This window comes from Lycorma delicatula, chromosome 1 (genome assembly GCF_047948215.1).
Source record: "Lycorma delicatula isolate Av1 chromosome 1, ASM4794821v1, whole genome shotgun sequence".
NCBI lineage: Eukaryota > Metazoa > Arthropoda > Insecta > Hemiptera > Fulgoridae > Lycorma > Lycorma delicatula.
The window spans coordinates 401,480,036-401,731,597 of record NC_134455.1 but is presented as its reverse complement, the minus strand read 5'-3'; the positions used below and the strand labels follow the sequence as shown (position 1 = coordinate 401,731,597).

The window sequence follows — 251,562 nt, the reverse complement described above, 5'->3', positions numbered from 1 at the left end:
ACCTCACCAAATACCCATTATCCTTTCCAAAACTTACATCATCATCATAAGACTCCCTCAGGAGAGGGGAGTGCATTGCTTCCTCCAAACACTAGAACTCATGGAAGGTATATTCCTTTTAGGCCAAAAAGACTTCAGGGACAGGCTTAAGGGGAATCACACTGAGAGAACGAAGCTTTTATGTGCCTTGTCTTCCATGATCAGCCCCAGTCAATTATTTCTCACTGGTCTAAAAGACTGGAACACAAATAACAATTCCGTCCATAAATAAAACACAAAATCTGTAACTGCAACTAAATAAATAATGATCTGCTCGATAAACAAAAGACACAGCAGCAAGGAACATTCGTCCAGGTTCTTCGATTAATAAGGAGATAATAAACTCTCCCGCTATCCTTGCATTCTGTTCCAATCTAAATTTTCAAATGTCCCAGCCAGGACACATGATTCCCTCCTGAAAGCAGAATGCATTGCATCCTCGAAACACTAGGGTTCCCAAAAGGTGTATTCCTGCTAAGGAATACACATTAGCACTGCTAAGGTCGGAAGGCATTAGCACCAAAGGACTTCAGGGTTACAGACTGAAGAGGTATTATGCCAGAAGAACGAAGTTGATACACGCCTATGATCATCACGACCCCAGAGGGAAGACAACCACCATGTAACAGATCTGGCCGTCATGCCACCCCCTCCGTACCTAGCCCTTAGGGGCTTTACTGGAGGTCATCTTCAAAAGCCTCAAGACATATTCCAGTCTGGCCACTGTCAAGATGCCACCGATGTGAATGCCAAAAGCAACATCACACCTAATGTGGATCCAAGCAACAATGGTCTTAAATAGGTCCTAAACAGGATCATCCAACTGAGCTGACCTACAATCCTAACCAAGCGAGGGTGAGCCCAACATGCAAAACAGAGTCTAAATATTTCAAAAACTGAAATCATAAAACAAATAATGAACAACAAATATAAAATTGTAAACTAAACAAAACACAGAAAAACCAGGCCAAAGGTAATCAATAAAATAAACAAACTTACAATAAACCTAAACTAATAAAAATAAAACAGACCTAACAAGACTCTAAAGAAAATACAAACTAAATGCTAATCCGAGAACAAAACCTGTTTAATACAAAACAAGCAAACAATAAATATAATCTAAGCAAAAATCGTCAGATACTAATACAAACCAAAACACAAAACACAGAAATAAAAACTAAGCCAGTAATAACACAATAAAACAAATCTAAACCAACCTAAAATAAACCTGAAACTAACCAGAATAAAACTAACTTATCAAAATTGCATAAGAAAATCTACTCTTACTTCTCTGATCTGTTTAAACTCTAACAAAATAAAGCACTAAATAAAAACACATAATATTGTACCAAACTAAACATAATGTTAAACCATAACAATCAAGAGAATATATAACTAAAAACAAAACCAAGCAAACCCAACAAAAACAAAAGCAACTGCACTGAAAAGCACTGATAACAAGAGCATTTCATACATTATTACAATTTTCAACATCCTACCTTTGCGAAACCAAATTTTGAGTGTCTATTTCTAAGATTAAACCTTCCTTCAAAAAACTTTGATCTGCAAGACAGGCCCAATGGGGGAGTCACTAATAATTATTAAACTTGTTTTTAATTTAGTATTGATAAGTTAATTATTAATACATTGTGCTATACTGATACAATACTATAAGTGTATTATTTTAGTGTAAATATATATTTTATTATTTATTATGTCAGAATGTATTTTGCTTTGCTTTCCTTACAATAAATTAATATTTTTTTTTAATAATATCTTCTTTTCGATATGCTCATGTCTCCCATTTATTGTTATCACACCCCCTTAGGGAGGCACCTCCCCCCCCCCCCGGGTTGAGAAACACTGCTTTATTAATAAATTAATAAAGTTACTTATTCCAAACCTAAACAAATTATATTTTCTGACAAAACTTTTTCGTGTTTTTAGATTGAGTGATCTGATATGGAATGACTCAAAAAAATGCTGAAAAAGACGTATTTGATTACTGTTATAATTTATCTATTTATGAAAAAGTAATATTCCAAGTAATTAGTATTTTTACAAATAAAAAAATACTGATCAGATGATTATTTTACAAATAATCTGATAGCTGCTGACTGAGAAATTTCCTCTATAATATTGTTGGGTAGGTATATGAGTATGTTAATGTAACCTTTTATTGTTTTTAATTTAAAAGTATATAATAAAAAATGTCAAAAACTAAATCAGAAAATATACCACTATAACATAGATAAAATTAATAAACTTAATAAAATGTAACCTATCAACTTATTTTTACAAAATAACAAACTATGTAGATCGCTTATGTAATACATTACAGTACATGACATAAATGTTCTAATATCCTATAAAATATGCTTTACCTGTTTCCATTAATAAAATAAAAAGATTATAAGTAATTAACACAATACATCATAACAAAAGTCTAATAATATATTGCTTTGGCCTCTGACAACACTATGGTTTATTTAATAGAATTTAAATATAATATGAGTAGAACTTAAATAAATATACTTGTGGGTGTAATATATATATAATATATAACGTACTCTTATATATATTTACACATATTTATTTAGTTCTCTGTAAGTTGTAAGTAATAATGCTATAGAACTGATTTTCATTGTTTATTTTTTCACTATGTTCAGTTACTTACTTTTTTAAGGATATCTAGAAGTTTTTGATATACGGTCACACTTACATAACAGAATAATAAGCTACAGAAATGTTTTCATATTAAACTTAATATGATGTTAAACATAGTTACATATTGTACTTTCAGACTTACATCAATGCATTGAACCAAGTCTCTCTCTCTTTTTCTCCTGTTTAGCCTCCGGTAACTACCATTTAGATAATACTTCAGAGGATGAATGAGGATGATATGTATGAGTGTAAATGAAGTGTAGTCTTGTACATTCTCAGTTCGACTATTCCTGAGATGTGTGGTTAATTGAAACCCAACCACCAAAGAAAACCGGTATCCATGATCTAGTATTCAACTCTGTGTAAAAATAACAGGCTTTACTAGGACTTGAACGCTGGAACTCTCGGCTTCCAAATCAGCTGATTTGGAAGACGCATTCACCACTAGACCAACCTGGTGAGTTCATTGAACCAAGTCTACCCATAGCCAACTAAACACTTTTAAAATATAAAATAAAATAAACACTTTTAATGTAATTCTGTGAACGTCTACAAATGTTTTTTTTTAAGTTTCAGGCATTAAATCAATATAGGATTTTTTATTTTAAATCAGTTTTTGGCAAATTAATTGACCTATCTAAAAAAAAATTTGCAGAATAACACAAATTTTATTGATATTTCAGAACAACAATTAACCATTACTATGAACAAAAGCCCTTATAACAGTTAATAAGAAATATAAAACAAGAAAGATTCAAAGCCATACATATTAAATAAAACAATTCCCACTAAGCAGTAAATAACAAAAGTATTTGATACCACAAAAACGATAATCACCCACTGGAATTACTAATAACCACTTGTATTAGTTACTAATTTTAACATAGGACTGTTGAAAAAGATACAGCAGTTGGTAAGTGCATTAAACAGTAACAATTTTCAAACTACATCTGTGCAAGATGTCTGTTCACAAACATAATTTATTTTTTTTAATAATAAGGCCCTGACTCCAGAGGCCATCACCAAAAAAAATTCCAGTAAAATATTTATGATTTTTTTTCTATATCAAACTGGTGGGAAGGCTGCCCATGGACCAGTTGAGAAACTCCGACATGTCTAGGGCTACACAATACACTATTATTGGTATGAATATTAAATAATGTACTGTGTACTTTGTATCAATAAACTAAGCAAATACATATTTGATTTTCAGAGACTTATTTAAAAAATCATAACAGCAGCTTTGATACACAGTACCTTCCCATTCTGTATTCTATTTGTAACACCTGAGGAAGGTACTGTGTACTGAAACAGCTGTTGTGTTTTTTTTACATAATTTTGTAAAACTCAAATACATGTTTATTTCCTTTCATTATGGCTTTTCATCATGTAAAGGCTTCATCCATCGATTAATAAACTAAGCAATTTGCACTAAGTTTCTCTAAGATAGAACCAAGGACAAAAAATGTCAACTACAGGTTATAATTATCTCGCTTCATAAATTATCTTCCAACTGTATACAAATAATATTTAAGTAAGGTATGGTGTAAATCACTTCAGAAAATCAGATATAAAAGTATATCTTTTAATAAGTTCCTTTTTTAAAAAAAAAAAAAAAACTTAAGCAAATTAAAAGGCCCCTCACATAATAAAAGAAAATATTATATTATTACTTAATATGAATTCAGATAATAAAACGTTTTCAGATAATTTTAACAAATACAAATTAAATATTGGTCCCTTACTGATATTTTCAAATCGATAGCAGAAGCACAAAGATCAGTGACATGAGCCTGAGGTGTAATAGGTTCAGTAGGAGTAGATCCAGCACTTCGAGCTTCTCCTTTCTCTTCAAATGGACTGGGAGGTGTTGTTATATGGAGACCACCTTGGAGAAATTCTGCTTTTAACCAATGTGGTGCTTCTTCTTCAGAAAACTATAAAACAATTTTAAAAGCATGCATTACCAATTGGTTTCGTAATTTGCATTATTACACTGATCCATGATTTTTATACAATCATATAACAAACTGTCAAACACAATGATTCAGAGATTTATCTGCGAGTACATATTTCCTTACTTGCACTCATAATTTCTGAATTTTTATACATTACACTTAATAAACAGTTTTTGGCAAATAAAAGTTTTATTGTATTCCTGATTAACTTTTAAAATACAAAAATACAATCAGAATTTTTCCGTCATCCGTAGTTTTTATGTAACATTATTGAAGTATTGCTTTTATAAAATTTTAAATATTTTTATTAGCAATAATTTAAGTACATAAAAGAATATTTAAATGATTTCAAACAATAATAGAGTACAAACATTATGTGGCAGTAATTGTATATGCTTGACAATTTATTTACTATAGGTTCTGACTTGCCAGCATACAGCGGTCTTTGGAATCATACAATTAACACACCAGTATTGTTTAAATGTTCATTGTGCATGCATGTACTGTGGTTTCATTCCGTTTTGTGATTTACAGTTTGTGTCATGTGTGAAGCGTTAGTGAATATATATGCCAAGAAAGTATGACCTGGACAAATGTTATGTGTGGGGGGGATTTGATGTTTAAAAAACAATAACAAAGTTTGACAACACTAGTTAAAAAAATGTTATGAACTATAATTTGGCTGTAAAGTTGGTAATCAAGATAAGAACTGGAACCCTTACATCTGCTGTTTAATGTGAACAAATTTAATATGTGTAATTTGAAACCTATTTAAATATATATTTTCTTGATAAACCCATCATATTTGAATCCCAGGTAATGGAAGAAAAATAATTTCAAATGAAATTACATCAACCATAATAATAACTAAAAGTAAATAAAAATATAAAAAAAAGTACGATATATATTAGCATTTATTCAGTGTGCAGAGCTGCTGCTATTATGTATAAATTTATAAAACTTTTATCTGCAGATCAATTCCTGCATATAATTTAGTAGAAACATGGTTTGAGACTTAAAAAATGTATTTATTCTACAAATCAGAAAAATGATTAGGAAACACCAGAACAAAGAAATTCAGAAGAAAATATTTTTTTCTTCTATCTGTATAACATTTTAAAGAATAACATAATTAAAATCAGATCTCTTCTCTACTTCTACTTCAATAATGAATTTTATCATTATACAATTTTCCTTTTTTATAAACTCTAATATTTAATTTATAATATAATTTTTTTATTATAAATAAAATAATAACTATAAAAAAACTGAATACTGTACCATATTTACAAATAAATAAATCAAAGAGAAGAAAATATCTTTATCAAATTTAATTAGACAAGAAGGAAGATTTAATTTTTTTCTAACTACTTAAATCAACATCAACTGAAAACAATTACCTGAGTAGGAGTACTAACAGCTAGCCAATGAGCATGTAATCCAAGAAGATACCCAAGGGTTCTTTCACAATCTAAAAGAGGTAATGAAGCAGTAACACTCGTATCAACAATCTGCAATTATTAACAAATTTTATTAACACAACCTATATATTTGCACAACGTAATCATATATACATATTTCAAGTAAAAATAAAACTTATCTAAAACAAATCAAACATCACTTGTTTTACATCATTATTTAATATAATTGTATTCCCAAAATAAGTATTAATACGTACAAATAAGACTTATAAAAAGTACTGTTAAATATATTATTTCTTACTTTTTTGCTTTGTATAAGAACATCCTCAGTTAGGCTATATTTTGACGTGAAATGACTAAAATCACACCGAAATATACAGGTACCAGAACAGACATTTATAGCATTAACAAAAAGGTCTATATCGTCCTGCCTTAATAACTCCCTAATTATTAGTCTCAGAAATGTAAATGTGGTGTCATTTAATAACTTACATGGTCAGCTCGCCGATATGACTTTGAGTTTGCACCACTGGCTAGTGGGTTGGCAGGAAGGGAGCACAGCACAAATCGGCCAAAACTGGCGCTCTCACTCATCTCCATTCAGTGTAGCTCACGACTTAAGACGTGATAGTGTGGTGATTCGTGTAGTGTTTAAAGTTTGTCGAGACAGATCAATTTAAGTAATAATAGTGTATTTTGGACAATATTTATGTATAAAAAAATTAAAGTAAACATGTAAACACTATAAAGATTCAATATGTCAGCCTCAGCCTGCACAAAAGCCAGCCAGAAATATAAATTATGCATATCGTTGGAAAGGAGAGATTATGGGCCATGTATAAGTATTCCAATGTCTGGTGCCAAGCGAGCAAGACTGTTTCAGGAGCGTTGCAAAGCTGGCACAGCGAGCTCAGTGAACAATCCTGATGGCGTGAGCACCTCTTCCACTGCTTATTATGCCTTATGTCTTACTTCACATATCACAGACCAATGTTGAACAAAACTGTCATTGAGATAAATATCATGTACCATCATTTAGTGTCTGTTTTATGTTAAGATTAAATTTAATATGCACTGACTGTTTCGTTTTTATTTCAATCCAATACATTAAAAGTGATTAGCTGACATACAGCGATTTAGCGAAACTAAACAACTGATTAAAAAACTCATCTATTGATTAAATTTAATACAAAGTAAACAAAATCTATTTTTATAACTCAATGAATCTACAGCTACCTGGAGATGTTGACAGATTTGTAGACAGTTTATTATCAAAAACTAGAGAAATGAAGTTATACGAGAACAAATTATAAGATCAAAATATAACTATAAAACAAACAATAATATTATAACTATATGAGATTAAACTATATAAGAGGATTGAAATTATTAAATACAGAAATTTAGCTATTAGTTGCAGCCAAGCCTAATAGAATGGTTAAACAATTACAAGAGTCGGGAATCCTGAAATAAGGAAATCATACTAAATAATGGCATCTGTTTAGTGGAAGAACTGATAGACACTGATACATATTCTACCGGAGCGAAAATGTAATCTTCTCGAAGTAACAGGCAAAATTAAAAAGAATAAGGTAATAAATGGCATTGTATAATAAAGAAAGGAGAGGGAACATTTCCATGAATTTAGAGGAGTTGGAGTGAAGTTTCAAATAATATAGGTGAATGTAAAATCATCCATGAAATGTTTCATAGAATAAAAACGATTTGACAAAGGTTAATAGACAAGATCAAATGTTAGCTTATTACTCCTCTTCTCATATACCTTAAATGGTATAAAAAATGGCTGTTCATGTATTTTATATAACAAATTCAGTGGCAACAAAACAGACTTATATGATTTCTGAATATTAATCTAAGTCCTTATTATCAGATCCAAACATGCTGCTAATAAAGCAGCCAAAGAATCACAAAGTAATTCATTTGCCCATTTTTATTCATAAAGATGCAAATGAAAAAATCTGATGTGGACACCACATGACTTCCTTGTACGCCTGTTAAATTATATTTACACATTTTTTTAAATGAAAAATATAAAAAATTTTATTCCACTAATAACTTCTGATTTTTTTTCATATTTTTTTTAATGTTATTATTGAATTATTATTTATTGCAAAAACTTTTTTTACAATCAGAGGTTAATAATTATTAATAAATAAATATATTTAAATTAAAAAAAGAAAGAAAATTAAAAAGAAAAAGAAAATTAAGTCGGATTCAAACCAATGTGCCTTCTCCTTGTAAGAACAAATATTTCATTACCTTAAAATTGTATTTGGCTATAACTCTGGAACCAATTAAGTACCGCTTATATCGTTGAAAAGCCTTCAATAAGGACTTATTACTGCAGTTAAGAAAAAGTCTATATTCCAAATTTTTGGATTTTGGGCTTTTTTGGAAACTTTTGGTGCGGTCAATTACAATCAAAAGGTGAGGTGCATGCACAATTGATGTTACAACAGTTCTAAATCCAAAATTTCAACATCCTACAGCAAATCGTTTTTGAGTTCTGTGAGATATATATGTATGTGCATACAGACATCACACCAAAACTAGTCAAACTGGATTCAGGGATGATCAAAATTGATATTACTGAGATAACTGCTGATATAGGAAATCTCATATATGTTATATTATATATATATAATTATTTTTATTAAATTAAAATTTTATAAAAGATTAACAATTTGTCAAATTCTAAAATTATAAAAATAATTTATTTTTATGTAATTATAGAATTAAATACCAACTGAAAACGCAGGATTCTGCAAAAATTGATTCTCAGAAATATCAATTAATTTTTCTAATTAATATAAACTTTAATTTTTCTATTTAGTGTGTTTTAGTGGTTTAAATTTCATTTAATATTACTACAGTGGTTAATATTTTAATGAATTTGAATTTTCAAAAAAAAAAAAAAAATATATATATATATATACATTTACATTTATTTTATTTGTATGAGTAACATTATAAATGTTACATTATGTATCAATATTAAATATTTTATTTAAATTATTGATTTACTAATAACTAGATGTTTATTTAAATTTATACTTTTATAATCATTTTTAAAACCTGAAATAAAGTACCAATTGCAAATTTTTGAAACTTATACAAAGAAATGTGAAAGCTAATTGATAAAAATATAATTAAAAAACAATTATTTATATATGTTTGGAGAGTAATATAATTAATTATATTAAAAAAGTTTATATACATATAACTTAAAAACCTTTTAAATATACACAAATATAAAAAAAATAACAATTCTTTATTTTACAAATAATATATATATATATTCGAATGAACTTACAAACATCACAATTTTTACAATAATTTAACAGTATTATATCTATTGCATATCTTTATTACAAACACAGGTCACAGTGGGTCAGCCATTTGCAATGCTTTGGGGGTAAGATCATGGATGTTTTGTAGCAAACCTCTAAAAGATGAAAGGACAAACCAGGGCCATGTGAGCGATCGTTTACTCTTCAGCTCCACATCAGTTGCATCGTGGGTTTTCCACAGCTCCCCATCGGGTCAGGCTCTTATTGCAGATACCATGATTTGTGCAAATCCTGTTGATGTTCATGTGGAACCCATTTTCTCATCTTCTGGATTTTCTCATCTTCTGGATTTTCTCATGGCTTTCAAACGTATGGAAATGGCTTCTCATCTTACATTTAATTGATCCGCGAATTGTTGCATTTGAGCATCATCCTCATCCAACAATGCTTGCAGTTCGCTGTCTTCAAACTTTTTTAGTGGTCTTCCACACTCTTCATTTCTCACATCAGAATTGCCACTTTTGAATTTTCTAAACCAACACTCAAAGCACTGTGATTTACGAAGAGCATGCTCACTGTAAGCTTTGACAAGCATTCGATGCAATTCTGGGGCAGTTTTCTTTAAAAGGTAACGTAAAATCAATGCTGTCCTCAAATTGTACTTTTTAGGTACAAAACTCGACATGTCAGCTATCAAAGAAAGAAAATGGTGCCAATGATGCGGTTCCATGGTAACTACATTAACATCTAGGGCCATCTACGGGCAAATTCTGGTTTTATATTCACACAATTCTGGTAAATATTAAACAATAGAGGTGCCAGTACAGATCCTTGTGGTAGGCCATTTTCTAGGCTGTAGAAAATACTTGGCTTTCCTTTGAGCTGTACTTGGCAAAGTCTATCACTCAGCATTTCAATCAGTAAGTTAAGGATCAATTTGCAGGGAACAATCTGATACACCTTAAGTAGTAGTCCTTCTTTCCAGACTGTGTTATACGCTGAACTTAAATCAATAAACGCAGCAGATGTTTTAAGCCTTTGTTGAAATCCTTTCTCTATACAGATTTAAGCGAAAGGACCTGATCGGAGCAACTTCTTCCTAGAATAAAGCCAACCTGCTCCATTGGTATGGGTGTTAGACGCACAAGTAGTATTCTTTCTAAGATCTTGACATATACACTTAAAAGTGTTATTGGTCTGTAGCTTTCGGGTTGAGTGATGTCTTTCCCAGGCTTAGAAATGGCAATTACTTTTTTTTCTTGAAAAGTTTTGGTAACTCATCCCTTCGCAGGATATCATTATAAAGATTTAAAACCCATCATTGTGTGTTTGGACTGATGTGTTTAATAAACTCAGGATATATGTTGTCTAATCCAGCTGTTTTTCTTTTTTTGTTTAACTGATTTCAGCACTGAATTCTTCCAATGTGATATGGTCCATCATATTGCGGAGGAGCTGTTTATGAATTTTACGAATTTCACCAATTGCATACCTCACTTCTATCCCCCCTTCAAGCAATAACAAGTACCTTTACCTAACTACAGTTACTGATGGCTAGATTAAATGTCTGTACTACATAAAATGATGTCAAATCTGACAAGGATTTGAGCCCAGAACCTTCTGGATAAAAACCAGAGGCACTGCCACTCCACCACCAGAGGTTGTTGGAGTAATAACAATGGTTTCAAAACTAGAGGTATGAATGAAGCACTACTACAAATAACTCTGTAGTCAACATGGATGTGGATCTATGATGCTTCAATCATCATTGTACACCACGCTTAACTGTTTGGTTCAGTTTTTTAGCTCTGAGCATTTTCCCCCTCCATATTCATTTATTACATTTTAATTCCAAATATATTAACTAAAATAATTATTTTTTAATGTTTAGCACATTAATAACAGTGTAATTAAGCCAGTAGTGAATGTGTAAAGAAAAAGGTCTGTCAATAAAGGAAGCATTAGTGATTACTTTTAGAACATAAATGCGTAGAGTCTAGCCAAAGTAAGAGAATGGATGCAAGATCGTATGAGACTAAGAGAATATTTGCAGATGATTTTGGGATTAATAAACAGAAAATTCATCAATTTTTAATGAAGATTTGATCAAGATGGTTGCTTTCTAATCTGTCACAAACTCAATAATAAGACAACCGTGAACAGTAAACAAGAAACACCCAACCGGTAAAAAAAATTTTATTTTGTGGTAGAGAATGAAAATTCATATTTTCATTATGATCCTGGAAAATAAAAATCCTGAATGAAAATCAATAATCACTGAAAGGCAAGAATATATAGTTATCAATTCCACCGAAGGAGAATTGTGACTTTAACAAAATATTATTAAATAATTTTAATAAAAAAAAAAATTTACAGAATTGCTCCTTTGAAGTGAATTTCAGTAATTGATACATTTCCTTTACTTTTAATTCAGTTATTTCGACTTCTCATTGTGTAAATAATAATTATTTCCTACTCATTTTATTTTCAGTAGTCATTGTAAAATGCAAAGAGAAATAAAAAAACACTTTAGTGAAAAAAAAATCCTATAAAATCTACATTCCGAAAACAAAAACAAGTTGCTTTTTTATATTATATAAAATAAAGTAATATATTACGCATTATTATAGATTGGTTCAAGTTTTTATTCTCATTCACCGTTTAAAAAACTAACCAATTGTTGTTTTTGAGAATCATACAAACTAAAATTTCATTTTCACTAAAAAAAAAAAAAAATAAACAGAATTAACAGAAAAATATAATGTGATATATCCAATGAATGCTGAAAAGCAAACTGTGACAATTATCACTCAAATGTTGTCAACCAGAGCAGCAAAAAAAGCCTTTCTGCTGTCATGTCACTTATTGCTTGAACTTAAATTATAACTTGACCTGACAGTCATATAGCAAATTGTATCGAGTGTATGGAAGGCCTAAGGAAGAACAAAAAATCTCTGGAAATTCAATTATTCACTGGGACCATAGTTAGTTATTGCTTCAGAGGATGAAATGGCAATTTTGTAGCATGTGAAAATGCCATGCATGACCGGGATTCAAACCTGGGACCTCCGGATGAAAGGCAGGCCAAGACGCTACTACTTGCACCATGGAGGCTGGCAAAAAAATGCTGATACTAGTAATAAAAGAAAACAGTGAAATGTAATTAGTAAATGAGGAAAATGTACAGACATTTAATTTGACAAAAGATGCAATTAGTACCCTCAGAACTCGCATAACTTATGCAGGATTAAGAATTCGATCAGAGGTTATGCTCAAATATAAAACTATGTGAACACAAATTTATAATATCTAAAAACTATATCCATATACTATTATTAAAAAAAATTATATAGATATTTCAGCTAGAAATACATATATTATTTTATATGTTTGAATACAAATGGATAATCTGTAGGTACAAATTTAGGTGAGAAAATAGTTCACACTAAAGCTGAAAATAATTCACTGTCAAACTATAATTCACTAATCACACTATATCAGTAAAATTTAAATATTACAAGTTAATTTTTTTATTAAAAAAAAAATATATATACATATATAATAAAAGCTTAATCGTTTATTATTACTTAAACAGCAAAAAAGTCTCTTATTGGAGAGCATGATGAAACATGAAAACACTTTAAAATTAAACGACTTTCAAATTATTATTTTTCCAAAGACTCTACAGAGTTAATTTATTGACTTCATCTGTGGAATACCTGGTAACAATGTTGTCAATAATGAGTCACTTTAGCAAGGATAACAAACCCCACTAAGTATTTGATTGAATTATCCATTCAGTCTATCTTGAATTTTGTTATTTTATCTTGTTTTTATGTTTATAAATTTAATACTGTTTAAACATGATGTAAATTTCTTTCTTGAATACTTTCTATGTTGGTTGATATATGTTAAGACTATGTATTTTCTGTCAGTAGATGCATTATAGATTTTATTATATAAATGTGTAACCATTAAATTTGTGATACTGTAAAAGAATAGCTGTTTTTACTTAACTTTTTCTAATAATTTCTGAGAATTATCTTGGATATTTAATATAATAACAAACAGTTATTCCCACAGATTCATATAAAGAGGCTTTGTTTTAGTTTTAACTATTTTTCAATTCCAACAAAATAATTAAAAACAAAATGATTTTTAACCGAAAAATCTTAAATTTTTAGATTAAAATATATTTAAAATATAAATTGTTTAAAACAAAAAAGTTAGGTAATAAAAAAAAATTTTGGCCTAAGTGAAGTTATGCAAAAATCATGATTGCATTGGCAGTGTTAAATACAAAATTTTTGAATTAAAAAAAAAAAAAGGTTAAAAAATTAATAAATTACAATTTAATTAAATTACTAAAGTCTAATTCCATACTGATGTTAGATTACCGTACAATAATTATATTAGTATAACAATTTCTTTTTAATTCAAGTACTGTCTATCAATTCACTTAATTCGTTGATAAAATCTATAAGAAAAATACAATACATATATTCAAAGAGTGAGAAAAGTCTTTTTTCAACTATTTTACATATTTAACGGTTATTTTTTTATAATCAAGATAAAATAAAAAAAATATTTAATTTACCATCACGGTTTTTAATAAACAATAATTTTATTGATGGCAACATCAATATAATAAATAATCAAACAGTAAAATCCATGTCAAAACTAGAAATGCAATATATGCAGTAACACTGCATGAGCAATTTGAAAAAAGAAAACTGTAGAGAATTACAAGAGAAATAGTAGCAATAGTAAATAATTTGACAAATTCCATTTAAAGGCACTCACTCACATACTTACATCTTTTCAATGTATTCAAAATATGTCACATACATTCATTAATTTGATATGATTGGTGTATTAAATATTTATTCTTCTTTATAATATAAATATAACAAGTTTCTATACAATATAAAAGATTCAAGAATTATGCAACTTTCATAAAATCATAAAGATTACTTTATTTAATAAAAAAATAAATAAAACTTTATCAAAATTAAATATGTAATATATAAAAATATATATTTAGGTAGTAACAAAAATAGAAAAGGTTAAGTTAAAAACCTTTAATAGGCAAGAAAAGACAAATATTTTAACAAAAAATATACTACCGATTTAGGAACTTTAAAACAGCAATAAAAAAAAAGAAAACATGCACACGTAAATTTTCGAAACGGCTTAACAGTGCTGTAAAGGGCAAACTTTTTTTCACTGTAACTTTTAATTTCGTGATAGGTTGATTTTTTTTTTTAATTTTTCTATGAAAACATAGTAAATCGTGGTACTGTTGTGCTAACGGGGAAGAGACTTTTTAGTACCGTTAATTATTGTGTTTAGTTTACTGATGTTAAGAAGCTGTATGCAATTTATAAATTAAACAAGTTCAGCGAGCGTAGGTTATGTTTGGTTAGAAAGTCGACTCTGTGTACTGACGAATCCTATGTACAATATAAATAAATCCTTTTCCATATTAGCTATTAATTATTTCTCATTAAGGTTTAATAAATTAATTATTATTAATATTATTGTCTTTAGTTTTTATATCTTTTTCTACAGTATCTGATAAAAATAAATTTGTAACTTAACTTTTTTTAATAAATTCAGTAACAATTATCTCTCTAAATTCGTCCACGATTGCGCAGGACAATAAAACGAACTAACGCGGGGACGTTTTTATTTTTTACACTGATCTCTATATAACTAGAGAAGGGACATATATTAGAATTGGTAGTTTGATGCATAAACTAGCGCCACTAAATGAGTGGTAGAACTAAGTAAAATGAAACAGTGCATGCGCAGAGGTAAGCGCAAGCGTACAATAGTTTTATTTAGTTCCCAGCATCTCATTCTGTGGCGCTGAAGAATGCTTCAATTAGAACACTTATTGTATTTTACACCAAAAGTTCCTAAGTTCCTCTATCCAGTTATATATATATATAAAACTATATAACACTATATATATAGTGTTTTTTATCACTTCTTTATTAATATTAAGACTTGTAAATTCTAATTTGCTTTTAAATGAACAATTAAGACTAAAACAATTAACCCTTATTAAACTTATAAATGTGAGATGTGCTTCATATCTTAAGTACTGCCCGTACTTACTGTTAAATTTATTATTATTTTTTTTTTAACCTCCGGGTCCAAAGTTAGGTATTGCTTTAGAGGATGAGATGAATGACAATTTTTTGTAGCGTGTGAAAATGTTATGCCTGACCGGAATTTAAACCCGGGACCTTTGGATGAAAGGCCAAGATGCTACCAACTGCGCCATGGAAGCATCAAATTTATTATATTACTGATACATATGTATACTCAGACGGTTGATTCTATGCAAATATCTTAAGACTCTGACAAAAATCGGGGTGATATGTGATTATAAGTACTTAACAAAGGAGTCCTTTTTAGCCTCTGTTATCTCAATTCTTCAACTTCCAACATACTGGAGGTGTCTCTGTTAAGCCGAGCATCTCAGTAAAAGGTGTGGTACCCAATTCCGGCAGAAAACTGAGTCGGTGAGGAGATAGGATCTGGAGGTCAGTGAAAGGCAACAACAAAAAACTACTAGTAATTTTCCCTTGGCAACCTTATAGCTTTGCTCAGTTCCAGTTGTACAGAGCTTCAAGTTCCCCATTTGAATCTCATAGGGGGAGGGAGAGAGGAAGACAGGATTGAGACAAGCCAATATATCATCACAGTTAAAAACATTCTTATGCAGAATAAGAAAAATTGAAATATGGAACCTTCGCAGTCTCCTGCAGTTCAGTAAACTGGCAATCATGGAGAGGGAGATTCGTTAAATTGCCTTGGATTTTTTTTGGAATGAGCAAGGTTCATTGGAAAGGATGTATGATCCATAATATAAACACAATGTATTTTTCAGGAAGTGTTAATAAGAGTCAGAATGGCATTGAAGCAGTTGACCTACTGAAACATGTATATGAAAGGATATCACAGTTGTAAAGACATATCCAACTTTTTCAAAATTTCTAAAGGCGTTGTATTCTCTCCCCACAACTGTACAACATATATGTGGAACATGTCATTAGAAAAACCCTTGATGGGGCTGGACTGAAGACATATCAGTTGATGGAAAGACCATTAATAATTTGCAGTTTGCTGACAATACCACTCTTCTTGCCAAAACTGAAGATGAACTTGCTCCCTTACTAGTAAAAATCAAGTACACAAGTCTTAAGATATGGAGTAGTTATCAATATCAACAAATTTAATTGATGATGATGATGATGACAGAGGTGAATAAGTCTAACCCAGGGTTCAATTAAAGGAACTGGAGGTGATGCACAATTTTATTTACCTGGGGTCAACCATCTGTGACAAGAGAAGTTTGGAAAAAGAAATATGAAGGTGAATAAATTTAGGATAAATTGCCATGAAGATCATGAGTATCTGGCAGAATAGAGCAATAAATTAGAATACAAAGGTCCATCTTATTGAAACGCTTGTATTTTCTGTATTCTTGTATGAGTGTGAAACTTGGACCCTCAAGGGCAAAGATAAACAACGTACCAACTCTTTTGAAATGTGGTGTTTGCGTAGGATGCTACAGATACTATTAATTGTAAAAAAAATCAATGTTTCAGTTGTTGAAGAATTGAACATCTCAAAATAACTTTCTTCCTGTGTCAATCAGAAAATCCTTCAGTTTTTTGAATATTGTGACAAGAAACAGAGAGAACCTCGAAAAAGCCAATGTAGAAGGAAATATTGAAGGGCAACAGACCACGGGAAGGATAGCAAGCAGATGGATAAATCAAGACAAAAAAGTCACTTATTTATCAATACAACAGGCCTTAAGGGGAGCTGAAAATTGTGTCACAACACTCTGCAATGAGTAAAAATAGACTGATGATGATGATGATGTGTACACTCCCTATTGTTGTTCTTTATCTTTATGTATTTTATCTCTTTTGGTTTTATGTATTTACCTTTTTCTTTGTAACATAGTTTTTAGTTTTTGTATTCTGCACGTAACATCTGAGGAAGGTACTGTGTACGAAACAGCTGTCACTTTTTAAATAAATTTTGTGAAAATCAAAAAACATTCTGTTTTCATTTCCTTTTTGAAAGTAAAGTAGGTTCACAGCAACATCAAATCAATGTTAATTCGTTTTTTTATTTTGATGCTATTATGAATAGCATTTCTTCTGTTAGGTCAAATTGTGAATAGAAAGTCCTATTGTGATATTCTGAGGCAGCTCGAAGAAAATATCCAACAAAAACAGCCTAAAAAAAAGTCTTTATTCATCCACCATGTTAATGCATCAACCCACATGTCACTTTTGCATAAATTTGTGGCATTTACTAACATGACATATTATTCCACAACTTCCTTACTTACAAGACCTCATTCCATGTAACTTCTGCCTGTTTCTGAAGATGAAACTGCAACTTAAGAGGCAATGTTTTGAGCCCATTTAAGAGCCACAGACCTATTTGCATGAGGTAATGAATGATTTCATTGTTATGAGAAAATTCGCAGAGTGTTTCCAATCACAGGAAAGATAGTGTGATTGAGTTATACATGTAGAAGGAGACTACTTTAAAGATGGTGCTCAATAATTTTTATAAGTTGCTTGGGAACTTCTGGGTCCCACCTGTGATAAACTTAATAACTTTTCTATACAATGAAAAGTTTGCTACATTTAAAAAAATAGTTTAAAATTTATATAATCAATTCCCTTACTATTAAACCATTTTATGCTTTTCATATTATTAAACCTCAATGATATACTTTTCCTTAATCTGAACTGATTTGTTTTTAGACTGAATTACTAGTACTCAGCTGATAACTATCTAAATAATAAAGGAACTAATCATTAATTCTAGGCCTAATACACCACTTCAATGTTATCTACGATTTATGTAACAGCAAACAAAAGCATAACTTTTGCCTGTACAGTTTACAAAACTAATTTTAATTATTATATCTCATATATACAACTGATGGAAGAAAAAATTGAGTTTTATAAATATTAAAACCATTTTCTACTTTATGTTTTAATTTGGAATTTATGAGGTGTGACTGGTAAGTTTTAAGACAGGTGCGGCCACTACTCAATAGGAGGAGGTAGGTTTGCCCACGAGTATAGAAGGGAAGCTTGTTTTGTCCTTGAAATGTCTTGAAAAGATCAACATGATAACTTTGCTCAGTATAGAATGCATCCTAGTAAATTCTTGTCTTCAGTTCTTAGATGATTGATTTCACAAAATGGATGAAAAACAGAACAAGTTTATGTAAAATTTTGTTTAAAAACTGGAAAAAAGCTTCAGAGATTGATGAACTCTTAAAAACAGTTTTCTAGAATAAATGTTTGAGCTGGTCAAGTGTTTTTATCTGGTTCAACAGATTCAAAGATGTCCTTGATACAGTAAAAAATGACCCACAGGACTGGCCGTTCACTTAAACCACTAAAACATTCAGAAAGTTTGCAATTCAGTGCGCTCTGACCATAGACTTAGGGAGATAGCTGGATGAATTGACTCTAAGTTTCCACGTACTTTTTCAATTTTAACAGAAGATTTAAAGGTGGGTCAAGTGTCTGAAATTTATTCCGAAATTGTTGTCAGACCAGCAGAAACAACACTGACTTGATGTGTCTCAAGAACCGATTAATAGAACTGAAAATCACCCAAATTTGCTGAATAGGGTAATTACAGGCAAACATGGGTTTATGGGTATGACCCAGAAACAAAGACAAAACCATCATAGTGAAAGAGTCAAACTTCACCACAACCAAAAAACATGACAAAGTTAGTTGAATATTAAGACAATGTTAGTGGTTTTCTTTAATTCTACAAGTATCATGTAACATGAATTTGCACCTAGGGGGCAGACAGTCAACCAGGAATACTATGAAAGTATCCTTCAGTGTTTGCGTAAAAATTTGCAGAAGAAAAGGCCTGTACTCTGGCGAGACAAGTACTGGGTCCTCCACCACAACAATGCACTGGCTCATCATGTATTCTCAATTGCGGAATTTTTTGTCAAATTCCAGTACTTCTGCAACCCACCTATTCCCCTGATTTAGCCCCTGCTAATTTCTGCCTGTTTCCAAAATTGAAATTTTTGAAAGGGTAATTGTATGACTCGATTGAAAACATCTGACCAAATATGGAGAGGGTTCTTAACAACCTTAAGAAAGAACATTTCCAGGAATGCTTTTCAAAAGTGGAAACAAGTTGGAGTCAATGTGTTCAGTCAGAAAGGGACTATTTTGAAGAAGATTCATCACAATAGCCTATATCTACTGCCATTTTGAAATTACAAGGCCGGTCTTAAAACTTTCCAATCACACCTGATATTTAAAGGAAACTTACACAAATTCTGTAAAATCATTTATAAAATGTACCCGACTTTTTATATTGTTTCCAGTGGTCAATGTTTTATTGAAAAACTATTGCAATATGATCTCATTTAGATATATAACAGGGGTGGAATCAGCTGCCTCCCCTGGATAACATTAAACTGATCGTGGTCACCTTACTAGCCCAGAAACAAACTCAATAGCGACTGAGCCACTGAAAGTGTTCTAACTCAAGCCTACACAACTTAAGTGAGACCCATTACGGAGTATGGAAGTGAACTTATCTCAACATCGTCTAGTACAAACTTGGAAAAATTAAATAGGATCCAGAATCAAGTTCTGCAACTCGACTCGGTCCTCTCTGTTGCCAGTCCTCTCCAATAGGTACAATGGAACTCCAAACCCAGTGGACACCCAGTAGTACCCACTGGAAATTAAAAGAAACATTGAAGCCATAAAGTTCAGTGAACAAATAAGGTGCCTCGGCATAGACTATTGGGAAAATTATAAGCCATCTCACCAAAAACTGAAGACCCAAATGTCCCTGTTGGTAAAGATAAAAGAGTTAACCAGGACATATGAATTGGATATAGAAGACAGGAAAGTTTTTCCAGCATGGCTATTAGAAAATATTACCTTACCTAGAGCTGCAGGGAGGTTGTACCAGGTCCAATCTGTGGGCAAGAGTAAGATGCTGCCAACAAAATTAAAAGCTATTGTCCTGGAAACGATTAATAAGTGGCACCCTGCTGTAGACTGGTTCTAAATTTACACTGATGGATCTGCTAGTGGCACATGTGATAATGGTGACGCCGAAGTTTTCTCTCAAAAATTTTAGATATCGGAACCGGTGGGAATGATTGCATCATAATTTGATGGTGAATTTCGCGCTATCATGCTGGTCTTAAAACAGCTAAGGTTTGCCTCTGGAAATAGAACAGTTATTTTTGTTGATTCGCAAGCGGCGGTGTGGGCATTTACTTCTTTAGAGGTAAGTATATCTGTCGACGTCTGGCAAGGAAGAGAAATGATGGCAGAGCTGCTACACACCGGTTGGACCATGATGCTGCAATGGAATCCCAGTCACAGTGGTGTCTGGAGTAATGAGAGGGCGGATAGATTGGCAAAAGAAGGTTCCAAGAAACTGCAACCACAGGCCCCTCTTGAATTCAGTACGGTAAAAAAGATTATTACAGAACAAGGTGAAGGTAAAGGCAAACAAAAAACGTGCGACCAGTGCTAATGCCAAGCAATGGTCTTCATTATTGCTGCCTAATGCGAGAATTCCCCACAACCTTCTGCGAAGTGTCACTGTAGCCTGTTTCAGGATCATTTCTGGACATGACTGCTAGAGTACTCCCCTATATAGAATTGGATAAACCTATATAGAAGTGGCAGACATCCCTGCGTGTGGGTTATGCAGCTCAGGAGATCTTATGAATGGTGTCCATCTCAATACATGTGAAGCACTGACTGAAGTTTGACGATTGCCTTCGTCAAACTTCTAAATTAACAGGTGAGTAACAAATATATATTAATTTAACTGTCAACACATAATATTTTTATAAAACTGAGAATTTGTTATACAGATGTACAGTTTTATTTAAATCATTCACCTGCATTTAGAATATTTATGAAATACAAACATACCTCAGACAGTACAGGTATGCAACTCGTAAAGTGAAATTATGTATAGTGATCTTACGGTGGCAGAGCATGTTGAAAGGCAGTTTTTTAAATAAGCTACTAAGCATATTTGCTCAACAGTATTGGTGTCTTTAAAAACATATGGAGAAGGAGGCGACTATGAGTGGTAGAGAGATACCCTACCACAGCATGGTGGAGTAGCGCCAAATAAGTTAGGTGTGGATTGAAACTGAAAGAAATGTTTCCACTTCCTATAGTGGTTAATGTGTTCAATTAACAATTAATTCTTAATTCAATGCAAAAGCAGTTCAATAAAATATTTTTGTGGAATTTTAACTAACATTGTCAGTGTGTTAATCGCGGGCAGCGACTAACTTTAGTCGTACTACTTCCATTACTCATGAGAGTATCCAGTAAAAAACGAATGACTCTTCTCACACACATATAAATTACAAAAATAACAAATTAAGGTAGTTCGTAACTACTCATTAAATCATATTATATTACCTATTCTATATTTTCTAACAAATCTGTTAAGAAAACGCATTTCTTATAACAAAAGTATTAATTTCGTTCCACTTATTATTTAATGAATGTTACAACATATTTAGAGTAAAAAGGTCATCTGAGCAAACGTAAAAAATATTATAAAAATCATTACCTAATTCAAAAGCTATCAAACTGAAAAAAAAAACAAATTAAGTTTACAAAACCATACCTTTCCGGCCGCGATGTTTTCCATCTGAACTTTCTTTCCAGCATCTCGTTTTGTATTTTGACCTGCAACGCATAAAATACAATTATTAAAATATATTACTTGATAAATAATAAGTATTATTAAAGTTTATGATCAGATATTACGTACTGAGAACTAAAATAGGTGTTGAACCTGGACCGAACATTGTCACAAAAGCAAACACGAGGCTATATTGCTGAAGAGTTCTTAACCTATAAATCTAATAATACTGAATAATTTCAACCGATTGAAAAAGTAATCATAGTAATCAGATAAAATAATAGTAATTTTAAAGAAAAATTATTACATATATTTCATTAAATAATTATATATCACGAAAATATTCCGACAAGTATTATACAGACTTTTTAAACATAATTATATACATAGTTGGATGTTGCAAAAACTATTTGTTAATAAAAGTGATGTTGTCGTATACAAAGTTTTCACTGTATATTAAACTTTCCCAGAATACATAATAACCAGAACAATTTTTTAAATATAAGTATATTTGGTTGACTAGAAGGCCGTGGTTTTATGATGGAAGGCAATGCTCTGCGAACAACGTCGTTTAGCGGAGGTTATGATTGTTCGATAATAGTACATTATTCAACGAGACTATGATGACAGCCATTAATGCGCGACTGTGAAGTTAGTAATTTAACTTCGCGAGAGTGCATTAATGACTATTATAGAAATTTGCGTACCATATTTTTTTCTATGGTTGAAAAAATGTAGGGATTATTGATTTAAATCACTGATAGAATACATTGTTTACGGAATATTATTTAAAAAAGATTTTATAAAATACATTAAACTATACATTTCTGTGTAAATGGGTTATTCAGGCAGAAAGAAGTGACTTTTCTTAACTATTGATAGGTATTAACGACATTTTTCTCTCAGTTCCGAATCCGGTTCCAGCCGCGTGTCAAATTTTTAATACAGCCGTAGAAAAATATAATTTTCTTGAGTTAATTCCCAGTTATGAAAATTATGTCTTACTTTTTTCTTAAATTTTACAAAAGCTTATGTTTTAACTATTACTTATAAAGCAATACATGTATACTGTTAAATACATATTTACTAACAGTATTAGAATTGAATCTATAAATTAGGAAGTACAATGCACCAATTATATCATCATATCTGCCTTATAAAACTCTTCAAATACATTTTATACATTGCAGACACTTAAAATATTTTATGTATTGAAGTAAATAAAATAGTTTAATACATGAAATAAGTATAATGTATTCCAGAAAGGATTATTCTACTATGAGAAAGACATGCTTGATTCAATGAAAATCATATTTTTAAAACATTACAGAAAGACATCTGTATTTGTTGGTCAATGATTTCTATTTTTATTAATTTAACTGACTACTGTTTATAATTTTTTTACATAGTGTTCTTAAAAATACGTTGAAGAAAATCAATGGAAAATGTTAAATGTATAGGAAAATTTACCAATATAGCCCTGAGGTAGGTAATCCCCACGTCCGGAACACAATATCTACGTTCCACGTCCAGGGCGCTAACAGCCGTACTTATGTACAATACATATAGCTGGCTAACGGGGCTCCGAGTAAATTCCTCGGATATGCTTTTCTTTTGACCTGTTTCCACCTTCAGGTCCCCTCATGGATTGATTTTTTTTTTTTGGCCACCTGCAGGATATGAACAATTTATGGATTAGGAAGTGGACATATACCAAACTTAGAGCTGGCGATGTGGCGGCTACGGTCGAAGTTATTTGCAGGTGTAACGGAGACCTTTTGTTGTCCACATGCCCCCCGCGATGGCAAGCATGTAGTTAAGGTGCCCATGTTGTTCGGAGCATGGGAGCCCTGAAAGCCTCGGTGTGTAAGGGCCTGGAGTCAGTGCAGAGACTGCGCATCCGCTCTCTGCCAGGACATATGCCGGTTCCACCGGAGTACCGGAACGGACCTCCAGGGTTGGTAGCCCTGGAGTGGGGGTGTACCCCGGCGGCTAGCCTTACTACAGAAGGGATTTATTGTTCATGCAAGTTGAACAATTAAACGTGGCAGAGGGTGCACGTAAACACCCTCATTTAGAACCAGCCGTTTCGCCTGAGGCAAAACGGAGGAAAAGTACGGAAAATAAAAAGATAGAGATTGAGGCTAGAAAAAGCTTACAAAAAGCTTTTTTTAAAAGTAGTAATGTACCGAAACCCAAATATTTGGTCATTACAAAGGAGGATGGAAATTTCTCGAGGGTGAGTTCTTTTCTCATCGCTCGAGAAATAAACAAATGTGCTGGAGGCCCTGTTAAAGAAATAAGGAAAACTTTTACGGGACTTCATGTAGAGACTGTTAATGATATACAGTCTCAGAAGATTCTAGGGCTGAAGAAAATTGGAGAGCTAGCGGTACGTGTTGATCCCCACGGCACGCTCAACACCTCAAGGGGTGTTGTGGTCTGTCGGGATCTTTTAAATTGTTCGGAGCAAGAGATTGTAGAGGAACTGGCAGCACAAGGAGTAATAGAGTGCCGTCGATTGAACATGAGAAGGAACGGTGAGGTGTTACCCTCAGCTTCTCATGTCCTCACTTTCAACCGGCCTACTTTGCCAGAAAAGATAAGAGCGGGGATTCACCGTTTGGATGTGCGGGCATTTGTCCCACAGCCAATGAGGTGCTTCAAGTGCCAACGCTTTGGCCACACCGCTCTTAGATGCGAAAGACCGCAAATATGCGTGTGCGGTGAAGAGGTGCATGAGGGAGAGCCGTGTAAAGAGCCTCCTACATGTATTAATTGCAAAGGAGCGCATTCTTGTAGATCAAGGAATTGTCCTGTCTACAAAGATGAAGTAGCTGTGCAGGAAGTAAAAACCCTGCAAAAAGTCAGCTACTTCGATGCAAAGAAGATAGTTAACGCCCGTAAGCCTAGAGCAACAACATCTTATGCTCAGGCTCCGGCTACTGTTCCTGCTCATGCTCCGATTGCTGTAGATGAGGCTCAAATTATAAATAAACTTGCGCCTACTTTGGCTAACATGATTGAGAGGATCATCGAAAAGAAGATGAAACCTTTTGGCAATAAAGAATTTGTTAAGCCAAAGATAGTGGTACAGCCTGCTGAAGATAAGTCGATAAAAGTGAAAGTTGCTCCTCCAGAAAAGAAAACGGACACCAAACCAGAATGTCAAGTCCGTCTCAGCGAGATTCTTGATGAAAAGAAAAAGGTGATACCTACAGAGTCTGTTATGGAGGCTCCCAAGCCTCCTGTAACTGAAGTGGCCTCTAAGCCTCAGAGGCCACAAAAAATCACACAGGGGGGGCGAGTGTCCCCCCTCCCACAGGCGGTGACCGGTGCGACCCCCGTGTTGGGGAGCGGCCAGGTTGCCGCCTCTCAATCGGCGCCTGAAACCGGCGCTGATCCATGCCCGTCGTCGTCGGCGGCTTCGGTGGTCTCCGATACGGAGACCGGAAGCCTTACAGGCGACGACCTTCTCCGCGAACACGATGCTGTTCGTAGGATGGAGAAGAAAAGGAAAAAGGGATGGCCGAAAGGAAAACCCAGACAATAATTTAATTAAAAATTAGCGAGTCGATTGTACAATGGAACATCAATGGATGTTTTTCAAACATCCATGAGCTCCAACGCTTGGTACATGACGTAGACCCGATTTGTATATGTCTGGAAGAAACGCATTTCCGCCGAAATGAAAATTTTAAATTAAAAGGATTCGATATATTTCGGCGAGATCAACCGCAAATGTAAGAGTTAGAGGTGGAGTAGCTATATTAACATCGACTAGAGCTACCACCGAAGCGGTTGTTCTAAACACAAACCTACAAGCGGTCGCCGTTAGAATGAAGCGACCGCTTAAGATCACTGTGTGCAGCATATACTTACCGAATTACGATTGGAATAAGGATGACATAGAAAGACTAATTTACGAGCTTCCCCCACCTGTTTTACTGGTGGGTGACTTTAACGCTCATAATTCTCTCTGGGGATCGGATCGAGTAGATCCCCGTGGAAGAGAACTGGAAGGGTTCCTGATGAATTCAGAACTTATTATTTTAAACGACGGATCAGGAACCTTTTTCAATGCCAGAGATGGATCGACGTCCTGTATAGATCTTGCACTTATAAGCGGATCGATAGCACCGAGGTACAGCTTCCATGTTATAGACGATCTGCATGGAAGCGATCATTTCCCGGTGCAAATTGTAACTGATGTTACAAGAAAAACATACCCCATCTCTAAAAGATGGTTATTTGATAAGGCAGACTGGACGAGCTTCACAGCTAGAAAGATACTCCCAGAAACAACTGGAGTTATCGGAGACGATGTCGACGCCATAACAAATGCAATAATTGAGTCGGCATCGAGATATATTCCCAAAACATCTGGGAAACTTACAAAGAAACCCGTTCCATGGTGGAACGATGAAATAAGTGAAGCTATAAAAAGAAAGAAAAGGGCGTATAACGCCTTTAAGAAGCGTCCTAGTATAGAAAATCCTGTTGCCTTTAAGAAATACAGGGCGTATGCAAAACGTCTTCGAAAAAACGATCCTGGCAGCAATACGTGTCATCCATCAACCAAACTACTACTGCATCAGATGTTTGGAGGAAAGTGGAATGGAATGCAAAGTTGGCAGGAGTCTATTACTCCCTATTTTATCGCAGAACCTGGACAGAGTCCCTTGCTGCTGGATCATTCTAATCGGGCTTGTTTTTTTAAAAGGTTATTTTTAATCTCGGATCTAATTTTTCAATTTTTGTCTATTATTATTTTAGTGAATTTAAGACGGATTTAATTGCATTCCAATCCGTTGTTAAACCAGCGTTATCGAACCCATTTCATGGGCCGACCGCGGAAGGCTAGGCTTATAAAGCCTGTCCTCCCGACGTAATTCCCCTTCAGACCGTCCACTGAAGTCCTTTCGGTGCTAACTTTTTAATAGGCTAGCAGGAATACGCCACAACGGGGCACTACCTGTAAGGAGGGAGCAATGCGTCCCCTTTTCCGAAGGAGTCGCAATTGCTGGGTTATTTTATCTTATTGTAAGTTTTGAAAAGGAGAGGATGTTTAGAAGCTCTTCATCCGCTTCTGGTATGGCTGCCCTTCAGGACGCATCTCTGCTGGGCTCTGTTCCGGACTCCAGTCCGTGATGTTGAGACGAGTGGCTGGTCTTCCTTCTTCTTCATCTTCATCTTCTCCCTCTTCTTCTCCCGAAGACCTCTTCATTCTTCTTTGGCCTGCACTTTCCTAGAATTGATAGTAACCGAAGTTACATACCATTAACTTGGAGGAAAGTGAAGGCGATTTGTGGGCGTAATGATTTTGCTCCCATAACTAGCCTTCAAGATGAAGATGAAATAAAAGATACTCCATATGAAATTGCAGAGCTGTTGTCCAATCATTTCGAAAAGGCCAGCAAAACGGCCAACTACGAGGAAGGTTTTCGAACCAAAAAAGAAGAGCTCGAAGGTCTACTAAATTTTAGAACTGAGTATAATTACTCATATAATGTACCATTCAAAATGGAAGAATTCGCGAAAGCGTTGGAAAAATCAGGTAACACAGCTGCTGGTCCGGATGAAATCCACTATAATATGATCAGGCAGCTGAATACCACTGCAAAGTGTAGATTATTAGAACTTTATAATAAAATATGGCGGGATGGAACGTACCCGCAGCAGTGGAAAAAAGCTCATGTTGTTCCAGTACCAAAGAAAAATAAAAATTTAACAGACCCCAATAGCTACCGTCCTATTTCTTTGACGTGTGCTATGGGGAAAATATTGGAAAAAATGATTAATAATCGACTCGTCTGGGTTTTGGAAAAAGAAAACCTGATATCACCGTATCAAGCAGGTTTTTGACAATACCATTCTACCACTGATCAAATGATCAGCTTAGAGGACATTATATATAACAGCTTTATTACAAGGAAACATTGTGTCGGAGTCTTCTTTGATCTTCAGAAGGCTTTCGATATGACCTGGCGTCATGGTATAATGCTCCAGTTACATGAATGGGGCATTCGTGGCAATCTGCCTATACTGCTCAGCAACTACATGAATGACTGCACCTTCCAAGTACGCGTCAAAAATGAATATTCATGTGAAAGAATATTGGAAAATGGCATACCGCAAGGTTTGCCGTTGAGCGGTACCTTGTTTACCATTGCCATTAATAAATTGATATTAGCCATTCCAGTAGAAATCAGCAAAAGCGTCTATGTTGATGATCTGGCAATCGTATATGCCAGCAACAAGACTGCTATGGTGAGGTACAAACTGCAACGAGCGATCAATGCTCTAAATGAAGTTGCAAGGAATACAGGATTCCAATTCTCACCAGAAAAAACATGCTGTGTACACTTTTGTAGGACGAGAATTCCTCATCAAAGTCCTGCTCTGACAATTGATGATAATCCAATACAATATAAAGACAGCGTAAGGTATTTAGGACTAGTATTGGATAAATCCCTTACATGGGGATTACATATACAGGACTTGAGTGATAGATGCAAAAGAGCCCTAAACATTATAAAATGTTTATCGAACTTAAATTGGGGCTCAGAAAAAGAGACATTATTGAGACTGTATAAAGCATTGGTTCAATCTAAACTAGACTACGGATGTATCGTATATTCATCCGCTAGAAAGTCGCACTTAAGAAAGTTAGACGTAGTTCATAATAGCGGAATAAGATACGCAACAGGTGCTTTCCGCACAAGTCCGGCGGCTAGTCTGATGTCTGAAGCCGGAATAATGCCACTACATTATAGAAGAGAGATCCTCTTGTTAAAATATGCAGCAAATATATGGGCATTCCCTGCTCATATAAATAATAAATTGTTTATGAATCATCCCATGGCTGCATTATACGAACGTCGTGCTACCTATTCCAGACCAGCCGGAATTAGGTATCACGAATTAAGAAGAAAATATGAAATTGCTATACCAGAGACACTAGCAATTTCTACTAGAGAAATACCACCATGGCTCTTGCCAGCGGTAAATACAAGTTTGGATCTCTCTCAAGGAGAAATAAAAAAGAAACCAGCAGTGATCATCCAGCAGGAATTTTTAGCAACCATCAGTAGTTACGAAGAACATATTAGAATTTATACTGACGGTTCTAAAACCGAACATGGTGTTGGATGCTCGATATATGTAAATGAAGAAGCCCACTCTTGGAGACTGCCAGATGTGGCCAGTGTCTACACGGCAGAACTCACTGCAATTCAGCAAGCTCTTCGCTACACTGAACACTATTGCGAAGAGAGAGTGCTAATATGTTCCGATTCATTAAGTGCACTCGTCGCAATTCGGAACAAGAACATTAAGGATGTCCTAATTGCAAACATCCTGTCCATTTTATACGTACTAAAACAACGAGGACAGCGATGCGTATTTGTATGGACTCCGGGGCATGCTGGTATTACAGGTAATGAAATCGCAGACGAAGCTGCCAGAAAGGCAACAGTCTGCGATGATTTAGATGCATTTCCTGTAAGAGTGGCAGATGTTAAAAACCGTCTAACAAACATTGTAAGAAACAAGTGGAACGCTGAATGGAGGAGTTTAAATACAAAATTAAACTCAGTTAAAACTTCTCCTTATAAATGGAAAAGCGACTTTAAGTTGACTCGCCGTGAACAAGTAGCGGTGACCAGACTTAGAATCGGTCACACGCGATTAACAAATTTATATTTGTTAACCGGCGAAGTGAGACCAATGTGCGGTGTTTGTAATAAAACACTGACAATCAAGCATCTAATAGAAGAGTTTACCATATATGAGGACCTCAGAAAGAGGTTCCGTCTTACAAATAATATTAGTGCTGATCTGGATAATGGAAATGAAGAAAATATAGTTGCATTTTTACACGCCAGTGGACTTCTTAAAAGTCTATAAAATGGAAGTTTAAAGCTGTGGTAAAAGATACTCTAAGCGGTAGTTTTATATATACATATAAGGGAGTCTCGAAGCGTGGCACGTATAGTGACGGGAGGTAGCCCTCTTGCCTAGGCCATTTTGGCTCACCTGCATTCAAGAGCAGTGAGTCGGGGTGTGTCCGATGATGGCATGGGGGACCCTCAAGGGTGGATTGAGGGCGCGAGGCTATGGGTGTACGCCGTGCATGCCTATGGCCTGATATAAGAAGGATTCAACTGCCACGACACCCTGGCACGACTGATATACTGCTCAACGACGGTTCTGGTCGCCCCGAGAGTGCTTAAGCAAACTATAAATGAGACTTCGTAGAAGAAAGAAAGATATGGTATTGATTACTTTAATTTTAATTTTAAGTTCATGGTCTTTTGAGAACCTATCTCAAATTTTAATATTGAGGCCCTTTACAACCCATAAGTGTTTGTGATTGTCCTTGTCTTTCATGTTTTAATGTTTATTGTGAAGTTTGTGTTTTTAAATAAAATGTAAGGGCCCTTTACACCCTTACATATGACGATCCTGATGGAGATAATAATTTCTTTTAAAGAATGTGACGAGGGCTAATGACCTTAGCAGTCGATGCCCGTAAAAATTCAGTTAAAAAAAAAAAAGTTTACCAATATATTTATTTTTTTTTTAATAAAAATTGTTAAAAGTATATAAATTTTTTTACCTTAGATTTTTTAATAAAATAAAAACAGTATATTGCATTAAAACATGTACTTTTCATACATATATTGGTCAAGAATATAGAACAGATTTCACATAAATTTTTCTATAAGCTATCAGGTTTTTATCATCCAAAGAAGAATGAACTTAATACTAAAATATTAGTTTACATTCCCAATTCATTTTTTCCTAAACAAAAAAACTGATGTGAGCACCACATAACTTCCTTGTACGTCTGCTAAATTGCATATACACATTTTTACTGCACTTTAAACTTATTTCATTTGAAAGTGAGATATGGTCCTCCAATTCTTTGATAAAAGTGGACAGTTACACAATTGCTAAAATATTAGTTTTTGACATCAAATATTTATACAATTATTAATTCAAAAATCTAACCTGAAATATTAGATCAGAGTAAAAGTCCCTTGATTACTCTTTATATAAATTGTTTACGAAATAATCCAATAATAAAAACTGATTATTCTACACTATAAGGTCAAAATTAATATTTGTAACCAGTAAATGTCCACAGTAAAAATTACTAAAGTGAATATGGCCAGTAGGTAGAGAACAATGATAGAAAATATGCTTGGCTCAAACTTCAGGTATCAGCCATTGTCAGATGGTTGGTGAAATGGTGAAGCTATGGTAATTAGAACTGATTGCTGGCATGCTTAAAAAAAAATACAAATAATATGTAGGGGGTGCTGGGGGTTGAGTCTTTATATGCATATGTATGTCATTATTAGCTGATCCCATTGCTGCCAGAAAGCTATATAAAAAGTGGTGTTCTACTATCTGCTAAAATGATTACTAGTGAGATAATCTGGATTGGACCAGTGGCAAATTAAAGGAGGTAATAGATTTTAAAGTCTCAGAGAAAGTGTTAGAGAAATTAGTAAGTGTAATGTAATCCAATTTAATTTTCACTAAGCTTCTGTAAAATTTAAGCATATGTGGTCAATCTGCACTCCACATATTACCATTGATTTTTTTAACACTTCTCATATTTTTAAATATAAATTTTGAGTTCTCAAATTGAAATACCCAAAAATTATATTTAATGAATAGTGAAATTTAATATAGATTAAAAAATAATTTTAGTGTATAATTGGTTTGCAAATTACAAGCATATGTATGTATGTTGTTTTATAAACTGAACATTTAAACCCAATATTTTTCACTCAGTTTTTTAATGAAGAAATTGAATTATGCAGCAATGCTCTACAATTACTTTTGACTATGAAGATACATAAACAGCAAAATCACTGACATAAACACATGACAAGTATTTCAGTGTATTTTATGTATATGTATACAATTAGTCATATTAAGAAATTTATGTCTTTGACTGCCCATAAATACTTTATCTAAGGCTGTTTGGCAAAATTTTTGCTTGGACATCAAAACAAGTTCAAAAAAATTTACCTTAAAATCAGCATCTTTTTGTTGAATATAACAACAAAATAGCAAATTTTCAAAAAAGTTCAAGGTTTTCGTGCTGTCATCCTTCTATTTTTTCCTTTCCTACACTACTGAAAAAAGGTTACCTTAGTAATTTCAGGATATTGCTTTGGCACTGTAAGTTATTACAATGTTATTCGATTATTTAACAATTGGATACAGTAGTACTGTTTTAAAAGGTTATCAGTCTGTTTATATACAACATAAAAGGTAGATAGATTATATTGTATTCTTTTTTTTAACAGTTTTGGCTTCCATACAAAATTTCAGCTAATCTGGTTGGTAAATAAGATACCTACACCTAATCAAATATTAATATCTTGCTAAGGTACAACTGTTTTAAAAAAGGTAGAGTATTTTATAAGCTACATTTTTTGTCTGCTATACTTACTAAGTATAAAACCATGAATCTTATCATCTGCTATTTTAATATGGTTTTTTGGAGAGAGTGATGATAAAGATATTGTTAATCATATCTAAATTGAATCACAAAAGTCAATCACTGACAAGATAAAATTCTCTTGACATATTACAATAGATTAGTTCAAGAGATGAAAATATAAAGCGACAAGTAAAGGTGAAATAAAAATATGATACATCAACAACAGAAGTTTCATTTGAGATTTTTTCCCTCCATAAAATCCATATGCAAACAATTTCCAATCACATCAATTTAACATTAAATATTAATATGTAGGAGTGAATACATTTTGCTTTAAATGTTAAGTGTAAACTTAAAAAATATAGATGATGAAATATAATTGATTATTTATAAAAAATCACAATATGTCTATAACTCACTCTTTAAATACCTTTCTAGATATTTGATAAGCGAGTTGTAACTACTTTAATATTTCACAAAAGTATAGACTCTTTATTTCATCATGCTGCATGCTGACCTAAAAATTAATTATGTTTTCATAACAAAATTTTATAATTAAATACTTAAAATGACACTATTAACCACATTTAATAACATTTTAATTTTAAAAAAATTATTTTAATTTTATAAAATTGATATAATTTAAATTTATTATGTCCTTTTACAACATTATTAGAGCTAAAAAATTTGTAACACTATAATGTTATAGGAATTATGAATAAACAGTTTCATTATTATTTAAAAGAAACACACATATAAGAAAATAAAAAAGCATTTCTTTCTTTCATTTTCAAATGTTGCAATCTTGAATATTAATTTAATGGTAATAATAATAATGATTATAAAAATTCAGTCCACTGCTTTAAGTGTGTGTCTATATAACCGAGTTTTTAGGAAATGTCACCCAGCAGTCTCCTTTTAAAAATACTTATAATATCACTATAAAAAATATTTCTACTTCTATTAATGTAGCTCTTCATAGAAATTCTTATATTACTGGTTCGCACCTGTGCAAAAATATACAGTCTCAAAGTACAGTAAATCCTACTGCATATGATTTTTATTATATCATAAAGTAGGGTTAAATTTGGTTTTACATGCTCTAATTATCATGAAGAATCTATTTCACATTATATCTGAAAGTAGGAATTCATGAGGCTGATTACTGAAGAACCTTTAAAATAAATTTACTCCACCCCAAAAAATTCAAATGGAACCTACGATAATTATGATGTTCACTTATGATATTTGCAATTAATCACAAAGCATTTAACAAAGTCATTTGAATCTGTAAAAAAAAAATTGAAGATGACCTTTGTATTAAATTACTCTGTGATGTATCAATCTCTTTTTGTTATGTAATTAGATTCGCACATCAATATATGTGTGCGCCTACGTGCATAAACACACTTCTTCAACCTATGCTGTAATAAATTATACTTTACGTAGCAAATCCAGTAAAATTAATTGATCAGTTAAAAAAGGAATTTAAAAATGCATCAATCCACAAAATGACTGAATTAAGTAAACAATTAACTGATTATTATTATCATCTCCGAAAAAATGTATATTAAAAATATGGTAATCAGTATTGCTGATATTATGTATGCTTCTATGATGAAAATGATATTAAAATGGGCTTTTATGATGATACAGAAATTCATATGAAACTCACCAGTCAGTCTTTTAATAGCAGATATTTTCACTACAGTACTCAGTGCATACTTGAGAAATTTAATTAAGCAAAAAATTTCTAACTGCAACAGAATATGAACATAAGGGGAATATGAAGAAATTAATATAAGGGGAAAAACAAAAATACAAAAATTTAGCAGTAAATTTGCTGGATTTTTAATGATCTAAGGAAGAAAATATCTGTTACAATAACTAATACAGATATTTTATTAACTCATGAATTAATAATACTCTCCTGTACACAACAAAAACAATTTATACATACGATTTTAATAGAGAACAATATATTAAGAGAACAATTATATATAATTTTAAACAATAAAGAACAATTTTAACAATAAAGAACAATATATCAAGAGAATAATTTTGCAGTCTTTGAATATGAAATATTTATATAATTTCAGTTTATGAATAATAATTATAAGAAGTGAGATAATTGTTAGAAAAATTAATAATTAGAGGAAGTCAAATAAACATTTTGAAATGTATAAAAATTTATGTATAAAATCAACTAAGTAACTATTAAAATACAAAGAAGCAGTTTTTAACATACATAAATTAAAAAATAACTTCCTTGCTGTAGGTTATGAAAATGTAAAACTCATGTATATTGATTAATATACTATTTTCAGCTTTTACTCTACCCCTTGTGAAAATTAACTATAAAATAAATTATTACCATTATAATAGAAAATATATGGGTGTTTCATGAATATTATTATAGTATTGTTATATACACTTTACAAATGGACCAAACATCACATGACAATATTAATGTTGCAGTTAGGTAGTTACAAGGGAAAAACAATGTAAAACTTCAGAACAGTTTAAATGCTTTAGGGTTTGTTTTTGAACTAGCCAATTTGCCTTAATATTTACTTTTTTTTATGTATACAGGTTATAGTACAATAAATATGACTTAACTTTGACACACCTGGAAAATTTCTTTTAAACAGAGAAATAAAAAGGTCTAAACAGATAAATTTTATAAAAAGAATGAATTTGAGAGGTCACAGAGAGATATTTTTTACTTTCATTGAAGTTGTATGACTAAATGATAAAATAATACAATTTTTGTCGTTCCAAATAGAAGAGCAACAAAATTATCAAGTTATTTATTATCATAAATAATATAAGAATAAGAAAAATTACCCCATAATTTTTTCTTCCAATGTAGCTCAAGTTATCAACCTGTAAACATTAACAACTTTCTTCTGTCCAATTCTGTGAGCACGATCCATAGCTTGTAAATCTTTCATTGGACTCCAGTCATGCTCAACAAATATTACCTGAATAAAAAATAAATAATTTATTAAAATATAATAAAGACAAATTTACAGAAACAATGAACAAGAAAAAACAAATTAAGCAACAGGCATTACACTTTAATCTCAAATTAGAAAACATAAAAATGAAAGATACAAATAAGGGTATTGGATTAAAATTCATATGTTACAAGTAAAACAAAAATTATTATCAGTCAATGCCACTTAAAAAATAAACAACTTTTTTCACTATGTTATATAAATATTAGTATTAAAAGAAAAAAAAAAGATTGCCTCTCATAAGAGCTATTTGGACCAATTTCTTTCAATATCTCATCAATTGCTTACAGTAATTTGAAAATTCTCAAAATGCTGCCTTCCCTGACAGTTATCAAACATATTTAAATAACCCCCCTTTACTGTTAAGGTTTATTAATTCCTAATGATTTGATGTAGAATTTATTTTCTTGAAATCTGTACTGTTTAATTATACTACTTTCAATTTCCTATCCTACATTTCCACCTATTTGAGGAGATAGGTAGAAATGACCTTTACATTTCTCAAATTACATCCGGGGGTTTCATAAAATTTATTGTCCATATTTTGTTCATATTTAAGATGATAGACTTAATTTAAAACCATAAAATTTAAATTAAAATTTGAAAATGAAATTAAAATTTCATTTTAAAGCCATAGAATAAAGCTAAATTATAATTATTAGAAAACAATTAATATATGCCCACAAAATAGCTTAGTTTTATATTATGTTCACCTGCTGTGAGTATAATGCTCCCTCGATCTCCTATCAGTTGATAAAGAAAACAGTATCTAATATTGTTTTCAAACGATAAGTGACATATATTTAATACTGAGGAAGTGGTTATGCCAGATATTTGAAGATAAAAACGTACATTAAGATAAAATAGTACATTTTTTCATTAGTAATTCATAATCACTGACTACAGTGATTGCAATGAGGTAACTATGACTCTCTGTAACATCTACTTCTTTCAGCTTACTTGTTTAGATACACGATTCAATATTGTTGCATAACAAAATTTCATTGGATAATGTTTTTTATTGCTTGTGTATGAACTGTGTTTAAACTATATCTAGTAGACTGTAATAAAAATAAGGGCTGGTTCAGACAAGCTCTATAGGAGGAGTATACAGAATCACTATTATTGCCTGCCTTTTAGTTTTAGTGGCACCTCTTACAACCTCATAATGAAGCCAAAACGATATTACTTAAATTCTTCTGCCAAAAATTAATAATTAAAATGTACTGGAAGGAGCTGGAAGCACTAAAGCAATACTTACATTCATAAATAACTGCATATGATAAGACTCTCACTTAACATGTATAATCTTTGAATTTTACTTCACTTATATTTTAATTAAGAAGATGAATTTATGATTCTGAACAAAATAAAATAGAATATAATTACTTTGTAATAAATAATAATTTTCCAACCAGTTTTCTAGCTATTGCCAGGTCTGGGTGTGTATGAATAGGCAAATGCAATTACCACTACCGGCTTACCAGGCCTGAGTAGCTGCAATGTAAGTGTAAATGTACTGGTAAACATGTAGTCTGGAATAATCTCAGGTTGACCACTCTTGAGACGTGTGGTTAATTGAAACCCATCCATCAAAGAACACTGGTATCCACAGTTTAACATTCAAATCCATATAAAAGTAACTGCCTTTATAATGACTCTAACCTTGATAAACAAACATTTCAAAAAGTAGAAATAGACTTATAACATTTTTCAAATTTTTTACCTTTTTATAATGATATATAATATACATTTATATTTTACAATAGATCATTGTCCACTTTGTCATCTATCTAATATTATGCTTTTTATTCAGAAAAAATAATTTAAATTTTAGTGATTTAAACTTCTCTCAGACCTTATGAAATCAAATTACTGTAATTATACAACACAATAATCAGAAAAAAATTTAAATAAAAATTTCTTCCATTACCACTAAATTATGATATAATAACACTAAATAGATATATATTATACATATAATTAAACATACCGTATCAGCTCCAGTTAAATTGAGGCCAAGCCCTCCAACATGTGCGGTTAATAAAAGAACATCAATTGTGGGGTCGTTATTAAACTGTGTTACAACAGAATGTCTTAAACCAGGTGGTATTGAACCATCAAGCCGAAGGTAAGTGACACTAGGCATGTTCTTCCTAAAGAATAGAAAAAAATTTTACTAAACAAAAATATTATCAATAATGTACATCATATATACTATGACTATTTTTAATAACTGTTTGCAATTTTTCACCACAAATCAAAACTGTTTTATTCAGAGATAATAATAAGTTCTGGCAAATGCTCTTAAAAGTCTTCCATGCAGCTTTCGCTTCCTCATTTAATGTACTATTGAAGTTGTCATCTATAAATAAATCTGTAATCTGAAGTCCTACAAAGATTCCTTCTTTGAGTTTTGCTTCACTGATCTTTGAAAACTTATATTTTATGTCAGAAAATTCAAGCCCACTTTGATTCATTGCTTTCACAAAGTTTTTCATAAGCCCCAGCTTTATTGGAGTAGAGGTAAGTAAACTTTTTTGAATCAACAAGTAGTGCATTAACAACATTATTCTTTCCTAGAGTTAATGCTGTTAAGTTTGGAGGAAAACTAAGTTCTGAGCCACTCAGACTTGCAGGATATTTCAGCTATGGGGTTATCAACATAAGATGACTTTCAGTCTGGAGAAGACCACTATGATGCTCCTCAAAGGATGTTTGGCAGGTTCATGTTTCGATGGCTGGCCAGCTCATAAAATACGTTCAGGCTCAAAAGTACTTTGGGGTGTTTCTTGATGAGAAAATGCAATTCAAGAAGCACCTTGAATTGCACTATGTTATGGAGAAGGCCTGTAGTACATTCTTCAGTATTTGGTATGTGATCAATCCTGATTGGGGGTCTTAATTTTAAGACCATGAATATCCTGTATAAGGGCATCTGCGAGGCAATTATGCTATATGTGGTGCTTGTTTGGTTGCGCAGTTTAAGTTTAAAAGCTAACGGGACATATTATTGAGGGCTCAACGCCTTATACTTTTAACGTTAGTCGGTGGCTACCGTATGATTTCATGGGAGGTGATTTTGATGATGGTGGGCGTGAAACTGATAGACTTGCTTGTGTAAGAGCGTGTTATGTTGCAAGAACTTAGGTGAGTTAACTTCTGACAAAGTCTGGGAAATTGAATAACATGGTAATGCTTTGTGGCAGGCCAGATGGGATGGGATGGATATCTGTTTCCTGATATTAGTTTACAGGGCACCTCTTGGGTACAACTGAATAAGTACATGACAAAATATCTTTCTGGGACAGGCTGCAGATATTCAGCCTGGTGGACTCAGGAATGTGTCTGTAATGTAGACAATTGGACGACGTACATCATGTTTGTTCAAAGTATGAGTTGATACTCATGGAAATCTGTCAGGTTGATATTACTGGGTCGGCGCTGGATCTACATGACAATTGGAGAAACCAGTCCAAATGGTTAATAGCTGAGAATTTTATACACTATTTGGCAAAAGAAAGGATTGCCTAGGAAATTTAGGGTGCTGCCTGGGCCTTCCCGTGTTCTTCTTTTACTTGTTTTGTAATTTGTTCATTTTTGTTGTTGGTTTGTTTTGTTGTAATTGTGTGTTGAACTCAGTCTTTTACCTTCAGGTAGGTAAAGGATTTCAGTTCCTTTCCATATTTTGTTTACTCAGTCCTGTTTGAGACTAATGTAACATGTGTTTTGTTTTTAGTTTGCTGTTTTTTTTTTTTTAGGGGTAGTAGTATCTGATGGAAATGTCACATGTGGCATTCGCATCAGTGGCATCCTGACTCGGCAAAAGGCGCCTTTTGCCGAGGTTTTTGAAGATGACCTCTGGTAAAGCCCCTTATGGGCTCTGGAGGGTATGGTGGGGGGGGGGGGTGGCAACCGCAATTGTCACATGGTGGGTGTCTTCCCCTATGGGGGTCAGGATGTCTCACTCGCAAAGAAAACAACAATATCTGGTGAAACCAAGTTGAAGACCTAGCAACAGAGCAATTTCTTTCAAGTCACCAGAGATATTCCACTAAAATTCTTCACACTTTATTTTATCTAGTGGTAATGTAACTTTCATGTTACATGTTTGTAAGTTAATGTAAGTTAATGTAATGTAAGTTCATGTTAATGTAAGTTTCATGTTAATGTAAGTTTGTTTCAGACCCATGGTGTAAGCTAGTGGCACTGATGGAAACTCATTTCCAATGTGCAAAAGTATGGCTTTCAGACTAGCTTTAGATGAATCAATAAACGAATGCCACCCCTCTGTTTTGTATTTGACCAAATGATTCATTACGGACAAAACTTTATTACAGAAAACGTGTCCATCTTCAAATACAAAAAAATTCTTGAAGTCATTATGCCTATTTATAAAAATATGTACTTTTATTTCATACTGGAGGAGTTTCCAACCATTCAATTGTGAGTCTAAAAGTTCTGCCTTCATTTTTGATAAATTCAGATCTTGTACAATGTCAATGAGGTCCCCTTGTGTTAGAAAATGTGGTTTACTCATATGAACATGATGGTTCATAGTTTGGATCAGCCTTACATCATCATTATACTTGGCCAAATCTTCGTGCTGTTGATCATTGCTAAGTATGATATTTTCTGGTGGTTTAGACACAGGCAGTTCTTCACTATGAGCCACAGGCCTTATGGCAGATGGTAAAATGGGTATGAAATAGTGTACTTTGATTTTGAACTAATGCCCACAACATTAGTCAGACAAAAATAGTTTATGTGCCGAGAACCCTATAACCAGCTTGTAAGGTATCTGACACAGGTAGCACAACAAATGTGAGGGGTCAACGTTTGTCTATTACACAGTATACAAACACTACAAAATATATGCACTACATGTCTTGAATTTAAAAGATGAAATGTAAATTTAGAAAACATCATAACTGAGAAACGTTTACAGTCAACTATATTGTATCAGCACATATGCATGAAATATCTACAGGTATCACAGAACACTGAACACAGACTGGCTACGACTTGAACGAGTAACTCAGATAATTAAAAGAGATGTTGCTTGTAACATCACTTAGACAAACAACGATGACAGTCTATAAGAAAGCCATTTTCTGACTCATCTTAGAATTGCATCATCCAGCAGTTATGACTAATTATATTGTTCTATGCCATTGCAGACTTTCTTTCATAACAAACTATACTCATTACCATTTATAACGGTGGATTTACTGACTACTTGTCGGTAGCATCTACTTGCCTTATCACCCCCACTATGTTCCAACTTTCCCATACCATATGACCATGTACAAGTTACCACAAAAACATGGCAGTGTAAGTGTTTCTGTGACTGTGATTGTAGGAGTGCTTTCTTGTGTGTGCAGTCTATTGTTAAAAATTTCTGTACTTTCATCAGATTTACGAAGTCAGAGTAAGAACTTTGTGTATAATGTTTGTTTTACTTTTAACATTTAAAAACTCCCAGTAATGTTTTTTGTGAGCATTTTTCCAAAGCTCAACAAGCCACAGCAGATGGTTGTTGTGTTTCTCTCAGAACTGTTGAGCAAATTACTGCTGAGGGTAATAAGACCACTACCAAAAGGAAAGCTGATAACAAAACAAATGTGAATTCTTTTTCTTCTCCAAAGAAAAAACAACCACATAGTGATAGATCTGAATGATTTTGATAAGGATGTAATCCATAATACCATCCTTAAGTTCTATGACTGTGGGGAGTATCCTACCATTCACAAAGCAAAACATACGTTACAAGAGAAAATTTATCACTGTGGTAGCATGATGTCTTTACGGATAATTTTTAAGGAACTTGGATTTTCATTCAAAAATGTATGATGATAGAAAGTTTTTAATGGAAAGGCAAGATGTTATTTTATTATGGAAGGCATTCCTTAAAAAATGCATAAAATTTGAAATGAAAAAATCCATACCCTATTATTTATTTAGATGAATCTTGGGTAAATCAAAACCACTCAAAAAATATAATTGGCAAAATTTGTCAAGTGCAGGTGGCTTGAAGGTAAAGATTCCCATTTAATTTTATGTGATGCTGGATCAGCCAGGTATGGTTTTACTAATAATACAAAATTAATATTTCAATCGAAGAAATCTGGTGATTTCCATGACAAAATGAATGCAGAGGTTTTTACAACCTGGTTCATGGATTTGCTTTTTGGATTAGAAGAAGGATACGCCATTGTCATGGATAACCAAGTTACCATTCCAGATACAAGGAAAAGGTGTCGACTAGCAACATAAAGAAATCGAACATAAGGGAATGGTTAAAAGAGAAAATCATTGATCCTGGTTCTGTAGTCACTAAAGTTGTAGTAGAAAATACAAAATTTATAAGGTTGATGAGTTGGCAGCAAGTATGATTTATGACGTGGTACGCCTTCCATCATACCACTATCAATTTAACCCAATTGAATTTCTGTGGGCCCAGATTAAAAGAGATGATGATGACAACAGTACTTTTAAAGTAAAAGATGTTAAAGTGTTGCTGAATGATGTCATTGAACGTGTGTAACCACTGATGACTGGGTTAGGTGCATTAGTTGTGCTGAAAAACACAATATTGTCAAAGAAGGGCTATGAGAAGAAACAATGAATCATTTTGTTATAAATCTTCATGATGACAAAGACAGTGAACCTGATGATTTGTCAAAGTAATTTACTTTTTATATTTTAAGATTGTAAAATAAATTAAATTTGTATATTTTATAAAAATTTTGTAGTCAAGTTAAAAGTATATTTACTTTTTTTTTAATATACAGTGCTGTTTTATCAGTAACGTTCATATTATTCAAGTGATATAAATTTAAGTGATCATCTATTTAATCACCTTTCAGTGAATAAGTATGAGTGATTAACATTGCAGTTCTGAAGATTTACCCCAAAATTTACTGAAATAAAAAAAAACTGTTTTGACAAGGTCAGTAATTTACTAAATTTATAAAAGTTATTTTAGACTTTTCATTTTATTTTAATTATTTTAGAATAGGCCTATAATAAATAAAGGCCAATAATAAATAAATTAATCTTCTCTTATCGTAACTGCTTTCCGGGATGATGATTTATCGTTTACGCTATTAAAATTATTACCATTATGATTATGCCTACAGCAGTATTTATTTATAACTTACACGGGATAATATTACAGTATAACCAAAACTATTAAAAAAAAGTTCTTAATTTGACAATTATTTTAGGTCAGTAGAAAAATAAACAATGAAGATTATTACTACTGCAAAGATGATGATTATGTTATTTAAATCAGATTATTTTCTCTAAGATATGTATTCAATTATTACAATATGAATTGTACACAAATTACACAGTGAGCAAAACATTGCTCATCGCAAACAGCCTGTTTGTGAAAGAGCATATATGTGTATAAACTGAGATCCTATAGCGGGGACTGTATGCTGCGCGTGCAACCCGCCTATATTAATGGTAAAGTTTATAATCATTTTTAAATGCTTAATCAATACAATTTTTATATTCATTTATGTATTATAAATACATAATACCATAACATAATTGCATAATTTCCATAACATACATATAGCACTGAACAGGGTGTAACTTGAAAACTAAGGAGATTAATGAAAAATTCTGTTAACACTTTTAAGTTCAAGGGGAAAAATAGATATAGACATCACTTCTATTTGCTCTAAGAGAAAATTGTGTACACTAGTGTTATTATAAATGTTTTACGTTTAATAAAAAGTACTATATACTAATTAATTAAAAATAATTAATCAAATTATATAACTGATTACTTACTTAAAAAGATAATTTTCAACGATATCTAACATAGCCTTCAATTTACAAAATACAAGGGCTCTATGCTGATTGACGACAGGTTCCGTGTTACATCCGACAGTATCACAACCTATGCCACAATCTAACAACAATTGTCTAGAAAAAAAATTCAAATTAAATATAGACAAATCAAAAAGTAATTTTTCAAAATTACAATCTAGTTGTAGATAATGCATAAATTCTATTTACTTACGAGAAGGTGTACTGTAAATAATTATTTTTATAACAAAAAATATAAAGCAATTTATAAGCATTCTATAATTTATTGGGGAACAGTTGACCTTAAAATGTTTTAAGGTTTTTGTAGTTTTGACTCAATGTTTTTATGAGAGTGTGCTAATGTCCTTTTTCTCTAAAAAAAAATACTTTTTCTCTTTTTAAAATCATTAAGTGAATGTAATAAAAAAAAAAAAAAATGGTAGAAATAGTTATTAAAAACTAAAAAAGAAAAAAATTACAAATAAAATTAAATAAATACAATTAACATTTTATATATACTGAAATTTTAAAATTGAATTCTTAGTTTTTATGAAGCAAATCTTGTATAAAAGATTCTAACTTCTTTTATCAAAAGTTGTGCAGGTAAATTTGATATAATTTAATTTAAGATTCTGTTACATTATACAAGATCTGCTTAACAAAGAAAACAAATTCAAATTAAAACAAAAAAAAATGGGATGGCACAGTGCTGTTAGCTACATGGTGATGCAGTAGTTTATTAGTAGTTCTCAAACTACACCAGTTCGTTGCCGTTTTAGATTTTCATTTTTATTTTATAGTAGCTTGAATAACATAATTTTAAATACACTTACTTCCAGACTGAAATTCAAACTTGAATCTTTTGGACGAAAGGCAGGCAATGGAAGACATATTTGGTGTCTATGACAATTTTGCAGGTGAAAAAGATGAAGCAAGAATGAAGAACAAGCTGTACATTTGTTAAATTTTGTATGAATGGGGAAAACCTTTAGTAGAGATTTATGATGCTACAATATGACTATGGGGAAATTGTATACAGTTTTATGAATACATTTCAAATTAGGCACTATGAAAACGGAAAACAATGCAAATCTGAATGCCCATCAACATCAACTTACTGAAAATAAGCATAATATAATTGAAAATAAGAATGCTATTATCAAAGAGAATTTTTAATAGCCAAATGAAATAGAAATCTGTTTGATTTGATCAAACTAAATTTTTCAACTGATTTGGCAAAGAAACTAAGCATGCATTTTGCATAAAATTCAAATTAAGCATAATTGCATCACAATCTTTGACCAACAGTTGAATCGTGTTGTCAGTCATGAGGTTTTTTTTTATTGGTAAAATGATAATTAAAACATTTTGTAAGATACCATAATAGGTGATTAGATAAGCATGTAGTTATGATGTGGAAAGCAAAGCAAAGTCTCTGCTACTAGCAGAGAAAATTACAACAGCCCCCAAAAATGCATGCCTAAATATTTCAAACATTAAGGACATGTTGATTTTCTTACTACATTAAAAGGGTATTGCTTATGACTTTAAGTCAGCAATTTATTGCTGTTGCATTATAAAAATACTCATGAATTATTCCTCTCAATATGTTCCTAGTGAATTGTGTGATGACTGCCATTTCTCAAAGCCCCAATCAACTTGGCTACTGTGGACTTTTTCTTAATTAAAGACTAAAAAAATCAACCTTAAAAAGTTTCATTCTCAAATAACCCGACTCCAGGAAGTGTAGCAATTAAAAAAAAAAAAAAATGTTTAGAGCAACAATAAATCATGCAGGGAAGTATTTTGAAGAAGCTAAATTAGATCAAACAAATATATTTAAATAAAGTTTGGTTTTTATATGGGTAGCTATTATGAGAAACTTCAAAACACAGTGAAAATAAGAATACACAAAAGAGTAAGAAAAAATCAATGTCTTACTTAAGTGCTAGCAATTTAGCAGCATGCTGTATATCGTTTAGACTAGAGTTCTGACTTGCTAACTGTTTATAAATCTTTTCATATTCTGGATGCTGACGTGATAGTACTAATTTTGGATGATTGCAAACATTCTGAAGATACCTTAATGCCTATTAAAAAATAAAAATAAAATATATTAATTTTTTTTAAAAATAAAACAATTATTCAAATTTTTTTTTTTAAATATACTCTGAATTTAAAACAATAACATTTTTTTACACACACCTGGAATATATGAGTGTTACTCTGGATATTGCTAGTGTTTTGTTGCTTTCCTAATGATTCAGTTAAGGACTGATGTGCTTGTGTATGCGTGAAATCTTCATATAGTTGTTCTTGTAATGGACTAAGATCACAGTAGTAATCCTGCAAACAATAAAAAATAATGAATTTTAAATCAATAATTATTCAATAATCAAATTTTTTAAGATTATGCTGTTCTATCTCTTTGTAATTTTTTAGTTTAAAACAAAATATTATTAATTGTAAGATATATGTAATTTCATAAAACATCCTCCTGTATTGATATATTCAATACTTAGAATGACAGAACCAGAACCCAATTTTTTGTTGTTGAGTAATTTCTGTCTTGGTAGTTTCACTATTTTAAATATTTTATACAAAAAGAGTTCATAAAGAATGGAAATGGTTTAATAACTTTTCAACAGTTAAATTATAAAAAATGAAAATTCCACAAATTCTCCTATCTTGAAACATCTTATTACTTACTTCCTTGTAAGAAGTAAAGGAATATTGAGATTGTGAAAAATTTCAGTTTCAGATTTCAACAGAAATATCCATTTCTGGACTACTTTTGGTGTGACGTTTATATGTACGTATGTATCTCGCATAACTCAAAAATGATTAGCCGTAGGATGATGAAGTTTTGGATTTAGGACTGTTCTACTTGTGCACCTCGCTTTTGATTGCAATCGACTGGACCAAAAGTGTAAAAAAAACCCAAAATCCAAAAAAAAAAATGGATTTTGGACTTCTTCTTAACTGCAGTAATAAGTCCTCATTGAGTGCTTTTCAACGTTATATCATAAGCAGTATTTATTTTCACTAGTTCCAGAGTTATAGCCAAATCAAATTTTAATTAATGAATTATTTGGATCTTACAACTTCATCAATTCGAATCAGACTTCATTTCATTTTTCTTTTTAATTTAAATATATTGATTTTATTAATAACTAATTATTAACCTTCGATAGTAAATTTTTTTTAACAATAAACAATAATTCAATAAAGAAAAAAAGAATATGAAAAAATATCAGAAGTTAGTTATTAATGAAATAAAATTTTATGTAATTTTTATTTTAAAAAATGTGAATATGTAATTTAATATGTGTACAAGGAAGTCACGTGGTGTCCACATCAGATTTTTTTTTTGTATGAGAACAGGAGGGCTAACTCAAAAATTTTAAATGTTTAAGGGTGGTATTGTGACACTTCGTTTTTAAGAACATTGAAAAAAAAATTATATAAAAAAACTTCAAGCTATAACAACCCTAACTAAAATGATGACCCTTTAAAATCTTTCATAGTTTAACATCAAAACTGATCAACAGTACCTCTTAAATAACTACTCAACAATGAAACACTAACAAATTTAATTTAGCAAATGTTACGTTACCTCAAAATGATTTATTTTCTGATCTGACATCATCAGGTCCAATTTAATACCCTAACCAAAATGGGAATAGGACAACAGGATACTTTTTACAATCAATGGGGGTGTGGTATTAGCAATATTTTTTCAGGTAGGAACATCTGGTAAATTTCATTTTTACATGTTTAATTATTAAAAAGTTATTTAAGGGATCCTTAAATTATATAAGTATTTTTTTTAAATTCCACTAGTATAAACCACCTCAAAAACTCAAAACCTGGAAACAACCTGTTTACACTAAAGAATAATAGCAACTTGATCATGTCTTCATAGAAAAAAAACCACAGCAAATAATTCTACACTGTAGAAGTCCTCTGAGGAGTAGATACAACCTCAGATTACTACATAGTCAAAATTAAAATTAAATTCACTCCCCAAAGGAAGCAACAAAACCAAGCCCCTAAATTAAAAGAAAAATAGACCCTACCTAATTAATCAAGAATGAAAATTATCAAAAAGCTATAAAAAAAAACAAACTTTAAGGTCTACTCAACAACCTTAGACATATCGCCCCTATAAAACCCCCAAAAAAGCATCAATGGTGGAACAGCAAATGTGACAAAACAGAAGAGACTAGAGATCAAGCATGGATATTATGCATTGAACCCAAAAATGAGAAATATCCTTCCAAAATCTAGTAAAACAAAAAAGAAACCACCTGAACTCTAAGGAAAATAAAAAGGCAACACCATGCAGAAATATTTAAATCAATAGAAGAATTCAACAAAATGCAGTCAAGAAACTACCAAAAAACCTTCAAAAACCAATTCCAAAAATACAAACCCTCAACCATACTAATGAAGGTTGAAAACCATAATACGGTCCATAACAATAAAGACAAAGTGGAAATCCTAGCTAAATATTTCAACAAACTTCGAAATTGCAAAGAACCGACAGAACTTCTAAACTTCAACATCTACACCCCAATAACAACACCACTGGAAAACATCTACCCTCCCACAATAAAAGAAGTCTACCAAGCACTGGGTGAGATGAAGAATTATGAAGCAGCAGGAGAAGAACAGATCTTTGTAGAGATCTGGAAACATGCAAGAAGACCAGCAAAATCACCATTGATCAATAGCTTGTAAACATCTGGATTAAAGAATAACTATCAGAACACTGGATGGCAGACCTCATCTAACTGCTACACAAAAAAGAGGACAAAACAGATCCTAACAATTACAGGGGGAATCTTACTCCCAGACACAACATACAAAATTCTTTCAAGAATCATTCTCAACAGGATGTGTTTACAACTCAAGAAAGAACTAGGAGAATACTCAGGGAGGTTTCAGACCCTGGAGTAGCTGTCCAGATCAGATCATGAGTTTCAAGCTAATAATAGATTACAACAGGAACAGGAACAGAAACATGGTGATAACATTTGTAGATCTCAAGAAAGTTTAAGACTGCATCCACAGAGAATCCCTACTAAAAATTCCAAGACATCTCAGACTACATCACAAATTAATAAACAATATAAAACTGACTGTCACAAACACTAAGTCAAAAGTGAAATTAAGAGGCGAACTGTCAGAACCATTTGAGATCAAAACAGGACTGTGCTCTGGAGATGGTAATGAGGGAATGGCTCAAAAAATTCACCCCCAAAAATAAAAATAAGCCGAAAAATCAAAACAAACTGCTTTGTTTTCAATGATGACTTGGCCATGCTAGCAAACAACATTGACAAAGCTAAAACACAAGTACATCTACACTAAAAAATGTATATCCATAAATGTAAAAATAAGACACTACAACATAGTTATAAAACCAGAAACCACATATGCAGCACTCTTCCAGTTGAACGAACAATCAAAGACTGACAGACTTCAGGAAATCAAAATAAGGATTGGAAGAATCTGGATTAACAAAAAGTACCAGAAAAATGGGCAGCGGTGGATCGTGTCCAACAAAGTCGTGTAGAATCCATCACTGATACTATGTGTAAGAGGAGACTAGGATTCTTTAGACACATCATGAGGATGCAAGATTCAAGACTTCTGAAACAGTTGATACAATACAATTTTGACAAGAAAAACACCAAGACAGGATGCAAATAGGTCAGAGAAATAAGAGAGGATCTGAAGGAAATTCGCCTTATACCAGAAGACACAACCAACAAAATAAAATTAAACAAAAAAAATCAAGGACAAAAACACTCGTATAAGAAAGAAACTCACAACACTAACATTTTCATTACCAAAAAGGACATGGAGATCGAAATGTATGAAAAAGTACTGGGAGGATTGCAAGGCTTTACAGTCCATTCGAACAGACTTTAATAATGGGCTGACTAAAGTGATTCTTTGCGATCACAAAAGATGAAAAAAAAAACCACCTAGAATAGAACATTGAGATAAGACATATCTTATCTTAATTTTACCAGGAAAGTTCTTTTGCTGGAACCCACATCCTCAGTCATGATTGAAATATTTAATTAAACAACGTATTAAAAATATTAAAATAATGAAAATTGTCTATTAATTTATTATATGAGTGTTGTCATTTGTTGCAGTTTTTATAAGAATATCTCCCTCACACCAAAAATAAATAAAAGAATAAGATAAACAATCTTGTGGAATTTATAAAATTAAATGTGATGATTATGATTGTATTTACATAGCACCAAAAAAAATTCTTTAAAACTAGATTTCTTGAATATTATAGAAAATAAAAAAATTATAAATTAGGGTTATCTAATATGGCAGACCATCTGAAAAATAAAAAAATTCTATTTCTGATATTAACACAAATTTAGAAATTAATAAAGATGACATAAAATTAAAAGTATATTCTATATTTAAATACAAACAAAATTTCAATATGATAAACCATCAGTTGTTTGAGGGAGGTGGCTTTATAAAAACTGCAACAGATAGCAACACTCGTTTAAATTAATACGCAATAACGGAATTATTTCTATCATGACTGAGGATACGGGATCCTGTGAAAGTACTTTCATGAAAAATTAAGGTAAGATATGTCTTATCTCAATATTCTGTACTAGGTGGTTTATTTAATAGAATTTAAATATATACATACATACATATTTTGCATGTCCATTTCAAAAGAATATAAAAGAATGATTAATAATTCATGGCTATTATAAAAATCAGTTAAAATAAAAATGTAATAAAAGCTAAAAATAAATGGCAATCAAAAAGACATTAGTAATAATTTTCATATTTTTAATAAATTTTATTTTTATAATCTCTGAATAAAAAGTTTTGATACATGGTGAAAAATTGTAAAGAGTTATTATTAAAGATAGTCACGGTATATATGTTTTATCTAAAAGTTGGTAGTAGTATGCAGAATTCACTGTACAATGTTCATGGATAAAATCAACATGCAAAAGTCCTTTGAAATAAAAAAATACTGTGGCCAGAACCTTTCCAGCTGACAGTCAAGTTTTGGATTTAATAGGTGAAGTTTCTTCTGTTTTTCGCCATTCCATATTTGCCTGTTTTGATTCTGGGGTGTAATGATGCACCCAAGTTTTATCACAGATCATGGTTTGATGCAAAAAAATTCTCCTTCAACTTGGTAACAACCGCTCGCACACCTCTAGCTGATAGAGCTTCTGACCTTTGGTGAGAATATGAATGACCCATCGTCTTGCCACTTTTTTAAATCTATGGTCACCAGTAATGATTGCCTGAGCATTGCTATAGCTTATTCCGATCTCAGAAGCAATTTCTGCAATTGTTAATCGACGGTCATCCTTGATAAGGCGATGAACCATGAGAACATTTTCAGGAGTAGCACTTGTCCTTGGGTGATGATAGTGACCTTCATTTTCAACTAGTTCTCGTCCTTCTGAAAACTTTTGGCTCAAGTGTATGATTGGCCAATCATACACTTGAGTCTTTTTAAATGTGTTTACCCTGACTGTGCCTGAAGTCTTCTCACAATTTTGGATGGTTTTAAACCCTTTGCTGTGAGAAATTTAATAATACGTAGTAGCATAACACACGATGACACCTCCTGATCTGATATTATGATTCTGAATAGGAAAAAGTAGTGAGTTGGCTTTTTTAAGTGGGATCCCCACCACACATCCCTACATACAACACTGAGAAGCCATGCCCCTCTCCATTAGACATGCGTCAATGACAACAAAAATTTCAGTTTATATTTTATTCACCCTCGTATATGTGTAATTATGCATACTATAAGTCAAAAATAGAATTTTATTATTAATATTGAGATTTTTTCAGAATTTTAAATCTCAAGGGGATGGTGCTGTATCATTAAGTAACAGAAATTTACTGTATATAGTACTATACAGGAATCATTGACAGCTAGATATAAATGATGATGGAGATCTTATTCCTAATTTAGGTATAATAAACTTTATTAATATGTTATTACGTTTGCAAAAAAATATAATAATTAAATACATTAAAAAAAAGAATATATGTACAGTATAAACCAATTAATTCAGATTAATCCAAGCCAACAGCAATAATTTCTAATAATAATTTTAATGAAAAAAAAAAAGAACTGAAATATAAAATCATTCTAGTGAGTGTTAAATACAAAGTTTAATTATTAAAAGCCAGTATTTTGGCTAAATATGTAAAGTTTTATCAAAGAGTAGATTATCTGAGAATGGTTGTTACTTCTCTGTAACTGTTAAAATGTTGTACTTGTATCAAAATTGGATACATACAAAATATTGCAATGTGATTTCTAATACAGTATCACTATCATTTTATATTTTTACTACTGAGTACCTTTGTTTTGTTGTATTGTTATGTTTTAATATCACCCTTCATATTTGTTGGCCTTATTTGAGCATGAATACATATCTATTTATTAATTTTCATAGTCAGTATTTATAAACATAAATTCTTAAAAGTAAAATTTTTATACCTGAGTAATTTTTGGTGGAAGATCATTTAGTACATCCTCTTTCATTCGTCTTAAAACAAATGGAAGAACTTGTCTATGAAGAGCTTCCATTGCCAACACACCTTTACAACAAATATAACAAAAATAATAAATCTAAGTTATTTATTTTTTTTACATTTTGAACATATTATGAACACATATTTTAATGAAAAATAAGATAAAAAACCTAAACCAATGCAGGAATCCATGACCAACAAATTTGTAAGCCAGCATGCTAAAGTAATATATATTTATTTATATCTGGGTAATTTGGAAAATTCTTGGTCTGATGCAGAGATGGGGTAAGTATGATTGATCAAATGACTATGAAATTTGTCAGATATGATCCTTTAGATGGCATATTGTGAAATTTCAGATGTGTGCATTTAATTGCTTGCTTGTGGCAATCGAATAAAACAAACAAGTTTTGACATTTTTTGAAAAATGAATAAAATTGAAGTTCAAGCTGTTATGCATTACTTTGTTTTATAAGGTTTAACCCTGATGGACATAAAAAAAGGGTCAGATTACACTTTAAAGGATTCTACTCTTTTGTTTTCAATGGTGCAAAAGTGTACAGCTGAATTTAAATGTGGTCATACATCCACGTAAGATGGCGATTGCTTGGGATGACCAAAATTCGCTGACTGATGAAATTTCACAAAAATTCACAATTCCATATTAGATTGCTGACTTAACATATGTGAGCTTGTTAACATTGGAAAAATTTCAATAGATCGTGTCCACTATAATTACACGATGTTTTGGGTATGAAAAGGCTTTCCACTTGACTGGTGCCCATTTGTTAACATGTTTCAAGGGTGTTTAGGCTTATTTAAACGTGATTCAGCTGAATTTTTTGACATTTTATAACAGTAGATAAAACATGAATTTACCATTGCATGTCAGAGACTAGATAGAGTAGATAAGTAAAAGTGTGCCAAAGAAAGTAAAAGTGGTTCAATCTCCAGAAAAAATCATGATTACGTTTTTCATGGTGTGGTGCTTATAATCTAGTTGGAAGAAGGTAAGTGTACAAACATTACAATTCACTACTGAACCAACTGAAGGATTCAGCTCAGATGTGGCTTTTTCACGCTCAGATGTGGCTTTTTGGACACATTTGGCCAAAAAGAAAGTGCTCTTTCACAAGATAATGTGCCTAAACATAAGTCCTGGTTGTTGCTGCAAATCTGCATCACCTATGCTTTGACATCTGCTGTATTTAGCTTCCGGCAATTAATTCCTCTTTCCAAATCTGATGAAATGGGTTGCTGGACAAAGATTTACTTCAAATGACAAGGTTAAAGCTAAAACAACCACTTATTTTACAGAGTAGACAAATTAGATTATACCAAATGCATTAAAAAGCTAGAAATTTGTTGGTCTAACATGTATTTAATTGCAAAGTAAGAATGTTGAGAAATAAAATAAAAATTTTTTAAAATCTTAAATTTTAAACTTAACAAATGGCCACTTGTGCAATATAAAACCATTGTGCTGGAATAATCAAATCAACCTAGCATAACTTACATATTAATAAAAATATTTTCAATATTTTGTTAAAACCTAACTGCATTTAATACAATAATGGGCTGCAAAAGCATTAAAGTTAAATCTTTTAACAGGAGAATTGTTACACTGCAAAAAGGAAATTGATAGTAACAGACCAAATTGTCACATTTGCACTTTGTCTATGTGCCAGCTACAATGAATACATATATTATTGATAACAACATTAAAATATTTGGGGAACATAGATATCATCATGTTAGCAACTACCATACAGTCCAAACTATTCTGGTCAAAACAGCAAATGAAATGCAAATTTTGCTCCACCAACCAAATTTTTGCTCATTGAAACTCATTTAATTTGTTTTTACCTTAAATTTTAAAAATTCAGTTATATCTCTTTTACTAGTATTTGCTAAAGTCAGTGTATTTACAGATAAAGTTTACACTCAAAGTAATAAAATTGCTTTCTTTTTCAATACAACTGAATTTTTTCGTATATAGTAACTTTCAAGCATAAAATGCAACAGAATTTGGATATTTATCTAGATAATAAGAGATGTTTTACAACTAACATGATTTTCAATTTACAAAAATATTTTATATCAAATACAAAAAATTAAATTTTTATATTTTCATTTCCTACAAAACTGAGGTTGGATAAGAACTTTTTCACCAGTGTATAAGTATCAAATGCCTCTATATAAGTTTCTGTCCCAATTCCCAAAAAAGCTTTGATCATTTCTTTCACTTCTACAACATTGGAAAAATAAATTTTCCCATGATATCCCACTAACTTTTCAAACAGGTGAAAGTCAGCATTGGTGAGGTTAGGGTTGTACAGTGGATAGTGGTGGTTTTTAATCAATAAGAATTCATAAGAGAAGTAATGATTTCTGTGATATGCACCCACAGGGTAAGATATTAAAAAATGATTCTATATGAAAGTCTAGCTTAGCTGCTTAGTTCTTAATTATTTCTAAGAATTTCTTTATAATGATCTATTTATAACAATTATAGCACTGATAGCTGTTTCTCACTCTAAAATGTCAACAAGGATAATGCCTACACAAATTTTTTTATTCACTTACGAGACTGGTCTTTTGATATGTAGGTACAGAATGTCAGCTATTACTGAACATGTCACACTAAAGAAATACATTTTTTATTTTAATAACATCTGGTTTAAATGTTTACAAAATTTTTTTCACAATTTTGCATTTTGTTTCTTGCCCATTACAAATAGATTATTGAACACACATCTTGGATGTAAACTAACAAGGCTGAATTCGTTTTAGCACATTCAAAATTAGACTGATTGAAAACTTGGACTGGGATCAGCTTGGAGTTACTTGATGCAAAATAAATCATTTTTTTGTTCTAAACTCAGCTGAGAAGGCTAGAGTAATATTTGTAGCAACAGATTTATAACGGATTTTACTATTTGAACACTTAGTATTTTCTTACATAAGGTCCATTACTTGAATTGCAGTCAGTAAATAAACTGATTTTATATTGTTTAAGTCTTTTTAGTTCCAAAAGTGTATTTTAATACTGTATAATACTGTACTAAAGATCAAATTTTATTTGTCTTCAGTCATTTGACTGATTTGATGCAGCTTTTCAAGATTCCTTATCTAGTGCCAGTCGTTTCCTTTCGGTATACCCCCTACATCCTACACCCTTAACAGTTGTTTTACATATTCCAAACATTGCCTGCCTACACAATTTTTCCCATCCAATATTAAAGTGACTATTCCAGGATGCCTTAAGATGTGGCCTATAAGTCTGTCTCTTCTTTTAGCTATATATTTTCAATGCTTCTTCCTTCATCAATTTGCCGCAATACCTCTTCGATTGTCACTTTATTCACCCACCTGATTTTTAACATTCTCCTATAGCATCACAATTCAAAAGCTTCTAATCTTTTCTTCTCAGGTACTCTGATCATACAAGTTTCACTCCTATATAAAGTATATATAGTATATCTATATACTATGCTCCAAACATATACTTTCAAAAATGCTTTCCTCATGTTTAAATTAATTTTTGATATAAGCAAATTATATTTCTGACTGAAAGTTCGTTTTGCCTGTGCGGCATTTTATATCACTCCTGCTTTGTCCATCTTTAGTAATTCTATTTACCCAACAACAAAATTCTTCTACCTCCACAGTCTTTTCTCAACCTATATTTATATTCAGTGATACATCTATTTACTTTATTTCTATTACATTTCATTACTTATGTTTTGTTAAAAATCAACATTAAAATAATAAGCAAACTAACGTTAAAAGCTATAACAGTTTCATTGAATTTAAGCCTGTTACAGAATAGTAAAACAGTATTTATAACAGCTTGTAAGTTTTGGTTAAGTTAAATTTAATCTAGTAATTTTAGAAATGATATATTACTAGTAATAGTAAACATTTTTACTATTACTAGTAAAAATATTTATATATTCATTTTCCACTGTTTATGAGATAACTGCAAAGTGTAGTGCAATTACATAAAAACAAAAAAATCTCCAACTTGCAAAATTTACGTGTTGCTAAACACGATTGGTAGTTTCTGAAATTTTTTTATAGGCCTGATTGATATGGGTAATTTAAATGTTAGTAAATAATAAACAAAATATATTTTTAATTCTCACCTTCGTTTTTCCATTCTTAATAACATGTCCTTCATCTAAAATACAATAATTCCATTTTATAGCTGAGAAAAAATCAATATCTTTTCTGACAATATCATAAGAAGCAATGATAAGGTTATGCTTTTTTACTTTTGATCGTAATCTGTAAAATGAATAAATCATATTAAAAAGAATGCATTGATTACTAATCTAAGTACAATACAGTAATCCAGTAAACAATGAATCCTTCAATAATGATACAGCAACTGATACAGTGGTTAAAATGGCTGTTACATAAAATTTTTGGGTGGAGGCTTTCAGTGCTACTAATATAATATACTAGGTAATAAAATATATCATATTCCTTACTTATCAACAATGACCACAGATTTACACAATGCAATTATGTTTTTTTTTCTTATAGGAAAATAATTTCATTTTTAAATAAAAATAAATACTGTTTATTGTGTAATTCATTTGAAGAGCTTATTTTTTTTTTAAACTTTAGAATTTGAAAAAAAAACAAATATGATTAGTACATAGATTACTCAAGTTATCATCCTTATCTATTCAAGAAATATTTTTAAATATTCAATAGTTAGTTTAATTTATAGGAGGTTTTTTTACCAAAAATCTATTTGCAGGAATGGATTATTTGTAGCAAAATATAACAAGTAATTAAATAATAAATCCATATATAAAAAAATTGTCAATTACCTTTCTCGTTCAAGTGGTGGACCAGCATACTGAAGTGGATTCAGATATTCTTGTGATATAAACTTATCAACTTCATAAACCCAGTGACCAGTTAATGTAGGTGGACATATTACCAATGATGGCAGTGGTGCACAGTCTGGACTTTTGTTAATCTATTGAAAATATATATATGTATGCATAAAAATATACTCTACAAATTAGTTGCTCTAGTAGCATCTAATACTAATAAAATAAGATGAACACAAAAACACAGAGTGAACAGAAAGTTGTTTTATTGTTTTTTTGTCAAGTAAAGTATAAATTGGGAAAAAAATTAATTTATTAAGATAAACAAAATTTTTCTAATGGAAAGAAAAACTGATCCATTAGAAAATCAATAATATATTATCAGCAAACATAAAATAAAATTCTTCATTTCATTGTTACTGATACATATCTGCTGACCTAACTTTAATAATTATAGACATTGATTGCTTATATAATTGTTTTACCTTTTCTGCAACTGCTAAAAAGATTTTTTTTATGAATTTTAATTTATATATTTATGAATTCATTATATTTTAATTAGCCAGTAATGGAAACTAATTGGCTAGCTAGGTATGATATTGTGAATAAGAATTGTATGGAAAGGAAAGAGGGGAAAAGAATAGCCCTTAAGTAATTACAAGACCCTAAGTCCTTGAATACTTAGATAGCATTGGAGGTTAAAAGAAGATGCAATCAAATGAAGCTGAAAGGACATATTGATGAACATAATACAGTAAATAGGCAGAAATCCAAGTGACATTTAAACAAACTCTGGAATAAGGAAAAGGATTATAGCCAGGGATGTGGAGAGGATGCTTGGAAAGATACATGTTATGGATAGAAGGAGGAGAGACAACTGTTATGTTACTGACTTTCCAAATAAAGGAAAAGCAAATAAGTTTATGTAACCGTTTACATATATAAAGTCCCAGATCTAGTTGCAAGGTAAAACACTTCTCAACCCCAAGCTCAGCTATTTTTCTAAAATATGCTACAACAGGTACTGATTTTTGTGAGTGGAAGAAGAAAAGGCGTGGACAATTGTTTTCATGGTTGACAAGAACCCAGCACAGATATAAGTGGACTTACATTTTTTTTAAACCAAAAATGATAAATTTGATCATGAAAATGACAGTGTAAGCTTAATGAAAGTTAAATTAAAGTAATGGTTACAAAAAAGAGCACACATCCCATTAGACCAGTAGAATCTTGTCTTGCAAGTTAAGAAAGATTTCTAAGCTAATTAAAACAATTTACTTAACCCTGCCACATTAGATATAGTCATAACTCTGTCTTTCCTTACTACAGGAATGAGTTATTTAGAATACAGTGTAAAGTAACATATATACACTTTTTTTACGAACCTTTTATTTACATATTTAAGAAGTCAAGAATTAATGTGTTTTATTTTAAAACTGATTTTTAGAAATGTTGCAAGGTTTTGGAACTGTTAAAACTGGAATAATAAAACATAAAAAAAACTAGCTTAGAAAAATATCAACCATTTCAAATTCACTGATTTTTCTAAAGAAAACATGAATTAAAAATGTCCTGAGAAAGCTGTTACATTTTTTCAGATATTTATTTATACAATAAATATAAGTGAATAATAATAAAATTTATAATATTTATCAGCAGACATTTAAGGAAAATAATGGGGAAATAATAGACAAATAATATTTTAACAAAGTTAAATATATATAATTATTAGATACAAACCTTATATTGATGTTGTCTATTATAATGGTCCCCAGCTAAGATGCATATTGACTGTAAAGTCTTACCTAATCCCATATCATCACATAATATGCCGTGCAATTTATATTTATTCAAGAATGCTAACCAATTTACACCAGCCTGAAACGAAACACCACATGTAAGTTAAAAATGTACTAAGAAGACCTACTAAGGATATTTGGCAGAAAAAAAATCATTTATAAAATTTACTTTACTCAAGACTCATTTTTTTAATATTTATATAATCAAAATGAAATTTTATATTCTCATAAGCAAGAAAAACCAAAATATTCTTTAAGTATGCATTTAATGTGACAAATTATTAATAAATTTTTATAGTATTAGCATATTTTATATAATGGCTGGATATGAGTGTATGCTTAAATTTATATTGGGCAACTAAATAGGGGACCCCACAATATAAATATCTGCAATCAAGAGATACAGTAGAAATCTTTGTCAATATCAAGGCTATAAATTACATACTACATAACCTGATGATTTAACAACAATGAAAATGTCTCAGGGAGTAAAATCCTGATTATAAAAGGACATGAAATAAGGATTAGGTGTCAAAAGACTATCTTAATAAATCACTAATCCACATCATCAGTTAAACAATGCTGTTTGTAGTTACCCTATGAACTGGAAACTCTATTGTAAATCATACGCATGTATAGATCATGATAATAACTAAGTTCTACTTAAATCTACATAATCTTGTCAAATCATTTTTCTGAAATTCAACTATCTTTTAAATTCAATTATCTTTGCTTATTGTCAAAATACTTACCATAATTGCCTCTTGACTTTCCAATAAGATCCAATAAATCTATTAAGTTTGCAGTTTAATTGAATACTTCCACAAACCACATAATTTTAGGGATATGGGAGGGTTTCCCTTAGGGAAGTCACATCTGTTTATTAAGTCACATCTGAAGATTTATTATCTGAAGGAAAACAATTTGCTAATAGTAAACATAAAATCTTTGACTGGTAGCATACTGCTCTCATCCTAGTTTAAGATACCTTGACTTCTAAAGATTAGTCACATACTGAATAGATCTAGAATAAGATCCTATTGAGTGCGGTTTATTTCACTACATTGTTCCTCTTTAGTATATAATCTCTTTCTAATTAGTATTGTTTTCTTCTACTATACAATTATCATTCTCTGATACTTATTAGGTGGGTCATGTGATTTGTCAAGAATTATGTTTTATGACGTCTGCAAATAAAGTAATGTGACTAGTTTTTTTGGCAGCCAAAGTGGCAACACTGTAAAGTTACTAGTAAACATATGGTTATATGAACAGCTGATTTATATTAGGTATTAATATTTTTAGTTTATTGTTGCCATGTGAAACATAAACAAGATTTCTTGAAACAAGTTTTTTTGTGCGTTACAAAAATGAGTGATACTAATTTTAAGCAATGTTGTGCAATCAAGTTTTGTGTTAAATTCAGTGAGAATGCTATTAAAACTTATTTAAAATTGAAAGGGCATATAGAGATGATGCTGTCATGGGCCCAAGTTTTTAGGTGGTTTAAAAGATTTTCAGATGGTTGGGAATCAGCTGTGGACGATCCATGCTCTGGAAGACAGTTAACATCAAAAACTGACAACAATGTTGAGCGAATCAGAGACTTGACAAACTGGCAATTAACTGTCAGAATGATTGCAGAAAAATTGAATTTGAATCACACCACAGTCCATCAAATTTTGACAAATGAATTGGACATGAAAAAAGTTTGTGCAAAATTGGAACCAAAAAACCTCACTGCTGAACAGAAAAACAAGGTGGAAGTGTGCTGCTCTCTTCTAGGACAAATTGAAAATGATCTTGATTTTCTAAAAAAATGATATTACTAGTGATGAATCTTGGATATTTGAGTACAACGCAGAAACAAAATGCCAGAGCAAGGAATGGCACACTTCAAACTCACCAGATCCCAGAAAAACAAAAATGAGCAAATCAAAACTATGCTAATTTGTTTCTTTGATAGTAATGACATTGTCTATAAGGAGTTTTTGCCTACAAGACAGACTGTAAATCAATATGTTTATCGAGAAATTCTTGAAAGACTGCGGAAAAGAGTTGGGCACGTGAGACCAGCCATCAAAGACAACTGGATGCTGCATCATGACAATGCAACTTGTCACACTGCACTCTCAGTTAATGTGTTTTTGTCAAAGAAAAACATTCCTGTAGTTACTCAACCAGCTTATTCACCTGACTTAAGTCCCTGTGTCTTTTTCCTGTTCCCAACCTTAAAAAAATACCTCAAAGAATACCATTTTGGAACAGTAGAAAACAAAAATAAATGTAACCAACAATCTGAAGGATATTGCGGTTTCTGAGTTCCAACACTGTTATGGAGCGTTGGAAAACCATTTGAAGCATTGTGTGTCTTGCCAAGGGAACTATTTTGAAGGTGGTAGAGTACATGCATAATTGGATTGCAAATAAAAGGTTTTTCTGAACCAGTCTCATTACTTTATTTACAGAACCCGTATATCTGGTGGCTACAAAAAGCACAACTTGGGCTGGGGTGCAAAGTTTAGTCCTAATATAAATAGCTGTTTCTTAACATAGGCTACTAGTTATAATATGCTGTGTGCATGCTCATTTCAAGATTATGCTCATTATAATAGGCAGTCGATTGTACGGCAATAGAAATAAGATCCTATACCTGTTCTGTTAAATCAGCTTATTTTCTTTATATTGTTTTTTGGAAAATTTAACACTGAATTTTTTGATTAATAAATACAGAATTCTCTTCTGCACTTAGAAATAAAATCAACAATAACAACTATACCATGAATACTTTATTAGTTACTTAATATATGCATGTTAGGCGTCACATCCAAAAATATTTATACGATCTAAAATAAGATACAACCCTTCTGAAACAGGTATACTCATTCTCATATTAACAAGTTCTCATGTCAGGCTTACCACGAAGATTGAGGAATGAATGGTTTTCTGTTGACTTTTTCAGTGAGCTAAGCTATTGCACATTAGCATACCAACCTATCAAAATGAAGATTTTATACTGTGTTCACCACAGGCATTGGCTACATAATGATTATCATTACTCTCACAAATGCGGTTCTGATTGGTATTTCTTGTATTTTCAGGTGCTCTAGATGAATCAGTTATAAGAATAGTCAAATACAATAAATTAAATTTTTATACCCCTCTTCTAGAAACACTTGTATACAGGGTCTTTACTTAGTAGGAGACTGTTGTCTTAGTTGGGGGTTATTGTCTCTATCTATATTAATCTAGTCATCAAAACAAACTATGCATGGTAAAATAACATAATATATTTCAAATAAAGAACTTAAAGGGAACATCATATAATTGTTTAGTCTAAAATGTAACTTTCAAATATTTAATCGAATAATGAAACACCCAACTGATAAAAGATTAATAGGTATTATAAACCTTACAAAACTATTCTCATGCTTACAAAATACTACTTCTATGTGATATTTACTCTAAAGAAACAAATAAGAAAATTAAGTTGACAAGCATGCAAAAAAAAGAGACCTGCTGATATGATCTGAGTTCTGCATATATTTTAACAGGTACAACAAAATCTGGTATTGTTTTTGGATTAAATAATTGTTCTAAAAATGCTTTATCTTTATCCTTTTGTTGCACTAGTGTTGTTGTCATCATTGGAGGATTTGGCACAGCTCCGTCTAAAGGCATTAACTGTATAAGAGTTGCAAAACAATGTGTAGATATTTGCCTTACAGATGATTCATGATCACTCATACGTCCTAGGGGAAAAAAGAAGCTTTTATTATACAAAACATTAAAAAATACCATTTTAGTAAATGATTAATAAATGGGCTAATAATACAATATTCTCTACAAATAGAACTTATTTTTGTGGAGGTTCCAGGAAAAAGTTCATTCGGTAACAGGGTTTTAAAATGTGGTATAATGAATTACCTTATCAAATATTAATAAATCTATAAAATAACAGGATGTCCAAATACAAGGTAGAAAATATGTTTTAGTCTTATTATCAGTAAATAAATAAAAATTTTGTACACAAAGTTGTAGGTCGATTAAAAAAAATTAAAATATTTTTTTGTATCTTTAGATTTCTTTAATAAAACATATTTATTTTCCTAATACGCAAAACAAGTAATGGATAATACAGTAGAAAAATTATAATACATATTTACACAATAATTAATACATAATTACATAATATGTAATTAATACATATTATTATAATACAGTAGAAAAATTATAATACATATTAACACATTAATTAATACATATTATTATAATACAGTAGAAAAATTTATTACTTTCTAAATAAAATAATAAATATGAATTAGAAAGCAAGAATCCAAAGAATTATGATGAAGAAAGGCTTCATTGTAGTCATGAAAAAGCCCAGATAAATAAGATTTTTCTAAAAGACAATAAAATGTTTTTAATAATTGCTAATAATAATTTAAAATTTTGTAACATTAGTGCCATTTTTAAAAAATTCTTCATCTAAAATAACACTAAACGCACCAACAAATCACAGATTAGCAGCAGGACCAATCTATCACAACAAAAGATTCTGCATTACCAAAATTTATCTTCAATTAAATACATGTTATTAGAATAAATTTTATTTCTGATAGCTACAGTACAATTAATAACACTGAATCATACATGAAGACAAGACAAAGGCAAGTTAAAAATTATCTACACTTTTCATTCTACAATTTATTTACACAAAGGCAGGAATTCGATATGTACATCATTTTTCTGCATAGCCACCTCCCTTGTAAATGCACTTGGTCCAGTGGTCCACAAACTTGCATATTCCTTCCAAGAAGAAGGTTTTTGGTTGGTTGTGAAGCCTCTTTTTCACTGCTCTTTTTATGTTTTGTGGTAAAGTAACGACCTTGCTAAACGTCCTTGAGTGGCAAAAACAGATAAAAAAGAAGCAAGCCCAACCAGCCAGTTTATAATAAATATAAAGAGATAAATTTCATCATTCAGGATTATGTCTACACTTACTTTAAGTAAATTAAATTTTTATTTTACATTAACTTAAGTTATCCATTTCTAAATCAAAAAATAAAGTTAGAGTAAATTTATTCAACTCATAAGTCAACAAACAAAAGAGTATAAAATTTGTTTCATACTCTTGCTCATAACTATCTTCCTTCTCTTTCTTGAGTAATACAAAATAAAAGAATAATAACTGACATTTAATTTAACTAATATTCAATAAGCACATAATTTTAATCTGAAAAACTTACCTAGAAGTGGAATCACAAGTAACACAATATAAGGTACAATATCAAACTGTAATTTTTCAATGATCCAAGCAATTGCTTCAGCAGCACCTTGTCTACAAGTATCATCATCTGTAGTATTTAACATTGGTAATATATAATCAACAACTGCTTGCATAATTTTTACAGAATCTAATGTTGATAACACGGCTAAACAACGTGATGATAAGTGTCTAATTGCTCTGTATGGATTTCTTAAACATTTTAACAATTCGGGGACAATAGCCATTAACTGAAACAAAAAAAAAATTAAAACTAAGACTTACAGAAACATAAAGATATGGATTAATAAAAGAATAATAAGTAACTTGATATCTACCATCAGTAACCACGGAATATGATGATTGGTATGAAATAATTAACGATAATGATAACTAACAATAGACAGGTAAAGAATATAATGCAGTATTCTAACATAATATACATGGTCAGGAAAAATTAAATTTAATTAGAAAGTGTTTTAAAATTGATTAGATTTAATATTTGAGGACTGTAACATATTAAAATGAATTGATATGAATTTTGAATTTCATTCAACTTCTAACCCAAAACTTAAAGAAAACATAATATAAGTGTACTTTCTATTTTCACATGTAAGCAAAATCTCACACAATTGAGTTACTTGTTTTCCAGAAAAATATAAATTAATTTTCTGAAAACCTAACAGCAACAGAATATAAACAGCATTGGCTCAAGATTTATAAAATAAAAGAAAACATATAATATCTTTTATGTGATCAGACAGTTTGCTTTATTTAGAATAGAAATCTTTTTCTAAAGTGAAATTAATTAAAAACATATATGTAACCTTTACAAAAGGCTCAAACTACTTTGAAATATTATTAATAAAAACATGTAAACTTGTGATCTTGACTGAGATTGAATTACACTATCCCAATCATATGTAACTGTATATAGTGGAATGAAAAACCTACCTTGGAAAAATTTAACAAACAGAAATTTAACAAATTTAACAAACTCAATTGAGATGCATAAAAAAAATGTCTGCCTTAACTATATTGCAAACACCTTGTTCTAATGGTTACTATCATTATGGTTTCACCACAATAAGCATTTACTCAATGAAAAAGCACTTATAAGTGCTAAATTTTATAATTCCTTCAGATTAACAAAATGTGAATAACTGGCAACATCTTATGCTTAACATGGCTGATGATTAAACTGTTACCATTTATTATATCTGATACATTATCATGAATCAGTTCCATATTCATATGAAGAACCACAAAGGAATAGGTAACAGCTAAGTTTTTTAATTAAACATTTTTGTTTTTGTTTTTTCTGGATGAAAAATGCTTTGGCATTATCACTGGATATGACACATTTGTTGCAATAAACAAACAGATATCACATTTGAATTCTTAATCAGAAGAATAAAAGTTCCAACTACTTGGCAACTAGCATGAAGAGCTGATACACACACACCACAGTAAATCAAATCAGAGTGTAAACAGATGGCCTTAAGAAAAAACAACACATGATCTAAAATTTCCTTATCATTGCCAAGGAATTGTAAAATTTTTCTGGGCAATTTGTATTTAAGACACAAAGCTGCATTAACTTATGTAATCCACAAGAATGTGGCGCACAGTCAAGCGGCTGTCAATTGTAATTTGTAAAACTTGGACACATGAAATACAGCTAAATTTCAATCATACTACAGGATAAGTTTACGGAATTGTATCATCCACAAAAAAGATTTAAAAGCATAATATAAAATTTGACCTGAGGTAAAAGAGATTTATGAATGGCTGGTGATGTAATTTCTAAAACTTGTAATGTACCAACTAAATCTTCAGCAACTGTATCACTATCAAAAGTTGAAAGATTATCTGCAAAAAAATAAAAATACATTAATAAAAAAGATTAAACTAAAAAAGCTGAAAATTTTATTATGATACCAAAATTAAAAATATTACTGGATTATAGTGCGCTTCTTCTGCACAGGACATTAATTTTATGCAAAAAGAAATAAATGTGTGATTATTTTATATTGTCTAGTCTAAGTTTTTAAAATATCAAATAAAAATGTTTGGCAATGCTTTTAATTTTTTTATAAACAGTAGATGACTGAGTGACAGAAGTCTTTGAAGAGCTCATAATATATATTTTTTAAATGTATTACATCCTCACAACCTAATCTAACTCTAATGTGTTATTCTTTGTCTTGTTTTTTCTCATTCACATTGAATTCTTAAAAAGCTTCATGACTACTTTTTTGCAATCTTTACAGAATGGCTGTAAACATTTTTTTGTATTATTCTCATTTCTTCCAAGTTTTATTTATATCAGTAATCTTGAGATCTTCTTTATATATACAATATTTTTTTAATATATATTATATTCAATATTATTTTCTAGTTTACCAATGACTGATTTAACTTTATACATTGTTTTGAATGGCAAAATATCTTTTTTATTACAATAAAAAGCACGGTTAAAACACAACAATGTTGAATTCATAGTACTGTAAGGAATAATAAATTAAAAGACACAGAAAACTATACATTGCTTTTAGTATCACAGTTTTCAACAGAATAATTACTAATTTTCAACTGTAACAATCATCTTCAACTTTTTTTAACCACATTAACTGTACAACACTTTTTAGTCAAGAGTTTTATGGCGCATAGCTGTAAATTGAAAAAATTATAAACATGTATATAAATATAGAGCAAGAGTGCATTAATAAAAGTGAAGTGTATTTTCTAAGTAGTATTATAAATTATAATTGTAGTGTAGATGGTTGTATTATAAATTTAAAACCAGAGGCATGTTTTTTAAAACATGCCTCTGGTTTAATGAATTTTTTTAAAATTCATTAAATTTAATATTATGAAACAACACTAATCAATATTTTATGCTTCTAGGCATACTATTCATGATTTTTTATTCTTTTATGGTACATAAGCATGTGACAAAAAAGGAAATTTTTTAATTCTGTATGTTATGTCTTTATGAATGAATTCATGTTTTTCCCACACGATGGCAGCATTGTCTATAATGTATATCAATATTTTCAACCATTGTAGTTGCATAGTTCAAATTTATGAATGGTACAAACGATTTCAAGAAGACTGAAAACAAGAGTTAATGTCCTAATAAACTGACAACTGATGAAAATATTGACAAAATAAAGTACAATCAATAATAATCGAATCACCATTAGAAAAGAGAATCTTTTACAGTTTGTGTGGGAGAATTTTCAACAAAAGTAACACTGCAGCATATTTATTAGCTAATATTGCTGATAACTCAAAATTATTTAAACACGTCAAATAGGTGATGAGATGGGGGTACAGAGCTATGATTTGACACAAAGACCAATCATCCTGATGGAAGCTTCTTGAAGAACCAAGACAGAGACAAGATTGTACAATCAAACAGTATTACTAAGTAGTTTTATGCTATTTATAAGAGGCAATCTGAAGAATACAATCACAGATATGGGTGAAACATTCTTGACTTTTGCACCATGATAACAGTCCAGCTCACACTTTACTATTAATTTATGATTACTTAGTTAAAATAACACCATACTGAAGCTGTAGACTTCATATCTCCAGAGATGGCACTCTTCAATGTTTTCCTGTTCTTATTAAAAGGATGATTTATGATGATAGATGATATGAACAATAATTAATATTGTCTTAAGTAAACTTAAGACAATACCAAAAAAATGCTTTCTACAGATATTGAGGTTTGGAATAAACATTTGAGTATGTCACATCTCTTGGGGACTACTCTGAAGGGAATAATTTGTACCACTAGTAACAAATGAGAATGTCATTGTTCTTCAAATAATGTAATCAGGAATATCCTTAATTTGTCTAATAAATCTTATTCCTGTAGCTTCCTACATTTCTTTCTTCCTACACTTTATTTATTATTTTATAGGTGATATAATTAAATACTGATAAACTTAATTCATCATTGTGGGGGGAACATAACAAGAATATATATAACTCAAGTATAAATAATAAGAAAATATATATTGCAATTAACTATATTCCAAACACATTTAGAAATCAGTTTAACAGTTATTGGTGTAAAAGAAACTATTTTAATAATCTGATGATACATAATACATGAACTATTTCTTTGATCACAACTATAATCTGCTACAGCATAAATCATGTTGCAGATGCAAATTCGGATACAAAATTCTTACTTTGTAAGTTTTTCTGTGGACAGAACTGATGAGAACTTTTAAACCAAAAAAAACTCAATATGGAATTAGATTAATGAATTGACATGTTTAGGCAATTAAACTGAATGCTTTTTTATAAAATATTTTTTAAATCTATTGGTTGAATAAAATGTGGAAAAGATAGGCAATGATACCAAAATTAGCTAATAACAAAATATCTAATTTAATGACAGGTCACAAAGACGTTCTTATTATAAAGATAGCATGGTGAGTACAACATACACATACAACAGCCATCAGTGAGAAACAATAGTGTTTTGATTCTTTAAAAATCTATCAAAACATTTTAAGATGTTAAGCCTTAAACTTGAGTTTAAAATTAATCTAAATTAAAATTTTCCAATTCTCAAAACTAAAAAATAAATAATTTAGAAATCAGAAAGTCTAATATTACACCAACAGCTGTTCCATTAACTTAACTTACAAATTATGAAAACATTATTTAAAAAAAAAAATAAATAAAAAATAAATCAAACAAATGTAAACTAACTGTAAAGATTAACAGTCAACTGCTTTCAACCTTATAACAACTACAATAATCAGCTTAAAAATAATAAAAGTAAATAACTGGCACTATAAGAAAAGGAATCTTAAAAAATACTGTTTGCTCAGGTAGTATTTTTTTGTTAATTGAATACTTAGCCAGAAAAATGCAAAAACTAACAAAATTGATTTTTATTAAAGCTAATTATTTTTTAAAAACAATTTTTACTCTATATCATTATAAAAAGACTAAAATCATTCTTTGGATCATGAATTAATAAAAGTTCATGCTGAATGATTAGTTTTTTATTTCATTTATATTTTTTCAAACTACAACAGATTAAGACACATTTAAAAAGTTATTAATTACAGTATAAACAAACGACTAAGGTTAATAAAGTAAAAAAAAAAAATTACCAAAATTATTATTTTTGACCACTTCTTGTAGATGTTCAATAATTATTTCCCATAACTTAGGCAGCTTAGTTGGTAAATTTGCACCAAAATGAGATGCAATAGTTGTAAAAGCATATGTTGCACCAGTTCTTTGGGTTTTATTCAATTTTTGTGTATCATCTTCTGGTCCAAATAATTCTTCGATTGGAATATCAGTAATTGGTGGTCTACCAGGACCTCTTCCCCCAGTTGAATTAGCTCTTCGAAAAGCTGCTTTCTCTGCTGATTTTTGTTGATTAAGAAGCGTTAATATACCGTTATAATTATCTGTATTATTGAAAAAACTTAATGAATTACTATGACTATTAACACTACTGGTATTAGCAGAATTATTAGTAGGTTTTGAGGAATCGTTACTACTTGAACATTCACCATCCACTTTTTTAAATATTTTTGGTGTAAATTCTGGATCGGAACGTAGGAATGTACATAGATTAGCAATAATTTTATTATTCGGACACGGATTTCTTTCGACACATAGTAACATTAATTCAGCTAAATTTTTAGCAGCAAATAATTGTAATTCTTGATTTTCTTCACGTTTAATTGATTCCATAAGTGGTTTAATAACTGGATTTAATTTTTCAGGTAAACATCTTAACATTAATGTAGCACCAGCTAATGCTGCTTGTGTAGATACTGTTAATAGCTGTTGATCAGAACTTGTCTGTGATACAGATCCTTGTATCGATTTTCTTCTACTTTCTAAACTTTCAGCTACTTTAGGTTTTAATTTACAACTTGAAAGTAATTTTTGTGAAGCTGGTCCACTCAATTGTTGAATTTGTTCTAATGTTAGAACCTGAAACAAAAAATTATAAAATGAGAAATACTTATTTAAATGCAACATTAACTTTACCAACTGAATCTTAACATTTACAATTTTCTCTCTAGAAGTATGACAGAATTCCTGATTTTTTATTTTTATTTTATGAAAGATGTTTTTTGATAAGTGTAATTTTAAACATATAACAACAATTTTTAGATAAAAAAATATATGAAATAATCAAATTTATATTTCAAGAATTTCAGTTTGGCTTCATTTAACTGTTCATCAGAAATCAGAGCTGAATCCGGAAATACAATGTTTTCATTCCCATGTTCATATGATATTTTTTCCTTTTTTCACATTTGTAAAATAGGTTCTGAAATTCTTCCAATTTCTTCATGAGACTATTTGAATATTAATTAACATATTCAATTGTTTTTAAACTTTTATAAATATAGGTCATATGAATACTTTTATATGAATATAGGTCTAATTCCTATAGATGTTAACTGTAAATTTAATCCACACCTCAGCTTTTACCATAATTATATTTAATAAATAATTTACTATCTTAACTCATGATTATTTGGTGAACAGTAATCTCCTGTGCAACATGTGACTGGTATCCATGGTTTGCCATATATTACAGCTTTTGTTTTGAGATTAGGGTTCCTTCTTTTTCTTTCATTACTTACCTTGAGATTGAGTACACTTAATCATTATAATATATTTCTTCTGAAAATCTACACAAGTTTATTTTTAATTACTAATTTCAACTTAAATGAAGTTTATACATTTTCCCCATGCAAATTACTGAAACTTGTACCATATCCAAAGATGAATTTACTAAAGAACAAATTACACTTTTTTGAAGGATTTGCTAAAGTAAATACTTAATATTACCAGGACAATTAGACAATTTGTTTCATTTTTCTTGTAGATGAATAGTTTCTTGTATACAAGAGTTATGTTTTTTTTTTAAACAGTTCTGTACGAAAACGTTTTACAACTCTGAACTAGTTTTAATGGTATATTTCCTTAGATCTAACAACATCTCCATTTAAATAACAATTCATTAAAAACTTCTTTTATAAAATTTAATATGGCCTAACAAAAACTAAAATGAAGAAAGAAAATGGAAACAAAGTATTCATAGGCATGGCTAAAACTAATTCAGACTGGGGTTTTCAAATCTTATCAGTAAAGCAATTTTATGATTACTAAATAATTATAGGTTGATGAGAGAACCGGTTTAATATTACAATCTTAAAAACAGTCATAATTAATTTGTTCTTAAACAAAGTTAATCATGTTTGTTGTTAGACTTGAACTGCAGGTAAGATAGTTTCTTCCTGCATGTTGAATCCACAATACTGTTGTACTCATTATTTTTTGTACCAACAACTGTGAAGAGGTAGAGCAGTAAATCATGAATACTTTATTTATTAAAGCATGCAATTTAAAAAAGTCAAATTTTTATTACTATTAATTTTAATATAGTTAATTTTTAATATATTAGAAATATTTCTAACACTTCTTGGTAATAAAACATTGATAACTGGGAAATTATCAGAAAAGAAAATAATATGCTTGTGATGTTAATGTTACAGAAGAATGTTGAAAATCAGAAGTTAAAAAGTTATGAAATGAACTGGATTTAAGATGTAACAGATAGAGCTATTTATTAAAATCTACAGTTTTAGTTTATTTATAATATATATTTATATTTGAATAAAGGGTAAAAAAATATAGTAAAAAAAGGTAAAAAAGCAAATGTATGAATAAATGTAACGGATGGTTCATGATGAGAACGTAGTAATTACATTGAAATTAAAATATTAACACAAAACAACAAATAAGAATAAAATAGCATCAAAACACTCAAATAATTAATAATAAAAAAAACTTAGATTTACCTTTTCAAATAAATCCTTATCAAATGGAATCTTATAATGTTTAAGCATAGCTACAAAATCTTTAGCCTCTTGGAGTAAACGTATAAATGAAACTGATATCTCATCAAAGTAAACATTTTCATTTAATGTGCAATGTAAACGAGATGTAAGAGAATCAGGACACGGTACAGGACGTTCAAGACGACCCCATTCTGTGATAACTAAACCGGTTACCATTCTTTGCAAAGCTGATTTTGAATTAAGATGTGCTAGAAGTACTTTTACATAACAATCTATTGGTGCATCCATATTAGGAGTATATATAACACCAGGAGCTGGGTTAACAATATAACATGAAAGAAGACCTGCAACACAATAAATATTTAGATAAAAAAAATGTAACAAAATAAATATATATAATTTAATCAAATGCAAGTAAATGTTTAATTTCAACTTTAGTTTTAATCTGATCTTGGCTGAGAAAATTGTTAATACAAAATAAATCAGAAACTACTAAAAAATCTGGCTTTATAGTTGCCCCAGTGAATCTACGAGCTTGTGATTTCATGTACTGACATCTGATTATACTATTGTTTTCCAAAACTTTATTTTGACACGCAATTAATTTTATTTCATTTTGTGATTTGCAAACAATACAGGGGCTCAAGCAATACATTTTTGTTGCGTGTTCAATTCTTTCCACTTGAGTTGATTACATGTATAAAAATGCTTAATGACTCAATCCTGTAAACAATAACAATTCCTTAACGAATGACTAATGCTCTGATTGATATTATGTACAGGCCTACAAAAATTTTAACATGCAGTTAGAAATGATGTCTTTCATCACGATTACACTTAGATCCACCATTCATAGTACACAATGTTTGTATAAAGAAACACACTTCAGTCCAGTTTATATTGTGTTCAGTGAAGGTATTCAGATAGTGTTTTTGTGGAGTCATAATATTTTATAATTATTCATTTTTTTCGAATTTTTTTGTAATATATTATTTTTTGTTTTATTTTTGTACATGAGTTAGTGCAGTTTGTTATGGCAGAATTTAAATCTGCGGTTAAGAAAAAAAAACTTTGTAGTCAAATACATGAAATTATCAATAACATTTATGATTTTATGAAAACAGAAGCTCTAAAAGTAGGTAAATTAATTGATGACAAACATATAATTGGCATTCAAAAATGCAAAGAAAGAACTGCTGCTGCTTGTGGGATATCAAGAACACAGGTTCAAAAACTCTGAAGAGAAAAAAAAGACATGATTCTTCAGTCAACATCTCAATCATGTTCTTTTAGCAAGCCAAAAAAATATAAACGACATTTGAAACCTGTCAGTGGACTGGACAGTTTTGATTTAGGTGTAGTTAAAAAAACAGTTAATGGATTTCATTCAAAGAAGAATGAATTACGTACTTTAAAAAAAAATAAAGCAAGAACTTCAGTCATCTATTGATTTTAAAGGCAACTTTAGCTGTTATTTTGAAAGAGTTAGTTTCAAATGGTGTAAAACTGAAACTATCTATCTGATAGTTATTAAGAGTACGTATGATAATAAGTAATACTTCAATTTCATATGAGGGAGTTGATGTTTTCAGGCCGAGTAGTAATACACATGCTGCTTGTGACATCACAAGCTCATACATTGGCTGGGCCAAGTATACACTAAATTTTTAATTCAGGCAGTAACAAATCTTTTTTTTTTAAACTATAACTTTCATATGTTGATTTTTTTTGGGGTGCAATTCTTTGTAAAGCATACCTTTAGCCACATATTTCATATACTGTCTATTTTCATAATTTTTTATGTAAGTAATTTTATATAATTCACATACTACCATAAGGCAGTGATTTCTATAGAAGTGACCAATGATCAAATTTTGTTAAACAGATTCTACACAGAATCAGTTTTTTACCTGCAGAAGAAAAAAACAAACCGTAAAATATGTCCTCAATAAAAACAAATTAAAATTTGAAGAAAATTATTTAAAAGGAAAAATAAATTCTTAAAGAAGGAATCTAACAGTCATTTTATACTTCTTACAAGTTGCATGGCTGAAGTTTCTGTTTGTTATTTACTTAAAAACAAAAATGAAAGAAAAAGGAAAAACTAGGAAGCATTAAAAAAAATTTCTATCTATATTTAAACAACAGAAACTCAAAAATAAAACAGTGTAATACGTCTACTTTAACAATTCAATGCTATTTTACAATGCAGATTTTTAAATTTGACACTCATAGCAAGATTGTATAATTTTATAGTTTTTAACCATTTGTTTTATTTCATAAATGCAGGTAGAAAATTTCTTTTGCAGTGTAGCTTAAGTGTGGCTTTCATTATCATAATAATCTCCTTGAGGCAGGTTCCTTCTACCATAACAGTTACAATTTCCTTTTAGATAAAATTTTTACTATTTGTTGGCCTTTCTTTTTTATACCTTCTACCCTGATGATCCTTTTAGTGACTGTTTTAATCAATTCTTCTTCTCTAAACATATGTCTCAGCCAGTTAAGCATTCATATTCTGTAGTTTTTTCTACCCATTATTTCTTAATTTTTCATTTTGCTTGTATTATTAATCTTCTCCAGGCCCACATTTCAAATACCATGCAACCTTTCCTTTTCTTAAGTGCCCATATTTCACATCAATAAATGACATTTTTGTCAAAAATGTTACTGTTTTATAAAATTTGAAATTATTATGGATAAATATGCAAAGTCTGCTTCTCATAAATTCAAAATTTACAACAATTTATTTTTAATGTAATTATAGAATTAAATACCAGCTGAAGATGTGGGATTCTGCGAAGATCAATTGTTGGATTAATGTGGTAAGTTTAACTTATCTATTTACTGTGTTTTGGTGGTTTAAATTTCATATAATATTAAACATATAATCTTAATTTTGTATTAAAACTATTTTAATTTCTTTAAGGCATGATTTTTCTGCATTTCCCTTTTCATTATTCTAAGAATTAAGCCATCTAATATTTTTTGCAGTACCTATGAAAGTGATTGTCATTCATACAATCATTTTATCATGACACAGCAAAATGGAAAAAACTAGTCTTAATAATAATAGTAATAATAATAACAACAACAATCGTATTTAAGAATAAGCTTATATTTATGAATAGTTCTATTTAAGAATTACTGGTCATGCTTATAACCAATAGAAAACAAATAATTATTTAAGTGAACTAACCATGCATTCTTGAAGCCATACATCTAGCTAAAACAGCATTTTTTTCTCGTATTGCAATTGGAGTTGTTTCAGAACCACCAATGAAATGTTTAATCTCACAGTTTGGTGTGAGACCAACTGTTTCTAAAGTATGAAATGTTCTATTACGATTTCTAACTTTTTGATCCTGAAAAATAAATTAAAATTTGTAATTTGTCATAAACATAACCTTTTATTAAGAAATTTAAGAATGATATTTTAACATTTTTTCAAGGTATAGCTAAAATGATTACACTTACCCTGGCAGTGGTTTTTGCATGAATAAGTAAAGATGGATCATATGGTATTTTAAATGGCTGCATGGCTAGACATAACCATGTACTAACAAATGGACAAGATGCCATTAATAAATTATCCAGTTTACTATTAACAACCAGATTATTCCATACCTGAAAAAAACAAAATAAATAAACAGACTGAGAATAATTAATATAAAAATAAATTAGTAATTTTAATAAAGCTTTATTTTTTAGTAGCTAAATCTTTCATAATAAAACTACGGAAAAACCTAAGAACTTAGCAGTAACCCACTTCAAATAAAACCATAAAATAAATAACCTAGCAAATTACATCCTAGTAGTAGAATATAATTATCTGCAGAACTAATTTTAAGGTGGTAAAATTAGTTCTGTAGATAATACTTTAATGGTTAAGTAAGTTTAGTACTTTACTGGTTAATATTATTATTATTACTTTCTCTTTTTTCATATTGTGCTTCAGCTTCATTAAAATGTATGATTAAAATATATTTAAAAAGAAATAAAATACAGAAAGGTTTGCTTACCACTGATATAAGAAACTGATATGCGAGGGCTATTTTTTAAGTAAGGTCTGTGTTTTTAATAAAACAAAACTACTAAAGATTGTCAAAAAACGTTTTTTATTTCACTCAATCTTTACACTTTACATTACCTTTCTACATAGTTACCTCGTTTGTTTAAACATTTATCATAGCGTTTTACTAAATTGTTTATGCCCATGTCATCGCAACCTGTGAAGACAACCATTTTTCAACGGTTGTTTTCACTTCTTCACCGGTGTCACCTCTGACTGCCGAGAAACTCCTTCAGGTAGCAGAAAAGGTAATAACTCTTTAACACAAGATCCGGGCAGTTCGGTGGGTAATCTATTTGATCCCATCCAAAAGATCTGATTAACTCTAGAGTTTGTGCAGTAGAATGTGACATGCATTATCAGGCAACAACAAAACTCCAGATGACAGTAGGCCACTTTGCTTTTTATGTATGGCATGCCAAAGCTTCGTCAATGTCTCACAATACACAGCTAAGTTTATTGTTGTCCTTTGGGCGTAAAATCAAATAACAGGGCATCTAGTCTATCCCAAAACACTGTTGCCATAATCTTGCGTGTTGACATTGTCTGTTTAGCTTTCACTTTGACTGGAGATGTTGTGTTGCCATTCCACTGACTGCCACTTTGATGCTGGAGTGATGTGAGAAACCCATGGCGCGTCTCCTATGACAATGTGGTTCAAAAGTTCAACTCTTTCCTCACTGTACTGGATCAAAAGTGTTAAAGCACTATCTATTCACCTTTTTTTGGTGTTCTTCAGAGAGCAGCCTGGGAACCAATCATGAGCACAGTTTTTTGAACTGCAAGATTTCAATAATAATATAGCACTGACATTGAAACTTTTGAGAATGTCAGCGACAAAGACGAAATTGTGAATCGCTTCATGAATTTTTGTGTCAACTTCATGCACCAAATTGGGCTGATCGCAGTTCATCATGGACATTATTCCACCCATCCTTGAACAGTTTTACCCATTTATGCACTTTGATGTAGCTCATGTATAGATATGTGAGGCCCATAAGCCTCACATATTTGGTGATGCATGTCTGCTACTGAAAGGGGCTGCAGGCCACTTAATTATTTGAAATATTTTAACTTTACAACACAACCATACACAGTGATGCTATAACTGCAAATGGCATCTGCATTTCCACAAGGTATGCTGAGAGCCTGGTGCATGTGCTTTTCAACAGTCATGCAAAATTTACATAGCTACAGCTGATCAGACTTTACTTAAAAAATAGCCCTCGTACATCTTAATTTCTAAAAAATATGTTTTTAATAAAACACATACAAGGTGAGCAACTTAAAACGAAATGGCTACAGATTAAAAGAGTTGCAACATATAATATTTTATAAATGAAATAACAAAAATAAAATTGTAAAATCAATTAAATTCTGTATTTACATTAACAAAAGTTAGATATACATCTTATTTTTACAAAGGATATTTGAAGCGAGTGCCCTAAACAGTAATGTACTTTTGTGAAAAAATGATCATATTGAGAATCATCAGACACAAAACTTTGTCAATGGCATCGACTTCTTGCTGAATGTTCCATCTTCAGTTCATTGACAGTACGAGGATCTTTCATAAACTCAATACTTCAAATAGCCCCGAAGGAAAAAAATCGCAACTACATATATATGAGGAACAAAGATGCCATGCTTATGACAGTTTGTTCTTTTGTAAAAACTGTAGAAATGCATGCTAGTGAATTAAAATGCCCAGGTAAATGAAATCATGCTTTGTCTGATGTGAAATATAGCATCAGGTTTATCTGTTTATCAATAATGTTTTTGAGAAGCTAGTTCCATTAATTAAGACATTTTGGTTTGTATGTTTTCTTTAGTGTTGACAGTTGATACAAGATAAGTCCACCGGGCTGATCTAGTGGTTAACTCATCATCACAAATCAGCTGATTTCGAAGTCGAGGGTTCTAAGATTCAAATTCTAGTAAAGGCAGTTAATTTAATACGGATTTGAACACTAGATCGAGGATACTGGTGTTCTTTGGTGGTTGGGTTTCAATTAACCACACATCTCAGGAATGGTTGACCTGAGACTATACAAGACTTCACTTCATTTACATTCATACATATCATCCTCTATAGTAATACCTTATGGTGGTTCTGGAGGCTAAATAGAAAGAGTTGATAAAAGATGTATTTTCAAATTTAAATCATGAATAATTACAGCAAGATGTGTATTTTACACCAGTCTGTTGTGAAAAGTTGTATACAGATTTTTTCATACAGGCAAAAACTCTTCTTTGAATTCATCCGTAGTCCTAACGGAAGGAAGCACATTTTATTTGAAACCAAACATCTTGTATGCTTAAGTGCTTAATATAAAAAAAGAGAAAGTAATAAGTATAGCTTTAAAGAGAATAGCTCTCAGAATAATTAGAAGCTCTAATCTTTTGTGTTGATCTGAGGTAAAGATGAGGTTAACAAAATATTCATCAAAACTGTTACAGAAGTATATGATAAAATCTAACTCTTCAATAACTACAACTAATTAATTCAATAAAATCTCAAAACTGTTTCTCTAAGTTGTTTGTACTTACTAAAATACCTGCACTACAATTTTGCAAATTAGTAAAATGTTTCCATCCATGGTTAGCAATAGTTCTATTAAATACACAGTTAATTAATAAGATCCAGTTCTTAAAAAGTTTTACATATTCGTACACCCATTAAACTAAATTATGTACTTTTAGCATAATAAATATACAGGCAAGCATAAAAGAAAGTGATTTTTACAAATTAACCAAATTTTAATGAAAGTACTGCAATGAATGTGAACAGAGAACAGTTATGAAATTTCATCACTTTTTATAGCTAACATCTGTAATGCTGGCTACAGGAAAAATATAATTTATGAAATTAAAGGGGAGTTTTTACTGTAAATTTATAATTGTTCAGGCTACATTATAAACACACTGCGCCATTGATGGTAACATTACAAATAACTCTTTTATAATTTCACTATTGTATAACTTAAACCACTAAAAAAGTAAATAAATTTATTGATAAATTAGATTACTAACTTTTTCCACGAGATCCAAATTTGGTTCTATAAGTGCTCTTTGATAAATATAACGTAAAGCTTCTTGTAAAATATTATAATCCCATAACAATGCAGTACCTTTAGATGACGTTAATGTTAATAATGTTTGAAGTGTTGCACGACGGACAGATGAAGCATTATGCATTAGAAATGGCCACAGTCTTGATACGACTAGTTGATCTGGACTAAAATAAAATTCAAAAAAAAAAACATTATTTATAAAAAAAAATCAATCAAAATAATAAAAAATTACAGAGTGTGTGAAATCAATCAATGCAAAGAGGTCTAAGACGATACAGAATAACAAAAAATATTAGTTAAATTATAAAGAAGTGGTTCAGGATAGTGATAAATAAACAAATAAGTATAAAATCAATAAAAATTGAAAGATAATTTTAATTACTAATTCACAATTACCATAAAAAAGAAGTCCCTCAAAAACATATACAATTTATATTATTAAAAAACAGAAATATACTGCCTGCAAATGAAATATTTTTATTTATTTTCTTAAGAAAATGTCAAGAACATTATATCGTATTTGTAAGTTACACAATTTTTAACTTAAAATATCTAACTTCATAAAATTTATATCTTCTGATTTTATTTTTGTTTTTTAGCAATATCATCCTTATACAAACTATTCAGTCTCTAAAACTTCAGTCTGGTAAAACTATCTAAATCTTCAAAGGTGTTTAAAGTCCTTGGTTGGTAGATCTATTCTTTCATCCAAGTTCTCTCATCGATTGATTATCTAGATAGGTATCATGGGAATTTGGTATTTTTCCAAATTTAATAGTTTTCAGCAGTATCCATGTGCAATAATGACATAATCAATTTTGTCCCTGTTATCCCAATGCCATTTTATTGTCAATTCATATTATTTGTGTCTAAATTGTTAATAATATAAGGAAGAACATTTCCTTAAACCACAAGGCTGTGCCACACCTGGAATGCTCAGGATCTAGCAACTTAGAAATTGAAGGGTGTAAAGTACAGTAAAATTCCAGATTAATAAAAAAATTCCTATTTATCTTTAAAATTAAAAACATTGGATACAGTTACACTGATGTATGTGTGCTGCTGAATTTATTAGTGGCTTTATTAATGAGCATGCAGTTGATTCTCTCAATAATTTACTAAAATAACCAAAAAATAGTTTAGCAAAGTATCTTTTTATGAGAAATACACACTCTTACAATTTATTGTTACTTACAATAATATCAAATGAAATAGAATGTTGTTACACTACTATGTACTGAATAATTGATTTTATACAATTTTATGTATAAAATCTTTTAATTCCTAAGAGTGCTGTGTAAATTAAAATGAAAAAATAAATATATATTATCAGAATCAAAATATAATTATGAAATTACCTGATCATATCTTTAGTTGCAGGTATATTGAGTAATGCAGCTAGTAAACCCATAAAACTATTGCAAGCAGCAGCTAATTCATCCTGGTCAGCTAAAAGATCCCATAAACATTTAACAATAACTGGTATTTCATGAGGTAATTTAGAGACTAGCGTTGACGCCGCTGGAATTAAAGAAGATGCAGCAACTGCACCCACATCATCTACTTCATCACTCAAACCAGTTAGAGCCGATGGAAATGCTATCGGCAACAGTGTTTCCATGAGATCCTAAAAAAATAAATACTTAAACATTTTTCTCTAAGTACAACAAAGTATGAATTATGCATGAATAGTATTATAACTTTTTAGTTTTTTAATTATACATTAAGTTTTTCAAATTTTATCTACTCTTTTATGGAACATACAAAACTAGGATTATGCTTTGTAGATAATACTATTCATAAGTATTTTAAGAAAAAAATAACAATAGCAATGTTCTGGCACTCTGTAACATCTTGTTATAGAATGTATGTTATATTTTCTGAAAACAACTAATCTATTTCTCTATAAATAAATGTTCCACTGTTACAGTATGAGAAATGGAGCCGTTACAGAAAATTACAGAAAAAATATTCTGTACAAGTATCAAGCCTCTACTGTATGTTTTATGAGTATACGATGGAATGATTATAATTATTTTAAATTACTTTACGTACTTAAAAATAGCACAATTCCCTGAAACATAAGTAAATGGTAAAAAAAGGCCAGCAATTTTAGCTTCCAAGCATTTCATCTTTGGCAAACTATTACTTTGGATGAATTTTATTAATAAATCCCCTTAGTTTAAATAACTTATGGATTAGCTTCGGCATGCTTTCAATTAATTTTATTATGTATGCTTATGTATGCTCCTATCGCCCACTGATTTTCTTATAAAGAATGTTAACTGATGATGACTTTACATAATCAGAAGCTTGTTTTTTAATGAGACCACAAATTTTGATGGTTTAAGATCGTCAGATCACAGGCAACAAATGATATCAACAAAATGAAGGTAAAAAAAAATTAACTTCAAACAAAAATATAATTTTTTTTTAATAATTCTTAACATTGTAATTCGATAACGAAGCAAAAGCAGTGATAATTTAAAATTACCTCTACTAAAATTTTCGATATAAGTATATCTTTTAATTTCTACTTCAGAGCACAAAGCTTACAGAAAGAAGTTAATCTAATAAAGCAAAACTTTATTAAAAAATAAAGTTAAAAAAAGTGTTGAAGAGATCTTAATAGAAAACAGCAAAACATTACATTTTAAGTGTTAAAAACATACAACCAATGAAATATACTAAAAAACAATTTTTTACTGAATAAAATTAAGGGAAAACAACTCTATAACTTTTATAGAACAAAAAGATATAATGTAAAAAAAAGGTATTTATAGTTAAGCACAAGCTTAAGTAAAATAAAAGAGAAACGGAAATGGTAGATCGTAACATTACAGGTGGGGAGGATCTAAGTGGGGTGGAATGAAGGGTCCCGTCTTGAAAATCATGATTTATTTACGGATATTCATTATTTAAATATTTAAAAATTTACATGAAAAGTAAAATGAGACTGAATATGCATCTTTAATCGTTAATATAAAATGAGTTTTACTAAAACGTTTTTAATAAAATGTTTAAAAAAAAAGTTTATTTTATTTATATTATAAATAATAAACATCTTTAAATCATAATAATTTATACTATAACAGACCTGCAAAAAATAAATTTTATCGGTCACTTAATTACTTAGTGAAGATGATGTAATGCATTGTTTCCCACAGGTAGGATGTGTTTCACACATCTACTTGTTGCTTTACAATGTCACATTCTTTCAATAAATATGATAAAAAGCTTCTAAGGTATAACTACTTAGTTCCTTTCTCTTTCTGAGTAATGATGATTATGGCTAGACTGTGATGATGGAAAAATGGTGATGACTGTAGGGCTGAACATCATTTAGATTTCAGTGACTTGATGTACTGATATGCAACAGTGTGTTCAGCTGTGAAAAGCCATCAGGCTTCATTCTGTACTATCCTTAGCAAGCCTAGAGTAGGTGTTCATTATTCTTGATAATTTCTGTAAAGTTTTTGGGAGTAACTTTGGTCTGGAAAGATCTACAACCATTATGGTTATGGCATCTAACATATTATTATATAATACACAGTAAATTTTTTCATTTATTTAATTTTTAAAATATGAACAAATTTTATATTTAAAAGCACTTAAATTACAGTGGCAATAATTTTTTTTTAATATTAACATCCTGCAACTATTGCATTAAGAAAAATATTAAAATCAAATTGTTTTTAAATGCAAAATGCAGTTTAGCAATGTAATGGAAATATGAGTCATGAATACTAACAGATTAATAAATCTGTTGAATTATTAATCTGTTTGTACAAACAATTGTATGACAGTTTGTATAAACAATTCTCTTTCAAAGAACAGTTTGTTTTTGTTTGGCAGAAACAGAAACGCCCACCTTCGTTGGAAATATAAATTAGGGTCTAACATCGAAGTATTATATGGAACAATATGACAATGTTATCCAATGTCTTGTTGTTTCTTAAGACTGTGCTCTGCATTCAAATATTTAATGTTTTAATGTGTTTAAGATTTTTACTATTTTGCTTGTAATATTGTGCTTTTTGATTTTATTTTTTATATTTCTGTTATTTATTTAATATATCTGTGATATTTACTGTTTGTTATTACATAACTAGTTTGTATATTATAGAAATGTAGCTTCTAGGTGCTAATAATGAATCTTTGTTGTGTGCCCCAAAAAAAAATCTATAGATGGCCTTGACTTTAACGTAATTTAAGTAAGTCTGTTGAGACTCGCCTGTCGCTCTTTACAGAATTTCCATAGGAATTCATTTCCAACAGGACTCAATGATTTAGCACCTGAATTGTAGAGCACCTGATTTAGAGAATTGCATTAATGTTCCCATACTGAGAACACAAAGACTAAATTTTATAAATCCAAATTCTATAAATCTACTTTGGAACTTGTGTGATGCAGTTCATAGTTCTATCTCATAAAAAAAAAACAAAAAACAATGATTCCTTATTTACCAAATGATGAGTTCAGGAACTAAATTGGTATCTAATATAAGAATTTCTCTATTGTATAAGTTCAATAATAGCTAATGCCAAGATTGTGCATAACTTCATACATCTTCAGAACTGTTAAGTCGTTTCATATGAAGTATTGTGGCTTTTGTGGGAGACCATTAACAGAAGTTTTGGTTATTAAGTGTTGATAAATGAAAATGTGCTTCTCACTTGTCAAGGTGTTAGGTGTCAGTTTTTGGTTTTCACTAATCAACTGTAAAAAAATTCCACGGAAATTTGCAGTTTTTGTAGTTTTGTTCCCAAAATGTATTAATATCTTGAATTTTATAGGGACAGAATAAGTCCTTATGTAAAATATGCCAAATTTTATTAACCAGCTCAGCTAGAGTACAGCATAGGCATAAAAACTACAGGTTTCTGACTAGCACTGCATACATTTTATGGAAACATTACATGACTCCATACATTTTATTAAAAATGTTATAAAATTTTCACTTAAATACCAGAGTGATTCATGATCAACGCCCAGAAAAAATTACTGAAGATTAATTAATGAAAATTTGGATATATGTTCTTCTTATGGTGTAAGTGCAAACTAAGAAGGGATTTTTTGAAATTTAGAGTTTAAAGGGTTAGAATGGAGTAATAATGAAATTTACTCTTTTTTTGGTAACAAATGAAGTTATCAACCTGATTCTTGGAGTAAGAGAAATTTCTTAGTTTGGCTGAAGAAAGGTAAAACAAATGTTGAATAATGTTTGCAAATTTTCCCCATTTCCAAGTATTATATTTACTTGATTTGAGCTTGCAAATACTCTTCAGATAAATATCTAAAAAACCATTTTTGGGTATTGAATTTTAATTTTTTATGAATTAAAAAATAAATTGTTTTTTTTTTTTTAGATTTTTGTCATTTTATGCTACCACCATTAATCAATCATGAGATTTGGTAACATTGTGATGGTACTTTATGTTTGCAATTCTGATTATGTATTTCATGAGCAAAGCTGCAATGGGAAATCTAAAAACCAATTAGTGGTTCTTGTACAGATCAAACTGTAGCTCTGAAGAAATTACAATACAGTTGATATTTTTTTATAAACTGAAGAGGCTTTAATTTTTATTTATCATTAACATTCTCACAAGCATGAGTTTAATGAACACTGGGGGTGTTCCATTCCAGATGGGAAGGGTGTTTGGACTTGGCTGGCTAAACACCCCTGAGCGTCACGGGAAATGCCAACAACCATATAGTACAGGTGAAGCCGCAACTGGGTTGCTAGTTATAAACATAAAATTATTTTACATCAAACTGAAAAAAAAAATTGTAACTGCAAACATATTTTAATACACTTCCATACCTGTCGTACAGCAAGTAGATATTTAAGTCCAAGAAGTCCACCATGTCTTGCTTCCCATTCTGTATGTTTTAGTAATTGCATTAATACATTTAGCGCTTTTTCTACACCATCTCTACTCATCAGATGTACAACTGAACCTGTTAAGTGCACACATACATGAAAGTAAAAAAACTGGATTTTTAAATTAGATATCTAGGAGATGTAATTTAATTCATAAATTGGTGGAAAATCTTTTTTTATTGCATCATCTGATCTTTTGGAATTTATTCTATTCAGTTTTCTCTTTACAACTTCACACACTTACACAATCATCTGTTTGATTTAAATTTTACTAGAAAGCAGTTTTTCAAAAGCCTCAAATGTTTATTATTAGTATGAAATTTTAGTAATTGAGCAAAAATCACCTCCTTTTCAAAGCTTTCTTTAGCTGTAGAAAAAGGAGAAATTTCATGACATTAAGGCCAACTTTAAAGGAGGAATTGGCAAATTTTTTGAGGAATTTTTGAGAAGGTTTTGTATCTTCATATTATTAATAGACTGAATTTTAGAAAGTTGTTGAAGGATAAACAATGTGGTTTTCGCCCAGGCAGGGGCATGAAAGATACTATTATCAACATTGTTTCTTCCAGTGACTATGTCTCAGGTATCTTTTTGAACATATCAGGGGCTTTTAATAATTAGCGGTGACCCTCTTTCCTATTTCAGCTGCAGAAACATGATTGTATGCAGAATAAGCTGAATGTGTTATATAGTTATTTTAGCAATCAGGACGTTATCTCATAAGTAGGAAAAACACTATCTAAAGGTTGTCTGCAGGGTGGTGTTTTAGGACCTCTGCTCTGGGTTGTTGAATTCAATTCTTTGATGCGGTTGAGCCTACCAAGTGGATGCAATATCATTGCATATGTGGATGATGGGCTTTCGCTGGTTAAAGGAGATTTGAGGTACGAGATTGAATTTAGGGAAGCCCAGGCTTGCAAGATACTCCTGTTATGGAGTTTGCAACATAAGATGCAGTTTAGTCCAGAGAAAATAACGATGATGTTGCTGAAGGGCAGGCTAACTGTTATACAACGATCTCTTGTATCAGTTGCATGAGATCGAATTAGGTATGTCCTGCTGCTGAAGTATTTAGATGTTATCCTTGATGAGAATTTTCTATTCAAGGAGCACTTTCAATGCGCTGCCAAAAAAGTTTGTTCTGCTTTCTTCAGTGTTCGGAGAGCATTCATCCCGATCGGGAGCTTATTTTAGAACCATTCGTGTTCTATATAAGAGTGTATGCAAAGCTATAATGCTGTATGCACTTGTTTGGGATCATTGAATGAGCTACAAATGTTATAGGAATATTTCGTTGACAGCCCAGTGTTCTCTTATTGCTATCTGTGATTGGTACCTACAAGACTGTTTCTCGAGAGACAGTCCTTGTTATTTCTATTGATATCGTTGCAACTGAGCACCAATTATGTTATGATGGCAAGAAGGTAGGACAACTTACCCTGGGCGCATAAAAGAAATAGACGACCAAGGTTTCCATTTATGGTAGGTCAGGTGGACTGAATTGTCCAATGACCATTACATGTATGGTATTTTTCCTGACGTGAAAAGTATGCAGATAGTTAGGTGAATTTCCTCCAATCAGCATTTTACAGTTTCTTTCTAAACATGGTGCTTTTCGAGATAGGTAGGCCAGATCTGGTTTGATTGATTCAGGCTTATGATGTGCACCATGACTTATACATCTGCCCCACCAAAGGAGCTAGAGAGCTTGCGAGGATCAATTCTGGTTTTGATCTGCAAGAACACTGGAAAACCAAAATTGATGGAATATAATTGCTGGCTTCCTTAGATTCTTAGCCCTGAGGAGGATGGCTAAGAAGGTATGATGCTATTATAAATGAATAGATAGAATAGCAACCTGGGAGGCTGGCTGCCTGAGAACTTACTTTGTCAATGCAGGTGTTTTGGCATCAAGCCCCAGTTAGCTGAGATATTCACTGTTAGGATGAGAATAGATTTGCAGAGTACTCTGTGATGGAGCTGCGATATGGGAGGGTGTAGGCATTAATCTCGCTCCCAAAAGTGTACCAGAGCAGAGATAGGCTATGTTTTATTAGATCATTAAATTTGTGAATCTGTTTCTTGATTTTTAAGTAAATCAAGAGGACTTAAGAGTAATTGTAGGACAAAATTATTGTTGTTTCCATCAATACTTGTTTTGTTGATATGGGGATAATATTTTTGGCGTTAGACTCAATCAAGTCTCAAGAGTGCACTCTAATTGAAGTTAGATATAGGAAACATTATAGTGTGAAACATTTGGTGTTAGAGGAAAGTGCAGGGATCAGACTTCTGTGAATCGGTTAATTTGATAGTTGAGGGTTATAAGTTATGGTAGCTGGTTGAGGTTGCAAGAGGCTATATGAAGGCAGTAGTAAGTTGTGTAAAAACAACGATTGAAATGTTTGCCAAGACATTTGCATCAGTGGTATCATGACAGAGGCCAAAATGATGACTGTGTTATCAGGTTTAGGTCTAAAAGATGACCTCCAGAAAATCCCATCAGGGCTAGGAATGGAGAGGGTGATGTGGAGACTGGGATCAACACAAGTCTTCCCCTTTGGGGGTCGATTGCTAAAAATCTATTTAGGAAGAAAAAAGAGAAGACAAATAATATTATAAATATTATACAAGAATTGTTCCTCAATTAAAAATTTCCTTTAAGTAAATTAAATAAGAAGTCAGTGCCTCGGATTTTGGATTCCCTGAAATAAGCCAAAGTTTGGTTTTTTATTCTATAATATGACAAACAAAATTTTTATTACCACAAGTTTAGTAATAAAATACAGTATGTAGAAAGTGGCATCTGATCATCTGAAGCAAGAGACTATTGCATGCATGATTTTAATTACAAAAAAAAAATGCAAGAAGAAAAACCATACGACTAACAGCACAATTCTTTAGCCAGCAAATGAGTATAAGTTGGCTTCACAAATATTAAATCTATTTAATTCTGTTTCATTATTTAATTTTTAAATGGCTTGTAACCAGTGTAACTTATAGGCCATTGCATATGAGTTTCATCAAAATGAAAATAAATAAATTTTAAAAAAAGTTAGTGAAATCGATAATCAAATTTATTAATTTAATATAAAATATGCGTATCATTTCTTTTGATTTTTTCAGTGCTTTTGAACAATATCGCTAAATAATTATCAGAAACTAAATTTATATTTGCTTACAACATTTACATTACCTATTAATGGTTATTGATTATTACACTTATCTTCAAATGTATTTTAATTATAAAATATTTTTATGACAATTTTTAATAATTTTATTCAATCTTTCATAAAAATAATTTTTTATGCATGTTTTCTATTTTAATCACAGCTTTCAATATTTCACTTTGTGGGTTTGAAACAATTTTGCTTTTTGGGCAGAAAATGGCATCAACTGTCTGCCATTATGTATCAATATCATGTATTGATATATGTATTATGTATCATGTATCAATTGTTATATACTAAGAGTTTTAATGTAATTAAAACAAATTGTTTGATAACTATTTCATGCAAATTGTGATGCTGATTGGTACCAATTAACAACTGTAGTATAGATTATTTTCCTTTTAACACATTTGGTTACAGATAATAGATAGATAAAGATTTATTAAAGCTTATTTTAAACTTCCCAACTGAGTTTTATTTACTGACCTAAAACTTGAGAGCACGTTTCTCTGACTGGAGCAACAACTTGGTCAGAAACAAAATCACCAAATCTATCCAATGCAAGAACACAAACTAATCTTAGAGATACATCTTCTAACCATAGCTGATGCAACTCCTCCATCTAAAAAATTAGTGATGCATTAATAAACTGACAATATTTTTAACCAGAACTAAAATCATAAAAAAAATTATTTGATAAATAACTGATGATAATGATATCAAATTTTTAAAGATGTGAACAGTGTTTGGCATAATTCTTACATTTATTTCAAGAAAGATTATCAAAAAAGACTAATTCCAAGAAAGAAGGGCTATGCTTAAAGGTAGTAAAATAAATGTATAAATATAAGATGTCAAAAAATGGCACACAAATTAAAATTTAAAACTAAATCTGCATTTTTATTGATAAAACAGTTATCATCAATCAGGTATTTTACCTCTTACCAGTTTTTAATGAGATAACTCATCATTAACTACCCTGATAAAAATTGTCCTTGACAAAATAATTCATCATCCACTTTTTTGCTGAAAAGTGTCTCTGAAGAAATATTTTATCATTATGAATTGAGCCATTTTATTCTGTTTTTTGACGAGTTACTGCAATGTGTGTGGGTCTAGTTCCATTTTTACGCTAATTTAACAGTGACGTGCTAGTAGCATATTGGCTCTCTATTCTATATGTCTTGTTTCATAACAAGCTGTTATTGAACAGTTGTCATCATGCATTTGTTTTCGTTGTTTTGATCATTCCTTAAGTTACATATGTGTTAGTTTTATTATTTCTTTGTGTAATTTATTGTTTCTATAATTTTATTATTATTTTTGTGTAATTTTCAGTCATATTTTTAACTCTAACCGTTTGTGTCTGTGGATGTGACATATGTAAATATGAAATAACAGAGTTACTGACTGTGTGAGTAAACAATCTTGAATTTTTTATATGATTAAATGATCTTTGTGTTACTACTTGAATTAATTACTAATGTTTTACAATGCTATTGAAATGACAATAAGGTATTGTTAAGTGATGTTTATTAGTAAAAAATGGCCTATTCATCACATGTAAATGATAATGATATAAATGAACTTTTAAATATTATTTTTTACATTGCATGAGTAAAAGTAAATAAATAGGTCCTTAAATTAGTTTTTTTTTGTCATATTTCATTGCATAAATAAAAAATGTGTAAAAAACATGGGCAAAATAACAAAGATTTAGTGAAAACAAAAGGGTATAATAATATGATTTTCTGTTAAAATAAAGAACCATTAAGGGGTTAATGGATAACTGTGAAATTGAAACAAAAATTAGTCAGTAGACATAAGCAGTATTATTTAGATAAAATAGTAGAGATGTCCAATATTTCCAATAAAGCTTCAGAATATTCAGGTACACCTTACAAAATTACTTTATCTTTAATTATAAAAATCAAATCTCATTAATAAAAAAAAATATTGTTCTGTTTCTGTAATTTATTAAAGAAAACAAATGATGGAGTTTTACCTGTATTCTGGAGGTATGTAGAACTAAAATCCATTAACTTACTACAAGTGGTAAAATAAAACTTAAGCATTATCCTTGTTTACTATTACTATTGTTTATTTTGTTTATTGTTTTGTTGGCTATCTGTCAAATATTTTTAATTTTTTTTTTTAATATTTAGTATTTTTGTGAATCAAACTTAATTTACAAAGTGATATTTCTGACAATGAAAGTAATATTTTTACTGAAGAAATAAAATATAGTGTAATAATTTATGCATTTACAAAAACATCCAAGAACATAAAAATTGGACATTCAATATGGTAAATAATTTTTTATATAAAATTAATAATAATTTTATGAAAATAAGTAAAAATAAGTAATATTTGTTTGAGCTTTCTAACAATATCAAAAATCAAGCAAATGATTAAGTAATCATTTGTTTGATATTAGCCCCCCAATACATTTGAATGAATACATACTTCACACTTATGGACATACTTACTACATTTATTAATTATAAATGTTTATTTATCTCCTTAACTTATCATTTGAAAATATTTCATTATTTATAATTTTTGTCTCATTTTTCTACAATAATTTTACTTGTAACTTGCTTGTATTTATTTTAATAAAAAAATAATTTAAATTCTTATTATCTCCAGTCAGAAAGGTTTAGGTGACAATCTAAATGACACAAAAATCCTAAATAATAAAAAAAATTACATAGATATAAAATTCAACCTGCTGGGCTGGTCTAGTGGTTAGCTTGTTTCTAATCTAGATGAGGTGTTGTCTTATACAGATTCAAGCCGAGGATTCCTGAGACATGTGGTTGATTGAACCCCAACCACTACACCAGTATACATTGTCTAGTATTCAAATCCATATAAAAGCAACTAACTTTTACTAGGATTTGAACCTTGGAACCTCCAACTTGGAAAATAAGCTGTTAAACAATTGATTTGCGATGACAAGTTAACCACTAGATCAGCTCGATGGGCTTGAAATCTTATTAAAGCCTGAATCAGTTGATATATGCATATATGATAATTTTTCATCAGGTGAAGGAACAGAAATAGTAAGGTATTCACATTTTGTGAAGAGTAAACTCTTCTATTCAGAGTTTTAAAACTTGTATGCATTTTAAATTTATAAAACAAGGTACTGGAAAAGATATTGACAACCACTAAATTGAAAAATATAACTTATGTAACTATAATTTAGAATGTGTACTAAATTAAACTTTGTATTAACAATACTAGAAAGATTAACATAAGTATATAAAAACTTCTCATATAACTTATAAGATATATTATTAATTATGAATAAATTCTTAAAAGGCAAAGTTATAACATAAGTCAGGTGTAATTTTTATAGATTCACGAAGTTAATAAATTGGTTATTCACATATTTTAGATATTCAAAAGTTCTTGTAAATAATTTTTTTTTTAAAGGGGTCAGGAAACATTTTTATCTTGCATAATAAAATGTTCACAGAAATTTCATCCTCATTTCCTTTTAATTAGCCTTTTTCATTTTAAAGGTTTTTTTTGAAAGTAATTTGTGTGCCAGATGTGTAAATATGAAACTGGAATTTACCCATAGATGGCCCTAGCTGTCAATGTAGTTACCGTCAAACCGCATCATTGGCGCTATTTTCTTTCTTTGACACCTGACAAAGATTTTCAACTCACAACAATACTAGTTTCATACAACAGCATAGTTTTAATTAGTGTTGAACATGTCGAGTTTTGTACCTACAGCATTGATTTTCTGTTATCATTTAAAGAAAACTGCTGCAGAATTGCATCGAATGCTTGTTGAAGCTTACAGTGAGCAGGTTCTTAGTAAATCACAATGCTGTGAGTAGTTTAAAAAAAAAATTAAAAAGTGGCGATTTTGACGTAAGAAATAAAGAAAGTGAAAGACCACCAAAAAGGTTTGAAAACAGCGAATTGCAAGCATTGTTGGATGAGGATGACACTCAAACATAACAACTCACGGATCAATTAAATGTAACACGAGAAGCCATCTCCATATGTTTAAAAGCCATGGGAAAGATTCAGAAAATGGGATAATGGGTTCCACATGAACTGAATGAAATACAGCCAAAAAAATGAAAAACCACTTGCAAAATGCTGCTTGTCAGGTACAAAAGAAACTCATTTCTCCATCGATTTGTGACCGGTAATGAAAAGTGGATATATTTTGATAATCGTAAGTGTAAAAGATCATGGATAACTCCAGGCAAACCATCAACATTGATTTCAAGGCCAAATTGCTCTATGTTTGGTGGTACAATGCTCTGTGTTTGGTAGTATCAAAAGGGTGTGATCTATTATGAACTACTAAAACCTGGTGAAACTGTTAATACTGAACAATACTGACAACAAATGATCGATTTGAATCAAGCATTGCATGAATAACGACCAGAATATCAAAAAAGGCAACATGAAGTGATTTTGTTTCATGATAATGCACCATCACTCACAGCAAAACTGATCAAGGAAATGATTGAAGGATTCAGTTGGGAAATATTTTTGCATGCAGCTTACTCAACAGACTTGGCTCTGTCTGACTAATATTTATTTGCATCGATGGGACATGCACTTGTTGAGCAGTGCTTAACTTCTTATGAAAATGGCTCGATGACTGGTTTGCCTCAAAAGAGCAACAATTATTTTAGCGTAGCATTCATAAACTGTCAAGAGAAATGGACAAAATGTATAGCTAGTGATGGACAATATTTCAAATAAAATATTTTTATCATTTTCATACAATAAACGTGTATTTTCTATACAAAAATTCCGGTATCATATTTACACATCTAGTACAAGAGTCTATTCTTCATTCTGAATTTATAGATTTTAGTTAAAAGAATAAAAATGCACAGTTGCATATAATTTTCCGAGCCATGTCACTTTGCTAATAGTTTTGTTTAATCTGAGATTCTTATGCAATATAATAAAATAAAAAATACTCGACCTGCAGAATCAATATCAAAATCGTATTCTTTGCCTTCTGATCCCATAAGGTATGCACTATTTGATATTACATTCATTATATTAAATGTAGAAAACCGCAGTCGACCAGCATGCCACAATCCTTCTTTTTCTGAAAAGAAGAAACAAAACAATCTTTAATTAAACAAGCTGTATTTTTCCATTTTAATTGTTCTTAACAAAATAAGTTTCATATTACAAGGTTTATTCATGGACATCTGAAACAACAATAGACAACTCTTTACACAATCTAAGATGATAAAAAACAGCTGCACATTACGAATCTAAGTAAATATGATAGAGTGTGTTCAGCTGAAAGTAATTAATAATTACTTTTCCCTAGTTAGGCATGGAATTTGTCACACACTATAAATTTCTTAAATTCAAACTTATGTGATAAATTAATCATCTATAAGAAGAGAAAAATGCTTTAATCTTTAGCCTAAATCTTATAATAAATGTCAGAATGATTCCATAAATTCTACAGTTCACTAGAACAACCTAAAATATAAAATGGATTAGTTAATAAAAAAATTCAATTTTAGTATTTTCTTTTAATTCTCTATTATTCCTAAACTGAAGTGCACCTTTCTTGGGCAAGTGCCTTAGAAGTTGGGTTTGATGCCCTGGTTCCATTTATGGTATCATGCTGGTATGTTCTGGTAACTGGTATGACAACCAAATCGTTATTCAAGTTAGTAGAGTATTGAATGTATTTACAAACATGATCATTGGTATATTTCCTAACTGGAGATTGCATGAAAACTCAAACTAATAACTGAGTTATCTAATTCTTTAAGCCTGAGCTTCTATTCCTAATTTGTATATATGCATTAACTGAAAAAATTTGATTACAAAAAATTGATTCTTCAGAATTTAAATAATAAAAATAAATAAATAAATATATATATATATATATATATATATATATATATATATATATATATATATATATATATATTACACACTGGCTGTATGGATAAAACACAAAATAAAAATTTTGTGTTTTATCCATACATTAAATCCAGAAACATGCACTGTATCTGAGGAGAATGGGATTCCAACTCACAATTCAATATCATATGTCTACTATACATGTAAGAAGAACTGTAAGGAATAATTAAAAATTTTGTTGGACTTCATTTCATTCATTATTTTTTTTATAACTATAATTTCAGTCCCACTCCTGTCTTTCCACTTTATTAGCAGAGGATGTTGTGGGATAAAAGTATACCTCTAGTAATAAAAATAAACAACTGAGGAAATAAATTGAGCAGAAATAAAAAAAAAAGTAGCTCTACTCTGAATTAAATTTTTTTTACACTTCTCAACAATCGCATCATCAGTTGCTCTATATAATTTTTCAAATCGTTGATTCCAAATTACACATTAAAATTAAAAACCCTACACTATATATGAGATCTAAAATTGTTAAAAGATCCCTTTCAATTAAATCAAAACAGAAAAAACTAAAATTTTTTAAATTAAAAAATTTTAAATTGTAAATTAAAATTGAAACTGCATATATATATATATAAAATATGAAGTTATTAATAAAATTAAATTAAAAGTTAAAATTAAAATCAATAAAAAAAAACAAAATAGAAATCCATGTAGACATTTACATGGATTTCTATTTTGCTTTTATTAATTTCAGAAAAAAAAAGTTATTCATGAAAAAAAACAAAATTGCTGAATTCATGATAAACGTTCAAAAGTAAAGATGCATAAGCATGTTTCTTGAGCTATAAGAAATGCCAATGTTAGAATCATAACAGGGGATGAAATTTGAATTTCATCACCGGTTTAATCTTTAAACAGAATAATCATTGCATTAGAAACTCCTACATTCATCAAGATGAAAGAAGCTGTAGAAGGTCTGAAATTCAAACTTTCTATCTCAAAAATAGTGTGAATTTGTTCCTTTCAACATTAATAAAATCTTGATTTTTGTTCTGATGTTTGGAGATTTATTACAAAATGTGTAAAAAAAAACTTTGCTGCAACTGCAGTTTACTACTAATTTACAACATCCTATCCATTGGTTGTTCACACCATTAAGTTTCCTGATGGTGAATAATTTTATTCTTGCTTGTCATGCTCTTTTTTTACCAGACCTACTTACTGTGACTTTTACCTTTTTCACCAAAATGAAATTGAAACTGAGTGGCCGTCATTTTGAAGCAGTTCCTATAATCCAAAACAAGTACTCAACGGCATTTCTACAGTACTTTTAAAATCTAGAAAAAAAGTTGGGATTACTGAATATATGTATATTTTTTATTAGAATATATTGAAATTATAAGTACAGAATGGTACTTGCAAAAGAGCTACTTTGAATTGTTCATTTGATAGTTTTAGTTGGTAAGATTGAGATCATTTTCTTCCCTAATTAGTACTGTTTAGTTACAGGGGTCTTGGTTAAGAGTGGATTAAAGTAAAAGTATTATATAAAAACAATAACCATTATTAAGTTGTGCAAGACCAAAATTTCATTGTCACTTCTAACTTTGGTATCATTCATATATTGAGCGATGAGGTATCACTTATTATAGCGTGAGTAAGTGGTACACTTCCATGCTATAAAGCACGAGTTGAAATTTGTAGTCTGTAGTATCAGTGTTGGATTAGAAGCATCCCAGGCATAATAAAAAATATCTGAAAACCAAAATCGTCAAGTGTTTTATTCCTGAAGAGTTCTAAGCATTCTGCATGGTAATATACTGTTATTAGGCTTCCTCATCACACAGTACAGAGTATGCAGATTCTCATTTTAGTTTTCATCTATTGTAAGATTTAGGTAGTCTGAAAATTTGTTATATAAAAGGTTTCTTCTGAAAAGTTTTAGCCAAAATATGACAAAACCAAAATTTTGTGAAATATATTTAGATTTTTGATGGAGCTGACTTTGATCTAAATTGTTATATTTCAAAAAGGAACTTTTTCTATTGGGCTGTAGTGGATCTTCCTCTTTTAAACCACCAATCATTACATAGTGAAAACTTCAGTGTGAAATGTCTTCATATGGATTATAGGACTTTTTTATTTTTTGGAAATGATTGCTTACATGATACTGTGACATTCAAATATTTCTCCATGCTGAGTTGAACAATTACATTTCAGAATGCTGAATTCCAGAATGTATTCTTTGGCCAATGAGTTCACCAGATCTTTCAATTGTATTTTTTTAGGAAATTTTTAAAAAGCGCCAGTGCTCCCACATCATCCTCATTGTCAGCATTAATGAACTAAAAACTAGGATTTAAGAAGAGATTGAAGCAATCTTTGCTGAGATGTCCCAGAAAATTTGCATTAACAAATGCATAAATCTTTACTCACCAAAGGTCTCGCATCTGTAGTGTCTTATCTCTAGGAAATTAAATTTTGTAAATTGAATGATGGATTGCTATTTTTAATTCTCAAATAGTCATGTAAATATGAAAACAAAAATAGGTACTTTTCCGTGCTTATTTAAATCATCCATTCTCATGAAGCAACCAGAATTGATTATCGCACAGCTTTTATCAATACATTCTTGAATTAATGTACTTAATACATAATTTAAAAAAAAAATAATTATGCTTTCATTAATTTTTTTTTATATTATCAAATAAACATTGTACTCCTTAAAATCTGTATTATAGATTTTTGTTTTCACTGAAACATAATTATAGCCAAGTTTTTTTTTAATATTGTATAGTTTATTAAACAAAAGTCTCTTGTTGTATAATAATGCCAAGGTGTATGGTTTTTTTATTGTTATTCTTGAATACTTGTTTGCTTGATTCTTTGTTTGCTTATAAAGAATTAACAAACTTTTATTTAAATAAGCTGCTTTTGTATGTTCTACATCAAGCATTTAGGTCAATTATCTGCATTTATTAATTTTTTTATGCTCAATAAAAGGTGTATTGACGTAATAATTGAAATAATTCATTACATTTCTTTTGTATGAAACATCTTCAATTAGTACTGGCTTTCTACTGTCAAATTACATAAACAGTCATTATTCAATTAAATTAAAAAACACAGATATTATTTTTAGAAAACAAAGCCATCATATTAAATCTATCATCATGCTTCATTCATCTGTAATAAAAAATTCTAATTGTTAATGTGTTACCACTAAGTTTAAAATTGTAATAATTTTAATAATTAATGATGCAACAGTAATGATATCATGTAGGTTTCTTCTGCCTCTTAAATATCCTTGAAAATATTCTTTTTCTTACTGCATCATACTTAGCAATCAATAAATACACGATCCATAATTTCCAGAAAAATATATTACAAACTGCAAATAACGTTGTGTGATACGTAAACAACTGCTTAATACCAAAACTCTATCTATGATTTATCAATAGACTTCTCCAGAGTAAGTCAACTACTATTTGTCTTAAACATCCCTCCAATAATCTTGTAAAGTATACTGTGAAGCAGCAAAACAAATAAAATCCCCAATCTCTGGAAAATTTCTATACTAATCATATACAACTTGTACATCCTTTAAATTGAAAAATATGTAACCTTAGGGAATTTATTATTTGGCAACGTAAGTACTTACTTATTCCAAATATGGATGTCTTTATACAAAGTTCAACTCTAATAAAATAAACAGGAATTACTTTTGAAATAAAGAAATTTTTAATAAAACTGAACTTGAATAATTTCAGTGTTGTCTTAATAATGAAGAATCTAAATCTTAACAGCATATAGAAAAATAGTTAATACCATTTCTCTGAACAGTGTAACGATAGCAAGCTAAGATTACATTTTGATTTAATAATTATAGTTTTTTGTACTCCAGTGTTTGATGGTTTTTCGGTCAGAATTCTTTCGGACAAAACTGACTGACATGAATTTTAGACAGTAATTAGGGAATAGCTCAAGGAACAAAAGTTATATAGTGCCGAAGTGTGCTTTAACCCTGGGGGTGGATGCCACCCCTTCTTGGGAATGGAAATGATTAATTATTTAAATTAATTAAATTCAAAATAACCGCAGAAATTGATGGAGGAATAGATTCTAAGTAAAATATGTTCTATAAAAATTTTTTGTAGTCAATACTTTCTGAGTTATTTGTGATTGAAAATATTGATTTTTCATCCAACATTGAAGGATTTTCACAAATAACTCAAAAACCTTACGTTTTATCAAAAAAATTATTATTAGCAAAAATGAACCTTATAAAATAATGAAGAGACTGGTTTTTTTCTTCTGTTGATACAATATGAACTGAGTTATGTCTCACTGAACGTAAGTTTTTGTTCACCGAAAACTGAAATCAAACCTTCCAACGTTAAATAACAGAAAATTTTTTTGAGGAAAATTGATAGGATACTTTTTCAAAGCACTCTTGAAAAGACTTTTAAAATTAGCTTTGGTGAAAGTCATTAGCATGAAAACTAACGGAGTTACGATGAAAATAAAATAGTTGTTTTGTTTTTTCGAGAAAAAAAATCAGCAATGAAACAAATGAATTTTCTACAATTGGAATTGAACATAATCCTTTTACAATTTACTTTATTTAAGTACTAGCAGTATGTTCTAGAAGTTTGACTGGTTTGGAATTATCAGATTTGAAAAAAAAGGTTGATTCATATTTGATAAATGTTTTGAAATTTCTTAAAATTTTTCTTTTTTTCACAATAATTCAAAAACTAAAGAAAATACGAAAAAATACTACAGTACAAAAATATAGTCTATTTTTACTGAAATATTTTTTTTTATTTCTATAGAATAAAAATTAGGATGGTTAGAAGTTTGCATTTCAGTGCAAGGACCACCTTCCTCAAGCCTTTAAGCTCAAAAACTTCTAAAACAAAGGACTCAAGGAATCTGAACTTTACCTTGCCTTGCCTTGCCTTGTCGCCCTTGAAATTCCCTGCAAAATGGTTTTTTGGGCAATTGGATAGCTCAAAAATTAAGGAAGTTATTGTTGAAAAACCAATTGTATTTTTTCAGTGAAATTTTTGGAGCATGTAAATTTTTATATTCTCAACAGTTTCAGAGCATTTATGAATATATGTGAACACATTAAACTGTACATATTTATGTATAAGTATATCCTCATACATGTAATGTGTGTGTATACAAACACTCGCATGCACGTGCGTGCACACATACATATTTATATACAGATGAAAGTATAGGTAGGAGAAGAAAAGTAATGGAGCACACAATAGGTGAACACCTGCTGGTGGATGAGAACTTTGTGTGCTTAGATGTACGAGTATAGGTATATTGCACATATATATATATGTGAATGTACATTTCTTATATGATGTAGTCAGTCTATTTCCAAACCCAGGTGTGGTTCGGGAACAAATATATTCGTCCAACTGACTGGGGATGAATAATGAAGGCTCTTTACTTCCAATTAAAATGCAAAAAATGCCTGCATCAGAAGAATTGCTTCAAATGATAATTTGCAATTGCAAAAAAGGATGCGGCGTTACTTGTGGCTGCAGAAAAGTTGGACTTTTTTGTAAACCTACCTATGGTACATGCTCTGATGACATTTCTCAAAATTGTCCTTCAATTACTGACCAAGAGGATGAGGTCGGCAGTGATGACAGTTCTAGTGATGATCTATAGTTACAATAATAAAACGTGCTATTATAATGTACATAAAATTTTTATTTCTCTCCTTTAGTCATTTTATAACTTTAGTTTTTAATTTTAAGTAAACATGAATGTTAATTTTAATCACGAGGCTGGTTTGTAAGGTTTGGGATGTTGCAATAAATTATAAATTAGATTAACTGTAAAACATTTATAATTCATTATAAATGCACCATTAAAATATTTTAAGCTGTTGAAAACTAAGTCTTTTTTCACCATTAGGGTGGATTCTAAGGGTTACAACGTTGTAATACATCATAAATTATGGTTTCAGAATAAGGAACAATGTTTATTCTTCACATTTAAATGATTTTGAGCTGCAAAACACTTCTATATTTTTAACAATTTTTTTCATAAGGGGTGGTTTCTAAGGGTTGAAAAATAGTAAAACATCATAAATTATATTCCAGAACATAAAAGAATGTAAAAAATAAATATGTATTCATAAATAAATATGAATGTAAATATGTATTCTTCATATTTAAAAATGGTTTTGATCTATGAAACATTTAAAGCTATGATTTTTGAATTTTTTTTAACAAGATAGTTTTCATCCCCAAAAAACAAAAAGCACACATCAGGAATATATAACTTTTAAAGCAGAGGTTAGAAAGGCTTAATTATAAATTTTCATAAAAATCTATGTTGTCCGAAAGAATTCTGAGGTAACAATCGATTTTTATTGTCAAACACTGGACTATTAATTACTGGGAGCGAAGATTAAATTTTGATTTAGTTATTATCAAGTTTCTTTAACTACTGGGAACAAGTTGGGCTATACTTATACATTTTTTTGTTACTTCTACATTTACATGAAAATGAAAATAACGCTTCCAAAAACAATATTCATTGCAGTACTCTAATGGTGACTCACTCCATTTCATACACCTGAATTTTTTCTTCCTAGAGATTTATTAAAGACAACTTTAATGTTCAAAGTAAAAAATTTAGATTTCATATTCCTTAAAAAATTTCTAGCTAGCTATAAAAATTGCAAACAGAATCCGCCAAAACAAAGGTATCATCTGCAAATATCATTAAAATAACAAAATATCCTCTATCAACTGTGCCAATTTCCAACCTCTTCCACCTTAAAACAATTTGTTAAATCTTTTATAGATTGTACAAAGAGCTAGCGACAGTTTACATCAGTTTATCTCAGTTTACATTTGTTTGTATAGTCTGTTTTAATAAAAAAAACTTACAAACAATCATAATTTCCCTGCTAGACCCGTTTAAAATAATTCATACCAGAGCTTAACCTAATTAATTGAATTAAAAAATACCCTTTAAATCTACAAAGATTCTGGAAAAACTTTTTTACCTTTGCCATATTTGAAGAAATAACAGAATTTAACGTGAATATCCTTTACAGTTATTAAACCCAGCTCGCTTATTGGGAAACAAACTTGCTTCCTCAACTTATGTCATTAATCTGTTGCTGATCAATACGTTTGTTATACCATCTTATTTGCAGTCAGCCTATAATAGTTGATGTATACTGTTGTAAATTATTTTGTAAATGTTGCATTTAGTAATTTCTACAAGCTTTTTGTACAAGTTTTTTATTCCTCTACATTCCTTTGCTGTTGTTTTATCTTTTGTACCAATGGACCAATCAGTTAATTATTATCAACAGACTACACTTATTTGAATTATACTTTTATTCTTTAATAAATCAATATTTTCTGCACCCTCCATCAAAATCTTTGAAATTATTGTGTAAAGTATTAGTATCGGGATTTTAAATATACATTTTATTTGACTGATCTTAACATAAATCTAAAGGGTTCTTTATCACTATCATTCCAACAAAAATATTTTTTATTGTTGGGAGAATGCTTATTAATTATATCACTTTTATGAAACTAAAACTTTTTCATGACTTTCAGCAACACATGTTTTCAGTCAGGATCTCCTGGTAATTTTGATAACTGATCCCGATGAATAGTTAGGGAACTCATGGGTTTTAAGACAATGATTTAATGATTGAGTCCATCATCCTTGCAAAACCTCTACTACTTTTATATTAAATTAAATCTTAGGTCACATGATCAAAACATAAATACTTTTCAAGAATTTGTAAACAAACATGTGATATTCATTTCTCTTTTTTATTTAAATGAATGATCTGCAGAAAAAGTTCGTCAAAACAAAAAAAAATACCAGTGTTTAAAAATAATAAAAAAATATAATTTTAAAAAACACTGGCAAACTGATAAACATTAATTCTCTTTTATATGCAAGCATAGATCTAAGAAATCAGAAGGTAAATTTGTTTCTTTTTGTTTTTAATTTAGCTTAATGACATAAAATTTACAAATTTCAGTTCTTGTTAACAGTAGGGTAAATTCCTAATTTGATAAGTAGACCATTCTTTCTCACCACTCACTTTCTTCCTTATTTCTGAACTCTTCTTTACCATTATCAGTTCTGCGACTGCAGGTTTGACCTTGCTAGATTCTCCATGCTGAGTATGTTGGGATCTAACAGTCAATGCTATCTTGATATCCGGTAAAGAGGCATTTTCAGTGAACAGATTTGAGGGGGGCAATATTTCCTACCCATGATAATATACCATAAGCACCAATCAAGCAAAGCCAAATCTCCTAATACCCGAAAAACTTTACAATAAATAATTTTTTAATCCAGATTATGTTTTTAATCATTTTTTTCCTTATTACTTAAAAATCACTAATAAAATTTGATATTTGAATGCAAACCAACTTGATGCTATCAATAATTACATAAAATTGTAGTCTACGAAGCGGTTATCATTTGTATATGAATAAGTTACTAATGATTTACAATTTATTCAATTTAACAACAGCTAAAATAAAAATTTGATACTTAAAAGCTGATAAGCATGGAATCTTATATTTCAAAATTATATTAACCTTATATTTTAAACTCTTTATGTGTCTCTACTCATTAGAGTAAGATTTTCAACTGCAGGGCATTAGTCAATGAAAAATAATCAAATTAAGTCTGTAGAAATTATTTTACCATCATTTCCAGGAACACCGGGTGGATCCCACTGGGGTACATTTTTCAGTATTGCTTCAACAGCTTGTCCAGCTGCGATACGAGTCTCCCATGTTGGACTACGTAAATATGTTGTTAAACGAGATAAAAGGTTATGTAACTCGTGAGGATGTAAACGCTGTACCTCTCCAAGTTGTGTTGCAGCAGCACGACGTGTGACTGGAGATGAGCCTGTCTCAAGCAGTACAAACAGTCGATCCAATCTACAATAATAGACAATTATAGAATAATTAATAGTAAAACACATAAAAAAATTTTACAATATTCTATAGTAGGTGTGGACAATGAAAATTGGCTGACTGATAATGTTTGAAATAAGAGGTCCTCAAATATACCGAAGAAAAAAACAATTTATGGTAACAAAATGAGAACAGTGGAAAAAAATTAAAAATTTACTACAGGTTTGAAATACTTATTTACTTAATTTTTCTACATAATTACCATTTTGTTCCAAACTCTTTTGATATTGTGAAACAAGCTTTTGCAAACCCATCGCACAAAATTCTGCCCCCTGGGATTATAGCCTCTATTGCACCAAGATTTTCAACTCTTCACTTTCCTTGAATCATTGAGATGCAAGCCAGTTCTTGAGGTGTTCGAAGAGATGATAGTCACTGGGTAGGACTTTTTTTATCAAACTCCTACTCAAACTTTTGGACTGATTCTGTTGTGCATGCTGCTGTGTATGGAAGTGTTTTATTGTGAAGAAGAATTCCTGATCTCAACATTTCCTGTCATTGGTTTAAATGGTACGATGCAGTTTAGAAAGTGTTTCACACAGACTTCTGATGTGATGGACGTTCCAAATTCCATGAAATCAATCAAAAGCACATTCTTAATATAATTGCCATGATTTCCTTTGACAATGGGTTTGTTTGAATTTTTTTGGTTTAGGTGAACTGGATTGATGCAACTGCATGAGTTATTGTTTTGTTTCAGCATTAACATATGAAATCTATATTTTGTCACCAGTGATAATATGGAAAAAATTTGTCTCCCTTGTAATTAAAGTGTTCGAGAAAAGCACAAGCAGATGTCATTCTATAATCTGTAAGCACCTGTCAACATTTTCAGCCCTTGTCAACATGCACACAATTTATGATAGAGGTCAGTCACAATTCTCAACAATGTTGGCTTTTTAACTTCAGGGAATTCTAGACAAAAACTGCTAATTGTAAAGTGACAATTTTCTCTCACTTTTGCATTCACATGTTCAATGAGATCGTCAGTCCAGTCACTAGGCCTGCTACTTCTCTGTTTTTCATGAACATTTAAAAGGCTTGCCTTAAACTCATGATAAAATTGCCCCACTTTTCCTTCACTCATTGCAGTAGTCCCATATGTTTCACACAACTGACAGTGAATTTCAGCAGCATTATGTCCTCTTGCATATAGAAATCTAATCACTGAATGAACTTCACAATTGGCAGGAATTGTTATTACTGCACTCATTTTAACACACTGTCTCACAAAGGCAAACAACAATGAACTGACAGCAATGTGGCAGTTACATGCTCAACAGACCACTTAAACCTACTGTGCATGCCCGAACCAATCAGTGTGGCAAGTTGCTATTTATAACTCATCGTCCCTTAGTTTACAACAGTGTCTAGTATTTAGCTAACAAAGACTGGTGAACTTGGTTGTACATTAAGATTAGAATGTATAATGCAATTAATTAAGAATAAAATCTATTTGCAAAGAACAGAGAGAAACTGGATATTTTATACAAAGTTAAATGAAAGTGTATTGCTAAAAATTAAAATGGTGTTGACACTTGTTATGAAAAAGAAACCATGTTACATGCAGCAATCTATTACTACACACTTAAAAATATATCAGTTTAATTTCAGAAGCAAATAATTTTGGTAATATATTAATTAATACAATAATTCCAACTTAATAGAAATTGGGTATGTTTTAAGCAATTAACTAATTTTGTGATGAGATACCCTGCATTTTTCAGTATTTTCTAATAACAATATTTTTTCGCACCGATTTAAAATCTGTAATTGGTTTTCAGCAAGGCACAGTAGTTACACTGTTATGTCTTCATCTTGAACAGTTAGATTCACCAACTGACTGTCACTATCATTTGAATTTTAGTACTACTCTAGTACCATAGATTTTATTGTGTTGAAGCACCTCTTTTTTTATAAAAATAAAATTAGCAATAAGAGAAATTATATTTTGAAATCAGATATTTATTAAAATTACTAATATCATAAATATTATCCAGATGAAGCATCAGAGTTTAAAAGGGTCCTGAAAGATTGAAATATACTAGTTGTCCTTAATAATCCCATTTCTTTTTCCTTATCTGTGATTTCTTCTTCTCTTCCTCTACTATCAGTTCTGAGGTGCAAGTACAATTCTACTATGAGTAGATTCTTCAAACTTAGGACGGAGGGCTAGCTGACTGATGGCCTGAGAAGCCACTTTAGGGATGAGGTGGATATTCCCGGCAGACTGACTGGAGACTCTTGTTTGGTGGCTGTAAAATTCTAATGACTAAAGTGCCATTTGTCAGGTCTCCAGTTTACATATCTGGGGTCTAAAGATGAAAGTCTGAAGAACACGACAAACTAAAGAACTAAACATATTCACTGTTAATGGTTACTTCATCTTAACCCTTTTTGTACTTATTTTCCAATTTGAAACTCATTCTGAATAGATCTGTGTAAATAAAAGCAGTAAAGAATTATTTGCAAACTTAGTCATGCATGATCCTGAAAAAAATAATATATGCCATTGCAAGACTTGTGAATAAAGCAGTAAGGAACATAAAAGGAGAAAGAGTCGATAAGTCATAGTTAAGAAATTTACAGCTTGGGGAAAATATAAATGAGAGCACAGATTTTCTCACAATTAAGTAATTAAATTCTTAGTTTTAGCTGTGTGACTGACAATGGGTAGATATTGCCATGGTAAAAAAAAGGTAAGCGTTGTATACCATTTTGAAAAATCAAATCATCTAAAATAAAAATAACCTTTCCCAAGAACTATTATTTCATTCTTCCTCTTATAATAGATATTTTACTTACTTAAAAAAGAGCATGCACATATGATTTAAAATAGATTACATTTTTAAAACTAAGCATCTTATTTGTTAATTGTAATATTTAAGAATTTCCTTTTTTTATGCACTGTATTATTTATTTATCAGACTTTGTTTATTTATTACATAGTAAATTTGTATTTTTATCTTTCTATTTAATAAAAAAAAAAATAATGATAATGATAATTAAATACTTAAGCATGCATGCTTATTACAACAACAAGGAAACAGGAAAATGAAACAAATAAATAAAATAAACTATATAAAATCTAAAAAGAAAAAAATTGTAAGTAAAAAAAGAAATACCATGACTAATTTTGACTAAAGAATTACTACTTAAACACAAACATATAGTCTATAAAGATATGATGTTAAGATAAAAAATATTGTGTGATAAATATTTATGAAGTTTAAATAATTCTACAGTTCAAATATAATGTAACAGCAATTTATAAATATTGTTTTAATTACCTTATTAAAACAAAATTTTTTTGTAGAACATTCAGTATACAATCAAAGAATATATATACAATAAAAGCACTACTTTTTGATTCATTAAACACTGCATAATAAAATGTTGAAGTATGGTTCAACACTTAAAAAGACAATTAAATTAAATAAACAAATTATTTAAAACATTAACTGTATAGAGTACACTCACACATTCATTCATGGATGTTTAATACAATGAAAAAAAATTTGTTTGAATAAGATTTTAATTTTCTTTTTTTGTCAAAGATGAATAATTTAAAATTTAACAACTCCTTAAACAGTACCACCAAAACAGCAAACTAATATAATTTCATTAAAAAAAATAAAAAAGTAATTACATTCTTTATTAAAGAATAATAAAGTAAAATAATTACTTTATTATAATTTAAATTTTCGAAGGTGTTTTTTTTATCAATACTGGACCCCACAAAAAAAAAACCAATTCAATAAAATAATTATCTTTCAATTATATTTCAGAAGCTAGCCGCCTATAAAAGCAGAATATTTACAGTAAAAAAAAAATACTTGATTATTGGAAAATTCCATATTTTTGTTAAATTATGCTTCATATCATCAAAAAGAGTAAAAAAAATATGCTGCAATTTATGGATTGATCTACCCATCAGTGCTCAACTTCCACATTAGTAACCATGTGGATTGATTACAAGGGGAGAATTACTTCTGGTACGCACCTAAACCAATCAAAAACTTTGTGCAATCCTTGAACAGAAATGGTGTCTCCAGTCAAGCCTAGCAGGCCAAAAAGTGGCTGTTCCTCCTTTAACTTGAATAAGGAGAGATTAACTTGGTAACTATGATCCTGCATAATTTATTCTGGAAGGACAAACTAGCTTACAGGAATACTGACTCATGCATATACATTAGCATTTAAAATTTTATTGTCTTATTTTAACAATTTAAAGTCAGTAAGTAGTTAAACAAAAGACTTAGAATTTTATTTATACATATAGTAATTCTACTAAATCAAAGAACAATATACTATAATACACTTTTAAAAAGACAATATAAATATCTGTTATTTCTTTTGCAAGCACAAGCATATCTGTTGAATTCAGAGTAGACTGATTTGTTTGGGAGAGTGTTTGCTGAAATCGAAATCTACCTTTGTCATGCCTCCCTAAACTATAAAAAATTTTTAAAATAATAAGGAAATCAGTGCCAACATAGATTGTCAAACATTACATTACTTGGCATTTCTTAAATATTTTTTTGTGATGCTGGCTGAAATTCAGAGGCAAATGATTGTTCAAATTTAGTATTAATGTGATGGACAAAAAAAAATTATAAAGATGATGTAGCATTCAAAGTAAATCTCAATCAATACCAATTTAAGGAAGCTCACTGACAATGAAATTAAAAAAAAATGACTTATTTACAATCTTAAATTTGAAACTATTTTTCTTTTACCATTTCTTGTGAAACTCATGATAAAATTGTCCACCAATATTAAGGTTACAAGACTAGTCTGAGTACTATGCACGTTAACACAAGACAATCATAAAAAAATGCCAATGGATATGCATTGGAAATTTTGATTTGCTATATATAATGATTTGCTATATGGGCTTTCCAATATGACTGTTATCAGAGATTAAACTTGTATGATCTATTAATCCTTTACAACAAAATTCCATTATTTGAATGGCATCATCCTCTGACACCAAGGTAACCATGAAGTTTAAACAAAATCCATCCACATGTAGGTCGATAATCACAATCGTTTAAGATTTAGTGAACCGATAAACTTTTCATACCACAAGGAAAAATGAATACTGTACAAGCCAACAATGAATCGTTTCAGACACTGTACTGAACTATATAAAACTGATGGTTGACAAACAAGCACTGGGCTGTGTGTTAACATGCATCCAAAATTTGCAACTGTAATGTTTTAAGGGAAAATTCAGATGATTTTTGAAAGAACCACAATACAGAATGAACTTAGCTCTGAGCAATTTTCTCAAAAAAAAAATTAAAAGGAATCTTTGGGTGGTAAATGATCTAAAAGTGATAATGAATTGAAATAACTTATCAAGCATTATTTAAACAGATGGAGGCTGCCAACAGAGGGTTCTGTTGTTTTAACAAAAAATAAAAAAATAACTAATTATAATATTCTTAGATTAAACATTTCTATAATCTATTGTAAAATATAAGATTCTGGGTTAAAATCCCAGTCATGCTCGGAATTTTCATATGCTACCAAATTCATCTAACATCAAGAAACTGTATGGCATTAACCTGTTATTTCTGTAATAAAAAAGTGCTATATGAGGGGGCACAAAAAAGGGAATTATTTAAGGTAACACCTTGAAAACATCAATCCCCCTGCAAAATTCTGCCCATTAGATGATATTCACAGGAAGCTATAAGTCGAGCAAGTAAAGGTGGGGAGTAACCGCTATTGTTTTTTGTCAAAAAATGTTGATTTTCGATGTTGTGTGGGGAGGCGCATTGTCATGATGAAGCAGCCAGTCCCCCGATTGCTAAAATTAAGGTCATTTTTTCTTACTGCCTCATGCAATTACTTAAGCACTTGCAGATAGTAATGTTCATTCACTGTGGTGTGTGGTGCCCTGAGGAACAGATTCTAGGTGAATAACTCTCAAGGACTTCACATTTGATTTCATTTGCTGTGCTTTTGATCTGGGAAATGAAGCTTTCTTTCACTGGCTGGACTGTTGTTTTGTTTTATGGTCATACCGTAACACCAAGATTCATCCCCTGTTATGACTTTTGACAAAAAATCTGAATCAGTTTGTGCTTACTTTTTCAATTCCTGGCATACTATCAGACGGTTCTCCCTCTGGTCATCAGAAAGCAGTTGTGGAACAAACTTTGCTATTACACGTCTCTGGTTTAAATCTTCACTTAAGATTCTTTGGCATAAATTCCAGTTATTTCCTCCAATTTGTTCTGCGATAATCAAACATGATAGCACCATTCACTCTTTGAACATTTTTGTCTGTTCTGGATGTTGAACAGCAACCTGAACAGGGTTCATCTTCAAGTGACATTTGGCCACTTCTGTACTGATCAAATCACTTGTAAATTCTTGCCTGGCCTAGAGCTTCCTTTCCATAAGCTTCCTGAAGCATTGAAACTGTTTCTACTGCTGTTTTCTTTAACAGGAAATAAGATCTGATGGTGTGTTGCTCTTTAAAGTTTACATCACTGAGAACATTGAGAGTGGCTTAAGAAAACAATCATCACTCTCTCTCTCTATGGTTTCTCATCTCATAAATGCTACCTGGCTAACTAAATCTAGTCTAGTAAATGTACCTAGCACAAGAGGGCATCCCAACCCTATGGGGAAGACACCTGCCTATTGACGTTCTGGTCAAACACCCCCCCCCCCGTCCACAGCACTGTTAGGTTTTAACAGGAGTTGTCTATCGCCCTCTGACTTTTTACATCTTATAGTAATAAGCCTAGCCTTGTTGGGATGCCACCAATGTAAATGCCTTGATAGACATTTGCATCGGTGATTTATTAACTCAGCTTTTGCCTTCGCTGTAGGCCTCGTCCGGACATCTTGAAGCAGGAGAGGGATTCCCAACACTGTAGAGGAAGACACCCGCCTAGTGACGTTCCAGTCACCACATAACCCCCCCTCCATTCCTAGCCATATTGGGCTTTAATGGGAGCAGGAGAGGGCAACACTGCCAACCCACTTGCCTACAAAAAAATAATTTTTATTTTTTCTGGTTATTCCCCTACATAATAAAAATAGATTTATAATCGGCCATTTTTATTTAATACAGTACCAATAGTATAAAATGTAAAATGTTATATACATAAGGAATTCATATAATTATACATTACAAAAATATAAATAATAAAAGAAAGTTTAACTTCTAGTTAGATGATGATTAATTATCTGTAAATTAGTACAGTATTAATTAATAATAATTATTTTCAAGTATTTTATTGATATAATTAATGTAATAAGGATTATATAAAATCATATAATTGATATTGGCAATAAAATTCAATCATTAATAATTCAGTAAAGACAGATAAATATAAATGCAAGAGTTTATTTGGTTGTTCATTTTATATAAATATATTGTACTTTTTTATAATAAAAAACCAACTTGAACAGCCCAAGTACAGAATTATAAAGTAAATGAAATGACACTTGTTATAGTAATTGTTATAGTAATGATACCAAAGAAATCAGGGGCAGATAAGTGTGAAGAATACAGAACAATTAGTTTAACTAGTCATGCATCAAAAATCTTAACTAGAATTCTATACAGAAGAATTGAGAGGAGAGTGGAGGAAGTGTTAGGAGAAGACCAATTTGGTTTCAGGAAAAGTATAGGGACAAGGGAAGCAATTTTAGGCCTCAGATTAATAGTAGAAGGAAGATTAAAGAAAAACAAACCAACATACTTGGCGTTTATAGACCTAGAAAAGGCATTCGATAACGTAGACTGGAATAAAATGTTCAGCATTTTAAAAAAATTAGGGTTCAAATACAGAGATAGAAGAACAATTGCTAACATGTACAGGAACCAAACAGCAACAGTAGCAATTGAAGAACATAAGAAAGAAGCCATAATAAGAAAGGGAGTCCGACAAGGATGTTCTCTATCTCCGTTACTTTTTAATCTTTACATGGAACTAGCAGTTAATGATGTTAAAGAACAATTTAGATTCGGAGTAACAGTACAAGGTGAAAAGATAAAGATGCTACGATTTGCTGATGATATAGTAATTCTAGCCGAGAATAAAAAGGATTTAGAAGAAACAATGAACGGCATAGATGAAGTCCTACGCAAGAACTATCGCATGAAAATAAACAAGAACAAAACAAAAGTAATGAAATGTAGTAGAAATAACAAAGATGGACCACTGAATGTGAAAATAGGAGGAGAAAAGATTATGGAGGTAGAAGAATTTTGTTATTTGGGAAGTAGAATTACTAAAGATGGACGAAGCAGGAGCGATATAAAATGCCGAATAGCACAAGCTAAACGAGCCTTCAGTAAGAAATATAAGTTGTTTACATCAAAAATTAATTTAAATATCAGGAAAAGATTTTTGAAAGTGTATGTTTGGAGTGTCGCTTTATATGGAAGTGAAACTTGGACAATCGGAGTATCTGAGAAGAAAAGGTTAGAAGCTTTTGAAATGTGGTGCTATAGGAGAATGTTAAAAATCAGATGGGTGGATAAAGTGACAAATGAGGAGGTATTGCGGCAAATAGATGAAGAAAGAAGCATTTGGAAAAATATAGTTAAAAGAAGAGACAGACTTATAGGCCACATACTAAGGCATCCTGGAATAGTCGCTTTAATTTTGGAAGGACAGGTAGAAGGGAAAAATAGTGTAGGCAGGCCACGTTTGGAATATGTAAAACAAATTGTTAGGGATGTAGGATGTAGAGGGTATACTGAAATGAAACGACTAGCACTAGATAGGGAATCTTGGAGAGCTGCATCAAACCAGTCAAATGACTGAAGACAAAAAAAAAAAAAAAGAAATGACACTTACCTTTTTTCTTTTTCTTTTTTTTATGCGAATAGCACTTTCGTAGGATCCCACATCATCAGTTGTATATAAATTATATAAAATTACATATCAAATATAACAATTTTTTTTTTTATAATAAAAATTAAAATTACTATCATATATACAAAACATAAAGTCAATTAAATAAAATAATTACATATATTTAAATATGATGTTAATTAAGAATTAAAACTAAATTTAAAAATAAAATAGAAAATTTATACCATGCAACCTGGTCAGCCACTGTTACATTACTGAGTGGATTTGAGATTATTTATAAACACTCTGATTATATCTATTTTTATCTAAAAGTGTGCTGCCATCTGTTGCTGCTTTTATAAGAGTGTCATCTTCATATTCTGTCTGAAAGTTGATCAAGTTGGAAATTCTTTTGTACTTATATATATAAAATCTCTCCAAAATGTCCAAACTTTTACTATTATTATTTAAATTAATTTCTTGATTTCCACTATTTCCAAATTTGTCCGAATATCATATACAGAATGTTTGTTATTAATAAGGTGGTCAGCAACATTAGATAAACCCAATTTACCATTTTTATAATTTCTAATGTGTTCTAAAAATCTATTTCTAAAATACTTATTAGTTTTACCAATGTATATATATGGTCACAATCATTGCATTTTATTTTATGAATTCCCATGATTTATATAAGTCAGTATGATAGTTATTTTTTAAATATTTTATTATATGATTGTTTGTTTTGTATGCCAGTTTAAATTTACTTTTATCATAAATATTAGTTATATTTTCAACTACATTATCAGTGTATAAATATTTTAAATATATGTTTTCAATTTTTTGTGTATCATTTACAGGTATAAAAGTTGTGGTATTAATTTTTGAAATTTGTTTTTTGTATGTATTATCAATTACAGAAACATTATAACATTTATAAATATTATAAAATAAAATACAATGACTGTGACCATATATATATATGTGTGTGTGTGTGTGTGTATGGTACACATACAAAAACTAATAGTAAAATGATGTAAAACTAATAATCTTTTAAAACTAGATTTTTAGAACACATAAGAAATTTAAAAAATGGTAAATTGGGTTTATTTAATGTTGCTGACCACCTTATTAATAACAAACATTCTGTATCTGATATTTGGACAAATCTGGAAATAGTTGAAATCAAGAAATTAATTTAAATAATAATAGTAAAAGAATTAATAGTATAATAATTATAGTAAGGTACAAAAGAATTTCCAACTTGATCAACTTTCAAGCAGAATATGAAGATGACACTTATAAAAGCAGCAACAAATGGCAGCACACTTTTAGATAAAAATAGATATAATCAGAGTGTTTATAAATACTCTCAAATCCACTCAGTAATGTAACATTGGCTGCCCAGGTTGCATGGTATAAATTTTCTAACTATTTTAATTTTTAATTCTTAATTAACGTCATATTTAAATACATGTAATTATTTTATTTAATTGACTTTATGTTTTGTATATATGATAGTAATTTTAATTTTTATTCTAAAATAAAAATTGTTATGTTTGATATGAAATTTTATATAATTTAAAAACAACTGATGATGTGGGATCCAGCGAAAGTGCTATTGGAATAAAAAAAAAGAAAAAGAAAAAAGGTAAGTGTCATTTCATTTACTTAATAATTCTGAACTTGGATTGTTCAAGTTGGTTTTTGTTTATAAAAAATACAATATACTGGTACAGAGGAATATGGATCTTATAAGTATTGAATTTAAAAAAAATATATATATATATATATGTGTTATATTATATATATATATATATATATATATGTATAAATGTGTGCTATGTATACAACTGTTAATTGGTTTAGTCATTGTTTTTTAAACTACTTAAAAGGAAATATATTCAATGCGATAACTGGTTATAATCCATTCCATTATCCTAAGTGGAAAAAACAGCAAAATTAAGTTGCTGCAGAATGCTGTCAAATCAGATCTATTTAAAATTTCAATTTAACTATTTTATCATTATAAAAATACACAAAGATCTTCAGTTGCACAAACTCAGTTTACATCAATTCAAACCAGCACTATTTTTATTAGACAGTAAAATACAGAAAAAGCTCATGATTGTCTTTACATGGAATATACAAAAAAAATCCTTCATGACCCCTTTTGTTTTTCAAAATTTTATTTTTTCCATAAAAAAATCAATATTCTATGAAATTATAAGTATTCAGGCAAGTCAATATTTAAGAATATAACATTACATAAAAGTCCTCCTTTTAATAAATACTGTTAGTAATATTTACAGAAAGAGGTTGAAAATCTGCTGCTTAATATTTACAACCTGATGAATTTAAATTGAATTCTTGCAAGTATAGGAAATATAACACAGTCTAACTTTATTTTAATGTAAAAAGAGAAATAAATATTACATTAAAATAAGAATACACAATGCTGCAAGATTCTATTATTTAGGTAGTAAAATGACAAAGGATGGATAATGTAAGTAAAATGCTTAAAAGCAGATCATTAACACAAGAACAGGCTACGTGCAGAAAACAAATTTATCAAATATTTATACAGACTGAATGTTTATAACAGTAAAACATAGAAAATAATAAATTCAGAAAGTTAACAAAATAAAGTTTAGAAATGTGATTTTATAATGGCTGTTCAAACACATTTTTGCACTGTTGAATAGTACATGAAGGTCACAGTTGTTATCACATTTAATTATAAAGTTCCCCACAGAACAACATTTTCAGAGTAAAAAAGATTTCTAATACAGATGGCTAATCTTCTTCAAAATGAATAAAAGGATTTAGCAATCACAAGTGTTTGAGAATGAAAGTAGTGTAAAAACAAATCTTCATCTTCTTTACAGTAATCTCAAACATTTATTCAAGATTATATATTTCTCATATACATATATACATTAATTAAAAACTAAATTAAAAAAAAAATAGGAATTTTTTTTTTTGTTCTTTTTATCTATCGATATTTCTTTAAGAATCCACCTTTTTATCACAAAAGTTATAAAACTGTACAGAAGGAAAAGGTAAATCTACATGGCAAAACTATGTTTAAAGAGTACTGAAAATTAAATTAAATTTGAAATGACTGCTCTTATTAAAAAATAAAGGAAAAAAAGGGCTTATAGTAAATTCTAAAATGATTAGATTGTTAAGTATTAAAACACTCTGAGTTAGTTAATTTAGCTGTGGCAGAAGTTTAGACAGCAAAAACTATATGGGGAGATGATATATATTTTTTTTTTTTTTTTGTCTTCAGTCATTTGACTGGTTTGATGCAGCTCTCCAAGATTCCCTATCTAGTGCTAGTCGTTTCATTTCAGTATACCCTCTACATCCTACATCCCCAACAATACTCCAAACGTGGCCTGCCTACACAATTTTTCCCTTCTACCTGTCCTTCCAATATTAAAGCGACTATTCCAGGATGCCTTAGTATGTGGCCTATAAGTCTGTCTCTTCTTTTAACTATATTTTTCCAAATGCTTCTTTCTTCATCTATTTGCCGCAATACCTCTTCATTTCACTTTATCCACCCATCTGATTTTTAACATTCTCCTATAGCACCACATTTCAAAAGCTTCTAATCTTTTCTTCTCAGATACTCCGATTGTCCAAGTTTCACTTCCATATAAAGCGACACTCCACACATACACTTTCAAAAATCTTTTCCTGACATTTAAATTCATTTTTGATGTAAACAAATTATATTTCTTACTGAAGGCTCGTTTAGCTTGTGCTATTCGGCATTTTATATCGCTCCTGCTTCGTCCATCTTTAGTAATTTTACTTCCCAAATAACAAAATTCTTCTACCTCCATAATCTTTTCTCCTCTTATTTTCACATTCAGTGGTCCATCTTTGTTATTTCTACTACATTTCATTACTTTTGTTTTGTTCTTGTTTATTTTCATGCGATAGTTTTTACGTAGGACTTCATCTATGCCGTTCATTGTTTCTTCTAAATCCTTTTTACTCTCGGCTAGAATTACTATATCATCAGCAAATCGTAGCATCTTTATCTTTTCACCTTGTACTGTTACTCCGAATCTAAATTGTTCTTTAACATCATTAACTGCTAGTTCCATGTAAAGATTAAAAAGTAACGGAGATAGGGAACATCCTTGTCGGACTCCCTTTCTTATTAGGGCTTCTTTCTTATGTTCTTCAATTGTTATTGTTGCTGTTTGGTTCCTGTACATGTTAGCAATTGTTCTTCTATCTCCGTATTTGAACCCTAATTTTTTTAAAATGCTGAACATTTTATTCCAGTCTACGTTATCGAAAGCCTTTTCTAGGTCTATAAACGCCAAGTATGTTGGTTTGTTTTTCTTTAATCTTCCTTCTACTATTAATCTGAGGCCTAAAATTGCTTCCCTTGTCCCTATACTTTTCCTGAAACCAAATTGGTCTTCTCCTAACACTTCTTCCACTCTCCTCTCAATTCTTCTGTATAAAATTCTAGTTAAGATTTTTGATGCATGACTAGTTAAACTAATTGTTCTGTATTCTTCACATTTATCTGCCCCTGCTTTCTTTGGTATCATAACTATAACACTTTTTTTGAAGTCTGACGGAAATTCCCCATTTTCATAAATATTACACACCAGTTTGTATAATCTATCAATCGCTTCCTCACCTGCACTGCGCAGTAATTCTACAGGTATACTGTCTATTCCAAGAGCCTTTCTGCCATTTAAATCTTTTAATGCTCTCTTAAATTCAGATCTCAGTATTGTTTCTCCCATTTCATCCTCCTCAACTTCCTCTTCTTCCTCTATAACACCATTTTCTAATTCATTTCCTCCGTATAACTCTTCAATATATTCCACCCATCTATCGACTTTACCTTTCGTATTATATATTGGTGTACCATCTTTAATTAACACATTATTACATTTTAATTTATGTACCCCAAAATTTTCCTTAACTTTCCTGTATGCTCCGTCTATTTTACCAATGTTCATTTCTCTTTCCACTTCTGAACACTTTTCTTTAATCCACTCTTCTTTCACCAGTTTGCACTTCCTGTTTATAGCATTTCTTAATTGCCGATAGTTCCTTTTACTTTCTTCATCACTAGCATTCTTATATTTTCTACGTTCATCCATCAGCTGCAATATATCGTCTGAAACCCAAGGTTTTCTACCAGTTCTCTTTATTCCGCCTAAGTTTGCTTCTGCTGATTTAAGAATTTCCTTTTTAACATTCTCCCATTCTTCTTCTACATTTTCTACCTTATCTTTTTTACTCAGACCTCTTGCGATGTCCTCCTCAAAAATCTTCTTTACCTCCTCTTCCTCAAGCTTCTCTAAATTCCACCGATTCATCTGACACCTTTTCTTCAGGTTTTTAAACCCCAATCTACATTTCATTATCACCAAATTATGGTCGCTATCAATGTCTGCTCCAGGGTAAGTTTTGCAGTCAACGAGTTGATTTCTAAATCTTTGCTTAACCATGATATAATCTATCTGATACCTTGCAGTATCGCCTGGCTTTTTCCAAGTGTATATTCTTCTATTATGATTTTTAAATTGGGTGTTGGCAATTACTAAATTATACTTCGTGCAAAACTCTATAAGTCGGTCCCCTCTTTCATTCCTTTTGCCCAGCCCGTATTCACCCACTATATTTCCTTCCTTGCCTTCTCCAATGCTTGCATTCCAATCTCAAACTATTATTAAATTTTCATTTCCTTTTACGTGTTTAATTGCTTCATCAATCTCTTCGTATACACACTCTACCTCATCATCATCATGGGCGCTTGTAGGCATATAGACGTTAACAATCGTTGTCGGTTTAGGTTTTATCCTTATTACAATGATTCTATCGCTATGCGTTTTGAAATACTCCACTCTCCTCCCTATCTTCTTGTTCATCACGAAACCTACTCCTGCCGGCTCATTATTTGACGCTGAGTTAATTACTCTAAAATCACCTGACCAAAAGTCGCCTTCCTCTTCCCACCGAACCTCACTAATTCCTACTATATCCACATTTGTCCTACCCATTTCCCTTTTTAAATTTTCTAGCCTACCAACCTTTTTTAAGCTTCTAACATTCCACTCTCCGACTCGTAGAATGTTATTTTTTAATTTTCTGGTGACCCCTTCCTTAGTAGTCCCCACCCGGAGATCCGAACGGGGGACTATTTTACCTCCGGAATATTTTACCAAGGAAGGCGCCTCCATTATTGCTATGTGAAAATGCAGAGAGCCACATCTTCTTGGAAAAAAGCAGCTGTAGTTTTCCATTGCTTTCAGCTGCGCAGTACTCAGAGGACTGAGTGATGTTGATACGGCCGTTTAAGTCGTCCTGACTCACGCCCCTAACAACTACTGAAAGAGCTGCTGCCCTCTTTCAGGAATCATTCCTTAGTCTGGCTCTCAACAGATACCTCTCCGATATGGTTGCACCTTCGGTCCAGCTACTCTGTATCCCTGAGCACTCAAGCCCCCTCACCAACGGCAAGGTCTCATGATTCATAGAGGAGGATGATATATATATATATATATATATATATATATATATATATATATATAGCCCCTGTTTCCCATGATATATGCTTGTAAAACTTAAAAAACTGGAAATAGTTTTTTAGTAATTATATGTGGGCTCTTGCTCTGAGTTGTAGCTATCCACAACTTATAACATATTTTTCAAATGCTTAACATGTTTAGAATCGAGTGAATGCTCGAATGGTGTGGTGCTCTTCAAGAGTTTTTACATTCTGGTCTATAGTCACGGCTATCATCATAAATTCTAATAGCTCTAGAAGTACTCCTATCTGTAATTTTGGTGAACCCTAGTTCACCAAATTGAACTACATTACAAGAATATTAATACCAAATTGAAAGTCAAATCTACATCAATTAAGTGTATGGCTTACGCTGATCGAACTTCATAGTTCCAGATATAAAAATCTATGGGGTACTACTTTACTTGCGTGAGAGGATAAGTTTTTGTAGATCCTGCCAGATTAGACAATGACATTAAATTTAGTAAAACACATAATAACTGTCTGAAGAAGTCAATATTGACAGAGACAATAACAATTGATGTAGAAAATGACATTAAATTTAGTAAAAGAACTTCTAGGTTAATTATTTATTTATTTGTATATTTATATACAAATAAATATCAGTGTTTCTCAACCTTTCAGTATTTGCAACCCAATTTTCAATCATAATTTTCATCACTCCCTTCTCTTATACAATAACAATATATACAACAATAATATATTTTGAGTATCTTGACGTTTAAACTGCACTACGATCTTAATTATAAACCTTACAAATTACCAAGAGTAAGTAAATTTATTGATAGCTGGCAACACTGATTCGCTGTATTGACAAAACCAGAATCGATGCCTCTCTACTGCTCTCTGTCTTACATCTGCCACATCAGACATTCTCACGACTTCACAAGAAACTCCGATTTGTCTTGAACATTCTGGAATGTCTGTGCGATGGTCTGCACAAACGTGTATAAGTGCTGCGCCTCGTTCAATTCCAGCCAGTCTCAGTCGAGTTGATCCTTCTATCGCTACTGAATTTATCATGAATGTGTATATTGTAATTTGCATATTAATTACAATTTACAGTATTATATATTCAGGGCAGTAGAGTTATACAGAATCGTGAATAAATTTTAAGTGAGCATACGACAATAGTGAAGCATCAACAGGTGCACAGATGAGCATGGTTCAAAAAATAAAATCAAGAAAATATTCTCAAGAATACTTAAATTTTGTATTTACCAGTACTAAAGTAAATGAAGAAGAAAGGCCCCTGTGTGTCATTTGCTTAAAAATTCGGGCAGCAGACAGCATGAAACCTAATAAACATTTGGACAATTGGAAACGCTTCATAGTGAGTATGTTAACAAACCCTGAGAATTCTTCAAATTAAAATTAAAATCACATGAAAAGCAAGCATAATTTAAAAAAACACTTTGTGAATGAAAAAGCTTTACTAGCCTCTTACAAAATTTCATATAAAATAGCCAGATGTAAAAAGGACTCACACCATTGGTGAAGAGCTTATTTTGTTAGCTGCAACTGAGATTGTAAAAACTATGTATGGAGATAATTTTGCCAAACAATTACAGTCCATACCTCTATCGAATAATATTGTTGCCTATCAAATTGGTGATGTAGCTGAAGATGTACAGAGCATCAGCTTTATGGGAAGTTGCATGACAAATTTTTTCAATTCAGTCTGTTGAGGCAACAGATAGCAATAAAAATGCTCGTTTCATTGCCTTTGTTCGATTTTGTGATGTATGTCAGCAATAGAAGAACTACTTTTCTGTAAACCAATAGATCTCAAAGCAACAGCACTCGCATTATTTGCTATCTTAAATGATTTTACAAACAAGGCTAACATAGAGTGGAAAAATTGCATCAGAATATGCACTGAAGGTGCTCGTTCAATGTCTGGAAGATTCCAAAGTATACAAGCACTCGTGAAACAAAATTCTCCACAGTGTGTCTGGACACACTGCATGATCCACAGAGAACCTCTGGCTTCCAGAGAAATGAGTTCTGGTCTGAATATTGTGGTAATGCCAATTGTAACCAAAGTAAATTAAATAAAAATGAGTCCCCTAAAATAAAAAAAATCTTTTTTTTTACTTTATAAAGACATGGGTGCAGTACATTCAGCGTTACTATTTTATTACAAGGCAAGATAGTTATCATGAGGAAAATTTTTGCAATGTATTTATGAATTAAGAGATGAAATCACCATTTTTCTAGAAGAGGAAAACTGACAAGCCTAAAAGTTTCGAGATTGTTTATTTATGATGGAATGAAGTTACTTGGTTGACATATTCGAGAAATTAAATACCTTGAACCTTCAACTCCAAGGAGAAAATACACACATATGTTGGATACAAGTGATAAAGTTAATGTTTTTGTAGAAGATTGGAATTGTGAAGCAGAAATTTAAAGCAAAAAATCTATAAATGTTTGCAAATGTGGATGAATATATCATAATTTACAAGGCTGAAGAACAGCATGTGAAAGTTGTTTTGTAACCATTGAAAATCATTTATCCATGATGGCAAAGAATTTCAACTACTATTTTCTTGCTGACAACTTGGTAGTAAGTTACGAGTGGATTATGGATCCATTTCAAAATATTAGATATGGTAGTTGTATGTGCTATACATACCACATATATCTGTACCACTGCAGATAAGTGGGGTAAGGTGGTAATCGATTGCAAATTTATTAATTTTCTTTAATATCATTTAACAGATTTTTATATTAATGGGCAGACTTAATTAAAATGTTTCCTTAAAGGAAATAAAGAATAGGTTATTCATTTTTACATGAGATAATACTGCTACATTCAATTTCAGCTAGGGAAACAACACCAGAACCTCCAGGAACACTATGTACAAACAATCACTAAAATTGTTTACTAAATTTTTAATCTAGAAATGATTTCTAAAATCATTCCTTTCTTGTGTTTCATAATTTATTTGATCATCCCAACTCCGTAGGGGAAAGACCTTGTGATGTTACCAGTTGCCACACCACCCCCTCTGTTCCAAGCCCTGAGGGGCTTTACCAAAGGTCGTCTTTAGACCATCTAACTGATTACATCTCACAGTCATCAGCCAGGCCTCGGTCAGGATGCCACTGATGTAAATGCCTCGGCAGACATTTGCATTAGTATAATACAAATCAAATTTTGCCTTCATGTAGGCCTCAAACGGACATCTTCACATCCAACTTAACATGATTCCCTTAAACTAACTGATCAAAACCGTGGAAGTGCAAGCCCCGAGCCTAGTCCAGATTTGACAGCACCATTTGTGACTGTGAATGCCTCAGAAAATGAACGAGTTTAAAGTTAAATCAGCGCTACACTCATACCAATAAAAATGATGCCTTATGCAACATACAAATTGAGACCAAAAACACAGAAACAGAAAAATCTAAAAAAGTTCCAGAAATGGCAGTGGAATTGTGTTATTATAAATTTTGAGGTTATTAATGAGTTTATGTTTTCTAAATTTTAGGTTTGTTATTTGTTTGATGTAATTACAGAATTGTGTATCAACCAATGATGCAGGATCCCACCAAAGTCCCAAAATCAACCATTGGTATTAGGTTTTTCTGTGTTTTGGTAGTTAAATTGTTATTATATATATAAATATACAAAAGAATTTTTAAATTCTACTTCTGTAAAATTATCAAACTTAAACTTAATCATACATTCCTGATAAAATTTATATAAAATTAATCTTCACAATTAGTTTGTTTTTTTATTGAATTCATTTATTTATAAATTTTATTAATTGAATGGCTTATGATAATAAAATAAACAATCTAAAACAAAAATTAAATTTTTAAATAATAGTACAAGATCCGACAGCTGATTTCTCCAGGTATCTGTTTTTTTTTAATGAATCAGATTTAAATGAATTATTAATGATAATTTAATACATTACTGCCGGGTTGCCTAGCAAAAATTAGCCGCAATTACCTTTAATTAAATATATTGTAATTAATTTATTTTAACGAATAGCAACTATACTTTTTTTAAGTAACTTAAACGTCACTTGCAAGAAAATGATGTGAAGAATGTAAAAAAATATGGTTGCCAGTTCTCAGTCAGCCGCAACCTACAAGTTGCCAGGTGTAAACAGATATGTTATTGTTAATTATTTACGCTCATTATGTTTTTCAAGAAAATTATATAATAAATTGAAGTTTAATTTTTTCTGTAAACGATAACATATGGTTGCCTGTAAAAAAATGGCCGCAAAAAGAAGGAATGTGCATGCTGCTTCATGTTGTAAACAAGAACACAGCGTGACTATCATGTAGAGAAGAAATTAAACTTTTTTACATTCTTTTTTCCATTTTTTTTTTACATTCTTCACATCATTTTCTTTCAAATGATGTTTAATTCACTTAAAAAAAATATAGTTGCAATTCATTAAAACAAATTAATTACAGTATATTTATTAAAGGTAATTGCGCCTAATTTTTGCGGTACTAATGTATTAAATTATCATTAATCATTCACTTAAATAGAGTTTCATTAAAATAACAGATACCTGCAGAAATCAGCTGCTGAATCTTAGACTATAAGCGTAAAACAACCTTGTAATTAAAATAACTAAAAGGTGAAAATTCCACCTTACCATCAAATGAAATATATGCTCTCTAAATCTTTCAGTTTTTCAAACCATCAAGAGATTAAATATTATATTAAGTCAAAAATTAAAATGAGTAAATTAAAATCAGTTTTTTGAGTATACTGCTGACAAGCAAACAGTCATGGCTGTAATTCATTTTAATTTTTGACTTTATTTTAATCTCCTGATGATGGTTTGAAAAACCAAAAGATCTAGAGAACTTATATTTCATTTGCTGGTAAGGTGGATTTTTCAATTTTTAATTATTTTATTAAAGTATATCAACGGAAACCATGTTTATGAAATTTAATCTTGTAATTGTAAAACAATAGAAGTAATAAGCAAAATTTAAAACTGATTTTAAAAGATAATTACAGAATAAAAACGATACACAATAACAATTTATTTTGGGTTAGTACATTGAACAAATATAGTGAGAAAAGACAGCTTTCCTGAAAAACTGAGATTAATCAATCAAGGATGTTAAATTATAAAAACTAACAAGTGAAAAATTTTACAATTTCAATCAAGCAAAATTAATTTAACACAATAAAAAAGAAATTTATAATGGAGATATAAAATTAATATAAAATATACAATTCTGTTCATTTACATCATAATCAGAGAGATAGGGTCAGACATGGTCCAGATATACAGGTTGCACACAAAATGATCCAACATTTGGTTTTGTTAAAAAATATTTATTTCAATTACAATACAGAAAAGCAGAATAAAACGTGTTTACTATATATCTGGAGATCATGTTCTGCTTTTTTTTGTGTTGAAGAAGTTGCTAGATAAGATGGTGGTCATATTGTACATGCAATAAGCAGAACATAATCTCAACATATATAGTAAACATGTTGTATTTTATTTTCCTGTATTGTGATTCAAATAAATATTTTTTAACAAAAACAAATATTGGATCATTTCGTGCACCACCCTGTAAATGAAAATCTGGATAATCCAGAAATGTCATATATTATTGAAATTACAAAAAGTGTGATAAGTAAAATGGGAAAACTTATTTGAAACCATTTCTACTCTACGTATTAATAATACAATCACATTTCACTTTTAAGAACAACTTTGAAGAAAAACAACCAAACAAAATAGGAAATCGGCCAACTATTTTCTTTATGAAATATAGTAAAAGAAGTGAATCAAGATCTTAACTGTTTAAAAATTAAACTTACAAAAAAAAAATTATCAGAGGAAACAAAAATCCCCATCAAACTTGAGATGTAGGTGATAAGGAAGACACAAAAGAATAGTTATAAAATAATACTGACTTGTGAAATTTATTAAGAAACTATTGATATTGAGAATGATTCCAATAATAGTGACAAAGAATAATAACACTAGGCCCATGTGTGCTTTACTTTTCCCTTATTACATAACTTCACTAACTTTATGTGAGCATTACGCAAGTATAAAAAAGTGAGAAATCTTGCAGCAGTAAAAGTTATTAAAAAGCAGTGCAGAAAAAAATAGAAATTATTGCTTCAAATTAACTTTTCATATGTTAAAAAATAATTTTTAATAGAAAATTTAATAACGAGTTTTCATGCTTTAAAACATTTTGGGAAGTCATCTACTGTACAGAATACTAAGTTACAGTGCTTAATCTTTTATAACGAAAAATAAAAATATTCAAATACAAATCATGTACTTTGTAATCATTACAACCAATTTCAATGTTCTATTAGTTATTATTAATATAAATAACATGTTTGAATTATTGATATTCTATTGAATAATTACTTTTAATTTTTTATAAAAATCTTAGTTTTCATACCTTGAAGTCATTTTGTTATTATTATATCGATTACTTTCTAATGAACTACTTAATTATCACAGCCAAAATTTCTTAATCGTTTCAATTTCTTTCTTAACACGAACATGTCAGCAACAATTCTCTCCTAGAACAAAACAAAATCAACAAAAAATTATTATATTAAGGTAAGAAAATAACATTTTGATATTCCCACAAACAACATATGTGTTGTATATTGCATTAATATTAGTATATTGCATTCAATATAACTCATTAATTTTAATAAACAAGTAATCATAATTTTTATCACTGTCAGATTTCCTCTTTCAAGTTTAATAGGCTTGGGCCTTTAGTCAATGGTACTACCCTCTATCTCATTGTGCAATTAACAACAACTATCCCCATTATATTAATCACAATACATCTCTTCTCTAAACTCTCCTGTCAATATGCTAATCCAATTTACCTCCAATCTTTGTTATTCGTTATTTAAAAACCTGCTCAACATAACAAAAATCAAAGCAATTCATTTTCGTCAGTTAAAAAATAAAATCCAGAGCTTTTACTTGTATTTAAACATGTGTAAACAATACATATATAAACATTTGTATACAGTGTTAAGCTGTAGTATTTATTCTTTGAATAATAAATATTCATAAAATGAGATTTCCATAAAGAACACGTTTTTCTCATAAATATTTAAAGTAATTAACAATAATCTATTTCTAAAAAAAAAAGAAAAAAACAATTACTAAATGGATGGCATTTACCATACAGATAACATCAGTAATTGAATTTCATTTGAGATCTGAATAAATGAGTTAATTATCTACATTTATAAGGAAGCCTATTAAATAATTGTAATTATCAGTTAAATAGCTACATTTTTTATAAATAACACAAATTTTTTTTTTTGTCTTCAGTCATTTGACTGGTTTGATGCAGCTCTCCAAGATTCCCTATCTAGTGCTAGTCGTTTCATTTCAGTATACCCTCTACATCCTACATCCCTAACAAAAAATTGTTATATATTATAAAAAAAATTAAATATTATTTAAAATTTCTAAGTTTTTAATAAACTCTCATGATTAAATAAGAAAAAAAACAACAAAACATTTAGTAAAACTTATGATTTTTTAAGACTGGAGTCAATAAATAAGAATTAAAAATATTATTTATGATTAGGGAAAAATAGAAAGGTGTAATTTTTTTTAAATTAAAAGTTGGAAAATAGGTCGGTACACTCAAGTATAAATAAATACTTTATTCAAACCAACTAAACTAATTACAACTTACAACTAAACTAATTCACATCAAGAACCGTAGATATGCTACTCCACAGTAAACAAAAAGGAACTGTTCTAGAATTTGCCTGCAAGAATTAAGGGGAACCATAAGAAAACCTTGGTCAGAGTGCCACTACCAAATAAACAGAATATTGAATAGAAAAGTCATAATAAATCATATAAATACATAAAAATAATAATTTTATTTAAACAACAGAAATGAAATTACAAAATAATAAATAAAATAGCAATTTTAAAGTCATTAATTGATAAATATCTGAGTATGTATTTAAGTATAGATTAAATGAGTGCATAAAATTGAGATTTATTTCATTAATATTAATACTATCAACTGAGTAAAACTAAGCAGAAGTAAATTATTATATTTATGTTTAAATTAATTGATCAAAAGATCTTTCAGATATACAGGCAGTTCATTAAAAACAGGACCTGAAGTAGAAATATTTCTACTTTGTTATAAAATGAAGTATTGTACTGAACATTTATACAATTATCAATGGATTTTGAATTTTGTTTATATATGTCATATGCCACTATAGTTCCAGAATTACACTTGAAATAAATCTGTTAAAGCAGAAAAATAATACTATACTTTAGCCAGAGCTAACTTCAGAGCTTTGTGATGACCAAGTTGCCATTTTTGAGAAACACAAAATTTTAACTTTATATTCTTTACAAATTTAAAAAGCTTTAATTTATATCTACAAAGAGCAATAATAATTAATTGATTCCATAGCAGTATGTTTAAATACATATTTTAGCAGTTACAGGCTAACACCACTTTAGAGTGTAACAAAGAATTCCGTAGTGCGAGAAAAACACCAAGCAAAACTTTGATTTGAACCCAAGACCTACTTGATGAAAGGCAAAGTTACTACCATTCCGTAGTAAAAGAATTAAAATACTATGGTAAAAGAAGACAGGAAAATTAAAGTTGAAGTCTGTCTAAATGGCTTTCAACTTAAAAAAATATTTCACAGTTTAATATCATAAAGTTGTATAACACTATTATTCAATATCCGTTTAATTAAAATTTTACAGCAGATACATCTAAAATATATTAAAAGAGATATACAATAATGTTAATTAATTTCTTTAATTATCTGTAAAACTATTTTTACAGCTTTTAGCTATAATTAAATATTGCATTATATTTTATCATACACTCATATTACTGTAAATAATTACTCATTAGTGAAACTGCTTTCATTTTACCATAATATTTTGCATTTTAATTGATTTCTATACAAGAAAAAGTCTATTTATAAATAATAGTAAATTGATTATACATCATTTATATTAGATAATAAAAATGTGAAACATATCTGTTTAAATCAATAAATATTTTATTTTGGTATATGTATCTATATTGTTTGACTTTTATATGTAGACTGACTTGGTGATGCAACTGGAAGAGTTAGGGGTAACCCAACATACCTTTGATAAGTATTTCTTGAAAAATGATTCCTGAATAAATACCATGCTTACTTAGGATAATATATTGCATTGAATATACTGGTGTGTATCACAATTCTGAATTCTCCAATACTTATAACTAAAAATGATACCATTACTCTGTTCACTAAAGACTGTTAATGTCATTACCAAGAAAAATAACTTAACTCTTACTTAATGCTAAGTTCCTAGTCCTGTTTCAAGTTTAACTGATAGATATAAAAAAATTAAGAAAAAATTGAGTTGCTGATAAACCAGTGACTCCAAAGTGATGATTTGTTAAGATATAAAACAGTGGAATAACAGATATAAAACAATGGAATAACATGTGACAATCAGAAGAAAGTACTTACTATATACTACATTGCAATGAAAAATATTTTTAGAAGAAAATGTTTTTTGGTAAAATATGGATAAGTGAATAAAAATCAAATGCAACACTCGAACCACTTTCCAGTGATGAAGTAATTTATTATGCAGAAATATAACAGAAAAAGAAAATTAATTAACATCTATTGATTAATAAGGAAATAACAGTGACATTTTGTATATTCCACAATGAAATTGTGGCACATATAGTGGATAACAGCTTTATAAGAAAATGGGGACTATTAAGAAAAGATGATGATACGCTTTATTAAACCATTTAGTCCAAAACAAATAAGCAATATAGGACAACAATACTTATCTAAGTATTGTCCTTCTTAGAACAGACGTGTTTACTCGTTTCATTGTCATAATTATCAAACAGAGCTGGTGTGATTGTAGTGCACCTGATCTTCAATCAGAGTTGTCACAAAAAACAAATAAATAGTAAAATTTTATGACAAATATTATAAACATTTTAAAATATATGCTGTGGTTTTTGGAAAATGTCATATCAAGCAACAGTATTTTTTTTATATATTTCATAATGCTGTCATATTTTATGAAAATTTTCACAAAAATTTAACCAAATAATTAACAAGTTATATAATTGAAACTTGTATTATATAATATTTAAATATGTTTTTTTATTAAAAGTACACTAAAATTAGCAAAATAGCTTGCTCTTACCAATTAGTTTATATATATTTTAAAGATTTTCTCAAATTTGAGATAGGAGAAATGGTCTAAGAGGAAAAAATAAAATAACTAGAGTAATTATGTTTTACCGATGTTTTTTTGGTACAAACCAAAAGTAAGTTAGGAGTTCTGAATGAATGTACTTACTGCTAGGAGAGACATTCTGCTTGAAAATAAGTAAGAGTAAACAAAAGTAATAAGTTATGATAGAAACAGTAATTAATTAAATTTTGTGAATATAATATAACAATAGTTACAGAATTTTGATACTTAAGAGAGTAAAATTACAAAGGACTAACAAAGTAATACCAACGATTACGAATTAAAGATCTAAGAATTAGAAAAAAAATTCTTGAAAATATTTCTACAGAATGTGGGCCCTTTATTGTAATGAAAAGAAAAAACAGAAAGAAAAAGAGTAAAGTTAGAATGAAAGAATAATATAACAGCTTTCAAATGAGTTATTACTGGAGAATGTTGAAAATTATACAGTTGAAAAAATTCACAATGAAGAAGTTTGTAGAAGATGAGAAAAAATTGTAGCAGAAAGAGGTTGGTGAGCTATGCATTAAGATGAATGTCTTAATAATATCTTAAACCTGGATAGGTTTGGTTAATTTGATTAGAGGGATCATACATACAAGGAAAAAACTATAGAGGAAACAAATATTAAAATATATAAAACAGATAAATGAGGATGTAGGATGTAGTAAGTATAGTGAGTTTAAAAGATTGGCACAGAACTGAAGGGAATGGAAAGTAGCATCGAACCACTCAACTGATAACATGAGACTATTGTGGTACAAAGAAAATATCTCTTATTATCTATAGTTTCTACTATTTCAACCAACTAACACATTGAAAAAACAACAATTATCAATAGGTTAGGTTTTCCAAATATACAACTGCTGGTTGGTCAGCTTGGTTAGGAGAGTTTCTTTTGCATATATATCTCTGCGTGTATGCGCGCGCACACATGTGTGTAAAAACCAGCAGAGAAAATCTTTAGTTCTTAATATAAAACTACTCTATTAATATAACAATAATTACTCTTTAAATGTTTATTGTTTTGTTTTACATAAAATGTGAATTAATTGTTCAACTTTAATAAAAATTAACTAGCCTACCTGTTTTAGTGTTTCAGTTTAGCTTGACTGTGAGAATACTTCCAATTAAAAAAAAGTAGCAGTTTAGTTTTTATAAAAATAAAAAATATATTTTTTTATAATGTAAACATTTTTTTTATTAAACAATTTAAGTTTTTATTTATCAGTAATTATACTGTTTACAAGTATAAAAATTTCAATGTAATTATACTTCATTAAATTAAAAATATATAATTGATAATAACCCTTGACATTTATTTTTAGAAAAATATTCTATTAAACAAAAGAATTCATACTATTCCATTAATACATAATTAATTGTCAACTGATGCAAATATGTGATTTTGGGCCCATACACAACATATATTATTACAAAAACATCTCTGTTATTTTTTTACAGATATCTTTCTTCATGTAAATAATCAATTCATTAACTTTGTTAATTTGGCATATTCTATTTTTAAGTTAACAATTTTATACACTTTCTGTAGCTAATAATAAAAAAATAAAATAAAAAATATTACTCTTAACATTTATAGTGGTTTTTAAGTTATTGCAAACAACAAATATTTTCATTAGTGAAAGCATCTATTAATCAGTCAAATGTATATTAAATCATGCACACATATGTGTGTGTATGCTATTTTTAAATGTACTAATAGTATTTATCTTCAACTGATATCATATTTCCTGTTCGTATACGGATTAATTTATTAAAATTTGATTTTCTGATTCATTTAATAATTAGACATTCATACTACAGAGTATAAGATTTACACAAACACACACACACATATATACAGTAAATAAAAACAAGGATATGCAGCAGGGTAATAAAACAAGAAATATATTTAAAGCTAACTTTTTAAGAAAACATGTTTAAAGTTCACAATTTTATCACTGGATAAATAGATATTCACTCATTCACACATTAAACCCAAGATATTAGGGTCTTTATCTACAATCTCCCACACACAAGTATTGACTGGCTTGCATTTATTTTTCCTCAACTGTGGTCTTATATCTAACCATAATTATGTTTATGTAGGTCTGAGTCATTATTATTTAATTTTTGAAAATTTTAGAGTGATATACTTTTCCTTTTTCTTTTTGCTGTTTAACCTCTGGGAATTACCATTCAGGTATTACTTCAGAGTATGAAATGTATGAGTGTAAATGAAGTGTAGTCTTGTCAGTCTCAGTTCGACCATTCCTGAGATGTGTGGTTAACTGAAACCCAACCACCAAAGAAAACCGGTATCCATGATCTGGTATCCATATAAAAGGACCTTTATTAGGACTTGAACGCTGGAACTCTTGACTTCCAAATCAGCTGATTTGGGAAGACGCGTTCCACTAGACCAACTTGCTGGGTTTAGAGTAATATACTGGAACGGTTATTAATACCACCTAAATACTAAAAAAAAAACACCTAAGTTTATGAAAACATAAATCTAATTTTTCTTGGAAAACTATGACCTAATTAATGAACAAAAACCATAAAATTTTCATATGTACTTAAAAAAAAAACTATATGATAAAATATCACAAATGGATTGTAAAAAACCATGGGCGATTTTATTTTCACGAGTTATGAATCAAAGAATCTATCTCAATTGTATGAACTGTAATGTTATGATAGGCCTCTGTAATGAGTTGTTATAACATTGAAATGTAATATAGGGTTACAGATCAAATGTTTTGAAAAAAAGCAACTCATTTCTCAGCAGATTCTTATTTGATAAACTTCTATATTTTTTCTGTTCTCTTGAATCTACATAAAAAATATTGTTTTTAAATCTGTCACTAATACACAATATCATTGTCATCTGTCATAACAATATCATTACTTCTGTTTGAAAAGAATTCAACTTGTCTTCATTATTCTATTAGAACTGCAAATAAAATTAATCTTAATTTATAGAGAACAAATAAATATTTAAATGGTTTAGAACATATAGGAGTAATCCTTTATGATGAAATTCCAAACAAAGAAAAAACTATTAAAAAGTTAAGAATGTTTATCTCTGTTTTATAAATGAAACATGAAGTTCATTCTGTTGTTATCATCATTAATTGTAATGACAAATTTATTAATTCAACAATTAAAGATGAAGTTAATGAAATAAGCTTCCTATTTTTATTTAATGTTACATCGTTATTAATGTATATAAACATAGTGTACGTATTTTATATACATTTTAAAAACTTTTGGACCAAATCAAAAAAAAAAAAAAAAAAATGGTTAATGGTACAAATATTTTTCCAAACTGAAAAGTTAAAAGATTAAAATAACTTTGAAGATTAATATAAATTAATTTTTAAAACAGATTTAATTATATTACGATTATTTTTGAAAATAATATGAAATAGGAACAAAAAAAGAGTGTGGTACATCTAGATTTCCTAATTTTTATAAAACTTACTTTTTCTGTCATATTATCACCATTACTGGCCTAGAGAATCATACAATCAGAAATCTTATGGTTTTCCACTTTGTAAACAAAATACTTTTTTTCTTTAACAGTTAAAATTATTAAAACAAAGATAAACATATTGATACCTTTGATAAAGTTGCAGGCCTTTGTATATCTTCTATCAAAAGTATTATACCCGATCAGAAAAATACTGGGCGACTCAAAAGGACTTTAAAAGCATATAAAAATTTATTTAGATAACTTACAAATTCAGTTGAGGTCTCATTTCATATTTCATAGCAAAACATCAAGTTTTGACTTGCGTAGTTCATTAGTACTGAATTTGTCCACCAGTATTGTTAAAAATGGATACATTTACTGGTGTGGAATGTACTTGTGCTGTGTGTTTTGGTTCAATGCAATTTTCGTAGAGTACAGTAGGGAGCCTCCTAGTAGGCATACAATTTACTCTTGGCATCAAACCTTCGTTGAGACAAGTTTTTCTGTTAAAACAAAAAATCACCAGGATGCCCAGACTTCTCTGAAGCTGCTATGGTACAACTTAGAGAAAGCTTTCCATGTAGTTGAAAGAAATCAACTCGGTATGAATCACATGAGATTGGCTTTTCACAAATGACTGTTTGGTGCATACTATGTAAAAAATGCACTTGAAGCCATACAAACTAACCACGATTTAACAGATTACAGATGATGACAAAGTTGCTCGGCTACAGTTTTGTGATGGATAGAATTGCAGACAATGATACATTTTAAGACAATGTAATTTTTAGTGATGAGTCAACGTTTCACATCAGTGGCAAGGTGAACAACCATAATGGCCTGTTCTTGTACCAAGAGGTAATGGTACTGTTTATCTCATCATGCTTCAAAATTTTCTAATTCCTCAGTTAAACAATGATGACCAAGATGGATGCCACTACTATCACCACCTCACTACCACTTATAAGTCTGAGATTTTCTTGCTACTTAATTGCCAGGTCGGTGGATTGGGCGTGAAAGTCCAATTGCATAGCCACCTTGCTCCTCACATTTGATCCTGCTAAATTCTTTATTGCAGGGTTTCATTGAAGATCGGGTTTATGAACCACCTTTGTCTGGTGATCTTGTTGAGAAAAGTCTTCGAATTAACACCATAGCTGCAAAGATAACACCCAACTTGCTGGCTACAGTCTGGAATGAGATCGACTTCAGGTAGGTAGGTAGGTAGGTATGTTGCATTACAAATGGAAGCCAGATTGAACCAAAGTAAATGTTGGAGGACAAACCTGATGTGTTATTCTATGAAATGAGACCACAACCAAATCTGTAGGTCATCTCAATACATTTTTATATGGTTCTGAAGTTGTGAAATACTTTTGGAATCACCTGGTATTAAATCTATGGAAAAATAATCCAGAGAGAATGGTTTTAATAATTCAATGAATATTAAACTGTGATATTAATTTTTTACTAAAATGACAAAATTGTAACAAACTATTTCTGACAAACAATGGATTAACTGTAGGCAAATTCTTGAAATGCTATGTTGTCTAAGTTTGAATCAATCAAAACAAAATTTCAATGAATTTTACTAAAAAGAGATAAGATGATTCTGTCTGCAAGATAGAAAATACATAGACAGAATTTCATTTACATACAATAATTCAGTTTCAGGTTCGTTGACCAAGCAAAGCAATCCTCTTTTAATTTGACTTTTGGGTATTTCATCTGTTCATATGTTTGTAAAAGTATGTCATAATTATCTTAATTTTATTGTAGTGATAAAATTAAGCATTCCATTTAAATAACACTTTTAATTTTTATTAAAATTTATTAAGAAAAGGAAACAATTTACTCTTAAAATTCAGTTGAAAATATAATGTATTTTGTTGGGTAAACCTTCAGCAATTGACAATTCCAGTTGTTAAATTTGGTATAAATTGAGCAAGTTCACAGAACTAAAATATATGTAATTTTTTTTCTCGTCACCAGACACTCAATTTTTTTGACATATTCTTCATTCCTTAATATTCTTAGGAAATATTTCAATCTGAAAGCATTTTCTACATCCTATACTGTCAATTATTTGCTTTATGAATTCTAATTCCTTCCTCCCTAAAGTTCTATAATTATCTATTACTAAATTAAGTAATCCTGGGTGCTTTACTATATGACAATCCACTAACCTAGTTCTTGAGATAATCTGTAACAAGTGTCTCTTCTTTTTATATATATCTTAATATTTTAACTTCTTTTAAATACTAAAGTGATAAATGCTTTTAATGTTCATGCTCAACAAAAATATCTTTTATTAAATTAATTTTTTTTCTATTTTTAAACAATAAATACTGATGATTTCAATGAAAAAATTGAATGATCTCTTTTACACATTTTCGGTTGTTTTCATTGGGACCTCTTCAGAGCCACTGTTGTTTTTATTTAATTGTATAAAGAGAAGGGTAATGTATTTGGATATTATGTTAGTATGTGCTCCTGTAGTACCAGAACTCTAGAAAGTTCCACAAAACAACTGCTGTCAAATAATTTATTTCAATCATGTGAGTGATAACAATAATATGTTTATTTAAAGAAAATATAACAACAGATTACAGATGCAGCCTTTTTCAATGTGAAAAACTAAAATAATTTAGCATTTATCAACTGACAATAAGTGCAATCTGAAATGAACGTGAAAAACTAAACAGTTTTTTGTTGCATCTAACAATTAAACAACATAACACTAATTAAAAATAATCACAAAAACAATAAAAAAAATAATCAAAACATATTTGAAGCTCACTTAATATACCAATAAATGTAAAAATGAATATCAATATGTATTTAAATTTAAATTGAATCAAAGAAATTTTTTAAATTAACTGTTTGAAAGTGTTGCTGAAAAAAAAAAAATACTATATGTTACAAATTAGTTAATAAATATGGTTTGAATACCAATTTCTAAACAAAACATGTCTTATGATTAAATAATCAAATGCTTTGTCTTTTTACTATAATAAGTGAAACTGACTCCAAGGCAGCTAAGAAAAATAAAAGTAAACAAATTGGGCTAGCAAGATCCACTATCATGTAAACTCTTACCCTAGCAAAAAGGGAATTAAAAAAATATCAATCTTCCTTATGGTTGACTCCTATCTATGGTAAATTAATTGATTTGATTTCTATTAAATAACAAAGGAATTAAACAATAATAAATCTTTTTAATAGGTTGATAAATGTATATTATATAAATAAAAATTTGAATCTTTCAGCATATGAAAAAAAAATTTTATGCTGCTAAACGACACAATTTATTTGAAACTGACAAAATAAGTTAAAAATATCAGAATTGATATACAAAGCACAAAAGATACTTCTAACTTTTAAATATTAAAAATCAAGAAAAATAATGGGTTAGCCTATTTTAAAAAATGATCAAAAACTATTAACCCACTTCTTCAATTGTTTTATCCACCAATGTAAAGCTGAAGTTCCTGGAATTTTGTATGTATATTTGTGCCATAATTGTAATGGCTGTAAGTAAACAGAAACAAGATGCATAACACTCCTGAAGTTACCATAACAATTCTCAATTACACTAGGCTTATCAAGGAAGATAGCCAAAAAGATACGCTCTATGTAACACCTAGTGGAAGCTGTTGTAAATCCGACACGGTTGTTACAAGTGTCCGTCACAGTGGATTTCTCCACCACAATTAAAAAAAAAGCTTATTAAGGAAAGGCAAAGAAAGCTTACTAAGGAAAGCACTAAACAGTGCCTTCTTCAGTTAAGCCAAACATACCACTGCTTGTCAACCTGCCAAGCTCACCAAACTGCAGATGATGTTCAGCTCAATAAGTGACATCTTCAATCGGTTCAATCATGAGATTGGTTATATAATGAACATTATTACTCTCATAGAAAGCAACTGACATCAGACTGGTATAAATAATGTAATTAAGCAAATTACTGTATTCTTTCAATCCAGTAACAATAAATTAAACACATATGTATATTATCTCTACTAAGTAGGGAACTTGGAATTTTAACAACAGTAAAAAAAAAAATACCTTTTTTAAATTAATTATAAAAAATAAGTCATATATATAAATATATTTTCAAAATTAAATTGAAAAAAGCGGAATATCAATTTTTTATACAATAGAAAATTCCCAACAGATTTAAATATGTTTAAAAATATTAAATAGCAATTTACCTGAATAATGATTTTTGATGAAACTTAGAAAAAAACAAATCAACACATTAAATTAAAATTATCTGAAATTTCATTTACAGCCTTTCTATTATTACGTTCTGTATAACTTTAAATAGCAGGAGGAAAAAATGTAACTTTTCTTTTTTAATTATACCTAACAGCTTAGATTCTTTAATTAGAATGACACTAATGAAAAAAATAATTATACAACACATCATGAATAATGAGACAGCGTATAAATATATGTGCATACTAACATATGTATGCACTTGTGGGAGGAGAATGCAAAAATATAGAAAGATATCAATAATAAATGAAAATGATACAAGCTATCATTCCTTCATTATATAGTAAAATAATTCTGTAAATAAAATAAATACTTAATTCAAATAGAGTTCATATAACCAATTAAAATGTAAAATAGGCCCAAATACTTATACTCAAAAACAAGTAATATAAAATATTACAAAAAAAAATTCCTTTTACGTAATAAATAGGTATCATGACTACAAGGTATTATAAAATAAAACCACTTTTTTTAGTTTTAAAATTATGTAGGTATTTTACAAAACCCCAATTTCAGGCTTTTACATATGTTTTGTAATCAAGTTTATTTCTAACACAAAAAACCCTGATGAACTGAAATTACATAAATTAACTTTACAAAGATATAGAACAGGAAAAAGTATTAAAAATAAAAACATTACATCATTTTAATTTATTTTCACTTAAAATACTGGTACACCTACAAAAAAAACTGCCTGAAAGAAAAAAAAGATTGCAGTTAAAAATCTACCTTCTGTTAAAAATAAGGAAAAGAATACACTGAAATGACAAAAAGTGACTGCTAATGAACATTATCTAAAAATGTATGAAATATATAAACTTTCTATTTTGAGTTTCGGAACTATTTTTTTTTTTTATTTCTGTATCAAAATACTTGGAATTTTAGGACGACACTTCTGAAATAAAAAATTCCTACTGCTTGTATAAAAATTTATTTTTGGTTTTGAAAAGTTTCTATATGATGGAGAAAAGAACAATGAGATTACCAAAGTTACTTGAATATATGTGAACAAAAAACTAAGTACAGATAGAATTGAGAACCTTGATTTTTAAAGATTAACTGTCAAGTTAAACTAGAGAAAACAAGAAAAATGACAATAAAAAATTAAAATAATATTATATTTTCCATCATGTCCATAAAATTAATCAAAGGTTGGCAGATATCAATCCAAGCATGATTTAATAATTAAACATGAAATAATAATCTGAGTGAAATCACCTTAAGAGGAGAAACTTTACTAGTTGACAGCATTGTTATAACTATTAAAAAACAGTATACTTTGTGGAAAATCCTTGAGCCTGCTAGTGTTGATCATATGGTACATCATTTTCTAACTATTATTCCTGCAGCTGAACAAAATTGTTGGTAACTTTTATGCTCATTTACCCTAACAGATATACATGTATAAACATTTACACAATTGTTCCACTTTTAAATTCAGAATACTATTATCAATCAATTTAAGGAAATCAACATCAATATTGGGTAGTATAAAAGTGAATCTATACTCGTATTTATATGAAAACTTGCAACAGAGAGATTATAAGACATAATCTGATACAGTAAAAATATAAACGTAGATACATGGCAGAATATAATTAATATCATAAGTGGTCACTTATTTTCTCATACAGTTGAACAATACAATTTAAAAATAATAAAACTTAAAAATTGTTAAATAATCTGTTATTAAAAAATTATTATTAAACAATAGGATTTTTGAAATCTGCACACTCATTTTATAAGAGAGGACTTCTTCAAATCATTATAAATTACACATAGCAACACATTCTATTTTACAAACACTACTAATACTACAACACAAGAGCAGTAATATACGTATAGCGGCTAGTATTATGCAAAACAAAATAATACACAAAAAGAAGAAATATTCAACTGATATAAGTTATTTATTTTTAAAGAGAAATAAATACCAGTTAAAATAGTTTTCGTTTTTTTTTTACGTGATTACTCCTTTTTTAATTAGACAGAAAAAACACTATGCTGGTTACTGACCCAGAACTGTTAAATTATATAACACACAATAAGTTACATCCCCAATAATTAAACAGTTCTAAAATCATGTATGAAGACATACACATACAAAATTCAATAGGAAAAAAATGTTCATATTGAAAATAAAACTTCTGAAGTTTGTTATAAATATTAACAGGAAAATCCAAAGTTAGAATTGCATATCCATCATAGATTGTTTTCTGTTTTAAATCTTTAGTATCTCTTATAAATTAAATCATAAAAGAATTTATGGGTAATGTTGAGATGCATTATTATTTCTTAAATTAAACTTTTTAAGCTAATCTAAATTCAATACTTTTGGCAATGTAAATTCTACACATATGTTATAGAGTAAATCACATACACAACATCTAAGAGAATTAAATTATAATGTACTATATTAATTAAGAAAACCAAATAATACCAGAAAAAAATAAAACAACCCACTGTATTTATAAAGGAAAAATTAATATAAGAAAAGAGATTAAGTAGAAATTTCTAGGAAAAACGAGATATGATAAAAGTTCAAAAACAGATGAACTCTGGACTTATCTGTCATGAACACTTCATTTCCTTAATTATTTTTTTGTCAAAACAACTCCATAAATTTTATATAAAAATAAAATATAACAAATCACAATATTTTACACAGTATCAAAACCACCCAACCTAATATAAATTCTCTACTTTAAGAACAATGATTAGCAGACTACACACAACACACATGCACGCACGCAGAGAGAGAGAAAAACATTTGAAACTGGATTAGATAAAACAAGAAAATAATTTACATTCATCTAATATTATATTACACTAACTAGTCAGGGCTCACTCTTCCTGTCTGGCAGGAAACTATGCTCTCTGGATCTCCAAGTGTTCACTGTTCTCAAACTCGTAAAAATAATACTGATAAATAATAATTAATCTGTTCAATTTATAAAAGCTATTATATACTGTAATTTCTTCAGAGCAAGTTTAATTAGCATAGGACTTGAAAGTTTGAGTGATCTGAAGTATGCGGTTTCAGGATGTTGTTGACCCTCAATCTTAAAAGTAGTAGTACCTGGATATCTGTTCACAGACACACACAATAACAATGGCAATGGCTGTGTTGGTCGAGCTGTCGCGCTGTGTACTGTTATGTCTGTTCAATTAGAAGTGTGCTTTATTAGATGATATAAACGGAGTAGAGAAATAAGGATTTGCTTCACAAAAAATAATAAATTAGTCACAAAATTCTACCCTTCTATCAAAATCATCTCCACAAAATACATGAAGTTGTTTTATCATCTTGGCCGATAAATCTTAAATTTCAATTTCTCTAGTAAACTTACTCTGGATATTTTCAGACAGACATTTTTCTGGTTAATGTTTGTGACTTCCTTACTAATTCATCTGTGACAAGTTTGTTGTTTTCTAAAATATAACTAGTTCAGCTTACAAAAGTTATGATAAGTCAGTAGTGGAGAATTGTAAAATTATACAAAGGAAATGCTCAAAAATTGTTTTAATATAATAATAAAAATCTAAAACTAAATACGCATTCCGATTGTTAAAAAAAATCACCATAAATACAAGGGGAATCACTATAGGATAATGAAAATATAAAATCTCAAAATAAATGAAGAAAATATAACAGAAATATTAGTAAGGAAAATAAATTTTAATGCCATAAATTTATGAAAAAAACTTTTCATATTTAAAAAAAAATAATAAAGCAAGCATTCACTAATCTTATCAACTGACATAATGAATATAAATAGCGTTATGCTAACATACAGCTAAATGATTACTGAACTTTATTTTCTTTGCACTTAATATCTTGAAAATTAAACATTTGAGTAAGTTCCATTAATCTATCGAATAAGCTAATTTTCATTTTGATTATTATTTATTTATTTATTTATTTGTTTTAATAGATGGTAGGGGGGAAAGCTTTCCCTCTCTTTTTCAGTTTAGCTTCTGGAACCAACATATGATAATTTCTTCAGAGGATGATATGTATGAATTTAAATTAAATGTAGTCTTGTACCCTCTCAGGCCGATCATCCTGAGATGTGCGATTAATTGATTAATTCAAAGTGATTCAGAAGGAAAGGGAAGTAATCTGAGGATTTATTTCAGTGCTTGAAATAAGGAAAAAATTAAATTATGCCTAGTGAAAGATTTCACCTGGATTTCAGATCCCCCCCCCTGGTGAAATAAGTCATAATGAAATTTTTAATGCATTATATAAGGGTACACTTGATAGTTTTTTTTACCTGAAAGAACTATATCTCGTGTAGTTTTCATGTTCCCAAGGGAACTATTTCGAAAGTGATAAGAGTCCATGTTTAATTGGATTGTAAATAAAAAGTTTTTCTGAACCAGTCTCATTACTTTATTTACAGACCTTGTATGTCAAATTCATTTACCAGTACATCTTCCATCTAAGAATTGTCTTACTTCATTTGTAAAATTTGTTGGTCAAGTTGATAGTACATTCAATTTGTTTTGCCAATGAGAAATTTCCAAGCACTAAAGGAAATCCATTGTTTAAAAATTCCAGATAATTTCTCTCTGTGACATGTAGTACTAGTATGAAAGGGTATGTCAGGAGGAGACCCACCCCTGTGCACACGATGCAACTGCCGCATGACTGTGCACCACATTCTCGTGGACTGTGTATGTTATGCGGCATTGCGTCGTCAGTTTAATATACTCAGCAGCATTCGTGATGTCTTGGGCAATGATGGCAGGGTTTTAGAGCAAATGTTTCTCTTTTTGCATAGTACTGGGTTACTGCAAAGGATTTAATATACTTATATATGTTTTTCTGTAAGGAGAGTTTTTTAATAATTTTAACCTTTATTTTCGATTTGATTTTTTAGTTTAATTTTACTATCCAGGTTGGGGAGTTTTGCACAACCCATCAGGGTTAGGTAAGTTTTTATACTTTCTTTATTCTATTATTTTATCTTTAATGTTTTATCAACTTTGTCTGTGATATTAGTTTTGGGTTTTACTTTGCCTTCTTGGCTTGTTTTAGTAAATTTGTATTATATGATTAATATTACATTTACACCAAAAAATGAAACGGCCTATTAATTGGTTGTCAATCATGCTACACCATTCAACGTTACTGAAATTTGATTCAGCTGCAGCATATGGGGTTTCTTCAGACTATCAATGTGAATTCCCTGAGTTGTTTATTCCATTATGGGTACAAATAGCTTCATCCAAAAATAGCATAAACAGAATTAAATTTAATATCCTTCATACTATACTTAGTGGACTTTTGAATCATGTAGAAATTCTTTGCATTTGTAGGACTAAGCTGTACCACCTGAAGAATATTTTCCCTTTTATCACCACATACCGGCTGACGTTCAGACGAAACATGAGTGCTGGAAGTGTATAATTCTAATGAAATTATTAAAAATTCTACAAAATACTTTACTGTTTGGAACTACTCGTCCAGGATACATACGTTGGTATTCTTCCACTGCAGCTGATGCTCTTCAATTGTGAAAATTGTACAAAAATATCATATCAGCATATTCTGACATGAGTGGAGATGCAGCATTTTTCAAAATGTAATTTTACGTTTTTAACTTTAGATTCCATTGTAAATACTTTAAAATAATGTAGGTAAAGTCTAGAGTATAACAAACACTTCATAACTTAATTCTCAAAAATAATTTAAAACACAATCAGAATTATGCCAAAAACAACTAAACCACTTAACACATTAACACCTAACAACAATTTTATGATAACAATTAATAGAAGTCAAATTAATTTCAAAGCATTAGTTAATGTTGACAAACTAATTTTTCAAAAGTCTACTAAAAACAGCGGTTTTTAAGTTTTTCAGATTCGTAACATTTTTCTGTTAAGTATTGTTTTTTAATAACAAAAGTTGATTTTTTTGTTGTTTTTCATTCATAGACTTTACTACATTAATTTTCTCAGAATTAAATTCTCTTAAGTTTTAATAATAAAATATACAATTTATTAGTCACTTAACAGAGTTATTGTTCTCAAACCTTAAAAAACGTGTTTTTTTATCACAGAATTTTTCTATTTAATTTGGATATTATGAAAACTACAGGAAATAAAATTCTGGGACCTATTTTATTAGATTTTTCAGTTCAAAATGCATAAGAAACCATCAAGTTTATCCCTTACATAACACTAAAAATTTCACTATGACCTCATTTCACTGGGGGAACTGAAATCCAGGTAAAATTTTTCAATAATCATAATTCTGTAACAAAGCGTTTTTGGGCATATATTTTGTATGAACTTTTTATCGTATTTCAAGCTCTAGAATCAGTTCCCTAATTATTTCCCTTTCCTCCTGAATCGCCAAGTATAAAGGAAAACATGGTGATAATCAAAATATTCATGTAGAGTTTTTGCAAATCTTGACATTTCATGACCCCCTCTAATACAGAGAACAAAAAACACAATTTTAGGTCTGAAAAATTTCAAATGGATATATATATGTTGATCTATTTTTTGCTTAACACTAAATTGGATGTAGAGCAATTTGCCACAATGATTTCTATATAATGATGTCATTAAATTTTTGTTTCAATTGGTTAAAGGAGCAGAAAGATATAGATCTCATGAGTCCTATGTATCTTAAAATTTTACTCAAATGATTAATGAATTTTTTCACATAATTTAAAGTGCGTTACATAACTAAGATACATTCTGATTATGTTTGGGCTTATTCAAACACGCCATAAAGAGATGGAACAAAAATAACTTCTTTCTTCTTTTGTTGTTTCTGGATTCAGGCATATTCCAGTAAATTAAAAAAAAACAACTACTGCTTATATGGTGCTACCGACATAGAATAACTTTCTTTGTAAAATCCTGTGAGATTTCATAACAAGATTATATAATAAAACTAGTCAAGAGTATGCCAAAGCAAATCTATGGAGTACTATTGTATAGAGGAATTTTACGTTATATAACTCTGCAAGCATTTTAATTTTTTGAAAACGATTTTCCACCACTTACTACTTATGATTTTACTTCATTAATCATGTAGCAAAGCTCTTTTATTTTAAGTGTATGAATGAATAAATTTTCCTTCTATGTTAAAAAAAAAATTTCAGTTAATTATTTAAGATACAGTATTGCAAAAACAGAATTTTGTAAATGTATCAACTGCATTAAAGTCTAAATAAAAATAGAAAGAAATTATTGGTGATGTTGCAATAATATGTATATTTTTTTCACCAGTCAGGTCAATTGACTGTTTTCAGAGATTTCTTTTTGTTGTAAGTAGTTTTGCACATTAATCACATAAGTGCAATTTCAATCAACATATAACAGTTATAAGTGCAGTTGCATTTGGTTAATTTAGATAGGAAATAAAGTAATTGGTAGAATTATATCTCATTTGTTTACAGATAGATAATCTTCTGTTACTGTTATTAAATGGGACAAAATCTTATAATATTTAAACAAGATAATGCTGCATAGTTTTTTAATGAGTATAAGCAAATGCTTATAAAAAATTCATTAACTTAAAAAAAAAGAATGATTAACAATATCTACATTAAAGACCATATGTCATTTTCAATTGTGCATTAACATATATGAAAAAATACATTCTTACCTTTTGTCTCATATAGTACAAAATAATCTTAAAAAAATATCCTTGAAAAGATTTGTTATCTAAAAATAAAACCACGTGAACTGCATGTAATTAATATAAAGTATATATATATATATATATATATATATATAAGATTTTTAATATAAAAAAAGAACTTTTACCCTCATCAGCTAAAAAAGACATGTACAAAGTGAGCTATTGCTTTAAAAAGAATTTTAGGGAACAAATAGTGAAATAAAGCAACGAGCATCACTCTGCAACTGAATAAATCTGTAATCCCCTAATAATATAAAATAATAACCACAATGAGAGAAAATCACACCGCAATATAAGTATAAGTAGTTTAGATTATTTCAACAGAAAAATAAAAACAAGCATTACATAAATCTCTTCTTATAAAGTGTAGTTGCAACTAGTAAAGTTGCCAAATTTAATATATATGCCTTTTTTTTTTTGGTAAAAATTTGAGTAATAACAAAATACTTTACTACAGGAACTTTGAAATACACTTATTTACTTCTTTAAAAGCTGTAAAAGTAACAGATATAAAGGAATGCAAAACAGAGTGATAAATTATGGCATACAGCAAAAAAAAAAAAAAAACTATAGGAGCTTGGGTTAAAAAGGTATTCCACAAATTAAAAAAAAGTTATGTTTATGTGTGTTGTTACATGTAAAAAATCATCATTCAGAAATATTAACTAACAAAAAACAAGTCACAAACATAATACATTAAAATAGAAACTGCTTTAGTTAATGAATAAAATAAATGAGAATGAGTATGCATGCACACACCCATACACATGCATGTGCATTTGTATACTGCAGATAAGTGGGAGGCAAAAGTGAACAGCAACTACAAAAACTTTTTAAAATTCTAACAAATGTAAAAGTTAAGAAATTTAAATAAATTTTCAATTTTTAGCCACATCCCCAAAATACTGCCAAACTGGATCCACCATCGTTAAATAACAATCTACAGAAACAATTTAGCTCCAAATGAATTTGGTCATATTTCTCTATATTTTTTAATTCTTTTCAAGACTTTCTATGTAGGGCAATTTCAGGCACTTTCTTGGACATTCTAGATGTACGGAACCACCAGGTTATTTGTTAGTTTTTTATTTCAAGACCCAACTAAGGTCTTAACTGAACCTAGTAGTATTTAATTAATAAGCATTTCCTTTGTTAGTTTTTGAAGATAATTTATTACTAAATTATAAATTCCAAACTTAATACAAAAAAAGTAAAAAAAGCAAAATTTGATTTATTATTTAATACTTGAATGAAAGATTTATTGCAATTGTCTTCTACATTCAAAACCATGCTGTGAAAATTTCAACTAATTAAGCATTTTTAACAACTAGAACTAATATGTAATGAATATTAATTTAAAAGTAAATAATTAAACTTGGAAGATAATACGCTAAGAATATGTATTGCTTAATTAAATAACTTTTTAAAAAACAAACATATTTTTCTTGAACATAGTAATATTTCAAATAGTTAAACATATTCTGCCTCATAAATTAAAAATCATATTAGTCAAGACTGCCTTCAATAGTACATATAATCAATCAGAATTTTTATAATATTAAGAGATTGTATTTCTTGATAAACAATTTACAAATTAACATATTTATTTTCTGTAAATTGATGCAATCATCACATGAAAGTATATTATTACAACCATAAATTAATGGTTTTAAGTATTATTACAACCATTCATCCCAAATTCATACTTAGAATGTTTAACAAAGAACTTAATGCAATCATTTTCTCACAATGTGTCCTAGATGTAAACTAACGTATGTTAGATTGAGTATGTAATAATTAAAAATCAATTTAAAAAAAAAAATTGAATTTATAGCAATATATTGAATAGCATATATGGAATCTATATGAATTTACCAACCAGGCTCTGGCCTGTGGACACCCACTGTGGTCATCATCCTCATGCTTGTGAGAAAACTGATAAATAACAATTAAAGCCTATTCAATTTATAATAATTATCAGTGTACTGCAATTTCTTCAAAACAGTAAACTCCTGCCTTAAAAATAGTAGTTATATCTGGTTATTCATCTTTCATGCAGCTAAAAAACTGCTTTGCACAGTTCTTAATGTTTACCCAACAAGTACCACACGATGGTGACTATACTTCATTTGTCTTTTTATTTTATTTTATGTTTTTAGTCAAGTAACCGGGAGGCAAATGTAGTAGGTCATGTTGCACCCTTAGGTAAACGTGGCTGTGTTGGTTCAGCCTCTGCACTGTACAATATTGCACGTTTAAAGTTACTTTTTTTGACAACCAAAATAGGCATAAAAAAAGACAATCACATTTTTATAGAAAGTTTAATTTCAAACACTGCAAGAAGTATTCATATTCAAATGGACTAACAGTCTGGCCATAATAAATTTGAATAATGGCAACTCAAGCCATTAAAACACCCAGTATCTTAAAACCGTGAAAAATTTCATAACAGCAATAGTCCTACGTTCTTTCCAGGTATAAAAACTATATACAAAATTTCACCTTAATCTGGAGTAGTTTTTGCGTATTAACAGACTAGATTTTTTATATACATATATATTTTTTTTCCAGCCTCTGCAAAGTACAGAATTAAATAACACTCTTTCTTACCTTTACTTTTTTATGTTTATCAAAACATGTTCGGGCCTAAGCCCATCTTCAATGATATTTTTTATTTTGTAAAAATTGTTTGTTAATAAAATTTAAAAACATTTAAAAAATTCATAACAAATATTTGTTCAAGAGAATGAAGAAGTATTGCAATAACTTAATAAAAAAAAAATATATATATATATATATAATATATATATATATAAAGATGAGAGAATTATAAAATTTTCATGCCATAAAAATTAAGATGACTGAAAGCTAACTTCCATTTTATAAATACCTGCTCACTTGTAAATCCATAAAACAATCTAAAAATTTACTGTTATACAATTATGAGGCAGATTGTAAATTTGTACAATGTATAACAATAAAATGGAGGTATAAATTCATATTTTTTAAATACTTCACACATGTTCAATATAACTATCTTTATTGATATCCAGACATTCTCCATTATATCCTATATGCTTTTAATCATACAAAAAATTTTAAGTTCTAACAGATCAACAGGGAGAAGAACACAAAAACTTTACCCTTCAGAAACCTCCAAAGAAAAAATTGCATGATATTAACTTCAAACTTTTCCAGCATTTTGATGTAAAAAGACACACTTCCTTATACCAATAGTGAGAATTTCCACCAGTAGAACATGTAGGATTTAACTTTCAATCTCTTATGAACTCGGCAAACTATTTTTAAGGAGCGAATAGTGAATTTGCAGTGGCTATGCACATAGGCTTGTTTAATGTGACCTATAGTCTCAACACTTTGATCTGAACAACCCTATTAAGGAGCGGTTCACAACTAACCTTCATCCAGAAATTTTTCATATTATTTTAGATTAATCCTTCTGGAATTTGGCATGAAGTTATCAGTGCACTGTTCAGAATGTATGTAGAGTTTATACAACATTCTATCACACTGAAATCTCTCTCATGTTGATTTAGCATAACTTTTCAAACTCCCACTTAGCAAGAAACCATAGCTACAATTTCTTAACAGCATTTTAAAATTTTCTAACATTTTAATGTGATAAAATTTATATTAGTTTCATCATTTTTTAAATTATTTAAAATGATTCATTCTTTAGTAAATAAACCCAGTATGAATAAATTAAACAGAATAATATGAAATGAGTAAATAAGTCACTGAAAATAAAATAGTAAATATGATCCTGGGTAAGACTGTAAACTACATATCTTAAAATCTGATGGTTCAGGAACATCTTAGAGGTAAAATCTACAAAAAACAGTGTGAAATCTCAAAATTTAATAAACTTGTTCTAGTCATTAAAATGAAACAACATTGAATTCAATTTTGCTGCAGGATGTTTGTGTTCATTAATAAGCAATAAATTCATAAAAATAGTATATGAGAATAAACAAACACTAAAAAAAAAATACAGTAATTTATTTGGTCATATTATGACTATCCATAAATTGGAATAATACATGAATTATAACAAGTTTCTAGAGATAAAAGCAATCATCAGTTGTAATGTGGAGATATGAGGCGTTATTTAACAAATATGTCATACTTTTTGTTATAAAGTAAAAAGATATGTATATATATTTTTTTTCTTAAAAAGCTTTTTCAGGTAATTTTTTAAGATGAAACAAATTTTCCTTCAATAAAAAAATGTACAAAACAAACTAAATTTAAAATTGAATAGCTGGTAATGCAAATATATACTTTTTAAACAAAAAAAAAAAACAAAAATATATATATATATATATATTTATATATACACTCATTAATGATGGAGTAATGTTGAGAAAGGGAGTATAAAGATATAATAAAAACCAAAAAGACAAGAGGTAATGTAAATAAATGTAAAAAAAAATCCAAGGAAAATAATAGCTTTTTCAGTTCTTTAAATGTTGATCTTTTGAAGTTAACTCAAATTAACAACTTGCTAAACATTAATTTGAAGCCAAATTCAAGCAGAATTAAAAAGTATTTCTTTTTATTTCAAATTTTAAAAACTTATTTTATTTTACGATTTTTAGTATTTTTTAATGAGTATGTAAAAAAAAAAAAAATACTGTTTATAAGAAAACAACCAGTTCACATCGAACATAAAGGCAGAAAACCTGCAGCTACTTACACAAAAGCAAGAAAAATTCAGAGAAATGATGCTAAATAACTGGTACAAAGTATTTGTTAAGGTAATCAGAAATGAAGGAATATATATGTATTATGTGTTTAAGTTTTCTAATCAATACTCTTTCATTTTCATGTAAAAATACTTTGAACAGATTTTAACAATATGCCTTTACAATTACAATTACTAAATTAAAATAGTAAATCATGATTACGACAAAACAAAATAATCTCAATCTTTGTAAAATATATCATTTTATATACAATTGTTTTATATTTTTCAATTTTCAAGACTTTCAGTAGGGAAATTTCCAGCACTCTCTTGTACATTTTAGGTGTGTGAAACCACCAGCTATTATTTATAACCTAATTTCAAGAACCAAAAATCAAGTAAAATTCAGTTATATGCCTGCAAATTTTTTAGCATTTTCTATACACCTATACTGATGTAAATATTATTATATTTAGCATTTTGTTTAGTAAATTCTATATACAATATTTACATTCTATTTATACAGTAATTTTATATTTTAGTATAAAAATCCTAAATATAAGGTATTTCACTTTATTATAATTAGTTTTAATGAAATTGAACATTTTATACTGTTATTAAACCACAATCTTATATACACATTATTGTTGCAGCCATTTAACACTTGCCTTCCAGTACATGTTTAATCGATTGGCATCTGGAAATAGGCTTTTCTTCCACATAAATCATTTGTGAGCAATTCCCATAATGTTGCCTAAAAGATTTTGCAACTTCCCACATTCTTTCAAAAGTATTAGCGTGTGCACCTGATATGAAGTCTATGAACTGTTTGGTGTGGTTGACAGTACTATGTTTGTAATGTTAATTCCTGTTCTAAATTATATGAGCTGTGGGTGCAATGCGATTAACAGTAATAGGGAGCAAACTATCTACTTTTCTATTTTCTACAGCAAACAAAAAATACTCACCTGTTTCACTGCAAATGTCTCCAAAAAACCTATTGCTGTTTGTGAACCTGGCCAACATTATATTTGTGTTTTGTAAATAGTCATTCACCAATTACCACAATCAACCCTGGTCCTCCTATTAGTTTGGATCTTTTTAAAAGTTTAGCAGCACACACTTCTCACAAGTAGTAATACCAATCCACATGTTGTGGTTCATTTGCAATTAACACTTGCAGATCTTAAAATTCACTATTTTGTACCTCAAGCTGTAAATGTTTATTGAAAGTATTGTTGTTGTAAATTGTACAGTTTTCTTGTTTAACGATACTCTCCCACAAAGTACTCTTGAGTGATTTAACAAGGGATTAGACTGTAATTGAACATCTTCTCCACAATCAGTTTTATGGCAACCTTTAACAAAATACTACACACTTGAAAGAAAGAAATACATCACTCTTTAGATTTACAATTAAAAATATTAATTAAACTGAAAATATTACCAGGAACCTGCATAACTTTTCACAAAATCACAAACTGAATGCAATAACTCAATATAGGTAATGAACTGACCTAACATTAGATTGCATATGAACTGACCAGCATGCTTATTTCAATAATGTGATTACATAATGTCGATTCACTCCCAGAATACCAGGAAACACTTATTATTAATGACTACTAAGTTTCTTTATTACTATAAAACACATTTATATCAACATAAATATACAGAAGTTAAAGATCTGTACGCATATAATGGAATTAGACCAAATCTTCCACAGTCGTGGAAGACTGTGGAAGGACTACAAAAGGCCATTATATGCCTATATAATTCTATTGGTCTATTAATTATAGACAATGTTTTTATTTCTCTAGTGTCTTAAGAAGGTATCTACCCTTTAGTCTTAAGCCACTTTCATATCGATACACATTGCTTCTCTGTCACATATGTAATTAAGATATCAAAACTCCTAGGCTACCTACACGATAACATTGTGAGAACAATTGAAATAAATGAAAGAAAAGCCTGAATATAGTTATCCTAAGAAGAAATGCTTAAACTAGTGAAACTGATTAAAGGTATCAAATTACACACAAAGTACATATGAACAAATTACTTATCTAATTCATTTCATCCATTTTTTTGTTTTCCAGTGTTTTAAAACAAATATTTACACCATCATTCTCTAATAAATAGCAATCTATGATCACAACTTTAATTTTTAAATCATTAATTCCCAAAATTAAATCTGTAATTTCCCACAAAAATATCAATTTTAAGTATTTTATTAATAGAATTATGCTGTTCTTTTCATTTTTAAAATACAAAGAAAATGGAAATTACACATAATTGTGGAAGAAAAAATGAATTGAAAATAATGAAATATTTTTTTACTAAATAGCTTTTTTGAATTTTCAACAACTTAGGATTCAACTAAGAAGAATGTTAAAGAATTTGTTACTTTGTTAATTTTTTTCAACTGTACTTCAAATCAAGCTAAGGATATCAAACTACTGATTCTACACACTACCTAAACCAACTATAATCTACATAATAATTAAAATTATAAAAATTTACATGATGAATTGCAAAATAAATAAAATAATTGAGTATTACATTATGTAAAAAAAAAAAAAAATGTTTAACATTCAAGACATAAAGAGGGAATGATAGTGAAGAGTAACAATAAATGAATTTCATCTAAGCCCAATATGTGACCACTAGGTTTAAAACAGATGTTATAACTATACAACATGTCAATGCACTTGATATGTAATTAGCTGTACAATGGAACACCATCTCTACACATATAACTGCACTCAACATTAACATTTTAATATGCTCTTTTTTTATAATATTACAACTCTTCATATATTGAAAAGTACCATAAGCCAGGGTTACATTTTGGTAGTGCTTTCGCTTGGTTAGGTCAATAAACTATAGTGCTATATATTTTTTTTTAACGCATATATAACAGATTGCAATATTTTTTTATTTTAGGAGGGAACCAACTTTATTTGATAATCCATTAGATCTTCCATCTGATTTCAGCCATTAGGCTAATTGTGTATTCACTAGGCTGATCTATACATAGGCAGCCACCCCCACTCCACATCAGCAGTAATATAGTAAAGATAAACTGGCTCTAAAAGTCTGAATATCTTCAATAAGCAACTAACTGGGATAGACTTAAAGCCACAGAAAAAAGTATGATGAAGAAAGAATCAAGGTATGGAAAATAGTGAGTAGTAATAAGGAATGGTTGAGTACCTCTAGGGCAGCAGATGCCCATTTTGGTCCCAATCCCTTAAACGACTTACGACATTTTTACCCATTTTAAGCAACAGATTATCAATCAATGATTCTGCACTGACCAGCTTAAATATATATCGCTACAAAATCAAACATAATATTGAATCTAAAAATATTTTATCTTTAAACAGTAATACATATTTACAGATAGCCAGAGGAGTAACTCTGTAAGGATAACAATTGAAGTAGCAAAAAACTCCTAAACTTTTAACATTGAAAGTCTGGGAGTTGTGTAAATTAAAATTCCTGTAACCAAAATTTCCAAGTAATGAAAACAATTTTTTTTAAGAAAAGTAGAACTGGTAACAAAAAATGAATGAACTCAGATATTTTAAAAAGATAATTCATTAGTATTTATTAAAAAAATCATGGCCAAATTTATTAACAAGGAATTATCTCTTAAACAATGAGTTATATATTAAATGAAATTTGAGCAAACATATATAAAAAAATCAATTCATTGTTAAAAAAAGTAAAGAATTAATTTCTTAAGAAATGTGAGACTGGCTAAATACAAAATGATAAAAAGCTGGCAAAAATTTGGATTCTTACCAGACTTTTTAAAGTTATTAACTCTTTTCTCTGAGAACTTTGGCCTTGACAAACTATTACTAAAAATAAAAATAAGTGAAACATTAAAATACATAAGTATGCAAGTAAATAATTATGCAAGAAAATAATTTTATCTAAATAAAAATCTGAGGAATGGGACTCATATTGGCCACATCTCCCCAACTTCAAGAAAAACTGTAACCAAAATTAAATAGTACTGATGACCCAAATTTAGAAATCATCGTACAGAATCTCACAAAAACTATTAATCTTGAGTGAAAATATCAAGAAAACTATGACTGATAAAAATGCTTATAACCCCTCATCCCTGAATAAAATTGCCCAAATACCCGAAAAGAAATACTTATGTAATGGAATTATCTAATTAACATAAGAATGTGACTTTTGAGTAGAGAAATGACAAAAAGAGATTTTTGCCCCATTTCTTTTTTATGGTAGTTAGAATAAGACCCCAAACATCATTGGAAAGTATGTTAGTTACCTAGGGACAATAAATTAAGTAAAAAAAATTACTTACTCTTAAAATAAAAGTAAAATTTAAAAATATAGACCCATAAAAATAACAAGTAATGAGTAAAATTTGTAAGGGAAAGCAAAAATAATATTAAAATACAGAAAGTGACAAAGATTATGTCAATGTGATAAAAGTAATGACATTTGGTTGATTTTCATGAAGTAAAAAAGCAGTTGTAATCTTGGTAAAGCAAAAAACAAAGTGTTTTTGAAAGATGTCTGTACGCAGAAGGTTTTTAATAGAGTAGACATAGGTTAATATCATGAATAGACATTAACTGTGCCTTATTAAATAGGCATCCTAAGTCGTAGGTTAATAAGTACAAAAAAGAATGTAATTTTTTTTAACTGAATGGTATCACATTACAAAGGATCAACGGTGGTATATGTACCTTGGTAAACTGAAAAACTTACTAATTCAAATGCAGTTATAACATGTTATATCTTTTTGAATAACCCTTAAACATTACTCCATATGATATGTTATTAGTGAACAGTTTGAATTTCACACATTTCCTGAATACTTAGAGCAAATTTAAGGCATTAAAAAAATGTTTGGAATTGCTATGGCTGGACAATTGATGAATGATCTAGTATAAACGCATAACATTACCTTAAACTTTTGAAATGGCACTATGTATTCATATGGCTAATAAGATAAATGGAAAAATTAAATGCAATATTTCATAGGTGGAATTTTTTCCTAAGTTACGCAAATTAAGTGAAATTACTAATTGAAGTACTGTACTAAATGCAAATAATATTTTTCAAATGTACTTGTCCAATATTTTTGTGTGTTTTCAACAGCAATGCATTTGATCCTTTGATAATAACATGATAATACTATTGAAAACATTAAAGAAAAGGTAGAAATTTTTGCATAGATTTTAGTATAGTTATTCTTGTTTAAGTAGTTTTATTAACTTAAACAAGAATATAACAATTAATAATACAATAACTGAATTTACTTTCACTTATATTAAATATTACAATTATTCAATAATTATAGGCTTAATTGAAACTTTCAAATAAACGTGAGTACACTGAGGGGGTGGGGTAGTAGGGAGAGTGGTAAGAAGACGAATATGATTCTTAGTTACAGCAACTTGTTTTTTAATGATTCTGGTTACAGTTTATCAAGGGGTGGGGGAGGTATGGTCAACGTAAGTCCATTCCTTAAACTTTTAAGAAAAAATTAATTTCTTAGATAATTATTTACTTGCATTCTTAAATATTTCACTTAATTTTCTTGTTGCGCAAGAAAATGTTGACGATGAAGTCTTTGGTAGAGAAGAGTCCCATAACTTTCTAAATTTAGCCAGGAAAGTTATTCAACCCTTTGCTGGTTTTTTATCTTTTTTATTTAGTCTCTCATTTTTTTTGAGAAATTAATTCGTCTTCTTCAATAATTTCTTTTAACAACCTATTGCTTTTATATTTTTGCTTTCACTTTCACTTTATATATTACTTGTTATATATAATTGTTCTTTAATTGTTTAGGAGATCATTTCATTTTAAAAAATTTTGCCACCATTTTTTAACAAGTCCTCATAAATTTTATTTTCTTTCTAAAAAATCTGTACATATTAACCAATGAATTGTTTGAAATTTAAAATGTTTCATGCTTACATTAAAGTTGAAAATTGTTATTAATTATCTGCAAATATATTAATAAGAACTATGATCAAGCATGTTTTGGTTTTGGATAAAAATTATTAAATTTTTACTGTCAAATGGTAAGGTATTAACCACAGCAGAAGCTGTCATGGAATACTTTCTTTTGACATATAAGAAAGTATCTGTCATCTTGAAGATAAGAAAGTTTTTTAATTCAGAGAATGTATTCCAAATAGTTCTAAAACATCCGAAACTGATATGACTCTTATAGGATTTTTTAATTTGTTTAATGAAGATACCTTTTTTGAAATGACTATTATTTTTAATTCCTGAAATACACGAAATGACAAATAATATCCTAGAAGGAAAAATAGAGATCCTCAGGATGTGAACATAAAAAGAATGCTACTGCAGGGTGAGTTTTACAGTTTCATCCTAACAAAAGACCAGCATCTTTTAGCCAGAAACAGTTACTGGTGTTACAAATAAACATTTAAAGCAGCTTGTGATCCTCTACAAAATGATCAACACTGGAATGACTACCTCAGAGTTCGGCACAGTTTATGGATCCCTAACCCTATTAAGAGATGTTTTTGTCATATTGATATTTTAACTGTGAAACTTTCAACCCAAAAAATGTTTGGAACAAATATAAACATGAACCACCTGACCATTCATGCCAGGAAGTATCAATTTCTAAAATATCTTTAATTAACCTACTTCTCGCAAAAATTGTGGTTTGAAAAAAATCGCTTTAGCAATGGCATCATCTGGAATATTGACTACCTCATTCCAAGAAAGAAGGACAGTCCATTCAATGTTTAAATTGTATTACAACCCTCAAACTCTATAGCACATTGCGTAACATAAAAAAATTCTATGGTGGGAAATGTAATTCAAAATATTCACTAATAGTGTGTTTGTCTTTATTTTTGGTGTTACCACACAGCTAAAAAATTTCATGAGAGGTTTCTAACTCTAGTGTAATACGTGCAACCTTAATGGTAATGGGAGGAATAAATACATTATGTGGAGATTTTTGTCAAACCTTACCAATGGCGATAAGATTGAAAGCATGCCTAAAATCTTCATACCTCTGGCCAATTATTTTCCTTTAAAATAAGTATCAGGATAATAAAATCTAATTTTATTTATTTATTTACAGGGCAAAAAGGCAAAAGGCCAAGGCAATGGCAATGAAAAAAAAAACTATTACAAGGATTTATTATAGTTATATTCTTTATTAAAGTTCTGTGCAACTTTCCCCACAGCCAGCACCATCCAGTTATTATAAGGCAGGTAGCCAAATTTCTCTCATGACCTCTGTACCCCGCCCTAGATGGAACTTCAAAAAGGCTAATTGGGAAAATTTTTCTAGGGATCTGGATAAATGCCTAGGCTGGATACTATCAATCAGCAAAAACTATAGCAGATTTATTGGAGTAGTAACAAGTACTGCTAAGAAGTGCATCCCTAGAAGGTTTTACAGAGAATATATCCCAGGGTATATGGTCCCAAGATAGCGAAGTTCTCTACCGAAGCTTCCTTGAAATGGGGGATCAAGAGGTAACAGATGAGCTTCTCCATAGCCTCGATGCTGCAAGACAACAGAAATGGTGGGAAGCCCGAACTTTCAGACTTCTGAGTCATCATGCATGGACTCTGCTAAGAAAATTAGGAAGCGGATCTCCTATTCAGAGACCAAAAGCAAGTGTCTTCCCAAACACCGTAGCATCCCACATAGTGGCAACATCCAGAGCACCAAGAGAAAGGGCACACACAATTGAGATAAAATGCGAACTAAGAAACTTGAGGAGGAAGGCAAGAGAAACTGCGGAAAATACGCAAAACTTTGGCTGGCCAGATTCTTCACTGACATAATGCAGACTGGTAGTGTGCCTAGAGAGTTCAAGCAATCGAAGGTAGTAGCCATTTTAAAACCAGGGAAACCAGCAAACTTACCTAAGAGCTACTGGCCTATAGCATTGCTATCAGTGACATACAAATTACTAGAAAGGCTTATCTACAACAGAATCTGTCAGAGGATATATGTTATCCCAATTGAACAAGCATGCTTTAGGCCAAAACAAAGTTGCACCGACCAAATTCTCTCGCTCACATATATTGAAGTGGGGTTCCAAAGAAATCTTAAAACCTCTGCTGCATTCGTTGATTTATCGGCCACTTACGACACTGTCTGGAGAGAAGGTATGATTTGTAAGGTCTTCCATGTAATCCCATGCAAACAAACAGCTCGCCTCCTTAATAACATGTTGAACGACAGAATGTTCCAAGTTATCATGGGATCCGATATAAGCTCACTGAGGAAACTCAAGAACGGCCTGCCACAAGGGTCGGTACTTGCGCCTTTCCTTTTCAGCCTCTATGTTGCAGACACGCCAGAGACAAGATCTAAAAAGCATGGCTACGCCAAAGACTGGGTGCTAACAATAAAATGTAAATCATTTGAAGAGTCGGAGGAGGTCCTGATGGCTGACCTGGAGAAACTGGGAAGGTTCTTCCGGAGATGGTGCCTCCAACCAAATGCTAGTAAAAAACATGCTAGTAGACACTTGATAGAATGCTTTCATTTAAGAAGCACCTAATGAAAACTGCAGAGAAATTGAAAGCGAGAAACAATATTATGCATAAACTCTGTGGAACAACATGGGAGCATCGGCTTCCACTTTGCGCACATCGGCTCTGAACCCCGGTCTTCTTGGCTGCTGAATATTGTGCGCCAGTGTGGCTTAACAGCCCTTATGTTCATTGAATTGATGCTCAACTTAATAATACTATGAGAATGATTGCTGGGGTTATCAGGTCTACTCCTGTGGAATGGCTCCCGGTATTGAACCACATACTACCCCCAAACCTGCGCCATATGAATGCTCTTGTAAGAGAGTACAAGAAGATTACAGACAATCAAAACCTACCAATACATGAGGACAATTGAGGATGCCAATCGTGGTTGCCTTTGATTCAGAAAGCCACCTATCAAAACAGCAACTGCTGCCACAAAGGATGGATTTAACCTGACGCCTGGCGTCAAGAATGAACCACAAAGCAGAATAACCAAATCCCATGTATTACTCAAAGGCCGCCGGGTTTTGACTTGCTACGTAAGACATGGTCAACGCTAAACAGAATACAAACTCAGCATGGTAGGTGCGCCTATTTCCTGTATAAATGGGGTAAAACACCAACGCCTCTTTGTGAGTGCGGTGAAAATCAAACTGTTAGAAACATCACAGAAGTTTGCCCTAGGATAGCTTATGAAGGGAATCCTGAAGATTTCCTGATGGCAACTCCAAAATCAGTAGCATATATTAATTTGATGAATCTTTGTTTGTAATTTTGATTGTAATTGGTGTTGTGTTTTGGTGCCATGCTAAATAAATAAATAGTTATGTTTTACAATTTTTTAATGTTCATTTAAAATATATACGTATAATATAATATATAATATAATAAATAATATATATATATAATAATAATATATATTAATATATAATCATTAATAAAATTCTTACTTGGTTGAAAAAAAACTTATTCTATTAAAATTGTCTACCACAATAATCAGAATTTTCTTTGTCAGTGAAATGGATCGCATATTGTAAATAAAACTGCAAAAATTTCTAATATTGCATAAGGGAATACATGACTGTACTTCATTTAGTACAGGATTGTATCTATGTAATACTTTATGAAAAAATTGTACATCAATGTATTTTCTGTAGCATGCAAGAGATAGTAAATTATAAATTAACTTCAGCTGTTGTTTGTCAAGATGTTGAAGATGAAATTTGTGGGAAAGCAAAGAAAAATGTTTTTCTGGATATATTCAATGTTTTACAAAGTATAATCTGATAATTCCAGGTGGAGATGCAATATTCGAGTATACTTAAAGAGCAGGATGCTAGTGTGTGGATCAATAAAAAGTCTCGCAAGCCATTTCAACAACCAAGATTTCACTTCACCCTGCTCACAATCCTCTCCCAGGAAAAGTATAGCTTAAGAGAAAAATACAGCCTCAAATAACAAAAGATGCCTACACTGGCGACGGAATCTACAATAGTACTTTTGTTAACATCATTAACAAAAACTAAAAACAGCAAAAGGCCAAGATTGGAACCCTATGTAACTCCAGATGTTGCATAGAATTCATGATGGGAAATATATCCAGCGTATTTAGCAGCAAAAGTTCTACCACTCAGGCATGAAGAATTCCACTAATGAGATGCTCACCAAATCCAAATCTGGCCAACTTCTTCAAGAATAGGTAGTGTGATATTTTATCAAATGCCACACTACCTATTCTTACTCAATGCTGTTTGAAAGTCAAAATAGATGGTGTTCACCTGGTCTATGGAACAGTTCTGCATGAAAACATGTTGAGAACATGTTAAGATGTTAAAACATATTAAGAGAACAATATATCTGAGTGAATCAAAATTTAAAACTATGAGCACAGCATGGAGGATTCAACAATTAAATGTTTGCATGCTTAATGATTATAATGTTAAAATAAATAATTTAGAACACTCACTACTTTATTCATAATCATGCAAATTAATTTTCAAAATATAAAAAAAAATTAAAAAGTAAATTAGATTTTGCAATTATGTACTAACCCTATAATGTGTTTATTACTACACAAGAGCCTATTTCCAAATCTTATTAATTAATAATAATTATTATAATCTTAATTCACATTTTAATTTTGACCATAAAAAGGACTGTAATAATGAACAAACGTATCTTAAGTATTAATATTATAATTGGTACTTTGACATACTATAAATTTTCATAGAGGAATAAACTTTAATAATTGATAACTTTAGGAGGGAATTTTGCAGTCTTTGAATATGAAATATTTATATAATTTCAGTTTATGAATAATAATTATAAGAAGTGAGATAATTGTTAGAAAAATTAATAATTAGAGGAAGTCAAATAAACATTTTGAAATGTATAAAAATTTATGTATAAAATCAACTAAGTAACTATTAAAATACAAAGAAGCAGTTTTTAATAACGATATGAATTTAATTTTTTATTTCCCTTAACACAAATAACTGACAATAAATGAATATGAATGGATACTGAATTACAAAACAATTAAGCATAAATTTTATCATTATTAGTATTTATAATCAACTTTCTTACATAATCAATATTTGTGAATTTAACATAATGGACCATGAACAAACTAATATTTAAGATATTTTAAAACAAATCAACAAAGAATAAATATATTTAAAATTAAGAAAAAGAAAAAACTATAATCTATATTAAAAATAATCATCTAATAGGTTTTATTTTAGATAATTACTAATGCTACCAACTAGAATAACCATCTGCACAATCAATTTCTAAATAAACATGAATGAATTTTTATTCTAGGAATCAGAAATAAACAAAAGTAGCCTGTGGATATTATGACTACAAGTATATTATCTGCACTGCAACGTATATATGTAATGTGTGGAATTGCACATATTCTATATAGAATAAATTTTAATGAGAAAGATGAAATTTTATTTTATCAATATAGGATAAAATGATAAAATGCTACTCCTCTGCTGGAATTGAACCTGAGATAGCTGATTTAGAAGCAGTCATGTTGACTTCTACAAAATTAACATTTCAATAGGTCTTATTGTAACACTTTAGTAAAATCAATACAATACATTAACACTGACAATAAATATGTGTTGTGTCTAAGCTACACATAAAACAAAAATTTCTACTGTTTGTAAATCATGAAATGAATTGTTGGGTGCATTTTAAGGAGATAACTACTGATCTGCAATGGGATTTACAGTCCATTGTGAGGTAATAATATAAACTGAAAATTCACATTTTTTTCAGTAGGTAATATAGTTTTCTGAAAGAGCTTAAAAAATTAGTTTCTTGATGCAGTATGAAAAAGCAATGTTATAAATCATAATTAATGCTACAAAAGCATCAGAAATTGTTCAAATTTTGTTTAAACTGGTGTCAGAATATCTCTGCTACATGAGTGGAATATGATAAAAAAATTTGACAAATCCCCAGTACATGTAGACAAATGATAACATTTCAAAGATACACACATAAAACAAATGCTATCTTAAGACACACAACATCAGAAATAATTAAAATTCAGTCATTTTTAAAATTAAAAGTCCTCAATTATACCTTAAAACAATAGAAATTGCAGTTATATTTGAAAGACTCCACATTCTAGTGGTGAACGCGTCTTCCCAAATCAGCTGATTTGGAAGTCGACAGTTCCAGCGTTCAAGTCCCAGTAAAGCCAGATATTTTTACACGGATTTGAATACTAGATCGTGGATACCGGTGTTCTTTGGTGGTTGGGTTTAACCACACATCTCAGGAATGGTCGAACTGAGAATGTACAAGACTACACTTCATTTACACTCATTACATATCATCCTCTGAAGAATTATCTTAACGGTAGTTACCGGAGGCTAAACAGGAAAAGAGAGAGAGTAAATTTAGTTAAAAAGTGGATGTGGGCAGACCAAAAGAATCCAGTGCACATTTTCTGGACTTAAAAAAAAAAGAAAAAATAAGCTATTTTTTTAGGTATGATGTGTGGAATCTCTGAAAGGAATTACGAACTACATGCTAATGTGTCCTACTTGCAGAATATGATTAAAAAATGAATTTTATTCAAAACAAATGTGAATGTTCATTGCTTATAAATATGGACGTACTGGGAACATTGATCTATTACACGCAGAATTCTCCAAAAACTAAAATTTCTGCTCTATTAAATAATTTAGAATAAATATGCTATTCTTAAAGAAAAAATATCTGACAGAAACATTTCACAAAAAAACCATTCTTTTTTTCTCCAAAAAGATATAAGTGTACGCAGAAGTACATTATAACTTACAATATTAAATTACAAACGTTACATATCTTAATTTTAGATGATAAGATTATTTAAGTACATATAGCTTCATTAAAAAGACACAAGACACAATAATATTTTTATTTACATTTAAAAAGTACTTTAAATAAAATACCATAAATTAATATTTACCTATATATTTAAATGAATAAACAGATCACAGACAGAACATATCTGTTCTTAAAAAAATCTACTGTGAAAATTTGGCAGTCATTTGATTACATTTGCTCCATAGAATGTTGTGCTACAAGATAAATTTCGTTATTATCCTAATTTTAATATTAGATACAAAAACACTGTTCTATCTAATAATAATTGTTATAATTACTTATGTAGTGTTTAAAACAGAAGAAATATTTACAATACATAATATTTTGTTAAAAAATAAATAAAAGATGTTCCTCATTGTAATAATTACTTTATCAGAAAAAAAACTTTTTTTATTAATTTTAATTGGTCGTGATTACTATCATCATTAACCTCTAAATTCCAAAAGTATGCATATACCATCACAGGAATTTCTGTTTATGTAATATATTGTTTTAAACACAATATCATATGATGGATGCTTGATTACAAGGTATTTGGTTTGTTTAAATAACCTTTTACAAGAGACAGTGGTTCTCTGGTTTGTATTCAATGTGTAAGTTTTATGATGCAATAATGACATGTTAAAACTTCAGGATTGTTAAACTTTACTATTAATTCATTTAATAAAGTAAAAAAAAATGCAGCTAGGCTGAAGCCCAATTTGATGAAGCCCAATTTGATGATTATGAGAGATGAATGTTTTATATTTTATAATTAGCGCACAATAAAATAGTTGCATACATATAACAACATTACACAAAATTAAATTTATACAATCTGAATCTTTACTATCAGTAAACAGCATTTTTATTATTGGAAGTTTAAGAAAATCATAGAAATTTCAACAGTGAAATTGTCAGCTTGAGATACTCAAATACTTTTTTTTTTAATTATACTTATTTCTTTTATTATGTTATGACATATATAATACTAGCATCCCCGTCGCAGCTTCGCCTGTGCTATATGGTTATTTTGTTCTCCATCAAGGCCAGGTGATAATTAGACGGCTTGGCTCACCTATCTCGTCCTTCCTGTCTAGTCAGAGGACTCTGTCCCTTGGATGCTGCTGTGTTCATTGAGTCACACTTGTGAGAATAAAACGGTAAATAAAAATTAAAGCCTGTTCAATTTATAAAAAATATCAGTGTATTGTAATTTCTTCAGAACAACAGCTTAGTAAGTACAGGACCTGAAACTTTGAGTGAGCTAAGAATGTGGGTTTGAAAACCAACAGCCTCCATCTTAAAAATATTAGTTATAACTGGCTACCTGTGCTTTGTATAGGTAAAAATATATTTTGTCTGTTGTTAGCATTACCTGACAAACACCACTTAGTGATCGTACTTCATTATTCACTTTAAAGTTTTTTATTTTATGTTTTTTAGTTGAGTAATCGGAAATAGGTACAGCCAATAATATGACAGTGGCAGTCATATTTATTTATGTGAGATATATATTTATTAACACATATTAACAGATACAGTGGCTATGTTGGTTGAGCCGCCACACTGTACGCTATCACACCGCTTAAAAAATTAAAATTAAAAAACCTGAAAATGGTTTTTAGATATTTTCTGAAGAATATTTGCAAACACCAAACTAGTAAATATCTTGTTTAATATAGTCAGAAATGGAGAAAATTTGCAATCATTGTTGAAATATTTTTATTTAGAAAAATCCAAAAATTGGTTTTTAGATATTTACATGAAAATTACACACACCAAAAATCAAGTTGATGTTTTCATCTGTTATGGAGAAATTTAAAAATAAAAAAACAGTTAATTTTATTATTATTCAATTTTAACCCTTTAAACTCAGAATTTCAAAAAATTCTTTCTTGGGGTGTACTTGCAGAATAAGAACATGTATACAAATTTTCATCAATTTATCTTCAGTAGTTTTTGCTGGATGTTGATAAAACAGTCAGTCAGGACAAGTTGCTTTATAGGTACAGATATATGTTAGTAGTACATTCTATCTTATTTCAGTTTAATTTCTTTATTCTTATTTAACTAAGATCCATTTTTTAGATTAATTTTAACTAGCTTCCATTTCCTATTTTAACATTTAGTTACAATTTAGAATGGTTTTCATTTAATTATAATTTACATGATTAATTTACTAAGGTAGAGTTACATTTATATTAATACTATATAATATTATACTCTAACATTTATATTAAAATTAACTTTAAAATTCACTTTAAAATTTTTTTAAAGTGAGTTTGATGTTAACCATTATACTTATGTCAGCTAGTAAAATTACTCGTACATAAAATCTGTGAATATAATCTGTTAATTAAGCTGCCAATGATCAGTGAGCTAAATGCCTGTATTGAAATAGACAAGATGTAGTTTATGAAAAGAAAATACAACTGAGGAAGAATATTAACTATATGATGAGTGTATGAATTAGCTTCAAAACATAGGATTGTTTCATTGTAATTCTGCCAAACATTGCTGCAACTTTAGTGACATTAATAAATATATATGTCACTTCAGCTACTACCCAGATGTTTTTGGGTGAATAAGGGACTTACTGCAGCCTATTCCAACTGTATGAACTCTCACTGTAAACCACAGATGACAATTTGTTGATCCTGTGATGTAAGCTGTCATGAGAGCTAAGTACAAAGATGGTACTGATTTTTTGATAAAATAATTGAAAATATTGTTAAATTCATCCTTTTCAAATAAATTTTTATGTATCAGAATTTATAGTATTTTCATCAGCTGCCAGGCAGAACCGAAACAAATATTGGTTTAAATTTACATGGTTGGAGAGCACTCAGGCTCCCATTGCCCTTTAAAATGAAGGAGAGGCATACCATCCCCCCAAATCCTGTATAAACTTATACAAAGATCTTCCTTTAGTCGTGGCATGCCATTCTTGCTGCCATGCTTCTATCACAAGGCTGTAAAGCCTCCTCCGCAGGTGGGAGATGGGCAACTGTTTCAAATTTAGAACCATTGAGATCACCATTCTGCTCCAGTACAGGCCCAGCTCGAAACCACATCCCAAATACCTTGGCCTACCTGCCTCTTCACAATTTCCATATGGCCACCCGAATTTTTACCACTAAATTGATTGGAAGAACCTTTCCCAATACAATGGTAACCTTGTAGAAGGTTTTTTAAAAATAACAGTGCATACAATTAAGGCTCAGCGCTGAGGACTCCTTAAATTTTGAACAAATGCTTGGTTTCTTTCCAACCTTTGCGCCCAAACGGACGCCACATAAGACGCCCTTCTCTTGAACAACTTTATCAAGGATGTAGCGGCAAAATCTAGGTTTGTGCAATTTTACCAATTTGTACAGCTCAGACACATACATACATCGGCACATACATACATCGGCACATACATTTCACAAACCAATCTTTCATATCTTGTTTTCTGCTCTTTGAGTTAGGGATTTTATTGATTTAAATATTATGATAAGGAGCATTGTCTATTACTAAAATACTCCTCGACTCAAAATTTTGCAGCAATTTTTTTCTTTCATCCATTTCATAAACATATCACTGTTAACATTATCATGATAGGCCCCAGTCTGATTTGTCATGTTTTTTCCATGTTTTCAAGACATTTGGGATGAAACGTTTTCTCTGCTAGCATAAATAATTATTAATCTGAACCCTTTAGATTGGACATCAGACACTATTGTTGGAATTGTCTGACCACGATTGACTTTTAAGGTGACTACTAAATATGTATGGTTCACTGAGATAAATTATGGGCCGTTCTTGATTTCTGAAATACTTTATTGCCCTCAGAAAAGAAATTTTTTGTTCAAGAGTAACTGGTATTTCAATTAATAGTTTTCTGTTATTCTGGGTCCTTCTCCATTTGAAACCAAGATTCTTCAGAATATATTTCAAACTGCCTTTTTGCCCTTCAAAGTTAATACTCTCTCGTAGCTCTTGTAATAAAATTTTCACTGTAGGAAGGCAATGTTTTTGCAGGTGAAAATTATAAACTATTTGTCTTACCAAACATTTATCAAAATTATCCAGTCCTGTGATACACCTTTTAAAAGTCAGTCGTTTGAAAAATGTTTTATTTCGTTGTCATCACTATCTTTTTTTTTCAGTTTGGTAATAATTGTTGTCACACATGCTCAGACACACCACATACTGCAGCAGTTCTAACTTGAGCCTTTGATAAAGGAATTGTCACAGCCTTGTTATCTGCTTCTTCCTTCATAAACTTGTAAATGTTAGAAATAATTTCTCTGCCTTGACTATGAATGATGTGTCCTTTCAATTTCCATTGAATACCGCATATAAAAACTATTATCCATTCAGAAATATAAGGTAACTTAAAATGATTTACCTAATTCCAAATATCTATATATTAGAAGTCCTAAAAACAGTAACATTTAATAAAATATTGACTATTAACTTTTGTATTTAACTTGTAAGTGATCTATTTGATTTCTTTAGTTAAATGAATATCAAAATGAAAGTCAAATTCCTGTCATATTTGTTCTAACAAGTCTACTGAAACTAACAATATAGCAATAACCATTCAGACTGTAACCAATGGTAGCACAATCACAGCTTAATGTCCAAAAAGAAGAAAAACGCATGGCATAATACGTAAAGGCCTAAGAGGCCAAGTCATGATATCTGCTGTGACTAACTCCAATAAAAGGATGCATTTTACTGAAGTAAGAATAAACATACACATGCCAATGAGGGGGTACCCATCTAGTAGCAAGATTTTTGTTTAATTCTGATAATACAAATCATATATCTATCCAAATACAAATGATTGGTTGCTGTCTTTTCATGAAAAAGGAAGTCATTATACAAGTTTGGTGCATGTAGATTTTCCCATACAAAATCACTGTGACACCTTCACCTTATCACTTAAATGAAACTTGTTTCATCACTAAATACAGTATAAAGAGTAAATCATTTCTTCTACAGTTTCATGAATTATAAAATAAAATACCAGTTTTAGTAACTTCTCCATTGGTCTTGTAGCTTGAAACTTATATGGTTTCATTACCTAATAATGCCTCAAACAACAAACACATAATCTACGGATTCTCAATACTGACTAGCTCAGCAAGCTGACTTATAGAGCTACACTGAAAACTGTTTTAGATTTCTCTTATCTTATGAAGCTGCTTGCAGCAATGATGCATGCCCTCTGAATACCCCAATGAATTAACTCCGTATAAAATTCACCATTAATCACAATTAAAAAAAACCTGCTACACACAAAGAGCTTGGACTGCTTCCAGACATCACTTTCTCAGAAAAATTGTGAATATCAGAATTATCGGAAACATCAAATGGTAACCCAGCAAAACTCAATAACCTCTTTCATTTGATGTATATGTGGTTGATAAGTACAGAAGAGATTTATTAAAATCAGGTGAATCACTAAAATTTCCTTGTTGAATAATTTGTGATTTTATATCTGACTACTTTTAATTTTTTTAACTGAGGACCATTATTACTAGTGTTGTAAAATTTAAATATAATTAAATAGAAGTTAAAATAAGATTAAAAAATACCTTATGCCATCCTTTTAATGGCCATTTTCTTTTTTTATGTAAGTACCCAGTCAGAACCTCTGGTTTCTTTTCAAACCTTTGACCATCTCTAAGGCCTTCCAGGATTTCCCACTCAGATCCACGTCTGTTTACCCGTTTATTAACTGGAAAAAACAGCAGATAAACTAGGTCATAAAAAAAAAATTAAGACATATTTTTTTTAACATTTTTAAAATAACAATGAAACAACAGTTCTTGGATATCAACAACCTACGATTTTAGTAGTATTATTTATCATACACGACATTAGTCGTCCTAAACAAAGTTCTGAGCTTTTTGTTTCTTAAATTAATAACTTCACCATCTATCTCATCAGAACTTTTATTTCACTCCCTCTTTCTAAATAATCAGTCTCATGCTCTTTAAGATACATAAAATAAGATAGTAAGGAAAGTAAAAAAAAGGTAAAGAGTAAAATATAAAAAAAGATAGAGTAAAAAGTAAAAAAAGATAAGCTAAATACATTTTTAAGCTACTAATTGGAACCCTTCTGACACTTTCACCTAGGAAATCAAAACCTGAATCACTGAACAGCCCAAAAGTAGTCACTATCCTACACCGTAAGAAAAACAAATATAATAGCTGACTCAATTATCAACTACCTATCCAAGAATTCTGGATAAGAAGAAAGATAAAGAAAGATGAAAATAATCAACAAAGAAAGGGAGTGGCAGTCTTCTAGAAATTGAAGTACTTCACAATCTGCCTAAAATCTAAGCATGTTAACATTGCATGTGATATAGATAGATATAGCACTTGCAATTTTCAATATAGAAGTAGAATTGATGGCTAGTCAATAATATGTAAATACAAACAGTATGACTGGAAAAGGCTCTCCACATTGTTTAACTATGGCGATAGACAAGTTGATTTATAAAACTTGGATTCAATATTTGCAATTTTTCCTGACTTCACAATCTTCAAATTCCGGGTTCTTGTTTTGAGACATTGCAGATGTAATGAAAACATCAGTGTCAGCAGATCTTAACTTTGGTAATCTACAAGAATTAATTTACTAAGCACAGCTTCAGGAATTTGAAATGTTTTATTATTTATTTAAGTTACTACAAATACAGTATCAGAGTTTAAACTAAATTCAAATTCTAAACCTTCCAAATGAAAAACTGAAACTCCTATCCTGCCAAGAAAGTTATTCTAGACCTTATACCCTTTAAATTCAGGATGCTACTCCACTGAATGTGGCAAATTATCAAGTTGTTAAACTATGCTAATCTGCTATATTAGGGTGTAAGTATTTGCAGCTTCCCAACACCCAATATAAATGCAGACATTAAATAATCTATAAGTGTAATTTAAAGCACTTGGTAATTGTGTCTTTCTCAACTGTTAGCTTGGTTGTTTAACTTATAAAAATATATCTAAACTAATTAAACAAAACTTGCAAGATTGTTTTACTTTTCCTGAGATTAAACACTGCACTATATCTTATTTCAAATTTTCTTGAACATCTCAATCTCTTTGTTGTTAAAATATTTTTTTTCCATTTACTCTTAGGATGCATTTAAAGAATAAATTTCTAAAGGTAAATAAATAAGGTCTATATCTATAACAATTTTTAAATAAATAGTTTTTTTTAAATGTTTAGTTTTTAAACAATTATAAAAAAATAAAATATAAAATTAAGAGAGTACATCACGTAATATTATGTTGATCAGCTGATCATTCAGTTTAGCAAGTTTAAAAGAAAACACACTGAAAAAAACAATAATTTTTTTTGTTTTTATTTCACAGTTTATTTTCTTAGAATGTTTACTTTTGATGTAACTAACAAATAGCACTAATATTTTAATGAACCTACCACTACAGTAAAGACTTTTTCTAATATATTTTAAATAAACAAGTTTGGCAATTTATAAAACTCTGCATAATATTTCTAAGGGAAAATTGCACATACTCCTACATAATGCTTTACAATCATTCAGTGAAATGTCACTGCCAAGAATACTGAGGAAATGGAAACTTTATGACCAAGTGAGTGTGTGTCATTTGTTAATTTGTGTGCTTATTTCTTTCTCCTATTAAATAAAGTTTAATGTGTTTTGGAATCGATAATCAATGCGTAATAAGGTTTGACGTTCTCAGAACAATTGTTACCATTAATTTATTCTGTTATGTGTAAATTTCTTTCTTTTAAATTCAGTTGTAGGTTAAGGAGATTAAAAATTTGTGTTACATTATTGCATGCATTTTTCCAAGCATTTAATATAGAATGAAAAGCAAAAAAAAAATTATTTTATGATAATTAACATATAAGAAGATATAGAAAATGAGAGATCGCATTACTACCAACTTATTAATATTTTCACTAGATAACAAAAAAACTATTATGAATTACATATGTGTTTTTCCTAATCCACAGTAAAATCATTATATAGAAAAAAATATTAAACAAAAATAGAATCAGACACAATCTGATTTTTACATTTTGTTTTTTAGGTGAAGATTATTTTCTTGAAAAATGGAACAGGGTTTATGAAAAATCATAAAAGTTAATCCTTAATCTAATCTTCAGAATACACAACTTCAACAAGTACAATTAGATAATAACACACCAAATATTTTTTTTTTCATATGTAAACAATAAAAAATACAATTAATCAACTGAAAAAAAAATTTTCTTTTAACTAATCATCATAAACAGTAATAAGTAGGACAGATTAAAATGTTTAAATGACGTAAAAAATATGATTAAAACGAAAAATACCTATTTATCTTTTATACATTATAATATCAATAATAATAAAACAAATAAAAAAATATGAACAAGCTAAATTAAAAATGCTGCTAATATTATAAATCATTATTAAACAAAATAAAAAACAAATAGCAACAGCAGAATATTACAAAAAAGTATTTTATAGCCTAAAATTATTTCAACCATTATTCATTTAACTAAATCTATATTACAGTACTTAAACAGCAGCAAAAATGTTATACAACTAATGGAATTAAAAATAGTTTCTTTTTAGATATTATTTATTTTATTACAACAGCAATATATTATGTTTAGATTGCATAAGATATAAAATATAAATGCAGATTTCTCACACAAGGACATAAGCAATAAACAAATTCTATTCACAAAACTTAATTTTTAGTATTAAGAAAGAATACACTAATCTCGAAACAGCATTTCTTTAATTAAAATAAACAAACACTTCTTCATTAAACAAAAAAAATATATATCCTTTTTACCATAGTTCTACAAATGAAAAAAAAAAATTTACACAATTTCTGCTAAACTAATAACAAGGCAAAATAAATATATGTTCAAGATGAAAATTTAATAAAAACTAACTAGCTGAATTACCCGAAGTTCCTTCTGGAATTCGTTTCTCTCTGTAACCAGTATGGAATTTTATGGTAAAAATTATGATAAAAACAGATTTTCTTCAAAATATTATTTTTTTTTCTTTTCTTTTTATACTCTGCTTGTTAAGTCACATCATTTATGAAATTTACATTTTATACTGCTAAATTTGCTGAAAATTTGATGAGGCTTTAATTTTTCTGTAGATATTTTTTACTGTGATAAGAATCATTAAATGATAAAAACACTTTTTCATCAAGAACGAAGCAGGATCCCCAAGAATATTTCAATTTGTGAAAGTTCCATTAAAATCTTTTTCATGATAATCTTGAATGTAAACAGACTGGTAACTATTTAAAACTGAATAATTTTAATTTCAAATAAAGGTAAAAACAGTACACATACAAAAAAAAAATTGGTTGTAGCAGACAGTCATGTTTACAATATGAATACGTACAGACTAAAATCAGCATTGAAGAGTCTGACTTTTAGTGTACGTGTACTCTTTCTTAAATCAGCAGCTCAAAACAAAGTTAATTAAGATAGATGCTAACTAAACATTTTGATTAATATTTATAAACTGCATAAAATAATATAAATAATATTTTTCCCATTTAAATTTAAATAATATTAAAAATATGGCAAAAACTTAATAAACAAAAAAGTACCAATCAAATTCGATAAAACACAATAAAACAAATATAGTAAGCATGAATTGCATTTTTAAACATGAAGTTAAATATTAGTTACTAAAGAAAACTATTAGCATTATACATCAAAGGAAAGCAAATACTGATAATAGAAATAGTGGAAGAAAAAATTATTCTTTAAGGCATGAAAACAAGTGAAGAATTGTAAAAAAAAATATATCAAATTATTGAATGTAACAGCAAGCCACAGATTTTTCTTACTTAACTTTACTTTTTCAAATTGTAATATCAAAGGTATTTTGTATGATCTTAAAATTGATCCTTAGATTTGTTTCCACTGCAAGGCTTAATACATTAATGGATAATGTAATCTCATAAATAATGAGATTATTTTAAATATAATAATTGGTTATACTAAAGATGTATTTTCTAATGGTGGTATAGATATATTCTCTCTTATAATGGCTTTTCAGTTCAGGCAGACTTGTTCTAGATTCCTTAGCCGAGTTTCCACTTTTTGAATGCTACGTAAAGTTCAGCATTCAAAAGATCTATAATAAATAACCAGTTATTGTTGTACATATTTACAGACACCCTAACAAACTAGGAGCCGTTTCATATGTTTAATGCTTTCCTTACTAGCTTTTTAATTTTGATAAACGGAACTGTGATTACTAGTGACTTCAATGTAGACCTGCCGACAACTATTAGATATGACAAGATACTACTGATTTCATTGTAACATCAATGTACCAATGCAAATTACAAATAACAATTTTTGAATGGATTTAATGATGAAAAGTTTTTAAACTCTTACCAAATTAATCCTTTTGTTTTAGAAACAAACCTCTCAAACCAAACTGGTGAATTGATTTGTCATAATGCTACAATTTTGTCATAATGGGAATAACTTTCTGTAGAAACAAAAAATGAAGCAAATATTAAAAAGGGGTATAACAGGGCTGTATATTGTCATCTATATTTGATCTACTTATATACTCTAATAGAATTAGAGAAGTGAGTGTAGGTGTAAATATTCATGGAGGAAGAATTGACATGTTAATATTTTCAGATGATGTAGCTGTAATTGCAGAAAGCAAAGAGGACTTGCAATGAATTTTAACTGTTACGGATAGGGTACTGAAAGAAAAATTTCACATGTGTATGGCCATAAAACCAAAATACTGGTATGCACTAAAAAAAGGATGACTAGAACAACAATAAAACTCAGAGATGAGACTATTCAGGAAGTGGAAGAGTTTACATATTTGGTAAGTAAAATAACAGGTGATAGAAGAAGCAACAAAGAAATAGTGAATAGAATACACCAGGAAAATAATGCCTATAACAAAATCAAAAATCTTTTTACAGCAAATAATATAAGCCTTGATTTGAGAAAACAACTGAGAACATCTATGTGGTGTATTGCATTGTATGGTAATGAGTCATGGAGAATTGGGGAAGAGGAAAAGAGGAGACTTTTGCCTTTTGAAGTATGGTGTTGCAGAAGGATGATGAAGATAAGTTGGATGGAAAAAGCATCAACCGAGGAGATTTAAGAGAGAGAGTTAATGAAGAGAAAAGCTTTTTGAAAAAAATTAATATTACACATTCCTGTTAATAGGAAATAGCTAATAGGAAAACTTGTTAGGCATTAGGGTCTAGTTAAGAGGATGATAGGACAAGTGGAAGGGAGAAATTGTAGGGGAAGGACTCTGTTGTAGTTCCTAAAACAGATAATGTACAATGTACAATATACAATAGCTAAAGAGAAAGGCTGATAAGCAAGAAGAGTAGAGAGATAATGACAACCAGCCTATGGGCTGTTAATCAAAATTAGAAGAATGGTAAAAAATATAATCAAGCTGAAAGACTCAAAATTTCTGAGAAAGAAATACCAAACAGCTTCAGACTCTTTTAATCAAGAGTTCTAGAATCTTATTCTTCTAAACAAGAGCTGATATTAAAAACAGGATTACATATTTTTTGAAATTTAAAAAAAAATTACTGTTTAGATATCTGTTTCAATGGCATTTAAGTCGCACTATAAAAATAAGAAAAAGGGCTGTTATAATAATAGCTTAAAGATATTTTATAGATAGAAGCAGTTGTTACATAGATTTACATTCTATAGATATTAATTTTTACCAGGTACATTAGTAACTTTAACTTTTTTTAAAAATGTCCATGAAGCAAAGATTTTATTGAGTAATAAAATCATAAAAAATATAAAATATAAAAGAATTTACTGCAATTAAAGATGTTTTACAATAACCAGATTTACAGGGATATTTCTGATACTTAATATCATTGAATTTTCTTTGGTAATATTTGCAATAATTTAAATTTAAATATAAATGTAGACTGCTAAAATTAATTATCTAAAAACAACTACAGTCTACCTATATCAGTGATTATTTCTTTGCAGGATTTTAAATATATTTTTATAAGTTTAAAGCTTTCCAAAATTTAATCAAATATTTTAAAATATGAATCTGATTATATTACTGACCAATCAACACAATTAATTAATATGTCTTTTGCTGATTGTGAATTTCCACATAGAATTGTAGTGTTGTCACTCCTATTTATAAGATTGGAGGTAAGCAAGATAGGCAAATTTTTGTTTTGCTTACCTTTTCAAAGAAATCTGAAATTCAAAATTTAGCTCAATGGTTTTAGAGATATCTATCAAGAAGTATTTCAGAGTTCTACATCCTATTAAGTTCTTTTGGGACATTACCTAATGCTTGGCTGTAAATGATGATGATGTAAATGTTTGCTGATGACACTAGGATAACTCTACCTCATAAGGACAAATTAAATAAAAACTAGAAATGCAGATTGACCCCAATTAAACATAAGAATAATGATTGCCTTCTGCAAAATGATTGATCAGAGAAGTATAATTTTAATAAATTAGAACAGTTTTAACATTTTTCATACATAGCCCTCAAATTTTCATAATTTTTAATATAAACAAAGAAATGGAGAAAATTATTTGTATACATTTTCAAGTACATTTTTTTAGTACATTCATTTCCACTCACAATGAATTTTTGTGTTTATAATTAATGTTTCCAATAGTACACATTCAGATAAAAGAGCAAACTCCTTTGTAAAGTATTCTCTGAATTGTCTGCTAAGTTCATCACACAGAATCATTAAAATTTGGCAATATTTCACTGCATGCAAAAAATCATTGTTTATAGTGAACTTTTCAAGCATTAGGAAAATGTTCACATTTTATGTTACTGTTATTCAACATCAGATTTCATGAAATTAGGTTGTTACTAATAACATAACCTTCTCATTATCAGTGACATAACCACAAAAAAATTACTGAAAGCTGCTGAATAAACTTAATATTTCTTATCTTATTATTAACTTTTCATTCGTATTTTGAAAGCACTGTTGATGTAGAAATGAAGAAGTAATAATAAGATAAGAAACATTATTAGATTCTGTACTGTGGTGGATTGCTGAGTTTTACTTTTAGTCTTTAATATAATTAGTACAGAGGAAGATATGGATAACAATAAAGTAAGAATTGATTTTATTAAATTAATATTAAATATATATATACATATTTTCTTTACATCATTTATGTAAATTCTGTAATTTCTTGTTTGAAAAATCTTTAACCTAAGTTAAAGATACAAACTCATGAAGCTTAAGTTAAAGCTCTTAACATGAAATTCTTCAAAAATCAATTTTGGTTTTTTGATGTTTTTTAATACTTTGAACTCCCTCTATGAATAATGAGACCTTGCCGATGGTGAGGGGGCTTGAGTGCTCAATGATACACAGTAGCTGGGCCAAAGGTGCAACCATATCAAGAGTGGTATCTGTTGAGAGCCAGACTAGGAATGATTTCTGAAAGAAGGCAGACAGCCTTAACAACGCCTTGTTATAAGGCCTTAACAACTCTTTCAGTAGTTGTTAAATGACCTTATCAACATCCCTCAATCTTCTGAGTACTGTGCAGCTGAAAGCAATGGAAAACTACAGCTGTTTTTTTCCCCAAGAAAATATAGTTCTCTGTAGTTTCATTTAACAAAAATGAAGGCACCTTCCTTGGTAAAATATTTTGGAGGTAAACTAATCCCTCGTTCAGATCTCTGGGTGGAGACTTCCAAGGAAGGGGTCACCAGAAAATTACAAAATAACATTCTACGAGCCGGATCGCGGAATGTTAGAAGTATAAAAATGTTCGGAAGTTAGAAAAATTTGGAGGGAAATGGATAGGTTAAATGTGTAGATGTAGTAGCAATTACCAAGGTTCGGTCAGTTGATTCAACTTTTGGTCAGCTAATTTTATAATAATTAATTCAGCATCAAATAAAGGGCAGGCAGGAGTAGGTTTCATAATGAACAAGAAGATAGGGAAGAGAGTAAAGTACTTCAAAAAGTTTGGTGATAGAATCATTATAGAAAGGATAAAATCAAAACCTAAACCAATGATTGTTAACATCTGTATGCCTACACAAGTGCCCATGATGATGATATGATGCAGTAGAATGTGTATACAAAGAAATTAATAAAGCAATTAAAACACATAAGAGGATGAAAATTTAATAATCATTGGAGATTGGAATGCAAGAATCAGAAAAGGCAAGGAAGTAAATATTGTGGGTGAATACAGGGTGGGCAAAAGAAATGAAATAAGGGACCAACTTTTACACAAAGTATAATTTTAGTAATTGCCAACACCCAGTTATATCAGGTAGATATCATGGTTAAACAAAGATTAAGAAATCAACTTGTCGACTACAAAGTATATCCAGGGGCAAATATTGATAGCGACCATAATTTAGTGATAACGAAATGTAGTTAGGGTTTAAAAACTTGAATAAAAGATGTCAGATGAATTGGTGGAATTTAGAGAAGCTTGAGGAAAAGGAGGTAAAGAAGATTTTTGAGAAGGACATCAAAAGAGGTCTGAGAAAAACCAATAAGGTAGAAAATATAGAAGAATGGGAGAATGTTAAAAAGGAAATTTTTAAATCAGCAGAAGCAAACTTGGGCGAAACAAAGAGAAATGGTAGAAAACTTTGGATATCAGTGGATGTATTGCACCTGATGGATGAACGTAGAAAGTATAAGAATGCCAGTGTTGAAGGTAAAAGGAACTATCCAAAATTAAGAAATACTATAAACAAGAAGTGCAAATTAGCAAACAAAAAAAAAATGGATTAAAGAAAAGTGTTCAGAAGTGGAAAGAGAAATGATCATTGGTAAAACAAACAGAGCATACAGGAAAGTTATAGAGTATTTAGTGGCACAGAAATTAAAATCTAATGTGTTAAATAAAGATAGTACACCGATTTATATACAAAAGAAATGTTCTAATATCCATTCATTATAAAAAGTGGATGGCTTGTAGCTGGCATGAAAATATAAACTTACAACCATAAAAAATTGTATACATTACTTTCACACATGTGTGAAAGTAACAACTGCACTGACTCTAACCAAAAACGCATATGCTCTTATATACTTGGTAAATAGCTTCTGGAATATTCCCGTCATGTCGTGAAATGAGACTATTCTAGAAAACTCTTGTTACCACAAGTACAAGTAAGATGGCACCAGGGTATAAAAGTATTCTTAAACCTTCTCATAGATGGTCCGAGTGTCTTTATTTTGTAATTAGTCTTTTTCAAACTGCTGTTTAATTTTAAATTTTTCAAAAATTTGTTATTTATAAATTTTCTTGTTTTATTTTTTTTTCCATCTTGGAAGGGGCAGCTGCCCCCTTCTCCCCCTCTGGATATGCTCATGCATGAAAATATTGGTAAATTGGAGCATTTTATTGAAAATATTCTTCATAAATTATTTTCAAGAAAAATTATATAACTTTTCAAGAAAAAATGGAAAGAGTGAATAATTAGTTTACACATTTATAAGCACCTTGGCACTGTTTCTCTAAAAAAAACCTTACAAAATAATTCTAAATTCTTTTACTTATAGATTCATTTTAAAGTAAAATCTAAATAATAAAAGAATTATAAACCAAATTCCTATAATTTCATGTAAAGTTGTATGGTTTATGTACAAAATCCTTTATTATATATTTTATGTAATCTAAATTTTCAATTCCCACAATGAACACTTAGTATTATGCTCAACACTTCATTAGTGTTAAGTTAATTACTCCTGGATGACTTTATGATAACTAATTCTGTCACAAAATTCTAACCTCTATAATCCTCTTAAATTCTATTTGATATTCTTATTCTCACAAGCCACCAAATTTTTTAATGCTTTCAAAATCCTATAAACTGCATTCGATGAGCCTCAATTCTTTTTCTTTTAGTTTCTCTATTATCTATTTTTTTCAGCCATAGAGTGATCCAACCAATATTCACAAATAATTTTAAGAATTTCTTTTTAACTTCTGAACTTATATATGAAAGTTTTTTTTTTTGCAAGAAAGGTTTTTCATGGTTGAACCAGCCTACTATTGGTATCTTCATTTCAGCACTTAATCTGTGGCCTAACTAAACATCTTAACATGCAGAGTTCATGTCATAATTTTCATTTCTCTTTCTGTCATATATCATAACTTTGTTTCATTTTTTTTAGTTATTTTACAAATTGAATTTCTAACCTAATATTGAGTTTATGCCCCAATATTATCTTAACTCACTTTTGTTCTGTTAAAATAAAAAATGTTACACTCAGTACATTTTAATTCTCTCTCTTTAGATTCTCTACTTTCCAGTCACTCATTCACTTCATTTAAAAAATCTTCTATAATTCTGAAAAAAATTGTGATAAATGGCATTTCTGTCTCGCTTCCTTTTTTATTATTCATTTATGAATCAGATATGTATTGTATTAATGTGTATCACTTTAAACCAATTATCAAATTGGATATTATATCATCAATACATAATTTTTTTAAATAATGAAGTACATTGAAAATATAAAATTAATAATGTTAAAATGGTTACATTGTATAAAATGAAAATATATATATATCTACAGTTGTTTACAAATTAAATTGAACACAAGAAATTTTTGTTTATTTCTATATGTTGTGGCCACACTGCTCAACCACATCCATTCTTTAAGTTGTCTGTATAATGTTAGGTTATTGTTCTTTGATTTTCATGTTATAAATTGTGTTTTATGAAAGTTTATTTTATTTTCTACTTCAAAAATCATATTTTCGTATTTTGTGTTCTGTGTCTTGACTATATAATAACAGACATAATTTCAAGAAAGCATTCAAAAATTGTTTCTCTTTCTGAGATTACCAGTATAACACAACCATTATAATAGCTTCTGAATGTGGTGTTGGACTAGGGACAGTGAATGTTATTTTAAAACAATTTAAAGAAACTGGTTCCTTTTCACTTCAAAGTTAAGGCAAACATGTCTATAAAATAAAAACTATCTAACACAGGATTGATTATTAGTGAAAAAAAGTAAACTTGATTCAGAATTATCAGTGAACTTAAATTGAGATATAGCAGCCACTGGATTACACGTGAAAAATGTTATTAGATACCAACTTCTTGCATCTGGACAGAAAGCTCATAGACCAACTAAAAATCAGCTTTTAACACCAGAAATGGCAAAAAAGGCTGTTGTGGGCCAAAGCACATCCTAACTGAACCAAAGAAGGCTGGAAAAATGTTATATTTTCTGATGAGTCACATTCTTATGTTCAGAAGCAATTGCTTCCATATGTTAAAAAAGTATCAGATGAAAATATATCACCAGCTCATATCCAACAATCAGTTAAACATCTCCCAGAAAAAAAAAAATTTGGGACTGTTTCACATTTGAAGCCCTTGTTCATTACTTAGAGTAGATGGTACATTGAAAAGTGATGGGTATATAAAAATTCTGAAGGAAAAGGTCGTAACACAACTTCAAAACAAATTCGCATAAGGTAATGAAGTGTTTCAACAAGATTTGGCATAGTGCCAAAAAAGTAGAAAAGTTTTTCTACTATAAACTTTTTTTTTAACCTCCAGGACCACCATTAAGTATCACTTCAAAGGATGAGAAGAATGATTTGCAGCATGTGTGAAAATGTCATGCCTGACCAGGTTTCAAACCCAGGACCTCCGGATGAAAGGCCGAGACACTACCACTCACATAATATAGTTTACTAGGAGAAATAAAGGCAAAAGATTAGTTTTCAGGTTTATTTGAGCCTGTAAACAAGTTATCAGAAAGAAACCACTTTGCAAAATTGTTGTAGAAAAAGCTTTATCTTTCAAAGCTATACATGTGATAGGAACAATATAAATAATTAAATTCAAATTAATCTTACCTACTGGTTTTGTTATCAACAAAAAATAGACTGCGATAAAAAAGTAGAATAATGGTACACCAAAATAAGATTGTAAACATAATTCTTATATCATTTGTATGAGTGATTAAAGGTACACAACCCATAGACCAATCAAAGCACAGCCATACAGGGCATAGTAATAGCCAACTATTCAACGCATATATGTAATTATAATTTATTACCTAAAACAAAAACAAAAAATATGCAAACTATTATAATCCATATACAAGCTTAACAAATTTCATTTTAAAAATATTATCTACAGTAGGTCATTTACTTGAATGTTTCAACTGCATTTGAATATAAAATTATGTGAATATTCCAATGACAAAATTTTGTTAATGTTTAAAAAGGGCACTTACAGTCTACATTAACACATACTGGACCCTTAATAAACTTTGATTAGAAAAAAAATGTATCTGTGAAAAAGTAAATGCAACATTAAATGCCTGAATGGGGATCCCTTTATCCTCTGATAAGACCATGGGTACTGTCAGTTGAGCCTCTGATTCTGCCTCTGACACAATTCTGGTACTTTTTTGTACATGATGGATCAGCCACTTCTCTATTGTACTCAGTAGAGTAATGGCATTTTGTGTAACTGTCCTGGGATTGCACATAATTTTACTGTCCAAGAGTTGTACAAAATAATAAACAATAACAAACAAATGGCTGAGGTAATGACTGGGTAAAGCCAAGTGTCTTTTGCCTCTAAAATTTACCAGTAATACAATTTGATAATTTCTAACTTAAAATTTGTATCTTCGCTTCAACAAATTTCAACATTGCAAGAAATTTAATTTCTGCATAGTTGTTTATAATTATAAATAAACATTATGGAAATATATATATACAGTAATAATCTACCTTCTAATATACAGTATATCTTAACTGACTTCTCTAATTAATTTTTAAAGAAGTTTAGGACACTGTAAAGTAAAATAATGGTTCTGATTATAGCAGATTTTGAGTAGTATATTTGGTAAATTGTGTTATATGTGTACCAATATATTTTGGCACCTGAAAGCATAAGATCATAGACAAGATTATAGTCGATCACACACATTTAATAATAAAGCACAGTAGGGTATATTCAACAGAAACATGAACTGCTGGAAAAAAAAACAGAGAATGATAGAACATACTGTTTGAAGTTCCTGGTGTATTATAAGTATTATCATCTACAAGGGCGGTTCGGAAAGTTCATGGCCTAAGAAAGAAAAGACAAAATTTCTTACCTTTTTTTTTTTATTTTTCAACATAGTCATAGTCTTTTACAGTATTATACTTAGTCCATCGCTTTTCCAGCTTATTTATTTCTTCAGTAAAGTACAATTTCTCAAGCTCTGCAAAATAGGCGTCAGTCTCAGTTATGACTTCCGTCATTTGAGGTAAATCTTTGCCCATAAAGTCATTTATTCAAATTTGGGAACAGGAAATAATCACTCTGAGCTAAATCTGGTGAATGTGGAAGCAACTCAAAACACAGTTGTGAATTTTAGCAGCAACAACAGAAGATGAGTGTGCGGGTGCAATGTCTTGGTGAAAAAGCAATTTTTCTTGCCCGAATGTGGACATGTGGTCTTAATAGCTTATTTCAATTGCTCCAAAAATGCTGTGTAATATTTTCGGGTAATTTTTTTTCCTTTTTCCAAATAGTCTATGAGCACCACACTACCAACATCCCATAAAACAGTGGCCATGACTTTTCCAGCTGATTGAACACTTTTTGCCTTCTTTGGAGCACTTCCAATGGTTTCGACCCACTGTTTGGACTGCTGCTTCATCTCAGGGCTATAATAATGAATCCAGGTTCCATCAGCAGTAACGAAACGTCGCAAAAGTTCAGTTGAATAGTTGAACATGCCCAAACAGTGCTGAGAAATGTTCATTTGAGTGCGTTTCTGGTCAACCATTAACAAACACAACACCCATTGTGCTGATAGCTTTCTCATATCCAAATGCTTGTGTAATATATTGTGAGTATGATCTACTGATATGTTGTTGTCTACTGATATGGTATTATGTTTGAAAGTTCACTTCAGGGCAAAAAGTGCACTTTATATAAAAACTATTATGGTACAATATAAGAAGAATCAATTCTGCTTTTAATTGATGAATTCTGTCTTATTTCTCCAATTGGTGGTTTATTTAGAAACATTTATATTTTTATTAAACATTCTGACAGTTGCCAACTTTGTTTTGTTGTATTACAAATTTTATGTGAAGCAGCAAACTGGAAGACCTGATAATCTGACCAATACAGTTTGTTAACTCAGCCAATTAGATATTCCATCATTGTAGTTTGACAGCTATACGAGTGTGCTTATATGGCCAGACAGATAGAGGGGAGTCCCTGAAGAGACGCAGATAACATCCCTGGAAGAAGCTCAAAATACAGAGAAATTCAAGTAATAAACTGCAGCTAATCATCCTGATCAGACTTCCAATTCTGGTCATACTGTGGTGAACCATGATCACTCTACTACAGTGTTTCTCAATCTGTGGGGCCCGCTCCCCCTAGGGAGGTATGATAACACTAGATGGGGGGTGTGAGCACATCAAAAAGAAAATATTACTAAAAAGATTTATTAATTTACTGAAAGGAAAGCAAAACAAAATACATTTACATGAAAAAAATACAACTTTCACGTTTTTCTTCAACCTTGTAAGTTGTAACACTTTCATCCATATTTGCAAACATTTCTAGGTTTTTTGCTTTAAATTTCTGCTCCAAAATTCCAGTTTTATACAAAAACCATTAACTTTATCACTCATATCCAACATATGTGTATTTGCTCCTTGGAGTTAAAGATTCAAGGTATTTAATTTTTCAAATATGTTGACCAAGTAGCTCAATTTCATTAAAAATAAACAATCTCAAAATTTATCAGCTTCCAGTCGATTTTCCTCCTCTAGAAAAATTGTGATTTCATCTCTTAATTCATAAACACGTAAAAATTTCCCAGGTGATAACCATCTTGCCTCGCAATAAAATAGTAACACTGAATATACTGCACACATCTCTTTAAAAAGTGGAGAAAAAATTCTTGATTTTACGGGTCTCATTTTTATATAATTTATTAAGTTACAACGATTGTTAGCACAATATTCAGACCAGGACTCATTTCTTTGGAAGCCAGAGCTTCTCTCTGGATCATGAAATGTGTCCAGACACACTGTGGAGCTTTTTGTTTCACAATTGCTTGTAATTTTTTGTGCGATTGCACAATTGCTTGGAATCTATCAGATATTGAACAAGCACCATTGGTACATATTCCGACGCAATTTTTTCAATCTATGTTTGGCTTGTTTATAAGGTCATTTAAGATAGCTAATAATGCGAGTGTTGTTGCTTTGAGTTATATTGGTTTGCAGAAATTTACTTCGTCTACTGCTGACATACCATCACAAAATCAAACATAGGCAATGAAATGAGCATCTTTATTGCTATCTGTTGCCTCATCAAACTGAATTGAAAACAATTTGTCATGCAACTTCCCAAAAAGCTAATGCTGTACATCTTCAGCTATATCACTAATTTGACGGGCAACAGTATCATTTGATAGAGGTATGGGTTGCAATTGTTTGGCTAAATTATCTTCAAACATAGTTTCTACAACCTCAATTGCAGCTGGCAAAATAAGCTCTTCATCAATAGTGCGAGGCTTTTTACATCTGGCTATTTTATAAGAATGTAAGAGACAAGTAAAAGTTTTCATTCACAGGCTTTATCATTTTTTTTTTAAATTATGTTTGCTTTTCATATGATTTTAATTTTAGTTCAAAGAATTCTCGACGTTTGTTAACATACACACTATGAAGCATTTTCAAATATTGTTTAAGTTTATTAGGTTTATTAAGTTGCTACCAAAATTTTTGAGCAAATGACACAGGGACCTTTCTTCTTCATTTACTTCAATACTGGTAAATCGAAAATTTAAGTATTCTTGAGACTAGTTTCTTGATTTTATTTTTGGAAACACGCTTGTCTGTGCACTTCTTAATGCTTCACTATCATCTACTGCTCGCTTACACCCACTCAAAAATTTATCCATGATTCTGTATAAATCCACTGCTGTGAATATTTAATACTGTGAATTGCAATTAACACACAAATTACAATATGCACATTCATGATAGATTTGATAGCACTAGAAGGATTGAGTTGGCTGAGACTGGCTGGAATTGAACGAGGTGCAGCAGCATTTATACACATTTGCGCAGAATGTCACGTAGATGTTCCCGAATGTTTGAGACAAATTGGAACTTCTCGCAAATCTGTGAAAATGTTTGATATGGTGGATGTAAGACAGAGAGCAATAGAGAGGCATCGAGTCTGATTTTGTCAATGCAGCAGATTGGTGTTGCAAAATATCAATACATTTATTTTTTCTAACTAATTTGTAAGGTTTGTAATTAAGATTGTAGTGTAGCTTTAACATCAAAATATTATTATTGTATACATTGTTATTATATGAGAGGGGGGAACACAATGAAAATTATGATTGAAAATTGGGTCGCAAATACTGAAAGGTTGAGAAACACTGTTCTACTACATTAACAAATTAACTTTTGAGAACTACTTTGGAGTTTAGATTCCTGAGTTGGCCCAGCCATCACTGTTATCAACTCCAGGAGCTCTCAAATCAAACACCTGTTTTCAGAGCCAATCTATTAAGATGAATGACAACCACAATGAAGACCATCCTAGCTGCTGAGCTACTAAATGGTCCTTTTTAGGACCATCAAGCACCTCTTGTCAGTTTCTGGTAAAAACACGATATTGCTTAAGCCTCATATAAATTAATAATCAATTTTCAAAATTCACATATTTAAAAAATAAAGAGTGGGAAATTTAAAAAAATAAATTAAATTACTAACCCTAATGATAAAACTATCAGCAAAAGCTGCAAGATTATCAAATTTCTGAAATGTTGGTGGTGAACCGGCCATTATTTTCCATCTTACATAAAAAAGTAATAGACCAGTAGTCAATATTATAATGAAACGTAAAATTAACATATAAATAATAAATAAATTGTTCTTATTTAATCTGTAGTCATTATTTGCATTTTTAACACCACTGCATTCATTTTTGGGATTATTTCTACTGCATAAAAATCTGTTTATTGTCACTCTTTTATGATCAACACTTAATCTTTCATTACGTAATGTAAAATTATTTTTACTAAAAAATGATAATATATATTAACTACGTTTAATTTGTTAACAATCCACACATCATAGATGAAACAAATACCCTGAAACATACAAGAAATAATATTAAATAAAATTAATTAGGATATAATAGTACACTTTACTATTTCAAAAAAGTGACAATTATCACAATTTATTATATTTAAACTGAACCTTGAATACATCAAAGTTAATCCTGAAGAAATAACTGTTCACAATTTTTATTTTTATATGTTCTGTTGTTACGTTCACATTCCAATAAAAATTATAATTCCATTAAAATTCATAAAAAACATTTTTGAGAAATTCAACAATGAAATTTAACAAAATACTTGTAAGCAAATCTAATAACTTTTTATTCAGCTTAGGCTGGTAATACTTTTATTTTTATAGTGTTTACTGTACATAGTAATCATAATCCTCAATAATGATAAAAGTTTCCATCCCCTTCACCTGCTAATATATCACAAACTTTTCTATAAAAGCTAGTGTAAGTAGATTAAAGTCCAATCCTAGGAATCTAATACAAGAAAAACATTAAACTATTCAACATTAATTTAGTTTGGTTACTAAATCGGCATATATAAATAGAGTACTTTAAAAATGCATTACATGAAGTTAACGTGCTGTGATATTAAATAATTAAACATTCCTAAAAAGAATAAAATTAAGCTTCAATGGTTAGTTGAAAATTGATAAGTAGTTGTTGGTCATAAAATAACAGATTACTTTTATATGATGTTTTAGTCTAAAATAATGAAATGAATTTCATACAGTTATTGTGTAATAAATACACATATTAGTCGGTGTTAGAATACAAGTTAGTATATACTACAACCATTTCCAAAGAACATATTTTTATTTGAGAAACTTTTATAATGTATCACCATTATAACAAACCATAAAATAATTACTAAAATTGAACTTTAATTATAAAATATATTGCAAAACTTAAGTCACAGAGAATTTCATACTTACATAACTTTAGAAATGCTCTCTGTATAGATTTATCTACTCAAACTTTAAAGATTTGGAATTTGTATTGTAATAAGAATCACAGTGATGCTTTCACCACAATAGGAAGAAGGCAATTCCATTCAATATTATCCACGATTCAAAAAAAGGATCATTCACAAAAGTGTCAGACTATTGGCAGAAATCAAACATGAAACCAACTGGTCTAGAAACCACTACGTTAGCTGACCTCTACCCCGAATGACCTATCAAAAGTTTAACTCATCTACTACCTAATCGAGTAATCAACTATTATATTTTTAATACAAGAGAACAATGAATAACAACCTAGAGGATTTATACTGTAATATAGCAAACAGAATAATTTTAAATGGCTAACAGCAAGAAATAGAACAAGAAAAGACAAATTTAATGATTAAATAGTTAATTGATGGTAAAATGTTTTCAACATGTTCATATGTTTTTAAAACTCTTTATTAATTAATAAGCCAAACAATATTGTTTATCATACTGTATTAACATAGTATTTTTAAAACCTTAACTCTAACCCCATCTGGTTGTGAACCTAAGAAAATATATTACATATATATAGAGTAGTGTGTGTGTAATTTTAGTAATTGTCTGTATATAAAGTAAAATTAAAAAGTTACTCCACATTAAATGTTTGTTAAATACATTCTTTTAGTTAAGGAATATATTTTTACTTTAAACCTATATATAAATCAGTGTTACAAATCCACTGGCTTATTAACAGAAGTGCAGATTTAAGAGGAAATATATCCTATAAGAGGAGACTATCCTCCAAAATTTAAGCATCTGACTTTTACTTCTTATGTAACATCAAAAACAGTTGTGCATTCAGATCAATCAACAATTTGAGGTTTGACAGCAGTATCCAGCTACAAGATATAATGTTTTCAAGCATTACTAAAAGAATAGAGCTGTTTTGAAAACAAAGGCCAAAAATTTCACCACTTATGGAAAGGTAAATGTTTTATAAAAATAATAAAAACTAACTGACCATTGGAAGTCCTTGTTTCTACAATATCTTATATAATTATCTAATGCAAAGAAATGTTGTTGGTAATATATAAAAGCAAAGAAAGAAGATAGAGAGCATCAATACTGGTAATCAATAAAAATTATTAAAGAAGGGAGATATTTAATTAATAAATAAATTACTTACTGCTTCGGTGTGTATAGGATGAATGCTAAATATTATATCACATAAATTTGCTGCTTTGCAACAATTACCACCCATTAATAATTCAAAAACGTTTTTTGACAATAAACAAACAATACAATGTAATAAAATATTAAGTAATCTAAATTGATAGGGGGACAATATTCCATTGTTTAACCACGTGTTGAACCTGAAATAAATATAGAAAATACAATCAGATAAAAATACAGCTTCTGATTAAAAATACAAGATACATTAATTTCATATTTCAAAATGGTGAAAGAACAAGCAAAAAATTCAGTGATCATTTTTTCAAGAGTAACAGAGGAATAAAGGAAATTAAAAAGGATTATATTAGAATATGAGTTATTTAAGTAAATTTTTTAAATAATTGATATATTTTCTAAAAAAATTCAAACAGCATTAAATAAATTATTTATAGATTCAGCACAAGGGTTTAGTCAACCCAATATTTTGTTATATACTAATATACCTTCATACATTTTTAACCATTTACTTGACAATGCAACAAATGAAATTTAAAAAAATGGTTGCCTGATGTGTTCATGAAGAGGATTGAATATTATTGTGCATAAAAAATTAAGATTTTATTTATTTATTTATTTTTCTTTTTAATTTATCTATAAATATATTAATTATTTACTAATATGATTCCTTAAAACTAAATCCTATATAAGTTACGAATTTAAAATAATAAAATAAAATACCATTCATTAGTACAAAAAAACTGTGGGTAAAGAAGCTAGCTTACACTATCAAAAACTCATATTAAAACATTCACTGGTGCATTTAACTACATCCAAATAGCATACAATTAATTTGTCTTGCCAGACTAAGGAAACTAATTGTAACTAAGTTTGTTATGATAATAGAACATTTCCATAATTTTAGGAAATGCATAAATGTTTATTCAATCAGTTCAATGTTCTGCTTGAAAACACTGAAACTGCATTAACCAGACACTGTTAATATGTAGTTAGAAGTTACACAAATACCCGCAATTATTTATTTCTAAGATTATAATCAATAACAGTAATTGAAATTTTAGTCTACTGATGTACAATGTTCATTTTTTATTCAGTTTGAATGAAATCACACTTCTTTGTCCAGTTTTCTCACCTCGTTAATACCTCGTTAATGTACACATGTACACTTTTCCTTTACTATAGCCATGAATTTCAATTTTGTATAGCCTTAATTGTAACAGAATAATTGCTGAATCTGAACTCAAGATTAAAAAAAAGCATTTTAAAAAAATTATCAACTTAATTTTTACTTCCTTGTACGATGTAAAGAAAGTATTGTGATTGTGAAACATTTCGATTCTCATATTTCAATCGAAATACTCGTTTTGACCATCCATGAATCCATTTTGACTAGTTTCAGCATGACGTCTGTACGTACATATGTAAGCGTGTGCGTTTGTATCTCGCATAACTCAAAAATAACTATCCGAAGGATGTTGAAATTTTGGATTTAGCACTGTTATAACATCTAGTTGTTCATCTCCCTTTCTGATTGCAATCAAAATTAAAATTTTAATTAATGAAATATTTGGATCTTAAAGGGAAGGCACATTGGTTCAAATCAGACTTCATCTTTTGTTTTTTAAACTTTTTTTTTTTTTTTTTTTTTTTTTTTTTAAGGCACATTGGTTCAAATCAGACTTCATCTTTTGTTTTTTAAACTTTTTTTATATTAATTTTTTTAAATTCTTTTTTTTAATTTAAATAAATTGATTTAATAATTAATTATTAACCTGCGATTGTAAAAAAAATTTACAATAAATAATAATTCAATAATAAAAAAAAATTGAAAAAGTCAGAAGTAGTTAGTGAAATAAAATTTTATGTGCTTTTAAAAATGTGTAATGTAATTTAATAGGGATTACAAGTAATACAAGTAATAAAGTGATTTTTACTATATCCTAATATTTCATTTAACATTGTTGAATTAATAACTGTATAAATATTTTATGTAAATAAAAACTAATATTTCAGCAATTGTGTAACTGTCCACTTAATTAGAAAATTAAGGAGATCGTATCTCCTTAATTGGAGGATCGTATCTCACTTTCAAATGAAGTGCAGCAAAAAATGTATATATGTAATTTAATAGGCATACAAGGAAGTCATGTAGTGTCCACATTAGATTTTTTTTGACAAGTTACAGTAAAACCAATTTGGCAATCGCAAACAAAAATTTAAAAAGGGAAAAAAATATCCTAACATAAATGTTTAGGTTATATCTAAAGAAAATGATTTTAAAAATTGTAATATTATTGTGTTTATACAAAATATAATTTCATATAAATGTTTTATAACAAAGGAAATGTACAAAATTTCTAACGCAAACATATGAAAGCCTCAGAAGTTTTATTATTTTTATTTTTCCTAACGTGTACATTGCAATATGTTCAACTAGTGAACAATAAGCAACCCCCCAAACAGCCCAATGAGATGAGGATATGTATGTCACGGTTAATAAAATTCCAACCATCAAAGTACACCGGTATCCACTGTCTAGTATTCAAATCAGTATAAAAGCAACTAACTTTTACTAGGATTTGAATCTCAGAACCTTCAACTTCAAAAATCAGCTGATAAACAAACTGATTTGTGACAAGTTAACCACTACACCAACCCAGTGGGCAAGCTACAAATTAATTCCCTTTTTTTTTTACTTACTTGGTTAGATGATGACGATTCAGCATCTGATTATATATAATCAACATCTGCATCAATATCACCTACTAAATAATCTGAAATTTCATTATCACTGACAAAATATGGTAATACTGAAACAAATTCTTCCTCAGAAATAATCCAACTTGCACCTATTAATCATCTTTTCTTAGGCTTGTCAAGAGAGCAGAAAAATCAATGGGGGAATTAGATGACTTTGGGAGTACAAATGCTCTTAGTTGGAAAATCTAAACCAATTTTCTGAGCGACAAAAAAGTAGAAACAGATTAATTAAAGTATTTCAGTACAAGTGTGTCTTGTCACTTCCAAGGCAGTAAAAATTGATGATGTCAACAGATTTATTCAACAAGTTTTTCACTGATAATGATAAACAAAATATTAATATTTTTAGTAGTAAAACAGGCCAGTAAAATAATTTAGTGATGTTACTAATTTTTTTTTAATGGTAAAATGCACAAGGCAGAAAGGTTATTATTACTGTTTCTGCTCCTACTACTACTACTACTTATTTTTTGTAGAAACCCATCCTCATTAAAGATATGTAAAATACTGTTAATACAATTTCTAATTTAAGAGTTGTAACATGTATTTTATCCCCAATTATTACATTAAAAATATGCAACCAGTAACTGTTGAATCTCTAAGCATATTAATCAATAAAATTTTCAATAGTGCTATATTTTCTGAAATTCTAAGGATTTAGAAATTAATACCAATTCTTAAATGGGGAAACACAGTTGACTGGGAGTTCATAGGTTAATAAATTTGATGTCCATATTTTCCAAGGTAATAGATAGTACCATGTACGATCAAGTTTTCAGTTTCCTAAATGATTGGAAATTTCTTCACTTAACCGGCTTGGTAATATTCCCAGTAAATCTACTGATATGGGTTTATTACATGTAATTAAATCTACTTTAGATGCAACTGAAGATAAGAGTTATACTTTTTGGACATTATATGATTTGACAAAACATTTGACAGATATTTATTGACTAAATTATTAGAATATTGGTAAATACTTTTGTATATCTACTCAAAGCGACAGAAAACAAGACAGTATTCTTTATTGACACCCACTTTGCTCTCTCTGCTGGTTATAAAATGTGGAGTAGCACATAGATTCCTTTCTTTTTATTATCCTATTAAATGATTCTCCGTCATTTATTCTATGTGATTTTGCACTGTATGTGGTGATATAAGTTTTATTACATGCGATTGTGTATCACACAAATTTGTTGAATTAGCACAAACATCATTTCATTTCACAAGGTCAGACAGTGATTATGAGTTATTTTCTATTAAATGAGAAAAAGACTCAAGATTTTATTTTTAACTTAAAGAGAAATGAGAGCAATGGATGGAAACAGGTTAAGTTGCTGACTTTCATTTGGGCTCTGATTTGAGTAGGAAATCCCATGTACAAATGTTATAAGGAAAATTATCTTTTACTATTCTTTTTGTCACTCATAAACTAAGATACCTATTCCCAATGAAAACACTCTTTTTTGTCTACTTCCTCCTTTGTCATATTACCTACACACTGTATGAACACATGTGGAAATGATCCTGCCTCTGTAAAAGAAATATAGGAATGACATCAAATGTCATTCCATCAAATCTTTTAAGCCAAGAAAACACACTCTTCAGTATGCTATAATTTTTGTTACTATCATTTTGTCCATTTTTAAGATAGAACCGACTGACCTACAGATCCTCCTCTTTTTCATTTATACTTTTATAAATATATACTGAAGCTTTAAAATAACAACTGTAACTTCTGAAATAAAAAAACACATACACATATAAACACAAATACAGAAAAAAAAATTACCAACCTGAATGATAATATTGTAATAGGCCTATATGATTTATGACTCTGACTATGATTCATACGTGTACCCCAAAAATCATTATAAAACAACTCTCCAATGGGTGTTGTTAATTTAACATCTTTGTTATTAACGATAGCTTCTGAATCATCAAATACAAACTGACCATCAATTGAAATTATAAAACAACCTACTGACAAAAGTACTATTAATAAAATATATTTGGTTCTTGATAAACCTAAAACAAACAAAAAATAAATAATTTACAAAACAACTACTTCACTGCTCATTCATGTAAAAAGAGAGTAGATTATAACCATAGTTTGCTAATAAAAATTACAAATATTATTAATAATTTCCCTTTAATATGTTCTCCCCAAATTTCTTGTGGTTATTGCAATTGATAACCTACTCTATTAGTTATGTACTTATACCACTAGTAGTAAATTGGTACATTAGGTTATATGAATGCCTCTTAATATTCACAAATAATGTCAGACTAATTCATGTATTAAAATACACTCACACCAACATGCTTACCTCTCAACATAGCCGAGAGAAATATTGTCACATGAGCTCAAGCCCATTTGATGGCAGCACTGCATCAAAATCATTCCAATATGTCACAGTGACATCAATTAATCTCACAGAATGCTAAAGGATTTACTTCTATGTAAATTTAAATCAAAACTCAAACATCTCTACTGAAAACATATTTTTATTCTAATCCAAAATGTGGGTTTTATAAATCTAAAAATAAACATAGATATGCCTAATGCAGATATATGTGTTGTGTGTGTACATGCATGCCTACATAAAAACACATACACACATCTTTCTATATGCAAACACAAAGAAAGTTTTGGTTCCATTGCATGATTTATGAGATTAAGAGTATGCACATTCATGTTTAAATTGTAATTGAAAGGTATTTTAGTGATTATTTAGTAGTTCTAGATGAATCAGGTACAATATTATGGTGAGATCTGCCTGAAATTGTACAAGATTAACTCTTGCCTCATAAGTGAGCTAATAAATTATAAACTAGCATATCAACTAAATTAAAAAATGTTGAAAATCACCATCAAATCATGATTTACTCTACTGTAACACAACTTACAACTTAACTTAATTAGAAACCAAGAAAAAATATGCTTACAGGGAACTGGAACAAAATAATCCCATGATTCAAGATTCTTTTCTTTTTGAATTTCCATTTTTCTTCACATTTTCTGATAATAATATGTATAATATAGGCTATGTTATTACATATCAATGAAAATTTATTGCAAAATATTTAAAGTACCAGCAATCTGTAATAAAAGTATAATTACTTAACTAAAATTTTGTATTAACAAGAAAAAAAATTAAATTTAGGCAACTAAATTCAGCATTCTTTATATATATATAGTAAACAAGTAGAATACAGTATCTTATCAATCTGTGTTGTTTTGTAACATGGATTTTTAGGACTAATTTTTTAATATAAAAATCTTTTGCTAGCATCAAAAAATTACCTCATGTCCCTCTAAATCTCTTTTTATCTCACAACTTATGAAGTCAGTAGTGGATAATTTGAAGACTACAATGCTTTTAAAAATACCCACAGAAAATGAACACAACTAGACAATGTTCAATAGTGGAGAAACATTAAAAGTTTTGGTGTGATTTCATGAAGTAAATTTTGATGTGCGAGTCATTACTTGTAGATATACATTCAAAACTAATTTCTTTTTTCCAAGTCTAGAAGATACATTTAATTACAACTAAGAGAGCTGTAAATTGATATATACTATACTGTGCAAATTAATTGAGGCAAGCTATTTTTTTTCTCTAAATTATTATGTGATTACCAATTGTCTGAAACCGACTTAAACTGGTTTAATCGCCTTTATGTGATGTGACTGTTCAACCTTGACAATAAGAAAGCAGTTTGAATGGTTTTAAAGTGGAAGTAGTCACTTTAGTTGTGAGCCTTTGTGTGTGGTACGTGGTCTCTTTGTGTAACATGTGTTGTTTTCGTGTGTTTAAAAATGGATTCCAAGGAAGCATGCAAAAATTATTGCTCTTAAAAATCACACTTCTATGACAGTGAGAGATATTGCTTCTGCAGTTGAAGAAAGCAAATCAAGAATTCTGACAACATTCAAAGAATCTGGATCATCTCCAAAAATTTGAGAAAATATGGACGCAAACAGAAAACTACTCCAAGAACTGTTGAAATCCTAATAAGAAATAGTAAAATTAATTCCAAGAAAAACAAGCTCAAACCTTAAAAGAGATTTATAGGCAAAACTGGTTTTGATGTTAGTAGTTCAACGTGTACACCATAAACTTCTGGAAGCTGGACAGAAGGCAAGAAGACAAACAAAAAAACAATTTATCAATAACATATAATATCAATAATATGGAGTTTTATTATTGTAGGTTTGTCCCCCTTCTAGGTTACAGATATTCAAATCCCCTGGTTCTGTTTTCCATAATATCTCACAGAAAGTGCTAACAATCATGAAATTTGGAATTGAAGCTTGTTCGACTTTATTTATTCAGTTGTATTTTTCACTAGACATGACTTTTTTCAGAAATGGTTTGTTTGTTTTAATCACATCATAAAATTCACAAGAACGTTCTGAATTAATTTTAACATTTAGCAAATGTTTTTATAACAGTAGATATTGAAAGTCTACCCCTTTCTGCAGACTAAATGTCCCCCGTAATTGAAATAACTCTATCAACTGCAACAGATGTCCCACGCAAAGATATCACAAACTCAACCATTTTAGAAATATTGCAACATGAAATATCAGTCTTTTGAAACACCTTAAAAATTGCTTTCTACTTCTCTTCAATAGTATACGGTACTTTTTCAGAACTTGAACCACAACCTACCCTTTGGTTTTGAATTACTCGGTGTAACAATGTACGTTCATCAACTAGATCAAGAATACCATGAAATTTCATTAACAACTTGTGCACTCTCTTCTAAATCAGACCAGGCAATTTCAGTTCGTAAATTTAACCACTGAAACTTACTAATTTTATCCAAACTGGTTCTCCAAAACTCTACGTATTGAATACTAGAATTATAAAAATTGTCTATGCTTGAGAAGAATTTTTGTTCCTCAACATCATTATTTTTTTTATGGTGCACAGCAATTCTCTGGCAGAAGACGGTATAAATTTGTGGGTTTTTCTTTCCTAAAGTTGACAAATTAATTCAGACTATGTATTAAATGCTTCTGTTGTTGTGATAGAATTAGCTTCCAATTAAAGAACTACATTATTAAATAACTGTAGAGTACCATATAAAAATTTCAAATACAGTTCATTTTCTAGATTTTCAAAAAAATCAAATAATTTTGGGCATTAGTCACAATATATGAAGTATGATTTTAGGCCATCAAAAATGAAAACAATTCTTTCTAGTGCAGTTAACAAACTAAGGAACCTTGCGTTGCTATGAGATAATACTTTTTTGAATCTGTTTCCACAAATTCACAGAACTCTTTTACATTTCGTTACTCTCTCTGTATATATGTGAAAATATTTATAAATCTTTATAACAATAACTTCTATGTACAAGGATAGAGAATATCATGCTGTTTGTACTGAATTGTATACAACGCGAGCTGAACAACCAGTTCCTAAAGTAGGTCTATCTAAACCACTTTAAACTTTTCTGAACACATTTTCATTCCCCTTTCTCTTCACACCACCAAAATTACTGTTAGTGTTATCAGCAGTATAACAAACCAACTTTTCTTTAAGTTTGTATTTTTTCATACACTGCAAAAGATACTAAGTCAAAATTTAAGCAATTTCACCTGACACTTCATCAAAATTTAAAAGTTTAGCTTGAACTCCTTCAGACTGAAATATCTTACAACAATCGGAACAAGATTTACTTCACTTCTGCTTAAGCTACCCATTGTTACTGTTACATAATTAATGTTTTCCAGAGAATGCACAACACATTATCAAATATAAATGGTGAAATAACATTAATTGCTTCAGTTTTGGTTCTAGCTGATGAAAATTTTTGGTCTTATAACCTTTTAACCATTTTAGATGTGCAATCTGATGTTTTGAAAATGAGTTCATGTCTAGCAGTGTAGCATGAAAATGTAGCTTCTTTAGCAGCACACCCACTGTTATTGTTATTGCCATCTTTGGCTTTAAAAAAATCTCTTATATTTGCTGAAGTAGTAGCATTAATAATAGCACTTCTATGTTTAGCTGTTTTCACATGGTCTTCAATATCACACTTAACTTTATGTGTAACAGAAAATTCTCCATTACATAGTGTACAATAAACACATACATTGTTACTGTCATTACACAATTTCAAAAATTTGTATTCCTGTTGCAGATTAACATTAAACACACATTTTCTTTTGCCCGTTGCTAAATGATGAAACAAAAAAATAAATAGAGATAAAATGGCCAAAAATGTGTAAACGAGTTACTTCACACATGAAAACAACATAAACACATTGTCAAGGTTGTTAGCAAATGATTACGTAAAAAGTTGTAGAGAGACTGGTAGCTATACCTCCTTCAAAATCAGGCTCCAAGGTCAGCTGAGAGATGCATGGCCATATGAGAATGTTCAAAAACACACAATGTCAAACATGAACGTCTAAGATTAAAAAAAATCCTTGCCAGTCATAAAATTCTCAAACCCCAGACATTTTTGTAACCCTGCACATTACCCCAGGCAGCACTAAAAAACCACGACTGTCTGGGCTAATCCCGGATGTATGGGAAGTCTAGTAATGTAACATGTACAAATATAATTGAAAATTTTAAGAAAATAAAGCCAAGATTATACCAGAGATTTAGACGGAAAACTGCTGTTATGGAAAGAAAGGACTAACCAGGTGACAGGATAAGTACAGGCACTATTTTGGGAAGAACGGTTATTAGATTATACACAATTCTCAAAAAACAAGCTTAAGAACTCAACTTCATGGAATTGAAAGAACTGGAGAAGACATTCAGCTCATAGACTTCATTCTTTTAAAGTAATATTACTATTACTAAATGTAAACATATACATTAAATGTAGTATCTTTTATATAAATACAAATTTTGTATTTTAAAATGAAACACTCTTCTTGTAACTTTATAACAAATCACTTGATAACTGTTGATGTGGCATGAATGTAAAACAAGTTTAGATAAAATGAAGATGTCATTTCTTAAATACATTGAGGATTCATATTTTGAGAAAAATGTTCTTTTGTCAAACTGTACTTCCCAACAAAAATAAACTGTGGTAATTTATTTATTCATTCGATCTGGTAACTACACGGTTATACATAATTACAACTACTGCTCCCTATTGTTTTCTATGGTGTCAAATGAATGTTTGACATATTTATTTATACCATGTGAAAAATATTAAACCTAGTTGACATTTGTACCCCAAACCTATTTGAAGCATATTTCTTCAAAAAAGAAACAACTGTCACAGTAAGTGCATCAAAAGGCAGATTTCTGGTTTTAAGAAAAAAAGTATGTCGCACTGCTGTAATGATTTATGAAAATAATATTACTTTGGGTGTTTTAGCTAGCTTTTCGTGTCATATTATATTTCATGTTATGTTAGTATCATGTGTTCTTTTATAATACTGTAAGGTAACGTGTACTGTTCCATAAAATGTATTATTATACTTGTATATTTGTGTTTTTTTCTTCCTCCTTTTCACAAAGTTGTTAAGTTGTGAATGTATCAATCGCTTAACATTGCTACTTGCCAACAACCCACTTTGATATTTTTGCCTATAGTTTGCATCGTTTTGAAGCCATGTTCACAAAAAAAAAGGTTCAAGTTGACCCAACATTATTAAAACTTCAAAACTGATTTTTTGGACACCAGTCCCTTTTCTTCATACCAGATCGCATTCTGAATTATTGCAAAATTCAATTTTATTTGTTAAAACTTTTTTTAACAAAATTAGCTCGCACATGGCAGGCTCTCAAAAATTTGATTTGGGCTACAAACATGATGTTTTGGGACCATTGTGAAATCAGCTCGAACCTACTGATGCTCACAAAAATCTAATCTTGTATTTCTAACCTGTCACCCTTCAAATTACCACATGAAAACTTTGAAAACAAATTAAAAAATTCAGTTTTTTCCCTCTAACTCTGGTTCCTGCAAACAAATTCACTTGAAAATCAATAGGGTTCTATTTTTACTATGTTTACATCATCCTATTAAGTTTCATCAAAATAGGTTAAAAATTGCAGCCAGTAAAACGAAAAACCCTGAAAATTTACTCAAAAATCCTGTTTTTTTACTTTAACTCTGAACTTTGATTCCTGTGAACCAAAGTTTTGGTTCATTTTCATTTTAAAATCAATAGGGTTATTACCCTAAGGGTAAACCCCTATATGTTTACTAGTAACTTTACAATGTAGCCACATTGGCTGCCAAAAAAAACTAGTGTCATTACTTTATTTACAGATCTTGTATAATGATACAACTTGCCTCTTACAGTGATTTTACTTCCAAGGTGAAATATTATGAGAACTATTTTTACTTTCTCAACTGTTAAATAAATAATAGCAGGAAAGTATTGTTATTGGGTTTTAAATGATCTCCTTGAATTTTTATTTTCCATGAAAGAGTTAAGTTAAAAAATATTGAAACCAAGGATGCAAATTCTGTTTGAATGAATGTAGTTTTTCATGTACATTAAAATAAATTCCTATTCTATATTACTCAATCCATTATTTTTTACACCACCACTTACAGCAATAGACCAGTGTCATAGAACCATACAGGCATGTTGTTATTTTATTTAGAACTACAATGGTTAACAAAAAATTAAAGGATAAAAAAATGTTTTAAATGTTATTTTTATTGAAGTAGTCCAAAATATTATCATTTAAAATGTTTTTGAATGCATTTTATGGTACAAAATGCCTAAGAACATTTTCCATCAGCTAACCCAGGTTTATTTGTTTTTTTTTTTAAATATACTAAGTTTTTATTATTAATATTTACTTATTGTTTTTTAAGCTACATTTTTATCTACTTCATATTATTAATAATTTTTTTTTTTTAACTAATCTTTAAAAACATAATAAACTCACATTCTTTAAGGATATTTATTTTTAATCATTAATTATATAAAATACTACACGATTAAAAGTAACATGAGAGTGTTCTACTTAGTTAAAAGTGATATATAAAAATTGCAGTGACATTCCTTTATATGGGGATAAACTCATAGTGATACCCTAAAACACATTAAATGTCTTTTTTTGGTTTCTTATTTATATTAGAACATACACAGTAACATAATCAAGGTTATTAATGTTTTGATACAGGTACTATCTGTTTCATTAAATAGTAATTAATTAGTCTCAACTTCCCAGGAGATAACATCCCCCAAGGGTATTTTATTTGTAATTTGTAGAATATCATTTCTATATGATAATTGTAATTTGCAGAAATCACAAGGTACAATTATTTGTACCTTGTGATTTTATTTTGTACTCAGCTCTTAATAAAAAATTTGTGCAAGTTTCAAATTGGAAAAAATGGAGTTCTTGTTGAACCACAAAATGGATTTCCGGTGACAACACTGACGTATCTCTTACTACATATGGTTGTGTACCATCTATATCTACTGCTTCCATATTTTTTCCCATTCACCTTCTTAATTATGGTAATTTCATTACTATACAACTACAAAAAGAACAAGACCTCCTGCTTATCTCTTCACTGTCCACACTTTACATCAGTAGCGTATCTACTTTTTTAATTCATTTTCTGATATTCTTTTGCTGTAATTACCAATTACCTCTTTTAATAATTCTCCCAACGTAAGAGAATGAGTGAAAGTTACCAAAGTAATAACTTTATTCAAAATAAAGCATGTTTATTTACTATGTATATATATATATGTCAGAATTAAAGTTTATCAGACTTTCATTCTGAAAACAATTCCACTGAAATGTAAAAGAGTTTCACTGACAGTAATTTTTCAGCATATGTTACGTAAAGATTAAATTTATTTAATCCTAAATATATATGTGCATCTCTTTTGAATGGAAAAGTAATTGAAATGCTTACCCAAAGGGGCCTTCAAAGTATATAGCTTTTCTATGAATTACATCCACTATGCCTTTAAGATCACTTTCAAGACCTATAGGTAACTGTAAAAATGCTGCATTATGTCTTAATTTTGATCTGCAATAAAATGAAAAACCTGATAAATACACATAGAATTTCAAAATAATGACACAAACAAAAAAAAAAATAGTGGCAAAAAATTACATGTAACAGTGCAATATCCAGCATCATACATATATTGCCAAGTAACAAAATTAAAACAATTCATATAAAAGAAAAGACTAACAGAAATAATAAAATGCTAGGACATAAATAAAATTGTAAACAGCATCTCTTATAACTTACTGATTTTATAACAAATGGAACAGTTCTAAGGCATTACATCTCATAAACTGTAGGACGTAAAGTTAGGAAAGTGTAGATGGTCTAAGCTACATTTAATAAACTAGTTCCTATACATCACCAACGTTACACAAATATAATGGTACTTATTAGTAACATTTTTAAGTTAGAAAATTATTAATCTGTTCATCAAAAAGAGGTTAGCATTATCACCTGCAGATCTTCTGTAATGTTGGAAATTAAAGTCCAATAAGACATAGATTGAAATCCAATTTGTTAATTCCAGTTCAGTCACAAGTTGACATAAAAGTATAGGTACTTTTATGCCCAGAAAAATACGCACAGGGAAACAATCATTAAATGCACCAATAATAAATGATTCAATAACTTCAGGTCATTGGCATGAAGTTTATAAATAGTTTGTAATTTAATGACTCAAGATAGTCACGTGTAAAATTTGTAACTGTTGTGCTTTATCAGAGAACTAAGTGCTAAATAAACATGTAACACAGAATCTTCAGTTAGAAAGTGAAAATGAAAAAAAAACAACAAAAATCCTAAGTAATTGTTTGGCCTAACTTTTGTATCAATTTTGCTAATAATAATCAACTGAACTGAAACAAGAATAAAACTTTAGGTGTAATAAGATACTGACACCTAGATGTCTGCTAGGGTTGATGACCTACACATCAAAATCATAAAATAATATTATATAATATAAAAATAAATAAAAAAATAAGTAAAATAAAATCAAATCAGGGAATTACATTTAGAACAGATAAGATAAAAAATGCACTTAAACTGTCATAAAATTATAATAAACAACTTACAACACACTAAGTTTCAAAATAGTTTTCATTTAAACAACAAGTTATGACTTACGATGTTGCTCCAGGATTAGCATCTATTTGAGAAGTGCATTCAAAATTTGAGAAACAAAAACATGTGATTGTTAATAATGAACTTATACTTTTCATTTTTAATAATTCAAAAAAATGGCACAACGTTTTTCAAAGGGTAAGATGAAATAGTATTTAACCAACATCTAAAATGGTGTTAAAAAATAATATTACAGTAATGTATTGTTAAGTAAAATTATTGTTTCTACAAAAAAAAAAAACTTTTGGCCCTACAGCTCCTTTTTGTTTTCACTCTTATTTATAATCACCAACAAATTCATTTGTTTCCAGTTTTTTACAAGCAAGACTGTAGGCTACTTTTGAATTCTATACTAAAACTGACATTAGAATCAGATGTAAATTCTAACAGGATCATTTTCTGTCAGTCACCACTGTTATGGAGTCAAGTAAGCCAGCTATGTCAATGTGTCTAAAACACGATACAATGAATCAATTTTCAAGAATGGAAAAAATGAACAGTACTGACATTCATTTTCGTCAAAAGCCCATTTATGATGTTCAAAGTAATGTGAGTAGGTCAGCAATAAAATTTCATCATCAGAAGCTGGTAAAGCAAATACTGAGGATGAACCTCGCAGTAGCCATCCAGTTTCTGTGACTGATGAGAAACACCAAAAGAAGGTGGCTGAATTGAATCAAAATGGCATTGCATCACAGAACGAGTCACCATTCAGACAGGCATACCATAATAATGAGCACTACACATTACTGCGCAAACAGATTACTGTAAAATCTGTTTGCATTGTGTACTATGCAAACTCACAGAAAAAACAAAGAACAGGGAAAGGAGAATTGTAAACAACTTTTACAATTCGGCCACACACATCATGAATAACCACCAAAGTTCTTGTGAAGTTGAAATTTGAACCTATTCCACACTCACCAGATTTGGCATCATGTGATTTTCACTTCTTTCTGCAGTTAAACAGAAATATTAAGGGTGTTCATTTCACCATAGTTGATGAACTGAAAGACACAGTGAGGATCAACAAAAGACCACAGTATTCTTCATTAATGTTAACAGAATGAGAAAAATGATTCACTATTGGCAGAAAGTGAGTAGCTGTAAATGACTATATGGAAAAATAAATGTAAGTGTTGTAGCAAATAAAAGGTAGTTTTATGCCAAATTTGTTCAGTTGATTATCTCTTTTCATTTGCGAGTTATGAGAGACTCCTTAACAGTGATTGTGCATTATATTTCAGCCGTACATAGGTGAAAAATTACACTTTTTCCATAGTAGAGTTGAAATCACAAGAATAAAGAAAAATAACTTAACATTTTTTTTAAATAGAATAAAAAACCAAGAAAAAACAATATTTCATCAACTATAGTCAACTCCTGGTTATTCGTGAGCAGTTTAACCACATTGCAGTTTAACTGTGATGCCTCCCAGAAAAAATAAAGTTTTAAAAATTATAAAGTTCAAAATTTTTCATTTTTTCATCGTTCTGTGATTTAGTTCTTAGGTTTTAGTCCTTCACTCATTTGTTACTTGAATTATGAATATGATAATACAGTATTGTGGATATGATAGGACGATAAATCATTGTGCAATATTATTATGTTACGAACTACAAAATTCAATTAAAAGGAAGTGATTTCAGACATTAAGACAACAATCAATCGAGTCTTATTTTAAAAATAATATCTGAAAGAGTAAAATGGATAATTAATTTTTTTTATTTTAATGTCTGTATTTTGTTGTCGTTAGCTATTGTAGTTCTAAAAAAAGTGCTTGTTAACAGAATACTGTATATACAATCTATTTACATACAGAATTAGTGATAGTGACCACTTGAAATATGTTAACATGTTTTGAATAAACTTCTGGATATTACTTTTACCAGGTACATAATAGTGTACTATATTCTATTTTATTATTTACAGTAATATCTTAATATAATAACGTATGTATATACTGAACTACTGCAGTACAATATTAGTCATTTTAACACATATTACTCAACTAAATATTATTTTTGGATCAACCGCAATTTTGCTATGATTTTGGATTACCTGCGACCCTCTTCTCAGTTATTATCATGTCAACCTTCCGTGAACAAGACGGTCATTTGTTAATAAAGAGAAGATTGGGGTTATGCAGCAAGCATTTCTACATAGCCCTTTCAAATCTACCTATCATGCATCTCATGAACTAGTGATTCCCTGGTCAACAGTGCCAAAATTTTACACAAGAAACTAAGGTTGCACAGATATAAAGTCCAGATATTGCAACATCTACAGCCAGATGACGGCCCTTGTAGTGCTGCATTTGTGACCGAGATTTTGCAACGGATTGATAACTACAATGAGTACCTGCACGATATACGCCTTTCAGACAAGGCTACTTTCCACACTTCAGGTAAAGTAGACAGGCATAATGTGAGAATATGAAGCTCAGAAAGCCCATACTTTACCAGAGAAAAAATCAAATTCCCCTAAAGTGAATGAGTGGTGTGATTTAATGCACAAGAGAATATTAGTCCCTTCTTCTTCATTGAGCAATCAATAACATCTAACATTTACCTGGATATGCTGCAACACTTTGCCATACCTCAACTAACTGAATTGCAACCTAGGGTGTGGTTTTCCAGCAGCATGGCACACCACCATATTGGGGATTACTAGTTTGATATTTTCTGAATGAATCATTTCATGGGGCAATGGATTGGGTGCAAAGGTCCCACTCCCTGGCTACCACAATCACCAGACCTAACTCCTTTTTCCACTGGCGTTTTATTAAACACAGTCTATGTAACACCCACACCTGATCTGGACACAATGAGATGAAAAATAACTGAAGCTGTTGCTACTGTTACTGAAGAAATGTTGACCAACACATGGCATGGAATTGATTATCAGTTGGACATTCTACGAGCGACAAAGCGCGCACATGTAGACGTTTATTGATATGGTAAAAAAAAAAAAATAATTTTTCTTTCTTTTGCCATAAACCGCACAGCTGTAATTGTAATAGTTTTTTTTTGTAATCATAAAAGACTTTATGGACACCCTGTATTATTTATTATTGGTATCAAAGTAATACTACAATGGAAGTTACATTTATTCAATCCACTTTACTGCCTGGGATAAAACTCTTCACACAAATTAAATTCAATGCAGGGAAATATCAAACTAGGTAGATAATACCAGTTAATTAATTTTGCCAGTGTCTCAGCCAAAGAGATAATTGATATACAGCAGATCATAAGACCAATTCGCAAAAATTGACTTTTTTACACATTTCAATATATTAACTTCTCATTAATTTTAAAGCTAGTTCTTTGGAACTTCATGGGTTCCCTCCTCCAAATAAGTAAATAACTTGCATAAATCTTTTGACTGAGGAACTGAATCTGTGTGTAATCTTCTATCAAAATTCTATGGTTGAACATAGTAATTTTACAAAAAAGAGGGAATAAATATAACCAGATATTAGAATACATGCAATTATAAAATACATACAAAATATGCAGACAAAATAAATACTACAATAATCATAAATTCATTCATTCCTTTTCCTTGATCGTGGAAAAAAAAAAGTTTTATTCCTAGCTTTCCTCAGAAAAATAAGTTCTTAACTTATAGTCTAACGCTACTGATTCATAAAAATTTTACATATTAATTTTCTCAAATTTTTTTTACATCTTTGTTTTATTTGTAATGCACTATTTAATAATTTATTTTTTTTAACTAAGAGAAAACATCTTTTAAATGATTAAAAAATGCTGAATGCTCAAAGATATGCCAAAAACAGGCTTTTTTATTTATTAATGCTTCAAGAAATATTTCAATTTTACTGTTAATACAATATAAATTTACTGGGAAAATATTACACCTTTACAAAACAAGGAAAAAGTTAAAAAAAATGTTTTTTTAAACCAACTACAGAAAAAAGCCACATTGCAGTTGATCTTCACTAAATTTTGTCAACACTGTGGTAAGAATATATAAAGAATTTCATGAAAAAAGAAAAAGAAAACTGTGATTTTGGATACCATGATTTTCTGGGTCAGTCTGATGAGTTTTTGGTGAGGAATAATTCTGTAAGTACTAAATAATATTTTTCTACGTTCAAGTTTTCACTCAGATGAGGATGTGCTTACAGAAATGATATAGAAATGTAGAATTGATATTCTGATTACACTTATTTTATTTATTCATTACTGTTATTTTTTTTAGTCAGTTTTTCTTTTATTTTAATGAAAAAACATTATTGATAACTAGTTATTTTTCTTCACAATTCAAGAAATCCATTTTAAATGTCTCTAATTATTTCTATAATATAATTTAATGAGCAAGAACATCAATGTTATACTAAAGTTCAGTTAGTATTTAAGTCTCTACAATCACTTCAGACTGTAATATAACAAACTGATTAAAAAATAGCTCTAGAGATGGAAATCTGTACACATTAGATACACTACCTGCATGTTAACTTGCATGCATAATGCTCTACTTCCTTACGCTATTAAAAAAATATAAATTAATCTAGAAATCATTCAAACATTTACTATATTCCCTCAGCTGTATTCCTGGAGAAGACAAAAACAGCCACCTCTTAATTTCACAAAAATTCCCTTACTTTCTTCAATGTAATGAAACATAAATACTTGTAGACATAAAAAACAAACAAAAAATTTTGAATACAAGATGGCCAAAAGCAACTGATACATTACTCCATTAACATAAGAGCGTCAATCAAAGATAAACTAGAATTTGTTTATAAAGCGTTATTGATATTAAGCAAAATTACGAATAGATTAACTTATTTTTCTACATATCCTTCAACAAAAATATATTTTCTTCACTAGAAAGGTGGTAGCTCCCTGATCATCTCATCAAAAAAACATGGCTACTCCAACAACTAGCTGCAAACTAACGCTTGACTGCAGCATTATCTTTGGATCTACTCCCTCCTAAAGCTTAAAATATAGTAATGTTAAAAGAACAGATTTTACTATAATTGGTAAAAAAAAAAAAAATGATTGACTTATGATTATTTTAATCATAATCTGTACAGATATTAATTATTTAATCATCGTTTCATTGTAAATAATGATTAATTTAGAAATAATTAACTTACTGAAATTCAGGACTTAATGCTACATAGATGTCACTATAAAGCTGAAGTAGAATTTTTTCAATAACATCAGGCCGCTTTTCTGATAAATAAATTACCAAATGAATGTTACCTTCCTTAATTAATTTAACCTAGTGAAAATGAAAATGACATTTTATTACTATGCTATTTATTAATGCTATTTAACTACTGCTTAACTTTATAAATAAATTAACAGACATTGTTTTATTTCAAATTTGCTGCTGTTGTTACAACTACTACTACTAATAATAATAATAATAAAATAATGAATGTATGTTAATTATCATAATCAAAAATGTTGCACGCTACCTGAATAAGACTCTTGAAACTTACAGCCCTGGCCATGACTGAAAGAATTTTATATCATGTTTACTAAGTATAAGTTAGTGAGATGTGAAATGGTTTCTCATAATCCCTAAATTAAACATGCTGTTGGACAGTGTCATGCCAAACTCATTGAAATGTAGGAGGAATCAGCTCTAGATCTGACACCTTCACTCGTAGGATGAACATCTTTACACTCAAGAGAAAGCAACTCTGAAGTGTCTCTTGCATTTAAAGCAATTTACAATTTTCATATATAATTAAATATCTGTTATATATTCTAATTAGTAGATAGTTCAAATTGGAATATCACCAATGATTATTTTAGGTTTGCTCATGACTTATTGTAACTTCTTTTACTAATTTTTACTTTTTACTTTTTTTAAAATTATAATAAACAAACTTTACACTTTATTTTTTTCTAATAGCATTTATGACTGCGTGACTAGAGAAGGAGGTTTTTAGTGGGCGAGAGCCCTGCACTTGCCGGCAGAGCTTTCTCCTCCCCCTACAGAAAAAAATAAATAATAAAAAACAATATTTATGAAACTTTAATACTATAACATTACCTTACAACAGAAGAAAATACTCTATGGTCTATGTTAAAAAAAAAATTAGTATTATTATTCCAATTGATTTTATGTTTTTAAATAAATTTGATAAATTCTATTATCAACTATATAATTTTAATACAAGAAAAAAATCATTATAATTACTGGCTACGAAGAAAAATATGACTAGGAGGATGGATTTTCTTTCAGGAATATTCCAAATAGGAAAAGTAAGTCTGCGACTAGATTTCAACCATTAGATTCTTTAAATTTTCAAGATTTAATTTGTGTAACTTTATGTTAATGTTGAACTGTGTTAGGCTGTGATGAGGAATACCAGGTACTGTATCTCTTTCAGTTACCTGCTGGAAATTTTAAAAACGTTTCTGTTAAAGTTGTATGCAATTTATAAATAATTTAGAACAAATAAAAAGTGTTTGTGTATATATAATAATAACAATAATCCAATGTTGTATATATGCTTTTTTTCCAATTCTTTGGGAAAATTAAAGTATTGAGTAAATCAAAAAGATAAGAATAGCTTTATCTTTATTGTATTTTAAATGAGAAATCAAGACATAATATCGATCTCAATACTACGATAAATATACCATTTTTTATGGATTACCAAAGTTAAACTAATGCTAAAGTATATATCACTATATGTTGCTGATGTTTAGTTATGATACTGATAATTATTGAGATATACCGTGCCACATAAAATGGACATGGCCTCAATGCCACCTTAGTGATTTAATAAATGAGTTCTTCAGCAATGTTTTGCAAAACTTTACGATTCAAATTTTCCTCATTAGGTAGTTCTTGAGTAAATGAACTTTGAATGGGTTTAAATTTGTTATCTTTCAATGTTTTAAACAATGACCTTAGGCTTATGTCATGTTCTTACGCCACTATTCATGTTAGGCAATTGGGATTGTTCAATGAATTTTACTCAAATATTCACATTATATCTAACAATTTATTATCAATGATAGAAATTTATCTACAACACTTCCAGTTTAATAATGTAAGTCTTGATTTTAATTTAACACAACCTTACAACTTGCAAATTTTACTCTACATCAAACTTTATCATTAAAGCCTCTACTCATTAAGAAAGTGTTTCAAGTTCACAGTGTTATTTTGTAAATAATGTTAATAAACAAGATAGAAGCAATTAGTGAACTGGTTACTACACAAAATTATTAACTTAATTATTTGAACTGATCATAACAATTACTCAAGAGAAATACCTAATTTAACAACAAAATAGTCTAAGGGAATACCCATAACCATGAAGTTAGCTTCAACTTAAACATGATAAGAAAATATTAACCCTATATTAATTTAATATAGCCCTATATTAATTAAATTAAGATAGGGCTACTTTGGATTTGGTTACAAATTTATTCATTATAAATGATTTTAATTGCAGTTTTAAAAATTAATTTGAATAATTATTTGTTTCATTTTTAATTTTCATAACTGGTTTAATCTATTCACAAAAGAAATCTAATTTTGTTACCTCAGCTGTTTGGTTGAGACATTGCAACAAATTTATTTCTTTTTTTTTAATAAATCTGCACTAGGCATTATAGTTTAGACTCTTTTATTTAATCCTCTAAAGCCCCCATTTGCAGTCCATCTCCAAGCCAAAACTTTGAATAATTTACCAATAAAATATCCTGCAAGTTTTACATCTCTACCTAAAACAGTTTTAGGGGTTGCAATACAATACTCTTGTTGTCTGTCTGTCTGTCTGTGTCTGTGCGTGTGAATGCATGTGTGTGTGTTTTAAATAAGCAATATTCGAAAATTGTTCCTGTGAAAGGTTAATGTAACTGGTAGTTAGTATCACTTGTAAAACTTTTACTATGATACTAAATTTCATTTGAATTGTATTTTTATATTCAAACGTAATATTTAAAAATATCCAAATTAACAGGTAGAAATTTTGAATAAAGTTCATAAACATAAATAAGTTCTGTATTCTTACCTCCACTGTTTATATTTAAACTAACCATAAAATAATATCATATTTAATAGCACCAATGTCATCTGCCATCAGTATTTCACAGTGAAAAATTAGCAAGCACAGCACGTTATCTAATGCAAGTTGAATGAATAAAATTTTGTTCAAAAAATCTATTTCTCAAGTTCAGTAAATTACAGTATTCTACTATTACAGTAATGTACAGCATTCAGGTAACATAGCAAGTTCTAGATTCAATTCCAAATAAAGGGCTGGCTTTTATCAGAATGTTTCTTTTATTTAAAATTACACTAATTTAAAATTTAATATGACTCAAATACCACAAAAGTAACTTTGAGAACCCTCCTTTCCCAACAATAGTTTTAAAAAATAAATAAATAATAATAAAATAAATTTTTTGAAATTATAATGTAACTTTGTTAAATTAGAATACCTGTAGATATTCAAAAAGTTTGCTAACTGTTGAAAAACTGTACTGGATTTTTTCTGGATCAGGCAAAGAAATCAGAAAAGATCTATCCATAATAGAACAAAGTTTGAAGAGTTCTTCAGGATCATATAAATTTCTCAAAATATTCACAATTATTTCAGCTAGATGTACTGTCAATAATCTGTTTATATCATCTCCTGAAATATTAATGCTAATTAAAACCAAATAACTGCTTTATAAATTTCATTTAGAATAAATATGATGTATGCATGCATATATATCTTTATTTACATAATAAATATCTGGAATATTAATTTTATTCTAATAGCATACAGCTGAAACAATCAAAAAACAAAACAAAGATATTCAGTTTAATTTAACAGATACGAATTATGTTTTGTAATAAATGTAATTTATACAGTCAAAGAAATGGTAACTATATTAGTATAAAAATCTTAATGTTAAATTTAAAAAAAAGTACTAAAACTACATTTACAATTTTCCCCCTTATGAGAAACAAGGCACACAGTAATCATTAAATGAAATGTGTCAATTGATGGCCTTCATTTACAGATAGTTGCTTTTTTTTGTTGAAACCATCTCCATTATTGGTTAATGTGATGTTTGAATGGTTAAAAGGAAATCTTGCAACATGGCCATCAAATAATCCGATTAAAGGTTTACCAAACATCCATCTTCTTCAAAGAAAAAAAGGCCAGTTACATCAAAATTTACTGATCCATACCACACAGTTACATGTTCTAAGTACAGGTGTGCTGATATGGTTGTGGATCTGTTGATGAATTCTCAGAAACTACACCATAAAGCACTTGCATGTTTTAATAATGAACAATGAGGTCTATTCTCCATCGCTTACCAAGCCACCTCGATTTCTCTGGCGAGTGAACAATTTTTTCTCTCCCATGAGCCTTTTTCTGCAACACTGCAACAATAGTTCTGAAGTTTTCTAACCACTTCAATATCATGTTCTGTATCAGAACTTTGTCTTAAAGCAAACATTGGAATGAATATGAAACCTCTGCAGTATTGGCATGGCTGAATCACCATTTTCAAAATATATTATAAAGCTTAGTAAGCTTGCGACAGGACTTGATCTAAACGCGCCTGTGGCAAGCCGAAGGAAAGCATGATGTACACTATCCAGCATTTTAAGCACGGTTTGACGAGCTGAAGAGTAGGCGACACAACCATAATCTAAACGGGAGCGAACAAAGGAATAGTAAAAACGTATCATACATGATCTATCGGCTCCCCAGTTGGTGTTAGTAAGGACTCGCATCATATCTAGAAGTTTGGAACATTTTGTTTTCAATTCTTTTAAATGTTTGACCCAAGTAAGACGGCTATCAAAAAATAAACCTAAAAACTTGACGTAAGTAGAGATAGTAATAGTCTCTCTGTTCAGAAATATTTGCAGAATAGAATGGTTTCGTAGCCGAGAAAAAACTACACATTTTGTTTTTTCAGATGAAAATGTGAAACCAGTAATCCTGGACCAAGCTTCAAGGTGAGATATAGTGTTCTGCAGTAGTCTCTCTGCTGTAGGTGCTGAACGGCTTGCAATGTAGATAGCAAAGTCGTCAGCAAATAGAGAGCATGAGACAGGAGCCTGCACACATTTGGTAATATCGTTTATGGCTACAGAAAATAAGGTGGCACTTAATACACTACCTTGGGGCACTCCATTCTCCAAGATGACGCTATCTGAGAGCGAATCATCCACACGAACACGAGCCGTTCAGTGATTTAAGAATCCCCGGATAAAAGCAAGCATATTGCCCTTGATTCCCCATTCTTTGAGAGTGTTAAGAATACCACGTCGCCAGGCTGTGTCATACGCCTTTTTTATATCGAAGAAGATAGCGACGAGGTGCTGCCGATTAACGAAAGCGTTTTGTATGGCTGCTTCTAGTGACACTAAATGGTCAATAGAAGATCGTCCTTGTCGAAAACCACACTGTTCTGGAGATAGAAAGCCATGTTTCTCCAAGTACCATGTAAGTCTGCGGTTTACCATTCTCTCCATTATTTTACACAAAACGCTTGTCAATGAAATAGGGCGGTAGCTTGAGGGGTTCGTTTGGTCTTTACCAGGTTTTAGTACTGGTATAATAAATGCTTCTGACCAGCCGGGTGGGAAGACTTGTTCGGAGAATAAACCGTTGAAAATATTCAAAAGTTGTTGTAGTGCTGAATTAGGAAGGTGTGAAAGCATGGAAAGGCGAATGTTGTATGGTCCAGGGGAAGTGTCCCGTGAGTTTTTAAGTGCATGTAACAATTCTTTAAATACGAATGGAGTGTTTAATTCACCAACTGAATCACCAATGTTTAATGATAATATTTCTATTTGTATCTTGTAACGTTGAAAATCGTTATTATATGATGAGGTGAGAGACACTGAGCGGAAAGATTTTGCTAGACTATTTGCCACTTCCGAGGATGATGAAAGGAGTTCTCCTTCATCAATAAGACCGAGAATAGATTGTTTCGGTGAACCGAAAATTGCACGAATTTTCTTCCATACAGTAGACGTGGGAGTAGTGCGTGAGATAGTGCTCACGTATTTCGTCCATGAATTCCTCTTAGCGTCCAAGAATACTCGACGGCACACCGCTCTAGCCCTGCAGTATAAATTTAGATGTTCTGTTGTAGGCCTACGATTAAATTTGTGTAGTGCCTGCCGTCGATTCCTAATAGCATATTTGCCATCATTGTTCCACCATGGAACGAAAGGACGTCTAGGATTACCCGATGTTTGTGGGATATATCTGTTGGCATTCTCAAGTATCATGGACGTAAAAGAAGAGTATTGGTCGAGGATGTTCGCTCCATCATCATACTGAGATTGGAATGCTTTATGGTATCCGTTCCAATCTGCCTTTTCAACAATCCATCTCCGTGGCCTTCTTTTAATCTCGCAGTCTACACCGAAACCAATAAGAATTGTTCTATGATCACTGCCGTGAAAGTCACCACAAACAGACCAATTAAAATGAGGGAGCACATTCGGCGAGCATATGGAAAGATCAAGGTTAGATACAGTACCAGTTGATAAGGACATGAATATGTGTGATCCATTATTCAGTAGGCAAAGGTCAAAGTCTTGTCTCAATCTGTTTATCATATTTCCTCGAATGGAGCAGAAGGTTGAGCCCCAGGAAATATGATGGGCATTGAAGTCTCCTACTATTAACGATGGAGATGGTATTTGCGTGAGGAGATTTGAGGCATCTAAAGCACTGAACTCAGTGTTCGGTGAGAGATACAGATTGCAGATATGCAATTTGAAGGGAATAGAGACCTTTACTGCAATAGCAGGAATGACAGTGGTTAGTTGAATTCTTGTAGCTGACACCCAATTCTTCATGAAAATCGCTACTCCACCACTCTCCCTACTGTCTACTAGGCAGTCGCATCTCTCACAGAAGTATCCTGAGTGCTATTGGGTCATGTTGTAGAAGATGAGTTTCCTGGAAACACATGATTATCGGATCATGTACGTGTGCCAGTACTCCAATATCTTACTGACCAACTGCATTTTATTCCATATATTTAGAATGAATAACAGCAGATTAACTAAGCAAATTTTTTATTTCTTTCAAAGTAAAAAATCTAAAAGGAAATGGTTCACACAAGTCCAAGAAGACCTAAAAGACTCAAGAAAAACCAAAATTAAAATAAATATGTAGATAAGTATATTAGCTGAGCCAACAGAGATGTTAACCACTACAAAATTTACTATACCAAATAAATTATTGGAATGGGTTCGGGAAAAATATGTAGAATAAAAGTGTGCCCTTACAAACATCAGCAATTGATTAACTATTTAATTTGTTAATTAACAAATTAATGAAAAAATGTTTGTTTTTTTGCCAATAACAGCTTTATTTTTAATCGCATGTAAAAACAAAAAGCACCATAAATAGCTAAGGAAATTTCACATAAAAACTTCCCGGGTACTTTTTTCTACAAACAAAACTAAGGGCACTAGCAAATTTTACAATAACCAACAAAAACACACTACAGCTTTCATAAATATAGTTAGTGTATCTCGAAGGCACACAATAAATGAATTCCCACAACTCTGTATTAGAGATAATTAAAAAATCTAAAAGGTAAGAATTCATAAGACCCAGAGCTATAAATTAGTTAAATTTTCAAAGTATTTTTAACATCTGATTGCCTGTTAACACAGATCTACTGTGAAAATTTGCATGTTATTGATAAAACGTCTGTAATAATCAACAAATTGCAAAAAATTAAAAAGTCAATATAGCATAGCATTCTGTTCTTAGGCTTACTACCTACTCATTCCACAAGGGATATCTCTATATCATATTTAATTGGTTATTTATCAACATTTGAAAATTGCATTTTTAGAAACACCATGTTTTGGTACCTTAGCTAATGCTCAAACCAATCGTTATTAATTCTATTTCAAATATAAAAATATTTCAATAACACGTACTTTAAGATGGCAAAGGTAGTGTTTTAAAAACTTTGCCAAAAAAATAAAGCTGCCAAAAATAAATATAGTAAAAAAAAAACTAAAAAGAAACAAATCTGTTTACATGAGAAGAAATCATTTCCTGTGTGTCAAATGTAAAGACACCAGAGATGTGTTAGCCTTAAAGATATATTAGCCTTATCTTCAGGGTTGATTTCAAAACTAAACCAGATGTAATTATCAATTGTAATAAAAATAAAACTGGGCTGAATAGAAATGACCAGGTTGTTTCATACTATCCATTTAAAAGTAAACAAATAAAACGGTGGAAAACATTTTTTTCCATTTATTTATGATGTCAATTGTCAATGCCTTTGTCTTTCTTATAATGGGAATTACGATTGTCGATTGCATTTGAGGCATAAATGTCATTTGGAAAAATGTATTATATTGATCGCAATGGCTTTAGGAAAAAAGACAGTTCTTGCACAGGAAGCTACACCAACAACAGTAAAAACAGACTAACAGGTTGTCACTTTCCTGAGAAAATATCCCCAACTGAAAAGAAAGTGCAGCCTGCAAGGGTCTGTAAAGTTTGCTCTGATAAAACAAAAACAGTCACAGGAAAAACTGGAAGAAAGGAAGAAACTACTTGGTGGTGTTCTGAGTGTGCAGTAGCTTTGTGTATACTTGACTGTTTCAAAATTTATTACACTAAAAGCTTATTATGTTTAAAACAATAGTGTCACAATTTTTTATTTTATACATATTTATATAATTTTTAGAACATCATAATTTTTTAAGTAAGTAAAATAAGTATCATATAATATATTAAAATAAACTGAATTTTGTTCTCTTTCCAAATATGTTAATATCATTCACCTATCACAAGTACAAAATTCAAACAGAATTTTTTTAAAAAGCTCAAAAAGTCCGAGGATACACATCGTGCATATCACAAATGTCTAAGATCCAAAGCGTTAGAAGATTACTCCTTGTGTAGATAATACTATTAATAATACTGAAATATTTCCACTTTTAGCTGTTAATGCATATGAAAAGTTAACATGGCTATACCACTTGTCTTAAAAGGAGTTATGAACATTAGTTTATTTTCTTCTACTTGCAAAAAACCTTTCTTTTTTCCCCAATACTGTGTTTTGATGTGCAGTTCACCAACCTAAAAATTTTTTTAATGGACTCATTCAATTTTCAGCTTATTATAGCAATATATGTTTTAATTTCTAGTTCTCCTGCTCTTCTATTTTGCTATCAAAATTTTGTACTCCATAAAATATTTTATTAATTTCTAACCCCAATCTTATATTAATACTAAAAACTTTTCTGCATAAGAGCTCTATTTCTTTTACCAATCTACTTTTTCAAGAATTTATTCCTTCATCCATTCTTTGTTTAGTTATTTACTATAACTAAACTTTCTGATATACTTGTATTATTTATGAGTGTCTCCTTTATATGGATGTTATTATTTTCATTTAATTTTTTTATTTTTAAATTGAATTTTTCTTTTTTAGTGCTAGTGCTTGCTGTTTAATTTCTTTCTTGTGTATTGTTTATTTTTCATTATGTATGAATATGTTTTTATTTTTTAATTTCATATAACTGTTGTATGTGACTGAAAAAAATGATTAGATATAAAATATAAAGAAAAATTGCCAGCTATTGTGCTTTGTTTACTATAACTACAATATGCAAGTGCTTGCTTGTATATTGATTGGGAGATTATTTCTCCTGTTGTTTCTTTTTATGTTGCAAATTGGAAACTGTACATTAGTACACAATGTTGAATCTTATCATTGCAAATTGATGCTTTATATGTACATTTGTTTGATTTTATTGCTAATTACACATTTGCAATTATGGAATTTTATTAAGTAATATTGATTGCAATTACTCGTACTTTTTGCAGGAATCCATTTTTGTACCTGAGCCAGTTGTATCAATGGCTATAAAACCAGTTTATTCAAAGGACCGTGACAATTTTAGTAAGGCGGTGTCTAGATTCACAAAGGAAGATCCAACGTTTCATTTTCATTATGATCCTGATATCAAGGAAACACTTGCATCTGGAATGGGTGAACTGCATCTTGAAATATATGCTCAGGTATATGTATCGTAATTTTATTGTTTTTTAATATTTGCTTTTGTTAATATCAACTATTTGAAGATATTAAAGAGTATAGGGCCTATTAAGATGTCGATTAATGAAGAAACTGTTTATGTTACACAAGCAACCACTTACAGTATTTATACGTATGTAATGCTTTATACATATGTTGTTTAGTTTCCATCATCTGTGCATAATGTTTATAAAGATGTCTTAATGTACATTGTCCCTTGCTTGCAACAACATATTTTGCATGTTACACTAAAAGCATAAAATGAATATTCAAATTTCATCCTGTAATAATATAATTTTTTTTGCATAAATATGTTACAATATTTCTCATTCTTAATAACAGTGACATTTTCTTTTTTCATAGAAAGAGTTTTTGCAAGTGTATGCACTAGTTTATTTGAAAAATTGCTAATAATGGACATTTTTCTCTCTGTTCACTGTTATTTAACATTAATTAGTTATTTAATATTATTTAACATTGCTGGCCTCTGTGGTGCAAGTGGTTGCGTCTCAGCCTTTCATCCGGAGGTCTCAGGTTCAAATCCGAGCCAGGCATGGCATTTTTCACACGCTACAAAATTCTATTTTCCATACCCTATGCACAAACTTCAAGCTTATATGGTGATATTATGCAAAAAAAAAGGTTTGTTTGTTAAAAAAACAACATTGATTTCTTTCAATGCTTAACTTACAGCCCATTAATTTATAATATTGGTGCATGTATCTGGTGAAACATTAGTGCTCATTCAAGCAGCCATGCACTCCTACAGTGGTGAATATAGTAAATTAACCCTCTTAAAAGTAGTAATTTGATATAAAGTTGAAGAAAATTAATTGATGGTCTGCCGAAATAATACCATTATCAAATTTAGGAGCTAAGGAAAATGTAAAATGGAATAGTAATCAGTTTAAAAATCCAATGTAAATTACAAAATGAGATTAATTTGATTTATATTTAACATGACTGAAGGATGCCAATATGTATTTACCAATTGTATCACTACTTTTAAAGTATGGGTATATACCCATAACAAATTATGGTGTGAGGTACCAATGCTGTATGATTTCATGGTATGACTTTTGTAATTTTATTTCTTTCAGAGAATGGAAAAGGAATATGGTTGCAAGGTAGAACTTGGTAAACCAAAAGTATCATTCAGAGAAATTTTAGTTGCTCCTTTTGAATTTGATTACCTACATAAAAAACAGCATGGTGGCCAGGGACAATATGCAAGAGTTGTTGGTGTTATGGAGGTGATATTTATATACGTTAAGTACTGTAATTTATTACTTTTTCATGTCATATGTGGTAATATACTGCTGATATTTTCATTTTAAAGTGAGGTCAAAGGGAAATTAATGTGTTAGCATATAAATAAACAGAAGTAAAAATTCCACATTTCTTCAATGAGGCAGCCTATTATAACAAATTGTAAGTTATTTCTATTCAGCCTGTTCTTGCACAGTTTGGTTCCTTTGCATTCACTGAAATTGAAACGATTTTGGAGTGAATCAGGATGTTTGGGAATTTTGGGAGTGTTCTAGGTATTAGACATAAACCTCTCTTGAAAAAAAATCCAGAGAACTTGATTTAAGAATTTGAGAAAAAGTGTCCATGTCCATTTAATGTCCATAAATTTGAAGAAAAAAACATGCCCCTGTTTTTTCCTTGTAAAGAATTTAGATTTTGAGGTAAATTACCTAAAATTTTACTGAAAAGTGAATTTCCAATTTCAGTGGCAGATAAAATTTAATTTTTGCAACATTGTGTTTTACTGTAATCTTGATATTTTGTTTTTATTGGCCATGATTAACAAACCTCATTTCTATTTGAGAATTCTTGATAATATAATATAATTCTTGATAGTTTAAGTACTGATATATAACAGCCTCCATGAAACTTTGCTAACCTAACAGTTTTTAATATTAATCTATTAATGATTTTGGAATTATCACCTTTTTTCTTTACAAATAATGGCATAACTGAGAGAGTAATTTCAGTGTTATGCTGCAGTGTTGTAAACATTTATGGGTTTATATGAATTAAGAAGGCTTGCGATCAATCCAAAGAATATTTACATCCAGAAAGATGGAGCCACTGCAAATTATTCTTGGTATAGCATTCTCAAAAACATATTCCAGTTGTATAATTTCACAGTTTATTGATAATGGGTGGTTCTTGATCATTCCTGATTTCTTTTTCTGTGAAAATAATTTAAAGATTAGTGTTTGAAGATAAGACATCTTATCAAGAGCTCTACTGCAACATTGATAATTTCACTGATCAACTACAATGATGCATTAACTTAAATAGCGGCAACTTCTTATATTTTAATTGGTATTGTATACATAGTATTGCATGTCACGCTTAACCAATTATCAAGCAAAACTGCTTCATGATAAACAAAGAATAACTGATATGTACTAAAACTAGATTTGATAGTTTTTTAATGCTTCATTGATTTCAGTATTTTACATGTTTTTCTATTGAAGGATGAATCATTGTTATTCATTTGATTATATATTTATGAGGTCTATTCAGTATTTAACAACTTTTTGAATTAGACACAAATGGAAAATTTTTAGAGACACAATGTTAGTGCCATTGCCTGAAGTGGAATGTTACATTTTATATCCTTTGTAAGTTTCTGTTTTTATCATGAAGTTTGCGTACTGTAAATATTTTTTCAATTCATTAGTGTCATTATATAATTTCTACTAGGGATTTGAAAAACCAGTATATTTACATGAAATTTTGTGCAAAATTAAAAAAAAAAGAATGCTACTGAAACACATAATTTGTTAAAGCAACCTTATAGCAATATTTGTTTAAGCCATATGTATGTTAAAACTGATTTAAATGATTAAAAATATTAAGGAATCAGTTGATGAATTGCACTCGGGAAGGCAATCAGCATTATCAGACTCCTCTCATGTCATAAAAATCAACCAAGTCATGCATTTTAATTATGTGCAGAAATTAATTGCCTCAACCCATGGTATTCTAACCAAACAAAACCTGGATGCACATCAAACTGTGTTGCATTCTGTGCTCTATTTGATTTTTCAAGAACAAAAGATGATTGTGTTGTGATTTTTCAGAAGCTGCTAAATCATGCCAGCAGTGATAAAGTATTTTTAAAGATTATCATGTGATGAAATGTGGGTTTACATCTATGATGGTGAAACTATAATTTTTTTTCAGTGGATTGGTAAAAGTTCACAAAGACAAAAGAAAATCTATCAGGGTCGTGTTGAAAGTTTTTTGATGCTTAATCTCTATGATTTTTTGCTTGAAAAACTTATATTAACTTATAAACTTATATTACTATTTCAAAATTCTAAAATGGCTTGTTTATGAAAAAAGAGCCTCAAACCTTGGTAGAAAATTTGCGGTTGCTCTACCATGACAGTGTGTTCATGGATTCAATGTTATGCTGCAAATTATTTGCAAAAAAAAATGAGATGATGTGAGATGAGAGTGAGAAGTACAGCAAGTGACTTGCTGTACTTGCTCACTCTGGCTCTTGCAGAAATTTTTGTTTTCTAAACTAAATTCAACATAAAAAATTGAAAATTAGAGGATGTTAGAAATGTCCAATTGGCGCTGAAGGGAATTCCATCCAAAGATTTCTATGTTTGTTTCTTTAAGTGGAAACATCATTGAAGTAAGTGAATCAGTAGAGAAGGCTACTACTATAAGTATATAAAGGACTATTAGCTCCCTAGTAAACACAAGTTCATTTATTTTTAAACACACATAAAATATTTATCACTTAGAGCATTTGAATATAAGGTAGTTAATTAACTGTTTTCATTCCTACAAATCAAGCTTGTTCTCAACCATTTCTTTTATGCTTCGAATTTATGACAGTGTTTGTTACAGTACAAGAATTTAACAGTTATTTGTAATATTATTTATATTACTTTTATAATCCTTTTCTAATTTTTTTTTTTTTAAATATAAATTATTTAATATTAATTAGGGTGATATGCATCTTTATTTTTTATATTTTTTGTCTTGTATCCAATTTTGTTTACGTGTAGTTTTTTGTTTGTTTCAAGCCTTTACCTCCAGATCAGAATACAGTTAATATTTTTAAAGATCTAACAGTTGGAACTAATGTACCAAAACCATTTATTCCTGGTGTTAGAAAAGGTTTTGAAATAATGGCACAGAAAGGTACGTGAATTTTTTTAAAGTAATTTCTGTGCTAATTATTGTAAAATTAAATTTTTTGCTGATTGTGCTTTATTTTTCAATATTTATTATCATTGTTTACTCTATAATCTATAATTAATATTTATAAATGAATGCAAGGTTGATTTTTCTTATACTCCATTTGTGATATGTTTGGACTAAATAAATACAAGAATAATCTGTTTACTGTAGAATATCATTTATCCTTTGTTACTAATTGATAGACTTACTCTAATTAAATTAAGTGTGGAAAAAATTAAAACCTTTCTAGTTCTTCTGGGTTACATTAAGTTTTTCTTACTTTAATGTCTGGACTGACAACTTTTCATTCTAATTGTTTCTTCATCGGCTCACTCTTCCTAAATTTGCCCTTGTGGTTTATTAAATGATTCTTTTCAGGCATATTCTTTATCTTGTAAAGAAATACAATTTTAGTGCCTAAATTAGATTGTATCACTTGTGAACGTAATTAAGGTTGGTATTATATTAATGCTGATCTACATTAGACAAGGTAACGGAAACCAAGTCTCTTGTACTTGAAAGAGACCATTCTTTTACTTAAAATGATGATTAAGACTTTAGAAACCCACAGAATTTTAGCAAGATGACTACTTTTTATTTGGCAATTCCATTCTGATTTATGTAGCTTCTAGAAGTCAAAAAGCTTGTATTTGTTTCCAACTTTACATTCAAGCACTACATGTACATTTTCTTTTTCTTCCCACTTCATTATTTTATTTTATTTTAGTTTTTTCATAGTTTTATTTTATCGAATTCATCTTCAGATCTCTATTCAGTTTTTATGCCTGAAAATTTATATTACATGAAAAAATTTATTTGGTCTGAGGAGCATAAAATATATAGCCTTTGAATAAAGTGTAAAACAGCAAACTTTGAGTGTTTTTTCTTCATTATTAATAATTTTACTTTAATTTTTTTGTTCAGAAACTAAAAATCTGAAACTAAATTAAATTTAAAACTAGATTGCTATTTCAATTATAAACATAAACAGTAACTGTGGAAATAGTAAAAAGATCAATCTGTATAAATAAGAATGTGAATGTTCGTTTGTTCAAAATCTTAAATCTGTGAAAGTTCTTCACCGATTAGTTTGAAATTTTGACACAATGTTGCATTCGAATACGCATGTGTTTTTATATACCTACTATATATATATATATACCTAAGATGTCACACCTGTGACAGGTAAAAACATGCTTTTTTTTAAATACACTGCTATCTGTTGGATGTAAAAGCAACATTTGCTATACTAAATATTTTATGATTCCATTTCAATGTTTCCGATATGTGTGTTCGCTATAGACTAAAAAACTACTGGACCAATTTACGCACAGAGAAAAAGGGAGAAAGAGAAAAATTGGAAATGGGAAATCAGGGAAAATCAGAAAAGGGGAAAATCGAAAAGGGTAAAAGGGAAGAAGGAGAAAATGGAAAAAATAATAAGGGGAAATCAGGGAAATGGAAAGGGGAAGGGAATGTGGTAAAAATGAGAATGAAGAAAGGGGTAAAAGGGTAAAAAGGAAAGGTTAAATTTTGTGAAGTTCCGTAATGTTCATTTTGTTAATATTTTATCAAATTTTCAAATGTGTTCATTTACTCTATGTATATATACTCAAATCTAGCAATAGCATTGCCAGGTCTGCTAGTATTTAATGTAAATTGACACAATAATATTTATGGAACGCTAAACAAATATTTCTAGCAATGTTAAAACTCGTATTAAACAATTTGATGCAAACAAAGAGGCTGAGATTAAAAGGTTCATTAGATGTGAAGCAAGTAAAATTAATTTGCATTTTAAATAAAATTGCAAAAAGAAAGAAAATAGAAATCTTCATTAATGAACTTAATTAAAATGTGATAAAAGTAATGCTGTTATTTGGATAGAAATTGGTTTATAAGCTGCATTAACAGATAGATGGGACCATACAGGAAGAAATCTACACATTAAAAGGAAATTAGGTACTGCAATAAGCAGCAGGTTTAATTTTACATTGTAGTTTCAACCAGTCATAGTGATAATGAAGATTTCAATTGCAGTAGTCTAGTGATTAATGGTTTCACTATATGTCTTTTATGTTGATCTGCATAGAGATACAGTATAATAATTCATTTTCAAAATATGTAAATTACATTTAACAAGTTTCATATAACTGATATTAGTGAATAATGTGACTTCTTTGGTTTAATCATCTGATAAAGCAAATAATAATGTTGATGAAAGTAATTTATTTTTAAATATAAAACCAAGTTTATTTTAGAGAAGATAAAATTGTCTGTTAATTTTTATTATATTTAGGTCACTTGACAGGCCATAAGGTTTCTGGAGTTTTAATGAAATTGTTAGATGGTGCTCATCATATTGTAGATTCCAGTGAACTTGCATTTAATTTGGCTGCACAAGGAGCTTTTAAACAAGGTATGGAAATATTAATATTAGGGATATAATTTTCAGTACTTTTACATGATACAGAGTTAAAATAAATTCATTAGTTTTATCATTAAAGCGAAAAATATTTTATTTTTTATATAACCAATAGTATATGGGTGAACACATTCTTCTTACACATATAACATATGTATGGACACATATCTGATGGAAAGGGTACCTGTAAAAGCACATTTTATGTTTTGGTATCTGCGATGTGTTCATCGTTTTAAAAAATGGCACAGTACATTCTGTTTTAAGGTGAAAGTATTAAAAACTTTATTTTTATGGGAAGTAGCTTTCAGTCAATGTTAAGCTTCTTCAGAGACTTGCAGCATAAGTTTTGCTGGTATTGGATGCGATATTAGTGTTTGAATTGGGTTTTGAATGATCTTTTTTGTTCAACATTTGTGTGTGTGTTTTGACATTTAAATTGTGTTCGTTCTCATACATAAATTAACTTAGATTTAAACTAATATAATAATATATAATATTTAAAACAATATTTTTAAAATTATGTATTCTCATGTACAAAAAAGTAAGCAAATAAAGATTTAAAAAATAAGTTGATAAAAAGAAAATGGATAATTGAAGACAGATTTATCACATTGTTTATTTTTAAATTGAGTTTCTACCCCACCAGTTAATCATACTATTATTACTTAAACCGATGCCTTGATATTGTTAATTTTCCAAAATCACAAAATCTAGAATCCTATCTTTGTCTTATTCTTTCTCTTTTGCAACTTATACTCTTTTGAAAATTTTTGTTTGTAGAATAGTTCCTAAAAATTTTAGCTATAGTCTTCTTAAAACATTAATTATACTATTCCATTCTGCATAATCAAAACTTTTTTCAATAGATTTGTTCATAGATTTGTTATTCTTCAACATACCTTCTAAAGTTTATCTTAGTGCACTCACCTACGCAAAAGATGCTTTATTTTATATATTTATTTTCAAATAAAAAGGAAAAAGATTTTCCTTTTTATGTAGAATAAACATATTTTAAAATATAAAAATATATTTATTGGATTTTGATGTTTAATTTAAAAAAATATTTGTAGAGAAGAGGAGAGTGGTGCTTCATTATGATAGTATACCTCTATATAAGCTCATCTTTACTATTAGATCCACCTAATTCTAAGGTGTATTATAAATTTGATTCACCAGTAATTCTAGTATAGTTTATGGAATAATTCAAAACCAAAAACCTTCTTTTTTTTTTTTTGTATTGTAAAGTGTATTTAAAACTATGTTGTCAAGAACAGTTATTAAAAGAACATAGGTTAGATTTTTTTCATGAAAACATAGCTTTAGACAAATATTTGACAAAAAAAAATACTCAGGTAATCTAGAAAGAATAAATCGATTAAAGAGCTCAGCCTAGAAATACGTCAATTATAGTTAAAAATTGCACATATTATAATACTTTAAGTTCATGTTTGATGATAGTTTAATATTGCTGCAAAAAAGTTAAATATCTGACATTTGTAAATTTTTAATTCAAATTCATGATCTATTATTTTATTATATGTTTGACAGCATATGAAGAAGGAACCTGGCAGGTATTGGAACCAATTATGTCTGTTGAAGTGACTGCTCCCGATGAATTCCAAGGAACAATTATCAGCCAGATCAATAAACGACAGGGAATTATCACAGGCACTGAAATAAATGATGGGTGGTTTGTTGTCTATGCTGAGGTATGATAAATTTTTTATTTTGTTTTATTGATACTTGGGGTATATTCTTGATATCCTTTCTTTATCACTGATATTTTATCATCTACCTCATGTCATTCTGTTTTTTTGCAGGAATTAAATAACTACTGTATCGATTGTAGGGAGATGCAGTTTACTATACTGACCATGTCTGCTTCTTTATTGTTATTTTATTTCATTGTTTTTTTTTTTCAGAGTATACTGAAGCTTTTTCTGATGAAACTTTAGTATTATTATTAAAAGTTATAATGTGGGGTAGAATAAAACTTTAAAAATATTGAGAAAGGAAGACAATAAAAGTGAGACTAGTGGGTTTCTTAGCTATACATTATCTATTGATTAGCCATAGTCAGTAGGCCGATTCATATAATGTCAAAATTTTAGTTAAAAATTAAGTATTTATTCTACAATTCTTCTATTATTCTTTATTCTACAATATTCTTACATTATTAACTTAAGTTTCATAAGAAATTAAAGAGTTGTATAAAGGATTGGATCCTGATCAGTGAATGTCTGATCTCTTTGGAAAGAGCACTAAAAAATTTTGTAATTGTGATAATTGGTGTGTATGCGCTAAATGATGTTGTAATTCTGGTAGTTAAAGAAGATTTTATTGAGAAATTGATGCAAGTGCTGAGTGAAATTGGGGAAAGGAAAGAAATTGTAATAGGGATTTCAGTGGCATAGTGGGGCTTAAATGGAAAAATGACGTATTTGGGCCTCATGGGGAAAACATTATAAATGACATCGGTACACAGTTAAATTGAGTGTGTGAGCAATTCCCATTAAAAATTCTTAATGGATATTAATCGCATAAGAAGATAACTTTACTTGGAATCAAGCAACAAAGGGTTTGAAATCTATAATTGATGGTGTGGTGAGGCAAAAAAACTGTTCTAAAATTTCTTGATGTTAGAGTTAAGAGGTGCTGAGTGTGGATCCAACCATTATCTTATAAGCATTCTCGTGCATACAACTCTGCAAAGTATATTGAAAAGTCAGAGAAGAGTAGTGGGGGTAAGTCATAAAGTAGAGGAGATAAAGTATAATATAGAAAGCTTAAACTCAGATTTGACAAAATCTTTATATAAGCTCCGCCCAGGGGGAAAGTTGGATACTTTTTTCAATAGAGGTTCACAACAGATGTATGAACAATTAAATAAAATGTCTTAGACTTTGAAAGTTTTAGGAACGAAAAATCCTTCTCATCAGAGTAGACTGTTTTGGTGGACTGAACATTTGGGAAAAATTATTGCAGAGTAGAAGGTTTTACATGGTAAATGGCCTGTTTCAAGAGATGTTGAGGATAGACATGCTTATATGCATAAAAATTATATTGTCAAAAGAAAGTGAAAACGGCAATAGAAGCTTATTGGGAGAAAAGGAGGTTAGAGATAACAGGGCGCTTGGAGTACTCTTTGAGCTGTTAGGTGGAATATGATTCAAAAGGTTTAATATTGTCTCAATTGGGATCGCCAAATGGAAGGAGCATTTTGAGGAACTATTCACGGAGAGTAGGGTGGCTTTTAAAGGCTGTGGTGGTGATTTGGTTGGAGAGTTCCACTGGAATGGAAAGTTTCATTAGAACCAGTTTCATTATGTTATTTACAAATCTTGTATTTAGCGGATATTTTCCAGCCATGGTGAGTAAGTTCCACTGGAATGGAAAGAAAGTTACATTAGCACAATGTATAAGAAAGAAGATAGAAACGACTGTTCAAACTACCAGGATATCAGTGTGATATTGGTCAGCAAGCTAGAAGAAGAAATTTCTATTGACAAAATTCAAATTAGATTTTGCCGAGAGAGATCATGTATGAAAATGTATTTGCTATAAAACAGATAATGGAGAAATGCCTATGGAATAGAGTTGAACTTACTATTTTTCAATCTAAAGTAGGCTTTTGATAGTGTCATGGGAAATGTTATGGGAATCTCTTGAAGAGCAGATGGTAAATCTTTTGCTAATAAACTCTCTAAAAAATCTATACAGAGAGTCAAAATATTGTGTGAACATAGGTACAAATTATTCTGATTATTTCAATTTAAGTAACTGGGCGAGACAAGGATACCCTTTGTCCATTTGTTCTTTTTTAAGGTTTTATAAATTATAATCTTAAGAACTGAATAAAGAAATGCTATAAGATGGGGGATTCAAATTGGGGATGATAGAATATGTACTGTCCTGTTTGTTGAGGACCAGGTTGCATTGGCTGAAGACCAATATTATGTAGAATATATGACTTTGGAAGTTGATTGAGGAGTATGACAAGAGCAAAACACATGGTCATTGGTGGTGAAGAAAGGGAGATTAGTACAGAGAAAGAGATAATAAAGACGGTTCAAAAATATAAATATCTTGATATGATTTTGACATCTGATGGGAGAAACAGATAGCTCCCATCATCTTGGAAAAGGTTGGTAAAGAAAGATTGATTACTAAAATTTTGCATCCAGTTTTGTGGCATGATAAAATGTCAAAAAACACAGAAGAGGATATTCAGTTCCTTTGTTGAAAATTTATCCACTTATGGAGCAGAATTGTGGACTCCAATCCAAACTGAAAAGTAAAATGATGGCAGTGGAGATGAGTTTTTGGAGGAGGAGTTGTCAGCTGATCATTTCAGAATGATGTTATCTTGAGGAGGTTGAACAGAACATTTTTAGTAGCTGACAACATTGAAGAGCCACATTACTCACCTGATGTAGTCATGTAAGATGAATGAAGGAAAGTAGAATACCTTTGAAAGTCTGGTCATGGATTCCAGCTAGACAAAGGAAGAAGGGACATCCCAGACGATAATGGATAAATAATGGAATTGTGGAGGCCATGGACAGGGAGACCTAGTGAACAATGTTGTGTTTGACAGAGGAAAATGGAATTTTGGGGTTGCAGTAAATGGTCTTGTGCTGTAAATGAAAGCCACAAAATAAGTATATTAAATTTCTAGTGAAATTCAAGTGGTATTATTCAAAAAATAAGTTATTTTGGTATTGTAATATACTATCATCATGTTTTGTTTTTTTTTTAGCATTTGTTAGAGATTTACGTGGATTGAGGGGTTGGTAAATAACCTTGTATATAATTGTTTTTATTAATTTTATTTTAAATTGTATTTTGTGTAGAGTTCTGAATTAATTTAATGTTACCATAGGTACCGCTGAATAATATGTTTGGATTTATTGGTGAAATCTTGTTTTCTGGATTTCCAAATTCCTCCTTAAATAAATTAAATAACACCAAATACTTTGAGGTACAGTCCACTAACCTTAATTTTTTTTAACATGATTCTTTTTAATCAATTCTTTTCAAACTTTTTAACTGATCTATAATATTAAACTTTCTTTTTAAATATTGGAACATTTCAAAAATGTATACTTGTCTTTCCATTCCTGTGTTTTACTGCTATAAAATTCTACTAGTAGAGATTTCTTGTCAATATAATAACTCTCCTAGCATGTACAATTTGTTTTTTGATAAAATCCATCCACCTAGCATTTGCAATTTTACTACCTCAAAAATAAAACGGTTCTAACTTTTGGATTATTATTTTTATATCTTTTATTAACACACATTATTTTTCTCCAATCTGTCACAATATTATTAATTTGGTTTTACTTATATTTATTTTCACGCATGGAATATTTATTCATAAAGTATTTTTTTCTAATTCATTTATAATTATTATTGGTACGAATAACAATTTTTTTATGTAAAAAACAGCAACATTTAAACGCAGCACAATATTTTAAATTTCATATAAACACTGTTCATTATAGAGCATAATTTAACTGCACCTAACACAAAACAAAAATTAAACGTTCTTCTGTTTTTAAATATACAAAAATTACAATAATTAATGTGAAATAATAAAAAGAAATCCATTTACATGACAACATTACAAGTTCGTGATTATGAAGACATGTAAATATTCTTATACTTAAGTTTGAATTAATTACAAATTCAAGACCAGGGTTGCATGTCTAGAACAAGGGGTGGTCTTAACTAGATAATATTCAAATAGTAGAATTATAATAACTGCATATTACTCTACAACAAACAGCCTTGTAATGTAACACTACCCAATCAAAGTAGCAGGATTAATAGTCTGGTGCAATTTAAAAATGGCTGTATATTTATTTAAATTTAAATAGGTGAAGGTTTCTCAAATCCCATAAAATTTCAAATATATATATATACACACATTTTTGATCAGTAGTTTAATAACTTCAACATTAGAAAGAATAGACTTTTTATAAATGTTTGATTAAAGAAAAGTCTTCTTTTTTTTTACATATTTTTGATCTTTCAGTTAAGGTAAGTTTCAAAGTTAACATTAAAAGTATGGTCAGTCACATTATCCATCACACTATAGCTCAATCCGTAAACTGAAAGGCCGGTATTATCATGAAACACTTGCTTGTTTTATAATAAGCAAGCAGATGCATACTTCTAATATGTTGGATTGGTGAGGAGGCCATTGGTGGACTGCTAATATGTTGTTCTTCCAGCGGACGATTTCAAGAATTCAGTTTGCTACAGTAGTAACCCTAACTATCCGCAAAGAGCTAGGTTTTCACCCATAATCTAACTTAATGAAACATAACACAAATTATAATGAAATCAACCGATGCGCAGGCATGCACACACACCACACACAATTTACACTGGTCGCAACATTTATATGAAAAAAACAAGCAATAAATTTTTACTACCAACAAAGAAATTTTTAATATCCACCAAAAAATAAAGAAATTTTAAAAACAGCATCCTTCAAGAATACAAAAGATAAAGAAAATAAGCTCAATCTCAACTAAACCCTGGTTAATATTCCAGAAGTATTCCAGACAGAACTTGAAAAGTTATGAATGTTCCTTTAAATTGTTATAAATAGACATAATAGTACGTATACATTTTGAAAGACTTATGTACATATATACTTTTCTGTCTTCCATGGGCTACGTTAAAACAACTTCACTTTGCAGTTTGTTTGTTAGCTTTGATGTTTTGCAATTATTTTTTCATTCGTTCACTTTCAGCTTGTTTTTTTCTGTTCTATGTTTGTCTCTTATTCCTCTTGGTTTTGGCTAGAAACATTTTTCTATCATTCACAATTTTTTTTTTTGTCTTCAGTCATTTGACTGGTTTGATGCAGCTCTCCAAGATTCCTTATCTAGTGCTAGTCGTTTCATTTCAGTATACCCTCTACATCCTACATCCCTAACAATTTGTTTTACATATTCCAAACGTGGCCTGCCTACACAATTTTTCCCTTCTACCTGTCCTTCCAATATTAAAGCAACTATTCCAGGATGCCTTAGTATCTGGCCTATAAGTCTGTCTCTTCTTTTAACTATATTTTTCCAAACGCTTCTTTCTTCATCTATTTGCCGCAATACCTCTTCATTTGTCACTTTATCCACCCATTTGATTTTTAACATTCTCCTATAGCACCGCATTTCAAAAGCTTCTAATCTTTTCTTCTCAGATACTCCGATCGTCCAAGTTTCACTTCCATATAAAGCGACACTCCAAACATACACTTTCAAAAATCTTTTCCTGACATTTAAATTAATTTTTGATGTAAACAAATTATATTTCTTACTGAAGGCTCGTTTAGCTTGTGCTATTCGGCATTTTATATCGCTCCTGCTTCGTCCATCTTTAGTAATTCTACTTCCCAAATAACAAAATTCTTCTACCTCCATAATCTTTTCTCCTCCTATTTTCACATTCAGTGGTCCATCTTTGTTATTTCTACTACATTTCATTATTTTTGTTTTGCTCTTGTTTATTTTCGATCGTTCTTGCGTAGAACTTCATCCATGCTATTCATTGTTACTTCTAAATCCTTTTTACTCTCAGCTAGAATTACTATATCATCAGCTAATTGTAGCATCTTTATCTTTTCACCTTGTACTGTTACTCAGAATCTAAATTGTTCTTTAACATCATTAACTGCTAGTTCCATGTAAAGATTAAAAAGTAACGGAGATAGGGAACATCCTTGTCGGACTCCCTTTCTTATTACGGCTTCTTTCTTATGTTCTTCAATTGTTACTGTTGCTGTTTGGTTCCTGTACATGTTAGCAATTGTTCTTCTATCTCTGTATTTGAACCCTAATTTTTTTAAAATGCCAAACATTTTATTCCAATCTACGTTATCAAATGCCTTTTCTAGGTCTATAAACGCCAAGTATGTTGGTTTGTTTTTCTTTAATCTTCCTTCTACTATTAATCTGAGGCCTAAAATTGCTTCCCTTGTCCCTATACTTTTCCTGAAACCAAATTGGTCTTCTCCTAACACTTCTTCCACTCTCCTCTCAATTCTTCTGTATAGAATTCTAGTTAAGATTTTTTATGCATGACTAGTTAAACTAATTGTTCTGTATTCTTCACATTTATCTGCCCCTGCTTTCTTTGGTATCATGACTATAACACTTTTTTTGAAGTCTGACGGAAATTCCCCTTTTCATAAATATTACACACCAGTTTGTATAATCTGTCAATCGCTTCCTCACCTGCACTGCGCAGTAATTCTACAGGTATTCTGTCTATTCCAGGAGCTTTTCTGCCATTTAAATCTTTTAATGCTCTCTTAAATTCAGATCTCAGTATTGTTTCTCCCATTTCATCCTCCTCAACTTCCTCTTCTTCCTCTGTAACACCATTTTCTAATTCATTTCCTCCGTATAACTCTTCAATATATTCCACCCATCTATCGACTTTACCTTTCGTATTATATATTGGTGTACCATCTTTGTTTAACACATTATTAGATTTTAATTTATGTACCCCAAAATTTTCCTTAACTTTCCTGTATGCTCCGTCTATTTTACCAATGTTCATTTCTCTTTCTACTTCTGAACACTTTTCTTCAATGCAATATATCGTCTGAAACCCAAGGTTTTCTACCAGTTCTCTTTATTCCGCCTAAGTTTGCTTCTGCTACCCGTGGACGGTGTTAGACATGTTCAGTGGGGCATTGTCCACGGGGAGTTTTCCCGGCTGTTGGAAGGAGGCCAGGTTGGTCCTCTTCCCGAAACCGGGAGCCGAAGAAACCAGGAAATACCGGCCGATCTGCCTCATCAACACGATGGGAAAGCTGTATGAGAGACTGATCGCTGAAAGACTGCGGTCGGAGATTGAGGCGGGCGGAGGTCTTTCCCCAGACCAGTACGGCTTCGTTCGGGGAAGATCGACCGTCGACGCCGTCCGACGGGTGCTAGAGTGGGCCAGAGTTCAGTCGGCAGGCACGTGGCGACGAAGGAAAATCCCATTGATCATTCTCCTAGACATCAGGAATGCATTTAACAGCGTGCCATGGGGAGTGATCATGGGAATACTCCGGGAGAGAGGGATCAGCGGCTACTTGCTCGCCGTAATAAATGACTATCTGCATGAGAGATCTCTGCGGGTACGCACAGAGGAAGGAGAAGATGACTTCAACATGTTTGGAGGCGTTCCGCAGGGGTCGGTGCTTGGGCCTCTTCTTTGGAACATCGCGTACGACGGCCTTCTGCGGGAAGAACTCCCGGAAGGATGCCAGTCGGTCGCGTACGCAGATGACCTCGCGCTGATGGTGTCGGGACGGACGGAGGAGGAGGTAGAAGATAAGGCAAACTTGGCGGTGGGAGTCGTCAGCAGATGGCTGGGGGAGAGAGGACTACGACTGGCACCGCACAAGACGGCAGCTGTCCCGATCACCGGCAGAAGAAGACTGAGAGGAATGTCCTTCATGGTAGACGACGTACGGGTCCACACGTCCGGTTGCGCTAAGTACCTGGGCGTGTGGATTGACAAGAATGGGCTGTCTAACACCCACCTCAGAGAGGTCACTAAGAGGGCCGAGAAGATACAAGACGCTCTACAAAAACTAATGGGCAACAAGAGCGGACCACGGGCGAGCAAGCGACGGCTGATCCTTTCAGTGGTTTCCTCCGTCTTGCTGTACGCGGTCCCGGCCTGGAAGGACGCACTTTCGAGAAAGAAGAACGTACGGATGCTAGCCTCCCTTACCAGAAGAGCGGCGATTCGCATAACATCGGCGTACCGCACCGTATCTGGATGCGCAGTGGCAGTCATCGCAGGGGTGCCTCCCATCGAGTTGCGGGCCACGCAGCTGGTCTCCACATACGAAGGAACGCCGAAGGCGGAAGCCGGGAGGCAGCTGATGGTCAACTGGCAGGAGATGTGGAGAACGGCTACGGCTGGGGCATGGACCAGGAGACTGATCCCGGACTTGGGACCGTGGGTCAGGCGGAGGCATGGGGAGGTAGATTACTTCCTCACGCAGTTCCTGTCTGGACACGGGGAGTTCGGGGTCTACCTACATCGGTTCAAGAGAAGACGGACACCGAGGTGCTTCTACTGCGGTCAGGATGACACGCCGGAGCACACCTTTTACGAGTGCGAAAGGTGGGCTGTGGTCCGGCGTAGGCATGGCACAGATGGCCTCACTCCAGAAACAACTGTAGCTCACATGCTGACAGGGAAGAGAGAATGGGATGCGGTACAGAGCATGGTGGCTAGCATCCTGAAGACGAAGGAGGTACATGGAAGAGAGTGGGGAGAAGACTTCTAGGCGCGGGTAAGCAGCAATGTCCCTAGCAAGTATACTGTGTGTTTCTTCTACTATATATATTATTTTTGTGTTGTATGGTATTGTGAATTCATTGTCTCCATTGTCACTGTGGTTGGTACTCTACGGCCGGCTCGAGATGACAAGCACGATCGCTTCGACCGTGTGCAGGAGGGCCACGGCTAGAGGTGACATCGCCGAAGAGACAACATGAAGTGGGTTTCATTTATTATGTATTTTCCTTGTATTGTATGATTGTGGTATTATTTTATTTTATTGATTGTGTTCCTTCTAACGGTTACGAGGGCACTCACAGCGAACGTGCCCGCGGATTGCGGAAGGAGGAATAAGTTCAGACGCCAACGTGATGGGCTGCAACTGAAGGGAGGAAAAATAAATAAATAAATAAAATACAGGGGGCGAATCGTGGTCGCCGTGCAGGGCCAGGGAGGCAGCCTAGATGCAGAGGACGCTTTGGCTCCTTCATATGCAAGAATGAAGGTCAGTTGGGGTGCTCCGATGATGCATTTGGGACCCTCAGGTGTGAGAGGGGGACGCGGCGGTTTGCCGGCTTCGCGCAATGCGTAGCCGGCAACCTAGTGTAGGGACGGGAAGGGTAGCCTCTAAGTGGAGGGATGTAGTGGTCGTCCAGAAGGGAGGGCTGCTGCATCCTGATGAAACTGAGAGGACCCCGATGGGACGCCAAAGAAAAGGCAAGACAGGGGGGCAGTCGACTGCCACGACACTCCGACATTCCTGCGCATAGCCTAACGGCGGAGGCCGGGGATGTTGGGGGTGTTTAAGAAAAAAAAAAAAAAAAAAAAAAAAAAGTTTGCTTCTGCTGATTTAAGAATTTCCTTTTTAACATTCTCCCATTCTTCTTCTACATTTTCTACCTATCTTTTTTACTCAGACCTCTTGCGATGTCCACAATTTAAAAATGCAATATCTAATATACTTATATCTAATTCTTTTCATTTTTCTTCCATTTCTTTAAAACAATTAAGTTTAGTCTTAAATTTTAAGAAGCAGTTACACAGTTGTTATTTATTTCCAATCTTTCTTTTTAAATATCTAAAGAAGCAATACTTCCTTTTTCATACTAAATCTGTATTTATTTATTTTTTCAAATTTCCGGTATAGCTCTTCATTTGACCTTAGTATATTTTTATTATCTTTGTACTTCAGGTCTAATATTTTACTTTCTTTTTTAATGATTTTTAAAATTTTAATTTATTTGCTGGCTTCATTGTTTCTGTTGAATATAAACAATCAAGTTCATTGTAGTGTTTTGGTGCCTAGATTTTGCTTTGTAGAATATCCAATTTTTTTTATAGTAGATGTTTCTTGTCAATTAATATGCAAATACCACTTTATTTTTTTCTCTTTCAATGTTAACTTTTCGTAATATATATTGTTTTGTGATATTTCTGCTAAGTACTTTTTTCCATCGGATATTTGAAGAGTTGTTATTTCCTTTGACTATTAAAAGGAAATAATAATATTTTGGCTACAGTTAAGTCATTTGCAGTTACGGCAAAATCATCAGCAAAGACAAAACAGTTTACTTCTGTTTTATCTTCTTTACATCCCAGTATTTTTCTCCATGCTTTGATCAGTTGATCAAAGCATGGAGAAAAGATAGTTATCTTTTAGAATGCTATTTTGTCTCTTCATAATTAAAGAGAATTTGTAGGCAGACCATCATCCCCCTGCCTTACTCTGTTTTCATTTCAAAAGAATCTGTTATCATGCCCATAAATTTAATTTTCTGACAAGTTTTGTGCTTGTCTACTTAATTATGTTTTCCTTCAACTTCCACCTTTGTTAAAATTTGTGCTTGTCAGAAATATAATGAATAAATCATAAATTTAGAAATAAATAATCAATAAAACACTTTCTTTCTTTGAATAGAATAATGCTCCACTTCACACAGTACCACCATTATTTGTTTCAGATAGTGAAAAGTGAAATTCTCTTTTTAAAAACTTATTTAAAGAAAGAAAATTTATTTAAAGAGGATTTTAATTGGTATACTCAATGAGCTAATTTATAAAACTTACTGATCTAGTATGAACTTAGATTGATTTACAGTCAAATTGTAGCAGGCTAGAGTTATTACCTTGACCTCATAATATATTCTAAATTAATGTAAATAAAAAGAATTTCTACTCAGTAATTTTCTCAACGAACAGTGAACAGCATTTGTGATAATTACTCTATGAATCAACTTAATGAAATCTTAACCACAAACAAACACACACACACACACACACACACACCACAACCAGCAAACTAAAACCTGAATATTTTTGCTGATTCCATTTTGAGAAAGAAACAGATAAATTATCAATTTTGAATAAATAATATATACACAAAACAAAAGATAGACAAATAAGGACTTAGAAAAGCAAAGTCAATAAACAGAAATATGCAACAAAACATACATAAAAGTTACTTTCAGAGAACAGATCCATTATTTTTTTTAAATAACAGATCATATCCATTAAGGATATAAACAATTTGATTACATTTACCTCTTTACTTTACGTAAAATCACATTTTACTATTGAAATCATTATAACTCTTAAGTTTTGACTTGGATAGCATGAAGGAACTCTCTAAGTATTTTCTTTTGTCATTATAAACAATGAAAACTAACAGTCAACATAGAATAGTCTCACCTACCCACAATATACTGAAGTCATCCAAGGAAGGGAGTAAAAGGCTACCGATTAACAAGACTTAAGGAGAAGGAGGTCTAGCTTTACCAAACAGTAATTTCAGCCACCAATTTGGCTTTTTGTATAACCAATAGATAGGAAACAATGAGTCTCAGGGCAGACAAAATGTCCTCCCTATTAAAAAAGTGATGACTGCTTCCACCACTACAGAACAAGGTTAGATGAGATAACAGATGGAAAAGGCAAAGTAACTAACAAATTCCATGGTACCTGTAAAGGAAACAAGAGTCAGAAACTACAGAATAGGAAATAACAGACAAAGAACAGGGTGATATCAGTGTGAAATGAAATTCAGGGCCATAAAATATGTGATAAATTTGCTAACTTTATTACTAAGACATGCAAGTATTCTTTTTGTAGGCGCAGAACCGACCTGACGTTTTATGCGTCCTCCAGATCTATATCTTTTATTTAATTTTTTTATGTTGATTTAATAGCTTTTAGTCATTGTTTATAAATAATAAATTTAAACTAAATTATACAATTAGTTCATAGCTTAAAAGTAAGATTCTTCAATTTTTTCTTTTTAAGTTTATTTTACACTTATTTCTTCTTCTTTTAACATTTTTTTTAAACAAATTCATTGGTATATTTTTCTTTTAAAAAATATATAAAATAAAAAAGTCTATAAAGTCAATATAGTAAATATAGTCATGCAAATATTATCAAACTATGCAACCCAAGTTCTAACAGAAAAGGAATTCATCAACTGTATAGAATGAATAATCTGATCAGAATGGTATAGGTAAATAGTTTACACTCGCCTTCTTGTGTGAAAGGAAGACAGTTTCAGGTTAGGCCTGGCCTGACCTGACCTCATCACTTATATAATTTTTAAAAAACAAGTCTGACCATCATTCAATGTTTTTTTTAAATTTTAATTCTAATTAACAACACATGCCAGGTGAAACAGGAATATAATAAGTAACAGGTATAATCACTACAAGAACAAGGGTATAGCTGCCTAACAGCCTCTAATTAATTTCTTTCTTTCTAATTAATTTCTTTCAATTTAAAAATGCTCATTAAAAGAAATTTGTCAAATAAAACAGAATGATCAAATAATAAATTAATTATCTTTATCATGTGGTCAGAGGGTAAGGTATTATTTAGTGAAGTTTACTGATGCGGCTGCACTTAATTTGTTCACATCGAGAAACAATAAAGAACATAAAAATTACCGGGATGATCATAAAACAAAAATATATAACTATGTGATTCAGAGAAGGCAGAAAAGCAACTTCTTATAATTTAATGTAACTGTAATAAACAAACATCTTAACATTCAAGATGTAGCATCATGAATATATAAAAGGATTTGAGGTGAAGATTCCTCACATTAAAAATGAGAATACTAACAGATATTAGGTTGGATTGTGTTGATTAATGTATATCAATAGCAGAAGCGTTAGCTAATGAATTAAACTCACAAAAGAAGGAGAACGGATAAAAAGAAGAGAACATTAAGGATGGAAGGAGGAGGACAAAACACAAACTGAACGCATCTTACTCAACACTGCAGCTAATACTACTGTTTATCTTATCCCCCAAGCTACTATTACCCATTGCTGCTGTAATTAATGTCCACTTATATTAAATTCAGCATTAGAATGATAAATTTTACAATATAATGAAAACGCTACACAGATTTAATAACTTTTGTTGTAAGAATATTACAGTTTTTTAATTCAATATCCTCCTGTGTAGGTCGAGATGATTATCTAACAAGTACAAAATAAATATATCTAATTGTTATAGAGTTCAATAACTTTTGGAATAACTGATATAATACTACTATATGGTTAGAAAGTTTATAATTTTCCAAATAAACCAATTAGAGATTTTTAGATTATGTTAGAAACAGCATAATTTAAAAACATATTACATTAGATAACTATATGTTACTTATCTTTATTTTAATAAAAAAGTTATAAAATTGTTACCAAAGAATAATGAAGTAAGGAAATGTAATTATTAAAAATAAAACTGTAAAATTAAATGATAATGCAAACAGAATTACATTTAATCTACTTGATGCATAAATTCAGACAAGATAAAAATATTAACTTCATTTATGAAATAATATTACTAAAATTATTACAACTTAATCAACACAACAGATGGCAATATATTACATATAAATAAAAATAATATATTTAACAAAAATATTTCAAAACAAAGTTTCTGACATCATAATAATAATCATCATGGTATGAACTTTAGAAACTTTACTTTGTATTCAAATTATCATCACATGCTTTATAACTAATCAATCAACAACTTATGTCATCAATCATACACTTGTGACAATTAACATGTTCCTTTATTAACGTATATCTTTTTTTTTTAAATTACTTTTTCAATTTATACAATTTAATTTAAAAATTAAAATTCTTATAATTAAAACAACAACATAAAGTCTTTTATGCTTTTTTTTTTACTATTTTTACTTTCTTGTTATGTTATTTATAAAGTATTTTCTATTAGTAAAAAATGAAAACCAACCAAGATTCTAATATCTTGACATTTAAAAATCAGTGAATCACGAAATTCTAAACAAAACTAGTCAATAAATTTAAATTCATGTATATGTTGAGCGACTGGTTTTGTATCTCAGAAAAATATTTAAATTATTAACAGATTTAGGTTGAATAAGGAATATTTAGACTGAATTAGAGATTTGAAAAAATTAAGAGGTAATTTTTTTATCTTAATTAAGATGTGATGGAAAGGTACTTTTGAAAGGGGCTGGACTTGATATAAAATTGTTTTTATGTTAAAATGTTAAAATAACAATATCAGGAAATACTTTGAAAACTGTAATACTGAAATACTTTTGAACAACATTTTGATTGAAATGCCCCACTATATCTAATAATTTTATTTTTATACATTTTTTAACTTCTCCTTTTCTAAGCGGTTTCATATTTCTTATTACTATTTTTTAATGTAACATTATCAGAGTATAATAAGTTTTAAAATCATATTGCAGAGTGAACGAGTAAAACTCTAACTTCGAAAAGAAGTATTTCTATACTTCAACTTTTTATGACGTGTCAAACCTATATTTCTTCTAAAGTGAATATGATGGAAATAGTTTTCAAAGTTTATCAAAGAGGTAGAGTTAACATTTTTTTTTTTGTTCAAGCGGTTCAAAACGAATAGGTATGGTCAACAAGAAATCATTATGGAATTATATATTATAACCAAAAAGTATAGGATTAAGAATGAATAATTTTCAACTTTATCACTAGGGAAAAAAAATAAATTATTAGCTCTGGCAAATTTCTACGAAAACTTTAACCTAGCTGCCAAATTTGCAAACACTAAAAGTAAATATTAAATGATTAGTTTTCCCCACACCAGAGTAATGTATTTTAGAGTTCAATCCAAAGGTGAAATGGGTTGGGCGATAGAGTTACACTTAATTACTTTCAGCTGTTTAAGGAATGTTTGAAAATGAATAACAATATTTAAAAACATATATATATATATATATATACAAAAATCGCAACTGGATACAGAACTACAACTCTTAAATTAAAAAGTTAAAAAACTCTATTACAGAGCAGAAAAAATAGTTTTTAAAAACTACATAAAATATTTATGTCTTCAATACAAAAACATAAGAATTAAATACATTAGCTCTTCATGTTTCATAAAACTATAATAGGTGTAGTATACCACTTTGTGTAATGATGGATGCTAAATTTTAAATTAGGTAGTCTTGTGTCTGATTTCCATGAATCTGATTCTTCATCTTCCTCATTAAAATAAATGAGTAATCATGTATTACTTGGTAATGAAAAAATAATTTATTGGTACGTGAGAAGAAAAGGATACCAGATATTCTGGACATTTCAAAGAATTAATATGACACTAATATACATAACAAAATGTTAAAAAATGCAAGTTTAGAGTCTTGCACTATAATAGAAATAAATAATAAAATTTTAATTTTGTACATCAATTATTATATAATTTACTTTTATAAACAACCACAAAGTACTTTATAAAACTGTTTAAAAATACAGTTAATTAAATCAGAAATGAAAATCGATAATTAAAAACTGCAGATGTGAAAATAAAGGTAGAATATGAACAGTATTACCAATAGAATATTAGGAACTTTTACAATGATCATACAATAGAATTATAGAGAATATAATGGAATGGCAAATAGGACAACAAAAAAGTAGAGAACTGAATGTTTGAAAATGCTCTACAAAAAGAAAACATTTAGAAAAGATAAAATAAATTTAGAAAATATTTAAGAAAGATATTTAGGGACTTGCAGTTGGCAGTGCAAGTCACTAAATATCTTCGTTGGCACGTAATTAAAAACGTTCAGTCTTTTTTTGAACAAACCTCTTACAGTCCAATTCAGGTAAAAGTACATTCATGCAATGCAATGAGCACACTATACTGCACGCAAGTAATACAGTTTTAAAGGGACCCAACTAATCAAAAAATGTTGAAAGTAAATAAATATGAAAATCTAACCCTATAAGAAATTACATGGAATATAGTCTTAAAAATACATTTAATAATAATGAATAATTCATATGAATCCTCAACGATTTTTTTTTTTTGTTGGAGTGACACTTTGGTGTCATCATTATCCGGGTACGATATTTGTTCTCTAAAAAACTGGACACTTAAAAATTAATTAAAAAACTAAAAACCCTGACACGCAAAAATATATACTCAAAGTAAAAGGGAGTATAAAGCGCTCCCTGCAAAAATAAAAACTAATAAGAGATAAACTGAAATAAAAAATGTTATGGTATTTTTATGTATTTATGTATGTATATGTGAAAAACCTATTGTATACATAAATATGACTGACAAATATAAACGGGGATGTAGACAAACACATGTACAAGCATATATACAGAACAGTATGTGTGATTTCATTTATGCACTGCAACAACTGTTTACATGACATGTAATATATGTATGAACTGGATAATTTAATTTTTTCAATTGTAGGTTAGTTATTATAATTTCACATATTTCTGGTAACAAAGCCAATATTCAACAATTTTCCAGTTATTATTTCATTAATAATCTTTAAGAAGTTATAATTTTCAGTTAAAAGGTAGATAAAAAGTAAATTACTGCATTCATATAATAGTATGGTAATGATATTTTTTATCTTAGTTTATTTATGTGAATCATGAATTTTTACAATTAAAATCATATGCTAAATATCAATAAAAAATAAATTTCTAATAGTGAAGGTTTAAATATGTTTACTCATGTCAGGAAAGTAACTTATTACTTTACTAAAAAAATTCTAAAAAATTCTGAATAGTAGTAGTAGTACTATTCTAGTAGAATAACATAATGTGGAAGTTACTTCGTAACTTCCATATTCTTCAAAATTTTGAGATTTTGAACTCATCCCATAAATAAAAAAGTAATGCTAATCCACTAATCTAATTTAAAGTAATCGTCTTCAGAAGAATTAAAATTGTAAAGTGTTTTGGTAAGGTTATTAATTATTAAATCGCAAAAACCATCTTTTGATTAGAACAAATTATATATTTTCAGACATAATTGAAAGGTAAAAAGTAATAAATTAATTAATTATTTGAGAAATGATAAAATAATTTCTTTCACTTTTGTAGAACTGCTCTTGGAACTAATCAATTCTGTTTAATTATATAAACGATTAAAAAAAACTATATAATTTTATCTGTTTAAAACGTACAAAAAGACAATTATCATTTTTTTTAACAGACAGCTTAGAACACAGGACGAGTAGTAATTATGAGATTCAAATATTAGCACGGAACAGAAAGGAATGGAGAGAATTATCATCAAACAAACTGAATAATAAAAAAAAAGGGGGTTCTGAAAATTAGGTAACCTTGTGGAATCGAATTTATATGCCAATGATACGTGTAGCTGGATCACCTTGGGATGATCTAGATCAAATCTCTCATACATAACATTATATGTTATATGTTGTAATGTTATATGTCCTTATGTATATTCTTAAATGTACTGTAAAAGAATTTAAAAATTTCCTAAAAATCTTATTAAATCTATATTAGAATTTCCTGAATACAAATGTAAACTGTTAATGATTTATTAACAGTTTACATTAAACTGTTAATAAATCAGTTATGCATATGATGAATCATAAAATAACTGAATAACTAGACCAAAGAAAGATAAAGAGATCTTCAATAACATGCAAATTCCTATATAATGGAGATATTAATTTCACTTTTATTATGGTTAAATTGACAAAACTGTTATTTTTTTGTTTTTTCATCAGTATACAAGTAAAAATAACAATATTTTTCTTTTTTTACAGGTGATTACAGTTTTGTTTGGAACTGGTTATCTCACAAAGAAAACAACTGATGAAACTGCAGTCAACCACACTTAAGAATTTATTTTCAGGATGTACCATGCTTAAAGGATTTTAACAATCGAGTCATTAAGAGATGAATCAACAGGTAACCCAGTCATCTAGTAAATATGATCTGAAGATTTTCAACCTTTGTTTTTGTGTAACTCAGCACAGTATTTCAATAGAAAGGATCTTATTATGCTTCTATCACTATTTTTAATAAATTATAAATCGATGTAACACGTGTATTTTATTAGAATGATGGATATATTTTCAATTCCAGTAAACAAGTCTTTAAGATAAAACTAATTAAAAAATTATAAAATAACATTAAAGAATAACATTAATTTTTTTTTGTTTATATGTATACATATGTGCTCAAACAATCTTCATTAACGCCTTCTTAATTATCATTATATCATTGTATTTGGATTTCACTTATTTATTATTTTTAATTATTAATCAAAACATTTAGGTAAACATTTCTATTTTTATTTTATAATCAATCTGTATTTAGTGGTGCAGGTCTTACAAAAGTTTTAACACATTTTCTTTTGACCTATCTCATTTTTTTATCTAAAAACTTAATTTTTTAGCTTATTTTAATATAAATTTATGAAGTACTACAAAACCAAGCAAAAATAATATTTTCAAAATGATAAAAATGAATTTAATCAATGGAAAATCATCACACACAATTATACTAGCAAATAAAACATGTATGTTCTGTACTGTATCGAAAGCATGTTTTATTTATGATTCTGTAATTTCTTAAAAAAAAAGTTGAAATAGGCTTCAATTATACAAGCAACTAATGAAGTCAAAACTTGGCTAAATTTATATGGAGAAATTGATGCATGATACTGAATTTATATTAACGCGCACACACACACACACACACACACGATGGCTCTCTAAGGAGAAAAACAAGTAGATTGCATGGTCCAGCTGGAATGTACAACACTTTTTTTTATTTACCACACATTTTAATAAATCCATAAGAAAATACTAAACTCACTTTAATAGAGAGTTAAAGAAAATAGCATAATAAAACAATTATTTTACATTTAACAACACAAAAAAATAATTTTTCTGTTAGATGTATTTTTGACACTCTAAGGACATTTTCATTTCAACATACAGTAACATCAAAAGCAGTTGAAATACAGAAATTACTTAACTGAATAATTAACCGGATACCAACTGACATAAACATTCAAAAAATGAAATGTCTTAGTTTCTGCGTATAAAGAGGGACAAAAATAAAGTATGGAATGTCTTAACTTCTTGGGGCAAGCCTCAGCTACTGGATGGATTGCAGGTGGCAGATAGCAAATGACTTCCAGATATGAAGGGTAGCTGTAATAAGATTTATTCAAATAAAAAGTCCCAAAGTGAGGCCATATTGGAAGATGTGATGGGATACTCTGCAGCAAGGTAAAAAAAGGAAGTCACACATATCCGTTAATGATGTGGAGACACGTTAAGTATGTGCTGCCATTAAATAGAACAGCTGAAGGTAAATGGTCGATGGTCTGAGGGGCAGAAGAGTAATTCATTCCCGATGGCAATGAGGACAAATGAATCTGGAGTTAACCCTGACAACAAATACTGTAGGCTTGGCTACAATGAGGTGGCATGCCTACCATGAAGAGTTCTCAGCGTAGTGCTCATAATGCAGCCTGGGAAAATCTTATTACTGGCAAGCATTTATTGGCCTCAGAAATGTGTAGGACTAATCAGATTAAAAGAATTGGAACGTAAAATCTAAAAATAAATGGATATCGGAAACAATTAAGATCACTACTTAGAGTGTCAGGGGGGGAAGTGTCAATATAAGAGTGTCAATTTAAGGAGATGGAATTGGTTACGAAGTTACAAGAAAATAAGAAAAAATCGGCAGGTGTAATGGAAACAAGAAAGAAGTTGAAAAGGAGCTACTACAGAGGCAATTATTTGATGTTGTATAGTAAGGTTAACCAGACACAGTTCGCTACTAGAGATGTTGCTCTTCTAATTGATAAAAGTTTGGAAGAAAAAGTTAGAGATTACAAGCTGGTGAACAATAGGAGATTAGAATGGCACAAATAAAACAAGGTAGGGGAAACTTTATAGTAATAGTGGCTTATGGCCCAGATGAATCAATGGATCATGTTAAGAAACAAGAATCTGAATTTTTTACAAACAGATGCAACGGTTACTCAATGGAGTCAGTGCAAGTGATGATATCATACTGCTTGGTGATTTGAATGGTAGAGTGGGGAGCCTACCTATTCCTAAATGTGTAGGCACTTAAAGAGATTGAAAGACTTTGTTACCTTTATAACAACTCTTAAAAGTAACAAACAACTTTTTTCATAAAAAGCACATACATAAGTACACATGGTCCACAAGAGGGAGTAGGTCAGTGATTGACTGTATTGTTGTTAAACAGAGATTGCCTAGTCAGGTTCGAGATGTATACTCCGTGAAATTGACCTGTTTTCAGATCACTTCTTACTGGTTGGTAAATTGAATTTATTTAAGTGTTGGAAATACCTCTGTTGCAGAAAGGAACATGGAAGACAATGCTTTTAAAGTATCACTCTTGAGAGATGAGAGTATTAAAGGCATATACCAAAAAAGATTAACTAGAAAGTTGATGAATTTACCAATGGTAGAAGATATTGATGAGGAATGAGATAACCTCTGTCGCACTATTGAAGAAGGAGTCGATGAGGCTGTTTGTATGAAATCGAAATTACATAAGAGGAGGGGGCCTGAGGATTTGGAATGAGAAGATATTAAGTGCCATAAAAGAGAAGCAACGTTGGTATAGAATAGGGTAAAATGATCCATCAGAAGGAATTCGATTTTCTTATAATAGATTGTCACTCTAAATATATTGTCAGATGTGCTCAACAGGAATCTTGGGAACAATTTATAAATACCATAAAGCAAGATTTGCATGGTAAGCAAGAACTAGCTTATACATTTCTGAAAATGATGGGTCAGGAAAACAGGGAACACATGCGGCTACAATGTGTTTCAAAGAGAAGTGAACAAGAACATTATGCTGCCTTGTAGTGTGATAGAAATGTAGATAAAGAGAATTTTGCTCAGTGTTCCTCCTGCCAGATCAATGTGAACTAACTATTGATGAGTTATAGCAGATAATTAAAAATATCAAGAATTGAAAATCGCCAGGTCCAAATGGAGTCAATGCGGAATAGATAAAATATGGAAGATTACTGTTGCATATGAAGTTGTTACACTTGTATAAATATTTGTTGGAAGAGTTACAAAATTCACAGGGCTTGAGGTAAGTCTGGAGTAACCTCATTCTTCAAGAAAGGATAACATGCTGATCCCAATAATTATCGAGGAATCGATTTGTTAGATACAGGTTACAAAATATGTGGGATTGACAGGCTCTTTAGTTGGGGAGAACAAGATGGGTTTCAGGAAGAGCGAGTGGATCATGCATTGATCATGCAAACACTATGAATGGTTATTGAGAGACACTGAAAATTTAATCATCTCTAACATCTTTCCTGTGTGGATTGGGAAAAGGCTTTCGACAACATTTGTAGACCTATGATGTGGAATATAATGTTGGATAATGGATATCACAAATATCTTGTTATTCTGCTGCTGGTTAACATTCTGAAATGGCTATTATGATTGATGTGGGAAGAAGAAAAAGAAAAAGAAGAAGAAGAAAAAGAGTAAGAAAAAGAAGAAGAAGAAGAGGAAGAAAAAGAAGAAGAAGAAAATATAAATCTAATAATAAATTGTCAATAACTGTTAATCTATACATAAAACTTCATGATGGATATAGACATAAAGTAAAATAAATGACAGCTCGATGTTAGTGGAAAAAAAAGTATTTCCTGGGTATCTTTGAAGATTTTATTATTAGAAAAAGGTAGTTTGTGAGAGTGAAACAAGATGATGGCCTTTCTACAATGTAGTTAACTTTATGTTGTACAGAGCATTATGTGATGTAAAATTGTGTAAATATATTTTACAAATCAACCTGAGTATATCCCTTTATAAATAACATTACATACTTTATAATTACTTAAATTGGGATAACAGAAAGAGTAAGTAGTGTAAACAAAGGATACGGCATGATAACAGGGCTTACTTTACCAGAAATAAAATTTTTAAGCAAGAAGCTATATCAGAATGAGTACGATAAACTTTTTATGAGCAATTGTTAAATAATTCAGAGGCCTGGTCAATATCATTATATTGACCAGGCCTCTTGTCAATTTGAGGTTTTTTGAAAGAAAACTTAAGAAGAGCTCTTAAGTATTAACAAAAAGAGAATGGAGATCTGTAAGCGGTAGAAAAGAGTAAAATCTGTTAATGCACAATAGATAAGCTGCACCTGAGTCATATTAAAAGGATGGAGGATACAAGAATGTCTAAAGAAATATTGGAGAGTAAATTGGGAAAAAAAATGATCGGTTGATGTTTAGGGAGACTTGTGAAAGATGGATGTGAGATACCAAAGGTGACATGACAATGTTAAAGATAATGATGTTTTAAAAATTAATTTTGTTGCTAATGCAAATATATATAATATACAAGTATTTAGCAATTTGCAACATTTTAATGTTTTTATTGACTACTTACTTATGCGACATGAAAAAATGTAGAATTATTCATTTTTTTTATTATATATCTATAATCAATCCAAAATACAAAGTTTTTATAGCAGTAATTTGCATACACATTTTTTTGTGAAATTAGTAGTTACAAATGTTACAAAACCATATAGTAATGTAATTTTAAATCGCTGTAAAACCCGATTGAAAACCTTTATTTAAAACATAGTATTTCAGCTCTTGAATTATTAATAGAATAAAAATGAATAACTACATATTAAATTTAAATTAATATCAATAAAATAATAAAAAACAAAATGAAATTATTTACTTTACATAATATATAGAAAGGAAGTTAATAGAATAGTCTAGGAAAGTTAGAACAGTGTTGTAAATAGGTAAAGTTAGAAACCCAGATGTTCAGCAAGAGATCAACCAAAAGTTTAATCAAATGATGAAATAGAGCATATTTAAACTAATCACTTTCTTAATCGTTTACCCTAACAAATCCCATTTTTTAAACACAATTCTTTCTTTGTACAATATCAAAATTAAACATTCGCTTTTATTTATTTATTTATACATTTAGATAAAAATTAGTTTAACAAGAGGATTACATAAATAATAATAATAACACTGAACATAAATACAAGAAATACTGTAAACAAAGAATAAATAGATTTTAAAAAACTATTAATTAAAAGGAGCCTAGTAAAGATAAGTTTTACTGCTATTAGTTCAGTTAATGCACTTAAGTTATTTATTTTAGTTATTACAGTTTATACTGCAGTTGATTTAACAAGATTATTCTTTAGAGTGGCATAAACTGCTACCGTCATTAGACACAAAATGTAGCTTGCAGCAAGGGAAAAATGCAAATGGCATTAATTAAATGACAATAACCACTCTCCTTCATGTTTCAGTAGATTAACCTTTTTTTTTTTTTATAAGCTCACTCGGACATTAATACTGGACTGGAGTGGTTCAAAAGTCATCAAAGTTAAAAAATAATACGTAAATTAACAAATAAAAGTTAAAGATGGAAACAAATATTTTAATTACACAGATTTCATTTTATTTGTTTTTAAATATATTTTTTTTAAATTTTAGAGCAGAATTCTGTAATAAAATTGTTAGTACCATCAAAATTGTTAGTAAAGTACCATCAATCTATCTCTTGACGACTTGGGTTCTTATCATTCACACTAACACTCCTACAATGATTTCAATTTCATTTTCATTTTTTATATAAACAAAAACCTTTTATAGAAGTAAAAAAAATGAAGCACCTTTATATATATATATATATGTATATGAAATTACCTACAGTCATCATAAAAATATTCCTAAATTTTGAGTTAATACTTAGCGATAAAGAAAGAAATATGCACAAATAATAATTATAACATTGTTTCTGGCTTCACATAAAAAAAATGGTTAAACGAAGAGGCATGTTCATCAAGCATCATTAACTGTATCATAAAATAAAAAGACTAAAAGTATATTTTCAATATTATTTCTAAACTTGTATTTCTTCAATGTATCTAGTATTTTTGTAGTTCAGTCATCCAAGTGACACTTTATATTCCATAAAAAATATACTCTTTATGTTAAATTTCATAGTTTATGTATAAACATTAAATTTTACAACTTGAAATAAAATAAAATAAAAATACTGTAAAAAACTATATATATATATATATATATAGTTTTTTTTTCAACTATATATATAATTTCTTTACAGTATTTTGTTTAATGAGTTTAATTTTGCTTATTTTATCAAATAAAAAATGATTCATTAATCTATTTTTATGTAAATAAATAACAGCAAAATACATAAAATAAATAAAAAATTACAACAGCAGTATTAAAAAATTTTTTTATTATAATAATCCCTCGTAAAAAATTGTTTGTTATAAAAGTAGCAGTAATATTTTACAAACGGTAAAAATATTTTGTAGTTCTATGTTTGGGTAACAGTGATTAGCATTCTTTTTGCACGTGGAGATCAACAGATCACAAAACAGCCAATCCCTGTAGTGTACACGATTAATGTTACAATAGTAAAGTCAAATTTCATACATGGCGTAAAAAAAATGTTAATGGCTAACTATACGTAACATTAATTTTTTTATCGTATTTTATTAATACGATTATTAAACTTTCAATTTTTGAACTCTCATTAACAAGATGTTTAAGAATGACAATACTTTTTGAGAAAGTAACAACCTGAAACTTTTCACAATAAAGGTATATTTATGTTTATATATTTAACACCTACTGTGTTATACGGTATTTTATCAAATAAAGAATAAAACTTACACATAGACAAAATAAAAAGTATCCATATTTTTAGTAATATAAATAAGAGCTTTGACTCTCATAAATCTTAAGAGTTACCAATTTGTGGTTGACAGTTTAGTAAGTTCTGATTTTACTTATTTTTATTGACAGAGCATAGATGAGAAGGAAATATATATGAGGAAGGAAAATTTATGATAACTATAAGCAATATGCAAAAAAACTTTCATTATTACTAATCAAGTGATTTATTTGCTTTAATCAAACCGTTTCACGATAACCAATAATTCATTACGACCCAAAACTACAATTTTCAATGTAGAGTCATTTATGGTTTTGGCACCACCATCTTTTTCTAATTAAACTCTTTTAGGGATAGGTATATTAGGAAGAGTATATCAGTGTTTCTGCAATAATCCTTGAGGTATCTGAAGGTTGATAATTCTATACTTACACTTAAATTTACACTTATATAAAATTTTTCTATTCACTGTAATTTAATATTATTTTTTTATTATTGCTTAGAAATCTCAAGTATTTCTATAAAAAAATTCTACGATTGTTACTTTATGTTACAATAAAGTTAAAAATTACATACCCTATTTTGAATATCGGATTTTAGTAGCAAAATTTAATATTTTCATTCCACAATAGTTACAATGGTATTTGTTTCCCCAAAAAACACTACTATTTATGGCATTAATAATATAAGTAAATTACTAATTTAAAGGCTTAAGATGACTAAAATAAGTCTCTTATTCAGCAGTCCTAATTAACCCAAGTACTCCTGAACTAGAACAAACTGTAAATCCATAATTAGGTATTACAAAATTAATACTTTAGGTTACAAGCAAATATAGAAGCTTTAATATTTATCAGCTTACAGTTTAAAAGACATTACAATAAATTTATGTACCGGCATAAAACATCACTACACAATTTCATTTTTCAGCTGTACTGTTCGGTTGATTAAAATATACTGACTAAAATTTCAAAAGTTACAATTTAATTTTTTCTTAATCAAATAAGATGTGTTAATAAAATTACATTTATGGTGTGAAAAAAATGCTGTAAATAATTAATAACATTATTAACTTGTAAAATAAAATGAAATTAAAACTGTAATTTTAAATTTTTAATGAGAAATAAATATTTAATTGTTTTAAAATTAATTTTAATTTTGCTACTGAAACATAAAACTGAATTTCAAGAAGGTTTTTTTAATTAATTTTTTCCTTATTTTGGTTAGTTAATACCATGGTATTTTGTTGCTTAATGAAAAAAAAATAAAAGGATAAAAACTAAGACAAAATAAAAGGGTAAAAAAGGAAGACAAAAAACAGAATTCTTTTAATATTGAGGTATAAAAAAGGTAAAAAAATATTTTAAAATTTAAGATTACTCAAGGTAAAAAGAAAAGATTTGTGATAAATCATTATTTTTTGTCCTGAGCAATATAAACGTACATCCTGAGCGTATATATCATGCAAGTGAGTGTGTGTGTGTGTGTGTATATATGAGATATGTCCTAAGCTTAAACATATGAAAAGTAAGTTGTCTTCTGTATTCAATCAAAATTATGAATCCCACCTTACGATATACCTAAATGGAATATAAATAAATAAATAAAATGAAATAAATATTGGGTGTAGGAAGTCTGTGATTATAGAAATCTTTATTATTAATAATACTAGTTGAAATTCTAAATTTATGATGTTTTAAATTATTTTAAGAATCGGGGCATCTAAAGGTAATATATGAGGTATATTCGTAAAGTAAGGGCGTTTTGTCATTAAAAAAAAAAATTAACTCATGAGAAAAGGTTTTTACTTACAGATTTAATTTACTTATCTACTTCACTTTTCCACATAATCACCATTCAGTTCTAAGCACCAGTTTCTTTAACCCCTCTCCATAGAAGTTTGCCGTCTGGGAATTGAAACGGTTGAAAACGGCAGTCTTGAGTTCCTCATCGTTTTCAAACCGTTGTCCAAGCAAATTTTTCAAATGCAAGAAGAGGAAGTAGTCGATAGATGCAAAATCGGGACTATATGGAAGGTGGTCAAAAAGCTAAAAAAAATCTTGACTCTTCTTCTTGGTTAAGGGAGCGGTTTGAGGACACATGTTGTCATGAAGAAGGATTACGCCGGACCACAGTTTACCACGTTGACAATTTTGGATTGCACGTCTCAGTTTGGTGAGTATTTTGCAGTACACATCAGCTGAAATTGTTGATCCACATTCCATGAAATCAACCAAAATGATGCCCTTTTCGTACCAAAAAACGGTAGCCAACATTTTTCAACTCGAGTATGGAGATGGGTTAAACATTTTCGGTTTTGGGGAAATTGAATGGTACCACCGCATTGACTGCTGTTTCGATTCTGCATTGGTGTAGGATATCCATATCTCATTGCCTGTAACAATGTGGTAAAACAAATCATCTCCAACTTGTCGATAACGGTCCAAAAACGTTCCGTCACTGCACATTCATTGCTGTTTGTGTTGGTCGGTAAGCATTTTCGGTACCCACCTTGCACACAATTTGTGATATCCGAGCTTTTCTGTGAAAATCATGTAGATAGAGGTGCGTCCAACATGCGGAAATTCATAAACCAGAGCACACATCCTTTTGGCCCTGCAGTCGTGAAACTGTGTTCAGACCTGTTAATTTAAATATAAGCCGATGGCCCTTACTTTATGAATATGCCTCGTAAAATATGAAGAGAGATTCTGTGCTGTAATTATTGTTTATAAATAATTCCATGATAAAAT

General features: G+C 29.9%; 2 protein-coding genes and 1 pseudogene across 2 annotated transcripts; 1 reads left to right on the top strand and 2 right to left on the bottom strand.

Moving 5' to 3' along the window:
* Nucleotides 1–34,744: 34,744 nt before the first annotated feature.
* On the bottom strand, nucleotides 34,745–167,349 carry LOC142318016 (TATA-binding protein-associated factor 172-like; annotated as a pseudogene).
* Nucleotides 167,350–184,611: 17,262 nt separating this feature from the next.
* Nucleotides 184,612–206,028, bottom strand: LOC142317421 (protein O-mannosyl-transferase TMTC4-like). The gene is made up of 6 exons (XM_075353976.1): nucleotides 205,901–206,028; nucleotides 199,549–199,665; nucleotides 192,619–192,772; nucleotides 191,466–191,697; nucleotides 186,905–187,091; nucleotides 184,612–184,808 (listed from the first exon to the last, which is right to left on the bottom strand). The coding sequence occupies exons 3-6, from the start codon at nucleotides 192,674–192,676 to the stop codon at nucleotides 184,701–184,703; spliced, it is 585 nt and encodes a 194-aa protein (XP_075210091.1). The 5' UTR covers nucleotides 192,677–192,772; nucleotides 199,549–199,665; nucleotides 205,901–206,028; the 3' UTR covers nucleotides 184,612–184,700.
* Nucleotides 206,029–215,594: 9,566 nt separating this feature from the next.
* LOC142318015 (elongation factor G, mitochondrial-like) lies at nucleotides 215,595–241,927 on the top strand. The gene is made up of 7 exons (XM_075354546.1): nucleotides 215,595–215,809; nucleotides 216,926–217,078; nucleotides 219,890–220,007; nucleotides 222,346–222,465; nucleotides 224,020–224,180; nucleotides 227,354–227,452; nucleotides 241,853–241,927. The coding sequence occupies exons 1-7, from the start codon at nucleotides 215,648–215,650 to the stop codon at nucleotides 241,925–241,927; spliced, it is 888 nt and encodes a 295-aa protein (XP_075210661.1). The 5' UTR covers nucleotides 215,595–215,647.
* Nucleotides 241,928–251,562: the final 9,635 nt, after the last annotated feature.

Coding starts and splice junctions, on each gene's coding strand:
- LOC142317421 (XM_075353976.1), bottom strand. CDS start 192,676: ATGGAAATTCAAAAAGAAAAGAATCTTGAATCATGGGATTATTTTGTT. Junction 191,698..192,618: donor TTATTTTGTTCCAGTTCCCT/GTAAGCATATTT, acceptor TGTTTGTTTTAG/GTTTATCAAGAACCAAATAT. Junction 187,092..191,465: donor ATTACAATATTATCATTCAG/GTTGGTAATTTT, acceptor TATTTATTTCAG/GTTCAACACGTGGTTAAACA.
- LOC142318015 (XM_075354546.1), top strand. CDS start 215,648: ATGGCTATAAAACCAGTTTATTCAAAGGACCGTGACAATTTTAGTAAG. Junction 215,810..216,925: donor ATCTTGAAATATATGCTCAG/GTATATGTATCG, acceptor TATTTCTTTCAG/AGAATGGAAAAGGAATATGG. Junction 217,079..219,889: donor GAGTTGTTGGTGTTATGGAG/GTGATATTTATA, acceptor GTTTGTTTCAAG/CCTTTACCTCCAGATCAGAA.